At 43.5% G+C, this 288358-nt stretch overlaps 2 protein-coding genes and 1 long non-coding RNA gene across 5 annotated transcripts in view; 2 read left to right on the forward strand and 1 right to left on the reverse strand.

Moving 5' to 3' along the window:
• Positions 1-94718: 94718 nt before the first annotated feature.
• LOC129815482 (collagen alpha-1(VII) chain-like) lies at positions 94719-224855 on the forward strand. Its single transcript, XM_055869355.1, is given in 122 exon segments — positions 94719-94987; positions 128177-128249; positions 130562-130742; positions 130931-131087; positions 131177-131270; positions 132047-132205; positions 132360-132517; positions 133172-133301; positions 138527-138646; positions 142586-142741; positions 146639-146758; positions 147028-147177; positions 150417-150533; positions 155375-155521; positions 155649-155774; positions 155871-156017; positions 156416-156538; positions 156739-157017; positions 157206-157349; positions 157578-157709; positions 158459-158527; positions 158530-158592; positions 158893-159024; positions 159298-159444; positions 159632-159751; positions 159903-160052; positions 160209-160345; positions 160510-160636; positions 164572-164715; positions 164911-165086; positions 165245-165283; positions 165425-165451; positions 165559-165603; positions 165701-165814; positions 165896-165967; positions 170101-170136; positions 170247-170300; positions 170850-170924; positions 171079-171192; positions 173085-173111; positions 173247-173300; positions 177685-177756; positions 177833-177892; positions 177976-178011; positions 178117-178161; positions 178253-178288; positions 178566-178610; positions 178831-178866; positions 179020-179055; positions 179171-179203; positions 179324-179395; positions 179590-179649; positions 179857-179892; positions 180072-180152; positions 180841-180876; positions 181224-181268; positions 181588-181659; positions 181938-181982; positions 182073-182108; positions 182348-182389; positions 182491-182571; positions 182735-182770; positions 182865-182900; positions 183337-183417; positions 183525-183560; positions 185789-185860; positions 185984-186028; positions 186631-186666; positions 186790-186825; positions 187411-187515; positions 187623-187688; positions 187816-187851; positions 187973-188008; positions 188167-188214; positions 188481-188516; positions 188784-188909; positions 189206-189415; positions 189524-189559; positions 189643-189687; positions 189815-189931; positions 190053-190124; positions 190278-190322; positions 191095-191130; positions 194503-194538; positions 194622-194666; positions 195584-195616; positions 195787-195849; positions 196060-196095; positions 196242-196322; positions 196453-196521; positions 199445-199480; positions 199871-199930; positions 200082-200126; positions 200238-200273; positions 200367-200402; positions 200489-200548; positions 200928-201053; positions 201147-201218; positions 201976-202011; positions 202102-202161; positions 202272-202316; positions 203718-203753; positions 203895-203930; positions 204106-204162; positions 204332-204403; positions 204510-204581; positions 204861-204896; positions 205124-205204; positions 212551-212604; positions 212960-213013; positions 213155-213217; positions 213356-213418; positions 217933-218049; positions 218132-218209; positions 218598-218651; positions 218821-218869; positions 219123-219141; positions 219625-219692; positions 220128-220259; positions 220940-221002; positions 221499-221681; positions 223786-224855. Coding segments are annotated over 121 exon segments (9414 nt in total). The 5' UTR covers positions 94719-94987; positions 128177-128185; the 3' UTR covers positions 223815-224855.
• Positions 224856-258192: 33337 nt separating this feature from the next.
• LOC129815485 (uncharacterized) lies at positions 258193-264433 on the reverse strand. The gene is made up of 3 exons (XR_008753436.1): positions 264344-264433; positions 261621-261752; positions 258193-259258 (listed from the first exon to the last, which is right to left on the reverse strand). It is a non-coding gene; the product is annotated as an uncharacterized LOC129815485 (long non-coding RNA).
• Positions 264434-264441: 8 nt separating this feature from the next.
• Positions 264442-288358, forward strand: part of LOC129815483 (G-protein coupled receptor 22-like) — a 29411-nt gene continuing 5494 nt past the window's right edge. Inside the window, exons 1-2 of one of the 3 annotated variants that reach the window (XM_055869357.1) lie at positions 264460-264533; positions 286654-286747. The gene's annotated coding sequence lies outside the window, so the exon portion shown is untranslated. Of the gene's footprint in view, positions 264534-273577; positions 273792-286653; positions 286748-288358 lie in introns of those variants that run through there. The other 2 variants (XM_055869356.1, XM_055869358.1) reach the window with 2 other exon arrangements.

Below are 288358 nucleotides of genomic sequence, written 5' to 3' on the forward strand. Positions count from 1 at the left end.
GTGAGAAGGCATGGAGCTGAAGGAGAGTAGGTTGATATCAGTGAGAAGGCATGGGGCTGAGGGGAGTAGGTTGATATCAGTGAGAAGGTATGGGGCTGAGGAGAGTAGGTTTATATCAATGAGAAGGTATGGGGCTGAGGGGAGTAGGTTTATATCAGTGAGAAGGCATGGGGCTGAGGAGAGTAGGTTGATATCAGTGAGAAGGCATGGGGCTGAGGAGAGTAGGTTGATATCAGTGAGAAGGCATGGGGCTGAGGGGAGTAGGTTGATATCAGTGAGAAGGTATGGGGCTGAGGAGAGTAGGTTTATATCAATGAGAAGGCATGGGGCTGAGGAGAGTAGGTTGATATCAGTGAGAAGGCATGGGGCTGAGGAGAGTAGGTTGATATCAGTGAGAAGGTATGAGGCTGAGGAGAGTAGGTTTATATCAATGAGAAGGCAAGGGGCTGAGGATAGTAGGTTGATATCAGTGAGAAGGCATGGGGCTGAGGAGAGTAGGTTGATATCAGGGAGAAGGCATGGGGCTGAGGAGAGTAGGTTGATATCAGGGAGAAGGCATGGGGCTGAGGAGAGTAGGTTTATATCAATGAGAAGGCATGGGGCTGAGGAGAGTAGGTTTATATCAATGAGAAGGCATGGGGCTGAGGAGAGTAGGTTTATATCAATGAGAAGGCATGGGGCTGAGGAGAGTAGGTTGATATCAGTGAGAAGGCATGGGGCTGAGGAGAGTAGGTTTATATCAGTGAGAAGGCATGGGGCTGAAGGAGAGTAGGTTTATATCAGTGAGAAGGCATGGGGCTGAAGGAGAGTAGGTTGATATCAGTGAGAAGGTATGGGGCTGAGGAGAGTAGGTTTATATCAGTGAGAAGGTATGGGGCTGAGGAGAGTAGGTTTATATCAGTGAGAAGGCATGGGGCTGAGGAGAGTAGGTTGATATCAGTGAGAAGGCATGGGGCTGAGGAGAGTAGGTTGATATCAGTGAGAAGGTATGAGGCTGAGGAGAGTAGGTTTATATCAAAGAGAAGGCAAGGGGCTGAGGATAGTAGGTTGATATCAGTGAGAAGGCATGGGGCTGAGGAGAGTAGGTTGATATCAGGGAGAAGGCATGGGGCTGAGGAGAGTAGGTTTATATCAATGAGAAGGCATGGGGCTGAGGAGAGTAGGTTTATATCAATGAGAAGGCATGGGGCTGAGGAGAGTAGGTTTATATCAGTGAGAAGGCATGGGGCTGAGGAGAGTAGGTTGATATCAGTGAGAAGGCATGGGGCTGAGGAGAGTAGGTTTATATCAGTGAGAAGGCATGGGGCTGAGGAGAGTAGGTTGATATCAGGGAGAAGGCATGGGGCTGAGGAGAGTAGGTTTATATCAATGAGAAAGCATGGGGCTGAGGAGAGTAGGTTTATATCAATGAGAAGGCATGGGGCTGAGGAGAGTAGGTTTATATCAATGAGAAGGCATGGGGCTGAGGAGAGTAGGTTGATATCAGTGAGAAGGCATGGGGCTGAGGAGAGTAGGTTTATATCAGTGAGAAGGCATGGGGCTGAAGGAGAGTACGTTGATATCAGTGAGAAGGCATGGAGCTGAAGGATTGTAGGTTGATATCAGTGAGAAGGCATGGGGCTGAGGGGAGTAGGTTGATATCAGTGAGAAGGTATGGGGCTGAGGAGAGTAGGTTTATATCAATGAGAAGGTATGGGGCTGAGGAGAGTAGGTTTATATCAGTGAGAAGGCATGGGGCTGAGGAGAGTAGGTTAAAATCAGTGAGAAGGCATGGGGCTGAGGAGAGTAGGTTGATATCAGTGAGAAGGCATGGGGCTGAGGGGAGTAGGTTGATATCAGTGAGAAGGTATGGGGCTGAGGAGAGTAGGTTTATATCAATGAGAAGGCATGGGGCTGAGGAGAGTAGGTTGATATCAGTGAGAAGGCATGGGGCTGAGGAGAGTAGGTTGATATCAGTGAGAAGGTATGAGGCTGAGGAGAGTAGGTTTATATCAATGAGAAGGCAAGGGGCTGAGGATAGTAGGTTGATATCAGTGAGAAGGCATGGGGCTGAGGAGAGTAGGTTGATATCAGGGAGAAGGCATGGGGCTGAGGAGAGTAGGTTGATATCAGGGAGAAGGCATGGGGCTGAGGAGAGTAGGTTTATATCAATGAGAAGGCATGGGGCTGAGGAGAGTAGGTTTATATCAATGAGAAGGCATGGGGCTGAGGAGAGTAGGTTTATATCAATGAGAAGGCATGGGGCTGAGGAGAGTAGGTTGATATCAGTGAGAAGGCATGGGGCTGAGGAGAGTAGGTTTATATCAGTGAGAAGGCATGGGGCTGAAGGAGAGTAGGTTTATATCAGTGAGAAGGCATGGGGCTGAAGGAGAGTAGGTTGATATCAGTGAGAAGGTATGGGGCTGAGGAGAGTAGGTTTATATCAGTGAGAAGGTATGGGGCTGAGGAGAGTAGGTTTATATCAGTGAGAAGGCATGGGGCTGAGGAGAGTAGGTTGATATCAGTGAGAAGGCATGGGGCTGAGGAGAGTAGGTTGATATCAGTGAGAAGGTATGAGGCTGAGGAGAGTAGGTTTATATCAATGAGAAGGCAAGGGGCTGAGGATAGTAGGTTGATATCAGTGAGAAGGCATGGGGCTGAGGAGAGTAGGTTGATATCAGGGAGAAGGCATGGGGCTGAGGAGAGTAGGTTTATATCAATGAGAAGGCATGGGGCTGAGGAGAGTAGGTTTATATCAATGAGAAGGCATGGGGCTGAGGAGAGTAGGTTTATATCAGTGAGAAGGCATGGGGCTGAGGAGAGTAGGTTGATATCAGTGAGAAGGCATGGGGCTGAGGAGAGTAGGTTGATATCAGTGAGAAGGCATGGGGCTGAGGAGAGTAGGTTTATATCAGTGAGAAGGTATGGGGCTGAGGAGAGTAGGTTTTTATCAGTGAGAAGGCATGGGGCTGAGGAGAGTAGGTTGATATCAGTGAGAAGGCATGGGGCTGAGGAGAGTAGGTTGATATCAGTGAGAAGGTATGAGGCTGAGGAGAGTAGGTTTATATCAATGAGAAGGCAAGGGGCTGAGGATAGTAGTTTGATATCAGTGAGAAGGCATGGGGCTGAGGAGAGTAGGTTGATATCAGGGAGAAGGCATGGGGCTGAGGAGAGTAGGTTTATATCAATGAGAAGGCATGGGGCTGAGGAGAGTAGGTTTATATCAATGAGAAGGCATGGGGCTGAGGAGAGTAGGTTTATATCAATGAGAAGGCATGGCGCTGAGGAGAGTAGGTTGATATCAGTGAGAAGGCATGGGGCTGAGGAGAGTAGGTTTATATCAGTGAGAAGGCATGGGGCTGAAGGAGAGTAGGTTGATATCAGTGAGAAGGCATGGAGCTGAAGGAGAGTAGGTTGATATCAGTGAGAAGGCATGGGGCTGAGGGGAGTAGGTTGATATCAGTGAGAAGGTATGGGGCTGAGGAGAGTAGGTTTATATCAGTGAGAAGGTATGGGGCTGAGGAGAGTAGGTTTATATCAGTGAGAAGGCATGGGGCTGAGGAGAGTAGGTTGATATCAGTGAGAAGGCATGGGGCTGAGGAGAGTAGGTTGATATCAGTGAGAAGGTATGAGGCTGAGGAGAGTAGGTTTATATCAATGAGAAGGCAAGGGGCTGAGGATAGTAGGTTGATATCAGTGAGAAGGCATGGGGCTGAGGAGAGTAGGTTGATATCAGGGAGAAGGCATGGGGCTGAGGAGAGTAGGTTTATATCAATGAGAAGGCATGGGGCTGAGGAGAGTAGGTTTATATCAATGAGAAGGCATGGGGCTGAGGAGAGTAGGTTTATATCAGTGAGAAGGTATGGGGCTGAGGAGAGTAGGTTTATATCAGTGAGAAGGTATGGAGCTGAGGGGAGTAGGTTGATATCAGTGAGAAGGTATGGGGCTGAGGAGAGTAGGTCGATATCAATGAGAAATCATGGGGCTGAGGAGAGTAGGTTGATATCAGTGAGAAGGTATGGGGCTGAGGAGAGTAGGTTGATATCAGTGAGAAGGCATGGGGTTGAGGAGAGTAGGTTGATATCAGTGAGAAGGCATGGGGCTGAGGAGAGTAGGTTTATATCAGTGAGAAGGCATGGGGCTGAAGGAGAGTAGGTTGATATCAGTGAGAAGGCATGGGGCTGAGGAGAGTAGGTTGATATCAGTGAGAAGGTATGAGGCTGAGGAGAGTAGGTTTATATCAATGAGAAGGCAGGGGGCTGAGGATAGTAGGTTGATATCAGTGAGAAGGCATGGGGCTGAGGAGAGTAGGTTGATATCAGGGAGAAGGCATGGGGCTGAGGAGAGTAGGTTTATATCAATGAGAAGGCATGGGGCTGAGGAGAGTAGGTTTATATCAATGAGAAGGCATGGGGCTGAGGAGAGTAGGTTTATATCAATGAGAAGGCATGGGGCTGAGGAGAGTAGGTTGATATCAGTGAGAAGGCATGGGGCTGAGGAGAGTAGGTTTATATCAGTGAGAAGGCATGGGGCTGAAGGAGAGTAGGTTTATATCAGTGAGAAGGCATGGGGCTGAAGGAGAGTAGGTTGATATCAGTGAGAAGGTATGGGGCTGAGGAGAGTAGGTTTATATCAGTGAGAAGGTATGGGGCTGAGGAGAGTAGGTTTATATCAGTGAGAAGGCATGGGGCTGAGGAGAGTAGGTTGATATCAGTGAGAAGGCATGGGGCTGAGGAGAGTAGGTTGATATCAGTGAGAAGGTATGAGGCTGAGGAGAGTAGGTTTATATCAATGAGAAGGCAAGGGGCTGAGGATAGTAGGTTGATATCAGTGAGAAGGCATGGGATTGAGGAGAGTAGGTTGATATCAGGGAGAAGGCATGGGGCTGAGGAGAGTAGGTTTATATCAATGAGAAGGCATGGGGCTGAGGAGAGTAGGTTTATATCAGTGAGAAGGTATGGGGCTGAGGAGAGTAGGTTTATATAATTGAGAAGGCATGGGGCTGAGGAGAGTAGGTTGATATCAGTGAGAAGGCATGGGGCTGAGGAGAGTAGGTTGATATCAGTGAGAAGGTATGAGGCTGAGGAGAGTAGGTTTATATCAATGAGAAGGCAAGGGGCTGAGGATAGTAGGTTGATATCAGTGAGAAGGCATGGGGCTGAGGAGAGTAGGTTGATATCAGGGAGAAGGCATGGGGCTGAGGAGAGTAGGTTTATATCAATGAGAAGGCATGGTGCTGAGGAGAGTAGGTTTATATCAATGAGAAGGCAAGGGGCTGAGGATAGTAGGTTGATATCAGTGAGAAGGCATGGGATTGAGGAGAGTAGGTTGATATCAGGGAGAAGGCATGGGGCTGAGGAGAGTAGGTTTATATCAATGAGAAGGCATGGGGCTGAGGAGAGTAGGTTTATATCAATGAGAAGGCATGGGGCTGAGGAGAGTAGGTTTATATCAGTGAGAAGGCATGGGGCTGAGGAGAGTAGGTTGATATAAGTGAGAAGGCATGGGGCTGAGGAGAGTAGGTTTATATCAGTGAGAAGGTATGGGGCTGAGGAGAGTAGGTTTATATAATTGAGAAGGCATGGGGCTGAGGAGAGTAGGTTGATATCAGTGAGAAGGCATGGGGCTGAGGAGAGTAGGTTGATATCAGTGAGAAGGTATGAGGCTGAGGAGAGTAGGTTTATATCAATGAGAAGGCAAGGGGCTGAGGATAGTAGGTTGATATCAGTGAGAAGGCATGGGGCTGAGGAGAGTAGGTTGATATCAGGGAGAAGGCATGGGGCTGAGGAGAGTAGGTTTATATCAATGAGAAGGCATGGTGCTGAGGAGAGTAGGTTTATATCAATGAAAAGGCATGGGGCTGAGGAGAGTAGGTTGATATCAGTGAGAAGGCATGGGGCTGAGGAGAGTAGGTTGATATCAGTGAGAAGGCATGGGGCTGAAGGAGAGTAGGTTGATATCAGTGAGAAGGCATGGGGCTGAAGGAGAGTAGGTTGATATCAGTGAGAAGGCATGGGGCTGAGGGGAGTAGGTTGATATCAGTGAGAAGGTATGGGGCTGAGGAGAGTAGGTTTATATCAGTGAGAAGGTATGGGGCTGAGGAGAGTAGGTTGATATCAGCGAGAAGGCATGGGGCTGAGGAGAGTAGGTTGATATCAGTGAGAAGGCATGGGGCTGAGGAGAGTAGGTTGATATCAGTGAGAAGGTATGAGGCTGAGGAGAGTAGGTTTATATCAATGAGAAGGCAAGGGGCTGAGGATAGTAGGTTGATATCAGTGAGAAGGCATGGGGCTGAGGAGAGTAGGTTGATATCAGGGAGAAGGCATGGGGCTGAGGAGAGTAGGTTTATATCAATGAGAAGGCATGGGGCTGAGGAGAGTAGGTTTATATCAATGAGAAGGCATGGGGCTGAGGAGAGTAGGTTTATATCAATGAGAAGGCATGGGGCTGAGGAGAGTAGGTTGATATCAGTGAGAAGGCATGGGGCTGAGGAGAGTAGGTTTATATCAGTGAGAAGTTATGGGGCTGAGGAGAGTAGGTTTATATCAGTGAGAAGGTATGGAGCTGAGGAGAGTAGGTTGATATCAGTGAGAAGGTATGGGGCTGAGGAGAGTAGGTCGATATCAATGAGAAATCATGGGGCTGAGGAGAGTAGGTTGATATCAGTGAGAAGGTATGGGGCTGGGGAGAGTATGTTGATATCAGTGAGAAGGCATGGGGCTGAGGAGAGTAGGTTTATATCAGTGAGAAGGCATGGGGCTGAGGAGAGTAGGTTTATATCAGTGAGAAGGCATGGGGCTGAAGGAGAGTAGGTTTATATCAGTGAGAAGGCATGGGGCTGAAGGAGAGTAGGTTGATATCAGTGAGAAGGCATGGGGCTGAGGAGAGTAGGTTGATATCAGTGAGAAGGTATGAGGCTGAGGAGAGTAGGTTTATATCAATGAGAAGGCAAGGGGCTGAGGATAGTAGGTTGATATCAGTGAGAAGGCATGGGGCTGAGGAGAGTAGGTTGATATCAGGGAGAAGGCATGGGGCTGAGGAGAGTAGGTTTATATCAATGAGAAGGCATGGGGCTGAGGAGAGTAGGTTTATATCAATGAGAAGGCATGGGGCTGAGGAGAGTAGGTTTATATCAATGAGAAGGCATGGGGCTGAGGAGAGTAGGTTGATATCAGTGAGAAGGCATGGGGCTGAGGAGAGTAGGTTTATATCAGTGAGAAGGCATGGGGCTGAAGGAGAGTAGGTTTATATCAGTGAGAAGGCATGGGGCTGAAGGAGAGTAGGTTGATATCAGTGAGAAGGTATGGGGCTGAGGAGAGTAGGTTTATATCAGTGAGAAGGCATGGGGCTGAGGAGAGTAGGTTTATATCAGTGAGAAGGCATGGGGCTGAGGAGAGTAGGTTGATATCAGTGAGAAGGCATGGGGCTGAGGAGAGTAGGTTGATATCAGTGAGAAGGTATGAGGCTGAGGAGAGTAGGTTTATATCAATGAGAAGGCAAGGGGCTGAGGATAGTAGGTTGATATCAGTGAGAAGGCATGGGGCTGAGGAGAGTAGGTTGATATCAGGGAGAAGGCATGGGGCTGAGGAGAGTAGGTTTATATCAATGAGAAGGCATGGGGCTGAGGAGAGTAGGTTTATATCAATGAGAAGGCATGGGGCTGAGGAGAGTAGGTTTATATCAATGAGAAGGCATGGGGCTGAGGAGAGTAGGTTGATATCAGTGAGAAGGCATGGGGCTGAGGAGAGTAGGTTTATATCAGTGAGAAGGTATGGGGCTGAGGAGAGTAGGTTTATATCAGTGAGAAGGTATGGAGCTGAGGGGAGTAGGTTGATATCAGTGAGAAGGCATGGGGCTGAGGAGAGTAGGTTGATATCAGTGAGAAGGTATGAGGCTGAGGAGAGTAGGTTTATATCAATGAGAAGGCAAGGGGCTGAGGATAGTAGGTTGATATCAGTGAGAAGGCATGGGGCTGAGGAGAGTAGGTTGATATCAGGGAGAAGGCATGGGGCTGAGGAGAGTAGGTTTATATCAATGAGAAGGCATGGGGCTGAGGAGAGTAGGTTTATATCAATGAGAAGGCATGGGGCTGAGGAGAGTAGGTTTATATCAGTGAGAAGGCATGGGGCTGAGGAGAGTAGGTTTATATCAGTGAGAAGGCATGGGGCTGAGGAGAGTAGGTTTATATCAGTGAGAAGGTATGGGGCTGAGGAGAGTAGGTTTATATAATTGAGAAGGCATGGGGCTGAGGAGAGTAGGTTGATATCAGTGAGAAGGAATGGGGCTGAGGAGAGTAGGTTGATATCAGTGAGAAGGTATGAGGCTGAGGAGAGTAGGTTTATATCAATGAGAAGGCAAGGGGCTGAGGATAGTAGGTTGATATCAGTGAGAAGGCATGGGGCTGAGGAGAGTAGGTTGATATCAGGGAGAAGGCATGGGGCTGAGGAGAGTAGGTTTATATCAATGAGAAGGCATGGGGCTGAGGAGAGTAGGTTTATATCAATGAGAAGGCATGGGGCTGAGGAGAGTAGGTTTATATCAATGAGAAGGCATGGGGCTGAGGAGAGTAGGTTGATATCAGTGAGAAGGCATGGGGCTGAGGAGAGTAGGTTTATATCAGTGAGAAGGCATGGGGCTGAAGGAGAGTAGGTTGATATCAGTGAGAAGGCATGGGGCTGAAGGAGAGTAGGTTGATATCAGTGAGAAGGCATGGGGCTGAGGGGAGTAGGTTGATATCAGTGAGAAGGTATGGGGCTGAGGAGAGTAGGTTTATATCAGTGAGAAGGTATGGGGCTGAGGAGAGTAGGTTGATATCAGTGAGAAGGCATGGGGCTGAGGAGAGTAGGTTGATATCAGTGAGAAGGCATGGGGCTGAGGAGAGTAGGTTGATATCAGTGAGAAGGTATGAGGCTGAGGAGAGTAGGTTTATATCAATGAGAAGGCAAGGGGCTGAGGATAGTAGGTTGATATCAGTGAGAAGGCATGGGGCTGAGGAGAGTAGGTTGATATCAGGGAGAAGGCATGGGGCTGAGGAGAGTAGGTTTATATCAATGAGAAGGCATGGGGCTGAGGAGAGTAGGTTTATATCAATGAGAAGGCATGGGGCTGAGGAGAGTAGGTTTATATCAATGAGAAGGCATGGGGCTGAGGAGAGTAGGTTGATATCAGTGAGAAGGCATGGGGCTGAGGAGAGTAGGTTTATATCAGTGAGAAGTTATGGGGCTGAGGAGAGTAGGTTTATATCAGTGAGAAGGTATGGAGCTGAGGGGAGTAGGTTGATATCAGTGAGAAGGCATGGGGCTGAGGAGAGTAGGTTGATATCAGTGAGAAGGCATGGGGCTGAGGAGAGTAGGTTGATATCAGTGAGAAGGTATGAGGCTGAGGAGAGTAGGTTTATATCAATGAGAAGGCAAGGGGCTGAGGATAGTAGGTTGATATCAGTGAGAAGGCATGGGATTGAGGAGAGTAGGTTGATATCAGGGAGAAGGCATGGGGCTGAGGAGAGTAGGTTTATATCAATGAGAAGGCATGGGGCTGAGGAGAGTAGGTTTATATCAATGAGAAGGCATGGGGCTGAGGAGAGTAGGTTTATATCAGTGAGAAGGCATGGGGCTGAGGAGAGTAGGTTGATATAAGTGAGAAGGCATGGGGCTGAGGAGAGTAGGTTTATATCAGTGAGAAGGTATGGGGCTGAGGAGAGTAGGTTTATATAATTGAGAAGGCATGGGGCTGAGGAGAGTAGGTTGATATCAGTGAGAAGGTATGAGGCTGAGGAGAGTAGGTTGATATCAGGGAGAAGGCATGGGGCTGAGGAGAGTAGGTTTATATCAATGAGAAGGCATGGGGCTGAGGAGAGTAGGTTTATATCAATGAGAAGGCATGGTGCTGAGGAGAGTAGGTTTATATCAATGAAAAGGCATGGGGCTGAGGAGAGTAGGTTGATATCAGTGAGAAGGCATGGGGCTGAGGAGAGTAGGTTGATATCAGTGAGAAGGCATGGGGCTGAAGGAGAGTAGGTTGATATCAGTGAAAAGGCATGGAGCTGAAGGAGAGTAGGTTGATATCAGTGAGAAGGCATGGGGCTGAGGGGAGTAGGTTGATATCAGTGAGAAGGTATGGGGCTGAGGAGAGTAGGTTTATATCAGTGAGAAGGTATGGGGCTGAGGAGAGTAGGTTGATATCAGCGAGAAGGCATGGGGCTGAGGAGAGTAGGTTGATATCAGTGAGAAGGCATGGGGCTGAGGAGAGTAGGTTGATATCAGTGAGAAGGTATGAGGCTGAGGAGAGTAGGTTGATATCAGTGAGAAGGCATGGGGCTGAGGAGAGTAGGTTTATATCAGTGAGAAGTTATGGGGCTGAGGAGAGTAGGTTTATATCAGTGAGAAGGTATGGAGCTGAGGAGAGTAGGTTGATATCAGTGAGAAGGTATGGGGCTGAGGAGAGTAGGTCGATATCAATGAGAAATCATGGGGCTGAGGAGAGTAGGTTGATATCAGTGAGAAGGTATGGGGCTGGGGAGAGTATGTTGATATCAGTGAGAAGGCATGGGGCTGAGGAGAGTAGGTTTATATCAGTGAGAAGGCATGGGGCTGAGGAGAGTAGGTTTATATCAGTGAGAAGGCATGGGGCTGAAGGAGAGTAGGTTTATATCAGTGAGAAGGCATGGGGCTGAAGGAGAGTAGGTTGATATCAGTGAGAAGGCATGGGGCTGAGGAGAGTAGGTTGATATCAGTGAGAAGGTATGAGGCTGAGGAGAGTAGGTTTATATCAATGAGAAGGCAAGGGGCTGAGGATAGTAGGTTGATATCAGTGAGAAGGCATGGGGCTGAGGAGAGTAGGTTGATATCAGGGAGAAGGCATGGGGCTGAGGAGAGTAGGTTTATATCAATGAGAAGGCATGGGGCTGAGGAGAGTAGGTTTATATCAATGAGAAGGCATGGGGCTGAGGAGAGTAGGTTTATATCAATGAGAAGGCATGGGGCTGAGGAGAGTAGGTTGATATCAGTGAGAAGGCATGGGGCTGAGGAGAGTAGGTTTATATCAGTGAGAAGGCATGGGGCTGAAGGAGAGTAGGTTTATATCAGTGAGAAGGCATGGGGCTGAAGGAGAGTAGGTTGATATCAGTGAGAAGGTATGGGGCTGAGGAGAGTAGGTTTATATCAGTGAGAAGGCATGGGGCTGAGGAGAGTAGGTTTATATCAGTGAGAAGGCATGGGGCTGAGGAGAGTAGGTTGATATCAGTGAGAAGGCATGGGGCTGAGGAGAGTAGGTTGATATCAGTGAGAAGGTATGAGGCTGAGGAGAGTAGGTTTATATCAATGAGAAGGCAAGGGGCTGAGGATAGTAGGTTGATATCAGTGAGAAGGCATGGGGCTGAGGAGAGTAGGTTGATATCAGGGAGAAGGCATGGGGCTGAGGAGAGTAGGTTTATATCAATGAGAAGGCATGGGGCTGAGGAGAGTAGGTTTATATCAATGAGAAGGCATGGGGCTGAGGAGAGTAGGTTTATATCAATGAGAAGGCATGGGGCTGAGGAGAGTAGGTTGATATCAGTGAGAAGGCATGGGGCTGAGGAGAGTAGGTTTATATCAGTGAGAAGGCATGGGGCTGAGGAGAGTAGGTTTATATCAGTGAGAAGGTATGGAGCTGAGGGGAGTAGGTTAAATTCAGTGAGAAGGCATGGGGCTGAGGAGAGTAGGTTGATATCAGTGAGAAGGTATGAGGCTGAGGAGAGTAGGTTTATATCAATGAGAAGGCAAGGGGCTGAGGATAGTAGGTTGATATCAGTGAGAAGGCATGGGGCTGAGGAGAGTAGGTTGATATCAGGGAGAAGGCATGGGGCTGAGGAGAGTAGGTTTATATCAATGAGAAGGCATGGGGCTGAGGAGAGTAGGTTTATATCAATGAGAAGGCATGGGGCTGAGGAGAGTAGGTTTATATCAGTGAGAAGGCATGGGGCTGAGGAGAGTAGGTTGATATCAGTGAGAAGGCATGGGGCTGAGGAGAGTAGGTTTATATCAGTGAGAAGGTATGGGGCTGAGGAGAGTAGGTTTATATAATTGAGAAGGCATGGGGCTGAGGAGAGTAGGTTGATATCAGTGAGAAGGAATGGGGCTGAGGAGAGTAGGTTGATATCAGTGAGAAGGTATGAGGCTGAGGAGAGTAGGTTTATATCAATGAGAAGGCAAGGGGCTGAGGATAGTAGGTTGATATCAGTGAGAAGGCATGGGGCTGAGGAGAGTAGGTTGATATCAGGGAGAAGGCATGGGGCTGAGGAGAGTAGGTTTATATCAATGAGAAGGCATGGGGCTGAGGAGAGTAGGTTTATATCAATGAGAAGGCATGGGGCTGAGGAGAGTAGGTTTATATCAATGAGAAGGCATGGGGCTGAGGAGAGTAGGTTGATATCAGTGAGAAGGCATGGGGCTGAGGAGAGTAGGTTTATATCAGTGAGAAGGCATGGGGCTGAAGGAGAGTAGGTTGATATCAGTGAGAAGGCATTGGGCTGAAGGAGAGTAGGTTGATATCAGTGAGAAGGCATGGGGCTGAAGGAGAGTAGGTTGATATCAGTGAGAAGGCATGGGGCTGAAGGAGAGTAGGTTTATATCAGTGAGAAGGCATGGGGCTGAAGGAGAGTAGGTTGATATCAGTGAGAAGGCATGGGGCTGAAGGAGAGTAGGTTGATATCAGTGAGAAGGTATGGGGCTGAGGAGAGTAGGTTTATATCAGTGAGAAGGTATGGGGCTGAGGAGAGTAGGTTGATATCAGTGAGAAGGCATGGGGCTGAGGAGAGTAGGTTGATATCAGTGAGAAGGCATGGGGCTGAGGAGAGTAGGTTGATATCAGTGAGAAGGTATGAGGCTGAGGAGAGTAGGTTTATATCAATGAGAAGGCATGGGGCTGAGGAGAGTATGTTGATATCAGTGAGAAGGCATGGGGCTGAGGAGAGTAGGTTGATATCAGTGAGAAGGTATGAGGCTGAGGAGAGTAGGTTTATATCAATGAGAAGGCATGGGGCTGAGGATAGTAGGTTGATATCAGTGAGAAGGCATGGGGCTGAGGAGAGTAGGTTGATATCAGGGAGAAGGCATGGGGCTGAGGAGAGTAGGTTTATATCAATGAGAAGGCATGGGGCTGAGGAGAGTAGGTTTATATCAATGAGAAGGCATGGGGCTGAGGAGAGTAGGTTTATATCAATGAGAAGGCATGGGGCTGAGGAGAGTAGGTTGATATCAGTGAGAAGGCATGGGGCTGAGGAGAGGAGGTTTATATCAGTGAGAAGTTATGGGGCTGAGGAGAGTAGGTTTATATCAGTGAGAAGGTATGGAGCTGAGGGGAGTAGGTTGATATCAGTGAGAAGGTATGGGGCTGAGGAGAGTAGGTCGATATCAATGAGAAATCATGGGGCTGAGGAGAGTAGGTTGATATCAGTGAGAAGGTATGGGGCTGGGGAGAGTATGTTGATATCAGTGAGAAGGCATGGGGCTGAGGAGAGTAGGTTGATATCAGTGAGAAGGCATGGGGCTGAGGAGAGTAGGTTTATATCAGTGAGAAGGCATGGGGCTGAAGGAGAGTAGGTTTATATCAGTGAGAAGGCATGGGGCTGAAGGAGAGTAGGTTGATATCAGTGAGAAGGCATGGCGCTGAGGAGAGTAGGTTGATATCAGTGAGAAGGTATGAGGCTGAGGAGAGTAGGTTTATATCAATGAGAAGGCAAGGGGCTGAGGATAGTAGGTTGATATCAGTGAGAAGGCATGGGGCTGAGGAGAGTAGGTTGATATCAGGGAGAAGGCATGGGGCTGAGGAGAGTAGGTTTATATCAATGAGAAGGCATGGGGCTGAGGAGAGTAGGTTTATATCAATGAGAAGGCATGGGGCTGAGGAGAGTAGGTTTATATCAATGAGAAGGCATGGGGCTGAGGAGAGTAGGTTGATATCAGTGAGAAGGCATGGGGCTGAGGAGAGTAGGTTTATATCAGTGAGAAGGCATGGGGCTGAAGGAGAGTAGGTTTATATCAGTGAGAAGGCATGGGGCTGAGGAGAGTAGGTTGATATCAGTGAGAAGGCATGGGGCTGAGGAGAGTAGGTTGATATCAGTGAGAAGGTATGGGGCTGAAGGAGAGTAGGTTGATATCAGTGAGAAGGTATGGGGCTGAGGAGAGTAGGTTTATATCAGTGAGAAGGTATGGGGCTGAGGAGAGTAAGTTTATATCAGTGAGAAGGCATGGGGCTGAGGAGAGTAGGTTGATATCAGTGAGAAGGCATGGGGCTGAAGGAGAGTAGGTTGATATCAGTGAGAAGGCATGGGGCTGAAGGAGAGTAGGTTGATATCAGTGAGAAGGCATGGGGCTGAGGGGAGTAGGTTGATATCAGTGAGAAGGTATGGGGCTGAGGAGAGTAGGTTTATATCAGTGAGAAGGTATGGGGCTGAGGAGAGTAGGTTGATATCAGTGAGAAGGCATGGGGCTGAGGAGAGTAGGTTGATATCAGTGAGAAGGCATGGGGCTGAGGAGAGTAGGTTGATATCAGTGAGAAGGTATGAGGCTGAGGAGAGTAGGTTTATATCAATGAGAAGGCATGGGGCTGAGGAGAGTAGGTTTATATCAATGAGAAGGCATGGGGCTGAGGAGAGTAGGTTTATATCAATGAGAAGGCATGGGGCTGAGGAGAGTAGGTTTATATCAATGAGAAGGCATGGGGCTGAGGAGAGTAGGTTGATATCAGTGAGAAGGCATGGGGCTGAGGAGAGTAGGTTTATATCAGTGAGAAGTTATGGGGCTGAGGAGAGTAGGTTTATATCAGTGAGAAGGTATGGAGCTGAGGGGAGTAGGTTGATATCAGTGAGAAGGTATGGGGCTGAGGAGAGTAGGTCGATATCAATGAGAAATCATGGGGCTGAGGAGAGTAGGTTGATATCAGTGAGAAGGTATGGGGCTGGGGAGAGTATGTTGATATCAGTGAGAAGGCATGGGGCTGAGGAGAGTAGGTTGATATCAGTGAGAAGGCATGGGGCTGAGGAGAGTAGGTTTATATCAGTGAGAAGGCATGGGGCTGAAGGAGAGTAGGTTTATATCAGTGAGAAGGCATGGGGCTGAAGGAGAGTAGGTTGATATCAGTGAGAAGGCATGGCGCTGAGGAGAGTAGGTTGATATCAGTGAGAAGGTATGAGGCTGAGGAGAGTAGGTTTATATCAGTGAGAAGGCATGGGGCTGAAGGAGAGTAGGTTGATATCAGTGAGAAGGCATGGCGCTGAGGAGAGTAGGTTGATATCAGTGAGAAGGTATGAGGCTGAGGAGAGTAGGTTTATATCAATGAGAAGGCAAGGGGCTGAGGATAGTAGGTTGATATCAGTGAGAAGGCATGGGGCTGAGGAGAGTAGGTTGATATCAGGGAGAAGGCATGGGGCTGAGGAGAGTAGGTTTATATCAATGAGAAGGCATGGGGCTGAGGAGAGTAGGTTTATATCAATGAGAAGGCATGGGGCTGAGGAGAGTAGGTTTATATCAATGAGAAGGCATGGGGCTGAGGAGAGTAGGTTGATATCAGTGAGAAGGCATGGGGCTGAGGAGAGTAGGTTTATATCAGTGAGAAGGCATGGGGCTGAAGGAGAGTAGGTTTATATCAGTGAGAAGGCATGGGGCTGAAGGAGAGTAGGTTGATATCAGTGAGAAGGTATGGGGCTGAGGAGAGTAGGTTTATATCAGTGAGAAGGTATGGGGCTGAGGAGAGTAAGTTTATATCAGTGAGAAGGCATGGGGCTGAGGAGAGTAGGTTGATATCAGTGAGAAGGCATGGGGCTGAGGAGAGTAGGTTGATATCAGTGAGAAGGTATGAGGCTGAGGAGAGTAGGTTTATATCAATGAGAAGGCAAGGGGCTGAGGATAGTAGGTTGATATCAGTGAGAAGGCATGGGGCTGAGGAGAGTAGGTTGATATCAGGGAGAAGGCATGGGGCTGAGGAGAGTAGGTTGATATCAGTGAGAAGGCATGGGGCTTAGGAGAGTAGGTTGATATCAGTGAGAAGGTATGGGGCTGAGGAGAGTAGGTTTATATCAGTGAGAAGGTATGGGGCTGAGGAGAGTAGGTTTATATCAATGAGAAGTTATGGGGCTGAATGGGACAGTCTGAGGTTGAGGAGGATGTTTACTGCAGTCAGACAGATGCTCCAGGTCTATATAAGGATACGGCTCTTGTCTTGAGCAGCCTTAGTGTTGTGAGTGAATATAAACAAACTCAATTTACTACTAGTCCTCCCTAGAGATGGAGATGTTTACAGTGGCCTGTCCAAACAATAGCATGGGAGGTGGAAACGAAGAGGAAGCTACAGTATTTTCTATTTACATCAAATATCATGTTTGGTTACATATGCTGCTTCTTGTAACCACACCATACCATACATGTTATGACATGCATCTTAACCTGTTGGGGATGGGGGCGCTGTTTAGACTATTTATGCTAATGTGGCAAATTTTTTAAACGGCTTCCCACAAAATCCTTGATCGTACAATATGCATATTATTATTATTATTGGATAGAAAACAGTCTATAGTTTCTATAGGAGTTGAAATTTTGTCTCTAAGTGGAACAGAGCCCATTCTACAGCAATTTCCCTGACATGGAGTCAGATTTGAGAAATGTTGGCCACTCTTCTGAAGTCATTTAAAAGGGCACTGTCGTTGCTATGACTATACGGACACTTCTTACGTCTTCCCCTGGATGCCTTTACGTGATGACGATTCCAACGGGGTCGATTGCGCGTTCACAGGCCCTACAAATCAAAAAACCCTGAAGCTAGTCATTCTTTGGGAGCTGCGTCATGAGCCTAGAGGACCCCGGCGCGCACCTGTTCCAAGCGTTAGTTTAGCCTGTTATATTTCTCCGGTCATCTTTTCACTCGTTATAGGAGTTAAAAACATCATAAGGTAGTTAATTTAAAGCGTTTTATAGCAATTTATATCCGTTTAGTGCGATTTTGGGACATTTATTTTTGCAACGATGTGAAAAGTTGGGCACGCTTTTCAGTTCATCCCGAACGCAGTTGACATTTCCACATGGCAAGAGGACAGCTTTCCACCAAAAGACGATTTCTCCCAAGAAAGGATCCTTTGCCCAAGATACTGATGGAAGAACAGCTCAAGGTAGGACATTTTTATTATGATAAATCGTGTTTCTGTCGAAACATTTTAGTGGCTTAGGACGCCATGTTTTTTGACGTAGCTTCGCTTGGCGCAAACTGTATTGAAAAGTAAGGATAAATTAAAAAATGTAATAACGCAATTGTATTAAGAATTAAATTGTCTATCAATCCCTGTCCACCCTATATTTTTTAGTCACGTTTATGAGTATTTATGTATAAGAGTAGATCACTGTCTAAGTGGCGCAAGGACATTTTCTGACCAGCCTGTCTACATTTCACATTGTCTAACCATGATTTTGGTGGCTAAATATAAACATTTTCGATCAAACTGTATATGCATGTTGTAATGTGATGTTACAGGAGTGTCATCGGAAGAATTCTGAGAAGGTTAGTGAAAAAATTAATATCTTTTGGCGATGTTGACTTTTATCGCTCACTTTGGCTAGAATCAATGCTGGGCTGCTAATTGCTATGTGCTAAGCTAATATAACGATTTATTGTGTTTTCGCTGTAAGACACTTAGAAAATCTGAAATATTGTCTGTATTCACAGGATCTGTGTCTTTCGATTCGTGTATGCTGTGTATTTTTACGAAATGTTTGATGATTAGTAGTTAGGTAAACACGTTGCTCATTGTAATTATTCTAGTCCATTTGTGATGGTGGGTGCAATTGTAAACTATGCCATCTACCTGAAATATGCACTTTTTTCTAACAAAACCTATCCCATACCATAAATATGTTATCAGACTGTCATCTAATGAGTTTTTTTGTTGGTTAGGGGCTATAAATATCTTAGTTTAGCCGAATTGGTGATGGCTACTGGTGTTGGTGGACAAATAAAAGATGGTGGATTATGCTAATGTGTTTTTAGGTAATAGATGTACATCTTTACATATTGTGTCTTCCCTGTAAAACATTTTAAAAATCGGACATGTTGACTGGATTCACAAGATCTGTGTCTTTCATTAGCTGTATTGGACTTTAATGTGTGAAAGTTAAATATTTAAAAAAAATATTTTTTTTGAATTTCGCGGCACTGGTTTTTCAGTGGGGGGGGGGGGGGGGGGGTGCCGCTAGCGCCACGCTGATCCTAGACAGGTTAACATCAGTTAATAATGTGTGTAAAATATTGCCAAACTGGCAGCAAGTAGGCTAGCGGTTAGAGCGGCGAGCCAGAAACTGGAGGGTTGCCAGTTCGAATCCCGGGTCGGATGGGAGAAATCTGTCGAAGTGAGTTAGCAACTGGAGGGTTGTTGGTATAAAATCCTAGCTGCCATTGCCTGCCTCTGTGCCCTTGAGCAAGGTATTTAACCCCCCCACAACAACTGCCCAGCCCGCTGCTCCAACCTCTCTGTAACGGTCGTCCTCCTCCTCTTCAAATGAAGAGGAGGAGTAGGGATTGGACCAAAGCGCAGTGTGATATTTTGACATAAAAGTTTATTAAAGTAAGGACGAAAACCGAAAACACTTCAACAAACTACAAAATAACAAAACGACGTAGACAGACCTGAACATGGAACTTACATAAATACACAAAGAACTCACGAACAGGAACAGACTACATCAAACGAACGAACAAACCGAAACAGTCCCGTGTGGTGCAACATACACAGACACAGAAGACAACCACCCACAACAAACAATGTGAAACAACCTACCTATATATGGTTCTCAATCAGAGGAAAACGTAAACCACCTGCCTCTGATTGAGAGCCATACAAGGTCAATTAACACTGACACTTAACATAGATACACAAAACATAGAATGCCCACCTCAACTCACGTCCTGACCAACTAAACACATACAAAAATAACAGAAAACAGGTCAGGAACGTGACAGAACCCCCCCCCCCCCTCAAGGTGCGAACTCCGGACGCACCACCAAAAGTCTAGGGCAGGGCCTGGGTGGGCATCTGTCCACGGTGGCGGCTCAGGCTCTGGGCGTGGTCCCCATCCCACCATAATCACTCCCTGCTTCCGTATCCCCCTCTCAATGACCACCCTCCAAATAAACACACCTAAATTAAGGGGCATCACCGGGATAAGGAGCAGCACCGGGATAAGGGGCATCACCGGACTGAGGGACGGCAGCTCCGGACTGAGGGACGGCAGCTCCGGACTGAGGGACGGCAGCTCCGGACTGAGGGACGGCAGCTCCGGACTGAGGGACGGCAGCTCCGGACTGAGGGACGGCGGATCCTGGCTGGCTGGCTCTGGCGGATCCTGGCTGGCTGGCTCTGGCGGATCCTGGCTGGCTGGCTCTGGCGGATCCTGGCTGGCTGGCTCTGGCGGATCCTGGCTGGCTGGCTCTGGCGGATCCTGGCTGGATGACGGCTCTGGCGGATCCTGACTGGTGGTCATGGCTGGATGACGGCTCTGGCTGGTCATGGCTGGATGACAGCTCTGGCTGGTCATGGCTGGATGACGGCTCTGGCTGGTCATGGCTGGATGACGGCTGTGGCTGGTCATGGCTGGATGACGGCTCTGGCTGGTCATGGCTGGATGACGGCTCTGGCTGGTCATGGCTCGCGGAAGGCTCTGGCTGATCCTGTCTGGCGGAAGGCTCTGGCTGATCCTGTCTGGCGGAAGGCTCTGGCTGATCCTGTCTGGCGGAAGGCTCAAGCGGTTCCTGTCTGGCGGAAGGCTCTAGCGGCTCCTGTCTGGCGGATGGCTTTGCAGGCTCAGTACAGACGGGCGGCTTTGAAGGCTCAGTACAGACGGGCAGTTCATGCGGCGCTTGGCAGAAGGGCAGTTCAGACGGCGTTGGGCAGAGGGGCAGTTCAGGCGCCGTTGGGCAGACGGGCAGTTCAGGCGCCGCTGGGCAGACGGCAGATTCTGGCCGGCTGAGACGCACTGTAGGCCTGGTGCGTGGTACCGGAACTGGAGGTACCGGGCTAAAGACACGCACCTTCAGGCTAGTGCGGGGAGCAGCAACAGGGCACACTGGACTCTCAAGGCGTACTATAGGCCTGGTGCGTGGGACCGGCACTGGTGGTACCGGGCTGAGGGCACGCACATCAGGGCGAGTACGGGGAGAAGGAACCGTGCGTACAGGGCTCTGGAGACGCACAGGAGGCTTGATGCGTGGTGCCGGAACTGGAGGCACTGGGCTGGAGACACGCACCACAGGGAGAGTGCGTGGAGGAGGAACAGGGCTCTGGAGACGCACTGGAAGCCTGGTGCGTGGTGGAGGCACTGGTGGTACTGGGCTGGAGCGGGGAGGTGGCGCCGGAAATACCGGACCGTGCAGGCGTACTGGCTCCCTTGAGCACTGAGCCTGCCCAACCTTACCTGGTTGTATGCTCCCCGTCGCCCGACCAGTGCGGGGAGGTGGAATAACCCGCACCGGGCTATGTAGCGAACCGGGGACACCATGCGTAAGGCTGGTGCCATGTAATCCGGCCCGAGGAGACGTACTGGTGGCCAAATATGTAGGGCCGGCTTCATGACATCCGGCTCAATACTCAATCTAGCCCTGCCAGTGCGGGGAGGTGGAATAACCCGCACCGGGCTATGCACACGTACAGGAGACACCATGCGCTCTACTGCGTAACACGGTGTCTGCCCGTACTCTCGCTCTCCACGGTAAGTACAGGGAGTGGGCGCAGGTCTCCTACCTGACTTCGCCACTCTCCCTTTTAGCCCCCCCCCCCCCCCCCCCCCCAAGAAATTTTTGGGGTTTACTCACAGGCTTCCTACCGCGTCGTCGTGCTGCCTCCATTCGCCGGTATCCCTCCTCGCACTGCGCCAGAGAATCCCAGGCGGGCTCCGGCACTCGCCCTGGGTCGATCGCCCACCTGTTGATCTCCTCCCACGTAGTGTAGCCCAGATCCTTCTCCTGCTTCCGAGCTAGCTCCTCGAAACGCCGCCTCTCTGCTTTCGCTGCCTCCAGCTCAGCTTTGGGGCGGCGATATTCTCCTGGTTGAGCCCAGGGTCCCTTTCCGTCCAATATTTCCTCCCAAGTCCACGAGTCCTGGTTCTTTGGCCGCTGCTGCTGGTTCCTCTCACGCTGCTTGATCCATGGTTGGTGGGTGGTTCTGTAACGGTCGTCCTCCTCCTCTTCAGATGAAGAGGAGGAGTAGGGATTGGACCAAAGCGCAGTGTGATATTTTGACATAACGAAGTTTATTAAAGTAAGGACGAAAACCGAAAAAACTTCAACAAACTACAAAATAACAAAACGACGTAGACAGACCTGAACATGGAACTTACATAAATACACAAAGAACTCACGAACAGGAACAGACTACATCAAACGAACGAACAAACCGAAACAGTCCCGTGTGGTGCAACATACACAGACACAGAAGACAACCACCCACAACAAACAATGTGAAACAACCTACCTATATATGGTTCTCAATCAGAGGAAAACGTAAACCACCTGCCTCTGATTGAGAGCCATACAAGGTCAATTAACACTGACACTTAACATAGATACACAAAACATAGAATGCCCACCCCAACTCACATCCTGACCAACTAAACACATACAAAAATAACAGAAAACAGGTCAGGAACGTGACACTCTCCAACATGTATGTGTGTCTTTCGGAGGGGTTGGGATAAAGAGGAAGTCAGATTTCAGTTGGACCTTGTGTACAATTGACCAATAAAATGATCTTTATCTTAATGAATCTTAATCTAAACCAAACCAATACAAATATAGCTACAGCAATCAAAACATCTATAAAATGCAGTAAGAATCTATGGACTAACCTTCTGGAAGTGTTCCAAATATGCACTATTAAACAATGGTGAAATACTTCCTCATTAGAGACATAGCACTTGGCTATGGTGAAAATGGAATATTCTGGAAGCTATTCAAACTGTTTTCTAAGGACTTATTCCATTCAGTACCCGGTCTCTTCTTATGTTACACCACCGGACCTGCTGTTCTTTCCCCTCTCTTTCCCATCAATTCATGCACAATGAGCCTTTTGCCCTACAAAATTAGCTTTAAATTAAGGTTGTATTTTGAGTGGAACATCCCTTTAATTGTGTAGCCCAATTGATTTAACTGTGGTGAACACCGGAATCTTATTTGACCAAAGTGCCTGAGTGGAACACAGCTGGACCTCACCAAATGGCTCCAAATCCTCTTCCCCGAACTCCTACCCATCTCTCATTACCTTTGCTCCATGTGGCCCTCACACCTGATGGTGTATCTGCAGCATTAGGAGACAGCTAATCACATTCACACTGCAGGCTGTCTGTAGGCCAGCAGCCATCCAATCAGGATAATTGGCAACAGATTGCAAGCTAGCTAGAGGGGCAAGTCAGAGAACTGGTCTACCCCTCCTCACCTCTCTCACCTACCACTACTGCATGTCTCCTGAACAACACCCAGAGTGGACCTCCTGACATACACCTTGACATAACCCATTAGTAACACATACAGCAAGACATACAGCATTTATGTCTGTATTGAATAAATCAATAGAATGCTGTACATGCTGTCTCCACTGTCATGGAGATGGAGTGTCAATAAACACAAAGAGGCAAAAGCTGAAGACTGCCGTTGCTTTTCATCGAAGATAACCACACACATTGTGTGTTGTACAACAGTACTACAGCAGAGCAGCCGTATCAATCCAGTGTTAACTCTGACCCAACTTGTCTCTGTGTGTGAGCTCCACTATTATGTTTATGTTGGTGAGGGTCTGGAGCCTCCTGTAGCCCACTGTTGGCTACCTGCAGTGAGCAAATACCAGCGAGATGGGCTGAGGGGCTAATGGGGGGGGGGGATGGGGAGGGGAGGAGGTGGGATCAGTTGTTTGGGACATAAGGAGGGAGATGGCTGCCCTGTGATGCAAGCCAGGGGGTTGTGAGTACCCTCTGTCAACGCTAGGCTAGGAACAAACTGATACCCTACTGACTGTATGTAGAGAAAAAATACACACGCCTTAATGGGAATGTAGTCTTATAATCGCCACCCAGCACAGCCAGAACTGGCCACCCCTCAAAGTCTGGTTCCTCTCCAGGTGTCTTCCTACTGTAGGTTCCTGCCTTTACAGAGAGTTTTTATTTATTTATTTATTTATTTATTTATTATCCCATTTTCTCCCCAATTTTCGTGGTATCCAATCGCTAGTAATTACTACCTTGTCTCATTGCTACAACTCCCGTACGGGCTCGGGAGAGACGAAGGTCGAAAGCCATGCGTCCTCCGAAGCACAACCCAACCAGCCGTACTGCTTCTTAACACAGCGTGCCTCCAACCCGGAAGCCAGCCGCACCAATGTGTCGGAGGAAACACCGTGTACCTGGCCCCCTTGGCTGGCGCGCACTGCGCCCGGCCCGCCACAGGAGTCGCTGGAGCGCGATGAGACAAGGATATCCCTACCGGCCAAACCCTCCCTACCCCGGACGACGCTATGCCAATTGTGCGTCGCCCCACGGACCTCCCGGTCGCGGCCGGCTGCGACAGAGCCTGGGCACGAACCCAGAGACTCTGGTGTTACAGAGAGTTTTTACTAAGCACCATGCTTCTACATCTGCATTGCTTGCTGTTTGGAGTTTTAAGCTTTTTTTTTGTACAGCACTTTGTGACTTCTGCTGATGTAAAAAAGGCTTTATAATAAATGTGATTGATTGATTAACCCCTCTTTGAATGGAAGCCTCAAAATAGGCCCCAGAAAGTACAGCAAAAATAACAACAACATATAATTGAAATGCATGAATTGCATTAATGCTCTCTATGCATGTGGTCCAACGGGAATGTGATAATATTACTGTTATTACATATTTTGAAATATTAATATTATTATTATAATACACTACTAACCATTTTCAGCTGGCTGATTCAGTGTGTGTGTGTGTGTTAATACATCTACAGTTTGTTTCTGCTAGCGTAGCCGATGGGGATATGTGAAACTCATTTCTCAGCCTGCAGTGTCGCTTTTTGCATGGTTGAAGGAGGCCTTTTTCAATAGCGCAATAGGTTGGAACGCTTCATGAGGGAGGTCACGTTTGTGGAGAGGACTGGGGCTCACAGTTAACACACTCTCCCTGGCCCACCTAACCCCCTCTCCCTCTGTACACATTACTATAGATGGAAAATTAGAGAGATGGGAAAGAAAGAGAAATAAATACAGCTGGAAATATTGTGTGATTGAGTTTTATTCTGTCTTTCCATTCAGTTATATAACTTCATCATACTGTCTCAGGACAATAAGCAGTACCTCTGAAACAACCTAGGTAAGACATTCAAACTTAGTATTGTGGTTGTGTGGTGAGCAAGAGGATGTGAAGTGTGATTATTTTAATGCCCATAGAGTCAATACACATAGTTTCACACACTACGCCACCCTGCAACTGGAGAGCATACAAATTGATGACTGTTACAGTAAGTTGTTGCCATTGCAGTACTGTATTGTCATTACTTTCTTTCCAACTGTATAATGTAATATTCTATAATGTGCCTACTCATTTAGAGATTCACACATATCACACAAAATTTGTACAAAGCAAAACTTGCATTGAGAATTTCCACTCATAAATCTCAATGACTTGCTGTTCAGCTCTTAAATGTGACATTTGTCCCTTGTAGCATCAGATCAGTGATAAGTGCTCATGTCTCTAACTCACACACAGACCACAGCTCTTGGCAGCACTACCAGATGGAGGTCAGTTGAGACTGGGCTGTGGTGGTGAGAGGACTGAGATGTACAGTCCATATTCCCTCTCCAGTGCTTTATCACTGGGCCCAATTAATAACAGCCTCCTCTTTGAACTCTGAACAAAGCATCTGTTTTGCCTCAGTAGATGTCTTCAGGTTCAAATATAGGCAAGAGCTAGAGGGATAAAATGATACAGAGCACACATTCTTTCCCAGCAGCGAGCTGCAGCATACACCCTTGCAGCCCCAGCCAAATTGCAGTGTGTCATTCTGGCATGGCAGCAAACAACCCTGTGGAGAGAATATGATGGGAGGGTGAACCCTCTCCCGCTAACCCCAGTTTAGAGATCCCAGGATGCATGTTATTAAGAGGCCTGTGAACACCAATTCTATCTCTCACAGCCAGAGAGAAAGAGAGCTGGGAAAAGTCACCGCACCCTCCCTGAAGACATACTGTAGGTCTCTCCTGAGGTCCCTTATGTCCTAGAGATTGGAGACCACACACACAGGCACACGCGCACACACACACACGCCTGCACGCACGTGCACACACACACACTTGGAATAATAGAGGTGTACTGTACTGTAGCAATTGGAGGGTGGAGAGAATCATGGTGTAGTTGATCTATGATTACACTTATGTTAAGTTATGTGGTAATGAAAAACTAGGACTCAACTTGTGGGATGTTTTAAGAGAGTTAGTTTGCCCTACTGCAGCCTCTTGGTTTGAGACTGTGGATTATAATACACCCACATCTGCCTCTGTTTTCAAACACCCAGCTCACCTGCCTGGTTGCTAGGAGACCCATGGGTCATTAAGAAGACCTACCCAGGTAGGTTGAGGCCTGGGCCACCGGCAGACAGGACAAAGGCTTTGAAGAGGGACAAAGTAATGCACAGCGGTGCAGAAGAATCAACTCAAAGGAGAGAAAAGGTTATAAATGAGAGGAGGATTAGTCATGGAGAAATACAACACCTAGGGAAGGGGAAAATCATCCTGCATTAACCACACCACAAACCTAGATTAGCTGGGACAAGTTGCTCACACAGGCTGCCGACAAATAAGTATTATTTTTCAATGGAAAAATTTGGGTTATGGGTACTCCATGCTTCTCATACTAAAAGTAAACAAAACGTTGCACAATAGCACATAAATCAGAGGGTTGTGTTTATATTTATGAGCTCTCATGCTGGTGTGCTTTGCTCATGCTTTTTGGAGAATCTCAATGAGCTGCCAGCTGCTTAGCATGTATACATTGAGCACCCTCAATGAAAAAATCATCCTATTCAAGCAATAACTGTAAAACACAAAGGAGGTCTCAAGACATGAAATATGTATTTTAAATTGACCCCTGACTCTACAGTATATGTTTTGTGTCCACGTGCAATGTGTCCATGTGCTTTCCACCATGCATCAGAGTTGTGTGTGACTTGGAATTATTTGCTCCTCCCTTAGGATCAAGCAGATGCACTATGTTCTGTTTGCTTTGTTCATTTATTAGTGGAAGAATTGAGGTGAGGTAAACATATGAACAGTCTGGTCCTCTGGGAGCCTGTTCCTGCCTCAGTGTGAGGGGTCCTCCTCCTGACACACTTCCCTTGACCCTTAGGGTTATCACCATGGTAATCCTGACTATGGCCCCCGTAAGGAATGGCCCAGTGGCTACTGGGTAATATACCTGGCCTTGTCCTGTGTCTGGCTGAAATGACCCTTCTGCTGGGGTGTAGTTGGAAAATGAGCTGCCAGGCTGTGGTGTATTAATTAAAAAGTCTTTCAAATCAAATCAAATCAAAGTTGATTTGTCACATGCGCTGAACATAACACATTACAGTGAAATGCTTACTTACAGGATCTAACCAACAGTGCAATTTAAGTAAACAAATAGGTATTAGGTGAACAATAGATAAGTTAAGAAATTAAAAACAACTGTAAATAGACAGTGAAAAATAACAGTAGCGAGGCTATATACAGTAGCGAGGCTATAACAGTAGAAAGGCTATATACAGACACTGGTTAGTCGGGCTAATTGCGGTGGTATGTACATGTAGGTATGGTTAAAGTGACTACGCATATATGATGAACTGAGTAGCAGTAGCGTAAAAGAGGGGTTGGTGGGTGGTGGGTGGTGGGACACAATGCAGATAGTCCGGGTAGCCAATGTGCGGGGGCACCTGTTAGTCGGGCTAATTGAGGTAGTATGTACATGAATGTATAGTTAAAGTGACTACGCATATATGATAAACAGAGAGTAGCTTTGGTGTGGTAGCAGACACTGTGTGTTCTGTCTGTATGCCACACAATGGGATTAGATTAGTTCACCTCATCTGCTGTGCTAGCTAGTCAACGTTAGCATGCCCGATATAGCCCCCAGACCTTTAGCTGGTAATTGCTGGTGGTAACTGCCAGCCCTCATAAAGTCAATAATGATTCAATGAGATCTTAGTGTTCCTCATTTAATACCTGTGCTCAATAAAATACAGTTAAAATCCATGTGCCTCACACACAAACAATGTGACGTCAATAAAACAAAAACAAACATAGCAAAAGCAAAAACAAACAACGCAATAAAAAGGCCTTCCGTGTTGTGCTTTAAAATGGGTTACTTTTCTTCCAGAGGTAAATACAATTTGGAGGGAACACTTATACAACATTTCAGGGAAATACTGCACCCCTCTGACATGTGAGTGAGTGCTCCATTGACAATTCCTATGTAACTGGCCATTCCCTGTTCCCTATGTGATGCCCTATGCCTTATAAAATGATCCGTTCAGCATCCACCAGACACCCTAGCAGCAGCATGGTCCACCACATTCACTATTTATTAGACTGATCTGTCAGCACGTGTGGTGCAAGTCAGCCAGAGCTCTGTGAGTGTGCGTGTGGTGGGCACTGCAGGAAGGCTGTGTTTGGTTTGACACCAGGGTCAGTCAGGTTTCTCCTGACAGTTTAATATACCCAATAGATGAGTGGGTATTTGCACTCCAGAGCTCAGATATTAGCTCCCTCTGGCTGAAGGGGCTGAAGGTTTAAAAGTGCTTTGTGATGGTGTGTCATCTACACTATTTATGATGGGGCTGCGGCTGGTCCATCTGCACAGGGCTTTGCTTGGACCCCCGCCACACTGCTGAGGTTTGGGTGTCTCCTCCCTGGCTCTATCCACCCGTCCCTGCCCCTGCATGTTAACATTTGGAAACCCAACATGCGTTTACCAGTGAAACGTGATCAGAACACAGGGAAGCAATGGCTGTAGATCTGTGATGAGAGGGAGAGAGAAAAAACAGTCATAAATAAGTGAAATAATGAAGGAAAGTACACCCCCTTCCTCCCATCAGATGAGGCAGATGAGTTTCAAAGCAGGAGATGCTGAGAGTGGTTTCAGCTGAGCCTGGGATCACAGTCAACTGTCAGCGAAAAATCTGTTTCCAATAGGAGTTTTTCCTGTGAGGGCAGGAAATGTCCCTCCTTGCTGTGGGGAGTCAACAAAGCGGGCCTGTGAGGGGCGACCTTGGAGCTACTGCTCCCCTGTGCTCCCATCGGCCCCGGAGCCCGCCGCACCATGGGACATTCCACTAGGCCACAAAGGAGGGTTCAGATTCAGATAGGTTGGCCCTGGGAATGTTAGAGACTGCTGTGTGTGAGCAACCCCTCTGCATGTATGAACGCAGAAAACACTAGGGCCATCTAGGCCTAAAATAGATACAGTGAAACGTCTAAGCTACTACTACTATATCCATACTCACAAGTCTGCATTATTAATTGAGATATTTAGAGAATTACATTAGACCTATATTTGTACTGTGTAATATTGCCCCAAAGCACATCCACTTTGAGGAAGGAACAAAGGCATTGTATTTCTGTATTTGAGAACAAAAGAGGATTCAAATGTCATTTGAGGAAACGTCACCCCCAAGTCTACTCAAATCCCCCTCCTCTATCCATTCAGGCCCCTGCAGAAGAGCATCCAGAATCATATTCCTGATTTAAAAAACACTTGGGAAACACCCAATGGGATGTGTCCCTCTTACCCACCACATACCTAAACAGACTTCACGGCTCTGGGCTGAGGGTCCATGCTATCTAGATCCTTGAGACTTCCCTACCCCAATGGAGTTGACATTTAAAATTGTTAAGGTAAATATTAGGGTTCGGTAAGAGTTGTGGTTAAGGTTATGGTTATGGTTAAGGTTAAGGTTAAGGTTAGAGTAGGGGTTAAGGTTAGGGTTAGATTTTACGGTAGGGACATCCCAAGGACCCAGGATAGCACTGACCTTGGAGTGAGACGAGCTGAGAGGAGCCAATGTGACAGGAATCAAAGAGGATTGTTGTACAACTTAGATCACTCAGTTTTAATATACAGTGCATTTGGAAAGTATTCAGACCCCTATAAATCAAATCAAATCAAATGTATTTATATAGCCCTTCTTACATCAGCTGATATCTCAAAGTGCTGTACAGAAACCCAGCCTAAAACCCCAAACAGCAAGCAATGCAGGTGTAGAAGCACGGTGGCTAGGAAAAACTCCCTAGAAAGGCCAAAACCTAGGAAGAAACCTAGAGAGGAACCAGGCTATGAGGGGTGGCCAGTCCTCTTCTGGCTGTGCCAGGTGGAGATTATAACATTTACATTTACATTTACATTACATTTTAGTCATTTAGCAGACGCTCTTATCCAGAGCGACTTACAGTAGAGTGCATACATTTTATTACATTTTTTACATACTGAGACAAGGATATCCCTACCGGCCAATCCCTCCCTAACCACTAACCCGGACGACGCTATGCCAATTGTGCGTCGTCCCACGGACCTCCCGGTTGCGGCCGGCTGCGACAGAGCCTGGGTGTGAACCCAGAGACTCTGGTGGCGCAGCTAGCACTGCGATGCAGTGCCCTAGACCACTGCTCCACCCGGGAGACCGAACATGGCCAACAGAACATGGCCAAGATGTTCAAATGTTCATAAATGACCAGCATGGTCAAATAATAATAATCACAGTAGTTGTCGAGGGTGCAGCAAGTCAGCACCTCAGGAGTAAATGTCAGTTGGCTTTTCATAGCCGATCATTGAGAGTATCTCTACCGCTCCTGCTGTCTCTAGAGAATTGAAAACAGCAGGTCTGGGACAGGTAGCACGTCCGGTGAACTTTTTCAAAATGTTGTGACTTTACAGCCTTATTCTAAAATTGATTAAATTATATTTGTCCTCATCAATCTACACACAATACCCCATGATGACAAAGCAAAGACAGGTTTTTTGATTTTTTTTCAAATTTATAAAAAAATTAAAACAGAAATACCTTATCTACATAAGTATTCAGACCCTTTGCTATGAGATGTTTCTACAACTTGAATGTACAAGGTCCCACAGATGACAGTGCATGTCAAAGCAAAAACCAAGCCATGAGGTCGAAGGAATTGTCCGTAGAGCTCCGAGATAAGGATTGTGTTGAGACACAGATCTAGGGAAGGAAGGGTACCAAAACATGTCCGCGGCATTGAAGGTCCCCAAGAACACAGTGACCTCCATCATTCTTAAATGAAGAAGTTTGGAACCACCAAAACTCTCGAAGAGCTGGCCGAAAGGCCAATCTGAGCAATCGAGGGAGAAGGGCCTTGGTCAGGGAGGTGACCAAGAACCCAATGGTCACTCTGACAGAGCTCCAGAGTTCATCTCTGGAGATGGGAGAACCTTCCAGAAGGACAACCATCTCTGCAGCACTCCACCAATTAGGCCTTTATGGTAGAGTGGCCAGATGGAAGCCACTCCTCAGTAAAAGGCACATGACAGCCCGCTTGGAGTCTGCAAAAAGGCACCTAAAGGACTCTCAGACCATGAGAAACAAGACTCTCTGGTCTGATGAAACCAAGATTGAACTCTTTGGCCTGAATGCCTAGCGTCACATCTGGAGGAAACCTGTCACCATCCTTACGGTGAAGCATAGTGGTGGCAGCATCATGCTGTGGGGATGTTTTTCAGCGGCAGGGACTGGGAGACTAGACAGGATCAAGGGAAAGATGAACGGAGCAAAGTACAGAGAGATCCTTGATGAAAACCTGCTCCAGAAAGCTCAGGACCTCTGACTGTTGGTGAAGGTTCACCTTCCAACAGGACAACGACCCTAAGGACACAGCCAAGACAACACAGGAATGGCTTCGGGACAAATCTCTGAATGTCCTTGAGTGGCCCAGCCAGAGCCCGGACTTGAACCCGATCAAACATCTCTGGAGAGACCTGAAAATAGATGTGCAGTTACGCTCCCCATCCAATCTGACAGCTTGAGAGGATCTGCAGAGAAAAATGTGACAAACTCCCCAAAAACAGGTGTGCCAAGCTTGTAGCGCCATACCCAAGAAGACTCAAGGCTGTAATCGCTGCCAAAGGTGCTTCAACAAAGTACTGAGTAAAGGGTCTGAATACTTTCTATTTTTTATTGGCAAAAATTTAGAAAAAACTGTTTTTGTTTTGTCATTATGGGGTATTGTGTGTAGATTGATGAGGGGAAAAAACTATTTCATACATTTTAGAATAAGGCTGTAATGTAACAAAATGTGGAAAAAGTAAAGTGGTCTGAATACTTTCCAAATGCACTGTATGCTTACAATGAGTCATAGAGCACTAACTTATCTCCAGAGAGAAAAACAAAACAGGTCTATCAAACATGCTGTGTCAACCTGCATTTTAGCTTTAGAGATGAACACACAATAGTGACCTCAATGTTTTCACAGTTAGAGTGAATGACTTCATCATGCTGGCTGCAGAGTCAACATAGAAGCTATAGCTCGAGTCATGAATGAAGAAGAGCCCTATCATTGACAGTGGAGATGTTTTCAGTGGTATGCCACACGTCTGCACATACAGGCCACACAATAGCCATGCTCAACTAACTAATTATTTGTAAATGTGAAAACAATCAGAATGTTTTCTTAGAATAGGCTACTCCTGTAATGAATGATAGAATGCCACCAAAAACCACAATCAAAACAAATTGAATTAATGAATTAGGCTTGTAAAACCAATGTAAAGCCATTCAAAGGGAAACTCACCATGCCACACATAATGAGAGCACACCTGGACAGTGGACACACAGTGACACTGTGACCCAGAGCCCTATTATATGACAGCTGGCTGGCTGCAGCTCTATAGGGCCCATCCTGTTCATAACATAAGACAATGCAGTGGGGAAGGAAGGGCTATTCTCATTTACAGAGAGTGTGTTGGGTGACACACATCAACACAACGCCTGCTGTCCTTCATTACCAATAGCCCTGGTCCATTACTGATCCTTTTCTCTCACGTTTAACTTTATGACTTCTAGCACTCTCATGAGCGGTTGAACCTGGGGTCAAGCCCCCATGGGCTAACAAAGGCCTGGACCAGCACGACCACTCAAACACTTAGCGTCAATGTGCCGTGTCCACACTCTCCACGCAGACTGGCCGGTGGTTGTGTTTGTGTTGCTCACTCCTCTCAGGCATTGAGACAGTGTTAATGAACCTCTCAGAGTGATGGAGAAAAACACCACAGTATATATCCATCCATCTATCTATCTATCATCCATCCATCTATCACATTCCTGACAGCTCCTGACACAGCAGGAGATGTACTGTAGAAATCATGTGTTCAAATGTACTGTACATGCACATCTCACAGGGTACAAACTGGTTGAATCAACATTGTTTTAATGTAATTTGTCAACACATTGTGACATGGAATAAGCTACATTTGGTCTCTTATCCAGGGTTTAACCAAGCCCTGCTTTGCTTTGATATTTGTCACTGACTATTAACAATGTGCTATTGTGAGAGTCATTGTTGAGAGATCTATTTAAATAAATAGATTCACTGTTGCTATCGAAGTCTTTCCAAAGGGTAGGTTTAACAGTAAAATGTGACAATACTTTACTCATATATGATCTCTAACCAGGTTTCCATCCACAGTTTTTATCTGAGTAAAGTTATACCACATAAATACAAATCACAGAAACATGATGGAAACAAATAGTTTCGGTAATATTGTATAAATGTCGACAGATAATTTGTTCTTTGGACATGGTGGGATCTTTTTGTGTCAGTAAGATTAATTGTGCGAGGAATGATGATGGAAAGCCTTTATGCGCAAATATTGATATATTACTGAACAAATATACAAATGCAACATGTAAAGTGTTGGTCCCATGTTTCATGAGCTGAAAAAAAAACATCCCAGAAATGTTTCATATGCACAAAAAGCTCATTTCTAAAAAATTAGGTGGACACATTTGTTTTAGAAACACTTAAAATTAGGACTGTGTTTCGTGTAGGCATACCCCGGCGTGACGTTTTGATAACTGTGTAAATCTCTCTAGGACAAGGTGACTTTTATCAATATATTTGCCTGTTTTTACGCCCCCAAAAATGTAACGCTAATTAGCTGCTAATGTGGCAGGAGAACTACAAATGCCATGATGATCTAGACGAGGCTGCCGAATCGAAGCAAAGGTAAGAATCTCTCATTCATGCCTGCACGGCCAGGCACGACTCCAACACCATCATAAAGTTTGCTGATGACAACAGTGGTAGGCCTGATCACCGACAATGATGAGACAGTCTATAGGGAGGAGGTCAGAGACCTGACCGTGTGGTGCAAGGACAACAACCTCTCCCTCGACGTGATCAAGACAATGGAGATGATTGTGGACTAGAGGAAAAGGAGGACCGAGCATGCCTTGGCGTGCCAAGCACACCAAGACAATCGTGAAGAGGGAATTACAAATCTATTCCCTCTCAGGAGACTGAAAAGATTTTGCATGAGTCTTCAGATCCTCAAAAGGTTTTACAGCTGCACCGTCGATGCATCCTTGATTTGTAGTTTTGTGTGATGTCTACTTTGATGCTAATTAGCATTTTAGAATCTGAGAGAAAATAGAGCCAAATATATTCAGAAATATCACTTCGTCCAAGACAGATTTACATGATAATCAAAACGTCACACCAGGGTAAGCCTACACAAAACACAGCCCTTTTATTTTAAGTGTTTCTAAAAATCCTCCACGGGAAAAATGAATGGTGGAAAAACGATTGGAACCATTTCCCTGTTTGACAGCTATGTTTAATGGGTATTATGACACTTCCACTTTGGGGCTCTATAACCTGACAGGTGTGGCATATCAAGAAGCTAATTAAACAGCATGATCTTTCCACAGGTGCACCTTGTGCTGGGGACAATGAAAGGACACTAAAATGTGCAGTTTTTTCTGTCTGTAATAAAGCCCTAATTCCGATTGGCTGGGCCTGGCTCCCCAGTGGGTGGGCTTGGCTCTCAAGTGGATGGGCCTATTCCCTCCCAGGCCCACCCATGGCTGTGCCCCTGCCCAGTCATGTGAAATCAATAGATTAGGGCCTAATTTATTTATTGCAATTGACTGATTTCCTTCTATGAACTGTAACTCAGTAAAATCTTTGAAATTGTTGCATGTTGCATTTATATTTTTGTTCAGATATAATAACCATCGAAGACGTAAACTTGGAGTCATGCATGATATGTTGTGTGGTCCTCCCACTACAACTCGGGAAACCATGCCGTTTATTAGGCTACAAATTAAATAAATTATGATGAACTTCACAGGGTGGTGAAAGTGGAAGGTGATCTTGATGCTCCTTTCCAATAAATTATTCTGGTGACATGATGATCGATGCTGCACTGCCGTTTGACTGACTTAATCTGGCTTTAATTTACAGTTAGTCTAAAAAATGTATAATTGACATGTTTGATTCACGTCTCCATCTCAACCTAAAATCTAAGTTAAAGAATAGATGACTAAATCAAATCAAACTTTATTTAAAGTTTGATTAGAGACTATTCTTAAACTTAGATTTTGGTTGAGTTGGAGACGTGAATCCAATTTATCAATTATTAATTTGTGTTAAAACTTGAATTAAAGCCAGATTAAGTCAGTGGCACGGATGGAACTATGCAAGCAGAAGTTACAGCTCCTTCAAATGTTGATACTCGGTTGCGTTGACAACCAAAACACAATTCAATATCACTTTTGTACAGTTAAGGCCATCTTACAAACTAATGTAACATTCAACCTTAAAATGAGTAACATCCATTGCCACATTGAGGTTAATGTAACTATACATTTCCTCTTATGTAATCATATGAAGCGTTTATTTGTCAACCAAGAATATTTTGAATCCCGAAACCACAAACACAGGCAGAAGGCAGTCAGTCACTTTACAGTTCTTTAATATCTTTCTCTTTCAATTTATTTTTTACATTTATTTTTTACAATAATAAAATGATACAGAACAAAAACACAAGCACACACAGGCCCTGGCACACTCACACCACATATACGCTAGAGTCCAGTCGTTTCGGCATGGAGCGTTCGTCGCCTAGGAGTTGGCATCATGGTGTTCCTATGCGGTAGTTGTGGCATCTGCAGTCTTGTCATAGTAGGCCACGTCTGGAGATGGTGGAGAAAGCTTCACCAGTAACGTCATCACACTGGAAACTATTGTTCACAATCACGTCATCCGGCTCTTCTTCCTGAGCAGGCTCGTTCTGTTCGGGTGTTCCCGAGCAGGGTCACACTCATCTGGTTTACCTCTCCCAGACACAGCGGTAGTGGTAGTGGTGTGGCTGAGCACGGCCTATGGTACCTGTCCTCTCCCTTTTTATATATTTTTTATATTTTTTATTTCTCCTTTATTTAACCAGGTAGGCTAGTTGAGAACAGGTTCTCATTTACAAATGCGACCTGGCCAAGATAAAGCAAAGCAGTGCGACAAAAACAAGAACACAGAGTTACACATGGGATAAACAAACGTACAGTCAATAACACAATAGAAAAATCTATGTACAGTGTGTGCAAATGTAGTAAGATTAGGGAAGTAAGGCAATAAATATGGCGAAGGCAATAAGTAAGGCAATAGTGGCGAAATAATTACAATTTGGCATTAACACTGCAGTGATAGATGTGCAGATGATGGTGTGCAAGTAGATATACTGGGGTGCAAAAAAGCAACAAAATAAATAACAATATGGGGATGAGGTAGTTGGGTGTGCTATTTACAGATGGGCTGTGTACAGGTACAGTGATCGGTAAGCTGCTCTGACAGCTGATGCTTAAAGTTAGAGAGGGAGATATAAGTCTCCCGCTTCAGTGATTTTTGCAATTCGTTCCAGTCATTAGCAGCAGAGAACTGGAAGAAAAGGCAGCCAAAGGAGGTGTTGGCTTTGGGGATGATATATTTGCTGGAGCGCGTGCTACGGGTGGGTGTTGCTATGGTGACCAGTGAGCTGAGATAAGGCGGGGCTTTACCTAGCAAAGACTTATAGATGACCTGGAGCCAGTGGGTTGTTGGATGCCAACAGCATCTCATAGTGTCACGCCCTGACCTTAGTGAGCCTTTTTATGTCTCTATTTTGGTTTGGTCAGGGTGCGATTTGGGTGGGCATTCTATGTTCTTATTTCTATGTTTTACATTTCTTTGTTTCTGGCCAAGTGTGGTTCCCAATCAGAGGCAGCTGTCTATCGTTGTCTCTGATTGGGGATCATACTTAGGCAGCCCTTTTCCCTCCTTCTGTGTGGGAACTTGTTCTTTGTTTGTGTGCAGGTAGTTTGCACATCGAAGCTGTTCGGTCGTTGTATTCTTTCTTGTTTTGTCTTTTCTAAGTTTCACTTCGTTATTAAATTATGTGGAACTCAAAGAACGTTGCGCCTTGGTCTCTTCCGACGACGACACCCGTTACACATAGGCCTATACTTTCTCTCCCATACTCATGTATAGAACGCTTGGAGCGTAGAATATGATAACAGTCCATCTAGTATGCATAATAATATAGGCCACACTCAAAGGTGATTACTAGAATGTATTTCCTTTTGGAGTATAGTCTATAATTATATAACAAAGACATCTTAAATCCATGTTTTTTTCTGCCATGCGTAATATGCGGTAGGCTATGCATTGTAAACAGTACAATCATTTTAATTCTGTTTTTTTGGGGGGGCTTGGGCTCATACATAGGCCTATGACTATGCATAAGCTTTAATATGCATATGGATATTTTGAATGAATCCTCACCTTAGAAAGCTCTGTCCATTTTGTTGTGTTAGGCTTTAAAAACAACATCCAAAGACAAAGATTTTCACTCAATTTTAACCTGTTGTTGAACTTCTTTCTTCAAACTGATCATCACAGTGAGGTGAGTTTTAAAAGCAAGATACTGTTTTGATGGTAAGTGTTTGATGTGATTTTTAATTGCATTTGCATTGATGTCAGGGTGGTTAGAGGGAAACTAGAGCCCTGAGTAACAGGCCATTAGTGTCCTGATGGTCATTAGCAAGTTGGGTACTACCAACACATGTCCAGAGTGCATAAGAGGAGATTACCGTGACTCAATGGTGTGGCAGTAATACGGTCACTGCAACAGCCCTATACACTGCTAAGGTTATATCCATGGCAGGTCCTGCTCTCTGGGGAAAGATGAAGAGCACATCAGCTGACAATTACTTCCAGACTGTCTGCAGAGGAGAGAAGCTCCAAAGAACATCAACTGACCCATTCAGTTTGGGCACAGGAAACGACACGGACAAAGACACACACAAACACAATGATGACACGTGCACCGTGTGTATGTCTCATTGTATGGTCTAGCTTTAGATATGGACGATGAGTCAAGTTAGGTGACCCTTGCCCTCCTCCTCATGGAGTGTGCCCATAAACCCCCTTCCACTGCTTCTTGGGCCCTGGGGGAGACGGGTAGAGGAAGGTATGGTGTCATGGGCGGTATGTGACTAGGATGGGTGGAGTGCTATGGGAGACTAGAAGGCTGCCAGGGTAGGTCATGTATTCAGGATGTAAACTGAGAGCCCTATTAGTGTGTTATGGACCCTGGCACACTGCTTTTCTCTTGAGCTCATTAAGCCGACACTGTTACGCAAAGAGAACATTACATGTCTTTGGTCCCTCGAGAGAGAGAGAATTCACTGTGTGTTCAGTTCTTACATGTCAAATCAAAATAAAATAAAATTCTATTTGTCACATTTTGCCCCCCCAAAATAAAAAATAAAACAAGAGAAATAAAATACACAAGAATGGAGCTATATACAGGCAGTACCAGTTCCAGATCAATGTGCAGAGGTACGAGGTATTTGAGGTAGATAAATACATAAAGGCATGGTAAGGTGACTAGGCATCAGGATAGATAATAATAGTAAAATAAAGAACAAAGTAGCACCAGCATATAATGAGTGTGTGTATGTGTTGAATCAAATCAAATCAAAACTGAATACAACAGGTGTAGTAGACCTTACTGTGAAATGCTTATTTACAAGCCCTTAACCAACAATGCAGTTTTAAGAAAATAGAGTTAAGAAAATATTTACTAAATTAACTAAAGTAAAGAAATAAAAAAGTAACACAATAAAATAACAATAATGAGGCTACAGTGGGGCAAAAAAGTATTTAGTCAGCCACCAATTGTGCAAGTTCTCCCACTTAAAAAGATGAGAGATGCCTGTAATTTTCATCATAGGTACACTTCAACTAGGACAAAAAATCCAGAAAATCACATTGTAGGATTTTTAATGAATTTATTTGCAAATTATGGTGGAAAATAAGTATTTGGTCACCTACAAACAAGCAAGATTTCTGGCTCTCACAGAACTGTAACTTCTTCTTTAAGAGGCTCCTCTGTCCTCCACTCGTTACCTGTATTAATGGCACCTGTTTGAACTTGTTATCAGTATAAAAGACACCTGTCCACAACCTCAAACAGTCACACTCCAAACTCCACTATGGCCAAGACCAAAGAGCTGTCAAAGGACACCAGAAACAAAATTGTAGACCTGCACCAGGCTGGGAAGACTGAATCTGCAATAGGTAAGCAGCTTGGTTTGAAGAAATCAACTGTGGGAGCAATTATTAGGAAATGGAAGACATACAAGACCACGGATAATCTCCCTCGATCTGGGGCTCCACGCAAGATCTCCCCCCTGGGGTCAAAATGATCACAAGAACGGTGAGCAAAAATCCCAGAACCACACGGGGGGACCTAGTGAATGACCTGCAGAGAGCTGGGACCAAAGTAACAAAGCCTACCATCAGTAACACACTACGCCGCCAGGGACTCAAATCCTGCAGTGCCAGACGTGTCCCCTGCTTAAGCCAGTACATGTCCAGGCCCGTCTGAAGTTTGCTAGAGAGCATTTGGATGATCCAGAAGAAGACTGGGAGAATGTCATATGGTCAGATGAAACCAAAATATAACTTTTTGGTAAAAACTCAACTCGTCGTGTTTGGAGGACAAAGAATGCTGAGTTGCATCCAAAGAACACCATACCTACTGTGAAGCATGGGGGTAGAAACATCATGCTTTGGGGCTGTTTTTCTGCAAAGGGACCAGGACGACTGATCCGTGTAAAGGAAATAATGAATGGGGCCATGTATCGTGAGATTTTGAGTGAAAACCTCCTTCCATCAGCAAGGGCATTGAAGATGAAACGTGGCTGAGTCTTTCAGCATGACAATGATCCCAAACACACCGTCCGGGCAACGAAGGAGTGGCTTCGTAAGAAGCATTTCAAGGTCCTGGAGTGGCCTAGCCAGTCTCCAGATCTCAACCCCTAGGAAAATCTTTGGAGGAAGTTGAAAGTCCGTGTTGCCCAGCAACAGCCCCAAAACATCACTGCAACAGTGTGTGAAAACCAACAGTGCAACAGTGTGTGAAAACCTTGTGAAGACTTACCGAAAACATTTGACCTCTGTCATTGCCAACAAAGGGTATATAACCTGTCTAGGATGAGGGTGCCGCTAGCGGCACCCCCCCCCCACCCCCACTGAAAAACCAGTGCCGCGAAATTCAAAAAAAATATTTTTTTAAAATATTTAACTTTCACACATTAAAGTCCAATACAGCTAATGAAAGACACAGATCTTGTGAATCCAGCCAACATGTCCGATTTTTAAAATGTTTTACAGGGAAGACACAATATGTAAAGATGTACATCTATTACCTAAAAACACATTAGCATAATCCACCATCTTTTATTTGTCCACCAACACCAGTAGCTATCACCAATTCGGCTAAACTAAGATATTTATAGCCCCTAACCAAGAAAAAAACTCATCAGATGACAGTCTGATAACATATTTATGGTATGGGATAGGTTTTGTTAGAAAAATGTGCATATTTCAGGTAGATGGCATAGGTTACAATTGCACCCACCGTCACAAATGGACTAGAATAACTACATAGAGCAACGTGTTTACCTACTTACTAATCATCAAACATTTCGTAAAAATACACAGCATACACTAATCGAAAGACACAGATCCTGTGAATACAGACAATATTTCAGATTTTCTAAGTGTCTTACAGCGAAAACACAATAAATCGTTATATTAGCATAGCACATAGCACATAGCAGCCCAGCATTGATTCTAGCCAAAGTGAGCGATAACGTCAACATCGCCAAAATATATTAATTTTTTCACTAACCTTCTCAGAATTCTTCAGATGACACTCCTGTAACATCATATTACACAATCCATGTAGAGTTTGATCGAAAATGTTTATATTTAGCCACCAAAATCATGGTTAGACAATGTGAAATGTAGCCCAGCTGGTGAGAAAATGTCCGTGCGCCATATCAGACAGTGATCTACTCTTATACATAAATACTCATAAACGTGACTAAAAAATATAGGGTGGACAGGGATTGATAGACAATTTAATTCTTAATACAATCGCGGAATTACATTTTTTAAATTATCCTTACTTTTCAATACAGTTTGCGCCAAGCGAAGCTACGTCAAAAAAACATGGCGTCCTAAGCCACTAACATTTTTCGACAGAAACACGATTTATCATAATAAAAATGTCCTACTTTGAGCTGTTCTTCCATCAGTGTCTTGGGCAAAGGATCCTTTCTTGGGTCTAATCGTCTTTTGGTGGAAAGCTGTCCTCTTGCCATGTGGAAATGCCAACTGCGTTCGGGATGAACTGGAAGCGTGCCCAGCAATTCACAGCGTTTCAGAAATAAATGTCCCAAAATCGCACTAAACGGATATAAATTGCTATAAAACGCTTTAAATTAACTACCTTATGATGTTTTTAACTCCCATAACGAGTAGAAACATGACCAGAGTAATATTACTCCCTCCACTAATGCTTGGAACAAGTGCGGGTCGATGTCCTCCAGGCGCATTACGCAGCAAGAAAAGACTTGCTAGCTACAGGGTTTTTTAATTTATAGTGCCTGTGAACGCGCAATCGACCCCATTCAAATCGTCATCACGTAAAGGCATCCAGGGGAAGACGTAAGCAGTGTCCGTATACTCATAGCAATAACAGTGCCCTTTTAACTGACTCCAGATCAGGGGCCAACATTTCTGAAATCTGACTCCATGTCAGGGAAATTGCTGTAGAATGGGTTCTGTTCCACTTAGAGACAAAATTTCAACTCCTATAGAAACTATAGACTGTTTTCTATCCAATAATAATAATAATATGCATATTGTACGATCAAGAATTTTGTGGGAAGCCGTTTCAAAAATTACACGATTAGCATAAATAGTGACAACAGCGCCCCCATCCTCAACAGGATAACATAGTATTGAGATAAACTTTTGTTATTGACCAAATACTTATTTTCCACCATAATTTGCAAATAAATTCGTTAAAAATCCTACAATGTGATTTTCTGGATTTTTTTCTCTCATTTTGTCTGTCATAGTTGAAGTGTACCTGTGATGAAAATTACAGGCCTCTCTCATCTTTTTAAGTGGGAGAACTTGCACAATTGGTGGCTGACTAAATACTTTTTTGCCCCACTGTATATACAGGGGGTACCGGTACAGAGTCAATGTGCAGGGGTACAGGTTAGTTGAGCATGCATGTGTGTTATGTGTGTGTTTATGCCTATATAGTGTGTGTGTGTGTGTGTGTGTGTGTGTGTGTGTGTGTGTGTGTGTGTGTGTGTGTGTGTGTGTGTGTGTGTGTGTGTGTGTGTGTGTGTGTGTATAGTGTGTATATATGTTCTTGTGAGTGTACATAGAGTCAGTGCAAGATGGAAATAATGCAGATAGTGCAGGGTAACCATTTAATTAACTACACTGAACAAAAATATTACAAATGCGACCTGGCCAAGATAAAGAAAAGCAGTTTGACACGTACAACAACACAGAGTTACACATGGAGTAAAACAAACATACAGTCAATAATACAGTAGAAAAATAAGTCTATATACAATGTGAGCAAATGAGGTGAGATAAGGGAGGTAAAGGCAAAAAAAGGCCATGGTGGCGAAGTAAATACAATATAGCAAGTAAAACACTGGAATGGTAGATTTGCAGTGGAAGAATGTGCAAAGTAGAGATATAAATAATGGGGTGCGAAGGAGCAAAATAAATAAATAAATAAATACAGTAGGGGGAGAGGTAGTAGTTTGGGCTAAATTATAGATGGGCTATGTACAGGTGCAGTATTCTGTGAGCTGTTCTGACAGCTGGTGCTTAAAGCTAGTGAGGGAGATAGTGTTTCCAGTTTCAGAGATTTTTGTAGTTCATTCCAGTCATTGGCAGCAGAGAACTGGAAGGAGAGGAAAGGAAGAAAGGAGAGGAAGAATTGGTTTTGGGGGTGACCAGAGAGATATACCTGCTGGAGCGCGTGCTACAGGTGGGTGCTGCTATGGTGACCAGCGAGCTGAGATAAGGGGGAACTTTACCTAGCAGGGTCTTGTAGATGACCTGGAGCCAATGGGTTTGGCGACGAGTATGAAGCGAGGACCAGCTAACGAGAGCGTACAGGTCGCAGTGGTGGGTAGTATATGGGGCTTTGGTGACAAAACGGATGGCACTGTGATAGACTGCATTCAATTTATTGAGTAGGGTATTGGAGGCTATTTTGTAAATGACATCGCCGAAGTCGAGGTACTGGTCAGTTTTACAAGGGTATGTTTGGCAGCATGAGTGAAGGATGCTTTGTTGCGAAATAGGAAACCAATTCTAGAATTAACTTTGGATTGGAGATGTTTGATGTGAGTCTGGAAGGAGAGTTTACAGTCTAACCAGACACCTAGGTATTTGTAGTTGTCCACATATTCTAAGTCAGAACCGTCCAGAGTAGTGATGTTGGACGGGCGGGCAGGTGCAGGCAGCGATCGGTTGAAGAGCATGCATTTAGTTTTACTTGTATTTAACCTGTTTGGGCTGCAAGGGGCAGTATTGAGTAGCCAGATAAAATGTGCCCATTTCAAACGGCCTCGTACTCAATTCTTGCTTGTACAATATGCATATTATTATTACTATTGGATAGAAAACACTCTAGTTTCTAAAACCGTTTGAATTATTTCTCTGAGTGAAACAGAACTCATTCTGCAGCACATTACCTGACTCGGAAGTGGAAAGTCTGAAATCCATGCTCTGTTCTTCTTCCTGCCTATAAATGGGCACAAGACTTATTAGTATACATGCACGTCATACACCTTCCTCTGGGTGTCAAGAGGCTGTGAGGGAAGAAATGAGTTGATTATCTTGGTCTGAGATGGAACACATCATCTTGGAATGATGTGTCCACCATTTTCGGTACTCTGAAGAGCGCGAGCTGGACAGTCGGATTGCCTTTTGTTTAGCTGCCGTTATAGGCGACTACAATCTCCGGCTTTGATTTTATCTGATACATGTCACCATATCATCGTAAAGTATGTTTTTTCAATATGGTTTCATCAGATTATTGAAATTTTTTCGGGAGTTTTGCCGTGTTCCGTTCTCTTCCGTTTGTTGACATGGAGAGTTTTGTGCCACTAGGCTAGCACGCTTGCTAAATGAAGAGGGAAAGTTGCCGTTCTGAATCCAAACAACGACTGTTCTGGACAAAGGACACCTTGTCCAACATTCTGATGGAAGATCAGCAAAAGTAAGAAACATTTTATGATGTTATTTCATATATCTGTCGTAGTGTTTCTGGCTATTGTGCTAAGCTAATATAACGCTACATTTTTTTTCCGCTGTAAAACACTTAATAAATCGGAAATATTAGTTGGAATCACAAGATGCCTGTCTTTCAATTGCTGTACACTATGTATTTTTCAGAAATGTTTTATGATGAGTAATTAGGTATTTGACGTTGGTGTCTGTAAGTTTTATGGCTGCTTTCGGTGCAATTTCTGACTGTAGCTGCAATGTAAACTATGATTTATACCTGAAATATGCACATTTTTCTAACAAAACATATGCTATACAATAAATATGTTATCAGCCTGTCATCTGATGAAGTTGTTTCTTGGTTAGTGGCTATTTATATCTTTTTTTGGTCGAATTTGTGATAGCTACTGATGGAGTAAAAAACTGTTGGAGTAAAAAAAGTGGTGTCTTTTGCTAACGTGGTTAGCTAATAGATTTACATATTGTGTCTTCCCTGTAAAACATTTTAAAAATCGGACATGTTGGCTGGATTCACAAGATGTGTACCTTTCATATGCTGTATTGGACTTGTTAATGTGTGAAAGTTAAATATTTAAAAAAAATATATTTTTAATTTCGCGCCCTCCACTTGAGCTGGATGTTGTCATAAGTGTACCGGTGTCGGGCTGCCCCCGTAAAAGGTTAAACAATTTAAAGGCAATGCTACCAAATACTAATTGAGTGTATATACACTTCTGACCCACTGGGAATGATGAAAGAAATAAAAGCTGAAATAAATCATTCTCTCTACTATTCTTCTGACATTTCACATTCTTTAAATAAAGTGGTCATCCTAACTGACCTAAGACAGGGATTTTGTACTAGGATTAAATGTCAGAAATTGTGAAAAACTGAGTTTACATGTATTTGGCTAAGGTGTATGTGAACTTCCTGTATAGGGGAGGTAATCACACAGGTGATTGAGTCCATGTGAGTGCAATAATTGTTGATGTCGTGACGGGGGAAGGCAGGTGTGTGTAATGATGGTGGGAGGAGTGCGTAATGCTGGGGAGCCTGGCGCCCTTGAGCGCCAGGGAGGGGGAGCGGGAGCAGGCGTGACAATTCGCTTGACAATCGCCGGCTGAAGAAATTTCATGACTGCCACTGCCCTAATGCAGAGCATCCCAAACTTGCTCAATGGGTGACATGTCTGGAAGAACTGGCACATTTTCAGATTTCAGGAATTGTGTACAGATCCTTGCGATATGGGGTCATGCATTAACATGCTGAAACATGAGGTGATGGTGGATGAATGGCACAACAATGGGCCTCAGGATCTTGTGCAGTAAAATTGCCATCGATAAAATGCAATTGTGTTAGTTGTCCGTAGCTTATGCCTGCCCCTACCATAACCCCACCGCCACCATGGGGCACTCTGTTCAAAACATTGACATCAGCAAACCGCTCGCCCACACGACGCCATACACACTGTCTGCCATCTGCCTGGTACAGCTGAAACCGGGATTTATCCGTGAAAAATACACTTCTCCAGCGTGCCAGTGGCCATCGAAGGTGAGTATTTGCCCACTGAAGTTGAGGACGATGAGCACGCAAATGAGCTTTCATGAGATGGTTTCTGACAGTTTGTGCAGACATTCTTCGGTTGTGCAAACCCATAGTTTCATCAGCTGTCCGAGTGGCTCGTCTCAGACCATCTCGCTGGTGAAGAAGCTGGATGTAGAGATCCTGGGCTGGCGTGGTTTCCCGTGGTTTGTGTTTGAGGCCGATTGAACAAACTGCCAAATTCTCTAAAATTATGTTGGAGGCGGTAGAGAAATTAACATTCAATTCCCTAGCAAAAGCTCTGGTGGACATTCCTGCAGTCAGCATGCCAATTGCACACTCTCTTAATTAAGACTTGAGACATCTGTGGCATTGTGTTGTGTGACAAAACTGCACATTTTACAGAGGCCTTTTATTGTCCCCAGCACAAGGTGCACCTGTATAATGATCATGCTGTTTAATCAGCTTCTTGATATGCCACACCTGTCAGGTGGATAGATTATATTGGCAAAGGAGAAATGCTCACTAACAGGGATGTATACAAATTTGTGCACCCAATTTCAGAGATTGTGCTTATGGAACATTTATGGGATATTGTATTTCAGCTCACGAAACATGGGACCAACACTTTACATGCTGCAGTCTTATGGCTACTTTGGAATAACAACTCTGAGAGGACAAAATGTGCTCCTGTATCAGTCACCTGATATTCCTTATGACTTTACCTCACAGATGGTCTTCCGCAGTGCAGATGGACAGATCAACTACAGGAGTGCACAGTGTCTATGACTCAAGCATACATCAGAGTGTATACCCATACCCATTCACATTCATATGTCACCTCTCCATCTGGAGCCGACCCTCTGAGCACATGTTAGGTACACACAAAGAAAGCCAGGCTGAGTAACTGAATACAGGCCCAGATTGGACTAACCTGACATCTACCTGACTCACACCAGGTCAGAGTAATGGGAAACGACACACAGCCCATCTATATGCATGGCCTGGTCGCAGGGTAGAGGGCTCAAAGAGCTGAATGTTACATTCTGGCCTTAGATTGCTTATAGATAATTATGACAATGAAGAAGTCATCAAATGTACTTCTTTAAACCTCTGTGACACTTAGTACAAGTTAGCTACTGTTGACTAACTAACTAACAGCACACACAGTTAAAACCAACCCTTCCTTCCCTCTGTGTATAAATGAGCGTGGGAGCCTCTGACTCTGTCTGCTTTATGATTGATCTGTAATGAGAACCAGGTGAGTGTTAGCCAGGATCCCTAGCCCCCTAGTGCGGGGTCATGTCAGGGGTCACAGAGACGGGTCAGTCTCCCCCAGGGGGTTAATAGAGGCCAGAGTGGGGCTGAAACACTGGGGGTCACATTTCAATTGGATCACAGCTCTACGTGTCACAGAACACACTGACATGCCATGTGACCAGAAGTCCAATCAGTCTTTTAGTTTGGAGCTTTAAGGCATCAACGAGTCTCATATCTTTATCAGGCTCTGATATACCCGTAACCCTCTCTATCTCCCCTATCTATCACACTCTCTATCCCAGACACGTGTTCACTCTTTCTTTTTTCTTCCATCTTTTATCACAGCACTCAGTTTTTCACCAGTGATCAATGTGCACTCACGCCTTCTCTCATCTGGTTCATGAAAGCGCCATGGATCTTTCAGCTTTCATACTTGTCCCCTAAATCCCCACTCTCTTATCTCTCACATCCTCACTTCTCAAGACTTAAATAATAAACGATGTTAGTGATCTACTGATTCTACTAAACTGAGGCAAACCCCTCAATCTCTCTGCTGAGTGTACACCCGTGTGTGTGTGATGGTGCTGACTAGGAGCTGGAACCCAGAAGCCCTCTAGACTGATGGATGAGCCCTGGGCCAGGTAACATGTGGGAACCAGATGCTGCATGGGGGCATCTTTTCCCATGAAGAGGACGGAGATGATGATGACATAATGAATATGGTGCCAAAGTGTTCCCCTTCATCAAGATGCTGGTCATGGTGTCATCTAACTTCGGTCTGGCTTCATCCAGTCTTTCATTCCATTTCTCTGGCATGCACTCTCCGTCATCTTGGAATCCATGTGTGTAAATTTAGAATACGTCAGATGATTGTACTCGAATATCTAAAACACGGACACTAAACAGAGCTCTGTGTATTCTCACTGTCACAGTCCTTTACTGCTTCCTGTCCTGGCAAGTTTTTCATGGGAGTTTGAGCGCAATGCTATAATCAAGAAGAGGAAGCATTTAAGATAACAGTAGTTCAATCCTCACAGGTATGTATTCACTGGGCAATGCTCTTTGTAGGCCCAGAGTGCTACAGCACAATGATATGAACCCACTGTTAATAATTTAGTCAAAGTTCTCACAACATGGATTCTGTTTCATGGAGAGTGAATACATGGGACTAAAAAGGTCATTTTCAGCACAAGGGTAAAAGTGATATCCCCTAGTGTCAGAGTCAGCTAAAAACAGCACTGCTGCATAATGACAGTGATTAATCCAACAAACAGGCAAAGCCTTCATTATCTCGTCTCTGAGAGCTTAATCAGGGCTCTGGGATGAGCTGCATGAGCGAGAGAGAGCAAGAGAGAGAGAGGCTAATGGGTGGGCCTCATATTGTGTACATGTCTTAATGAGTGTGTACTATTGAGTGTGTACCATATTTTTATGTGGCACAGTTTTCTGTAACTAAAGTATGCATGGTGCAAGCATGGTTGGTGCTGTGGAGAGTTTCCTACTCAAGTCTGGGTATCTAAAGCAGGGATTCTCAATATTTTTTCCCAAGGACCCCCTTTTCACATTTGAAAAAAGTCCTTTTGTTTTGTTCGTTATATAGCCCCGGTGAGTTTGTCTCTTTTTACTCACCGGATTGCTATCCCGAAGGCCCACCGTATTTTGGCTAAACATTGTTGTTATGCTAGGTGAGGAACGTGAGCATTTTAGAGTGATAGCTGATAAACCCGAGCTGTTTATAAAGAACAAAATGATGTTCTTCCAACACAACATTGGTGACGAGGATGGCTGATCCTGCACCCGTCATCCCCACCATCTCTTTGCCTCCTCTGGACCCGTTTCAGCCTCACCCAGGCAATCCTGTCATTGCCTGGGAGCAATGGAAAGTATTATTATAAACGTACGTTTTAACTTTGAAAGTTTCTTCAAGTGCAGTCACAAAAACCATCAAGCGCTATGATGACACTGGCTGAATGAATGATGTGGCTTGCTATAGAGATCCGGCATTTACAAAATTACACTAATAGGCGCAATGGGGGAAAAAGTTCCCAATTTCCATACTTGAGTAAAAGTGAAAGTCACCCAGTAAAATATACTTTGAGTAAAACTCTAAAAGCATTTGGTTTCAAATATATTTAAGTATCAAATGTAAATGTAATTGCTAAAATATGCTTAAGTATCAAAAACTAAAAGAAAAAGTAAAATCATTTCAATTCCTTATATTAAACAAACCAGATGGTGTGATTGTATTTCTTATTATTATTTTTTTTACAGATAGCCAGGGGCACACTCCAACATTCAGACATAATTTGCAAACAAAGCATTTGTGTTTTGTCGAGTCCGCCAGATCAGAGGCAGTAAGGGTGACCAGGGATGTATTTGGTATTTTATTAGGATCCCCATTAGTTGTTGCGAAAGCCGCACTTACTCTTCCTGGGGTCCACACAGAACATGAAACATGAAATAATACAGGATAATAATAGACAAGAACAGAACTGCAGAAATTTCAAAACGGAACACATAACCTACGTACATATCAATACATACATACTAAATATCTAGGTCAAATAGGGGAGAGGTGTTGTACTGTGAGGCGTTGCTTTATCTGTTTTTTAAACCAGGTTTGCAGTTCATTTGAGCAACATGAGATGGGAGTTCCAAGCAATAATGGCTCTATAAAATACTGTATGCTTTCTTGAATTTGTTCTGGTTTTGGGGACTATAAAAAGGACCCCTGGTGGCATGTCTGGTGGGGTAAGTGTATCTGTCAGAGCTGTGCATAAGTTGACTATGCAAACAATCTCACATTTTCAACACATTGATTCTTATAAAAAGAAGAAGAGATGAAGTCAGTCTCTCCTCAACTCTTAGCCAAGAGAGACTGGCATGGTATTTACATCAGCCCTCTGAATACAATGAAGAGCAAGATGTGCTGCTTTGCTCTGCACCAGCTGCAGCTTAACAAGGTTTTTCTTAGCAGCACTTGACCACATGGCTGGACAATATTCAAGATAAGACAAAACTGGAGCCTGCAGGACTTGCTTTGTGGAGTTTGGTGTCAAAAAAGCAGAACATCTCTTCATTACAGACCTTTCCCCATCTTTACAACAATTTAATCTATGTTTTGACCATGACGGGTAACAATCTAAGGTAACACCAAGTCATTTAGTCTCCTCAACTTGTTCAACAGCCACAACATTCATTACAGGATTCATTTGAGGTCTAGAGCTTAGGGAATGATTTGTACCATATTCAATGCTCTTAGTTTTTTTAGATGTTCGGGACCAGTTTATTACTGGCCACCCATTCCAAAACTGACTGCAACTTGTTACGGGTTTCAGTGACTTCATTAGCTGTGGTTGCTGACATGTATATGGTTGAATCATCAGCACACATGGACACACAGGCTCTGTTTAATGCCAGTGGCATGTCATTGGTAAAAATATTTTTTTAAAGAGGGCATAGAGAACTGCCCTGCGGTACACCACACCCTATGTGTTTGACATTAGAGAAGCTTCCATTAAAGAAAACCATCAGTTCTATTAGATATATAGCTCTGAATCCACAATATGGCAGAGGTTGAAAAGCCATACAACATTAGTTCTCAACAACAGGTTATGGTCAATAATATCAAAGGCTGCACAGAAATCTAACAGCTCCCACAATCTTCTTATCAATTTCTTTCAACTAATCATCAGTCATTTGTGTCAGTGCAGTACATGTTGAGTGTCCTTCTCTATAAGCATGCTGAAAGTGGACAGAGAAATAGCATAGTATTATTTACAACAGTTTGCTAAGAGCAGGTAGCAAACTGTTTGGTCTGCTGTTAGAACCAGTAAAGGCTGCTTTACCGGTCTTGGGTTGAGGAATGACTTTGCCTTCTGTAACGGCAGTCTATCTCTTCCTCCTCATCGGACGAGGAGAGGCGAGAAGGATCGGAGGACCAATACGCAGAGTGGTAAGTTTCCATGATTTTATTATCCACGAAAACAAGACACAATACAAAATAACAAAATAACTAACCGTAACAGTCCCGTGTGGCACAAACAATGACACAGGAAACAACCACCCACAAACACCAACACAAAACAAGCCACCTATATATGATTCCCAATCAGAGACAACACAAAACATCTGCCTCTGATTGAGAACCATATTAGGCCAAACATAAAAACAGACAAACTAGACACACAACATAGAATGCCCACCCAGCTCACGTCCTGACCAACACTAAAACAAGCACAACACACAAGAACTATGGTCAGAACGTGACAACTTCCCTCTAGGCCTGAGCACAAACACCTTCCTCTAGACTTAGATTAAAGATATTACAGATAGAAGTGGCCATTGTCAGCTACCATCCTCAGTAGCCTTCCATCTAAATTGTCAATGGCAGGATAACAATCTTTTTTCCACCTGTCCATCACTAACTTTACAAAATTCAAACTTAATGCTTTTCTTTCATTATTTGTTTTATGCATGAATACGATGGCTCAGTGTTCGTTGTTGGCATTTCCTGCTTAAGTTTGCACACTTTGTCAATTAAGTAATCATTAAAATGATTGGCAACATCAAATGGTTTTGTGATTGTTTTCTACTTCCGGCGCCGACAGAGATGGCCGCCTCGCTTCGCGTTCCTAGGAAACTATGCAGTACTTTGTTTTTTTACATGTTATTTCTTACATTGGTACCCCAGGTAATCTTAGGTTTCATTACATACAGTCGGGAGGAATTACTGAATATAAGAGCAACATCAACTCACTATCATTACGACCAGGAATATGACTCTCCCGAAGCGGATCCTGTGTTTTGCCTTCCACCCAGTACAATGGATCTGATCCCAGCCGGCGACCCTAAACAACGACGCCGTAAAAGGGGCGGTCTTCTTCTGGTCAGGCTTCGGAGACGGGCACATCGTGCTCCACTCCCTAGCATACTACTCGCCAATGTCCAGTCTCTTGACAACAAGGTTGATGAAATCCGAGCAAGGGTAGCATTCCAGAGAGACATCAGAGACCAGTATAGAGACAAAGTAGAGTCGCAATTCAACAGCTCAGACACAAGAGGTATGTGGCAGGGTCTACAGTCAATCACAGATTACAAAATGAAAACCAGCCCCGTCGCGGACCAGGATGTCTTGCTCCCAGACAGACTGAATAACTTATCCCAGTCTGCTGTTCCCACATGCTTCAAGAGGGCCACCATTGTTCCTGTTCCCAAGAAAGCTAAGGTAACTGAGCTAAATGACTACCGCCCCGTAGCACTCACTTCCGTCATCATGAAGTGCTTTGAGAGACTAGTCAAGGACCATATCACCTCCACCCTACCTGACACCCTAGACCCACTCCAATTTGCTTACCGACCCAATAGGTCCACAGATGACGCAATCGCAACCACACTGCACACTGCCCTAACCCATCTGGACAAGAGGAATACTTATGTGAGAATGCTGTTCATCGACTACAGCTCAGCATTTAACACCATAGTACCCTCCAAACTCGTCATCAAGCTCGAGACCCTGGGTCTCGACCCCGCCCTGTGCAACTGGGTACTGGACTTCCTGACGGGCCGCACCCAGGTGGTGAGGGTAGGTAACAACATCTCCACCCTGCTGATCCTCAACACTGGGGCCCCACAAGGGTGCGTTCTGACCCCTCTCCTGTACTCCCTGTTCACCCACGACTGCGTGGCCATGCACGCCTCCAACTCAATCATCAAGTTTGCGGACGACACTACAGTGGTAGGCTTGATTACCAACAACGACGAGACGGCCTACAGGGAGATGAGAGCCCTCGGAGTGTGGTGTCAGGAAAATAACCTCACACTCAACGTCAACAAAACAAAGGAGATGATTGTGGACTTCAGGAAACAGCAGAGGGAGCACCCCCCTATCCACATCGACGGGACAGTAGTGGAGAGGGTAGTAAGTTTTAAGTTCCTCGGTGTACACATCACGGACAAACTGAATTGGTCCACCCACACAGACAGCGTTGTGAAGAAGGCGAAGCAGCGCCTCTTCAACCTCAGGAGGCTGAAGAAATTCACTCACAAACTTCTACAGATGCACAATCGAGAGCATCTTGTCGGGCTGTATCACTATCTGGTACAGCAACTGCTCCGCCCACAACCGTAAGGCTCTCCAGAGGATAGTGAGGTCTGCACAACGCATCACCGGGGACAAACTACCTGCCCTCCAGGACACCTACACCACCCGATGTCACAGGAAGGCCATAAAGATCCTCAAGGACAACAACCGCCAGAGCCACTGCCTGTTCACCCCGCTATCATCCAGAAGGCGAGGTCAGTACAGGTGCATCAAAGCAGGGACCGAGAGACTGAAAAACAGCTTCTATCTCAAGGCCATCAGACTGTTAAACAGCCACCACTAACATTTAGTGGCCGCTGCCAACATACTGACTCAACTCCAGCCACTTTAATAATGGGAATTGATGGAAATGTATGTAAAAATGTATCACTAGCCACTTTAAACAATGCCACTTAATATAATGTTTACATACCCTACATTACTCATCTCATATGTATATACTGTACTCTATATCATCTACTGCATCTTGCCATCTTTATGTAATACATGTATCACTAGCCACTTTAAACTATGCCACTTTATGTTTATATACCCTACATTACTCATCTCATATGTATATACTGTACTCTATACCATCTACTGCATCTTGCCTATGCCGTTCTGTACCATCACTCATTCATATATCTTTATGTACATATTCTTTATCCCTTTACACTTGTGTGTATAAGGTAGTAGTTGTGGAATTGTTAGGTTAGATTACTCATTGGTTATTACTGCATTGTCGGAACTAGAAGCACAAGCATTTCGCTACACTCGCATTAACATCTGCTAACCATGTGTATGTGACAAATTACATTTGATTTGATTTGATGAATAAGCCATCTGATTCGATGAAAGATAGACTAATTCAACTCTTTCTGTCCATAATTTCAATTAAAAGTACGGCAAAGTTTTTTCCATCATTGATCATTGATCTTGGCTTCATAATACAGTTTTGTCTTCTTTTTGTTAAGTTTAGTCACATCATTTCTCAATTTGCAATAAGTCAGCCAGTCAGATGTGCAGCCATACTTATTAGCCACTCCTTTTGCCCCATCTCTTTCAACCATACAGTTTTTCAATTCCTCATCAATCCATGGAGCTTTAACAGTTCTAAAAGTCAGTTTCTGTTCTCTTTATAAGTGCGTGAATTTGACAATTTTCCTGTCCTTCTAAGCATTCAAAATGTAAGGAGTACTTTTGGGTGTCAGGGAAAATGTATGGAGTAGTACTTAAAACCATGGAGTAGTACTTAAAAGTACTTTACACCACTGTTCGTAGGGGACGACATGTTTACTGTTGAAATGTAAAAAAAAAAATTGAGATAGCCTATATTAAATACACCACCAAAAGCTTGATTTTGTTTAATTTGAAGGACCTAGGACATTTCTGGGGTTTTGAAACTCATTTCCTGCTATTCAACATAGTTTGACAAGACTGATGACATATTTTAGGTAGGCTATCTAATAATAATAAATAAATAATAATGGATGAGGAAAATAAAGTCTAGACCCAATTTCCACAAATGTTATTCAGCTACCAAATATGGTTTATTATTATAATTTATATGAACCCTCAATTGAATAATACATATTCTCTTTTACAGAAAGTGAATAGAACAATTGATAGCGACAGAGTCACACATTGTATAAGATTACTTCCCAAGCAAAGCCATTTCTTTGGACTCCTCGACTTTAGAAGGTTGCAGCTTAGCTTCTGAATGTCACAGAGACAAACCAAAGATATCCCATGTGCATTGGCATTGCATCTTCCTTTGGGATTTTATCGATTGTTTTGTTTATTAATGTATTTTTTTACCAGAATAGTTTCTAGCCTAAAGCATTGCAGAGTTATGCATTGTTATAAATCAGTTCATACAATCTGCCACAGCCAGAGTTGGCTCCCAGCCTCCCGAGTGTCCGTGGGAGGATGGGTGGGATCTTGCCTGAGAGAGCGTGCGGCTCTGCAGAGAGGTTAGATGGGCTGTCAGCTGTGTCAGCTTGGCCCTGGCTGTCTGGAGGAGGAGAGGAGTGGAGGATGGGGGAGTGAGGCGAGCGGGCAGTCGGTTCAGCCTCAGTTTCCTATGTGTGTTTCCTGTGTGTTTTAATGTGCAGCTCATCTCTAGGGCCCAGGGCCTGTTTCCTGTGTGTGATGGCTGCCAGGCCCAGGGCTCAGACACACAGACAGCCCCCAGCACTGGGGCCCACCACCATACACACTGACTCAGCCTGCCCCAGCACACACACACACGCACACGCACACGCGCACACACACACACTTATCAGGTTTAAACGTTTACAGCACTGGAGAGCCGGGAGTGCAGAGTCAGGTAAGAGGGAAGTTGTGATATTTCTCTCTTGATTTCTCCCTCACTAGCACTCACTCCCCTGACCCCAATGCTAACACTGGGCAGAGATCCAAGACTTACACAACCTTCAAACATCTGGCTGCAGGGCTCACCATCAGGTGCTCAGCCAGACATTACATAAAGACACTGAACAAAATGCATATGCTGCTATTATACACTGAGTGTACAAAACATTAAGAACACCTTCCTAATATTAAGTTGCAACCCCCCTTTTTGACCTCAGAACAGCCTCAATTTGTTAGGGCATAGACTCCACAGGGATGCTGGCCCATGTTGACTCCAAAGCTTCCCACAGTTGTGTCAAGTTGGCTGGATGTCTTTTCGGAGGTGGACCATTCTTGATACACACGGGAAACTGTTAAGCATGAATAATCCAGCTGCGTTGCAGTTCTTGACACAAACCGGTGGGCCTGGCACCTACTACCATACCCCGTTCAAAGGCACTTAAATATTTTGTCTTGCCCATTCACCCTCCATACATACACAATCCATGTCTCAATTGTGTAAAGGCTTAAAAATCCTTATTTTACCTGTGTCCTCCCCTTCATCTACACTGATTAAAGTGAATTTAACAAGTGACATCCATAAGGGATCATAGCTTTCACCTGGATTCACCTGGTCAGTCTGTCATGGAAAAAGCAGGTGTCCTTAATGTTTTGTACATTCAGTGTACAAAATATTATTTTAGTGATGGGGCAATTTCTTTGCATCCAGATACAAATAATTTGTTTTGGTGGGATGTGAGGTGAAAAGATGAGCATTGCTTAAAACAGTGACTGGTTCAGTTATTCTAAGATTGTGTTTGAGACTCCTGTGCAGCCACTGCCAACATGCCGTCTGACAAACAATATGTTTGACTGTGATTTTTGGATGTGTGGGTGGGAGTGTTTGACTGTGTGTTTTGGGTGTGTGGGTGGGAGTGTTTGACTGTGTTTAGGGTTTGTGGGTGGGAGTGTTTGACTGTGTGTTTTGGGTGTGTGGGTGGGAGTGTTTGACTGTGTGTTTTGGGTGTGTGGGTGGGACTGTTTGACTGTGTGTTTGGGTGTGTGGGTGGGAGTGTTTGACTGTGTTTAGGGTTTGTGGGTGGGAGTGTTTCACTGTGTATATCAGGGTCAGGCCTGGGGTTCTGGTGAAAATACCTTACTCAAGCAAACAGAAGGAGTAGGACTCTCAGAAGAGAAATTAGGGGGAAAAAGTGGGTGGGAAGTGAGGCTATGCAGGTGACACACACATACACACTCACTTTCACACTCTTTCACACTCTTCACATACACTGCTGCTACTCTGTTGATTATATATCCTGATTGCCTAGTCACTTTTACCCCTACCTGCATGTACATATGATCTAATTACCTCAACTATCTCGTACCTTTGCACATTGACTCAGTACCAGTACTCCTTGTATATAGTCTCGTTATTGTTATTGTATTGTGTTACTATTTCCTTTTTATTTTTTGGGCTAATTTTCCCGCACAAATATATACAAATACTGTATTGTATTGCAAACACACACCAGAGGAGGGCAGCCAGAGATAAGAGCCAAGGATGTCAGTAAGTCAGACACAGACAGGCAGACAGACAAGGCAGACAGAGGAGGAGGAGAGAAGGGAGATTTCCACAGAGAGAGCACCAGTACCATGTCATCACCTGCCAGTGGATTAGTATGTGAATAAAACACACAGTGAGGTAGGATAAGCCTGTAAGATTTAGATGCACTATTGTAAAGTGGCTGTTCCACTGGATGTCATTAGGTGAATGCACCAATTTGTAAGTCGCTCTGGATAAGAGCGTCTGCTAAATGACTTAAATGTAAATGTAATACACTGGAAACCCAGAGGTGAGGGCTATGAAATTTGATCTCCTAGATGCCCTCCTTCCCAAATATATGTTGGATAGGACTCCACAGTCATATGGAAAGGTCTCCCAAAATGTTCAAATACTTTGAAGGATTTATACTCTAAGCAAAAGTAATGTATGACATTTGCAAAACTATGGACCATATTACATTCAGTGGGGTCGTGACAAACAGACTGATCTCTATTGTTGTTGTAAGGAGCTGGAAGTATGAGGTCACACTCCAGCCATGAGCAGTAACAAAGGACTGAAGCAGTAACAACTACTACCACACAACCAGAGAGTTGCTTCACTGTCCCTGGCACACAGGTAATACGACCCCTCTCCCTCTCTTCACATCCCAATCCATCAGTCAGATGCCTGAGCAGGTAAGCAGCAGTGGTGAAAAGTACATAAGTACAAATATTTTAAAGTACTACTTAAGTCATTTTTGGGGGTATCTGTACTTTACTTTACTATTTATATATTTGACAACTTTTACTTCACTACATTCCTAAAGAAAATAATGTACTTTTTACTCTATACATTTTCCCTGACAACCAAAATTACTCGTTACATTTGGAATGCTTAGCAGGACAGGAAAATGGTCCAATTCACGCACTTAGAGTATCAAGAGAACATCACTGGTCATCCCTACTGCCTGATCTGGCAGACTCACTAAACACAAATGTTTTGTTTGTAAATTATGTCTGCATGTTGTAGCGTGCCCCTGGTTATCTGTAAATAAATAAAAAACACAAAAATTGTGCAGTATGCTTTGCACAAGCAATTAGATGTTTTATTTATTTAACTAGGCTAGTCAGTTAAGAACAAATTCTTATTTACAATGACAGCCTACCCTGGCCAAACATGGACCACCCTATAGGACTCCCACTCACGGCCAGATGTGATGCAGCCTGGATTCAAACCAGGTACTGCAGTGACGCCTCTTGCACTAAGAAGCAGTGTCTCGGGAGCCCTGATTTAAACTTTTACTTTTGATACTTAAGTACATTTAAAACAAAATGCTTTTAGACTTTTACTCAAGCAGTATTTTACTGGGTGACTTTCATTTTCTAAGGTTTTCTAAGGTATCTTTACTTGGGTACTTTTTCCACCACTAGTGTGTGAGTGTGTGAACTGTCCACACGTCTTATTATGAAAACTGGACACATCTACCTGTGAGGGTAGTCTACATGGTATTTTCCACAGGAGCAAAAAAATATTCTGTGATTTAATTTGACTACAGGAAAAAGGGTACGTTTGTCTATACTATAATGCAGGTTTGATTGAATTGAGCACTGTGGTCATTTTGATAAGCCCAGGATCATCCTGGATGACAAACGAGGCCAAAGTCAAACAGGGCTGAGGTTAGACAATGAGAGAAAAACACATTGACCTTTCAGTAAGACAGATTAGAGGGGTTAGTAGGTAGGTAGAGGACTTTAGCCCGGCCAGAGCTGCGCTGGAGGACAAAAACTTCTTACCGTATGACTCAGTAAGTCATTTTAAGGACTTTACTGTGAACCTTTACAACACATCATAACCCCAACCCTCACAAGCAACAACTTTGACCTTTCAAACAACAGATAGACATTGAGTCTGCTCTGAACTGAGTATCAGTAAAATACTGTAATGTGAGGCTCACAGTTTTATAGACTCTTCTTGTTTACATTTTTTACATTTTTTTCCTCAGATTTATTAGGCATTTAGCCCAAAAATATTTATACAACCTGCTGAAAAAACTCCAAAACCAATCCCTGGTTAAAACTAAAGTTAGATACAAGATGTGGACAACTGACCACCTCCTTGCTACTGACCTCTCAGATAAGGTTTGACTAGAGGAGGAGAGATTTATATTTAAAAAAAAATCTACACTCTTTGCGGAGGGATAGGGTTCTACCAAGAACCATTTTGATCAGAAGAACTGTTTTTGGAAGAAAAGGGTTATTTGTAAGGCAAAGGGTTCTACCTAGAACCTTTAACATCCTAAGAACCATTTTTTTGAAGAAAGGGTTATTTGATGATTATTTGGTAGGCACGAAGGATTCTTTGGAAGGCAAGAAAGGTTCTATATAAAACTATTTATAATATTTCCCAGCATGCTCTATTGCAGGAAGATTTTCAGAATTGTTTGTTTTACTGTAATGTCTGTGTTTTTGCATGTACATTGATTGGTTGATTAATTTTATGCTACACAAAGATAAATAACATCTAAACTAATCCAATCTCTTAGTATTTGGATTTATTACACATGTTACTGAGATGGTTGTTCCAGTTTAGATGATTGAGGTAGTTTCAGTATTCAATCTTCCCTACCCTGCAGTCATTCTGAATGCAGGTTGCGGGTGATTAACAATTCTACTTGTTGGATATCCTAACTCTGGCTGGATTCCAATAGGAATTACACATCACTTTGCAAGCCAAGCACAATTTGCATGCCTGACTTGCATGCCTGATGTCTCCTGTAAACCAGGAGATTCCTAACACCAATGTGCTATGGTATAACTAGGCCCTCAGGGAAAGGCCTTATAATACATGCAATGTATTGTAAAAAATAATTACATTTTAAAGGCAAATAAGGCTGTTGGAACAGTTTATAGAGGAGAAGAACTCTCCAAAGATAAAAGGGTTCTGAGTAGAACCCTTCATAGACGGTTCTAGAAAGAACCTTTAGATTATAAAATGGTTCTTGGTCGAACCCTTCATAGAGGTTTCTAGGCAGAACCCTTAATAGAGGGTTCTAGGTAGGGGATTCAGTGAAGAACTCTACATAGTGGGTTCTATATAGAACCCTCTGCAAAGGCTGCTACCCAGCACCAAAATGGTTCCCCCTATGTGAACAAACCAAAGAACCCTGTAAGGTTCTACTTAGCACCTTTTTTTCCTAAGAGTGTACATCAAGGATGGGCAACTGGCAGCCCATGTCAGCTATTTTTTATTTATTGGTAAGTTAGTCTAGTGGCCAGCTTTCTAAACTTGTAGTAAGCATTGGTTGAATTACCGACCACGGTGGGACCCATTGATCATCAGTTATCATTTTAAAAGCTACAAACAATTACCTCCACCCTATGGCAAAATGTGTAGAATTGCAGAAAATGTACTTTAAAACTGTTCTTTATTTTTTTATTTTTTATATTTGCTGTCAAGCGGGGGGCTGCTAAAATGGTGGTGGGGGGATGTGGGTACGCACAAGCTACTGCAGCCCCTCATGATGAGTTACATTTTTTTGTGGCACCCACCCCCATCAAAGTTGCCCATCCCTGATCAACACCATCAGCTACACTTACATTGTACCACAATCTTTCTTTGCCACTGGTAAAGTTAGTATAGTTTTCAATTAAGAAATGTTTCTGTTATTTTATCTACACTTTCAGGATAGTATGGAAAGATGCTTGTCTGAAAGTGACAAAGTAAGTTTATACTGCCACCTGGAGGCTATACTGCATATTTCAGGCAGAATGTCACTTTATTAGGGCTCATTGATAAATAAAAAGACATTTTGTTGGAATAAAATCCCTACAATGGGTGGATATACAGTGCCTTCAGAAAGTATTCACACCCCTTGACTTTTTCCACATTTTGTTTTGTTATAGCCTGAATTTAATATGGATTAAATTGAGATTTTGTTTCACTGACCTACATACAATACTCCATAATGTCAAAGTGGAAGGATGTTTTTGAAATGTTTACAAATAATAAAAAATGAAAAGTTGACCCAAGGGGGGGGGGGCGCCAACCCAGACAGGAAGACCGCATCAGTGACTCAACCCACTCAAGTGACGCACCCCCGACCAAATCGGAAAGATAGGTAGGAGCAAGCCCATGTAATGCTTTGTAGGTTAGCAGTAAAACCTTGAAATCAGCACTTACCTTAACAGGAAGCCAGTGTAGGGAGGCTAGCACTGAAGTAATATGATCAAATGTTTTGGTTCTAGTCAGGATTCTAGCAGCCGTATTTAGCACTAAGTGAAATTTATTTAGTGCTTTATCCGGGTAGCTGGAAAGTAGAGCACTGCAGTAGTCTAACCTAGAAGTGACAAAAGCATGGATACATTTTTCTGCATTCATTTTCAAAAGAAGATCTCTTTGTTTCTTGGGACCTAGAACAAGCATCTCTGTTTTGTCCGAGTTTAAAAGTAGAACATTTGCAGCCATCCACTTCCTTATGTCTGAAACACAGGCTTCCAGCGAGGGCAATTTTGGGGCTTCACAATGTTTAATCGAAATGTACAGCTGTGTGTCATCCGCATAGCAGTGAAAGTTAACATTATGTTTTCGAATGACATCCCCAAGAGGTAAAATATATAGTGAAAACAATAGTGGTCCTAAAACGGAACCTTGAGGAACACAAAAATGTACAGTTGATTTGTCAGAGGACAAACTATCCACAGAGACAAACTGATATCTTTCCGACAGATAAGATCTAAACCAGGCCAGAACTTGTCCGTGTAGACCAATTTGGGTTTCCAATCTCTCCAAAAGAATGTGGTGATTGATGGTATCAAAAGCAGCACTAAGGTCTAGGAGCACGAGGACAGGTGCAGCGCCTCGGTCTGACGCCATTAAAAGGTAATTTACCACCTTCACAAGTGCAGTCTCAGTGCTATGATGGGGTCTAAAACCAGACTGAAGCATTTCGTATACATTGTTTGTCTTCAGGAAGGCAGTGAGTAGCTGCGCAACAGCTTTTTCTAAAATTTTTGAGAGGAATGGGAGATTCGATATAAGCCGATAGTTTTTTATATTTTCTGGGTCAAGGTTTGGCTTTTTCAAGAGAGACTTTATTACTGCCACTTTTAGTGAGTTTGGTACACATCCGGTGGATAGAGAGACGTTTATTATGTTCAACATAGGAGGGCCAAGCACAGGAAACAGCTCTTTCAGTAGTTTAGTTGTAATAGGGTCAAGTATGCAGCTTGACAGTTTAAAGGCCATGATTATTTTCATCATTGTGTCAAGAGATATAGTACTAAAACACTTAAGTGTCTCTCTTGATCCTAGGTTCTGGCAGAGTTGTGCAGACTCAGAACAACTAAGCTTTGGAGGAATACGCAGATTTAAAGAGGAGTCCGTAATTTGCTTTCTAATGATCATGATCTTTTCCTCAAAGAAGTTCATGAATTTATCACTGCTGAAGTGAAAGCCATCCTTTCTTGGGGAATTCTGCTTTTTAATTAGCTTTGCGACCGTATCAAAATAACACTTTTGGATTGTTCTTATTTTCATCAATTAAGTTGGAAAAATAGAATGATCGAGCAGCAGTGAGGGCTCTTCGAAACTGCATGGTACTGTCTTTCCAAGCTAGTCGAAAGACTTCCAGTTTGGTGTGGCGCCATTTCCGTTCCAATTTTCTGGAAGCTTGCTTCAGAGCTCGGGGATTTTCTGTATACCAGGGAGCTATTTTCTTATGACAAATGTTTTTAGTTTTTAGGGATGCAACTCTATCTAGGGTATTGCGCAAGGTTAAATTGAGTTCCTCAGTTAGGTGGTTAACTGATTTTTGTCCTCTGACGTCCTTGGGTAGGCAGAGGGAGTCTGGAAGGGCATCAAGGAATTTTGGGGTTGTCTGAGAATTTATAGCACGACTTTTGATGATCCTTGGTTGGGGTCTGAGCAGATTATTTGTTGCGATTGCAAAAGTAATAAAATGGTGGTCCGATAGTCCAGGATTATGAGGAAAAACATTAAGATCTACACCATTTATTCCATGGGACAATACTAGGTCCAGAGTATGACTGTGGCAGTGAGTAGGTCCAGAGACATGTTGGACAAAACCCACTGAGTTGATGATGGCTCCGAAAGCCTTTTGGAGTGGGTCTGTGGACTTTTCCATGTGAATATTAAAGTCACCAAAAATTTGAATATTATCTGCTATGACTACAAGGTCCGATAGGAATTCAGGGAACTCAGTGAGGAACGCTGTATATGGCTCAGGAGGCCTGTAAACAGTAGCTATAAAAAGTGATTGAGTAGGCTGCATAGATTTCATGACTAGAAGCTCAAAAGATGAAAAAGTCAGGGGTTTTTTTGTAAATTGAAATTTGCTATAGTAAATATTAGCAACACCTCCGCCTTTGCGGGATGCGCGGGGGATATGGTCACTAGTGTAAACAGGAGTTGAGGCCTCAATTAACACAGTAAATTCATCAGGCTTAAGACATGTTTCAGTCAGGCCAATTACATCAAGATTATGATCAGTGATTAGTAAATTGACTATAACTGCCTTGGAAGTGAGGGATCTAAAGTTAAGTAGCCCTATTTTGAGATGTGAGGTATCACAATCTCTTTCAATAATGGTGGGAATGGAGTAGGTCTTTATTCAAGTGAGATTGCTAAAGTGAACACCGCCATGTTTAGTTTTGCCCAACCTAGGTCGAGGCACAGGCACGGTCTCAATAGGGATAGCTGAGCTAACTACACTTACTGTGCTAGTGGCAGACTCCACTAAGCTGGCAGGCTGGCTAACAGCCTGCTGCCTGGCCTGCACCCTATTTCATTGTGGAGCTAGGGGAGTTAGAGCCCTGTCTACTGTCTATGCTCGTAGATAAGATGAGAGCACCACAGTCACTCCTCAACAGGCCAGGCTTGGTCCTGTTTGTGGGTGAGTCCCAGAAAGATGGCCAATTATCTACAGATTCTATCTTTTGGGAGGGGCAGAAAACAGTTTTCAACCAGCGATTGAGTTGTGAGACTACTGTAGAGCTCATCACTCCCCCTAACTGGGAGGGGGCCAGAGACAATTACTCGATGCCGTCACATCTTTCTAGCTGATTTACACGCTGAAGCTATGTTGCGCTTGGTGACCTCTGACTGTTTCATCCTAACATCGTTGGTGCCGACGTGGATAACAATATCCCTATACTCTCTACACTCGCCAGTTTTAGCTTTAGCCAGCACCATCTTCAGATTAGCCTTAACGTAGGTAGCCCTGCCCCCTGGTAAACAGTGTATGATCGCTGAATGAATCATTTTAAGTTTAATACTGCGGGTAATGGATTCGCCAATGACTAGGGTTTTCAATTTGTCAGAGCTAATGGTGGGAGGCTTCGGCGTCTCAGACCCCGTAACGGGAGGAGTAGAAACCAGAGAAGGCTCAGCCTCTGACTCCGACTCGCTGCTTAATGGGGAGAACCTGTTGAAAGTTTCTGTCGGCTGAATGAGCGACACAGGTTGAGCATTCCTACAGCATTTCCCTCCAGAAGCCATGAGAAAGTTGTCCGGCTGCGGGGACCGTGCGAGGGGATTTATATTACTATCTGTACTTACTGGTGGCACATACGCTGTTTCATCCTTTCCTACACTGAAATTACCCTTGCCTAACGATTGCGTCTGAAGCTGGGCTTGCAGTACAGCTATCCTCGCCGTAAGGCGATCGTTCTCCTGTATATTATGAGTACAGCGACTGCAATTAGAAGACATCATGTTAATGTTACTAAAGTGTACGGAGTGAAAAGGTTGAATGAAAAAAAAAGTTGAGTGAGGGAAAAACTAAAAAAATAAACGGTAATTAAAAAGTAAAAACCGTAAAGTTGTCAGGTAGCAAAGTAAGGTTAGCAAGAAAACGCATAGCAGCACGTAAACAAGTCTACAAGTTGTGATACACCCAGTCACTACAATGATACAGTTGCCAGAGAGGAAGGATGGTGATTTTAAAACAGTTACAGAGTAAAATGGCTGTGATAGGAGATAACTGAGAATGGATCAACAACATTGTAGTTACTACAAAATACTAACATAAATGACAGAGTAAAAAGAAGGAAGCCTGTACAGAACAAAACATTGCCAAAACATGCATCCTATTGACAATAAGGCACTAAATTAATACTGCAAAAAATGTGGTAAAGAAATACATTTTTTGCCCTGAAATCAAAATGTTATGTTGGGGGCAAATCCAACGCAACACATCACTGAGTACCATTCTTCATATACCATTCTTCATCGGCAAGGACTAGGACGTTTTTTTAGGATAAAATGAAACGGAATAGAGCTAAGCACAGGTTCAGTCTGCTTTCCAACAGACACTGGGAGGCAAATTCACCTTTCAGCAGGACAATTACCTAAAACACAAGGCCAAATATACACTGGAGTTGCTTACCAAGATGACATTGACTGAGTGGCCTAGTTACAGTTTTGACTTAAAAATTGGCTTGAAAATCTATGGCTGTCTAGCAATGATCAACAACCAACAAATGGGCGAATATTGTACAATCCACGTGTGCAAAGCTCTTAGAGAATTACCCAGAAAGACTCACAGCTGTAATCGTTGCCAAAGGTGATTCTAACATGTATTGAATACTTCTCTAATCAAGATACTGTATATTAATGTTTTATATTCCATACATCAAAAAAATAAAAAATATGTTTTCCACTTTGACATAATATTTTGTGTAGACCTTGGACAAACAATTACAAGTAAATCAATTTTAATCCCACTTTGTAACACAACAAAATGTGGAAAAGTCAAGGTGTGTGAATACTTTCTGAAGGCACTGTAGGGGAGCAGAACATTTGTAATTGATGGTATAGAGGGACATGGGTCCACTGGCTTCTTTAGTAATGGTCCAGTTGCATCATGGGTTTCCCTGCCCCTGTACTTGGAAATCTGCTGAGAGGACTCTGGGACTAGCGGAGGGAGGGGATGAGCCCTTGTTGTACTTTTACCCAATAGGATGGCGTGTCTGCATGTCAGAGGGCCAATAAAAACAATCAGGGGCCAAAGATCAAACCAGGGCCCCACATTTTAGAGAAAGATGGTGTCAGGGAATGTCTCTGAGAGGGCTGTAGGGTGAGAAGGAATACAGATGGAACACTATAATGATGATATGAGGTGTTTTAAGGCTGTAAGGGTCACATATATTGTTGTGATGTGGGGCCAAGTTTCTGTTGTTCCTATCTTGTTGTCTCTGTCCCTGATCAAATTCTGTATTTGTCCCTGCCCCGGCAAAATAGAGAAGAAAAACAAATATGAGATATAGGATCTCCCAACCTCTTGATGTTTTCTATCACACCCCAAGTGGCAGCTCAAATATGGTACACTAATCTGTGGCAGACACAGGTGAGGACAAGGTTGTAAAAAAATAGGGCACAAAGGAAGCTCATCCGCAATGAGGTTTTATTGTGCATACCTCCTTGATGAAGATGACTAGAAAAGGCTGAAGTGGAAGATTATGGGTTACAAAAAAGACCAGGGGATAGAATAATGGCCACATGCAGCCTGAACTCTAACAATTCTGTTAAGCCTTCTGAATGTATTAACCAAGGCTTCTATAGGAAATCTTAGAGATGCCTCAGCACCTCATCACAAACACATTTTCCTTTCAGTCTGTTTGTGATCCCGCATGTACAGTAGAGGGGCCTCACAGACCACTAAATGAGGCTTACCTGCTGTGTTCATAGCACAGCCTATAATGGACTTGACATCAGACAGAGAAACACAATGATAATCCCAACTAACCCTCTTAACTGTTTTATTTGGGGGAAAGGGGGGTAGATCAGCTTTAATATTGCAGACAGAGTGGGTTCTATCAATTTAATTGTCTGCATCATTTCCTTCTTTATTATTTTCCCCTAACTAACTCTACCACCCCTCCCCTACTTAGTAAACCAATGGACCACAATACTCAGTCTTCTACTTCCTGCTTATACAAACTATGTACATTTTACCAACACAGTATACTAGATAACATTTTTCTTTTTTTTCCCTTCTCGTTTTTAGTCCTACCCTTCTTCTACCCTAAATCCCTCCCATCCATCTCTGAAAACCATTCAGCTTTGATTTCTAATTGCCATATATTTTTCAACTGTGCTGTAATGCTTCACAAAAGTTATGAATCTTTCTATTCTAAGTTTCTACAGATTGTAAATTAAAGATGAAAATTTTTTCTAAGAGTATTATTATATTATTGATCGATAGACTATGGCTTTTCAAGTCACCCAGTAGTGCTATTAAGCTCCAAGAAAATGTTGCAATTTTTCAGCTAATCCTGAACCTGCGACCAAAAACAACCTACTTATGGGCAGTACCAAAACAAGTGATCTAATGATTCTGTCTCTTTGCAGCAAAATCTACAGAGCTGGGATGATTGTATTCCCCATATACATAACAGTCTACTGGTCGCAATAATTATTTTGAATAATTTAAAATTGAAAAGCTTTTTGAATCTGGTGATGTTTTGTGTATCACTTCATAAACCACATGCCATGGAATTGGCACATTGAAAATCTCTTCCCAACTATTTCGCAATCTGTAGGTGTCAATTTTTTGGTCCTTAAATTAAACCACATAATTCACCAGGAAATGTGGAGACAACTGCACATTGTAAGGATATTTTAGCAAAATGACAATGTTATATTGTTTGAATGTTCACATTGTTACATGTTTCAGGTCACAGTTGCCTTCAATCTTTGACTCAGTTGTCTCACTTCTGAGTTGATAGTCAATCAGTGATTGATTACAAGTAGTTGAACTATATACATACACCACTGCATTAGTGGTTGTTCTATTATACCTGATGATAGATATATACTTGTGTTTGTGAATATGTAAGTGACCCTTCTCTAAAATGTACTATGAGTTCAATGAAAGACAAAACACATAGAAATGCAATTACTCAAGGTTTACTTAAGATAAAATGAGTGGGGCCCGAGTGAGGGAAGGGATTTTTATCTGAAAGACTGGGGTATGTCCACAGGCCTCAGAGCATAAACTGCTCCAGAATCACCCAGTCATTGGTAATCTATTCTATGAGTGCGATTTTCTTTTAAACATGAGAGATTTTTTAAACCCACATTATGCACAATATTTACCACTTGCAAGTAACGATTATGTGCAACGTCAATAGATATAGGCTGTGTAAGCATCATCACACAATTGCCTCCTCAGTGTTACATAGGATGCGCACACACAGATTCTATGCTCTCTGCTGGCTCAAATCAGAACATTTAATTCTCAACACAACAATACCATATCAAGGGACAAGCTAATACTTTTAGAAGAATGGGAACATTGTCCAAATATTTTCTTCTATAGTCTCTGTTTTACATCATCAAAGCCAAGCATGTATTGACATGAGTTGGGGCGGCAGGTAGCCAAGTGGTTAGAGTGTTAAGAGAGTAACCGGAAGGTTGCAAAACTGAATCACCGAGCTGACAAGGTAAAAATCTGTTGTTCTGCCCCTGAACAAGGCAGTTCATCCACTGTTCCTAGGCTGTCATTGAAAATAAGAATTTGTTCTTAACTGACTTGCCTAGTTACATAAAGGGGGATTTTTCTTTTTTATTAGTTGAGAGTCCAGTCAAGTAGTATTGCCACCTCATAACCACAAGAGGGACTCAGAGTTATCTTCTTACAACCCCTTTAAGCAAGTGAGGTTGGCAAGACGAGCACTTTGTTTACTCCAGCAGCCAGGTAGTTTGAGTGGCCTGGCAAGATCGGGGTATTTCAGCAGAGATATCCAGTTGTGATCAAGCACCAATACTCCTCTCCCACAGAGAAGGACGTCACTGCCTGGGTGTTGCTGGGTCGTGGCTATGCTGGGTCACCATGGAAGCAGAAAGGGAGGAGATGAATGGCAGATGAAGAGCGTGCCAAGCTCCTCAATATGCTCCTAAAGTGATACTCATACATTACCAGAGAACAACCCTTACACGGACACATACATACTTTGCTCTTTCCTCCTGAAAAGTGAACATACAGTTGAAGTCGGAAGTTTACATACAGTTAGGTTGGAGCATTTAAAATTTAAAATTCTACCACTCCACAAATGTCTTGTTAACAAACTATAGTTTTGGCAAGTCGGTTAGGACATCTACTACTCTTTGCTTGACATCATGGGAAAATCAAAAGAAATCAGCCAAGACCTCAGAAAATAAATTGTAGACCTCCACACGTCTGGTTCATCCTTGGGAGCAATTTCTAAACGCCTGAAGGTACCACGTTCATCTGTACAAACAATAGTACGCAAGTATAAACACCATGGGACAACGCAGCCATCATTACCTCTCAGGAAGGAGACGCGTTCTGTCTCCTAGAGATGAACGTACTTTGGTGCGAAAAGTGCAAATCAATCCCAGAACAACAGCAAAGGACCTTGTGAAGATGCTGGTGGAAACAGGTGCAAAAGTATCTATATCCATAGTAAAACGAGTCCTAGCGACATAACCTGAAAGGCCACTGCTCCAAACCCGCCATAAAAAAGCCAGACTACGGTTTGCAACTACACATGGGGACAAAGATCGTACTTTTGGAGAAATGTCCTCTGGTCTGATGAAACAAAAATTGAACTGTTTGGCCATAATGACCACCGTTATGTTTGGAGGAAAAAGGGGGATGCTTGCAAGCCGAAGAACACCATCCCAACCATTTGGCACGGGGGTGGCATCATCATGCTGTGGGGGTGCTTTGCTGCAGGAGGGACTGGTGCACTTCACAAAATAGATGGCATCATGAGGTTGGAAAATTATGTGGATATATTGAAGCAACATCTCAAGATATCAGTCAGGAAGTTAAAGCTTGGTCACAAATGGGTCTTCCAAATGAACAATGACCCCAAGCATACTTCCAAAGTTGTTGCAAAATGGCTTAAGGACAAAAAAGTCAAGGTATTGGAGTGGCCATCACAAAGCCCTGACCTCAATCCTATTGAACATTTGTAGGCAGAACTGAAAAAGCGTGTGCGAGCAAGGAGGCCTACAAACCCGACTCAGTTACACCAGCTCTGTCAGGAGGAATGGGCCAAAATTCACCCAACTTATTGTGGGAAGTTAAACAATTTAAAGGCAATGCTACCAAATACTAATTGAGTGTATGTAAACTTCTGACCCACTGGGAATGTGATGAAAGAAATAAAGCTGAAATAAATCATTCTCTCTACTATTATTCTGACATTTCACATTCTTAAAATGAAGTGGCGATCCTAACTGGCCTAAGACAGGGAATTTTTACAAGGATTAAATGTCAGGAATTGTGAAAAAATTTAGTTTAAATGTATTTGGCTAAGGTGTATGTAAACTTCTGACTTCAACTGTATGTGCTGATCCTACCCTTAGATTTTCTCAATGTACCCTCAAAGACTGATTTCACACCCTATCAATGGCTTCTGATGTTTAGCTCAGTATACAAGCATGTCCACAGGAACAGCTGTACAGGAGCTCACCAAACATACTCACCCTTATTCAAAGTTGATGGACAGTTGAATTATATGTAAATAAACACAGTGTCTATGTCTAAGACTGATGAGTGTTGATCTGTCTGGGGTTTTTTGCCTCTGAGGAATTATATTCAGGTTAGTTCAAAGAGACATACAACTCTAATGCAAGGAGCCTATAGAAGGCTGTTTGGATTAAACATCTGCACACACACTTACACCTACATGCATTTACACTGAACAAAAATATAAATGCAACACACAACAATTTCAAAGATTATACTGAGTTACAGTTCATATAAAGGAAATCAGTCAATTGAAATAAAATCATTAGGCCCTAATCTATGGATTTCACATGACTGGGAATACAGATATGCATCTGTTGGGCACAGATACTATAAAAAAAAGGTAGGGGCTTGGATCAGAAAACCAGTCAGTATCTGGTGTGACCACCATTTGCCTCATGCAGCGCAACACATTTCCTTTGCATAGAGTTGATCAGGCTGTTTATTGTGGAATGTTTTCCCACTCCTCTTCAATGGCTGTGCAAAGTTGCTGGATATCAGTGGGAACTGGAACACGCTGAAACACGCTGTCGTACATGATGTACAATGTACATGCATTCACTGCATGCACATAAGGTACAGTACACAGAGGCTTTGTAGCGAAATGCTTGTGTTCCTAGCTCCAACAGTGCAGTAATATCTAACAATACACACAAATCTAAAAGTAAATGAATGGAATTAAGAAATAAAGAATGTATAAATAATTCTAATGCAAACAGATAGAGATGTGGCTACCCACTGATACATACCGAACATTACACACACACAGACGCACACACACACCAACAATAACCAACACTCATTTGGGATGTCGCCGTGCTTTGCCCAGGAGTTGGTGTATGTCTACAACCCCCTTTGCCGCCACCGTGTTCCCTAACTCAGCATATTGAGAGGGTCTACTGATTACTAGTGAAAGTTGATTGTCAGGTAGGTTAGCTCAGTGATCGATAGCTAGATCAGAACCGTTGTTTAGTGTTAAAAGCTACTCCCTACATGTCTATGTCTGTCTCTTTCTCCATGCTCCATTGTCGCATTTTAGGCATATAGACATCTTACAACGTATGATATCTGGATCACCAAATGCAACTATGCCTTGAACATGCATGTTTAAAAAATCAGAATGAACCTTTGTTTCTTGTTTAATCCGTTCTCCTTATCCAGTGCACGTCTGCCTGTCTAGTGGTTTAAACACTGTTATTATAGCTGGCATCATTCTCTCATCAGAACATTTAAAAGGGACTTTGAAACCCTTAAGTGGATCAAACACACACACACACACACACACACAATTTCCCCAAACATTTATGCAGATACTCATGTTAAATGTTAAATACTGGTACATGACATACTGTATGGTACAGTATATACTTTCAGGCATTATTTGTAAAGTACTTGAAGGTCAAGAATTTGAATGCTCTGTGCAATATAAATTCAACATCTCAATTTCAGTTAATGCCAGTTTGTTAGACTCACTCAACATGCCAAGATACTGTACAATTATAGGGACAACATTTATAAGACAGCAATGGTAACTGATCCATTTGGTTTGGACAAAGTTAAGTATCAGAGTCAATATGCAAATCAGGGGATATGCAACAAGGAAACTGACTGGATTGGAAAGACAGTGATACTTATCCACAGCAAGTATCAGTGTGTGTGTGTGTGCGCATGCGTGTGTGCGTGCTTTCCTGTTAGACATCTAAACACCTCAGATCTCAGTTGGATCTGGACAGGTCTATAATAGGGATTTTAATCTAAATGGGACCATATGTTTAAATAAAGGATAAATAAATAAATACATATTTGAGCTGAGATTGTGTAGTTAGGTGTGGGAGTTGGAAACAGCAGAGCATGAGTCGCTTTGAAGAAAGTTTAGCTGGGCCAAGAATCATGCTGTCCACCACAGCTACAATATTACTGGGAAAAGTAAAAGCATGAAAGTCAAGCTAAAGTCAAGCAAAAAATTGTACCCATTGTCTGGGTCAGTATCTGCAGACATATGACCAAATCCAACTAATTCAACATCAGCTGGTACTGGATACTTTGTTTCTAAATCAGTTGGTACCAGAATCAGATAGTCACTGTTTCCAGATCAGCTGGTAATGAATACTCACGGGGTGTTTCTCAATATGCATACTACCGTGCTCCACACTCTTATGCTCCAAGTGCATTCTCCGAGGATGCTATCTTGAGTACATCTTGTGAGGACAAGAGTGTGGAGAACGCATAAAACATTTCATTTGTATTACCTCACGCTACATCTCCCCATTTACTGAACCTTCTTCCAGCCAGGACAATGGAAACAATTGAGATGAAACAAGATATACACAAAGCAGAAATTTTACTTCATAACTATCAGCTAGCTAGCTATATTTGAATCGTAATAATGTAGTTAACCAGATAGTGTAACAGGCAAAAATTACCTAAAACTAATGTTATCCAAGGTAGATGTAAATTCTACGTGACCATCTGGCTAGCTAAGAGTAGAAGCTAGCCAGTTAGCTCTATTTACGTACTATGGGCTTACGACCTACAGTGGGTATTGAAGGCAGGTAACCCTGCCAAAATTAACACAGCATGTATTTATTAACGCATCAAGATAAAATATAGTACAGGCAACATATGAGATGTGAATAGGCAACATTTAAATCTGAAGTCAGTGTATTTTCTCTCGCTTCAGCTGAAATAATGGTTGATTTTAAGAAAATTTGCTGAATTTTTACAAGGTTGCATCATATTTCTTTGTATACTTTCCGTTGAAGCTTCCATCAATGCATGCTTCAAAATATGTACAGTGGCTTGCGAAAGTATTCACCCCCCCCCATTTTCCTATTTTGTTGCCTTACAACCTGTAAATAAATTACTTTTTTGGGAGGTTTGTATCATTTGATTTACACAACATGCCTTCTACTTTGAAGATGCAAAATATTATTTATTGTGAAACAAACAAGAAATAAGACAAAAATAAGAACTTGAGCGTGCATAACTATTCACCCCCCTAAGTCAATACTTTGCAGAGACACCTTTTGTAGAAATTACAGCTGCAAGTCTCTTGGGGTATATCTCTATAAGCTTGTCACATCTAGCCATGGGGATTTTTGCCCATTCTTCAAAGCAAAACTGCTCCAGCTCCTTCAAGTTGGATGGGTTCCGCTGGTGTACAGCAATCTTTAAGTCATACCACGGACTCTCAATTGGATTGAGGTCTGGGCTTTGACTAGGCCATTCCAAGACACTTAAATGTTTCCCCTTAAACCAGTATGCTTAGGGTCATTGTCCTGCTGGAAGGTGAACCTCCATCCCAGTCTCAAATCTCTGGAAGACAAACAGGTTTCCCTCAAGAATTTCCATGTATTTAGCACCCTCCATCATTCCTTCAATTCTGACCAGTTTCCCAGTCCCTGCCAATGAAAAACATCCTCACAGCATGATGCTGCCACCACCATGCGTCACTGTGGGGATGGTGTTCTCGGGGTGATAAGAGGTGTTGGGTTTGCGCCAGACATTGTGTTTTCCTTGATGGCCAAAAAGCAACATTTTAGTGTCATCTGACCAGAGTACCTTCTCCCATATGTTTGGGGAGTCTCCCACATAACTTTTGGCGAACACCAAATGTGTTTGCTTATTTGTTTCTTTAAGCAATGGCTTTTTTTCTGGCCACTCTTCCGTAAAGCCCAGCTCTGTGCAGTGTCTGGGTTAAAGTGGTCCTGTGGACAGATACTTCAATCTCCGCTGTGGAGCTTTGCAGCTCCTTCAGGATTATCTTTGGTCTCTTTGTTGCCTCTCTGATTAATTCCCTCTTTGCCTGGTCCGTGAGTTTTGGTGGGCGGCCCTCTCTTGGCAGGTTTGTTGTGGTGCCCTATTCTTTCCATTGTTTAATAATGGATTTAATGGTGCTCCATGGGATGTTTCAGATATTTTTTTATAGCCCAACACTGATCTGTACTTCTCCACAACTTTGTCCCTGACCTGTTTGGAGAGCTCCTTGGTCTTCATAGTGCCGCTTGCTTGGTGGTGCCCCTTGCTTAGTGGTGTTGCAGACTCTTTAGACTTTCAGAACAGGTGTATATATACTGAGATCATGTGACAGATCATGTGACACTTAGATTGCACACAGGTGGACTTTATTTAACTTATTATGTGACTTCTGAAGTTAATTGGTTGCACCAGATCTTATTTAGGGCCCTCATAGCAAAGGGGTGAATACATATGCATGCACCACTTTTCCGTTTTTATTTCTTTTCATTTCACTTCACCAATTTGGACTATTTTGTGTATGTCTATTACATGAAATCCACATAAAAATCAATTTAAATTACAGGTTGTTATGCAACACAATAGGAAAAACACCAAGGGGGATGAATAGTTTTGCAAGGCACTGTACAAATGGAGTACCCATTCAAAAAGTGCCCTCCATGCTCCGTTTCGCATACTTTGATTTGGACTCATACTCCGACCCTCCCGTGGTCCGAGCACGCAAATTGGAGCACGGGAGGGTCGGAGTATGAGTCCAAATCAAAGTATGTGTCACGTAAGTATGTGTCAGTATGTGTCAAAGTATGTGTCTGACCTTAGTTCCTTTTTTATGTCTTTATTTTAGTTTGGTCAAGGCGTGAGTTGGGGTGGGCATTCTATGTTGTTTTTCTATGTTTTGTTCTGTCGTTAGATTTCTATGTGTTGGGCCTAGTATGGTTCTCAATCAGAGGCAGGTGTCAGTCGTTGTCTCTGATTGGGAGCCATATTGAGGTAGCCTGTTTTTCATTGTGTGTTGTGGGTGATTGTTTCCTGTTGTAGTGTTTGTTTCACATTTCAGGACTGTTTCGGTTTTCGGTATTATTCACTCTGTTATTTTTAATTTTAATTTTAATTTTTAATAAATTAAAATGGACACTTACCACGCTGCGTATTGGTCCGATCCTTGCTACTCCTCAGAACAAGAGGACGAGAACCGTTACAGTATGCATAGTATGCATTTTGAGTTTTATGCATTTTGAGAAACACCCACTGTTTCCAGATCAGTTGGTGAATTGGATAGTCATGGATTCCAGATCAGCTGTTTGGAATGTGACTGGGCAGGACCAGAGCATCTGTTTAAAAGGGATCTTCAAGAAGGAAGGCTATCACTCCATTTTGCAATGCCATGCCATACCCTATGGACGGCGCTTAATTGGAGCCAATTTCCTGCTACAACAGGACAATGACCCAAAGCACAGCTCCAAACTATGCAAGAACTATTTAGGGAAGAAGCAGTCAGCTGGTATTCTGTCTATAATGGAGTGGCCAGCACAGTCACCGGATCTCAACCCTACTGAGCTGTTGTGGGAGCAGCTTGACCGTATGGTACGTAAGAAGTGCCTATCAAGCCAATCCAATTTGTGGGAGGTGCTTGGGCGAAAATCTCTTCAGATTACCTCAACAAATTGACAACTAGAATGGCAAAGGTCTGCAAGGCTGTAATTGGTGCAAATTGAGTTTATTTGACGAATGCAAATTTTGAAGGACACAATTATTATTTCAATTAAAAATCATTATTTATAACCTTGCCAATGTCTTGACTATATTTCCTATTAATTTTGAAACTAATTTCATGTATGTTTTCATGGAAAACAAGGACATTTCTAAGTGACCACAAACTTTTGAAAGTAGTATATACAGTTGAAGTCGGAAGTTTACATACACTTAGGTTGGAGTCAGTAAAACTCAGTTTTCAACCACTCCACAAATTTCTTGTTAACCAACTATAGTTTTGGCAAGTCGGTTAAGACATCTACTTTGTGCATGACACAAGTAATTTTTCCAACAATTGTTTACAGACAGATTATTTCACTTATAATTCACTGTATCACAATTCCAGTGGGTAAAAAGTTACCATACACTAAGTTGACTGTGCCTTTATACAGCTGGGAAAATTCCAGAAAATGATGTCATGGCTTGAGAAGCTTCGGATAGGCTAATTTGAGTCAATTGGAGGTGTACCTGTGCATGTATTTCATGGCCTACCTTCAAACTCAGTGCCCCTTTGCTTGACATCATGGGAAAATCAAAAGACATCAGCGTAGACCTCCACAAATCTGGTTCATACTTGGGAGCAATTTCTTCTTCTTTTTTTCTTCTTTTTTTTTATCCCATTTTCCCCCCAATTTTCGTGGTATCCAATCGCTAGTAATTACTACCTTGTCTCATCGCTACAACTCCCGTACGGGCTCGGGAGAGACGAAGGTCGAAAGCCATGCGTCCTCCGAAGCACAACCCAACCAGCCGTACTGCTTCTTTAACACAGCGCGCCTCCAACCCGGAAGCCAGCCGCACCAATGTGTCGGAGGAAACACCGTGTACCTGGCCCCCTTGGTTGGCGCGCACTGCGCCCGGCCCGCCACAGGAGTCGCTGGAGCGCGATGAGACAAGGATATCCCTACCGGCCAAACCCTCCCTACCCCGGACGACGCTATGCCAATTGTGCGTCGCCCCACGGACCTCCCGGTCGCGGCCGGCTGCGACAGAGCCTGGGCGCGAACCCAGAGACTCTGGTGGCGCAGTTAGCACTGCGATGCAGTGCCCTAGACCACTGCGCCACCCGGGAGGCCTTGTGAGCAATTTCTAAACGCCTGAAGGTACCACGTTCATCTGTACAAACAATAGTACGCAAGTATTAACACCATGGGACAACGCAGCCGTCATACCGCTCAGGAAGGAGACGCGTTCTGTCTCCTAGAGATGACTGTACTTTGGTGCGAAAAGTGCAAATCAATTCCAGAACATCAGCAAAGGACCTTGTGAAGATGCTGGAGGAAACAGGTACAAAAGTATCGATATCCACAGTAAAACGAGTCCTATATCGACATAACCTGATAGGCCGCTCATCAAGGAAGAGGCCACTGCTCCAAAACCGCCATAAAAAAGCCAGACTACGGTTTGCAACTGCACATGGGGACAAAGATCGTACTTTTTGGAGAAATGGTCTGATGAAACAAAAATAGAACTGTTTGGCCATAATGACCATCGATATGTTTGGAGGAAAAAGGGGGACGCTTGCAAGCCGAAGAACACCATCCCAACCGTTTGGCACGGGGGTGGCAGCATCATGCTGTGGGGGTGCTTTGCTGCAGGCGGAACTGGTGCACTTCACAAAATAGATGGCATCATGGGGAAAGAAAATTATGTGGATATATTGAAGCAACACCTCAAGACATCAGTCAGGAAGTTAAAGCTTGGTCGCAAATGGGTCTTCCAAATGGACAATGACTCTAAGCATACTTCCAAAGTTGTGGCAAAATGGCTTAATGACAACAAAGTCAAGGTATTGGAGTGGCCATCACTACTCACTGCTTTAGCACACTCCGTCAACCTTGATGTTCTTACTGTGTCTGAATCCTAGCTTAGGAAGGCCACCAAAAATTCTGAGATTTCCATCCCCAACTACAACATTTTCTGTCAAGATAGAACTGCCAAAGGGGGAGTAGTTGCAATCTACTGCAGAGATAGCCTGCAAAGTTCTGTCATACTTTACAGATCTATGCCCAAACAGTTCGAGCTTCTAATTTAAAAAATGAATCTCTCCAGAAATAAGTCTCTCACTGTTGCCGCCTGTTATAGACCCCCCTCAGCTCACAGCTGTGCCCTGGACACCATATGGGAATTGATTGCCCCCCATCTATCTTCAGAGTTTGTTCTGTTAGGTGACCTAAACTGGGATATGCTTAACACCCCGGCAGTCCTACAATCTAAGCTAGACGCCCTCAATCTCACACAAATTATCAAGGAACACACCAGGTACAACCCTAAATCCGTAAACATGGGCACCCTCATAGATATTATCCTGACCAACTTGCCCTCTAAATACACCTCTGCTGTCAGGATCTCAGCGATCACTGCCTCATTGCCTGCATCCACTATGGGTCCGCAGTCAAACGACCACCACTCATCACTGTCAAGCGCTCCCTAAAACACTTCTGCGAGCAGAAGTCAGTAAGTCAGGAAAGCAAAAGCTATCTTTTTCAAATAGAAATTTGCATCCTGTAGCTCTAACAAATGTTTTGGGACACTGTAAAGTCCATGGAGAATAAGAGCACCTCATCCCAGCTGCCCACTGCACTGATGCTTGGTAACACTGTCACCACCGATAAATCCACGATTATCGAGAATTTCAATAAGCATTTCTCTATGGCTGGCTACTCTATGGCTTTCCTCCTGGCTACCCCGGCCAACAGCTCCGCACCCCCGCAGCTACTTGCCCATGCGTCCCCCAGCTTCTCTTTCACCCAAATCCAGGGCTAGACAATGGACTAGACTGGGCTAGACAATCTGGACCCTCTCTTTCTAAAATTATCTGCCGCTATTGTTGCAACCCCTATTACTAGTCTGTTCAACTTCTCTTTCGTATCGTCCGAGATCCCTAAACATTGGAAAGCCGCCGCGGTCATCCCCCTCTTCAAAGGGGGTGACACTCTAGACCCAAACTGTTACAGAACTATATCCATCCTGCCCTGACTTTCTAAAGTATTCAAAAGCCAAGTTAATAAAAAGATCACTGACCATTTCGAATCCCACCGTATCTTCTCCGCTGTGTAATCCAGTTTCCGAGCTGGTCACAGGTGCACCTCAGCCACGCCCAAGGTACTAAACGATATCATAAATGCCATCGATAAAAGACAGTACTGTGCAGCAGTCTTAATCGACCTGGCCAAGGATTTCGACTCTGTCAATCATTGCATTCTTATCGGCAGACTCAACAGCCTTGGTTTCTCAAATGACTGCCTCGCCTGGTTCACCAACTACTTCTCAGATAGAGTTCAGTGTGTCAAATCGGAGGGCCTGTTGTCCGGACCTCTGGCAGTCTCTATGGGTGTACCACAGGGTTAAATTCTCGGGCCGACTCTTTTCTCTGTATATATCAACGACGTCGCTCTTGCTGCGGGTGATTCCCTGATCCACCTCTACGCAGACGACACCATTCTGTATACATCTGGCCCTTCTTTGGACACTGTGTTAACAAACCTCCAAACGAGCTTCAACGCCATACATCACTCCTTCCGTGGCCTCCAACTACTCTTAAACACTAGTAAAACTAAATGCATGCTTTTCAACCGATCGCTGCTCGCACCCGCCCGCCCGACTAGCATCACTACTCTGGACGGTTCTAACTTAGAATATGTGGACAACTACAAATACCTAGGTGTCTGGCTAGACTGTAAACTCTTCTTTTAGTCTCATATTAAACATCTCCAATCCAAAATTAAATCTAGAATCGGCTTCCTACTTCGCAACAAAGCCTCCTTCACGCACGCCGCCAAACATACCCTCGTAAAACTGACTATCCTACGGATCCTCGACTTCGGCGATGTCATTTACAAAATAGCCTTCAACACTCTACTCAGCAAACTGGACGCAGTCTATCACAGTGCCATCCGCTTTGTCACCAAAGCCCCATATACCACCCAACACTAAGACCTGTATGCTCTCGTTGGCTGGCCCTCGCTACATATTCGTCGCCAGACCCACTGGCTCCAGGTCATCTATAAGTCTTTGCTAGGTAAAGCTCCGTCTTATCTCAGCTCACTAGTCACGATAACAACACCGACCTGTAGCATGCGCTCCAGCAGGTATATCTCACTGGTCATCCCCCAAAGCCAACACCTCTTTGGCCGCCTTTCCTTCCAGTTCTCTGCTGCCATTGACTGGAACAAATTGCAAAAATCGCTGAAGTTGGAGACATATTTCCTTCACTAACTTTAAACATCAGCTATCTGAGCAGCTAACCGATCGCTGCAGCTGTACATAGCCCATCCAATCTACCTCCCTCATCCCCATATTGTTTTTTTTATATGTGCAAAAGAGCAGAAAAGTACACCAGTTTTTCTACTTGCACATCATCATCTGCACATCTATCACTCCAGTGTTAATTTGCAAAATTGTAATTACTTCGCTACTATGGCCTATTTATTGCCTTACCTCCTCACGCCATTTGCACACACTGTATATATACTTTTTTTCTATTGTGTTATTGACTGTATGCTTGTTTATTCCATGTGTAACTCTGTGAAGTTGTTTGTGTTGCACTGCTTTTCTTTATCTTGGCCAGGTCACATTTGTAAATGAGTACTTGTTCTCAACTGGCCTACCTGGTTAAATAAAGGCGAAATAAAAAAAAAATAAAAAAGCCTGACCTCAATCCTATTGAAAATGTGTGAGCAGAACTGAAAAAGCGTGTGCGAGCAAAGAGGCCTACAAACGTGACTCAGTTACACCAGCTCTGTCAGGAGGAATGTGCCAAAATTCATCCAACTTATTGTGGGAAGCTTGTGGAAGGCTACTCAAAACGTTTGACCCAAGTTAAACAATTTAAAGGCAATGCTACCAAATACTAACTGAGTATATGTAAACTTCTGACCCACTGGGAATGTGAGGAAAGAAATAAAAGCTGAAATAAATCATTCTCTCTACCATTATTCTGACATTTCTTATTCTTAAAATAAAGTGGTGATTCTAACTGACCTAAGACAGGGAATTTTTACAAGGATTAAATGTCAAGAATTGTTTTATTTATTTGGCTAAGGTGTATGTAAACTTGTGACTTCAACTGTATATATATATATATATATATATATATATATAAAGCCAGACTACGGTTTGCAAACCGTAGTCTGGCTTTTTTATGGCGGTTTTGGAGCAGTGGCTTCTTCCTTGATGAGCGGCCTTTCAGGTTTTGTCGATATAGGACTCGTTTTACTGTGAATATAGATACTTTTGTACCTGTTTCCTCCAGCATCTTCACAAGGTCCTTTGCTGTTGTTCTGGGATTGATTTGCACGTTTTGCACCAAAGACGGTCATCTCTAGGAGATAGAACGCGTCTCCTTCCTGAGCAGTATGACGGCTGCGTTGTCCCATGGTGTTTATACTTGCATACTTTTGTTTGTACAGATGAAAGTGGTACCTTCAGGCATTTGGAAATTGATCCCAATGATGAACCAGACCTGTGGAGGTCTACAATTTTTGTCTGAGGTCTTGGCTGATTTCTTTTGATTTTCCCATGATGTCAAGCAAAGGGGCACTGAGTTTGAAGGTAGGCCTTGAAATACATCCACAGGTACACCTCCAATTGACTCAAATCAATTAGCCTATCAGAAGCTTCTAAAGCCATGACATCGTTTTCTGGAATTTTCCAAGCTGTTTAATGCAACCGATGTGTCAGATTTCAAAAAAACTTTACGGAAAAAGCAAACCATGCAATAATCTGAGTACAGCTCTCAGAGACCCATTAAGTCAAAAAGATATCCGCCATGTTGGAGTCAACATAAGTCAGAAATAGCATTATAAATATTCACTTACCTTTGATGATCTTCGTCAGAATGCACTCCCAGGAATCCCAGTTCCACAATAAACTTTTGATTTGTTAAAGTTCATAATTTATGTCCAAATACCTCTTTTTGTTAGCGCGTTTACTAAACAAATCCAAACTCATGACGCGCGTGCAAGTCCAGCGGAAAGTACGGACGAAAAGTACAAAAAGTTATATTACAGGTCGTAGAAACATGTCAAACTACATATAGAATCAATCTTTAGGATGTTTTGAACATAAATCTTCAATAATGTTCCAACCGGAGAATTCCTTTATCTTCAGAAAATAAAATAGAACGGGAGCTACCTCTCATGTGAACGAGTGTGACCAGCTCATGGCTGCTGGCAGACCTCTGACTCATTCCCCTCTCATTCGGCCCCACTTCACAGTAGAAGCATCGGACAAGGTTCTAAAGACGGTTGACATCTAGTTGAAGCCTTAGGAAGTGCAACATGACCCATATCCCACTGTGTATTCGATAGGCGATGAGTTGAAAAACTACAAACCTCAGATTTCCCGCTTCCTGGTTGGATGTTTTCTCAGGTTTTTGCCTGCCATATGAGTTCTGTTATACTCACAGACATCATTCAAACAGTTTTAGAAACTTCAGAGTGTTTTCTATCCAAATATCCTAATAATATGCATATATTAGCAGCTGGGACTGAGTAGCAGGCCGTTTACTCTGGGCACACTTTTCATCCAAACGTGAAAATGCTGCCCCCGATCCATAAGAAGTTGTAAGGAGAAGTATATCTTTAAATCTGTGAATAACACTTGTATCTTTTATCAATGTTTATTTGGATTATTTCTGTGATTTGATGTGGCTCTGTGCAAATTCACGGGATGTTTTGGAGGCAAAGCCAAATGTAAACTGAGGTTTTTGGATATAAATATGAACTTGATCGAACAAAACATACATGTATTGTGTAACATGTTGTCCCGGGAGTGTCATCTGATGAAGAATATCAAAGGTTACTGATTCATTTTATCAATATTTCAGCTTTTTGTGACTCCTCTCGTTGGTTGGAAAATCGCTGTATGCTTTCTGTGACTAGTTGCTGACCTAACATAATGATATGTTCTGCTTTCGCCTCAAAGCTTTTTTGAAATCGGACACTGTGGTTGGGTTAACAAGAATCATATTGTTAAAATGGTGTCTAATACTTGTATGTTTGAGAAAATTTAATTATGAGATTTCTGTTGATTGAATTTGGCACCCTGCAATTTCATTGGCTGTTGGTGAGGGGTTCCGCTAGCGGTCCTAGACAGGTTAAAGGTACAGTCAACTTAGTGTATGTAAACTTCTGTCCCACTGGAATTGTGATACAGTGAATTATAAGTGAAATAATCTGTCTGTAAACAATTGTTGGAAAAATGACTTGTATCATGCACAAAGTAGATGTCCTAACCGATTTGCCAAAACTATAGTTTGTTAACAAGAAATTTGTGGAGTGGTTGAAAAACCTGTTTTAATGACTCCAACCTAAGTGTATGTAAACTTCCGACTTCAACTGTATATATTATTATTTTTAAATCAAAATTAGTGCACTAGGCCTTTATTAGCCCTGCAAGAGCAGATAAAAATACTTATCAGCAGAGCGCCATCGACAGCATCCCACCCCAAAACATCTTCCAGCGTCCATGCCCCATTGCTGGTGAGCTTGCGAAGTAAACAGTTAATAATCACCAACCAGCAGCATATTTATTTATTATGGCAATTATTTATCCTTACAATTTGATGTTTGCCCTGCCCACGATCCTATAGCTTTACAGAATATTAGCAATCTGTTCGCTAGCTCACCCGACCTCTGTTGATCGACAGTTTGCTGGTCCAATCAGAGGGCAGAGTGTGTGTATCAATAGCCAATCTGTTGCACGTTTTTTCTTTGCAAAGGCAATGTCTCTGTCTCTGTCTCTGTCTCTGGCTGTGTGGAGAGTAATCCACAGACTCTGTGCTACAAAATGAGAGACAAAATATGTCCAGTCTCAAGTCAAAGTCAAGTCCAGAGTCTTGAGGCTCCAAATCAACTCTTAACTTATTTTATAAGTCGAGTCTCCAGTCTTCAAATTCTGCCGTATGCAGTGCACACACTTCAATAAAGGTGCTAAACCATGCCTGAAGTTACACATCTAAATATTTCCCAATTAGCCTATCCTACCCTGGAGAATCAAACATGTTGGTATGAACCACAATATAGTTTAAACGTGGAGTCTCGAACTCACCTCTGTTTGCCTCTCACAATCTTTGACCAGGAAAAACGTCCAACCCGTCTGCAATTATGAAGACGAATAAAGTAAGTCTATGCATTTACATTTCTTTAGCTGAACTTTAGCGTTAGGCTAATTCTTAAACATGATCACTTTGTACTTTTATCAAACAAAAGCATGATTGAAACTGGAAGAGTAGTAACCCTAGTATAGAGCCGCAAACAGCATTTTGGCGCCACAAATGACTCTGCGTGTGCCATCCCAAACTGACTGTAAGTTTGGATAAAAGCGTCTGCTAAATGGCATATATTTTCACAGGTGATTAACAGTTACAATAATCACAATAATGCGGAGAACCAACATCGTTTCAATCCAGACTTTTAATCAGAGAATTGTTTTCCTTTGTTAGAATTATAAGGCATGATCAGCTCAATGACACATGTTGTTGTAGGCCTAGCATCTGTAAGCTTGTATCCTACTATATGCATCTCATATGTAGGCCTACAATATGTGAGGTAAAGAGTAGAGATCACAGGCAGAAAGATAAAAGCTTAGGTAATTGCTTCATTTATACAATCCATGCTAGCACCTGAACACCACATCAACACTTTCACCTTGTGCCCCTCCTTAAACAGAGCCTAGGCCGTATGCCCTGCCTACACTCTCATTGATGCAATGGGAAGGAGGAACACCGCAGAGAGAATAAAGTGCCTTAGAGAAACCTAAGAGCTAATACTGGTTTATACAGTACAGTAGGTTTTGTCAGTATGGTTTTCCACGTGTACTCTCCCATGTTGATACAGCTCTCTTCAGGAATTCCTATAAATTCTGCCTGTGATGTCCACTATGTCAGCAATGCTGTATGTAAAGAACATGGATCAAACCCACAGCTTTTCTCTTTTAAAACCAGCGAGACATCTGGGTGCAGGGATCCATTGCAACATGTGACTGTGCCCACGCATTCCCTTTCCTTCCCATCTTCTCTTTCCCCATCTCTCTCTCTATATCTCTCAAATTTAAATTACATTTATTGGCATGGGAAGTGTTAAACACAGGGGCAAGATCTCAATTCGCTTCCTCTCCTCTCCTGATCTCCTTCTCAAAACCCGTTGGATGAGAAATTCAGAGGTCCCTCTCCTGTGACCTTCTCCAATGGGTTTTGAGAAGAAGACGAGGAGACAGGACAGAGGACGCAAGGAGTATGCAATTGAGAGCTTCCCAATCCCATATATTGCCAAAGCAAACATATAGAAACACAAACAATGAATGATGACGCAGATAGTAATAAGAAAAACAATACTCAATGACTAATAACGATTGACAGGACAATACAGTAATAATGAATGAGGACAATAATAAAATAATGATAAAGAAAAGGTAGCAATGCTATTGCTCTGGTTAGTTGTTCTACTGGTTGTCCCTACGGGTGTGGCAGGAAGCTGCCAATAGGTTTCCATCCAATTGGCAACAGATTTTCATGCAAATATTCAATCCGCATAAAGAAAATACACACATTTCCCACCAATGGTGTGTTTCCACCAAACTGACTTGTTGTGGATAAAAATCTGTGCAAAAATATACTTTTTCAATCAATGTGTTTCCATCGCATGTTCAACTCTAACGATAGTTTTTTCACAAAAACTGTTGTGTTAAAGAGCAAATGTGCCTACTTTGGTCTTGGCAGATGCGTCCTAGCCAACAGCTCACAGATATAGTGGGGGTAGGCCAGGGCCGGCTCTAGCCTCTTGGGAACCCAAAGCCAATTTTGGTTGGGGGCCCGACCTCGCGGCAAAAACATTTAGTTGCCCCCCTCCTGACAGTGGAGAGTTCATTTCCTGCAAGTCTACATATTTTGCCATGGGGAATAGAGAACATTTTGCAGTTTTAATGGCCCAGTGCAGTCCAAAAACTTGATTCTCCTGTGTTTTATATATACACTGAGTATACCAAACATTAGGAACACCTTCCTAATATTGAGTTGCACCACCCGTTTGACAATATTTGTATTTGTCAATTGGCAGTCAAGCATAAATTATCATTTCACCAGAATAAGACTGTCGATATGTATTGGAAAGGAGCATCGAGCTCAACACAGCGCACTTTCCCCACCCTGTGAAGTTAATCAGAACGTATTTAAATCAGTAGCCTAATAAACTTCATGGTTTGCGAAGTCGTAGTGGGAGGACCACAGACCATATCATCGACTTCAATGATATGACTTCAAGTTTACTTCGATATGGTGGTTATTAAATCAATATGTCACGGCTGTTGAAAGGAGAGGATCAAGGTGCAGCTTGGTGAGCGTACATTTTCTTTATTTTTATCAAAATGACGCCGAACAAAACAATCAACACTACAAAAAACAAACCGTGAAGTTCAAAGGCTATGTGCCCTTAACAAAGTCAACTTCCCACAAAAACAGGTGGAAAAAGGGGTACCTAAGTATGGTTCTCAATCAGAGACAACGATAGACAGCTGCCTCTGATTGAGAACCACACCCGGTCAAAAACAAAGAAATACACAACATAGAACATAGAATACCCACCCCAACTCACGCCCTGACCAAACCCAAATAGAGACATAAAAAGGATCTCTAAGGTCAGGGTGTGACACAATAATTGCACATAAATACGTTCCCACCGCCATTTCTTGCTTTACTAATTTTACCAACACAAAAAGATCCCACCATGTCGAAAAAATAAAGATCTGTCTGCATTTATACAATTTTACCTATTCCATCACAGCTGTCATGATTTTTTTTTAATATGGCATGACTTTACTTTACTTTACTCGCATAAAAACTTGCATAAAAACTGTGGGTGGAAAGTTTTTTTTTCTACCAATGGATGGATCTCTCTCCCTCTCCCCCTCTACCTACTCCCCTATCAGGGTTTTTCTGGATCAAAAAAGGGTTTACGTGGTGGGTGTAGCAGGGGCATGGCAGGGGGCGTGGCAAGAGCAGCAGTCGGCACATCTGCACGGTTGGTTTTAAAGCACATTTCTACACATTTTGCAATGGAGCTGAGAGAAAATGTTGCAGTTTTAAAGCTAATTTCCTGCAATTCTATGCATTTTGCCATGGCTAATGCTGTGTTCCTTTGCTAAAACATAATAACAAAATCAATACAGCTAAATTCATTGTTTTTGGAATTTTCAATTCTACCGGGCAACCCTTAGATCCCCCATACATTGTGGGCTTAGAATGGATTTACCTTATGCAAGTGTGCAACAGGCTTTGCAAGCGTGGTTCCCTTGCTTGCGCTGAAAACACTCCTACTTGATGGCTAATAGATTTTCTCATGGAGTTTTCATTCAATAGGATTTGCAGTACAGTTATCTTAAGCGATCCCTTTAAATACAGTGTACCTTTCATTTGAATTTTGTCAACAGACTCACACGAATACATAGAGAGAATTAGTTCAGAATATTGGGATCAATGAAAGAAAGACATCTAAATATGTGACTCGTTTCAGGAAACTAGGCATAGGTCGCGCATCACTACTTCACAGGAGCGCCATTTCAACATAAACATTTTTTTTTACAAAATGCGTTTTTGGGGAGAAATGGCTTCTGGAACATGTGGACTTTCATGTGCCTTAATAACACATTTGTATGCCACCTGTAAATACAAATAAAATAGTTAAATTACGAGCCTAGTTGGTTTAGCCAAGGAAAAAGATGAGCAACCTTCCCGCTAGCAATGATACACAGCTGTACATTTCAATGAAACATGGTGAAGCCCCAAAATTGCCCTCGCTGGAAGCCTGTCTTTCAGACATAAGGAAGTGGATGGCTGCAAATGTTCTACTTTTAAACTCGGACAAAACAGAGATGCTTGTTCTAGGTCCCAAGAAACAAAGAGATATTCTGTTGAATCTGACAATTAATCTTGATGGTTGTACAGTCGTCTCAAATAAAACTGTGAAGGACCTCGGCCTTACTCTGGATCCTGATCTCTCTTTTGACGAACATATCAAGACTGTTTCAAGGACCGCTTTTTCCATCTACGTAACATTGCAAAAATCTGAAATTTTCTGTCCAAAAATTATGCAGAAAAATGTATCCATGCTTTTGTCACTTCTAGGTTAGACTACTGCAATGCTCTACTTTCCAGCTACCCGGATAAAGCACTAAATAAATTCAGTTAGTGCTAAACACGGCTGCTAGAATCTTGACTAGAACCAAAAAATGTGATCATACACCAGTGCTAGCCTCTCTACACTGGCTTCCTGTTAAGGCTAGGGCTGATTAAGGTTTTACTGCTAACCTACAAAGCATTACATGGACTTGCTCCTACCTATCTTTCCGATTTGGTCCTGCCGTACATACCTACACGTACGCTACGGTCACAAGACGCAGTCATCCTTATTGTCCCTAGAATTTCTAAGCAAACAGCTGGAAGCAGGGCTTTCTCCTATAGAGCTCCATTTTTATGGAATGGTCTCCCTACCCATGTGAGAGACGCAGACTCGGTCTCAACCTTTAAGTCTTTATTGAAGACTCATCTCTTCAGTAGGTCCTATGATTGAGTGTAGTCTGGCCCAGGAGAGTGAAGGTGAACGGAAAGGCACTGGAGCGACAAACCGCCCTTGCTGTCTCTGCCTGGCCGGCTCCCCTCTCTCCACTGGGATTCTCTGCCTCTAACCCTATGACAGGGGCTGAGTCACAGGCTTACTGGTGATCTTCCATGCCGTCCCTAGGAGGGGTGCATCACTTGAGTGGGTTGAGTCACTGACGTGGTCTTCCTGTCCGGGTTTTCACCCTCTCGGGTTCGTGCCGTTGGGTAGATCTTCGTGGGCTATACTCGGCCTTGTCTCAGGGTAGTAAGTTGGTGGTTGAAGATATCCCTCTAGTGGTGTTAGGGCTGTGCTTTGGCAAAGTGGGTGGGGTTATATCCTGCCTGGTTGGCCCTGTCCGAGGGTATCGTCAGACAGGGCCACAGTGTCTCCAGACCCTTCCTGTCTCAACCTCCAGTATTTATGCTGCAATAGTTTATGTGTCGGGGGTCTAGGATCAGTCTGTTATATCTGGAGTATTTCTCCTGTCTTATCCAGTGTCCTGAGAATTTAAGTATGCTCCCTCTAACTCTCTCTCTCTTTTCTGTCTTAGGACCTGAGCCCTAAGAGATAATATTATTAAGGTAATATTATTCATATCTCAATCTGGATTGCCAGAGAGCGTTGTCAGATTGTCCGCTAGTAAATTCAATCTGACAACGCTCTGGATTTACAAACGCCCAGAGTGCACTCTGGCAATCCAAATTGAATTTACGAACACACCCGAAATGTTTAAATGTCTAGCTGGTCATTTGTTATGCTAACAAGCTAGCAAGAGGTATATAGCTAGTACGCTCAACTGAAACGATACCGTTCGTTTACAGTATACTAAATTTAACTATGTAGTATATACTCATTAAGTATGTAGTATACAGTATGTTAGTATGGGTATTTGAACACAGCTTGTGTCAGTAGTATTTTCTCCCTGTCAACAGTATGCACTCTGACATGGTGACATTGACACACAACACACACACGATCGCGAACAGAGGAAAGTCAAAATGCTCTGTAATAAAGTTTTCAGAGGAAAAAGGTCTACCTGTTTTGTCAATCTTTCTTCACTCTCCCCCCATGCGTACATACACATTCTTACACCTAGTATCCACCTTAGGTGGGTATGTAGCATAACACATGTGTAACCCGTAAAAGAGAACGAGGGAGAAGAGAGGTTCTGACTAGAGGGAGTACAGCTACGATCGGAAGGGACTTTTTTGTAGCAGGTTAGGAGAATTTACACAGCAGGCTAGGATTATTAACGTGGCAGGTTAGGAGACTTAGGTTACGATTAGGAAAAGGGTTAAGGTTAGCTAGAATGCTCTCCTAACCCGCTACGAAAGCAACTTCCTTTCGTAGCTGTACTCACCACTGAGAAGAGAGACATCCATCAAGGAGGGAGGACAGGAAAGGTGAAAGTACAAAGACTGCACAAATTAAAGAGACATCATCTCTGCATTCCTCTCTCCATCTGGAGGAGCACAGAGGGATCATCCAGAATGTCATTGTTCTACTTGTTTGTGACATGGAGAGAGAGAAAAGTTGCTATTTTATTAAGCAGTAAAATGTAACAATATTACCTGTTTATGGTTTTTGTAGGTACCTGATTACAATGCTGCCTCTACAGTACAGAGAATGAAAATAATTCATTGCAGGTAGGCATGTAGACTATATGTGACAAAACGACTAGAATACTTTTCCTGGGAACATCAAACTCTTCTTCAAACTCCACATCACATCCTTTCTTCCTTTCTTAGGCCTTTGATCAAGGAGTAAAGGCCATTGACTGTTTCCCATTGTACTCTGTTCTGGGAAGTGCTTCAGATCCCTATTACCTGGGAGTCGGCATCCTCCTCTCTGTGATCCTTTTTTGAATGTTAATGCAAAAGGCAAATTTCCATTCTGGATGGACAATAAAGTTGTATTCTATATATTGTATTCTCTCTAAGCACCCTCTCCCAGCCCTGTCCTAATCACCCTCTCCCAGCCCTGCCCTACTCCCTCCCCAATGCCCTCCGGATGGGGAACAGGTATCAGGCCCTTAAACCTCCTGGATCCATAAGTAATAACAGAGGAGGATGACATCACGCCTCCAGATTATGGCTTTGGTGAAGGATGATTTACAGCATGACACACCTTGCTCAGAACATCTGCAATGCAACTGGGAGCACCACACGCCCGCTCTTCCCCCTATCCACCATGGAGTAAGGAGTTGGCCGCAGGTTGTAAAATGAATCAAAATGGCCACCTTAGTCAAACGTAACCAACCCTACTTTTCTGCCTGTCCCTGTTATTTGGTCAACAGCTCCAGTACCACACACACACACACACACACACACACACACACACACACACACACACACACACACACACACACACACACACACACACACACACACACACACACACACACACACAGACACACACACAGACACACACACAGACACACAGACACGGCAGAGATCCTGAGTTTGCATCAGGTATTGGCCAAATCGGGAGGAAGTGGTACTCGTTAAGCAAGCAGTGTGATGTCCTTTATACACACAGTTTCTGTATTCTGGTGCCTCTCTTTCATTCCTTCTAACGTTCTCTTTCTTGTCCACCCTAATCTGCCTGATCTATCCTCCTGTCTGCATACATCCTAGGTGAGAGGATGTTGGTAAAAAGATGAAAAACCCTGAAAAATATGTCCCCTTGCATTGCTCTATTCTTGTCTTAGTAGTACACAATGTACTGGCACATCAAGTTGACCATCGGATAAGAACATTTAATTGACTAAATATTCAGAAATGCTAAACCACTAAGCCAGGCAATGTATTATACACAGGTCTATGACACATTTTCCCCATCTTCCATAACATTTTCTTACACTCGGTTCTCTCTTCAATCCCCCTCAGTCTGGCCCTTTTCCTGTGGCATTTAAGAAGAAAGAGGAAGAGGAACACGCAGACAATAACAACAACAGTTATGCTAATCAGGCAGTGGGAGACAGCCTGGCTCTTGGGTAATTACTTAATAATTGTCTGGTCAAAGTAAAATAATAGAATGTTTATGTATCCCATCTTGTCCTGGTTGTGTAAATGCAGCATGGTTGAAATGGTTCCTCTTTGTTTATCACACTTGTAATATTAATACAGTGTAGTGTGTGTGTGTGTGTGTTGGTCATTCTTTGTAATCCTAGCTTTTTACTATGGATTCATCTCTTTTATTGATTGTAAGTCGCTGGAGGGAGTAACAATGCAATTAAAAGCCTGACTAGGGTCATGAGAAAGTGACTGTATAACTGGTATAGGGAGTAGTAGCGTTTAGGAAGGCAGAGGGGCAGGGGGGCAAAACAACCACAGCATACCCAGTCAGTCCCCTTGTTTCTGTCTCCTCCAACCAGACTAACTTCCAGCAATTTTACACATTTTGCCAAGGGGCAAAGAGAACACTGGAGGGAGTAACAAAGAGATGTGCAATTTTATCGATAATCTCATGCTATTCTACAAATTTTTCCATGAGGCTAAGAGAAAATGTTGCTGTTTTATAGCTAAATTCCTGCAATTCTACCAGTGGAGGCTCCTCAGAGGAGGAAGGGGAGGGCCATCCTCCTCAGCGAATTTCTTATAGATTTAAACAGTCAAACATTAAAAAAGACATGCTTGTTAGATAAAACTATACTAAATATATTCACGTCACCAAATTATTGATTAAAACACACTGTTTTGCAATGAAGATCTACAGTAGCCTCAGCAGCACTCTGTAGGGTAGCACAATGGTGTAGCTGGAGGACAGCTAGCATCTGTCCTCATCTGGGTAGATAGACTTCACCAGAAAACCTAGGAGGCTCATGGCTCCCACCCCCTTCCATAGACTTACACAGTAATTATGACAACTTTGGGAGGACGTCCTCCAACCTATCGGAGCTCTTGTGGCATGAATTGACATGTTGTCCACCCAATCAAAGGATCATAGAATGAATCTAGCACTGAAAGCATTTGCTACAGCTAGCACTGCAGTGCATAAAATGTGGTGAGTAGTTGACATAGAGAGAAAAACAATAGTTGAACCATTTTGGACAAATCAATTTAATCCAAAATGAAGGATAAGCAAGAGAGAGCGAGAGAGATTTGTTTACGTTCACTTAGGTAGCGAATGCAGTTAGTTAGTATAGCTTACACAAACACCCGGCTCAAACAGAGAGGGATGTTATGAGCCTACCGAGTGGCACAGCGGTCTAAGGCACTGCATCGTGCTAGCTGCGTCACTACAGATCCTGGTTCGATCCCAAGCTGTGTTGCAGCCGGCCTCGACCGGGAGACCAATGAGGCGACGCACAATTGGCCCAGGGTCGTCCGGGTTAGGGGATGGTTTGTCGGGCAAGGTTATCCTTGTCCCATAGCACTCTAGCAACTCCTGTGGCGGAGTTGAATGACAGTAATCCAATATGCTGTAATAGAAATAAGGCTCATAAAAAAAAAAAAAGCATCATCACTCATCTTAAATGGCACCGACCACCACTGTATTCTACACATTTTGCCATGGAGCAGAGAGGAACATGTGCAGTTTCATTGCTCATCTCATACTTTTTTACACATTTTGCAATGAGGCTAGGAGAAAAGTTAGCATTTTTAAAGCTAATTAAAGCTCAAATATACACTGAGTATACAAAACATTAAGAACACCTGCTTTGTCCATGACATTGAATCCAGGTGCATGCTATGATCCCTTATTGATGTCACTTGTTAAATCCACTTCAATCAGTGTAGAATAGATGAAGGGGAGGAGACAGGCTAAAGAAGGATTTTTAAGCCTTGAGACTATTGAGACATGGATTGTGTATGTGTGCCATTCAGAGGGTGCATAGGCAAGACAAAAGATTGAACCTATTAAGGATTTGCGGCATTTTTTCTAATTTTCAAGTAAAATGACATAACCAAATCTAGCTCAGGCACTGAAGCAAGGATATTCATGGTACCATTTGAAAGGAAACACTTTGCAGTTTGTGGAAATGTGGAAGGAATGTAGGAGAATATAAAAGATAATACAAAGAAAAATGCAACTCAATATTTGGAATGTGTTCCTAATGTTTGGTATACTCAGTGTATAAAGATTAGCTGGCTACTCACTAGCATGTAGGCTTGTGCTTGAGAGAGTGTTTATGAGACTTGTGTTCATTTTCTACAATGCCCACTACCAGACGTTGGTCATTATTAGTGGATGAGCATGGTTCTGATATTTTTTTTTTTTACAAAAAGGGAATTTCATAGACAGAATTGAAAGCCAGATCAATGATTATTGCAACAACAAAAAAACAGGTTAAACTATTTTGATAACATTTTATGGTTGTGGAAAGCTTATATTTTGCCAAGATATAATTTCACAAGCCCTGAATTAATTATATTTATTCCTGACTGTTTTAAATGCAGTTTATTGAACTTTAATTGTGCAACAAAGCTTATTTAGAGAAAACTTTGAAAAATATAGATATATATCATGAATTGGCCAAAAATTTCAAAAAAAAAATAGATATGATTTTTAGGACATATCGCCCAGCCCTAGTTGACTGTGATAAAGGCACTGGATTATGAGCTGTCTTGTGTGCTAAATGAACAAAGGACGTAGGCAGTGGCATAGTGCATATACCCATAGAAGCACAGTGACATATATCTCAATTCAGTCATATTCGTGGCTTAATGCAGGTGTGGCTTTCAGTTATTTTTGGCAACCCATCCCATGAGAGAAAATGTAATTCCAGTTAATCTGTTCTGTTATATTTAATCAAATCTGACTAACCCAGTGCACTGCTCGCTATGCATTCTATCTGATGGTGTTTGCATATTTATATAAAAATACAAATAATGTCTAGTTTGGAACACTGACAAGTAAAGAGCATTACAAATCTGATTGGTGGGCCTGGCTCCCCAATGGGTGCGGTGGGGCCACCCACCCGCACCACCCACCTGTGCCTATGCTCCTGCCTCCAACCACAACTTAAAGCAGCAGCCTTAGTAGAACATGCAGAGTCCAGTCCTGAACTGGAATGTGTTTTTATGACTGTGGTATGGTTGTGGTTTTAATTTGTTTGACTGCTTCAAGAAAGTCAGACATGTACATCTGCACAGCAGTTTCCCCCTTCTTGCTGGGACGCATGCACCCCCACACACACCCCTCCCCTGACTGATGTGCTTAAATATGCACATGTCTGTCAAGCATTACTGTGACCCATGTCAACCCATCTCAAACATACTTAGCACTTGTAAGAGTAGACCTTCCACATCCTTACTGCATGGTCATAAAAACAATCCAAATCAAAACAATTAGCTGTGTGTCTGACAGATAGACAGGGAGGCAGTGATCTCATGTTTTATCATCTTCTTCCTCCCATCCTCCAATCTATATTAACTTTTTTCTTCCCTTCCAAACAAGCTATGCTGGGCCATATCTCTTCTTTTCTGGTTTAAATGTATCTTCACTTCCTTCAGCATAGTGCCATCCCATATGCCTAGTGCACAACTCTGACTCTGAGACATAAACATGAATATGAAAACAATCTCTGAGTCTGGGTTAGCTTCGGGTTATACTTCGGGTTCTTACCTGATAAAGGTATAGCTGCAAATATTTCATGAACGCACGAGGTCTTCGCGCCATTGGCTGCTGCTGACATGGGCGGGTAGAGCTTGCAATCCCAGGTCGGGACTGGGAGGGAGAGAGAGAAAATTAGACTGAAAAAAATAAAAGGAAAACGAGGGAATTGTTTAGAACTCTCCTTCAGGCAACCGAACAAGTCTGGGCTTACAGTACTGCAGCTTCTGCCCAACCTGAGCCAACTAGTCTGCCTGTGTTACAGTTAAATTAAACACGACTTTGATTATCGCTTCGCGGGACCTGGGATGCGCCACGATACTCTTCATAAACGTTATGCAGCAGAGGCGGCTATCTGACAAGGGACTGGAGTGACAGAGTAAATATACAGTTTGCTTATTAATTGAATAACTCTGAGTAGTTTGGAGGCAGAACAGGGAGCCACGGGTGGATTATTAAGCTACAAGTGGAAATGTGAGTGAGGACTTGGAACGGTTGTCAGGTGAGGTCGTTGCCGTCCGTTGTGAGCTGGGATGCTCTACAGAGCGCAGGCCGGTAGGTCTACGCGTCCAGCTTCACGGGGGATTTGCTCCATGTCACTGATAAAGGAAACGATGATTTATTGGTCCAATTAAGGAGGAATTGCCGGAATGTTAGTGTAGTTGCCAAAAGGTGCCTCTCAGGCGCAAAGTTGTGGAAAGTCTTGACCATCCATTTTTGTTTTAAAAGTTGCTCAAATTGTTTGTATTAATCAATTTGATTATAAAGTGTGATTGCTGACGATTTAATTTAATCGTAACTGGGCTAAATGGGTTGTCAGTGTGGAGTCCAGACAGCTAGCGGCCTAGTAACGTTACCACATTAAAGCTGGTCACACATGACCATCAGCGCATCCTTAATAGCCACTAAAATGTTGTCGTCACTAGTTACCCATAGATATTAAAACTAGTAGATAGTGATAACATCCACACATTCCAACGGACAACTTCCAATCAATGTACAGTACAGTACAGTATGAAGATAGGCAGAAACGGATTATCCAATAGAAATCCCAGATCATGCTTGTAGGCGATGTTGGCTAACTAAAATCATGCGCAGAAACACCTCTAATAGTATTTTCGTACCGAACTGCGCATGTGTAGGCCGTCAAACCAAAGGCAAGCCTTCAATATAAAGTTGTTTTTGACTAAAATTATAACTTGTCAGTTTGTCACTTTCACAAGGTTGGAGTAATAACATGTTCAACTACTATCTAGGTTGTGCCTTTTTAGATTTTGAGAAAATTAACGACTAAGGAAGAATGTTTCACTTCTCTCGTTGACTTCTCTAACCCCAAACCCTGGCCAGGTCTGCTTGGTCTGTTTCTCAATCGGAACTCTGTGTCTCGATGGCGCATCAAGCGAGCCATATTGCCGAATCAAGAGGCCATGGTTCCGATCTAGAAGCACGGTTCTGACTGCTCCTACAGTTTTGTTTCGGTACTGCAGTTTAACTGATGCTCGGCCCAGAAAGATAATTTCCATAAATGGCCACATAGAGAAGTCAGATTTTAAAATGGCAAATAAGACACTTTAGTCATCATCTTTATGCACAAAACATCCATTAAATTGTTCAAATAATTGTCGCTGAGGCCGATTTTGTTTTCCAGCACTCACAACCGAAGATATTAACATTTTACATTCATCCAATGTCTGTCATGTTTTTGGATGACGTGCAGAGCGACGTCACTGCTCGCACTGCTCCCTGTGCGCACTGAGTGCTAGCCAAAATACTCAGAGGCTTTTCTAATTATTTCAGGGGATTTTAATGAAACACCTGATGCATCTGCTGATCGTTTTCCTCCTAGAACGAGTCAAAGCCCTCAAAATATAAATATTTTCACTACATTATGCAAGGATCGCTGTGTTGAGGATGCCTGGCGTTATTTCAATCCGGATGCAAAGGGTTATACCTGGACCAACAAAACTATGTCACGTAAATCTAGAATAGATTTATTCCTAATTTCCCTCTTTTTGTTACAATTTGTTAGAGATGTAAATCATTAGTTGGCTCCCTTTTCTGATCAACACTTGATTTCCCTGAATTTACAAGCTACTGAAAAATCAAAAGGTACTCAAGGATATTGGAAATAAAACAACACACTTCTTAAAGATACTACTCTCATTGAAAACATCACATCGTTAGCTAAATATATTTTTGCAAGAAAAGACTTGGGTCATGGAAGTAGATGGGAATTTTTCAAATATAAAGTCAGAGTGGTAGCCATTAAATGCTCCAAAGAGCTGATGCAATTAAAGAACCTTAGAGAAAAAGAGATGATGAGCAAACTTGACAGTTTTCTAAAGAAAGATAATCTGTTTGAAGAAGAGGAGTCTGTATTCAAGTCTTTACAACTAGAATTAGAACAGCTTTACACGGATCTGGCAAAGGGCACCTTTGTAAGGTCAAGAGCAAAATGGATTGAAGAGTTGGAAAGAAACACTAGTTACTTTTTTGCACTTGAAAAGAGATACTATAAAATAAATAATTGCACTCAAAATTAGCGATGTTTTATGCAAAGATCCCATTACAATGTCAATTCCTTTTATGAAAACCTTTACAGCTCTCAATTTCAGGAAGATGGTTGTGAAAGCTACATTTGCCACATTCAGAATTATGTCTCTGTAATTGAGGATGATTTCCACTCAGTTTGCGATTCACCTGTGTCAATTGAAGAAATTATAGAGGCTCTGAATTCAATGAAAAAAGAGAAATCTCCTGGCCCTAATGGCCTGTCAATTGAATTCTATAGACAGTTTTGGGAGTTACTAGAAGACCCAATTTTTATTATTATTTATTTTTTAATGTTTCAAGATTGCATTAAATGGCTGCAGCCCGACACCGGTACACTTATGACAACATCCAGCTCAAGTGCAGGGCGCGAAATTCAAAAGATATTTTTTTTAAATATTTAACTTTCACACATTAACAAGTGCAAGACACCAGATGAAAGGTGCACATCTTGTGAATCAAGCCAACATGTCCGATTTTTAAAATGTTTTACAGGGAAGACACAATATGTAAATCTATTAGCTAATCACGTTAGCAAAAGACACCAATATTCTTACTCCATCAGTTTATGACTCCATCAGTAGCTATCACAAATTCGGCCAAATAAAGATAAAAATAGCCACTAACCAAGAAACAACCTCATCAGATGACAGTCTGATAACATATTTATTGTATAGCATATGTTTTTTTTGAAAAATGTGCATATTTCAGGTATAATTCATAGTTTACATTTCAGCTACAATCAGAAATTGCACCGAAAGCAGCCATAATATTTACAGACACCAACGTCAAATACCTAATTACTCATCATAAAACATTTCTGAAAAATACATAGTGTACAGCAATTGAAAGACAGGCATCTTGTGATTCTAGACAATATTTCCGATTTAATAAATGTTTTACAGCGCAAACAAAATGTAGTGTGATATTAGCATAGCCACAATAGCCAGAAACACTTAGGGCCCACGACCAGTCAACATGCACGACAGATATTAGAAATAGCATCATAAAATGTTTCTTACTTTTGGTGGTCTTCCGTCAGAATGTTGGATAAGGTGTCCTTTGTCCAGAATAGTCGTTGTTTTGATCTGGAACGGAAAATATCCCTCTTCATTTAGCATGGGCACTTGCCAAGTGACACGGATTACTCCAACGTCAACAAAGTTAGAAAACGGAACACGGCAAAACTCCCGAAAAAGTTTCAATAATCTGATTAAACTATATTGAAAAAACATACGTTACGATGATATGGTGACATGTTTCAAATCAAATCTAAGACGGAGATGTTCGTCTTTCATAACGACAGCTAAACAGAAGCCATATCCGTGTCCTCTTTCGCGCGCTCCAGAAACAGGAAATGGACGGTCACGTCAAACAAAGACCTTTTATTTCACCTCTGACCAAGATAGACACAAAATTTCTTCTCTCACCGCATCTTGACAACCAGGGGAAGGCGTAGGAAGTGTTTGTAGACTCCTACGTAACACGCCCATGTATAGTCATGCAGTTGAACAGAGCATAGATTTCTGACATTTCACTTCCTGGTCAGGAAAAGTGCTGCAGAAGGATTTCTGTTTCACTCAGAGAAATAATTCAAACGTTTTTAGAAACTAGAGAGTGTTTTCTATCCAATTGTAATAATAATATGCATATTGTACGAGCAAGAATTGAGTACGACGCCATTTGAAATGGGCACATATTATCTGGCTACTCAATACGCCCCCTGCAGCCATAAGAAGTTAAAAGTGGGGAAATGGTCTCCACTATGAAACAGTGCCTTATTTAATTGATTCCGAAGCCTGATAAAGACCCTTCTGTCATTGACAATTGGAGACCAATTACTTTATTAAATATTGATTACAAATTGATTGCTCTGGTTTACGCCAAAAGATTTAAGAAAGGAATAGATACATTTATAAATGAGACTCAAACAGGATTTATGAAGGGCCGTCACATAAGCTCTAACATTCGTTTAGTCTTGGACCTTATAGATTATTCAGATGCAATTGACTCAGATGCGGTTGTCTTATTTTTGGACTTCTGTAAAGCTTTTGACACAATTGAACATGAATTTCTCTTTAGGTCTCTTTAAACTTTTTGGATTGTGTGAAAATTTTATCAAAGTAATTCTCATGTTTTACAAAGATATAAATACTTCTGTGTTACTAAACCTTAATACTTCCAAAAGATTCACTATGAACAGAAGTGTACGACAGGGATGCCCAATTTTGCCATTTTTATTAATTTTGGTTGTGGAACTTCTATCTCTAGATATTCTGAATAATGAAAATTTGTATGGCTTAACCATTTTTAACAAAGAAATCAAAATTTCCCAACTGGCTGATGATACTACTCTTTTCTTAAGAGACAAAGAACAGGTCGCCCATGCCCTTAATGCTATAACTGCATTTTCTATTGCATCAGGATTAAAACTGAATGTTTGTAATGTGAAATCTTATGTTTATTTGACTCTGATGATAAATAAATAGGAAATATTCCTGTAAAGGACTGTGTTAAATATTTAGGAATATATCAGTCAATAAACCACTTAGTCAGACAACATTTGAATTTCTCTCCTAAAATTAAGAAAACCAAAAATATATTCAATAATTGGCTACAAAGAGATCTTTCTATATCTTTCTATACTTGAGAGTACTTCTGTCCAAGGCAGAGGGACTGTCTCGTTTTGTGTACCCCTCATTATCGTTACGTGTAAATCCTGCTACTTGTAAAGAGATCAATAAGACCTTTCTTGACTTCATCTGGAAAATAAATCTCACAAACTAAAAAAATCTGTCCTTTCTAACAAAAGAAAGTGTTGGATTTTGTTGACATAAATTACACTTTCAAGATAAACTGGTTGAAAAGATGTTTGATCAATACTGAGTCAATATGGTATTTCATTCCAAATAATGTGTTTAATAAGTCGGGAGGTCTTCAATTTGTACTGAAATGTAATTATATTCCTGAAAGATGACCTGCTAAATTGGCTAGGTTTCACCAACAAGCTTTAATGGCCTGGAACATGTTTCCTGCACAGTTTTTCCCCACATAAAGCTGTTTTGTGGAATAATTAAGACCTTAACTGTAAGGAATAAGTCATTGTTCGACCCCAGCTGGCATGAGAGGAATATTGACTTTGTTCTTGATGTTTTCGACAACAAGGGTAATATTCTCACATATGAACAATTTATAACATTGAATGAGTTTCCAATACATTTCAGAGAGTTTATTTCGGTGATCAAAGCCATTCCCAGTGGTCTAACTACACTAATGAAAACTCATCTTAGCTTTTGTAATGATCAAAGTTTATCCAGAACTCAGATTGGAAGGCGTGGGCTTACTTGAGAAATCTTGTTGTAATACATATATAAGACAAATTCTTCATTCACAAAACCAACTTACACCGAGAGGAAAGTTTTTCTGGAACATGCTTATTCCTGACATTGTTTGGAAAAAGGCATGGTTAAGGCCTTACAAATATTGTATACCAAACAAAGTTAAGTATAAGATATAAGATATATCCATGTAATTCTATGATATCCAAATTTGTGGCTATTGATGATATCTGCGTTTTCTGTGAAAAAGAAGGTGAGAATCTGTCTCACTTGTTCTTTGAATGTAAATTTGTGTCAATTTTGTGAAAACCTTGTAAAATACTTATTTACCATTATGAACACTACCTATGTTTTTGACATGAAATATATAATATGTTACTATTGCAATGATAACAAGACCACTAAAATGTTGCCAAATACTTCATACACAAACAAAAATTCAATACCAAAATGACATATTTTTTGATTGAATTGATCTATTTTATTAAAACATTAACCCTAGTTAACAAGAATAACATTTTCCTAAATAATTACAATAAGATTTTTTCAGGGTGATTACAATTGCACTAGAATTGTTATAATAATATTTTTTGTTTGTTCCAGTATTTTCTCGTTAATACCTGTGTTCTGTTTTGTATGATGTAAGAATGTAAATTGTTGATCTGTATTTTGAATAATTAAAAAAATAATTTAAAAAGCACTGAGTGCTAGCGCGCATGTGATGTTGGTCCGTGTAAACTGGATGTAACCTTGATATAGACCGCCTATGAATCGGCGTATGTAAACGGGAGTAGATTACCTTGAAAACAACAGGCGGACCTCTTGGACGCAGTCTCCAGTTCTTATAATACCTCAGTGGGCTGAATGGCACAAAAAAAATCGACAAGGATCATGGTGAAAGTGACCGTAACTAGCCAAGGATCTTGGTCGATGTAGTCATTTTCATCCTGCCTGAGAGAGTCAATCGGGGTCTCCTCATAGCCTGCCGGCCCATGATTGGTCTGTGTCAGCATGTGGTCTTTAGTGATGACAAATGTAGTAGTCAGAATGGATCACTATTTAATTAAATATCTGGATTCGTAGTGAACTTTAAAATAATTCACCATGGGGATCATACTTGATCATAATGAACACATTTTATAGCGCAAAACGGCCATCCTCCCAAAAATGTTGGCTCTTCTGACGATCGTAATTTTCATAGGCTTTCAATTCAAATTATATTTGTCACATGTGCCGAATACAACAGGTGTAGACCTTACAGTGAAATGCTTACTTACAAGCAAGCAACCAACAATGCAGTTTTAAGAAAATACCTTAAAAAATAAAATAAAAAGAGATAAGAAAAACAAATAATTAAAGAGCAGCAGTAAATAACAATAGCAGGGCTATATACAGGGTGTACCAGTACAGAGTCAATGTGTCAATGTGTGGGGGCACTGGTGTCGAGGTGATTATGTACATGCAGGTAGGGTTATTAAAGTGGCTATGCATAGATTATAACAGAGAGTAGCAGCAGTGTGAGTGGGGGGGGGGGGGGGGGGGTACAAATAGTCTGGGTAGCCATTTGATTAGCTGTTCACAAGTCTTTTGGTTTGGGGGTAGAAGCTGTTTAGAAGCCTCTTAAACCTAAATTTGACGCTCCGGTACCGCTTGCCATGCGGTAACATAGAGAACAGTCTATGACTAGGGTTGCTGGAGTCTTTGACAATGTTTAGGGCCTATCTCTGACACCGCCTGGTATAGAGGTCCTGGATGGCAGAACTCCGGGGATGTACTGGGCCGTATGCACTTCCCTCTGTAGTGCCTTGCGGTCGGAGGCTGAGCAGTTGCCATACCAGGCAGTGATACAACCCGTCAGGATGCTCTCGATGGTGCAGCTGTAAAACCTGAGGGGGGATTTGTTTTGTCATATCTTGGTGTGCTTGGACCATGTTAGTTTGTTGGTGATGTGGACTAGAGGTCGACCTGCGTGGCAGGCTGACTACCTGTTACGTGAGAGCGGGCAAGAAGCCAAGGTAATTTGCTAACTAGCATTAAACTTATAAAAAACAATCAATATTCACATAATCACTAGTTAACTACACATGGTTGATGATATTACTAGTTTATCTAGCGTGTCCTGCGTTGCATATAATCGATGCGGTGCCTGTTAATTTCTCATTGAATCACAGCCTATTTCGCCAAACGGGTGATAATTTAACAAGCGCATTTGTAAAAAAAGCACTGTCGTTGCACCAATGTACCTAACCATAAACATCAATGCCTTTCTTTAAAATCAGTACACAAGTATATATAGGGAAATTTTCACTTCTCTTGCGTTCCATGCAAGCAGTCAGGGTATATGCAGCAGTTTGGGCCGCCAGGCTCATTGCGAACTGTGTGAAGTCCATTTATTCCTAATTAATTCCGGCCGTAATTAATTTGTCAGAATTTTACATAATTATGACATAACATTGAAGGTTGTACAATGTAACAGCAATATTTAGACTTAGGGATGCCATCCGTTAGATAATATACGGAACGGTTCCGTATGTCACGCTCGTCGTCCTCCTCATCTGAGGAGGAGAAGTTTGAAGGATCGGAGGACCAATATGCAGCGTGGTATGTGTTCATCATGAATTTAATAAACAGAGAACACTGAACAAACAATAAACGAACAACGAACGTGAAGCTATATAAGAAATGTGCTGACACAAGCAACTAACATAGACAATCACCCACAACCCACAATGACAAAACAGCCTACCTAAATATGGTTCCCAATCAGAGACAACGACTAACACCTGCCTCTGATTGAGAACCATATCAGGCCAAACACAGAAACAGACAAACTAGACATACAACATAGAATGCCCACTCAGATCTCACCCTGACCAAACTAAACATACAAAGCAAACTATGGTCAGGGCGTGACACCGTATTTCACTGAAAGAATAAACGTTTTGTTTTCGAAATGATAGTTTCCGGATTCTACCATTTTAATGACCAAAGGCTCGTATTTCTGTGTGTTATTATGTTATAATTAAGTCTATGATTTGATAGAGCAGTCTGACTGAACGATGGTAGGCACCAGCAGGCTCATTCAAACAGCACTTTTGTGCGTTTGCCAGCAGCTCTTCGCAATGCTTCTGAGACTTGGAGTAGTTCCCCTTGCTCTGCATTGGTAACGCTGCTTCGAGGGTGGCTGTTGTCGATGTGTTCCTGGTTCGAGCCCAGGTAGGAGCGAGGAGAGTGACGGAACTATACTGTTACACTGGCAATACTAAAGTGCCTATAAGAACATCCTATAATCAAAGGTATATGAAATACAAATCGTATAGAGAGAAATAGTCCTATAATTCCTATAATAACTACAACCTGAAACTTCTTACCTGGGAATATTGAAGACTCATGTTAAAAGGAACCACCAACTTTCATATGCTCTCATGTTCTGAGCAAGGAATTTAAACGTTAGCTTTCTTACATGGCACATATTGTACTTTTTCTTTCTTCTCCAACACTTTGTTTTTGCATTATTTAAACCAAATTGAACATGTTTCATTATTTATTTGAGGCTAAATTGATTTTATTGATGTATTATATTAAGTTAAAATAAGTGTTCATTCAGTATTTGTTACGGCAGATTTGTTACGGGATCGGACCAAGACGCAGAGTGGAAAGTGTCCATAATTTATTATAAAATTAACTGAACACTACAATGAAACAAATTAACAAATAGAATCCAACCGAAAACAGTCCCGTGTGGCACGAATACTGACATGAAAGACAATCACCCACAAAAACCCAACACCAAACAGGCTACCTTAATATGGTTCTCAATCAGGGACAACGATTGACAGCTGCTTCTGATTGAGAACCATATCAGGTCAAACACAGAAATAGACAAAACAGACACAAAACATAGAATGCCCACCCAACTCACGTCCTGACCGACTAAAACACAATAACTAGGGTCAGAACGTGACAGTATTGTTGTAATTGTCATTATTACAAATAAATAAATAAAAAAAGTGGCCGATTTAATCGGTATCGGGTTTTTTGGTCCTCCAATAATCGGTATCGGCGTTGAAAAATCATAATTGGTCGAACTCTTTTGTGGACGCCAAGGAACTTGAAGCTCTCAACCTGCTCTACTGTAGTCCACAATCACCTCCTTAGTCTTGATCACGTTGAGGGAAAGGTTGTTGTCCTTGCACCACACTGTCAGGTCACTGACCTCCTCCCTATAGGCTCATTGTTGCCGGTGATCAGGCCTACCACTGTACCACTGTACCACAAGCTTAATGATGGTGTTGGAGTTTTGCCTGGCCATGCAGTCATGAGTGAACAGGGAGTACAGGAGGGGACTGTGCACGCACCCCTGTGGGGCCCCCGTGTTGAGGATTAGCGTAGCGGATGTGTTTACCACCTGGGGGCGGCCCGTCAGGAAGTCTAGGATCCAGTTGCAGAGGGAGGTGTTAAGTCCCATGGTCCTTAGCTTAGTGATGAGCTTTGAAAGCACTATGGTGTTGAACGCTGAGCCTGTAGTCAATGAAGAGCATTCTCACATAGGTGTTTCTTTTGTCCAGGTGGGAAAGGGCAGTGTGGAGTGCAATAGAGATTGTGTCCTCTGTGGATCTGTTGGGGTGGTATGCAAATTGTAGTGGGTCTAGGGTTTCTGGGATAATGGTGTTGATGTGAGCCATGACCAGCCTTTTAAAGCACTTCATGGCTACAGACATGAGTGCTATGGGGCGATAGTCATTTAGGCAGGTTACCTTAGTGATCTTGAGCACAGGGTCTATGGTGGTCTGCTTGAAACATGTTGGTATTACAGACTCAGACAGGGAGAGGTTGAAAATGTCAGGTAAGACACTTGCCAACGCATGCTTGGTCAACGCATGCTCGGAGCACACGTCCTGGTAATCCGTCTGGCCCTGCGGCCTTGTGAATGTTGACCTGTTTAAAGGTCTTACTCACATCGGCTGCGGAGAGCGTGATCACACTGTCATCTGGAACAACTGATGCTCTCATGCATGTTTCAGTGTTACTTGCCTCAAAGCGAGCATAGAAGTTATTTCGCTCGTCTGGTAGGCTCGTGTTGCTGGGCAGCTCTCGACTGTGTTTCCCTTTGTAGTCTGCAATAGTTTGCAAGCCCTGCCATATATGACGAGTGTCGGAGCCAGTGTAGTACGATTCGATCTTAGTCCTGTTGTCACAATCGTCTTGCTGTGAGAGATTGGACCAAGGCGCAGCGTGTGCAAAATACATCTTCTTTTATTAAAGAAGAGAGAAAAAACAAACAAGAAACGAACAACTATACACGAACTAACAAAACTGACGACCGTGAAGCTATACAGACAGATAGTGCTGACACAAACACTACACATAGACAATTACCCACAAATGCATGATGCCCATGGCTGCCTTAAATATGGCTCCCAATCAGAGACAAATGAAAGACAGCTGTCTCTGATTGAGAACCACTCAGGCAACCATAGACATACCTAGACACATTCACTCAACCATAGACATACCTAGAAACATTCACTCAACACAAACTCATACACTACACCCAACACCCCCTTCACCATATAACCACCCAAAACGACAAAACACAAACATTCCCCATGTCACACCCTGACCTAACTAAAATAATAAAGAAAACAAAGAATACTAAGGCCAGGGCGTGACAGTACCCCCAAAAGTTGCGGACTCCGGCCGCAAAACCTTACACATAAAGGGAGGGTCCGGCGTGGGCCTTAATATGGCGGCGGCTCGGGTGCGGGACGTGAACCCCACTCCACCATTGTCAATATCCGCTTCGGTGTCTCTTGTAGATCCTGGCTGACTGGCGGCTCTGGAAGATCCTGGCTGACTGGCGGCTTCGGAAGATCATGGCTGGCTGGCGGCTTTGGAAGATCATGGCTGGCTGGCGGCTTCGGAAGATCATGGCTGGCTGGCGACTCTGGCTGCTCATGGCTGGCTGGCGACTCTGGCTGCTCATGGCTGGCTGGCGACTCTGGCTGCTCATGGCTCGCTGACGGCTCTGGCTGCTCATGGCTCGCTGACGGCTCTGGCTGCTCATGGCTCGCTGACGGCTCTGGCTGCTCATGGCTCGCTGACGGCTCTGGCAGATCCTGGCTGATTGGCAGCTCTGGCAGATCCTGTCTGACTGGCGGCTCTGGCAGATCCTGTCTGACTGGCGGCTCTGGCAGATCCTGTCTGACTGGCGGCTCTGGCAGATCCTGTCTGACTGGCGGCTCTGGCAGATCCTGTCTGACTGGCGGCTCTGGCAGATCCTTGTCTGGTTGGCGGCTCTGGCAGATCCTGTCTGGTTGGCGGCTCTGGCAGATCCTGTCTAGTTGGCGGATCTGGCAGATCCTGACTGACGAATGGCTCTAGCGGCTCCTGACTGACGAACGGCTCTGACGGCTCGGGACAGACGGGCGGCTCTAATGGCTCGGGGCAGACGGATGGCTCAGATGGCGCTGGGTAGACGGATGGCTCAGATGGCGCTGGGTAGACGGATGGCTCAGATGGCGCTGGGCAGACCGATGGCTCAGATGGCGCTGGGTAGACGGATGGCTCAGATGGCGCTGGGTAGACTGATGGCTCAGATGGCGCTTGGCAGACGGGTGGCTCAGATGGCGCTTGGCAGACGGGCAGTTCAGGCACCACTGTGCAGACGGCAGACTCTGGCCGGCTGAGGCGCACTGTAGGCCTGGTGCGTGGTGCCGGAACTGGTGTTACCGGGCTGGGGACACGCACCTTCAGGCTAGTGCGGGGAGAAGGAACAGGGCATACTGGACCCTGGAGACGCACATTAGGCCTAGTGCGTGGTGCCGGAACTGGTGGTACCGGGCTGGGGACACGCATCTCAGGGCTAGTGCGGGGAGCAGCAACAGGATGCACAGGACTCTGGAGACGCACAGGAGGCTTGGTGCGTGGTGCCGGAATTGGTGGTACCGGGCTGGAGACACGCACCATAGGGCGAGTGCGTGGAGGAGGAACAGGGCTCTGGAGACACGCTGGAAGCCTGGTGCGTGGTGTAGGCACTGGTGGAACTGGGCTGGGGCGGGGAGGTGGCGCCGGATATACCGGACCGTGCAGGCGTACTGGCTCCCTTGAGCACCGAGACTGCCCAACCTTACCTGGTTGAATGCTCCCCGTCGCCCGACCAGTGCGGGGAGGTGGAACAACCCGCACCGGGCTATGTAGGCGAACCGGGGACACCATGCGTAAGGCTGGTGCCATGTATGCCGGCCCGAGGAGACACACTGGAGACCAGACACGTTGAGCCGGCTTCATGGCACCTGGCTCAATGCCCAATCTAGCCCTACCAGTGCGGGGAGGTGGAATAACCCACACCGGGCTATGAACACGTACAGGAGACACCGTGCGCTCTACTGCGTAACACGGTGTTCGCCCGTACTCCCGCTCTCCACGGTTAGCCTGGGAAGTGGGCGCAGGTCTCCTACCTGCCCTCGGCCCACTACCTCTAAGCCCCCCCCCACCCCCAAGACATTTTTTGGGCTGACTCAAAGGCTTCCTACCGCGTCGTCGTGCTGCCTCCATTCGCCGGTATCCCTCCTCGCACTGCGCCAGAGAATCCCAGGCGGGCTCCGGCACTCGCCCTGGGTCGATCGCCCACCTGTCGATCTCCTCCCACGTAGTGTAGTCCAGATTACGCTCCCATTGCCATTCCTCCTTGCGCTGCTCCTGTTGCCGCTTATCACGCTGCTTGATCCCGTTAAGGTGGGTAATTCTGTCACGATCGTCAATGGGAGAGAGTGATAACCAAAATGCAGCGTGTGGAAAGTACATCTTCTTTATTTAAGAAAGAAGACGAAAACGAAACGAACACTATACAAACTAAACAAAACAACAAAACAGACGACCGTGAAGCTATTCAAACATGAGTGCTGACACTAAACACTTAGACATAGACAATTACCCACAAATGCATGATGCCCATGGCTGCCTTAAATATGGCTCCCAATCAGAGACAAATGAAAGACATCTGTCTCTGATTGAGAACCACTCATGCAACCATAGACATACCTAGACACATTCACTCAACCATAGACATACCTAGAAACATTCACTCAACACAAACTCATACACTACACCCAACACCCCCTTTACCATATAACCACCCAAAACGACAAAACACAAACATTCCCCATGTCACACCCTGACCTAACTAAAATAATAAAGAAAACAAAGAATACTAAGGCCAGGGCGTGACACCTGTATTGATGCTTTGCCTGTTTGATGGTTCGTCGGAGAGCGTAGCGGGATTTCTTATAAGCTTCCGTGTTAGAATCTCGCTCCTTGAAGGTGACAGCTCTACCCTTTAGCTCAGTGCGAATGCTGCCTGTAATCCATGGCTTCCTGTTTGTTATGTACGTTGTCGTGTCTTTACTGTCATTAAATTGAAGACTTATAGTTTTTATCAAAGATTCTCTGTAATTAGTTATTACGCGATCAACTAAATAATAACGTAACTAATTAACTAGGAAGTTGGGGCACCAGGGAAAGTATTAAGATTACAAAGTTATAATTTCCCAATACAACCTTTCAGATATTTTCATATCTGTTCGATAGTCTTCTGATTAATGATTTATTTATTTTTCCTCATCTTAGTCTCATTCCAAACGTCGTAAATTGTTGGTTATCTGCACTAAGCAGTCTTCACTATGAGTCATCCATACATCAATTGTCTTAAATCATTTATTTATTACTAACTAAGTAATTCACAGAAATGCATAAACAAACAAACAAACTTAAAATGGTTACATGAAATGATAGGAGAATATGCCCTAGTGGGCTGAACCGGCATGGGCTGAACCGGCTTGTTAGACAAAGGGAAAATTGGGGGTCGACTAAGAAGTCACTACAGAGTTCATAATTATAACAATTGACATGCTAATCCTTTACACATGACCTCTCACCCATTCGGGAACAATTGCAATCAATATATATATATATATTTACGCTCAGTGTGTCGTCTTGATCGCTGGTGAAAAGTTAGTTTCTGTTGGAGAGTTTCGTCCTCTCTCTCTCTCTCTCTGTCGTGGTTATAGTGGATAGTTCAGAGTGACATTCGTTATAGAATAGATGTTTCGGCGGTTGTCGTTCTTCACGTTCAATGATACCGAATTCCTAGCTGCAGACTAGTAGTCAAAATCAAAGACTTGTTCTTATTCTGTCAGTATAGTCTAAGAGTTTAACCACGTGGTATGGTTAAAAGATTTAGCAATGGTACACAACCTTCGTTCCCCTCCTAATGGAGAAAAACATGGTCTAGTGATAATTTCTCAAAGTTGAGTTTTTATTCGGAATTGCAGAAAGGGGCTGTCCCAGGATGTCTGGGACAGCCCCAATTATACAAACAGTATCATACTCACTCATTCATCTTATACAACAATTAGATGAAAACCTCATATCTGAGGCTATTATATAAACAGCGGTATGGTAATGTAGCCACACAGTCTCCCATGATTTTCCCAAGTTGTGACAAACGAACCAGTTAATAGCTGGAATCTTCACCGATCTTTTATACTTTTTCCGGAACATGAAATGTGTTCGTACCTCCAGTTCTGTGAGGTGGAAGGATTTCCTTTGTCCTGAAAGTTTACCCTCTCTCTAATACTGTGTGGCCATGAGGCAGGGTCTTCCTTAGAATTTACGACCTCTCTTTGAACACAGCAACCTGGTTGAAGAAGGAAAGGGGGAGGCAGGGAGTGGCAGGGAGAGGGGGATGGGGCTTGCTATACCCAAACAGGCAACGTACAGTCAGAGTGGGGACGACGTCCTCAATGCACCTACTGATAAAGCCAGTGACTGATGTGGTGTACTCGTCAATTCCATCGGACGAATCCCGGAACATATTCCAAGCTGTGCTAGCAAAACAGTCCTGTAGTTCAGCATCTGCTTCATCTGACCACTTTTTTTATAGACCGGTGCTTCCTGCTCTAATCTTTGCCTGCAAGCAGGAACCAGGAGGATAGAGTCATGGTCAGAAATGCCAATTGGGGGTGAGGGAGAGCTCTGTACGTGTTTCTGTGTGTGGAGCAAAGGTGGTCCAGAATTTCTTTCCCTTGGCCGCACATCTAACACACTGATAGAAATTCGGTAAAACTGATTTAAGTTTCCCTGCATTAAAGTCACCGGCTACTAGGAGCGCTGCCTCTGGATGAACGTTTTTGTGTTTGCTTATGGCAGAATACAGCTCATTTAGTGTGGTTTTAGGGCCAACCTCGCTCTGTGGTGGAATGTAGACAGTTACGAAAAATATAGATAAAACTCTCTAGGTAAATAGTGTGGTCTACAGCTTATCATGAGATACTCTACCTCAGGTGAGCAAAACCTTGAGACTTCATTAGATATCGTGCATTAGTTGTTTACATAAATGCATAGGCCCTCGCCCCGTGTCTTACCAAAGACTGCTGTTTTGTTTTGCCAATCAAGTGTATTACCCGCCAACTCTATGTTCTCAATGTCGTTGTTCAGCCACGACTCAGTGAAACATAAGATGTTAGTTTTTAATGTCCCGTTGGTTTGATATAGGTGCTTTCAGTTTGTCCCGTTTATTTTCCAGTGATTGAACTTTAGCTAGCAGAACGGAAGGCAAGTGCAGATTAGCCACTCGTTGCCTGATCCTTTCAAGGCACCCTGATCTTTTTCCACAAAATCTCAGTTTCCTTTTCCAGCAAATCACGGGGATCGGGTCCTGGTTGGGTGTATACAGTATATCCCTCGCATCTGACTCATTGAATTAGACCTCCTCATCCAATTTGAGGTGAATAATCCCAGTTCTGTTGTCCAGAAGCTCTTTTCGGTTATAATCATAAAAAATGGTAGCAGAAACATTATGTACAAAACAAGTTACGAACAACGCAACATTTTTTTTGCATGATTGGTTGAGAGCCGATAAGATGGCAGCCCTGCCCACTGTCGCCATCAACAATCATCGGTTGCTACTCAGTAACCGCCCAGCAGAGCATGTCTTCACGCTCCAGACCGGACACTGTAGACCGGACACTGTAGTGACCACAGCCACAACGTCATGAACCCTATTTAAAAAATGTCTCTTCATAAAATCTGATTTTAAACCTAACCTTAACCACACTGCTAATCCTATGCCTAACCCTAACCTTAAATTAAGACCAAAAAGCACATTTTTGCTTTCATACATTTTTACAATATAGACAATTTTTACTTTCTGGCTGTGGTAACTAGTGTAAACCCTGAAACAGTCATGGCAGGGGGGCATTAAGCATGTTTCTTAGGCTCAGGGGCGGACTGGGACCACACTGGCCCAATCGTTTTCCTCGAGGATCCCACACCGGACCATTTTTTCCTCATGGCCCCATTATTAGTCTTCCAAGTGGCACAGCAGTCTAAGGCGCTGCATTGCAATGCTAGAGGCATCACTACAGACCGGCAGTGATCGGGAGTCCAATAGGGCGGCGCAAAATTTTCCCAGCGTCGTCTGGGTTAGGGGAGGGTTTGGCTGACTTGCCTAGTTGTTTTTCTTCTTTTTTTACTGACTTGCCTAGTTAAATAAAATATTTATATTTATTTGCCAAATAATGATCATTTTGGCAAAAAAAAACAAGATAGACAGGCTACTCACTTAGTGAAAGTGCATGGTATCCTATCTACATCAATTGTCTTAAATCATTTATTTATTATACTATCTATTAGTATAATAAATTATACTATTATACTATCTACATCAATTGTCTTAAATCATTTATTTATGATTTTATATGGAGTATTGTCACGATCGTCTATGGGTGAGAGAGAGGACCAAGGCGCAGCGTGTGCAAAATACATTCTCTTTATTTCGAGAAGGGAAAAAAAACACGCAACGAACACTATAACAAAACGAAACAAAACAACAAACGTGAAGCTATAAACGTAAGTGCACACACAAGCTACAAACGTACAACATAGACAGTTACCCACAAACACCTAAAGCCTATGGCTGCCTTAAATATGGCTCCCAATCAGAGACAACAATAAACAGCTGTCTCTGATTGAGAACCAAATCAGGCAAACATAGACTTTCCTAAACACCTACACTGAACACTACCCCATACCTACTACAAAACCCCCTAAACAATACACACACCCTAAACTAGACTAAACCCACAAACATTCCCCATGTCACACCCTGACCTAACTAAAATAATAAAGAAAACAAAGAATACTAAGGCCAGGGCGTGACAAGTATGCTTTTTTGTTTTATTCATGTTTGCTCTAGCCTCTATAGTGGTGCTTAAACACAGAGAGCTATGTCTATCAATCAATCAAAAACAATTCTCCCTGAGACAAAGCACTTGAATGAGACCAGACCAGCATCTTACTTGTCAAATTATGCCATAATTGTTTTTAAATCAGGTTTTTGATATTGCGAACTAAGGTCCAAGGCCTGTTCTGATTCAGACTAGGCTACTTCTATAGACTTGCCTCAGTCTCAGACCAACTCAAATTGTAGCACATCTCATTACCTCAATATCCATCATCAGATGGCAGAATTCACCTAGTTCAGTAGACTTCATAATCCAAAGAAGTAATATGCAGGATGAAGTGTATCTTCTAAACAGGCATTCATGCCTGTTAACTTAAAAGAACAGGATGTCTGTAGTCAATTTTCAGCCTTTGTTCTCTCCACATTGGTATGGTATTCTGTGACAATTATTGTATAGTTGCAGTGTTTTGCAGTGTTTGACTCAGATGATTATGTAAGCAATGACCTTGTCTGCTTGGCGACATTACATATTTCACACTCTGTAAAAGTCTTAAAAATAAGAGATTTCACACTGATTGACGGCCTTCACGTGGGTACCCATGTTGGGAACTGGTGTCAATGGCCTTCACACTGGCCCAATCGTTTTATTTCAAGACGTTTATTTACAAAGGTAAATAAATTGTAGTCGATATATATCAGGCTGGGTGTAATGGAGCTAGGCAGCGGGCTCAATCCACCCTGTCTAAGTAATAGTAGGGGAAACTACAGCCAGGCCTAGGGCTATATGTAGGCAGAGTTTTGTTCTCAGGTGGGCCAGTGTGACTCAGCCCAGCCAGCTAGGCAGGTGTGGGATGGATGGGATGTGGTGGTTGAAGCTTCCTCTGACATAATAAAACTCCTGCTAAGGGCAGGGTGGTGCTTTCTGACTCATACCATTTATACCATGCTAGTCTCTTTGTTGTGCTGGACTATCACTTTCCAATTCCAGCACATCAAAGAGACTAGCACTACATCCTATAGTTATATGTCTGCCAGATCCAATGAGAACTTTAATTGGCAGTGCAAAGCCCTTCCTCTCCCTCTGTTTGTTCCCTCATCTCTCTATTTTTTCTCCCACTCTCTCTCTCCATCTCACTTTCTATATATTCCTCTCTCCCATGGGCTTTCTTTCTTTCTCTCGCTCTATTTCCCTCATTCCATCCCTCTCTGAGCTGTTGTGAATTTACTGTGGGTTTTGCTTTTTGCAGCTTTTTCTACCTCCCCCTTCGCCACAGGGATTGACACCCAGTTTTCCTCCTTCTCTGAAGTGTCTGGTTTTCCTCCTTACCTTCTCGCAATGGTCACTTTCCCCTCTCTCTCGTCCTCTCAGCCTTCACCTTCACCCCACTTTCCTCTATCCTTCTTTTTTGTTCTCCTCCTTATTCATGGTTTATTTGCTGCTTCTGGCATGCTGCTCTTCTGGGCTGCGTTGTGTTGAGATCTGGACTGTTACCAAGTGTGCCATCTGTGGAAGGGAAGGCTGCTGTTGGTTACTGTCTTTGATGTGTGAGTCCATCTTGGTTTTGTCAGGGAGCTGAATCTCTATTGTCTTCAGGGAGCTTCAGAAGAAAAATGAGGTAAAGCAGAGGTTATTAAAAGGTCTGTATGGAGGTTGGGGAGGTCTAGACAGTGGTATGGAACTGATGTGACTCATGTTTTTATGTGGGTTTAGTGTTTGATATCAAAAGGCTGGGTCTTAAGTGGTTGTTAATGTCTCATGGAATATGATCAAGACAAAGGCCATCATCTGGAGAGGAAAGAGTCTCTTTGTATGTTTGTCTTTGTCCTTTTTCTGTGTCTGTGTGGGGAAAGTGACTCATTAGAGCAGATGTTCTTGCAGTGAGACAGGTAAAGATGCACCACAGACAGGAAACTTAAGAGTTTAAAGAAATGCAGAAACTTAAACATTTCTTACAAGTACAAAAGTCTTCAAGCTTGAGGTTCATAAAGTCACTGACACTATTAATTTGCTACATCTTCCTCCCCAGGGGCATGTTGGGAGCTTGTGCTAGCAGGGTTATGAACTTCTCTAAGACAATTGATCAAAATGGAGTCTCTTTGCTTGGCTTGGCTAATAAGAGAGTGTGGACATGATCAAGTTTGAGGCTAGTGCCTTCCAGACCAAGGTGATAGGTGCAACACTTGCCCTGGGGGTTAGCGGTTAGAGATCATTGACTGGGTCGTCCTGTCAAGTTCTTGAACTCAGACAGATAGGCCGACAGTAGAGCTGCTCTTTATAACATTGCTCCCATCACAGATAGGGGCAAATGCTGTGTCACCCACTGTACAGAACCCTTAGGCCTACACAAACTCACCAGTGAGAGAAATAGTTGGATAATTGACTATGACACCCCCCCCCCCCTCCTCTCTGTCCTCCTCTGTCCCTGTGCTGATGTCACGCCAAGGGAACCTTGCAGTTACACAACAGTCCTCTCTGTCACTATGAGACGGCTTGCCGCCCCCCCAGGAGAATGGCATCTCTCACTGTCTGTACTACCTCCATGTCTCAGCTGCTCTCTTATGAGAAAGTACAGTGTGTGTTCACTGCCTCCTTACTTTGTCTCACTCTCTTCTTTTCTCCATTGTCTCTTTCCCTTTCTCGTTCATTTCTTTCCATCTTTTACTCAGACCCTCTCACTTTCTTCTAGGACCGGGACGATAACAGTATCACAATATTTTTTTCGATGGCATAAATACGAAAATACGAAACAGACCGAACTTTTTTCCTTTAAAAACCTGCTTTATGTAAAATATTGTGCGCTATAGCTTGGAAAATAAATACATGTGACTCTGGATCACAACATAATGATGTTTGTTTACAACATTAGGGCTGTGTTCCTAAGAAGTTAAATCTGCTTTGTGTTTTGTTTCCTTGCCACGCTACTAACGAGTATCGTGATATTGGTATAGTCCCAGCACTACTCTAATACCCCCCCTCGCCTCCGTCTCTCTCTGTCGCGTTCATTCTCACCCCCTGCCTCGGACTCTCTCACCCCCTGCCTCGGACTCTCTCACCCCCTGCCTCAGACTCTCACCCCTGCCTTGGCCTCTCTCATCTCCTGCCTCTCCAAGAAACACAGTTCAGTCAGTCAGTGGTCTATTAAGTCAGCCCAGAGCAGACTACAGTATGTGAGTGGAGCGAGCAGTCAGAAATCCTGCTCCATAAGCGGTGCTCCGAAGCTCCACATACTTTCCAACCGCTACGCTAAAAAACGCTCCTCCTCGCTCACAGGAATAAAACTTACTCTCCGAATTTGCTCCATTCATTAAAATCACAATTTAACCAACACTCATCTATTTTTGTGACTACCTGGACCTACCATTTTGTTTTGAAGTATAGAAACCAAACTATATGATTTAAATAAAAGTATTTTAATAAACATGAAGAGGTGAATTTAAGAACCGCTCATCATTTCAAATAGGCTACATTTCATATAAAATTTTATTGGTCACATACACATGGTTAGCAGATGTTAATGCGAGTGTAGCGAAATGCTTGTGCTTCTAGTTCCGACCGTGCAGTAATATCTAACAAGTAATCTAACAATTTCACAACAATTACAAGTGTGAAGGAATGAATAACAATATGTACATATTAATATATGGATGAGCGATGGCCATGCGGTATAGGCAAGATGCAGTAGATGGTATAGAGTACAGTATATACATATGAGATGAGTAATGTAGGGTATGTAAACATTATATAAAGTGGCATTGTTTAAAGTGACTAGTGATACATTTATTACATCCATTTGTTTATTATTAAAGTAGCTAGAGATTGAGTCAGTATGTTGGCAGCAGCCACTCAATGTTAGTGATTGCTGTTTAACAGTCTGATGGCCTTGAGATAGAAGCTGTTTTTCAGTCTCTCGATCCCAGCTTTGATGCACCTGTACTGACCTCGCCTTCTGGATGATAGCGGGGTGAACAGGCAGTGGCTCGGGGGGTTGTCCTTGATGATCTTTTGGCCCTTCCTGTGACATCGGGTGGTGTAGGTGTCCTGGAGGGCAGGTAGTTTGCCCCCGGTGATGCGTTGTGCAGACCTCACTACCCTCTGGAGAGCCTTACGGTTGTGGGTGGAGCAGTTGCCGTACCAGGCGGTGATACAGCCCGACAGGATGCACTCGATTGTGCATCTGTAAAAGTTTGAGTGTTTTCGGTGACAAGCCAAATTTCTTCAGCCCCCTGAGGTTAAAAGTTTCCACCTTCTCCACTACTGTCCCATCGATGTGGATAGGGGGGTGCTCCCTCTGCTGTTTCCTGAAGTACATGATCATCTCCTTTGTTTTGTTGACATTGAGTGTGAGGTTATTTTCCTGACACCACACTCCGAGGGCCCTCACCTCCTCCCTGTAGTCCTTCTCGTCGTTGTTGGTAATCAAGCCTACCACTGTAGTGTCGTCTGCAAACTTGATGATTGAGTTGGAGGCGTGCATGGCCACGCAGCCATGGGTGAACAGGGAGTACAGGAGAGGGCTGAGAACGCACCCTTGTGGGGCCCCTGTGTTGAGGATCAGCGGGGTGGAGATGTCGTTTCCTACCCTCACCACCTGGGGGTGGCCCGTCAGGAAGTCCAGGACCCAGTTGCACAGGGCGGGGTCGAAACCGAGGTTCTCAAGCTTAATGACGAGTTTAGAGTGTACTATGGTGTTAAATGCTGAGCTGTAATCAATGAACAGCTTTCTTACATAGGTATTCCTCTTGTCCTGATGGGTTAGGGCAGTGTGATTGCGATTGCATCGTCTGTGGACCTATTGGGGCGGTAAGCAAATTGGAGTGGGTCTTGGGTGTCAGGTAGGGTGGAGGTGATATGATCCTTGACTAGTCTCTCAAAGCACTTCATGATGACAGAAGTGAGTGCTACGGGGCGATAGTCGTTTAGCTCAGTTACCTTTGCTTTCTTAGGTACAGGAACAATGGTGGCCCTCTTGAAGCATGTGGGAACAGCAGACTGGGATGGGGATTGATTGAATATGTCCGTAAACACTCCAGACAACTGGTCTGCGCATGCTCTGAGGACACGTTTAGGGATGCCGTCTGGGTCGGCAGCCTTGCGAGGGTTAACACGTTTAAATGTTTTACTCACGTTGGCCGCGGTGAAGGTAGCGGGCCGTGTCAGTGGCACTGTATTTTCCTCAAAGCGAGCAAAGAAGTTGTTTAATTTGTCTAGAAGTTGTTTCATTTGTCTATTAGACAGCATACGGTGCAGTCTGAATATATTCGGGAAAATATTCTGACCCCTTGACTTTTTCCACATTTTGTTAAGTTACAGCCTTATTCTGAAATTGATTAAATAAATAAAAGATCCTCATCAATCTACACACAATATCCCATAATGACAAAGTGAAAACAGGTTTTTAGTCATTTTTGCAAATGTTTACATAAGTATCCAGACCCTTTGCTATGAGACTAGAAAAGACTAGAAAATTGAGCTCAGGTGCATCCTGTTTCCATTGATCAAACTTGAAATTCAATTGATTGGACATGATTTGGAATGGCACACACCTGTCTATATAAGATCCCACACTTGACAGTGCATGTCGGAGCAAAAACCAAGCCATGAGGTCGAAGGAATTGTTCTTAGAGCTCCGAGACAGGATTGTGTCGAGGCACAGATCTGGGGAAGAGTACCAAAAAATGTCTACAGCATTGAAAGTCCCCAAACCACAGTGGCCTCCATCATTCTTAACCTCTCTAGGGTACATGGGACGGTAGCGTCCCACCTCGTCAACAGCCAGTGAAACTGCAGGGCGCCAAATTCAAAACAACAGAAATCCCATAGTTACAATTCCTCAAACATACATGTATTTTACACCATTTTAAAGATACACTTGTTGTAAATCCAGCCACAGTGTCCGATTTCAAAAAGGCTTTACGACGAAAGCAAACCAAACGATTATGTTAGGTGAGTGCCTATTCACAGAATAACACAGCCATTTTTCCAGCCAAGGAGAGGATTCACAAAAAGCAGAAATATAGGGTAAAATGAATCACTAACCTTTGATGATGTTCATCAGATGACACTCATAGGACTTCATGTTACACAATACATGTGTGTTTTGTTCGGTAAAGTTCATATTTATATCCAAAAATCTGAGTTTACATTGGCGCGTTATGTTCAGTAGTTCCAAAACATCCAGTGATTTTGCAGAGAGCCACATCAATTTACAGAAATACTCATTATAAATGTTGATGAGAATACAAGTGCTATGCATGGAACTTTAGATGCACTTCTCCTTAATGCAACCGCTGTGTCAGATTTCAAAAAAGCTTTACGGAAAAAGCAAACCATGCAATAATCTGAGGTCGGCGCTCAGAGCCCAATCAAGACAAAAATAATCCGCCATATTGTGCAGTCAACAGAAGTCAGAAATAACATTATAAACATTCACTTACCTTTGATCTTCATCAGAATGCACTCCCAGGAATCCCAGTTCCACAATAAATGTTTGTTTTGTTCGATAATGTCCATCATTTTCCCCCCAAATTCCTCCTTGTTGTTCTAGTGTTCAGTACACTTTCCAAACTCACGACGCGCGTTCAAGTCCAGCGGAAAGTACGGACAAAAAGTTAACCTCTACTTCCTCACAAACCCGGATCCGGGAGCACACCCATCAGTAAAAAAGCTGACTAGCATAGCCTAGCATAGCGTCACAAGTAAATACTAGCATCTAAATATCATAAATCACAAGTCCAAGACACCAGATGAAAGATACACATCTTGTGAATCCAGCCATCATTTCTGATTTTTAAAATGTTTTACAGGGAAGACACAATATGTAAATCTATTAGCTAACCACGTTAGCAAAAGACACAACTTTATTTACTCTACCATTTTTTTCCTGCATAGGTAGCTATCATAAATTCGACCAAATAAAGATATAAATAGCCACTAACCAAGAAACAACTTCACCAGATGACAGTCTGATAACATATTTATTGTATAGCATATGTTTTGTTAGAAAAATTTGCATATTTCAGGTATAAATCATAGTTTACCATTGCAGCCACCATCACAACTCTCACCAAAGCGACTAGAATAACTACAGAGAGCAACATGAATTACCTAAATACTCATCATAAAACATTTCTGAAAAATACACAGCGTACAGCAAATGAAAGACAAAGATCTTGTGAATCCAGCCAATATTTCAGATTTTTTAAGTGTTTTACAGTGAAAACACAATATAGCATTATATTAGCTTACTACAATAGCCAACCAAACAACAGCATTGATTCAAGCCAAAAATAGCGATAACGTATAAACCAGCAAAAGATATACATTTTTTCACTAACCTTCTCAAACGTCTTCAGATGACAGTCCTATAACATCATATTACACAATACATATAGAGTTTGTTCGAAAATGTGCATATTTAGCGGCACAAATCGTGGTTATACAATATGAATAGTAGCCAAAATGCAAACAAAATGTCGGAAGAAATCTTGGGAGAGGCACTTATTCTAATCGATAACTAATCATAAACTTGACTAAAAAATACAGGTTGGACAGCAAATGAAAGATACATTAGTTCTTAATGCAATCGTTGTGTTAGATTTTTTAAATTAACGTTACTACAACATACAGCGTGCGTTAAAGCGAAACCGCACCTAGATTCATGGCAGAATAGTGGTTTCACATTTTTCAACAGAACAACGAATTAACATCATAAATACTTCTTACTCTTGATGAACTCCCATCAGAATCTTGGGCAAGGTGTCCTTTGTCCAAAAGAATCGTTGCTTGGTTGTAGATTGTCCTCTTCAACGTTCGAATTAGCAGTAAACATTAGCCATGTGGCAAAGACGTGTCCGACTCATTAAAACGCAGGATAAATAAATATCCGAAAATCGCAATATACCGATATAAACTGATATAACTCGGTTTAATATAACAACATTATGATGTCTTTAACACCTAAATCTAATAAATCTAAAATAACGGTAAAATAAATAAAATAAAATAAAAATAAAAACAGAGCCGGATATATCTAAGGCCTATAACCGGAGCGTTCTAGAGCCACAGCCAGAGGTCCTTCCTGCGTCAGAGCGAAGTGAACAAAGGCCGGACCCTACGTTCTCAGGCCATTTATAACCTCTCAGTTCTGCCTAGCAACTCCATTTCAATTCTCACTGTTCGCTGACACCCAGGGGAAGACGTATGCAGTGCATCTCAACCAATATAAGACAGGCAGATTTATAAACAGATCTCAGAACAGCAAGCAGATTTCAGCATTCTCACATCCTCATAGAAAAAGTCCAGTTCTGTTTTACTCACAGATATAATTCAAACGGTTTTAGAAACTAGAGTGTTTTCTATCCAATAGTGTTTTCTATCCAATAGTAATAATAATATGCATATTGTACGAGCAAGAATTGAGTACGAGGCAGTTTAATTTGGGAACGAAAGTATTACAAAGTGAAAACAGCACCCCCTATTGAGGAGAAGTTAAAGTTATATTACAGTCCGTAAAGACATGACAAACGAAGTATTGAATCAATATTTAGGATGTTTTTAACATAGTTCTTCAATAATGTTCCAACCAGAGAATTCCTTTGTTTTCAGAAGTGCGATGGAACAGAGCTCGCTCTCACATGAACGCGCATGGTCAGCACATGTTCAGCTCATGGTAGACCTTACTCATTCCCCTCTCATTCGGCCCCACTTCACAGTAGATGCATAAGACAAGGCTCTAAAGACTGTTGACATCTAGTGGAAGCCTTAGGAAGTGCAAAATGACCAATATCCCATTGTATTTCAATAGGGGCTGAGTTGAAAATCGACCAACCTCAGATTTCCCACTTCCTGGTTGGATTTTTTCTCAGGTTTTTGCCTGCCATATGAGTTCTCTCATACTCACAGACATCATTCAAACAGTTTTAGAAACTTCAGAGTGTTTTCTATCCAAATCTACTAATAATATGCATATTCTATCTTTTATGGCTGAGTAGCATGCCGTTTACTTTGGGCACGCTTTTCATCCGGATGTGATAAGAATGGAAAAAGTTTGGAACCACCAATACTCTTCCTAGAGCTGGCCGCCCTGCAAAACTGAGCAATCGGGGGAGAAGGGCCTTGGTCAAGGAGGTGATGAAGCACCCGATGGTCACTCTGACAGAGCTCCAGATTTAATCTTTGGCGATGGGAGAACCTTCCAGAAGGACAACCATCTCTGCACCACTCCACCAATCAGGCTTTTATGGTAGAGTGGCTAGACAGTAAAATGCACATGACAGCCTGCTTGGAGTTAGCCAAAAGGTGCATAAAGGACGCTCAGACCATGAGAAACAAGATTCTCTGGTCTGATGAAGCCAAGATTGAACTCTTTGGCCTGAATGCTAAGCGTCACGTCTGGACAAAAAAGTATGTTTTGTATACTTTTAGTTGAAACCTAGGTTGAATTAAACAATAGCTGTTGATGACTTCGCCAGTTATATAGGCTTGGCATTCAGGCCAAAGAGTTCAATCTTGGTTTAAACGACCAGAGTCCTTTAGGTGACTTTTGGCAAACTCCAAGCAGGCTGTCATGTGCCTTTTTTACTGAGGAGTGGCTTCTGTCTGACCACTCTACCATAAAGGCCTGATTGGTGGATTGCTGCAGAGATGGTTGTACTTCTGGAATGTTTTCCCTAACAGGAACTCTGGAGCTCCCTGACCAAGGCCCTTCTCCCCCCATTGCTCAGTTTGGCCAGGCGTTGCCTTCTGTGCCTCGACACAATCCTGTCTCTGAGCTCTATGGACAATTCCTTCGACCTCATGGCTTGGTTTTTGCTCTGTCATGCACTGTCAATTGTGGGACCTTATAGACAGGTGTGTGGCTTTCCAAATCATGTCTAATCAATTGAATTTACCACAGGTGGATTCCAATGATGTTTTAGAAGCATCTCAATGATGATCAATGGAAACAGGATGCACCTGAGCTCAATTTTGAGTCTCATAGCAAAGGGTCTGAGTGCTTATGTAAATAAGGTATTTCTGTTTTTTATTTTTAATACATTTGTAAAAACTTGTTTTTGCGTTTGTCAAAATGGGGTATTGTGTGTAGATTGATGATGAAAACGATTTAATTAGTACATTGTAGAATAAGGCCGTAATGTTACAAAATGTGGAAAAAGTCAAGGGGTCTGAATATTTTACTGAATGCGCTGTAATATCTTGTATGTTTTGAAATTTGTCCAGCTGTCGATTGTTGAGATACAAGAAGAGCAGCCCGAGTTCTTCAGTGTGTATACATACCAGAACAAACATTTACACTTTCAGAAACAGAGTGACTTTGTGTTAGATACTGAGAGATTCTGTCTCCTTTTTTCTAGTTTTCTATGTAGAAAACTGAACTTAATCTAAACTAATTCAAATATGTAAATTCCACCGTTGCCGGGGGCAGGTGTGCTTGTCTATTTTTAGTGAACGATAGGATGAGTAAGACATTGACTCATTCTTCCCAACCACAAGCCACAGGCTGTATATCTTGATACTCTGTGTGTGTGCACATGCATGTGTGTGCGTGCAGGGTTGGATAGGTTACTTTCTGTTGTAAATGTAATCCATTACAGTTACTAGTTACAGTACCTGTCCAACATTGTAATTAGTAACTTAACTTTTGCATTACCCATTATCAGTAACATAATCAGATTATTTTCTGTTACTTTTGGATTACTCTCCCCTTAAGGGTCATTAGAAGAAGACAAAAAGGATCCATCAAATGCATTTCGTGTGTCATCATAGTGGTCTCTGACTTGTGGTCAGACTCACTCAGGTAGAACAAATGTAAAGGTTTTGCCTTTTCAACGCTGAATTAAACCTCATTAACATGCTGACTAGACCGGGCATGCGTGTGCGCCATTGCACGCATGTTGATTCGTAAGAGGTATTCGGAGTGGACTTCTAGTCCAACTCAGGATGCGTGCACACCATCCTCTGCTTCCGAGTATAGTACTCGCTAATGTTCAGTCTCTGGACAACAAAGTAGATGAGCTCAGGGCAAGGATCTCCTTCCAGAGAGACATCAGGGACTGTAACATACAACTGTTTCATGCAATCAAGGCTCTCTCCGGATATACTGTCTCTGTCCATACAGCCAGCTAGGTTCTCAGTACATCGCGCAGACAGGAATAAAGAACTCTTCGGGAAGAAGGAAGGTGGTGGTGTATGTTTCATGATTAACATGGTGTGATTGTAATAACCTACAGAAACCCAAGTTTTGTTCACCTGACCTAGAATACCTCACAATCACATGCAGACTGTATTTCCAACCAAAATAATTATCTTTGGTTATAGACACAGCTGTGTATATTCCCCTTAAAGCCGATAACACAACGGCCCTCAAGGAACTAAACTGGACTTGGTGCAAGCTGGAAACCACATATCCCGAGGGCACATTTATTGTAGCTGGGGATTTTAACAAAGAAAATTTGAGGCAAACGCTACCATAGTTCTATCAACACATTGCCGCTACTACTCATGCTCTAAAAACGCTAAACCATTGTTACTCCCCCTTCCGGGATGGCTACAAGGCCCTCCCCCGCCCTCCCTTTGGCAAATCAGATCACGACTCCATTTGGCTTCTCCCTTCCTATAGGCATAAACTCAAACAGGAGTGCTAAGGTATTTTCAGCCCTGGTCTGACCAATCGGAATCAATGCTTCAAGATTGTTTTGATCATGCGGACTGGGATATGTTCCGGGTAGCCTCTGAGAATAACATTGACATATACACAGACATGGTGACTGAGTTCATCAGGAAGTGTATAGTGGATGTTTCCACTGTGACTATTAAAACCTACCCAAACCAAAAACCGTGGATAGATGGCAGCATTCACGCAAAACTGAAAGCGCAAATCACTGCATTTAACCATGGCAAGGTGACTGGGAATATGGTTTAATACAAGCAGTGTAGTTATTCAGAGTGGAGTCGCAATTCAACGGCTCAGAAACGAGACATATGCTGTAGGGCCTACAGACAATCATGGATTACAAAGGGAAAACCAGCCACGTCGTGGACACCGACGTCTTGCTCCCGGACAAGGTAAACACCTTCTTAGCCCGCTTTGAGGATAACACAGTGCCACCGACTTGCTGCCCGCTCCCAAGGACTGTGGGCTCTCGCTCTCCGTGGCCAATGTGAGTAAGACATTTAAGCGCGTAAACCCTCGTAAGGCTGCCGGCCCAAACTGCATTCCGCGTCCTCAGAGCATGCGCAGACCAGTTGGCTGGAGTGTTTATTGACATATTTAATCTCCCTCTATCACAGTCTGCTGTCCCCGCTTGCTTCAAGATGTCCACCATTGTTCCTGTACGCAGGAAAGCAAATGTAACTGAACTAAATTACTATCGCCCCGTAGCACTTACTTCTGCCATCATGAAGTGCTTTAAGAGGCTAGTTAAGGACCATAATCACCTCTACCTTACTTGACACCCTAGATCCACTTCAATTTGCATACCTTCCCAATAAATCTACAGACGAGGCAATCGCCATCGCACTGCACACTGCCCTATCCCAACTGGACGCATGTTGATTCGAATACCTATGCAAGAAGGCTGTTCATTGACTATAGCTCAGCATTCAACACCATAGTACACTCCAAGGTTCATCATTAAGCTCATGGCCCTGGGTCTGAACCCCGCCCTTTGCAACTGGGTCCTGGACTTCCTGACGGGCCGCTCTCAGGTGGTGAAGTAGGAAACAACACCTCCACTTCGCTGATCCTCAACACAGGGGCCCCACAAGGGTGCATGCTCAGCCCCCTCCTGTACTCCCTGTTCACCCGTGACTGGGTGGCCACGCATGCCTCTAACTCAATCATCAAGTTTGCAGACGACAGTAGTAGCCTGATTACCAACAATGACAAGACAGCCTACAGGGAGGAGGTGAGGGCCCTGGCGAAGTGGTGCCAGGTAAATAACCTCTCCCTCAACGTCAACAAAACGAAGAAGCTGGTCGTGGACTTCAGGAAACAGTAGAGGGAGTGCCCCCCTATCAACATTGACGGGACCACAGTGGAGAAGGTGAAAAGCTTCAAGTTGCACAGTACACATCACTGACAATCTGAAATGGTCCACCCACACAGACAGTGTGGTGAAGAAGGCTGAAGAAATTTGGCCTGGCCCCTACAACCCTCACAAACTTTTACAGATGCACAATAGTGAGCATCATGTCGGGCTGTATCACCGCCTTGTACGGCAACTGCACGGCCCACAACCGCAGGGCTCTCAAGGGGGTGGTGCGGTCTGCCCAACGCATCACCAGGGGCACACTGCCTGCCTTCCAGGACACCTACAGCACCCGATGTCACAGGAAGGCCAAAAAGACATCAATCCCCCGGGCCACGGCCTGTTAACCCCGCTATCATCCAGAAGTGGAGGTCAGTACAGGCCTCAAGGCCAGAAGACTGTTAAATAGCCATCACTAGCTGGCTTCCACCTGGTTACTCAATCCCGCATCTTAGAGGCTGCTGCCCTATGTACATAGACATGGAACACTAGTCACGTTTTAATAATGTTTACATACTGCTTTACTCATTTCATATGTACACTACCGTTCAAAAGTTTGGGGTCACTTAGAAATGTCCTTGTTTTTTAAAGAAAATATATTTTTTGTCCATTTTTAAAATAACATCATATTGATCAGAAATACAGTGTAGACATTGTTAAAGTTGTAAATGACTATTGTAGCTGTAAACGGCAGATACATTTTTTGTTGTTGTTGAATATCTACGTATGCGTGCAGAGGCCCATTATCAGCAACCATCACTCCTGTGTTCCAATGGAACGTTGTGTTAGCTAATTCAAGTTCATCATTTTAAAAGTCTTATTGATCATTAGAAAACCCTTTTGCAATTATGTTAGCACAGCTGAAAACTGTTGTGCTAATTAAAGAAGCAATAAAACTGGCCTTCTTTAGACTAGTTGAGTATCTGGAGAATCAGCATTTGTGGGTTCGATTACAGGCTCAAAATGGCCAGAAACAAAGACCTTTCTTCTGAAACTCGTCAGTCTATTCTTGTTCTGAGAAATGAAGGCTATTCCATGCGAGAAATTGCCAAGAAACTGAAGAACAGCGCAAACTGTCTCTAACCAGAATAGAAAGAGGAGTGGGAGGCCCCGGTGCACAACTGAGCAAGAGAACAAGTACATTCGTGTCTAGTTTGAGAAACAGACGCCTCACAAGTCCTCAACTGGCAGCTTCATTAAATAGTACACGCATAACACCAGTCTCAATGTCAGCAGTGAAGAGGCGACTCCGGGATGGTGTCCTTCTAGGCGTCCTTCAGTTCTTCTGTCCAGTGTCTGTGTTTTGCATTTTAAGTTAATTACATAAACATATTTATTTATGTTTACATTACTTATTTTATTGATTTCCCACCATTTTATAAGTCAGAAGACAGCCATCCATGTGACTGTGACTGATTACATGTCACCAGTTACTCCCAACCCTGTGTGTGTGTGTTTGTAAGGACTTAGTTATTTGTTATACTACACAAAGTAATTCAGTGTGAGCTTCAAGTGGTTTCCAGTCTAATGTATTTAGGAGTGTGTTAAGTGGGATTCCCATCATGACCTCTGATGTGGCAGGAAGAGCTTGAAGAGTTTGACGTTCAGTCTGCTCTATGGGTTGAGCTAGTTCAGTAGTGTGACACACTATGCTACTGTAAACGCCTACAGATGCTGGATGGTGATTCACTAAACAGACCAATACATATACTCTGCCCTCTCTTCTTCTGTTACTCTGTACTGCCTATATATAAATGTAAACACATGTAATTTAATGGTTTGGAATTTTGGTAGTCTACAGTAGTTATGAAAGAATGTCTATGTTTGTTATGGCATCAGAACATGGATTTTTCCACCCCTCAACCCAGAGCAGGTTTGAGTTGTTCCCTAGTGGTCAGCGTCTGTTAGGTTTTTCGAAGTAGCTCTTCTGTTGTGCAGCACCTTGCCTCTTTTTGAGCAACCTTGTGGTGGAAAGAAGCAGCCCCTGTATGAGATAGTCATGAAGGAGAGGAGAGAATGAAAGAAGGCCATAAAGAATATTGGGCCATCTTGCTTTAGAGCAATGATGTTAGGCCGTTTTCAACTACTCTTGCTTTCTTCACTGATCATGGTATTTAGTTAGCCCCATTGATCTGTGACATGATGAGGTCCTTGTAGTGAAGTGAGGGGTAACAAGGCATGCAGTAGACTGTGTCCCTCCACACTCTGTGACCCTCAGAGGCCTCACTGACTAAAGGACCTTTGTGTTTGGCTTACAGTAGTGAGGACACACTGTGGGTCAGCTCAGCGTCTGACCACACTCAGTGTGTGTATATGTGTGTATTTTGCAACTCAGTGTGTGTGTCTAGAGTGTACATTTGTATGTGGATATGTATATAGTGTAACAGTTGTGTGTGTCTGTGTGCAGGTTGTGAAGATGTGGAGCTGGGTTTTCCCTGTGGCTGTCCTGCTGTCCTCAGTGCACCAGGCTGGAGCTCAAGGTAAACAATTAACCCTCTGCCTACAGAAGAACAACTACAGCGCCTTCAGAAAGTATTCACACCCTTTGACTTTTTCCACATTTTGTTGTGTTACAGCCTGAATTTAAAATTGATTACATTTAGATTTTGTGTCACTGGCCTCTATACAATACCCCATAATGTCAAAGTGGAATTATATTTTTAGAAATTTTTGTAATTAATAAAAAAAGAAAGATACATTCAGGAGTAAAAATGTGCTTAACAAGTCACAAAATAAGTTGCATGGACTCACTCTGTGTGCAATAATAGTGTTTAGAATGATTTTTGAATGACTACCTAATTTCTGTACCCCACACATACAATTATCTGTAAGTTCCCTCAGTCGAGCAGTGAATTTTATACACAGATTCAACCACAAAGACCAGGGAGGTTTTCCAATGTCTCACAAAGAAGGGCACATATTGGTAGATGGGTTAAAATAAAAAGCAGACATTGAATAACCCTTTGAGCATGGTGAAGTTATTAATTATGCTTTGGATGGTGTCATTCCTAACTCAGTTGCCAAATAGAAGGAAGCCTGTACAGAATGCAAATATTCCAAAACATGCATCCTGTTTGCAATAAGGCACTAAAGTAAAACTGCAAAAAATGTTGCAAAGAAATTAAGTTTATGTCTTGATTACAAATCCAACACAACACATCACTGAGTACCACTCTTAATATTTTCAAGCATAGTGGTGGCTGCATCATGTTATGGGTATGTTTGTCATCGGCAAAGACTAGGGAATTTTTTAGGATAAAGATAAACGGAATAGAGTTAAGCACAGGCATAATCCTAGAGGAAAAGCTTGTTCAGTCTGCTTTCCAATAGACACTGGGAGACAAATTCACCTTTCAGCAGGACAATAACCTAAAACACAAGGCCAAATCTACACTGGAGTTACTTACCAAGACGACATTGAATGTTCCTGAGTGGCCTAGCTGCAGTTTTGATTTAAATCGGTGTGAAAATCTATGTCAAGACTTGAAAATGGCTGTCTAGCAATGATCACCAACTCATTTGACAGAGCTTGAAGAATGTTGAAAAGAATAATGTGCAAATGTTGCACAATCCAGGTGTGCAAAGCTCTTAGAGACTTACCCAGAAAGACTCACATCTGTAATTGCTGCCAAAGGTGATTCTAACATGTATTAACTCAGGGGTGTGAATACTTTTTTGAATGAGATGTCTCATTTAAATTTGCGAACATTTCTAACATATTTCACATTGTCGTTATGGAGTGTTGTGTGGTGTTTTTTTTTATTGATTTAATAAATTTTGAATTCAGGCTGTAACACAACAAAATGCAAATAAGTCAAGGGGTATTAATACTTTCTGAAGACACTTTCTATTCTAAGCCACACTACATTCAGTGGCCAGTTTATTAGGTACACCACCCCATTCACAAAAATTGTTCGCTCCTACAGACAGTGAGCCATGTGGCCGTGGCATTCAAGATACATCAGTGTTACTGATTTACTGTTCAATTTAACATTAGAATGGGCAAGACAAGTGAATTAAGCGACTTTGAGCCTGGTATGATCGTCGGTGCCAGGCGCACCGTTTACAGTATCATAGAAACGTCTGGCCTCTGGCTTTTCATGCACGACAGTGTTTAGAGTTCACCGAGAATGGTGTGACAAACAAAAAACATCCAGATAGTGGCAGTCTTTTGGGCGAAAACAGCTCATTGATGAGAGGTCGAAGGAGAATGTCAAGAATCGTGCAAGCTAACAGGCGGGCCACAAACGGGCAATTAACGGTACAGTACAACAGTGGTGTGCAGAACGACATCGCAGAACGCACAACTCGTTCGTCCTTATCACGGATGGGCTATTGCAGCAGACAACCACACCGGGTTCCACTTCTGTCAGCTAAAAACAAGAAGCGGCTCCAGTGGACACGTGCTCACCAAGACTGGACAATTGAGGAGTGGAAAAACATTGCCTTGTCTGATGAATCCCGGTTCCTGTTGCGCCATACTGATGGCAGTGTCAGGATTTGGTGTAAGCAGCATGAGTCCATTCCCTCATGTGAGGGTGTGGGGAATGTTTTCTGGCACAGGATAGGTCCCTTGGTACCAATTGAGCAATGTTTCTATGCCCTGAAGAATTCAGGCTGTTCTGAAGGCAAAGGGGGGTCTGACCCGGTACTAAATGGGTGTACCGAATAAATTGGCATGCATGTCTGCACTAACTCTACTTGCTTCATCATGGTAGACTGCCCTACTGTAGCCCACATTTTAAACTCTCAGAGCTAGGATACAGAGACTCACTAATGCACCTCTCTTTAGGCAGGTGTAATAATGTTGGCGCAGCAGACATAGTCTTCCTGATAGATGGCTCATCAAGTATCGGCAGGGCCAACTTCCTGCAGGTCAAGGGCTTCATGGCTGGCATCGTCAAGCCCTTTACCAGCTCTGTTGGCCAATCAGGGATCCGCTTCGGGGCCGTGCAGTACAGCGACACCTCTAGGTCAGACACTGAGAGTCTTGTCTAATGTTTGTTTCTGCTAAAAATAATCTGTTTGTACAATCCTTTCACGTTAACCCCTCACTCTTCTTTCTTGTCTGTTACCAATAGTTTTTTACCCCCTTAATAATGGTGAATGTTTTTCCCCAGGCGATGCAGTAGTTTATTGTTCTGTGTTTTGTCCCGTTCAGGGTGGAGTTCTCCTTCACAACCTACCTGAATGGCACTGAGCTGGTCAGCGCTGTGGAGAACCTCAACTACAAGGGTGGCAACACTCGCACAGGTGCCGGCCTCAAATTTGTCGCAGACAACTTTTTCAACCCCACCTCCATCCGGAACGTCTCAAAGGTCTGACAGAGGGATAGAATGGAGTGAAAGACTGACTATATTTTGTCCTGTGACAGACCATGACATATTCCTCTCTCTCTCTGATGTAGGTCTGTATACTGATCACAGATGGAAAGTCTCAAGACAATGTAAGGGACCCAGCTCAGAAGCTGCGGAGTCTGGGAGTGGAGATGTTTGCAGTGGGTAGGTTTGGGAGGACAAATCAAATGAAAGTAAAACATTTTTTTAACCTTTATTTAACTAGGCAAGTCAGTTAAGAACAAATTCTTATTTACAATGACGGCCTACCGGGGAACAGTGGGTTAACTGCATTGTTCAGGGGCAGAACAACATATTTTTTATCTTGTCAGCTCGGGGATTCAATCCAGCAACCTTTTGGTTACTGGCCCAATGCCCTAACCACTAGGCTACCTGCCGCCCCACACACACAGAATAAATGCTTACTTGCAAGCACTCCTCAACAGTGAGGTACAAATATCAATATCACAATAATCAAAGTCGAATATCAGTCAGATAACAAAATCGAAATATTAACATGTCACAAAGTTGTACAAAAATGAGATGTGCTATGTAAATTATGACAGTTATTTACAAGTAGTAAAGTGAATAGTGACTTGATTGAGCAGCTTAAATAAATAGTAACAGCAATGATGACCATAAGTGTGCATGTGTGTGTTTGTGTGAGTTTATGGGTTTGGTGTGTTGAGAGTCAGTGCAAGTAGTCTCGTAAGGTGCAGGTGAATAGCAAGCAGGTCTGTGCAGGTAGCCAGCTAGGGTTAGCTATTCAGCAGTTTTATGGCTTGGAGGTAGAAGCTGTCTCAGAACCTGTTGGTCGAGACCTGATGCTCCAATACCGTCTGACTTGCCACATTGACTCATTAATCCCGACCACAAGCCTCAGGCGGTATATCTTGATAGTGTGTGTACAGTATTTGACTGGTTGTTTATGTCTCTGTCAGGTATAAAGAGTGCAGACCAGACTGAGTTGGCTCTGATAGCCACTCCTCCTCAGAGGGACTACACATTCTTTGTGGGGGACTTTAAGCTGCTCAACACACTGCTGTCCCTGGTGGGCCCACGTGTGTGTTCCAGCTCAGGTGGAGTCTATGCTAGCGATGGTAAAGACACACTGCCATACATTACACTGGAACTTACTCAGCTCAGTACAATACATTACTGTCTATTACACAATAAAATCACCTCTCTATATTTATTTCCCTCATTGTCTTCACTCGCCTCCACTCTCCATCTCTTTCTCTCTTTTTCTGGCAGAGGCTTTCTCCGGTCCCTCTAACCTCCAGTTCTCAAGCCAGACCTCTGATTCGCTCAGGTTCCGGTGGACTCCCGCAGGGGGGCCTGTGAGTGGCTATGTGGTGCAGTACACGCCCCTTTCTGGCCTGGGCCAACCAATTACAGCAGAGCTGCGTCAGGTGGGCACTGCTGGTTGGGTGAGGGGGTGTGGTGCTCATTCCTGACTCAGGGGATGGGCAGCAGGCAGCAGCTCATACAATAAATGTGACCCAGATTCTAATAGCTCATTGTAGTTTTGGAAGCCTGCTACATGGCAGACAGAAAGAGAGGGATTAGGTTGAGTAGGAATATGTTTTAATGGGTGGATCTAGAGTTTGATTGAGTTTCTGTATCTGTGCAGATTAAACGTTGTCTGGAAAACAGTGAAATTCCCCTTCTGTGACTGTGTGTGTGTGCGCTTGTGTGTAATCATGATTCATGACCATAATAATGAATGGCATAGATTAGTCTGTGAACATTCACCTGAGTCAAAGGATTTGATAAAAAATGTTGCTATGTTATGACATTGAATACCTATTTACAGCAGGAGCTTTGAATGTTGGCTTACATTTGTCAGAGGTGCACAAGTGCAATACTTGAGTTCCACAATCATGCTGGTTTTTGTGTCTTTGTAAAAAGGTTTGTCTAGAGAGTGCAAACACACACCTAGTTTCTCAGATTTAAACCAGTATTTGGTCAAAAACCAGCTGGCACTGCAGCCTTCTTGTGAACCAGAACTATGCACCCCTGTCTCCTGTACTTACCCCTCTCTCCCACCCTGTCTACCCCTGCAGGAGACAGTGTCTGCAGGTCAGAGGAGCTTTGTGGCCAGAGAGCTGAAGTCAGGGACAGACTACCTGGTGACGATCATCGCCCAATACCCCAACAGTGTGGGAGAGCCTGTCTCTGCCAAGGCACGAACCAGTGAGTACACAGAGAGGGTGGGACAGAGGGAGAAGGGGACGGAGGGGTAGGAGAGATGAGATAATTAAAAAACAAAGCACGAATAAGTGAGTACACAGAGAGAGATGGAGGAAGAGGGGGGGATGAAAGTGGGGAGGAGAGAAGGAGAGTGACATTAGCTGTTGCAAAAGCAGCAGCTACTCTTCTTGGGGTCCACACAAAACATGAAATATGACATAATACAGAACATTAATAGACAAAAACAGCTCAAGGACAGAACTACATATGTTTTATTAAGTCACACGTAGTTTACATATCAATACATACACACAAACTATCTACAGTTGAAGTCGGAAGTTTACATACACTTAGGTTTGAGTCATTGAAACATGTTTCTTGTTAACAAACTATAGTTTTGACAAGTCGGTTAGGACATCTACTTTGTGCATGACACAAGTAATTTTTCAACAATTGTTTACAGACAGATTATTTCACTTATAATTCACTGTATCACAATTCCAGTGGGTCAGAAGTTTACATACACTAAGTTGACTGTGCCTTTAAACAGCTTGGAAAATACCAGAAAATGATGTCATGGCTTTAGAAGCTTCTGATTGACTCAAATGATGTCAATTAGCCTATTGGAGGTGTAAATGTGGATGTATTTAAAGGCCTACCTTCAAACTCAGTGCCTCTTTGCTTGACATCATGGGAAAATTAAAAGAAATCAGCCAAGACCTCAGAAAAAAAATTGTAGACCTCCACAAGTCTGGTTCATCCTTGAGGCAATTTCTAAATGCCTGAAGGTACCACGTTCATCTGTACAAACAATAGTACGCAAGTATAAAAACCATGGGACCACGCAGCCGTCATACCGCTCAGGAAGGAGACTCATTCTGTCTCCTAGAGATGAACGTACTTTGGTACGAAAGTGCAAATCAATCCCAGAACAACAGCAAAGGACCTTGTGAAGATGCTGGAGGAAATGGGTACAAAAGTATCTATATCCACAGTAAAACGAGTCCTATATCGACATAAACTGAAAGGCCGCTCAGCAAGGAAGAAGCCACTGCTCCAAAACCGCCATAAAAAAGCCAGACTACGGTTTGCAACTCATGGGAACAAAGATCGTACTTTTTGGAGAAATGTCCTCTGGTCTGATGAAACAAAAATAGAACTGTTTGGCCATAATGACTATCGTTATGTATGGAGGAAAAAGGGGGATGCTTGCAAGCCGAACAACACCATCTCAACCGTTTGGCATGGAGGTGGCAGCATCATGTTGTGGGGGGTGCTTTGCTGCAGGAGGGACTGGTGCACTTCACAAAATAGATGGCATCATGAGGAAGGGAAATTATGTGGATATATTGAAGTAACGTCTCAAGACGTCAGTCAGGAAGTTAAAACTTGGTCGCAAATGGGTCTTCCAAATGGACAATGACCCCAAGCATACTTCCAAAGAGGTGGCAAAATGGCTTAAGTACACCAAAGTCAAGGTATTGGAGTGGCCATCACAAAGCCCTGACCTCAATCCTATAGAAAATGTGTGGGCAGAACTGAAAAAGCTTGTGCGAGCAAGGAGGCCTACAAACCTGACTCAGTTACACAAGCTCTGTCAGGAGGAATGGGCCAAAATTCACCCAACTTATTGTGGGAAGCTTGTGGAAAACCACCTGAAACATTTGACCCAAGTTAAACAATTTAAAGGCAATGCTACCAAATACTAATTGAGTGTGTGTACACTTCTGACCCACTGGGAATGTGATGAAAGAAATAAAAGCTTAAGTAAAACATTCTCTCTACTATTATTCTGACATTTCACATTCTTAAAGTGGTGATCCTAACTGAACTAAGACATGGAATTTTTACTAGCATTAAATGTCAGGAATTGTGAAAAACTGAGCTTAAATGTATTTGGCCAAGGTGTATGTAAACTTCCGACTTCAACTGTAGGTCAAGTAGGGGAGAGGCATTGTGCTGTGAGGTGTTGCTTTATCTGTTTTTTGAAACCGGGTTTGCTGTTTATTTGAGCAATATGAGATGGAACGTAGTTCCATGCAATAACGGCTCTATATAATACTGTACGCTTTCTTGACTTTATTCTGGATTTGAGGACTGTGAAAAGACCCCTGATGGCATGTCTGGTGGGGTATGTGTGTGTGTGTGTCGACTATGCTGTGTGTAAGCTTTATGTAAGTTGACTATGCAAACAATTTGGGATTTTCGAACCCAACCCATTAATGTTTCTTATAAAAATAAGAAGTGATGCAGTCAGTCTCTCCTCAGCTGTTAGCCAAGAGAGACTGGCATGCATAGTATTTATATCAGCCCTCTGATTACAAAAACTAGAGCCTGCAGAACTTGCTTTTTGGAGTGTGGTGTCAAAAAAGCAGAACATCTATTATGAACAGACCTCTCCCCATCTGTTTAACCATTGAATCTATATGTTTTGACCATGACTGTTTACAATCTAAGGTAACGCCAAGTAATTTAGCCTCCTCGACTTGTTCAACAGCCACACAATTTATTACCAGATTTTTCTGAGGTCTAGAATTTAGGGAATGATTTGAACCAACTACAATGCTCTTAGTTTTAGAGATAATCAGGACCAGTTTATTACTGGCCACCTATTCCAAAACAGACTGCAACTCTTTTAAGGGTTTCAGTGACTTCATTAGCTGTGGTTGCTGATGCCTATATGGTTAAATCATCAGCATACATGGACACACATGCTTTGTTTAATTTTAGTGGCAGGTCATTGGTAAAAATAAAAAAGAGTATAGAGCCTAGAGAGCTGCCCTGTGGTACAACACACTTTACATGTTTGACATTAGAGAAGCTTCCATTAAAGAAAACCCTTTGAGTTCTATTAGATAGATAGCTCTTAATCTACGATATGGCAGAGGTTGAAAAGCCATAAAACATATGTTTTTTCAACAACAGGTTAAGGTCAATAATATCAAAGGCTGCACTGAAATCTAACAGTACAGCTCACACAATCTTCTTATTATCAATTTCTTTCAAACAATCATCAGTCATTTGTGTCAGTGCAGTACATGTTGAGTGCCCTTCTCAATAAGCATGCTGAAAGTTTGTTGTGCATTTGTTTACAGAGAAATAGCATTGTATTTGGTCAAACACCATTTTTTCCAACAGTCTGCTAAGAGCTGGCAGCAAGTTTATAGGTCTGCTGTTAGAACCAGTATAGGCCGCTTTACCACTCTTGGGTAGTGGAATTATTTGGCCTCCCTCCAGGCCGGAGGACAAAGACTTTCCTCTCTGCTCAGATTAAAGATATGACAGAAAGGAGTGGCTATAGAGTCAGCTACCATCTTCAGTAGCTTTTCATCTAAGGTGTCAATGCCAGGAGGTTTGTCATAATTGATCGATAACAATAATTTTTCCACATCTCCCAATGTCTTACAAAATTCAAACTTGCACTGCTTTTCTTTCATTATTCGTTTTTTTTATGCATGAATACGATGGTCCGTTTTACCTAATTTCTACCAGCATGTCACATGTGCAACCAGAGGGGAAAAAAACTATAGACCACCTTTACTCCACACATAGACACGTACTGTTAGGTTCTAATTCTCAGAGTAAATAACTCAACGGACACTATGAAAGCTTAACCAAGTTTAATTCTCCCCAGATGATCAATACAACTGCATGAGACAAAACATGTTTCCACCACCAAAAGTATATATACTCCAATTTAGGCACTCCTTCTCTCCAATCCTTACATCTATTATGGTTCGACAGGAAGACGAAGTAATAGGGTAATAAACCATAATTTCTCCCATAAGGGGATCTGACCTGACCTCAACCCCTCATTTGCCTAATCCACAGATGTCCATCCGTATCCCCTATAGCAATTCTGTGACTTCCTCCCGTCCACCCAGCACATTCCAAAGCTGGCTCCTACAGATAACCATTAACCTCTGATGTAAAAACCAGTCTCTAAGATCGCAATGTTCCAAGTTTAACCCAGAATCCAACAGTACAAAGCCCTCCCTCACCCTACATTTGGCAAATCGGACCGTAATGCTATCCTCCTGATTCCTGCTTACAAGCAAAAACTCAAGCAGGAAGTACCAGTGACTAGAGCTGTTGATATGCCCTCCGACGAACGATCAAACAGGCAAAGAGTCAATACAGGACTAAGATAAAATCCTACTATACCGGTTCTGACACTCGTCGGATGGGGCAAGGCTTCCAAACTATTACGGATTAAAAATGGAAACCCAGCCACGAGCTCCCTAGTGACGCGAGCCTACCAGACGAGCTAAATGCCTTCTATGCTCGCTTCGAGGCAAGCAACACTGAACCATGCATGAGAGCACCAACTGTTCCAGACGACGGTGTGATCACCCTCAACATTCACAACATTGTACCCCTGCACATTGACTTGGTACTGGTAACCCCTGTATATAGCCTCGTTATTTTATTGTAACTTATTTTCTTGCTTTAGTTTATTTAAAACATTTTTTTTAAATATTATATATATTTTTTAAATTCAGCTTTGTTGGTTAAGGGCTTGTAAGTAAGCATTTTACGGTAAGGTCTACACCTGTTGTATTTGATTTTAATATACACAATTTACAAAATACAATATAATACAAATATGCAAAATTACAAACAAACTCAAGAAAAACAATCACATTTCTCAGCAAAGAGGTCCTCAATCATCTGCCAATCAGCATGTTGAACTGCCTGAGAGGCACCAGTACATCCAGTTGTATGGAACTCTGTAGATTGTTCCATACATGGGGTGCAAAGAAACTAGAAGCAGATTTACCTAACTCTGAGGAGACCAAAGAGATTTCCAGAGTTAGCCAATCCTGAGGCCGGGTATTGTTAGTCATACATCAGAAGGTTGTTAATTATGTTAGGTATGGTGGGAGTTTTTGTAAGATAGCTTTATAGATAAAAGAGAGCAATGAATCGACCAACAAGACTTCAGAGGGCCAGCATACTTTCTGGTAAAGAATACAGTAATGTTTACTGAACCTTTCGCCTGTAATAAAACGAGGTGCGCTATGGTAAACTACATCTAGCGGATGAATCTAATGAAGTGAAGAACCATATCAACACAGTCTTTCTTTGCCATATCATCCTCTCTCTCCACATGTCTTTCCTAAGTCACTCACTTCAAATACTCCCCGTTTCTTCCCAATGTGTGATTCTCCCATGTGAAGCTATACCATCATCCTCATAGGATACGTTCTCCATCCCTTGTTTCTCAGGGTCTCTACCAGGGGTGTCTGGTCTTCGTCTAGTCCAGGCTGGTTTCTTCTCCCTCTCTCTGGGCTGGGATGCCCCCACATCACAGATCCAGGGCTATAGACTCACCTACGGACCCCGAGGTCAGACACACGCACGTACACAAACACATGCACACACACACACACACACACACACACACACACACACACACACACAAACTCATGAACATCCACAATATAACTACTGCTTACTCTGATCATACTCAAATTCTTTATGCATGAAGGACAAATACCACAACATTCTGTGGACCATGCCAAGCCATCTTGTTAACTGTCATTATAAAATACTTAACTCCTCACACATCTCTTTTTGGCTGATGAGAGTGTAATAGAGAGCGATAGGGAGAGGAGGGATAAGGATAATAGAGAACCTGCAGGTGGCAAATTGAGACAAGTAAATCTGTGTGAAGATTTATGGACATCAGGTTAGTATGCAGTACTATGGTAGAGATGAGATGTTGTCTCACATTATACCGCCCCCCCCCGGCTCTCCCTGTCTATCAGAATAGTTTTATTACCCAATCATTACCACAAATAAATACCACATACACTTTTACAGAAAGCTTTACAGACTTTAAAAACTGTGCAGTAGAGACTAAGGGAGACTTCAGGTGTGTGAATTAATGATTGAATGTAGAGGTTGAATCTGAAGAGGAGATAATGTGGCTGCAATTTGAGATACGTTAAGAAAGGAAAGGATGTGTTATGTTAAATAGTGTGAGGTGCGTGGCATGACATGTGAAAAAAAGCCCCCTACCCCCAAACACACACACACACACACACAGACACCATAACTAAGCGTGACAGCTCCATCCCTGAGTAAGGGCATGGCAGGAGTACCAGTCTCACATGGAGAACCTAAAGTATAGGAGGAGAGACTGGCACGCTTGTGTGTGTTAGTTTTAAATTAGGTCAGTGTGTATTCTGTAAGGAGATGTGGGATGTTTCTACCTGTCTCTGTATCCAACTGCAAGCAACTGCAAGCCCTAATTCATGCAACCAGTACACCCACACCCACACACCCTCTGTTTACCTTGTCTGTGGTAGGATGAAGATCTGTGCCTATGGCTCCAGGCAACACATTCCTCTAAGGCTGGCCCGTTGTCTTGGTGACAGCCTGACAGGCTGGGTGGGGCAAGTGTTGCTTCAGTCTGCAGGTCATGGTACTGACTAGGGCTGTTGCGGTGACCGTATTACCACCACACCAGCGGTGACAAGTCATGAAGGCAGTCAAATTCCACATGACCATTTAGTAACAGTAATTATCTTATCCAAGCTATGATGCTGCTTCTTATTGATAGCCTACCACACTTTCTAACTGCCTGGTACTCAGAACTGTATTGTCCCTCTAATCACTTTGACATCAATGCAAATGTTTTCGAAAATCTAATCAAACACTCAATGAGAGCCCATGAGCTCATGTTGCACAACATTTCTATAGGCTATGCCATTGCGGGAGAAAACAGAGTGATGGCCACTAATAAAAATAAGAGGTTCCCATCAGCTTTCTGTAGGCTAGGCCTGCTATATTTATTTCTCAACTTTCCTAATATTAAGCACATTGCTTCTCTTTACAACAGGAGTATAGCCTACCTGGCTGGCATGAAAATAAATCATGGTGAAAAGCGCCCTCCATTTGCTATTTAAGTGCATAGAATAGTCTGATGGGTGACAATATTAGCCTATCACTTATATTATCATATATTGTGAATGATGCCCAGCATAAGAAACAAAGCCTTTTTATTTTTTACTTTTTAGAATCATAGTTGCACACCTCATGTAGCCTAGCCCATAGGCCTATATATTTTGATAAGGTTTGTATCACAACCAAAGTGGCCAAATAACTTCTTAAAATTAAGCACATTAATCTGCTTTACAAGGGGTGTAGAGCCTAACTGGCATATATCTGCAGCATGTGAGTTTCAAGTTTGGAGAAGATAATTTTCACCATAAAAATGCACCTTTACAATAAAAGCATTACATGCATAATCACATTTGCGGTCACTTTTGATAGTGGTGCTTTCTGCTAATGAAACATACGTGCTTATAGCCTACTGCCATGTGCGCATTGCTGCACTTATAATGTGATGAAATAGCCTAGTAGTTTATCAACATTTTAAGCTAAACGTTCTGATCTGTTGTGTCAGCCACATTACATAAAACAGTTTTTTTTGATGCTAGTGGTTGTATTAATTTGGGGTCTATTGTATCCCACAACTGTCCCAGACTATGTTTGGAATATTTATTTCTCGTACAGACTAGAATAGGTTGACTTTTGTACTATGGGGGATAATAGATTGACATAAATACAATTAAATTAAATAAGTGCTTTTGCTGTTCGTTAGGCCTACTCATCTTGTTGGCTGACGAAAAGTAAATGTGGAAAGTACTTCCAATATCTTCAATATGCAAAAGACAAACCCTATCCCTCAGCCCTCAAATTAAGTGGACACTTCTGATGACGTTTCATGACGTCTGACGAGTATACACTTGCAGGAAATTCATCACTCGTTCATCCCGCGATAATTGTGTTGTCAGCCACTGGTAGCTGGTGTTCAGCCACTGGAGGGTGCTTTATATGCACTACAGTCAATTATGATTGCATGTGTACTAACATGAAATATATCATTATTAATATATCCCTGCTGTATGATAGCTAGCAAATTAATCAGCTAAATAACGTTAGCCTGCCTAGCTGGAACTTCTGAAGAAGGAAAATGTTTTATTTCTACAATTTCCAAAAGCTAACCAAACAAAAACATAATTACTTTTACGAGACGTGTTTGTTCCGTCACGTGCATTAGTAGCACAATTTCTAACTTATTCACATTCGTTTTTACTTGGGATTCCCCCAAGGGCATAAGGCGAGGGTAAGTGGACGAGGGTCTGTCTTTTATGAGTTTGAACCATAGCCTTTGTCTGTCTTCACTTGTATATAGCCTGTGAGAAAGACCCGATCAGATGGAGAGCCGAGTGAGTGAGAAACGTTTAAGATTGCGCAGCACTCCGGGCTGCAAAAGACATGGATTTTGTTAGGGTGCATAATGGCCACAAACGGGATACCGCAGTGAAATTCTAGGCATTATCAAGTGCCTGCCAAATTGTGAATGAGAGACTTTTGGAGTACAGCCTGCGTAAAAAACTAAGCAGAGCTCATGCCTTTTCAAGTGACATTTTTCAAATCATCATTAGTCTCATCATGCAGCCTTACAATGTATTAAAAATCTAAACATAGAGTCCAACGTTTGTAGAACAACCAAAGTTACATTAATAACTGAATTAATAAATTAAGCATAAAGGAGTACGTATTTCTTAGTTAACCGCTCAACACAGAATAGCCGCATGTGTGCGTGCACTCCCTGAAATCGTCTGTAGAAAATATCCTTTCTATCTTATTCAGCTTTGTTCAATTGTATTCTTCATACTATAATATAAAATAATGCCACGGAATTATAAGTAAATCTTCTCTGCTAAATGAACTAGTGTAGCCCACAGCCATTTGGCATAGCCACATCAGGACCTAACATAAGGACAACTCAAAGTATGCTATTCTTTTTTTTATTTTTAAATAGACTACATTTTCTTCATATCATGCTTCTTTAGACCTGTCTAAAATAAATAATGGATTTATTGTGAAGGTGTAGGCTATATTACATGGATTTATTAGACTTTTTAAAATTGGATTTATTAGACTTTTTAAAATGGCTTGTAGGCTATGTGTGGAAGCCAGGAGATGCTAAATGTGTTTATGTTAATTAACTATCAATTACCATGAGACCAACAGTTATTTGCTTGACAATCACCAGCTGATTAAATTTTGTGACCGCCACAGCCCTAGTTCTGACAGACAGACACACACATACACTCACACACAGACTGTTTTTGCTCTTTCTTATATCATACACATGTACTACAAGTATAAGCAAGTGCATTTAAAGATGTTAATAGTGAGCTGTCTATTTACTTGTCTGTTGCCTCCTCTAACCCTTGTGTGATTGGCTGGCTATGATTCATTGACAGGTCAGCCTGCAGCCCAGCTATTGGAGCAGTCTCTGGCTGCAGACTCCACCTCTGTCACCCTGGAGAGGCTACTGCCAGACACAGAGTACGTCCTCACCCTATACCCCCTGTTCCCCCGAAACTCTGTCTCCCCCGCCACCCTCACCTCACGCACATGTAAGTACACCTCACCCACTCTCTCCCATTACCCTCAGTCAGTACTGTATGATGCATCATTATATCATCTTCAGTTTTAAGTGCATAACATTATTGGTGTGAATCATTGCTTTTCAATGGAAAAGAAACACAGAGGTTCTACAGTTGGCATACAACAAAAGAGATGTGTGCTGCAAAGCTCCTGTGCTTGAACTTTCCATACTCCTGAGCCTGCCCTTACAGCAAGCACAGTGCCTTGTGACAGTAATGTGAAAGCTACATTAAAGTAACTATCTAGTGTTTCCAGATGTCTATGAAATATGAGCTATAATTAATTACAATAAAATGATGAGAGTTTTCATTCCAAAAAAAGTAGATTAAGTACCGTAAAACTTAAATAAAACGCAGTCTCGAATAGCCGCGCAACTGCACACATTTCAGCAAATAAAATTTCAAATTAACACTGGGTCTAAATTAATTGGTAATGAGGTTACCAGGAATTACCATTAATTGTTTACGAGGTTTAATGTTTGATATGTTAAACATTTTTACATTTACATTTTAGTAATTTAGCAGATTCTCTTATCCAAAACACCTTACAGTTGGTGCATTCATCTTAAGATAGCTAGGTGGGACAACCATATATCACAGTCATAGTAAGTACATTTTTCCTCAATAACGTAGCTATCAGTAGAGTCAGAGTCAAGTGCAAGTGGTGGTCATTTTTAGGATAGCTTCAGGGGAAGCTGGATCAACCATTGGGGTCCAGGACAGAGAAGAGCTTGACTAGGCTGAGCGGAAGCTGCCCTCGTGTAGGGGTGGGAGGGCCAAGAGACCTGAGTTGGCAGAACGGAGTGCTCGGGTTGGGGTGGAGGGTTTGAGCATAGCCTGAAGGTAGGGAGGGGTAGTTCTCTTGCTGTTCCGTAGGTAAGCACCATGGTCTTGTAGAGTTTCAACTGGAAACCAGTGGAGTGTGCGGACAAGGGGGGGTGACATGAGAGAACTTGAGAAGGTATGTTACATTAAATAATTCAGAAATGACTCAAAACTTTAAGAGGAAATCATGTGGAACTGTTTTTGTACAGATGAGGGAGATTTCATGCTGTGTGCTTAGGTTTGTTGTCCTGTTAGAAGGTGAACCTTCGCACCAGTCTGATGACCTGAGCGCTCTGGAGCAGGTTTTCATCTAGGATCTTTCTGTACTTTGCTCCATTCATCTTTCCCTCGATCCTGACTAGTCTCCCAGTCCCTGCCGCTGAAAAACATCCCCCCACAGCATGATGCTGCCACCACCATGCTTCATCGTAGGTATGGTGCCAGATTTCCTTCAGACGTGATGCTTGGCATTTTGGCCGAAGAGTTCAATCTTGGCTTCATCAGACCAGAGAATCTTGTTTCTCATTGTCTGAGAGTCATTAGGTGCCTTTTTGCAAACTCCAAGCGGGCTGTTATCTGCCTTTTACTGAGGAGTGGCTTCCGTCTGGCCACTCTACCATAAAGGCCTGATTGGTGGAGTGCTGCAGAGATGGTTGTCCTTCTGGAAGGTTCTCCCATCTCCACTGAAGAACTTTAGAGCTCTGTCAGTGACCTTCGGGTTCTTGGTCACCCCCCTGACCAAAGCCGTTTTCCTCTGATTACTCAGTTTGGTCGGGCGGCCAGTCTTGTAGGTTCCAAACTTCTTCCATTTAAAAATGATGGAGGCCACTGTGTTCTTGGGGACCTTCAATGCTGCAGAAATGTTTTGGTACCCCAGATATGTGCCTCGACACAATCCTGTCTCGAACCTCTACAGACAATTCCATCAATTCCTTCGATGGCTTAGTTTTTGCTTTGACATGCACTGTCAACTGTGGGACCTTATATAGATAGGTTTGTGCCTTTTCAAATTATGTCCAATCAATTGAATTTAGCACAGGTGGACTCCAATCAAGTTGTAGAAACATCTTAATGATGATCAATGGAAACAGGATGCACCTGAGCTCAATTTCGAGTCTCATAGCAAAGGGTCTGAATAATTATGTAAATAAGGCATTTCTGTTTTAAATATTTTATAAATCTGCTACAATTTCAAAAATCTGTTTTCGCTTTGTCTTTATGGGGTATTGTGTGTAGATTGCTGAGGATTCTTTTTTGTTATTGATCAATTGAACTTTTATTTAATTAGGCAAGTCAGTTCACTGAAAATATTCAACCCTAAACTATACAGATTGGCCTCATGCATTTGTGACTTTATGTGAACGATAGGTGGAAAGGTAACAGTAATCAGAAAGGTTTTCATCGCCAGATAGGGAGCTTCCCACTGGGCACAGATGTCAATTAAACATCTATTCCACGTTGGTTCCACACCATTTCAGACGTGGAACAACGCTGATTCGACAAGTGTGTGCCCAGTGGGTTTGCACGTTTATCTCAGACAACTTTTAAATGGTTAGAAGATCATACTGCCGCCTGGTGGTGACAGTTGCCTGCATTAATCATTAAAAGTATGAAGCTTTTCTCTGTTGTTCATATTTTCCCTATTTCAGGATGCATACTGTGTCTGTGTGTGTGTGTCCATGTTTCAAGTTTTTATTGTCACGTGCACAAGTACAGTGAAATGCCTTTCTTGCTTCCTCTTTCCCAACAATGCAGTATAATCAATATCAGTAGAATTAAACAATTATAATAGAGTCAAGTAGAACAAAAACGAGAGAAATAGAAATGAGAAGAACACGAGAAAGTAAGTAAGCTAGTATATACAGTTCCAGAGTCGGTGCCAATGCCATATTTACAATGTGCAGGGCTACTGGAGTGGTGGGGGTAGATACAGTATGTATAGTGGTAAGGTGACTAGGCATCAGGATATCTGATAAACAAAGTAGCAGCTCCATATATGATGATTGTATGTGAGTGTGTAGTCAGTATGAATGTGGGTGTGTAGAGTCAGTGCAAAAGTACAAATAAAAAGTGCATATGCAGATAGTCCCTGCGGCCATTTTGTTAGCTATTTAGATGTCTTATGGCTTGGGGATAGAAGCTGTTCAGGAGCCTGTTGGTGTTAGACTCCAGTACCGCTTGTTATGCGGAAGCAGAGAACAGTTTATGGCTTCGATGGCTGGAGCCTTTAACAATTTTACGGGCCATCCTTTCACACCGCCTGATATAGAGGTCCTGGATGGCAGGGAGCTCAACCCCAGTGATGTACTGGGCTGTCCGCACCACCCTCTGTAGCACCATGTGGCCGAGGGCGGTGCATAAACCATACCAAGCAGGGATGCAGCCAGTCAAAATGCTCACAATTGTACTGCTGTATAACTTTTTGAGGATTTGAGGGCCCATACCAAGTCTTTTCAAAGTCCTGAGGGGGAAGAAGCCCTGTCGCGCCTTCTTCACGTCTGTTTGCGTGTGTGGACCATTTTAAGTCCTTAGTGGTTTGGACAACGAGGAACTTGAAGCTCTCGATCCGCTCCCACTGTAGCCCTGACGATGTGGATGGGGGGCGTCCTCGCCCCCTCATTTCCTGTAGTCCACGATCAGCTCCTTGGTCTTACTGACATTGACGAAGAGGTTGTTGTCCTGGCAACACATTGCCAGGTCACTGACTTCCTCCCTGTAGGCTGTCTCATCGTCGCCGGTGATCAGGCCTACCACCGTTGTGTTGTCGGCAAACTTGATGATGGTGTTGGAGTCGTGCGTGGCCACTTAGTCATGGGTGAACAAGAAGTACAGGAGGGGACTAAGCACACAACACAAGGACAGTTGTTGTGCACACATTGTGTTACTGACTGCTCACTATATAAAGGTGTGTGTGTGTGTGTGTGTGTGTGTGTGTGTGTGTGTGTGTGTGTGTGTGTGTGTGTGTGTGTGTGTGTGTGTGTGTGTGTGTGTGTGTGTGTGTGTGTGTGTGTGTGTGTGTGTGTGTGTGTGTGTGTGTTGCAGTGCGTCTGGAGGTGGCCCAGCAGCTGTCAGTAGAGACCGTGTCAGAGCGTAGCGTCCGGGTGCTGTGGAGGGGAGTGGGTGGAGCCAGGGCCTACAGACTGGTCTGGGGACCATTCACAGGTAAGGAGCGGAGAGATGCACCAATCAGTATTGGTTTATGTATTTACACAAAAGGGTTGTTCTGCAGAATGGAATTCATGAGAGAATCAGCAAGGCTGTTAATACTTTATATAGTGAGCAGTCGGTGACACAATGTGTACACAACAACTGTTGTTGTCCATTTCACCCTTCCATTTTTCCTCTGTCTACTCTCTGCTCTCCTCTTTCCTGCCCCTCTCTTCTCTCCCTCACCCCTATCTCCTCGCCCCCTATACCTGTGTCTCTCCCAGGTCGTGATGTGAAGTCTGTCGAGGTGGCTGGCGACACTGAGACTCACACCCTGTTGAACCTGCAGCCAGACACCGAGTACATTGTCACTGTCATCGCCCTCTACGAAGCCAACACAGAGGGACCTGCTGCTACCGCCAGGTTCAAGATAGGTACAGAGCTACACACAAATGCATGTATGCACTGCAGACATACATTTCCCTCTCCTTCTGTCCCTCTGTCTATTTTCCTCTGTCTCTGTCCCAGTAACTTCTACTTGTGGTTAATTTTAGCCAGTGAAAGAATGCCTTTATAAAATACTTTCTGCTGCATTCAACAGACCTTAGTGTAAAGGACTATAGGGGGTGGAGAGGCAGAAAAATAAGGAGAAATAGAAGAATAGAGCCTTAGAGAGAGAGCCTTAGATATAGAACACTGTATATATGGTGTATGTCTATGGAGAGAACAACAACCGTTTAGTTTTATGAATTTCTTTATTCTTCGTATTATGGTTTTTCTATTATTTATATTTTTTCTCTCTGCATTGTTGGGAAGGGCCCTTAAGTAACCATTTCACTGTTAGTCTACACCTGTTGTTTACGAAGCATGTGACAAATAAAATGTGATTTGATTTGATTCCTATCTTCGTGGGGACCTAAAATGTATATCCATTCAAAATCCTATTTTCCCTAACTCTAAAACTAAACCTAATCCTTACCCTAACCTTAACCCTAACCTTCACCCCTAACCATAATCCTAAACCTTAACGCCTAACCTTAACCCCAAACCAAACCTCTAAACTTAAAATAGCCTTTGTCTTCATGGGGACGTGGGAAATGTCCCCACGAGGGGGAATTTTCCTTGTTGTACTATCCTTGTGGGGACATTTGGGGATTTCAGGTCCCCCTCGAGGATGGAAGAATACGCACGTGCGCACACACACACACACACACACACACACACACACAAATATAATCACCCCCTGTGAATGACTCGTTTTAGAGGGATGTCTTTACTTAAAGGTGCACTATGCAGAAATTGCTCTGCCATTTCCTGGTTGCTAAAATTCTAATAGTTAGCCTAACTTCATTTTATGTGACAAAACAAGCAAGTATAGTGTAGACACTCATTGTACATTCTTACATAATAAAAATATTGTATTTTCAGCTGTTTGAAGCTGGAGTGCAAACCGAAAGTAGAAGACTGTCACGCCCTGACCTTAGAGCCTTTTTATTTCTCTTTTTGGTTAGGTCGGTGTGATTTGGGTGGGCAATCTGTGTTCAATTTCTTTTAGGCCGGGTATGGTTCCCAATCAGAGGCAGCTGTCTATCGTTGTCTCTGATTGGGGATCATACTTAGGCAGCCTGTTTTCCACCTTAGTTTGTGGGATCTTGTTTTTGCAAAGTTGCTGTCTAGGCCTGCAGAACGTTAAGTTCGGTTTTGTATTTTGTTGTTTTGTCGGGGTTCAGTATTAAAAATCATGAACACTTTCCACGCTGCGCTTTGGTCTCATTCATCTAAAGACGGACGTAACAGAAGATCCCACCACTAAAGGACCAAGCAGCGTGGCCAGGAGGAGCAGGGATCCTGGGCCCGGGAGAAAAGGGAGTGGAGGACATCATGGACATGGGAGGAGATTATGGCAGGGGACAAGACCCTGCATGGAAGCAGGAGGCAGCGGAGGCAGCGAAGGAGGATCAACGACGACTCCAGGATTCGCAACCACGACGGAGGCCCGAGAGGCAGTCCCAACATTTTTTTTTGGGGGGGGCACACGGAGTGGTCGGCGGAGCCGAGGGATGAACCAGAACCAGTCAGGGAGTCGAGTGAGGTACTCGACGAAAGATTCCGGAGAGAGGTGTTGGCGTTGAGAGCGCTACAGAGCGGGCGTGCTGAGGAGTGTGACACCAGTCCGGTGTCATAAGCACCAGTTTCACGCAAACCATGTTTCCAGTGCACCTTCACAGCCCAGTGCGTCCTGTGCCAGCGCCCCGCACTTGCCGGACTGAAGTGAGCATCCAGCCAGGACGGGTTGTGCCAGCTCTACGCTCCAGACCTCCAGTGCGCCTCCACAGTCCAGTACGTCCTATGCCTCCTCCCTGCACTCGCCCTGAAGTGCGTTTCATCAGCCCGGTGTCACATGTACCGGTCCCACGCATCAGGCCTCCAGTGCGCCTTCACAGTCCAGAGCTTCCGGCGACAGTTCCCAGTCCAGAGCTTCCGGCGACAGTTCCCAGTACAGAGCTTCCGGCGACTGTTCCCAGGTCCGGAACCTCCTGAGACGGTCCGGAGCTTCCAGCGGCGACGTTCCGGAGCTTCCAGCGTCACGCGGACCGGAGCTTCCAGCGGCGACGGTCCGCGGTATGGAGCCTCCGGCAGCGATCCACGGTCCGGTTCCACGGAAGCGGAGGGATCAGCGAGCGGAGCGGGGTCTACGTCCCGAACCGGAGCCGCCACCGAGGCTAGATGCCCACCCGGACCCTCCCCCATGGAGTCAGGTTTTGCGGCCGGAGTCCGCACCTTTGGGGGGGGTGTACTGTCATGCCCTGACATTAGAGAGCCTTTTTATTTCTCTTTTTGGTTAGGTCGGGGTGTGATTTGGGTGGGCAATCTGTGTTCTATTTCTTTGTTGGCCTGGTATGGTTCCCAATCAGAGGCAGCAGTCTATCGTTGTCTTTGATTGGGGATCATACTTAGGCAGCCTGTTTTCCACCTTAGTTTGTGGGATCTTGTTTTTGCATAGTTGCTTCTAGCCCTGCAGAACGTTGCGTTCGGTTTTGTTTGTGTAGCTAGCTAGCTTGTTTGGTTGACCCAAGTGCTGAGTTGGATGCGTTGGGTCACTTAGTTGGGTTGTTTTCTTAAAAAAGAGCAATGTTTGGTTGTTGATGCTGGATTATTGGTGCTGGGTTATTGAGATGTGACGCAGCGGTCAGATCAGAAAACTGGAAGCGTAGTTTTAGTAGTGACGTGACACGCAGGAAATGTATTTTTAGCCACCTGTGAGACTAAATGTCATATTAAAAAAGACCCAGCTGTTGGGTCAATCCAGCATGAAAGTAAAAAATATCCAACTGATGATTAAATTAACCCATGTTTGGGTAATCCCAACAACCCACCCTGTTAGGGTATTCAAGCAACCCAACTGACTGGGTCAAAATAACCCAGCGTGTTTTCTGTGCAATATTTACCAAGCGCTGGGTTACCAAAGAACCCAAATTGGGTTGTTTTTAACCCAGCATTTTTTGAGAGTGTAAGATTTGATAAAAACAACTATACTGGCAGTCCAATGAAAATACATCATGAATTGAAATCCCCTAAAATAGCTGAATATCACCTGAAGGATTTTTAAGAGGTTCTGACATAGTATGATGTATCAGTGGTTGTGTTGTGTCTGTGGGTTCCCCCCATGCAGAGCGTCTGGAGCAGCAGGTGCTGAAGGCAGCCACCACCGGGCCCTCTTCCATCCGCCTCACCTGGAACCTAATCCAGTCTGCCAGGGGATACCGCCTGGAGTGGAGGCAGGGTGAAGGTCGGACACAAACACTCATCCTCACATACAGTACCAGTCAAAAGTTTGGACACACCTACTCGTTCCAGGGTTTTTCTTTATTTTTACTATTTTTCTACATTGTAGAATAATAGTGAAGACATCAAAACTATGAAATAACACATATTGAATCATGTGGGGGGAAAAAAGTGTTAAACAAATCAAAATATATTTGAAATTCTTATGGTAGCCACCCTTTGCATGATGACAGCTTTGCACATTCTTGGCATTCTCTCAACCAGCTTCATGAGGTAGTCATCTGGCATGCATTTCAAGTAACAGCTGTGCCTTGTTAAAAGTTAATTTGTAGAATTTCTTTCCTTCTTAATGAGTTTGAGCCAATCAGTTGTGTTGTGAACTATAAAAGTTTCTTTAAGTGCAGTCGCAAAAACCATCAAGCGCTATGATGAAACTGGCTCTCATGAGGACCGCCACAGGAAAGGAAGACCCAGAGTTACCTCTGCTGCAGAGGATAAGTTCATTAGAGCGAACTGCACCTCAGATTGCAGCCCAAATAAATTCTTCAGAGTTCAAGTAACAGACACATCTCAACATCAACTGTTCAGAGGAGACTACGTGAATCAGGCCTTCATGGTCGAATTGCTGCAAAGAAACCACGACCCAAGCAAGTCTGTTCTTTTTGGTGTGCTTTACCGGTGGAAATTTGTCCTTTGGTCTGATGAGTCCAAATGTGACATTTTTGGTTCCAAACGCTGTGTGTCACGTTCCTGACCTATTTATGTTAGTTTTTGTGTGTTAGTTGGTCAGGACGTGAGGTTGGGTGGGCATTCTATGTTATCTGTTTCTATGTTGGTTTTGGTTTGCCTGGTATGGCTCTTGATTAAAGGCAGGTGGTTTGCGTTTGCCTCTAATTAAGAGTCATATTTAGGTAGGGCATTCTCACTGTTTGTTTGTGGGTGATTGTCTTCCGTGTCAGTATGTTTGTTCGTACCACACTGGACTGTAGCGTTTGTTTGTTTCGTTTCGTTTCGATGTCGTCTGTTTCCTGTACGTGAGTTTATGTTTAGTTATGTAAGTTTATGTTCAGGTTTCGTTCGACGTCGTTTTCTTGTTTTGTTATTTCGTAAGTGTATTTGTTTTCGTGTTGCCATCATCGTTGTTAAATAAAAGATGGCTTATTTCCCTGAAGCTGCGTTTTGGTCTGAGGATCCTTCTCTCCTCACCTCTTCCGAGGATGAGGAGAGCACAAATCGTTACAGAATCACCCACCACGCTAAGACCAAGCGGCCAGGGAAAAATAAACGGAGTAAGGGACAGAAGAAGGAGCAATGGACATGGGAGGATTTATTGGATGGAAAAGGTGTCTACACATGGGAGGAGATCCTAGCTGGTAGAGATCGCCTCCCATGGGAACAGCTGGAGGCACTGAGGAGAGCGGAGGCTACCGGAGAGAGGAACCGGAGCTATCAGGGAACGCGTCTGGCACGGAAGCCAAAAAAGCCCGTAAGTAATTCCCCAAAATTTCTTGGGGGGGGGCTAGGAGGTAGTGGGCCAAGGGCAGGTAGGAGACCTGCGCCCACTTCCCAGGCTTACCGTGGAGAGCGGGAGTACGGGCAGGCGCCGTGTTACGCAGTAGAGCGCACGGTGTCTCCTGTACGAGTGCATAGCCCAGTGCGGGTTATTCCACCTCCCCGCACTGGTAGGGCTAGATTGGGTATTGAGCCAGGTGTCATGAGGCCGGCTCAACGCGTCTGGTCTCCAGTGCGTCTCCTCGGGCCGGCATACATGGCACCTGCCTTACGCATGGTTTCCCCGGTTCGCCTACATAGCCCGGTGCGGGTTATTCCACCTCCCTGCACTGGTCGGGCAACCGGGAGTATTCAACCAGGTAAGGTTGGGCAAGCTCAATGCTCAAGAGTGCCAGTACGCCTCCACGGTCCGGTATTTCCGGCACCACCTCCCCGCCCCAGCCTAGTACCTACAGTGTCTACACTATGCACTAGGCTACCAGTGCGTATCCTGAGCCCTGTTCCTCCTCCACGCACTCTCCCTGTAGTGCGTGTATCTAGCCCGGTGCCTCCAGTTCCGGCCCCACGCACTAAGCTACCAGTGCGTCTCCAGAGCCTTGAACACACTGTGTCTTCTCCCCCTACTAATCCTGATGTGCTTGTCCTCAGCCCGGCGTCACCAGTTCCGGTACCACGCATCAGGGATAGAGTAGGCTTTGAGAATACAGTGTGCCCTGTCCCTGCTCCCCGCACTAGTAGGAAGGTGCTTGTCATTAGCACGGTGCCTCCAGTTCCGGCACCACGCACCAGGTCTACAGTGTACCGTATCCGGCCAGAGCCATCCGTCTCCCCAGCGCCATCTGAGCCATCCGTCTCCCCAGCGCCATCTGAGCCATCCGTCTCCCCAGCGCCATCTGAGCCATCCGTCTCCCCAGCGCCATCTGAGCCATCCGTCTCCCCAGCGCCATCTGAGCCATCCGTCTGCCAGGAGCCTGCAAAGCCGCCCGTCTGCCATGAGCCTGCAAAGCCGCCCGTCTGCCATGAGCCTACAGAGCCGTCAGCCAGACAGGAGCCGCTAGAGCCGTCAGCCAGACAGGAGCCGCTAGAGCCGTCAGCCAGACAGGATCCGCCAGAGCCGCCAACCAGACAGGATCTGCCAGAGCCGCCAACCAGACAGGATCTGCCAGAGCCGCCAACCAGACAGGATCTGCCAGAGCCGCCAACCAGACAGGATCTGCCAGAGCCGCCAGCGAGCCAGGAGCAGCCAGAGCCGTCAGAGCGCCATGAGCAGCTAGAGCCGTCAGAGCGCCATGAGCAGCCAGAGCCGTCAGAGCGCCATGAGCAGCCAGAGCCGTCAGAGCGCCATGAGCAGCCAGAGCCGTCAGAGCGCCATGAGCAGCCAGAGCCGTCAGAGCGCCATGAGCGTCGAGAGCCGTCAGCCTGCCATGAGCGTCGAGAGCCGTCAGCCTGCCATGAGCGTCGAGAGCCGTCAGCCTGCCATGAGCGTCGAGAGCCGTCAGCCTGCCATGAGCGTCGAGAGCCGTCAGCCTGCCATGAGCGTCGAGAGTCGTCAGTCAGCCATGAGCTGCCCTTCAGCCTGAAAAGGCTAGATACCCAGAACTGCCCATCAGTCCAGAGCTGTCTCTCTGTCCGGAGCTGCCTTTCAGTCCGGAGTTGCCCCTCTATCCTGATCTCCCTCTCTATCTTTATCTACCTCTATATTCTTATCTATCCCTCTGTCTTGGTTTATCTCTCTGTCCCGGTGTTGTCATTATTAGATATGTTATTAAGAGGATTTTGTGGGGGAAGAAAGAGGGTGGACATTCTTGGAGGGAGGAGGCTAGGATGGATTATGGTGGGGTGGGAACCGCGCCCGGAGCCTGAGCCACCACCGTGGTTAGATGCCCACCCAGACCCTCCCCTAGACTTTGTGCTGGTGCGTCCGGAGTTCGCACCTTGTGGGGGGGGTACTGTCACGTTCCTGACCTATTTATGTTAGTTTTTGTGTGTTAGTTGGTCAGGACGTGAGGTTGGGTGGGCATTCTATGTTATCTGTTTCTATGTTGGTTTTGGTTTGCCTGGTATGGCTCTTGATTAGAGGCAGGTGGTTTGCGTTTGCCTCTAATTAAGAGTCATATTTAGGTAGGGCATTCTCACTGTTTGTTTGTGGGTGATTGTCTTCCGTGTCAGTATGTTTGTTCGTACCACACTGGACTGTAGCGTTTGTTTGTTTCGTTTCGTTTCGATGTCGTCTGTTTCCTGTACGTGAGTTTATGTTTAGTTATGTAAGTTTATGTTCAGGTTTCGTTCGACGTCGTTTTCTTGTTTTGTTATTTCGTAAGTGTATTTGTTTTCGTGTTGCCATCATCGTTGTTAAATAAAAGATGGCTTATTTCCCTGAAGCTGCGTTTTGGTCTGAGGATCCTTCTCTCCTCACCTCTTCCGAGGATGAGGAGAGCACAAATCGTTACACTGTGTCTTTGTGAGACGCAGAGTAGGTGAAAGGATGATCTCCGCATGTGTAGTTTCCACCGTGAATCATGGAGGAGGAGGTGTGATGGTGTGGGGGGGCTTTGCTGGTGACACTGTCAATGATTTATTTAGAATTCAAGGCACACTTAACCACCATGGCTACCACAGCATTCCGCAGTGAAACGCCATCCCATCTGGTTTGCATTTAGTGGGACTATCATTTGTTTTTCAACAGGACAATGACCCAACACACCTCCAGGCTGTGTGAGGGCTATTTGACCAAGAAGGAGAGTGATGGGGTTCTGCATCAGATGACCTGGCCTCCACAGTCAACCGACCTCAACCCAATTGAGATGGTTTGGGATGAGTTGGACCGCAGAGTGAAGGAAAAGCAGCCAACAAGTGTTCAGCATATGTAGGAACTCCCTCAAGACTGTTGGAAAAGCATTCCAGGTGAAGCTGGTTGAGAGAATGCCAAGAGTGTGCAAAGCTGTCATCAAGGCAAAGGGTGGCTACTTTGAAGAATCTCAAATATAAAATATATTTTGATTTGTTTACCACTTTTTTGGTTACTACATGATTCCCTATGTATTATTTAATAGTTTTGATGTCTTCACTATTATTCTACAATGAAATAGTAAAAAAAATAGAAAAACCCTTGAATGAGTTGGTGTCCAAACTTTTGACTGGTACTGTACATGCGTATGCACACACACACTTGTGCGCCACACAAGTGTGTGCACACACACACACATACAAAATATGAATGTACTTTCAAACCCCTCAGCATGAATTACCTACAGTACACTGATCCACTCACAAACATTGATGTACCCTCACTGACTGACTGTCAACAGCTAACTGACTTACTGTACTCCTCAGGTGGCAGAGTGCAAAGTCAGTCGTTATCCAGGAGCACCACTAGTTTTGATCTGACAGGGCTGCAGCCCAGCACTGAGTATGTCATCACCCTGTTCACCCTGTATGATGGACGAGAGGAGGCCACCCCCGTCTCCACCTCTCCAACAGGTCAGGGATAGTGGCAGGCGCACCCCTCCTTCCCAATAAATGATTTGTATATTTTACCAGTTTCACTACTATATTACTGACCCCCCCCCCCCTCCCACCCCCACCCTTGTCCCTCGTCCCTGTATAGTGGAACAGCAGGTGGGGAAGGTGTCCAACCTGCGAGTGGTAGAGTCCCTGGGCAGCACTGTGCGACTGGGATGGACAGGGGTTGCCGGGGCGACACAGTACCGTATCCTCATGGTCAATACTGAAGGTAAGGGCATGTCTCAAATGACACCCTATTCCCTCCTTATATTGTTTACTATTTTAGATCAGAGGCCACATAGGTGTTAACACTGTGTATTTATAGCGCAAACAGAGGAAACACGCAGTGTCCCTGGAAGCCAGACGACCCTTGACCTTAGGGATCTGACGGAGGGCGTGTCTTATGGGGTCAGCGTGACAGCTGTGGTGGGAGACAACGAGGGGGACCCGGTTACTGTTTACATCAAAGCAGGTGACACACACATTGTATGCTACTGCTTGCTCCAGCTTGTCTTGAGAGAGGATGTGAACAGATTGAATGGGTGCAGATCTTGGCTCAGGGCTGCAGTGTGTTTGCCAGTTTGGTAAACAATGGTCTGCTGTGTGATGAATGGCAGCCAGCTGAATATCCATGTCAATGGGTGGTGAATAGAGATACTGAGGAGAGGTGAGCTGAAGCAAGCCCAGGCAGAGATGACAGAAGGGGGCCTGTGGGCTAGTGTGGAGGTACAGGACAGGGTACCTGGGCTGTGTTTAGTTGGCATGAAACGGCAAAATGTTTTAAAACGGGAAATAAAAGTTTGATATTGAACATTGGAAATGTTTGGTTGTCCACTGAACTACAGTGTTCTTATTGATGTATGATTGCAGAACAAGCATTGGAGAAAGTGACCAACCTACGTGTGACAAACATCAATGGTCGGCGACTCCGAATCGCCTGGGCAGGTGTTTTGGGGGCGACAGGGTACAGGGTCACTTGGAGACAAGGAAACAGTAAGTGTCAGATAATTCTAATTGGAATGATTTTGTGCTAAACTATTCCTCCGAAATACAATTATTTTACATGTTATGATAAACATAATTAAAGCAGCAGTCCCTATTTATGGATGTATGTGTTACTGTCTTTCTCACCCTCTCTTTAGATGCTGAGCAGTCCCAGTGTTTGTGTCTATAACAGTGTGTTTCACTCCTAGATGCTGAGCAGTCCCGTGATCTGGGACCAGAGGCATCAACCTACACGTTGGAGGGGTTGCAGCCAGACGAGGCTGTGGTCCTGGGTGTGGCGGCTGTGATTGGTCAACGCATCGGGGAAGAGGTCACCCTCTCGGCCAGGACCAATGGGAACACCGGCTCAAGCTCAAGCACGGTTAGCGGCCTGCGAATCGTTGATGTCACCTCTCAGAGGATACGCATCACATGGTCACCTTTCTCCAGGGCAACTGGCTACAAGATTACCTGGCGCAGTGGAGATGGTAGGCATGGTTACAATAAATTATATGGATGTCATTTGATGTATAAATTACAATCTTATGGATCCTTACCTTAGGTCTCAAAGCACATTAAGGCTCAAATAATACATTTTATAGGGATTGTCTTGTGGTTTCTGTAGTAGCAATCCCCAGTAGTATTCTCCTCTCTGCCTGACCCTATCTCTCTACAGGAGTGGAGTCCACCCGCACAGTGGCCGCTGATGTCACTTCCTTCACCATTGACAGCCTTCAGGAAGATTCCTCCTACCGGGTGTCAGTCTCCTCACTGATTGGCTCTCGAGAAGGACGCCCCGCCTCCCTGAACACCAGAACAGGTACTCAATCGCTCAATTTCAAAATTGACCACTAACCTCTATCCATTCTCATCTTGATAGCCCCTAAAACATTTGAATGACTTGGTTAGCTGTCAACAATATGGTAACAGGTTTACCTTGCCCTCATTTAGTTCATTTAAGGATTGATTGAATTAAATGAGTGCCTCACTATCATATAAACAGTGCTTGTAAATTGGTGACTGAACTCTTCCACCTCTCTGTCCTCAGCATCAGACCAGGGTGTTGTGGGAACAGTGACCTCACTCCAAGTCCAGGAGTCCCGCGGTGAGGTCGTCAGGGTAACATGGGTGGGCGTGCAGGGAGCAACAGCCTATCGTGTGTCTTGGAAGCGAATTGATGGTGAGTGATTTGAGCAGTTTTTCTGCTTTGAAAAGTTTTGAAATCTGAATTATATTCCCTGATAGTTCATGATTCAGTAGCATAGTGTCCATAGCTTATTTTTAACATATGAACCTCTATTTACACCTTTCACACTGAAAGGTCCAATGCAGATGTTTTTATCTCAATATCAAATCATTTCTGGCTAACAATTAAGTACCCTATTGTAATTGTTTTCAATTAAAATTGTTAAAAAATTAACAAAAATAGCTTCTTAGCAATGGCCAAATTCTCAAGCAAGAATTTTGATAGGACTGCCAGGGGAGGGGAAGTCTGTGGGGGAGGGGAAGTCTCCCCAGGCAGTCCTGTGGGGAGGGGAAAACTGAAAATTTGCTGTTATTGGCAGAGAGGTTTGGAACTCTCTTTCTTATTGGTCAATTATAGGGATGGGCAACTTTGATCGGGATGGGGGCCATAGGCCTACGAAATTGGTCCACGGGCCTACAAAAGGGGGCCCGCCTGCGGCCCTCCAGTTGCCCATCTCTGGTCTATTTAAGCAATAAGGCACGAGAGGGTGTGGTATGGCCAATATACCACGGCTAAGGGCTGTTCTTATGCACGATGCAAAGCGGAGTTCCTGGATACAGCCCTTAGCCGTGGTATATTCGCAATATACCACAAACCCCCAAGGGCTTTAACATAATATTAATGAAACATGGCAGCCATGTTGTGCCAGACCACTCACCACTGCCCCTTCTGTCTTGGTGTAGGTGGGGAGGAGAGGAGCCAGCTGGTGGGTGGTGACCTGACAGCGGTGGATCTGGAGCAGCTGGACCCAGGGTGCAGGTCATGGCCCTGGTCCAGAACAGACAGGGAACCCCGGTCTCTGTCAGAGTCACAACACGTGAGTCACCACTACATCACAGCCTTAAAGAATAGAGACTGTGCGGTAACATGTTCCTCTGTTTGATTAGAATGGATATAAAAACATTGGAAGGTGTAACTTTCCTGTAGTACTATGTCAATTTGTCGAATTTGAATTTCAGTGTACTTTAAATGGATTTGAACCCAACCCTGCTATCTAGCATTATGTCCCATAGTACTGTAACTTTCCTGTAGTATTATACTGTATGTGGTGTTTTGATGGGTACTGCTTTGTACTCTATATCCTCTTCCAGTAGTCTCATTGTGTGTGTGTGTGTAGCAGGGGAACCTGCTGCTGTAGACCGGGTGGAAGGGGTCAGGGTGCTGGAGGCTACCCCAGGGGTGCTGCGTCTGGTCTGGAGAGGGATGGCCGGGGTTACAGGGTACCGCATCTACTGGAGATCAGCCCTGGGTAAACACACAGATAAACACACAGATACACACACAGATAACACACAGATAAACACAGATACACACAAAGAAACATACACAGATACACATACACAGATGCACACAAAGAAACATATACAGGTACACACAGATAAATACACAGATATGTACATAAACACACACAGATATATATGCATACATAAAATGCGCATCCAAATGTATTTTTGTGAATTTTTTGTTGTAGCATGTAATATTGTTTTACTGTTTCATTATATTCTCTATTGGTTCCACGTAGGTGAGGCTGAATCGAGCCGTCTGATAGGTAGAGATGCAACCTCGTTTGACTTGGATGGTCTGCGGACTGGGGTGAGCTACACTGTCAGGCTAGCTGCCGTCTTCAGGGACAGAGAGAGTCAACCTGTCTCTATCACTGCCTCCACAGGTACACTTCTCTGTCAACACCATCTCCTCTCCTTTCATTCACTATAGTTAGGGACAGGAGTTTCCTGACCATGTGACCTGACCAAGAAAAAGTTATGGCCACAGTAATAGGCTATAACTAGTCACTCACTGTAGTCACAGTATCTCCCTCCATTACTGATCCCTTGCTTCTCTCCTCCTCCCCTCAGCTCCCTTACAGCCTATAAGGGGTCTGCGTGCTATGGAGGTTACCCAGAATTCTGTGTTGTTGGACTGGGTTCCATTGACTGGTGCCACAGGATATGTCCTGCGCTGGAGAGAGGAGAGGGGTGAGACAGACTGGATAATGTGGTTCAATTTAGTATTTTATTGACTATGTTACACATTGAAAGGTTGATCTCTAATCTTTGTCTGTGTGTGTGCGTGCGGGTTTGTGTGTGTGTGCTTGCTTGCATCCGTGTGTGTGTGTTCTCTAAACAGACACTGGTCCGGGTCAGTCCATCCCTCTGCCTGGGACATCCAGCTCCTACAGGGTGACAGGGCTGCGTCTGGGCCTGAGGTACCGCTTCACCCTGCAGCCTAGCTTTCAGAGGGAGGTTGGCCCTGAGACCTCACTGGATGAACGTACTGGTAAGACTGACAATTCTCATACCGGCCCCTGAATCCCTGAAACTACTAGTTTCTAAAAATGTCTGCACTGTGACATTTCTTCCCCAAATGTTTCTTTGCCAGTCTAAGAGGAACCAGCCCAACTCAATATTCCTCTCTCTCTCTCTCTGTCCTCAGTGTGTGTAGGTGGTCGTCTGGACGTGGTGTTCCTGGTTCCAGCTTCCAGGGATCGGACCAGCATGGTTGAGCCCCTACTCTCTCTCTTGACCAGCGCTGCCGGCTCCCTCACCACCATCGGAGCCCGGGACTCACAGGTACTGGAGTGGTCTAGGATCAGTTTTGCCTTTTAGATCATAATGAATAAGACGGTTAAGGACCTGATCCTAGATGATCCTGAGACGCTTTGTATATTGGCTGCTGGTGTACTTTTGTGATTCTGTGGTATGGTGTTATATTCTGTGGTTCCTGCACCCTCCAGATGGGGATTGTAGTGTACAGCGCCCGGCCCAAGGTCTGGTTCCTGCTCAGTCGCCATAGCAACAGTGAGACGCTGCTTCAAGAGATCCTGTCCACGCCTTTTGAAGACGGCCCAGGAAATGCTATAGGTGTGTCTGTGTGTGTTTTTTATACGTACCTGTGTGTGTGTGTGTGTGTGTCAGTTACGCATTAGGAAAGATTTAAATTTATCGGACATTTGATACATTTACCGGTCACCATATGCATTGGGTGCATAACCCATTAGGCCGTCCACCCATATTGGCTAAATGAGCAACATTTATGTGTCCTTAAAAACAACCTATAGGCCTTCCTAATTACAAAACACTATTCCCTGTGTTCTAATGTGTAGCGTATACACAACTTTATATCCTATTGTTTTATAGTTTGTCTTTTCTAAAACAATAAATCAAATAAAATGTAATTGGTCGCACACACATATTTAGTGAAATGCTTGTAAAGAATAACTGTTCACCTCAAAGTTCAGCTGTCCCATATTTGAGCACTAAATGCAGCAGGGAATTCAATGCATAGGCCTAGGTATCCACTGCATTATACTAATATTAAAAATATATATATTGAGGAGAAGCCTAGGCAGAGCCCCACATATATGTCGGCGGCATGCGATACCGACATTAATTTCTTTATACTTGTCAGATAGCCTTCTGTACACCTACAGTATAGCCTAATTCGTTATTTTTCGATTAGAATATTGTTTTATAAAGATAAGAGTTATAGTAGTAACTCTGGTATGCTAAAATGTTCTTCTTAACTGTCGGAGTCAGTTGGAGCAGCAGTGCGCTTCATATCATAGACCTGCAGTATAATAGGCTAATAGCCACACCACAGCAAACCTTCACAAAAATGTATAAACTTTAAGGTAATATCAAAAGCCATAAGTCAAGCCATTGTTTATAGGGAAAATACGAGTAGGATATTATATTGCCGCAAACACAACATTACAGTTGCAACTTCATTCGGCAAAAGAAAATGGCTCAACAGAATCAAGCAAAACACTTGCAAACTGGTTTTAACATTCAAAAGTTTACAACAGGCTATATTGCAACAGTTACCCAACAAATGACCGCAATAGGCTGATGATATTTATTTTACAACAAGATTACTTACACTGCTCAAAAATAAAGGGAACACTTAAACAACAATGTAACTCCAAGTCAATCACACTTTTGTGAAATCAAACTGTCCACTTAGGAAGCAACACTGATTGACAATAAATTTCACATGCTGTTGTGCAAATGGAATAGACAAAAGGTGGAAATTATAGGCAATTAGCAAGACACCCCCAAAAAAGGAGTGATTCTGCAGGTGGTGACCACAGACCACTTCTCAGTTCCTATGCTTCCTGGCTGATGTTTTGGTCACTTTTGAATGCTGGCGGTGCGCTCACTCTAGTGGTAGCATGAGACGGAGTCTACAACCCACACAAGTGGCTCAGGTAGTGCAGTTCATCCAGGATGGCACATCAATGCGAGCTGTGGCAAAAAGGTTTGCTGTGTCTGTCAGCGTAGTGTCCAGAGCATGGAGGCACTACCAGGAGACAGGCCAGTACATCAGGAGACGTGGAGGAGGCCGTAGGAGGTCAACAACCCAGCAGCAGGACCGCTACCTCCGCCTTTGTGCAAGGAGGTGCACTGCCAGCGCCCTGCAAAATGACCTCCAGCAGGCCACAAATGTGCAAATGTGCTTTCTCAAACGAAAAGAATGTCTCAGGGTCCTTTTCATTAAACTGAGGCAATAACCGTAAGTTCCCAACAATATCAACTGTGTCCGGGGCACGACCAAAAGAGGAACGACCCCTAGGTAAATCTGGGTCACCTTCCCAGAACAAACTCTCCCCTGAAATCTTTCCTTCCCTAACCAACTCTATCCGTTCTTGTTGCAACTTGATTTTAGCATGCTCCATATCTAATTCCTTTTCATACTTTACACGATCATACTCTAGCTTCTCACGATCACGCTGCCGATCATACTCTAGCTTCTCACGAGCATGCTGCCGATCATACTCTAGCTTCTCACGAGCATGCTGCTGCTGTAACAGAAGCAGTTCTTTCTGCTGTTCAAAAAGAAGACTACTAGGACTAACCGATGAAATGGCCATTGTAACATTACGGGGAGATGACTCCTCAGCAGAGGCTGGCCCAGTAGTAACTTCAAGAATACCACTCCATCAGATTGGCCTTCAATATCAACCTAATAGAATTCTTTAGACGTTCATCACTAATTTCAACCTTGTAGTGTTCAGCGATTTTCAACAGCTGTTCTTTAGTGCTTAATTCTAACAATTCCTCTGATGGAAAGCGAATGAACTCATCTACATAAGCCGTCACAAAAAAACAAAACAAAATCTCACTCTTCCCCTCTGCTGAGCACACCAGACCACAACCCAAGAAATGACAATCACCCTGAGTACCACAGAAGAGAGATGAGATACGGAGCTTCCCCAACACCTACATTAACTCAACCCTAGTCTTCGTGCAGATTTGCGGTGGGTATTTACGCACTGTAGCCCGCTGGCAAGGAAATAAACCCCCCAGCACGCTGGCAGATTCCACCAAGCCACAGATGTGGCCCCGAGACAACTGCTCAGTCCAGACACCACACAAAAATTAACCATGCCCAACATATTCCAAAAAGGAAACACGTCGCTAAGCCTATCAGGGGTAAAAGGCTATAGCTCCAGGTAGCAAGTTCCACTACCCTACCCTCCCACTGAGGTACACAGCCGATTACTCACCTCAGACCGACGTCCCAACAGAAAGTAGAACAAGAGTTTCCAGGCTGGGCAGTGCCCTGGAAACTAACCAATGTACTCTCCAAAGCAGCACCCAAACAACAAAGGCAACCAATACTGGGCCTATCAAACTCAAACAAAATATGCAAACCAAACACGTACCTCCACATTCTCCAAAACCAATACGTTCAATTATCCCGGACGAGCCCCCACTTGTCACGAACCGGCTCAAAGCCCGTAACAAAAGGGAGACAACGTGGAGAAAAGGAGTAACAAAATATATATTTATTAACTAAAGTAACTAAGTATAATATACAATGGTGTGTGTAATCAGTAATCAGTAGTGTAAGTGAGTGTTTTGCATGCATGAATGTGATAATGCAAGGTGTTGAAAGATGCTCAACCAACCAACCAACCAACCAACCAACCAACCAAAAAACACAAAAAGTTGCAGTTGTAGCATACCGCTGAATGAGGCCTATGCACTAGCAATGGTCAATGTGCATGTCACGCTTTGTATCTCAAAGCCATATCAAATATCTTATTTGTAAAATAGTTGCTATATAGCTCAAAATGGGGGTTGAACAATAAAATGTATGCCACAGGAGGAACGTGGCACCTTAATTGGGGAGGACAGGCTCGTGGTAATGGCTGGATCGGAATCAGTGGAATGGTATCAAATACATGGTTTCCATGTGTTTGATGCCATTCCATTTATTCCGTTCCAGACATTATTATGAGTCGTCCTCCCCTCAGTAGCCTCCACTGAAGTATACCTACAGAAAGCTGAGAACATCCTCTCTCCGTCTGTGACAACAGGATAGCTGTGTTTTCCCAGCAATTGGATTTTAAAATGTTATGCAATCACAACACTTTTCGTTCTCCTGTAGCATTTTTTCCCCCGGGAAAGAAGAGAGAGTGGCTTGCTCGACACAACAGCAGGCCCCAAGGAAACGGGTACAGGGGCATGCAGGAGGTGAATGAATGTGCAGCCCGCACCGATACGGCCAATACGTTTTTTTACTCGTACGGCCAAATCAACGGGTCGCAAAATGCAACTAAATGGAGCACTGCCTTGTAGGCTTTTCACTATAGGCATACAGTCTAACTTCGTTCCATCTTCGCAATCAACAGTAGCCTTTGCCAAGGCTCCTCTGTCACTATAATTTTATTTATTGGCTTTTCATTTACTTTATCGTCCAAAATCTGCCAATTACCGGCTAATGGATAACCTGGTGTGCGTGTGTGCATGCGTGTGTGCAATAATATGTAACTGTGTGTCTTTCCCTGCAGGCCAGGCGGTGACGTTCACTAGACAGTTCCTTCTCAGCCCGACAGCTGGTCGTAGACCAAGAGTTCCTGGCGTATTGGTGATCATTGCAGACAAAAAATCATCCGACAACATCACTGTCCCAGCCAGTGCTGTCAAAGCCTCAGGTAGCCTCACACAGACTGTATAGAAAGCACTAACACACAAGCAGATATACAGCAGCTGCACATCTCTACTAATAGAATGTGCTACAATAATTGTTATCCCCACAGTCCCTTGTCACTGACTGTTTAAAAACAAAAATGTTGTACAGTAAATAAATACAATTCCAATATTTACATGACCGTGTGTGTGTCTATCAGGTGTCACAGTGCTGGCGGTGGGTATAGGTCGGGCGGACTCTGAAGAACTGCGCCAGGCGGTGACAGATGGCAGCACCCAGAACCTCCTATATGCTCGTGATGCCACCCAGCTTGGCACCCTGCACGCCGACCTGGCTGACCTGCTGTGTGGCGTCGCCAGGATACCAGAGGGAGGGGTGAGTTAAGAGGGGAAAAGGTGTTGGGGAGGTGAGAGAGAGATCCTGTAGATCCCATGATATTGCTGTCAATGTATGCTCTCCCAGTTAGTCAGTGAATCATTGCCAGGGACTCAGTGACAACAATATGGTGGAGTGCGTATGTTGTTTCCTATTAGGGCCCAGTGGCAGAGCCGTGTACCATACAGTGTCCTCGGGTGAGTTACTGTACTGTCCCTCATCCATCCACATACAGTAGCCATCATTACACTATCACCATACCTTTCAATTTGTGTGTGCTCTCTTTTTCATCCCTCTTTGCCCTGCTCTCGCTCTTATCTGTTCATTTTACTCTCTAGGGTGATCGAGGGGAGCGAGGAGAAAAGGTAACAATTGAATTGTTTTAATACCATGCTCTGTAATGTTGTCTTGGAAGCTCTATGGTCAGTAATTGTATCAGTTGTCCTGAAAAGTTACTGACCCTCTGTTACAGGGAGAGATAGGACGAGACGGTACTGACGGACGCAAAGGAGAGCCTGTGAGTCATTCACCACTGAATATTGATCTGTTGCTGGTAGCTCAAACATTAGCGTCTACTTATCATTCACTGAGATATTAAATTGTGTGTGTTCCAGGGTCGTGATGGTTTGCCTGGCAGGGACGGCCCCAGGGGCCCTGAGGGGCGACAGGGTCTGCCTGGCGGGAGTGAGGCCCCCTCAGTTGGTGTCAGAGGGGAGAAGGGGGAGAGGGTAAGTACATACACAAACACTTATACTCAACACTAGTACTGTTGTAGTGTTCTGCTGTATTTACTGTTGTTCCCTCTTCAGGGTTTTCCTGGTCTGGATGGGGGTCCAGGATTGCCAGGGCGACCAGGGACCCCGGGCCCTGGAGGAGTACCGGTGAGTAGTCAGGGACCGCAATCACAGTCAGGGCCAGTCCCAGTGTGTTAATCTAAAACCCAATAACACATGTTGTTATCCTGATGTTCTTATAAGTAGTAAATGGCCAACGGTTCATAGGAGCAGATCTCCTGTTTCTGTAGAGTGAGGCTGCTTGATGTACATCCCCTGGACAGGACACTAGTCTATCGCAGGGCCTAGGCCCCAATCCATCTCTTTAATGCTGAGCAGTGGCGATTCTAGCATGTAAATCTTGGTGGGGAAAACATTTTATAAAAGTGGGATGCATGCCAACAAAGCCACTACACAACACAACACTAAACAATACATGAATTGCACTATAACGGTGACAAACGGTGCCTATCACCTGTTAGGGCCTACATAAAGCTGTCCCAACAGCAGAGTCCCAACAGCATTCCCAACACCTTACCACTGCTACACCTGGCTATCAGCGGAGCCTATCTGGCAGTGAAACAGTTCATTCAGCCTCATTTACTGCCTTTTAAAAAAACATAGCTGATATGGCTGACTTGTTTAAACAAATGTGGTTTCTACTGACAATTGAGATGTACAAACTATGGCACAAGGGGACGACAAGCAGATAAGAGGCAATCCATAATTTTGATTAAGACATTAATGAGTGAGCTAGGACGGACGTAGTCAATATAACTATTCAAATCAAATTTAAATCAAATCAAACACATACACATGGTTAGCAGATGTTAATGCGAGTGTAGCAAAATGCTTGTGCTTCTTGTTCCAACAGTGCAGTAATATCTAACAAATAATCTAACAATTCCCCAACAATTACCTAATACACACAAATCTAAAGGGGTGAATGAGAATATGTACATATAAATATATGAATGAGCGATGGTCGAGCGGCATAAGCAAGGTGCAGTAGATGGTATAAAATACAGTATATGCATGTGATATGAGTAATGTAAGGTATGTAAACATTATTAAAATGGCATTATTTAAAGTGGCATTGTTTAAAGTGACGAGTGATCCATTTATTAAAGTGTCCAGTGATTGGGTCTCAATGTGGGCAGCAGCCTCTGAGTTAGTGATTGCTGTTTAGTAGTCTGATGGCCTTAGATAGATAGAAGCTGTTTTTCAGTCTCTCGGTACCAGCTTTGATGCACCTGTACTGACCATGCCTTCTGGATGATAGCGGTGTTAGGCAGTGGCTCGGTTGTTGTCCTTGATGATCTTTTTGGCCTTCCTGTGACATCGGGTGCTGTAGGTGTCATGGAGGGCAGGTAGTTTGTCCCCGGTGATGCGTTGTGCAGACCGCACCACCCTCTGGAGAGCCTTGCGGTTGAGGGCGGTGCAGTTGCCATACCAGGCTGTAATACACCCTGACAGGATGCTCTCGATTGTGCATCTGTAAAAGTTTATCAGGGTTTGTGTGACAAGCCAAATTTCTTCAGCCTCCTGAGGTTGAAGAGGCGCTGTTGCACCTTCTTCACCACACTGTCTGTGTGGGTGGACCATTTCACCACTGCTTCTCCACATTTGGAGACCTTCTCCACTGCTGACCTGTCGATGGGGGGGGTGCTCCCTCTGCTGTTTCCTGAAGTCCACAATCGTCTACTTTGTTTTGTTGCCGTGGAGTGAGAGGTTGTTTTCCGGACACCATACTCCGAGGGCCCTCACCTCCTCCCTGTAGGCTGTCTTGTCGTTGTTGGTGATCAAGCCCACTACTGTTGTGTTGTCTGCAAACTTGATGATTAAGTTGGAGGCGTACATGGCCATGCAGTCGTGGGTGAACAGGCAGTACAGGAGAGGACTGAGCACACACCCTGTGGGGCCCCAGTGTTGAGGGTCAGTGAGGTGGAGATGTTCTTTCCTACATTCACCACCTGGGGACGGCCCATCAGAAAGTCCAGGACCCAGTTGCACAGGGAGGGGTTGGTACCCAGGGCCTCCAGCTTGATGATGAGCTTGGAGGGTACTATGGTGTTGAATGCTGAGCTGTAGTCAATGAACAGCATTCTTACATAGGTATTATTTTTGTCCAGATGGGATAGGGCAGCACTTGTTCAGCACTTTTGAAATGTACTGCGACAGAATTCATAACATGGGCCGTTCTTGCAGTGTTTTCACTGTACCCCGAGTCAGAACCGTAGGATAAATAAAGGGTCATATAAGCAGACAATGAAAGCTCTTACAATATTCGATGATTACATTTCTCAAAAACAGGTTAAAGGCTACATGTGCACCACCAAGTCAGAACAGTAGGCAAAATTAACCTCTACGGTATCGGTGTCGCCCCCGCGGGACAGTTGAGCTAACATGCGCTAATGTGATTAGTGTTACGTTGTACGGAAGAAGAACATTTCCTAGGACATAGACATGGGCAGAAAGCTTACATTCTTGTTAATATAACTGTACTGTCCAATTTACAGTAGCTATTAAAGTGAAAAAATACCATGCTATTGTTTGAGGAGAGTGCACAACAAAACTTTTAGCACGGAAACTGGTTTGATACATTCACCTCTGAAGGTAAATAAGGTACTTTCAGTAATCTTGCTCTGATTTGTCATCCTAAGGGTCCCAGAGATAAAATGTAGCATCGTTTTGTTTGTTAAAATCCATTTTTATATTCAAAGGTAGGAACTGGGTTCTACAGTTTGAACCCCTGCTGTTCCACAAACCTCAAAGTTTTTCCTTTCAAATGGTATCAAGAATATGCATATCCTTGCTTCAGGTCCTGAGCTACAGGTAGATTTAGGCAAAAATGGAAAAAAATGACCAAATTGTTAGGGTGAGGCACATGGGTTACTAACAGCTTACTACTCAACATACACTTAGTATTACTTTGTTAGCTTCAGTATACATATCTCCCTGGCATATTACATAATTTATGAAGCAGCATACAAGACATTTTTGTACTCACCTTGTGCTGTGTCATCAAACGTTGTCATCAAAGTCTGGGGGGGGGGGGGGGGGTTGAATCATAATGACGTCAGTGATCTTCAGTTCGTAGCTCTAGAAAGAGGCCTGTGTTCCGAATGTACAATTCCGAGTTGGATGAAAGTTCAAAACATATTTTCTCAGTCATAGCTCGTTTTTCCAGAGTTCCCAGTTTTTTTGAACTCACTAAATTCAGATTTTGCAGTTCCGAGTTAACAGTTGTTTTGAGCGTGGCACAAGTCATGCTTCATTGACAGCATGGCCAATGTTGAATGTTTATAATTTTAAACTAGGTAAAGAGACCCTTAATCTTAGACCACACAGCCACTCCACTGAATAACAGGCTAATGATTGCTTTGCAATGCTTGCAGTTAGCCACTGATTCCTTCCAAACCACTCATTGTTGAATTAGCATTTTCCAACTTGTTGTGTAATGTTTATGGCCAACGAGCACCAATACGTTTTATCTATAATTTCTCTTCATTATATATCTTCATATGACAAGGATTTGCCAGTAGATTGTCGACTTGATTCATGATGACTGCTAGCTAAGATTTTGAAAGTATCAGTCCAGTCAAAGCTACTGTAGATATGTGATTTCAGATCATTTTATCTGTTGCCAATGACCTTGAGCCTTCTTGGGTGGGCACTTCTAATGTAACTCTATGGCAGCACCCAAGGGGCTTGAATGTTTTAGCTCTTCCCTTAGACTTAACTGTGACGTAGTGTCCCCATGAGTGACAGAACACTGAGCCAATCACCGCGCAACGCTCCGTATTTTCTGCTGGCTTGCCCCACCACCACAGAAAGCACTTAGCTAGGCTGAATCACCTGCATTTTGGAGCTGCCTTACTCAACAAAAAAGAGACCATGTTTGTATGCAGATTTATTATCTCAATGATATATATATTTTTTTACATTGTTTGAAAACTTATATTTGACACGTGTTAATGCCAAAATAACATGCAAAACAGGAAAGGCCAAATAATGTGGCGCTCAAAACAGGCTCTGCCCCACCTGCTCTGAATGATGGTTCACCACTGATGCTGAGTGCCAAGCAGAGAGAGCAGCTGGTTCCATTTTTTGGTATGACTCGACCAGGGATCAAACCCTCAACCTTTCAATCTCAGGGCGGACACTCTAACCACTGACGCTGAGTTGTTCCAACCTGCTTTAGACGTTGTTTAACTATTTTGCTATTTTGTCTTTTTCAGGGTTCACAGGGGCTACCAGGTATCAGAGGAGATCCTGTGAGTATCCCCCAGCAATACCTATGTGATCTGTTTATACTGTATCTAGCACTTATGTTTGTGTGTTGTTGTATTGTGAAGTCAGATTTTTGATGTTTTCTCTGTGGCAGGGTGATCCTGGGGTTAAAGGAACATCAGGGACAAAGGGTGACAGGGGCGACAGTGTGAGTACAGCACACCTCTTTTTCCTCAGAAAACTATATGTTGTAAATGATTGGAGACAGGTGCAGGAATTCATAATAGGGTGGATTTAATACTTCACCCAAAATATACAACATGCCATGAAAAGGCACGGGGACGAAGCCCAAAACAAACACGTATACAAAGACACAGGGATGTAACCCAAACAAAAGAGCAAGGTTAAACCTCTAATAAATACACAAGGCTAGACCTGCAATAACAAGTGCACAATACACGCAGCACGAAAGCCGAAATAAAAAAGAACAGGTACTCACAGACCAATGGACATGGGAACAATAACTGACAAGACAATGGTGAACAGAGGGCACATATATACAATTACTAATCAGGGGAATTGGAATCAGGTGTGCGTAATGAGACAGTTCAGTGACGCCTAGAGTCCGGTGACGTAGACCTCCAGAACTGGTGCACAGTATTAGCAGCAGGACTGGGGGAATCTGTGACAGTATGTCATCCCATCTGCTGTTTGTGTGTTCGATGTTCACTAAGCTGGTTCTCTACTGGTGTTTCAGGGTGAGCCAGGGTCGGCTGTTTCAGGAGGAGGTCTGCCTGGCAGGAAAGGAGAACCAGGGGTCCCAGGATTACCAGTGAGACCGACACACACACACACACACACACACACACACACACACACACACACACACACAGTCAGATACACACATGCACGTGTGATTGTAGGTCAAATTCTCTTCAGTTGAATGAAATCTTTGTGATGATGAATGATATTTCTCTGTTACCTAGGGTACCACAGGGCGTCCAGGAACTGACGGGGCCAAGGGCTTTGTGGGACCTGCAGGGATCCCAGGACAGGACGGTCGCCCCGGGATACCAGGTGCCCTTGGCCTCTCCATCAAGGTCAGTTACCCTGGTCTGGTCCTTGACACACTAACTAGTGAACAGACCACATGGGAAGAAAGACACTAATTCAAGTAGCATGTAACCTGTATGTATACTGTGAATATCACGAGTGGCCACACGGGGGAGAAAGACACTAATTCAAGTAGCCTGTAACCTGTAAGTGTAAGGACCGACGCCAGACAGGAGAAGCAGGTACAGGGAGTCAAACATTTAATAGGGAACGGACATTGAACACGACAGAAACGGCGTCAGCACACGGGTAAACAAGGACATATGACAAACATCAATCCCGAAGCAGGGAACAGAGCTAGGGGACAGACAGATATAGGGAAGGCAATAACACAAGTAATAGAATTTGGCTGAGTCCAATGAGCGCAGATGCGCGTGATGGGGAAAGGCAGGTGTGCGTATTGATGGTGGCTTGATTGCGTAATCCTGGGGAGTCTGGCGCTCGGAAGAGTGGGAACAGGCGTGACAATATGTCAAATCAAATGTATTTATATAGCCCTTCTTACATCAGCTGATATCTCCAAGTGCTGTACAGAAACCCAGCCTAAAACCCCAAACAGCAAGCAATGCAGGTGTAGAAGCACGGGGGCTAGAAAAAACTCCCTAGAAAGGCCAAAACCTAGAGAGGAACCAGGCTATGAGGGGTGGCCAGTCCTCTTCTGGCTGTGCCGGGTGGAGATTATAACAGAACATGGCCAAGATATTCAAATGTTCATAAATGACCAGCATGGTCAAATAATAATAATCACAGTAGTTATCGAGGGTGCAGCAAGTCAGCACCTCAGGAGTAAATGTCAGTTGGCTTTTCATAGCTGATCATTAAGAGTATCTCTACCGCTCCTGCGGTCTCTAGAGTTGAAAACAGCAGGTCTGGGACAGGTAGCACGTCCGGTGAACAGGTCAGGGTTCCATAGCCGCAGGCAGAACAGTTGAAACTGGAGCAGCAGCACGGCCAGGTGGACTGGGGACAGCAAGGAGTCATCATGCCAGGTAGTCCTGAGGCATGGTCCTAGGGTTCAGGTCCTCCGAGAGAGAAAGAGAGAATTAGAGAGAGCATACTTAAATTCACACAGGACACCGGATAAGACAGGTGAAGTACTCCAGATATAACAAACTGACCCGAGCCCCCCGACACAAACTACTGCAGCATAAATACTGGAGGCTGAGACAGTAGGGGTCAGGAGACTGTGGCCCCATCCGATGATACCCCCGGACAGGGCCAAACAGGAAGGATACTGTGTACTGTGAATGTATACTGTGAATGTCACGAGTGGACACACAGGGTTGGAAGAGAGTTGCTACTCATTTCGCAGGCACCTCATCAGTTCAGGTTCAATTGAAGTTACTCCCAAAAACATGCCCCTTTTCAAAAGTGCTTAGATGGTTCAAACTTCGGGTGATGGAAGTGCTGTGAGGGATGTTCATACATATTTTACTTCTTCATGTAAAATGTATCCTAACCTTGAGAATAACCCCCAACAGTCTGTCTGTGATATGATAACGTTGAAAACGAATACATGATTAGATTTCTAGGTTCTTTTCATGTGTCATTTAAAAATGATTGGTTCTGTTGAGATGTATAAGAGTGACCTTAGGAACCTTTCTCTCTCTTTTAATATCTCTGTCATCCTCCTCTGTATCTTGTAATTTTCCACCTGATCGTACCCTTCCATCGGTTTCCTTGACAACAAGATACTCTTCAGACTTAGAGGCCTTGATATTTCGTCATAGTGCAGTAGACGGGCAGTGTGATTGTGTGCATGTCTGGGAGTCTAATGTATTCCTATACTGGGATGTATGATATAGCGTCTGCGGAACAACAAAGCTCAATCACTAATCATTTCATTCTTTCTCTCTCCTCTCTCTTTCCACCCTTTTAGGGGGATAAGGGCAGCACAGGAGAGAGGGTGAGTCATCCAGTGCTGTTCCCAGCTTGTCTTGTAGATTCATTGCAGATATCTCTGTAGGAATGACAAGAGGATAATGATTGTCACATCTATTTTATTTCTGTCTGTCTGTGTGTTTGTCTGTCTTGCTTACAGGGACCTCCAGGAGTGGGCAGTGGCTCGGCTGTAAAGGGGGAGAAGGGATCACCGGTAAGATTCGTCAATCACTGGACATGTGTCATTTGTGTATCTTTGTGTATGTGTGTCTGCATTTGCATCGTGCTGATCTCTGGGGTGATAATTATACTGTCTAGGGCTGCTACGGTGACCGTATTACCGCAACACCGGCAGTCACGAGACATGATCGTAGTCAAATTCCATGTGACATGACAGTTGTCATAGTAACTAGGCTTCTCCAAAACTGTGCTCTGATGCCGCTGATGGTCGTTAGAAGCCTACCAAACTTGCTAACGGCCAGTTGCTAATGGCCTGGAACTCAGCGCTCTTTTGTCCCTCTAGTCTAACCACTCTGACATCAATGCAAATGCAATTGAAAAATCACATCGAACACTTCACCTGTTGCACAGCGAGAGCCAGCTCCTCATAGCTGGTTGATGCATGGAATTTAAATAATTGTTCCTAGAAGCCCATGTTGCGCAAAATTTCTATAGACAATGCAATTGCAAGAGAAAATTGTTTTTCTTTTAAAAAGGAGGATCTCATCAGCTTTCTATAGGCTAGGCCTACTATATTTATTCTTCAACTTTTCTAATATTAAGCACATTGCTTCCCTTTACAACCGTAGTAGCCTACCTGGCTGGCAGGAAAATGAACTGTGGGAAAAGCGTCCTCCATTTGCTGTGCATGATAATGGCCCACTCAAAGTTAAAACTAATTTCACACATACAGTACCAGTCAAAAGTTTGGACACACCTACTCATTCCAGGATTTTTCTTTATTTGTACTATTTTCTACATTGTAGAATAATAGTGAAGACATCAAATCTATGAAGTAACACATGGAATGTGTTAAACAAGTCAAAATATATTTTATATTTCAGATTCTTCAAAGTAGCCACCCTTTGCCTTGATGACAGCTTTTGCAAATTTGACCTGCAGGCTGCCAGTTGGGGAACCCTGCTATAGGCCTAGGACCCCTGGAACCAGGTTGGAGAGCCCATAGCCTACAGAGCCTAGTGAAACGTGTTCTTGTAAGCCCAGTCATCACGTGTGAAAACAGTTTTGACTGGCCACTATTTCAGAGGATCCCAGCTTTTTTGTGCTGCTATATTTATTGCTTAAATTTAAGCACATTAATCCACTTTACCATCGGTGTAGCCCACCTGGCATATTGAAATGTGCTGGCAGCACTTCCTCCATTCGCTATTCGAGTGCAGGCTACAGATGACATGTTTTATTTTGTTGGTGGGCTATTCTAAATAAAAAATAATTCCACACATACACTGAGTGTACCAAACATTAAGAACACCTGCTCTTTCCATGAGATAGACTGACCAGGTGAATCCAGGTGACGGCTATGATCCCTTATTGATGTCACCTGTTAAATCTACTTCAATCTGTGTAGATGAAGGGGTGGAGACCAGTTAAAGAAGGATTTTAAGCCTTGAGACAATTGAGACATGGATTGTGTATGTGTGCCATTTATAGGGTGAATGGGCAAGACAAAATATTTTGGTGCCTTTGAGCGGGGTATGGTAGTAGGTGCCAGGCACTCCGGTTTGTGTCAAGAACTGCAATGCAGCTGGGTTTTTCACATTCAACAGTTTCCTGTGTGTATCAAGAATGGTCCACCACCCAAACGACATCCAACCAACTTGACACAACTAAACATTGTTGTCAACATGGGCCAGCATCCCTGTGGAATGCTTTTGACACCTTGTACAGTCCATGCCCCGACAAATTGAGGCATTTCTATTTTCTTCAGCTATGTTCAATTGTCTTCCTCTTACTATAAAATAATATAAAATAATGCTACTGGACTTATAAGCAAATCATGTCCGGCTAAATTAACTAGTGTAGCTCACAGCCAAATGGCATAGCCAGATCAGGGCCTAACATAAGGACAACTCATACTAATCTGTTCTTCTGAAATAGGCTGCATGTTTCTTAAGACTTGCCTAAACTAAATAATCTATTATTGTGATGGTGTAGGCTATATTACATCGATGTATTAGACTTTTTTAAATTCCAAAGGTCCGCATCAGCAGCTTGTAGTCTATGCATGGAGGCCCGGAGATGCTAAACACGTTGATGTTAATTAACGGTCTATTACTGTGAGAACGGCAGTTATTTGCATTACCCGATGACATTTCATGACCGCCACAGCCCTATTCGTGTCTCAAATCAAATCAAATTTTATTTGTCACATACACATGATTAGCAGATGTTAATGCGAGTGTAGCGAAATGCTTGTGCTTCTAGTTCCGACAATGCAGTAATAACCAACGAGTAATCTAACCTAACAATTCCACAACTACTACCGTATACACACAAGTGTAAAGGGATAAAGAATATGTACATAAAGATATATGAATGAGTGATGGTACAGAACGGCATAGGCAAGATGCAGTAGATTGTATAGAGTACAGTATATACATATGAGATGAGTAATGTAGGGTATATAAACATTAAGTGGTATAGTTTAAAGTGGCTAGTGATACATGTATTACATAAAGATGGCAAGATGCAGTAGATGATATAGAGTACAGTATATACATATGAGATGAGTAATGTAGGGTATGTAAACATTATATTAAGTGGCATTGTTTAAAGTGGCTAGTGATACATTTTTACATACATTTCCATCAATTCCCATTATTAAAGTGGCTGGAGTTGAGTCAGTATGTTGGCAGCGGCCACTAAATGTTAGTGGTGGCTGTTTAATGGCCTTGAGATAGAAGCTGTTTTTCAGTCTCTCGGTCCCTGCTTTGATGCACCTGTACTGACCTCGCCTTCTGGATGATAGCGGGGTGAACAGGCAGTGGCTCGGGTGGTTGTTGTCCTTGATGATCTTTATGGCCTTCCTGTGACATCAGATGGTGTAGGTGTCCTGGAGGGCAGGTAGTTTGCCCCCAGTGATGCGTTGTGCAGACCTCACTACCCTCTGGAGAGCCTTACGGTTGTGGGCGGAGCAGTTGCCGTACCAGGCGGTGATACAGCCCGACAGGATGCTCTCGATTGTGCATCTGTAGAAGTTTGTGAGTGAATTTCTTCAGCCTCCTGAGGTTGAAGAGGCGCTGCTGCGCCTTCTTCACAACGCTGTCTGTGTGGGTGGACCAATTCAGTTTGTCCGTGATATGTACACCGAGGAACTTAAAACTTACTACCCTCTCCACTACTGTCCCGTCGATGTGGATAGGGGGGTGCTCCCTCTGCTGTTTCCTGAAGTCCACAATCATCTCCTTTGTTTTGTTGACGTTGAGTGTGATCGAAGCAGTCTTGAAGCGTGGAATCAGATTGGTCGGACCAGCGTTGAACAGACCTGAGCGCTGGAGCTTCTTGTTTTAGTTTCTGTTTGTAGGCTGGAAGCAACAAAATGGAGTCGTGGTCAGCTTTTCCGAAAGGAGGGCGGGGGAGGGCCTTATATGCGTCGCGGAAGTTAGAATAACAATGATCCAGGGTTTTACCAGCCCTGGTAGCATAATCGATATGCTGATAGAATTTAGGGAGTTTTGTTTTCAGATTAGCCTTGTTAAAATCCCCAGCTACGATGAATGCAGCCTCAGGGTGTGTGGTTTCCAGTTTACATAGAGTCAGATAAAGTTCGTTCAGGGCCATCGATGTGTCTGCTTGGGGGGGAATATATACGGCTGTGATTATAATCGAAGAGAATTCCCTTGGTAGATAATGTGGTCAACATTTGATTGTGAGGAATTCTAAGTCAGGTGAACAGAATGACTTGAGTTCCTGTATGTTGTTATGATCACACCACGTCTCATTAATCATAAGGCATACCCCCCCGCCCCTCTTCTTACCAGAAAGATGTTTGTTTCTGTCGGCTCGATGCGTGAAGAAACCAGCTGGCTGCACCGACTCCGTTAGCGTCTCTCGAGTGAGCCATGTTTCCGTGAAGCAAAGCACGTTACAGTCTCTGATGTCTCTCTGAAATGCTACCCTTGCTCGGATTTCATCAAACTTGTTGTCAAGAGACTGGACATTGGCGAGTAGTATGCTAGGGAGTGGAGCACGATGTGCCCGTCTCCGAAGCCTGACCAGAAGACTGCTTCGTTTGCCTCTTTTAAGGCGTCGTTGTTTATGGTCGCCGGCTGGGATCAGATCCATTGTACTGGGTGGAAGGCAAAACACAGGATCCGCTTCGGGAGAGTCATATTCCTGGTCGTAATGATAGTGAGTTGACGTTGCTCTTATATTCAGTAGTTCCTCCCGACTGTATGTAATGAAACCTAAGATTACCTGGGGTACCAATGTAAGAAATAACACGTAAAAAAACAAAATACTACATAGTTTCCTAGGAACGCGAAGCGAGGCGGTCATCTCTGTCGGCGCCGGAAGTAGCTGTGTCTATGGTTTGATGTGTGTGTGTTACCATCATTTATGTATTTTGTTGGTTTCAGGGTTCTGATGGAAACCCAGGAGCTCAAGGTCCCAGAGGACTTACAGGACAACAGGGAGCCAAAGGAGACAAGGTTGGTTGGTTGTGTTGTGTGGTCTGTGTGTGTGTGTGAAAGAGAAAGTGTGTACTGAGTGTTTTTGATGTTTCAGGGAGCGAGTGCAGAGGGGTTGCCAGGACCGTCTGGGAAGGCAGGAGAGCCTGGTGACCGGGTAAGACACACATTCACATGCATACATATCTGTTACATATCATGTGCAGTATATTCCAACAGTGTAGCATTTGTGTGATTTAGGGTCCCCGTGGTTCTGCTGGAGGCCTTGGAGTCAAGGTAAGACAATACAAAACATTAGATACAATCTCCATATTTGGGTCTAGAATTGATGAAACAATTGATATTTGGGTGGATGGATGACCCTGCTCTCTGTCTTCTCAGGGGGACCGTGGCCAGCCAGGTGAGCCTGGATCACAAGGTGACAGGGTGAGTAAGGATAGAGACCCTTTAACCCATTTTGACTCCTGCTGTTAAACTGGTGTGTCTGCTGTGGGTTGTAACTGACTTGTCTTTCCAGGGGGAGAGAGGACTTGCTGGCTTGCTAGGGGAGAGGGTGAGTACAGTACCATGCATTTGGTTATGCTTTTTTTCACTGTGACCTTGTTCATGACTATTAAGCTAGATATTGTACAGTTACATTGTAGGAATATCACACGTGTTTTACATGTTCATGTTTTCACTAGTATTCATCCTCACTCACTCACTTCTACTCCTACACTGAACCGAATCCATTAATATTAGCATGAAGGTCACAGGTATTCGAAAAGCCTGCTGAGAGCCGTGCCATGCAGTGTGTTGTCCTGACCACACTGTGGCGCTGTGTGTTTCAGGGGGAGAGTGGACAGCCAGGCTCTACAGGGGCTCCAGGCCTGAGGGTGAGTAACTATATCTTACTGTACCTCTATTGGTCTCTCTCTTCATGGGATATTTGGGTCATCTTCACACCATGACCCACCACTATTGATTACTGTCATTTAGTTATAGGATTTGATTATACAAGCTACAGCTTTAGAGAATTGTGATATTTTATCAGCATTTGTGAGTGTGTGAGTCATGTGTGTACGTGTGAGTTAGTCTGTGTTGATTTGCTTGCAGGGTTTGCCTGGCACCAGTGGACTACCAGGGGAGAAGGTGAGACTAACGCAGTCTGACTGACTCTTTGATCAATCGAAGTGAATCTCCACAAAATAAACATGACTGAACAATGTAATGTAATCACAACAACAACATCAACTAAACATAGATGAACATTAGATAAAAACATCCTAACTTCTCTGTCTCCAGGGCAGCGAGGGCGCTAAGGGAGAACCTGGCCGGAGTGTGAGTCACCTCATAGCTACATGATTTATTTTGATGCCTCATGGTTAGATAGACCGATATGATTAATATTACATGGATATGATATCTCATCCTCTGTATCATTCTACACATCAAGGGGCCAGGCTTAGGTGGGAAGAAAGGTGAACAGGCAAGTTGCCCACTTTGACTTCCTCATACTGCAATGGTTGATATGTTGATGTACTGTACACAGTAACAATGCTTTCTCCATAGACTCATTCTCTCGTCCCCCTCTCCTCTCCTCCCTCAGGGTGAGCCGGGTCTGCCAGGTCTGGAGGGGCCCAGGGGCCAGAAAGGCGAGCCAGCCCAGAAAGGTGAAAAAGTGAGTTGGTACCCACAGGGTGCATGATAGCGCGCTGCATGAAACTGGCACTGCTTGCCCTTGGGTGGTGTGTGTACAGGTGATTTAACGATGCTCTCTATGCAAGTGGGTATAAATGTTTCCTGCTGTTCATCTCTCTTTATGCTCCTCACTGTTTCTCAGCTCTAATTTCTCTCTCTCTTGCATTCTTCCAGGGTCCCCCAGGTGCTGGCACTCCTGGCCAGGCTGGACCTAAAGGAGAGCAGGGGGATCGGGTGAGTTCAGATGAAGCTGTGATCATGTATCAATCTTTATCTAAGCTACAAACCAAATCGCTTTGATAGATGTGCAGAAAGCCTCAGAGGTACAGTATATATTGTAAAGTATATATGTTTTATTCAATGAGCTTCTCTGTGTAGCTGATTACAGATGCTCAGCATGTAGGCCATGTCCTACACACTGACATGTCCTTTTCCCTCTAGGGAGTCCCTGGCTTAGCTGGAAGACTGGGGACCAAGGTGAGACACGTGCCTTGATTGGCTTTTGCCCTTTTATTTTAACTTCTATTTAGTGTTTATGTTGCAACAGTGTTGTTGTTTCATGATGTATCTTGTAAGTAATTATTGTCTTTCTAACAGTAAAACTATTGTGTCATGTGAGTCCAGCTGATCTCAATGTGTTCCTCTTGGTGTTGTAGGGAGACCCAGGTGACCCAGGAGAGAGAGGGGAGACAGGACGAGCTGGACCCGCAGGAAAGAATGGCCTCCCAGGGAAAGAGGTCTGAGACACTACCCCTCTGACCCTTGAGCTTTTCACCTCTGCCAAACCCCTGCATGTTATACAATCACTCACCCACTGCAATAACCGCTGTGACCTGTTTCAATACTGGTCACTCACTGCGCTAACGTCCTGTTATCACTCTATTACTGCTTCTCTGTTATAACTCTGCAACTATTGTCTTACTGCAACTATTGTCTTGGATTTTCTCTTCACTACTGGGCCATTACCGTGTTATTTCTACAGTTCAGTCAACCTTCAGTATGTTATACAATACTGTACCACTGAAGGGAATGAATGTACTATTGCCATTCCAGTGCAACTAATTACTGTACTAATACAGTTTGTCTATTCTGACCTCTTTGTTGTGTAAGTGTTGTTATGATGTTATGATGACCTAACCAGTCCTTTCTATCTCTCACCCCTGCCCCTCATACCCTGATGCCACTAGAGGTACATCACTAATGACTTACTGCAACTACTTTTTGCACTAATACTAAAACAATACTACTACTACTACCAACTAAGTCTACTTCAAGTCTGGATATATAGCACTACTTTTACCATTGCCCTATGTGATGTTGTGGGGTTCTTGTTTAAAAGTTTATGTGTTTTGACTGTGTCACTGTGGTCAGCGGGGTCTTCTTCCCATGTCATGGGCCTGAATTATGGATGACTGTCTTTTACAGGGAGCCAAAGGAGACAAGGGCGACGAAGGCACTCCCGTAAGTCACAATCTCTCCATCCATCTCTCTCTCACACACTCTTATCTAGTTCCATCTGTTCCATTCAAAGTTTTTCATGTTTGAATGCCACTTCTCCCTCTCTGGCTCCCATTCTCTGTATTAGATAAAGCATGCATTAACTGAATTGGTGAATGAGAGATGTGTATCGTCATATGATTTAGTCACGCCTCAGACCCTCCTTTCATCTGACAAGGGATTGATGGAGACTAGAGACAAGAGCAGATGCATCGCATTTGTCTGTTTCTATGTCTTCCTCTCCTCCTTCTCCCTCTTCCTCTCCCCAATTGGTCTCTCTCATCTTCTCTGTTCTTCTCTCCTTCCACCAGGGGGAGTCTGGTCTACCAGGGAAGGCAGGGGAGAGAGGAGTACGGGTGAGTAGTCACGAATGTGTCACAACTATGAAATGTAAAAATATTCCCTTTTATGCCCTATTTTCAGAATGGTCTCGCTGTACTGTATATGGTGATTGGTCACTAATGTAGGTCATGATGAACCACAGGAAACCTTTCTTACGTGATCTAATGTTTTGAGGACAGATGAAACCCTGATGAAGACAGCTTAGCTGTCAAAACTTTGGTTGAACCCATTTTTGCATGGGTGTGCAGCTTTTATTTTTATTTTCTAAGATGTTTTCAGGACTGCCATGGTAACCAAGCACATAATCTGTGTGGTTTTGTCCCCGGTCCTTAGGGTCTGGCGGGTCAGCCTGGGCGAGCAGGGGAGAAGGGAGACCTGGGAGACTCTGGAGCGCACGGACGCAACGTGAGACACATGTTTATGTGACAACATGACACCCCTCTGACAGTTTGATCTGATATACTGTCTGTGTCTCCTGTGTAATAGTTATCGAGAGAGACGATGACATGTGGGATGCATGTTTGTGACACCTGTCTGTCATTCACATGACACTCTTCTGCCAGATTGATCTGATACTGTCTGTGTCAGTATTTGTGCTGGTTTCTGTGTGTAATACAGTAGCAGTGAGTCAGTTGGTGTCTGTCTGTAGTGACGTGTGTGTGTGTGGTGTGTGTCTTCCACAGGGCAGCCCAGGACCTATTGGACCAAGAGGAGAGAAAGGAGCTGAGGTCAGAGATTAATCTGTTTGTTGTCTTATCTCATCTGACATAATAGTTCCAATCTACACCGATTAACAACACTGTTTGTTGACACAATAGGGAGCTCAAGGCCTCCCAGGACCTCCAGGGAACATGGTGAGTCCTGATAAGATTCTAACTCTTTTTTTAAATAATAATATGGTAATTTATCAGAGGCTAAATGCAACACTCAGTCAACACATATAGCCTCTGTGGGAATCATACCAAACAAATGAAGTTACGAGCACCATACTCCAACTGAATAAGCCATCAGAACCACATACCGTAGCTAGTTGGTTATCTAACACCCACTCTACCCATATACCTCTCTGTTTGTCTATCTCTAACTTCTACAGCGTGATATAGAGCAAAAGCTTAAAGGAGAAAGAGGAGAAAAGGTATGTAACACTGTAAAAACACATTTTTGTATGTATACAGCACAGCTCTTTCTCCCAGTCCACCTAACCCCCCAGTGTCTGATGTCACTTCCTGTGTCTAGGGGGATGCTGGCGATCCGGGAGAGCACGGGGGCAAAGGTCAGAAGGGCGAGACAGGGCCCTCAGGGGCCACTGGGCTGCGTGTGAGTAAGACCATCCTTCCAAATCTAGTATCGTTGAGAAGTTTGAGCTTCCTGGCTAATATACTGACCCGTGATGTCTGTCTGTCTGTTTGTGTGCTGTGGTTTGTGTAATTCTTACCCTGTGTCTTCTCTCTGTCTCACCTGATCTGTTGTTGGTGTGTAGGGTCTTGAGGGACAACGTGGACCTTCAGGGGCAAGAGTAAGTCACAGTCTGTCTGTTTCTGTCTAATCACTCTTTCCCTCTCTCTCCCTCCCTCTATCTCACTCATTGCACTTTTTTTCTATTTCTCCAGGGTGACACAGGAGAGAGAGGAGGCCCAGGAGAGAAGGTTTGAACAACACACTACAGTGACTTCTCACACAGGCTGATTTTCAATTGGACCAATTGGACTCCAAACTGGCTGGTGATTGGCAGGTTACACTGTCCTTCATTCCACCGGATCCTGTTTCCCAGTCTGCAGATTCCCAGTGGGATGAAGCGCAGTGGGGCCAGCTCACAGCATCATCACAGCCTACAGAAGCACTGAATGAAATACACAACATACTGCTGTATACACACATACTGTACATTCCAAAAAATACCTTACCATCATAATTTCCAAACAATGAACTAACTCTGAGTAATGATGCTGGAGCACTGAAAGTCTGACACAGTAGAGTAGAGTAGAGAAGTATGCTTTGTAAATTGTATTCAGGTCCAATTCAAACACAGTGCTGCTCTTATTCTGATCATACTGTATGCATCATGCGTGTTCCTCTCTGTAGGGTGAGAGAGGTGCTTCTGGACTGGATGGACGCAACGGTTTGGATGGCAAACCAGGGGCACCAGGACCGGCCGGCCTGAGGGTCAGTACCTCTGTCTCTGTCATTACTTCAGCTGTAAAATACTCTGAGCATTACATAAGCATTACTGTGTCTAGATGTCTCTCAATAATTTCCCTTTGATGTTACAGGGAGACGCAGGGAAACTAGGCGATCCAGGAAGAGATGTGAGTACCATTCATCCCTCGGGGTGCACAACCCCAGTCCCAGAGGACTGCACTCTTGATGGTTTGTGTGTTTCTCTGGCACTTTCATTAGTCTGTTAAAGTCAATGAGTGGAGCAAGTTGAGAATGTTACCATTTGCCGAATCTGATCCTTGGAGAGGTTCCATTAAGAAGTGAGAAAGGACTTCAGGCTAGTGGAGGATTCTCTATCTGTCTGGAGAATGGCGCTTGAATGTATAGCGGCTGTTTTACGGGCTCCTGACCAAGTCTGCTATTTTTGCCCTGATCTTAACTTTTTTTGTAGATAATGTTTCCACCATCATTTCCTATGACCGAAAATAGCTTCTGGACATCAGAACAGCGATCACTAACCTCGATTTGGATGAAGATTTCTACTTCAACGAGTCGGTGACACATGACATACTGCTCACCCCGGGCCAGGCCCTAATCCCCGACACTCAGAAGATAAAGAGACGGCGATATAGAGGCCAACGTGCAGGCATCCTGATGAAACTACGGCGGCAAATTAATAAACCGCCTCTGTCCTCCCTCTGTTCTATTGGCGAATGTACAATCACTAGAGAACAAACTGGACGGGCTCGGTTTGAGACTATCCTATCAACAGGACCTGAAGAACTGTAGTATTCTATGTTTCTCACAAACTTGACTGAACAAGGACAAGGCAACACTGAACCATGCGTGAGAGCACCAGCTGTTCCGGATGACTGTGTGATCACACTTTCCGTAGTCGATGTGAGTAAGACCTTTTAAACAGGTTAATATTCACCAGGCCACAGGGCCAGACAGATTAATTACCAGGATGCATACTCAGAGCATGCACTGACCAGCTGGACAGTGTCTTCACTGGCATTTTCAACCTCTCCCTGATCCAGTCTGTAATACCTACATGTTTCAAGCAGACCACCATAGTCCCTGTGCACAAGAACGCCAAGGTAACCTGTCTAAATGCCTATCGCCCTGTAGCACTCACATCTGTAGCCATGAAATGCTTTGAAAGGCTTGTCTTGGCTCACATCAGCACCATCATCCCAGACACCCTGGACCCACAGCCCCAACAGATCCACAGATGACACAATCTCTATTGCTCTCCACACTGCCATTTCCCACTTGGACAAAAGGAACCCCTACATGAGAATGCTGTTCATTGACTACAGCTCAGTGTTCAACACCATAGTGCCCTCCAAGCTCATCAATAAGCTAAGGACCCTGGGACTGAACACCTCCCTCTGCAACTGGATCCTAGACATCCTGACTAGACATCCCCAAGTGGTGAGGGTAGGCAACAACATCCACCACGCTGACCCCCAACACAGGGCCCCTCATAGGTGCATGCTTAGTCCCCTCCTGTACTCGCTGTTCACCCATGACTGCGTGGCCTCGCAAGACTCCAACACCATCATTAAGTTTGCAAACAACACAACAGTGGTAGGCCTGATCACCGACAACGATGAGGCAGCCTATAAGGAGGAGGTCAGAGACCTGACAGTGTGGTGCCAGGACATCAACCTCTCCTTTAACGTCAGCAAGACAAAGGAGCTGATTGTGGACTACAGGAAAAAGAGGGTCAAACATGCTCACATTCACATGCTTTAGTGGAGCGGGTTGATAGCTTCAAGTTCCTCGGTGTCCACATCACTTAGGATCTATCATAGTCCAAACATACCAACACAGTCATGAAGAGGGCACGACAATGCCCCTTCCCCCTTAGGAGGCTGAAAAGATTTGGCATGGGCCCTCAGATCCTCAGTTCTACAGCTGCGCCCTTGAGAGCATCTTGACTGGCTGCATCACCGTTTGGTATGGCAACTGCTTGGCATCCGACCGCAAGGCGCTACAGAGGGTAGTGTGGACAGCCCAGTACATCACTGGAGCCTCAATTACCTTGTCCCCTACACATCGACTCGGTACTGGTACCCCTTGTATATAGCCAAGTTATTGTTACTCATTCTGTATCTATTATTACTTTTATTATTATGGGTTTTCTATTATTTATGTTATTTTCTTTCTCTCTGCATTGTTGGGAAGGGCCGTAAGTAGGCATTCCACTGTTAGTCTACACCTGTTGTTTACTAAGCATGTGACAAATAACATTTGATTTGCTATGATTTAGATTTGATATCTCTATCTCTGTGCACTTAGTGTGTTTGAACACTAGAGGATGCTGTGTGGTTTCAGCCCTCACCCCTCCACTCTGTCTGTCTGTCACCAGGGGCTGCCAGGACTGAGAGGTGCACAGGGCCTCCCAGGCCCTATTGGGCCTGCAGGAAATCCAGGCACACCTGTGAGTTTGCAAACACTCTCAACCACACACACACACACACACACACACACACACACACACACACACACACACACACACAAACAGCTAAGCACTTGTCTCATCACCCTAATTGGTGTGTTTTAGGGCAAAGCAGGAGAAGATGGAAAACCAGGGGCTGCTGGGAAAATGGTAAGGGATCAGTCAGACCTCCAACATAGCAGGGCATTTTTATACTACACACACACTACAGGCAATCATACCTCTGTTTGTTTAATTACAAACTGAATTGGATGCTATTCAGTGCTATTCATTATGCCCCTTATCACCAGTGAGTCCTATGTGTCTCTGTCTATCTGTGTGTAATTACCATTAGACGTGTTTATCACATCCTCTGGTGAAAGTGCACTGATCAGATGGAAATGTGAGGCTTTTATTCCACCTGAGTGGCTGTGCTGCATAATGATTATGTGTGTCCCAAATGGCACCATATTCCCTATATAGTGCACTACTTTTTTAGTATTGCCCATAGGGCTCTGGTCAAAAGTAGTGCACTATGTAGGGAATAGGGAGCCATTTGGGATGTAGAGAATAGGGAGCCATTTGGGATGTAACCTGTCTGTTTTATAGTGTTAAGCAAAGAGGTAATGGGATGACCAGACAAAGCACCGGCAATACATTATCTATCTGACTGAGAGGCTCTGCTTGATACAACAGCATGCTGAGCTTTGATAAATGCTCATTTCAGCGTTGTTAGTATGGTAAATTTGTTATTGTGTTGTTGTGTTTTGCAGGGCGAGGATGGTGAACCGGGGGAAGATGGCAGGAAGGTCAGTGTTGGTCACGGCACTCAGGACTATTCTGTAAACGCCCATTGCTGTGCCGATATTGCTGTTAATGTTCATTTGTAGTTAATGTGAGTGTGATATTAATGATGTTTCTCTACCTTACAGGGTGACAAAGGAGAGGCTGGGGCTGCTGGAAGAGACGTTAGTAACTTGTTACCTTGTATCTTAATCTCTCCACTCTCGTTCTCTCGCTCTCTCTGTCTGAAAAATGTCCTTAATTTCCTCCCTGCTGTCTCTCTCTTCCTCTCTCTCCTTATTTCCCTCCGTCTTCATCAATCCTGCTCTCCTCGGCTCCTTAGTGTCTCTCATTATCCCTCTTCTATTATTTTCTTGCCTTCAATTCGAGTCAGAGTTTGTGTCTATTTAGCGTACCTTACTCTGACATTGATATTACCATCACAACCTGCCTTCTCGGTGGAATCAATAGCACTCTAAGCGTCAGCCTTATAAATGCAACATTGTCTAATGATCAAGCCCTGCCTTTGAGCACCAGCCACTTCTGAGAGGGGATCCACAGGGGCACCGAATGCCAAGGCTGTAGTTTCATGCGCAAATTGATATTAATCATTTCTAGGAAATCAGAGAAGATGATGAGGTTGATAGGGGGATAGGGCTCACCTGCTTTGATTTCCTGCTTTCTAGTTCATGCCCCTTAGGAATGGAGTACTGTCCGTGCTGGTCTGAAGTTGGTATGTGTGCATTTGTGTGCTTGTGCATTTGTTCCAGGGCCGTGACGGGCTGAAGGGAGACCGGGGCCTTGCAGGGCCTACAGGGCAAACTGGTCTATCTGGACCCCCAGGGGTCCCTGGCACCATCGGACCTCCAGGACAGGTACAGTACAGCCATATGGTTCTGCTTCTTCAAATATGTGTGTTTGTCACTTGTCTATGGTGCTCTGGTTATACAGTAATCTCTCTCCCCTCTCTTCTCCCTCTCAGGTGGTCTATGCGAAGGGAGCTCCAGCACCATCTATCCCTGGCCCTCAGGGACCTACAGGAACCCCAGTGAGTTACTATGTTGAAAATGAGCTGTGCATCATAGCATAGCCCGGTGTAGCAGTACTTGTCTCTAGTATGTTACTCTTGCACCCTGAATCACTGATAGTGATTCCCATATCTCTGTGTCTCTCAGGGTGTGCCTGGAATCCCAGGGGCTGTAGGAGCCAGAGTAAGTTTGTGTCATCGTCTAAATCTTTATTCATATACATGGTCCAGGTCTCGCCATCCATCCATCTGTCCTTTAGTCTGATCTCTGACCTCACACTGACCCTCTCACTCTTGTATTTCAGGGGGAGAAAGGAGCAGTGGGTGGTAAAGGTGAAAGTGTAAGTTTTTGTGTGTGCTTGCGTGTGTATGATTACATCTTGCATATGAATGAGCATACATGCTCTTTTCTGATTATCTATCTGTGTGTATGGGTTTGTGAATCTTCGATAAAGGTTTGGGTGGGATGTGGACGATAATACTGAGATGATATTGACAGGGTGACCCCGGAGAGGACGGGAAACCGGGCAGGCCTGGAACAGCAGTGGTAAGACAACCTGACCTGCACAACCCAGAGGCCTGTCTGACTGACATACTGTACAAGAAGAGCCACAGACACACCACGTGTGCTTCGGAGCTTTTACATTATGCTAAGGATGCTACGATTTACAGCTGTTTTGGCATGCAGATTAGCTTCTGTTACACAAGTGTTAGCCAAATCATGTTCAGTAATAGATAGTAATAAGCCCAACAAGTATGACTGTGTGCTATAGTCTCTTTTCCTTGACACTGTTTGTGCTTCTCTCCTATCAGGATGTGCAGAAGGCCCTCTCTAACCTTGGGATTGAGGTAAGTGAATACTAAATCTTTGTAATGTGATGTGACATTAAGTCATATCTGTGTTGTGTAGATGAGCTCCCCTCATCTTGACCAGGCCTGGGTCGTATTTATTAGCCGTAGCAAAGTGTTTTAAAAATGGTTACAACTGGAAACGAAAACAAGCAGTTCTCATTGGACAAGTCCAGGTAGGCCCCCTCTGTTTCAATCCGTTTTCTTCAGTTTGATGCCTGTTGAATAAAACCTTGACATCTCTGTCCCTGTACTGCCTGTCTGTAGGTGCAGGACTTGAAGTTGGTTGTGGAGAGGAGGAATGTGCTGGTCAAGCCTGTGGTGGCGCAAGCTGAGAAGGGCCAGAGAGGAGACAAGGGAGAGGCCGGACAGAGAGGACCAGCAGGGATAGACGTGAGTGGGCGGGGGCTATTTGGGGCCGTTGTGTTGAATATAGCTTATATCAAGACACCCACACAAATGGTGTAGTAGGGTGAACTCAGACATTCTGTTAGTGTGCTTAGTTTTTTATATATATTTTTTATTTCACCTTTATTTAACCAGGTAGGCAAGTTGAGAACAAGTTCTGTAATGTATATCTCTCTGTTTACTCTAAAATTGATTCTCTGTATGATTGCATAGATTTTTAATACAATTATCATTTCTAGGAGAGTATGTGTAATTAATGGCTTTACTCATTTGCATCTCAGGGTGCTCGCGGGCTGGCTGGGGAGAGAGGTGTGAAGGGAGAGCAGGGGGAACAGGGGCCTGTAGGGGCCACAGGACCCATAGGGAGGGCCATCGGAGAGAGGGGCCCAGTGGGGCCCCCGGGACAGGCTGGAGAGCCAGGAAAACCTGGAATACCTGGAGTACCAGGGAGAGCCGGAGAACTGGGAGAGGCTGGACGACCTGGAGATAAGGTGAGGAAGGAGGGGTTCAAGGAGAGGGAGAAGAGAGGAGGAATATGGAAAAAAAGAGGAAGAGCATGTGAATGAGAGATGCTTCATGTGATTCCACTTTGAATTCAGGGGGAGAGAGGAGAGAAAGGTGACAAAGGAGAGGATGTGAGTATATTCGTCACCACGATAATCATCGTTCAATGTACTGTATATATGGATGTTGACATACGCTTGACTGTTCTCATCAGGGGAAAAATGGGCTAGCTGGATTAGTGGGCCCACCTGGACCAAAGGTATGTCCCTGACCTGAACACACTACTACTTTCTAATGAGTCGTCATTACAGTAAACATATCATTGTTTATCCATAGGCTACTGTTTGGAGTGTGTTTAGTGGGGGGTGTGCTTGTGTGTGTTATAGGGTGCTTCTGCAGAAGCGGGTCTGGCTGGACTCCCCGGAGCAAGGGGGCCCCCTGGGGTCACAGGACCGAAAGGAGAGCCTGGTGCTTCAGGACCACAGGGATCCAAAGGAGACGGGGTGAGAACACCTAACTCAATATATTACAGTACTTCATCAAGCAGGCGTCATAGTGTTGCTGTGTTTAACCTGCTGTGTTTAACCTGCTGTGTCTGTGGGTGTGTGTGTGTGTATGTAACAGGGTATTGCAGGTCCCCGTGGAGATAAAGGCGACCGAGGTCCATCTGGAGAGCAGGGACGCAATGGCTTTCAGGTGAGTGTGTGCTGCCCTGACCAAAGTTTTGGCACTCCCTGATGCCAGGTTGTATTACCCCTCTTCATTGTGTGATTATGGTTCTGCAGAGGTTGTCAAGACATTGTTGTAGTGGTAGCTAGTAGTAACCAGGTTGTTTTCTGGTCATTTCAGGGGACAGCAGGAGAACCTGGAAAACCGGGACAGGATGGGAAGCCGGTGAGAGGGGGGGGGGGGGGGGGGGGGGGGGTTGCATACTGTAGACTCATCTGTTTTTTAAGAGACAGCTTCCAGGAGACAGATCCCAGACATCAAAAGAAAATACAGTTTTTAGTTCTTCAATAGCTTGGTTGTACTTTAGTTAAGCCCATAATGTTGTGTGTTCTGACACATTGATCATAAAATGTCCAACCATACAGTAGGTGAGTATGACAATCAATGATGATGTGTAATCAGCCATGACTAACTAGGGCCCAGAGTGTCCCTGGTCTGGAAGAACTCAGGGCCCTAGTAGTCATAACATGTGCAGGAAGAGGAGAAAGATGGGTAGAAGGAGAAAGAGAACTGAAGGTGTGGAGGGGGAGAGAGAAGAGAACTCACGCTTCTTATTTCATCCCACAATGTTTCGGAGCAGGGTCCACAAGGGCCAGCTGGTCCTCAAGGCCGCTCAGTGAGTAACAATAACCCAGCCAGGCAGCCTTCTTTTGGGCTGGTCCTGCATATGAACGGCTGTGAGTGCTAGGCTGCTGATGGAACTACTGTATCTGTTTTCTTTGGGCTGAGGCTACATATAACCTTTAGACAGTAACCTTTTGCAGCTCTGCTTCTAACTACCCCTTCCTCTTTCTTTTTACCTCCCCCTTTCAATATGTCTCCTTTTGATCTATGTTACTCCCTTTCTGTTCCTCCCTCTCTTTTCAACACTTTAAACTAACCTACTCTTTCCCTTCCTCTCCCCATCCTTCTTCTTCTCCTCCCTCTCTGACTCTAGGGCCTACCTGGGTTCCCTGGAGTTCTGGGCAGACCGGTAGGTTTTTTCTGTGCTGCTGGCTGGCATGCTTGTGACCTGTAGGAGGGAGGGGCTGGGGGTGGGGTACATGTTTCGGGAAGGAAGTGTACAGGGACAACGCACTGAAGCAGATGCGTTTGGAGGTGGGGGGTAGCCCTGGAAAATGGCATTGCAACATCATGTCAAGGGTTGCTAGAATCAACAGAATCACCATCAACATGCACACACGGTCACACAGTCCTCCAACTCACCATCATCTGCATTCATTTCTCCTCTTTAATTCTCATTCATTGGTATTAGGGCCCATCTTCCAGGGGACTGAAACTAGAGTTGGGCCTTGATAGGAGATTTGTGACATATTAATCTGGACCACTTGTTCCCAGAGCACCCCTGTCATATCCAAGATGTCTGGAATGTTTTATGTACAGTGGCGATTTTAGCATGTAAATCTTTGTGGGGCAAAAAATAAACATTTGGGGGATGCATGCCAGCAAAGCGATGACACAACACAACACTAAACAATACATTAATTGCACTATAACGGTGACAATTGAGATGTACAAACTATGGCATAAGGGGACGACAAGCAGATAAGAGGCAATCCATAATTTTGATTAACATTAATGAGAGAGCTAGGACGGACGTAGTCAATATAACTATTTGTTCAGCACTTTTGAAATGTACAGCGACAGAATTCAGAACATGGTCTGTTCTTACATTGTTCTCCTTGTACACCAAGTCAGAACCGTAGGACACATAAAGGGGGCAAAAAAGCAGACAATGAAAGCTCTTAGAATATTTAATGATTACATTTCTCTAAAACAGGTTATAGGCTACATGTGCACCACCAAGTCAGAACAGTAGGCAAAATTAAGAGGGGAATATAGACCAAATTATTTAGGTGAAGCACATGGGCTACTAACAGCTTACGACACAACATATACTTAGTATTACTTTCTTAGCTACGGTATACATATCTCCCTGTCATATTACATCATTTATGCTGTAGCATACAATACATTTTTGGACTCACCTTGTTGTGCTGTGCTCACTTGAACAGGAAGGTGGTACGGCGGCCCTTAATGGTCAAATTTTGTCATCAAAGTCTGGCATTCTCTGGATTTATGGTGCTCCCAGACAACTGGGAACGTGGGAAAAAAACTAAGTCGAATCATGATGACGTCAATGATCTTCAGGTCGTAGCTCTACAAAGAGGCCCGAGTTCCCGACTTACAATTCCGAGTTGGATGACCGTTCAAAACGTATTTTCCCAGTCGGAGCTAGTTTTTTCCCGAGTTCCCAGTTGTCTTGAACTCACTAAAGTCAGATATTCCAGTTCTGAGTTAACAGATGTTTTGAGCGCGGCAGAAATCATACTGGATTGACATCATGGCCAATGTTGAATGTTTATCATTTTAAGCTTGGAAAAGAGACCCGTACACCTAGAACTGGGACCACAAACCCACTCCACTGAATAGCAAGCTAGTGATTGCTTTGCAATGCTTGCAGTTAGCCACGGATTGCTTCCAAACCACTCATTGTTGAATTTGCGATTTCCAACTTGTTTATGGCCAATGAGCACCAATATTTTTTTATCTATAATTTCGCTTCATTATTTATCTTCATATGACAAGGATTAAAAAGGATTATTCCAGTAGATTGTCGACTTGATTCATGATGATGACTGCTAGCTAAGATTTTGAAAGTATGATGTTGACATGATCAATTCTAATCAAAGCAACTGTAGATATAAAGTCATTTCACGTCATTTTATCTGTGGCCAATGACCTTGAGCCTTATTGGATGGGCACTTTTATCTCTATGGCAGCACTCAAGGGCCTGAATTTTCGAGCTCTACCCTTAGATTTGGCAGTGACGGAGTGTCCCCATGAGTGACAGAACACTGAGCCAATAACAGCGCAACTAGAGAACATTACCAACCACTACACTCTCTATTTTCCACCACACTGTATCACGACTCAGGATATGACCCCCATGCAGACACAGGAGGCGGATAGTACAGCTCTCAGATTATTTATTGTAAACATGGGGCAGCCAAAGGGCAGGTCGAGGACAGGCGGGAGTTCGTGATCAGGTCAGTCAGGCAGGTACAGGATGGCAGGCAGGCTCGGGGTCAGGGCATGCAGAATAGTCCGAACCGGGAAAACTAGGAAACAGAACTTGAGAAACAGGAATACTGGAATGCACTCTGGTAAGACCTGACGAACTGGCAACAGACAAACACATGTATAAATGCACTGGGGATAATAGGGAAGATTGGTGACACCTGGAGGGTGGTGGAGACAAGCACAAAGACAGGTGAAACAGATCAGGGTGTGACACACTGAGCTATGCTGAAACACCTGCATTTTGGAGCTGCCTTACACAAGAAGGGAAAAAAGAGACCATGTTTGTATGGAGGCTTTATTAACTCAATGATTTTTTATATATTTTTTACATTGTTTGCAAACTGATATCACCCTGAAGAAGGCACAGTGATGCCAAAAGGTTGGTAAATACCCAATACATTTCTGGGAGTTTATGTAGGGAGTGTGCAACTTTATTTTGATAGTTAATAGTTTATCTGCCGTTAGTCAGCGCCAGCTCATATTTTTTATTCTGCAAACTGATATGTGACACGTATTAATGATGAATAGAAATGACAATTTAAACCCCCCTTTCTTCAAAAGTAAGAAAGAAGAAAACATTTACAGTTATGTAATTCTTTGTTATGAAACTAGTATAATTTATTCAAGTGTATTAGAAATAATATAATTCTTTGTTGAAAACAGGCAAACCCCCTTTTTTTTAACCAAAAATGTGTGGCTCAAAACAGGTGGGGCTCTGCGGGTCGCCACTGTTTATGTATTAAACACCACACATCTTTTCTCGATAAGAAAATAGATGGCATACCATAGCAAAGATCAAATGGACATAATAGGGTATATAGTGAATACTGAAAAAGAATACATGCTCATCAGATATTTAACAGATGTATTTTGCATTTGAGAGGCTTAAGTCTGCTGGCTTTTTGTGCATGTGGCTTCACCTGCTCTGTCTGCTTCTCAGCCCTCCCAAAGCACTGTTTGCACATTGTATAACATGTGTGTTTCTTTATATTGTGCGTGTATGCAGTTGTGTATTGTGTCGATGCAGTTTGTAGTTGTGTCTATGCAGTTGTGTGTATGGAGTTGTGTATTTGTTTGTGTGTGTAAACATTTTTTGGGGGGGATGTTCATGTATGTACTGTGTGTATGCACTTGTTTATGTGTGTATGTGTCTTTGTCTCTGTACATGTTCAATTTGCTGTGTGTTGTAACTTGTGTCATTCTGTGTGTGTGCTATGTCTTGGTCATGTGAATCCAGCATGCTCTTGTCTCTTGTTTGCAGGGGAACCCTGGAGAACCTGGAATTATAGGATCAACTGTAAGTATGATACTCTCCTCTCTGACTCACACACACACACACAGTGCTGTAATTATACTGATACTATCGTTTTGTAATTGTAGGGTCCGATCGGTACCAACGGGCCTCCAGGTCCACCAGGGGTCAAGGTGAGATCATCTTCAATGTCATTTCCATGTAAATGGACAATAAAGTATATTGTATCCTGTCTTCCATAATGAATACCTCCCTATTTATTCTCTGTGCCAGCTCTGATGCATTGATTAGTGTAGATATGGCTTACACGGAACCCAAACCGACTGCGCGCGTGCGCTATCGTGCATACATTTATTTTGTCCCCCTACACCAAACGCGATCGCGACATGCAGGTTAAAATATCAAAACAAACTCTGAACCAATGTCATTAATTTGGGAACAAGTCGAAAAGCATTAAACATGTATGGCAATTTAGCTAGTTAGCTTGCACTTGCTAGCTAATTTGTCCTATTTAGCTAGCTTGCTGTTGCTAGCTAATTTGTCCTGGGATATAAACAATGATTTGTTATTTTACCTGATATGCACAAGGTCCTCTACTCCGACAATTAATCCACACATAAAACTGCCAACGGAATTGTTTCTAGTCATCTCTCCTCCTTCCAGGCTTTTTCATCTTTGAACTTATGGTGATTGGCATCTACACTTTTACCACGACAACCGGCAAAACATTTAGTCTTTCAATCACCCACGTGGGTATAACCAATGAGGAGATGGCACGTGGGTACCTGCTTCTATAAACCAATGAGGAGATGGGAGAGGCAGGACTTTCAGCGCGATCTGCGTCAGAAATAGAAAGGAGTTCTATTTTAGACCTTGGCAACGCAGACGCTCGTTGGCGTGCGCGAGTAGTGTGGTTGCAATAATTGAATAACATGGATTTCTAAATTTATTTTGCGATTCTCGCGCACGCGACGTGTCCGGTCTGGTTAGCATGTTAGGCTTTAGTAGGCTTTAGTATTACGCCACTGGAATGATATGATAATTTTAAGTGTATACCTTTTTATTCTGAGTGTGTTTTTATCTCTGACAGGGTAATCAAGGAGTGCCTGGGGTTGGCGTTCAGGTGACACTTGTTTTATGTGTTATATTATATATTTTGTCTTCTACTACGTTTTATGAGTTCTATATATTCCTGTTGTTTATTGCCTGTGTTTAGGCCACTACTCACCCATTCACAGTCAAAGACACAGAGCTTTATAATAATCTATTTGAATTGAATCTGCTGTTCCACAGGGACTGTCTGGTCCCCAAGGCAGCATGGGACTGCCGGGACCTGCAGGGCCTCCCGGAGCTGTGGTACGTCAAAACATCAGTCATCTATAAACCAACTCTCATACTGGAGATTTTTGCAGACTAAACTGCTACTCTAGTATATTCCCATTGGACTGGGGATTCCTTGTATGCTCACACTTTCCATTTAGGCCTACTGTAATTCAACAGGCCATTGACAAAGTAATGTTTGTTTAATATTATATGATGTATTGTAATGATACTCTTTCTTCCCAGGGTCCGTCAGGACCTCCAGGTCTGCCAGGGCAGACGGTGAGTACAGCAGCTTTATGGGACTCACAGCTCACATACTGTAGAGCCAACACACACACACCTCCATCACCACCATAGTTAACACACACCAAGCAATTCACGCACATCAGTTCTGGTGGTGACATGTAGTGTGTCTCTCTCCATAGGGCGAGGGGGGCAAGCCAGGGGTCCCAGGAAGAGACGGAATACCTGGAAAAGAGGGAACACCAGGGTTGCCAGGCAAACAGGTATGACTCTCTTCATGTTTGTTGAATGTCTTATGAGGCATCAGCTTCAGTGTGGATTTGTCTTTGATAATGATTTTCAGGCTGCTGCTGTTGTTCTTTATCAAACATCCTCCCCTCTTCCCTCCTTCAGGGTATCGCTGGACCAATGGGCTCCACAGGGTTGAAAGGGGAGCAGGGGGACAGTGGCCCCCCAGGAAAGGTGAGTGAGAGGATCGGGTAGGTGATGTGAGTTTAGATTGAGTTCTCCTTCAGGTTAATTCAGAGTCCACAGCCGCAGAGCCGCAATAGTCCATTGTGAGACCACCGTCCACGGGGACGCACAGCCCGACCACACACCTCCCCAAAATTCCCAACCAACGCAGCTCCAACAAATTCTTATTTACAATGACGGCCTACCCCGACGCTGGGCCAATTGTGCGCCACCCTATGGGACTCCCAATCACTGCCGGTTGTGATACAGCCTGGAATCGAACCAGGGTCTCTAGCACTAGCACTGAGATGCAGTGCCTTAGACTAGAGATCGACCTATTATGATTTTTCAACGCCGATACGGATTATTGGAGGACCAAAAAAAGCAAATAGCAATTAATCGGCCAATTTTTATATATATATTTGAAATAATGAAAATTACAACAATACTGAATGAATAATGAAAATGTTTATTTGAACTTAATATAATAAATAAATAACATCTATTTAGTCTCAAATAAATAATGAAACATGTTCAATTTGGTTTAAATAATCCTAAAACACAGTGTTGGAGAAGAAAGTAAAAGTGCAGTATGTGCCATGTAAAAAAGCTAACGTTCAAGTTCCTTGCTCAGAACATGAAAGCTGGTGGTTCAATATTCCCAGTTAAGAAGTTTTAGGTTGTAGTTATTAAAGGAATTATGACGCTTCAACTATTTCTTTCTATAGCATATACCTTTGACTATTGGATGTTCTTATAGGCACTTTAGTATTGCCAGCCTAATCTCGGGAGTTGATAGGCTTGAAGTCATAAACAGCGCTGTGCTTGAAGCATTGCGAAGAGCTGCTGGCAAACGCAGTAAAGTGCTGTTTGATTGAATGCTTACGAGCCTGCTGCTGCCTACCACCGCTCAGTCAGACTGCTCTATCAAATATCAAATCATAGACTTAATTATCATGTAATAAACACAGAAATACGAGCCTTTGGTCATTAATATGAAAACAAAACGTTTATTCTTTCAGTGAAATACAGAACCGTTCCGTATTTTATGGAATGGGAGGCAACCCTAAGTCTAAATATTGCTGTTACATTGCACAGCCTTCAATGTTATGTCATAATTATGTAACATTCTGGCAAATTAATTATGGTCACACAGTTCGTAATGAGCCAGGCGGCCCAAATTGTTACATATACCCTGACTCTGCTTGCACGGAACGCAAGAGAAGTGACCCAATTTCCCTAGTTAATATTGCCTGCTAACATTCATTTCTTTTAACTAAATATGCAGGTAAAAAAATATATACTTCTGTGTATTGATTTTAAGAAAGGCATTGATGTTTATGGTTAGGTACATTTGTGCAGCGACTGCGCTTTTGTTAAATCATCACCCGTTTGGCGAAGTTGAACTAGGCTGTGAGTTGATGATAAATTAACAGGCACTGCATTGATTATATGCAACGCAGGACAAGCTAATTAACCTAGTAATATCATCAACCATGTGTAGTTAACTAGTGATTCTGTGAAGATTGATTGTTAAGATAAGTTTAATGCCAGCTAGCAACTTACCTTGGCTCCTTTTGACACTGCATTCGCGTAACAGGTGGTCAGCCTCCCATGCAGTTTCCTTGTGGATTGCAATGTAATCGGCCATAATCGGCATCCAAAAAGGCCGATTTACCGATTGATATGAAAACTTAAAATCGGCCCTAATTAATCAGCCATGGCGATTAATCGGTCGACCTCTACCTTAGACCGCTGTGCCACTGGGGAGCCCTATTCATTTGAATGTGGTGATGGTTGGAGAAATTGCTTGAGCTGTGCTGAGAAATCTAAAAGTATGAAAGCCAATGGTCCAATATTCTACAACACTGCTGTGTGGACTGTACATATTTTGGACTCTGATAAGTGCTTCATTCAGAAGCTCCAGCTGCACATTTATCCCTCTTTTCTTTACTGTAAATGGCCATGACTCATATCCTCTTTATACAACGTCTCTCCTTATACAACGTCTCTCCAAATCAAAGAAGAGGTAATCACTGGCATGAATAGGAGGGCGGAGACACATGTAAACATACGCATACAATGACACATACAATGACACACCAATGCTCAAGCATACTGTATGTGCACTTGTAAAGGATGTCATGCTGCTCTTACCAAGGCTCAAATCCAGGACCTCTACCTTGCTAGCACAAGTGACATCCCCCCCCTCAAGTGTCTAATCAGTCAGTGCCATGCAAAAGCTAGCAATTCTGCGGCGCAAGTGGCGACATTTCAGGCTACGGGAGTAAGTTTCACACATCCCCATGGGCTACGCATGCATGCATGCATGCATGCACGCACACACACACACAGCATATGTTTAGTATCCTTGTTGAGACCTAACATTTATTTCCATTCAAAATCATGTTTACCTAATCCTAACCCTAAATCTAACCCCAACTCCTAAACCTGACCCATAAACCCAATTGTAACCCTAATCGTAACCCAAACATAACCCCTAAGCCTAAAATAGCCTTTATCCTTATGGGGACCTGGGAAATGTCCTCACTAGGGGAATTTTCTTTGTTTTAGAATCCTTGCAGGGACTTTTGAGGGTTTCCGTTACCCATGAGGATAGAAATACAAGCCCACACACACGCATTCACATCGTTCACCGGAAGCATTAGCAGGATGTAATACGGTTCAGGAGAAATATGAGCTTTTGAAAGGACGAGATGTACTGTACTAACCAAATGACACTCCCGTTCATAGTCTAATGCTCTAATAAAGGCCAAAACAGTAGCATAATAAAAAAAAATATTTTGAGAACATAGTGGGTGGGAGTTCTCAATTTTTTCTATTGCTGTCCATCTTCAGTGAATTTGCGAACAACCTAATACAGATGTTTGAATTTCACGTCAACTTCTCCCTCCATCCATCCCCTTTACAGGCTGTAGCAGGACCCCCTGGTGTGAAAGGAGCACAGGTGAGTGGTTGTCATGGTTACTCTTCCGGTTGTGGTAACATCTGGTTAGTGTTGACTACAACCTCGCCCTGTTGAACCAGTGTATGAAGGCACAATAGATACAACTCAGAACCAGTGACTCACCATACTGAATCATACTGAATCATACACCAATGAACAGATGTATTGTAGACAGCTTTGACTAGAGCTTAATTGTATGGGGTGGTCTAGCGGTTAGGGCCGCTGAGCACAATCACATATGCCATGTTGGCATGGGTTCAAATCCGGCCCACTGTCTCATCTTTGCTGTCTCCCTCTAAGTAGGCTATGATTCGTGAGGAACTAGGTGCAATGGAATAGGATGGAACAGAGTTTAATGTAATGGGAGTGTGGTGGTTGTGATTGGTTCAGGGACCTCCTGGTGTGACCTTACCTGGGACAATGGGAGAGAGTGGGCTGCCAGGGCTACGGGTGAGTCTGCTTGGTTGAACCAATTATTTACATCAGCTATTATTCAGGCATTTACTATACAGATGACCAAACATGAACAAGAATGTTTAGGGATTTCTGGGTTACCACGTGTTTCTAAAGTTGCATTTTTCTAAAATGTTTGTTCCTTTAGGGTGAGAGAGGGGACAAGGGTCCTGCAGGCATCAAAGGGGACAGGGTGAGTAATGTCACTTAATACAACATTAATCGACATTCACAGACAATACATTATGACAGTGATAAGGGAAATTATTGTGTGTGTGTCTGTTTCTGTGTCTTGTTAAAATAGGGCCCTGCTGGTGAAAATGGCGAACCTGGAGAAGATGTGAGTCACCTTTTGACATTTTGTAATATCAAATATTTAATGTCTAACAGATGTCAGTCTTACTTACTTCTCCATCCACTCTGTCTCTTTTAGGGGGGCAGAGGACCTGCAGGGCCTAAAGGAGACAAGGTAATGCACATCACCAGTTGATTCCTCGTGTCTGTGTTTCCCTGGCTGCTAACCATGTGACAGTACTAACAGGATTTGTGTTGCAGGGAGAGAGAGGCATCGGACTGGCAGGGCCTCCTGGTCAGCTGGGACCTCAAGGGTTAAAGGTTACTATCATGGTCTTGACAATACTTCTGTATGTTCTCATAAACACAAATCACATATGTAGCTATATTCATATTAACATCAAATCAAATGTTATTTATCACATCAGCCGAATACAACAGGTGTAGACCTTATAGTGAAATGCTTACTTACAAGCCCTTTACCAACAATGCAATTTTAAGAGAAAAAAGTGTTAAGTAAAAAAATAAAAGTAACAAATAATTGAAGAGCAGCAGTAAAATAACAGTAGTGAGGCTATATACAGGGGGGTACCGGTACAGAGTCAATGTGCAGGGGCACCGGTTAGTCGAGGACATATGCAAACTTAGCAGTTTCTGCTCTTCCACAGTGAATGTGAACCCCTGTGTGTTTGTGTTTTAGGGGGACACAGGACTCCCGGGCCCAGCAGGTCCTCCAGGAGCCCGTGGCATAGCAGGGACCCCTGGTCTGGCCGGCCTGAGAGGAGAGAACGGAACCCCAGGACCTCCAGGACCTCTAGGACCCAGGGTGAGAGGGCCTATATCGCCACGGTAGTTGGAGGACTGGTGTGGTCTTGTTAGCCCTGCTCTGTGTTGTATGATTATGTTGTCTCATCTCCAGGGTCTCCAAGGCTTTCTTGGTCAGGCAGGGACCCCTGGAGGTCCTGGGCCCCCCGGACCCACCGGCCTAGTTGTAAGTAGCCTTTACATTGTATCATGATGACTTAATTGATTGTGTGTGAGCGAGAGAGACAAATAAATATTTAGTATAATATATTTAAGCAATAAGGCCCGATGGGGTGTGGTATGTGGCCAATATATCATGGCTTAGGGCTGTTCTTAAGCATGACGCAACGCGGAGTTCCTGGATACAGCCCTTAGCCGTGGTATATTGGCCATATACCACAAACCCCTGAGGTTCCTTATTGCTATTATAAACAGGTTACCAATGTAATTAGAGCAGTGGAAATGAATGTTTTGTCATACCCGTGGTATACGGTCTGATAATTTCTTATAGGTAGCCTAGCGGTTAGAGCATTGGGCCAGTAATCGCAAGGTTGCTAGTTTGAATCTCTGAGCCGGCTAGGTGAAATCTGCCCCTGAGTAAGGTACTTAACCCTAATTGCTCCAGGGTCAAAAACACATTTCCTTTTCACACCAGTACAGGTTACACACTTGTACAGTACATGTTTGAAACAGGACAAATGTAAGCCCCCCATGTTTGACATTTGATTTAGCAGATGCTGTTATCCAAATGACTTACTCATGCATGCATACACACACTTTTTATGTATAGGTAGCCCAGGGAATCGAACCCACTATCCTGGTGTTGCAAGAGCCATGCTCTTCCAACTGAGCTACAGAGGACCAAGGAGAGAGCGAGACTTTGTGTGTTTGCTTTGTGTTATCTGTTAGTGTTCATGATCATTATACCTGTTTTTCCTTGCCAGGGTACACCGGGAACTGCTGGAGGCAAAGGGGACAAGGTGAGTTAACAAAGAGATAAACACATGTCTTCCATACTGTATAATATCTTATCAAATAGGATGAGATTGCTCATTAATCTTCCTCTTTAGGGAGCGATTGGAGCAGGAGTACCTGGATTGAGAGGCGAGAGAGGAGACCCAGGACCCAGAGTAAAACCACATCACCATTTGAGTTTGAATTGTATCTATATTTGACAGTGTTGTATTGTAGAGTTGTGTGTGTTGGGGGATTTACAGATTTGTGTGTCTGATGTTTGCAGGGGGAGGAGGGTCGAGCTGGTTTGGACGGGGAGAGAGGACTAGTGGTATGTCTGTCTTTTTCTCTTCTCTTTCATCACTTATTCATCACAGTCTGTCTCTCATGTATCTCTACCACAGGAGCTTAGTGGCACCTTAATTGGGGAGAACGGCTCGTGGTAATGGCTGGAGCAGAATTGCTGGACTGGTTTCAAATACATCAAACGCATGGTTTTCATGTATTTGATGCCATTCCATTAACTCCGTTCCATACATTATTATGAGCCGTCCTCCCCTCAGCAGCCTCCTGTGATCTCTACGCCTGTTCATCGTATCTACTGTCAACATCACTATCTTTGTACTGCTTCTGTCACAGTGTACAATTTATCATTAGCAATTTTGACTCTACCGCCTCTGTCTTGTGCTTGATAATTGCCTCACAGAGTTCTATGGTGTTTGTTTCTGTCTGTTTATTACAAGATGTTATTGATTGGCCCAACCCTCAATATTGATGAAACTTAAGAGTGAGAGAGAAAATGACAGAAGGGGGAAGGGAAGGCTGAAGTGAACATAGATAGATAGAGCTCAAAATAACTAAAAGCTCATCAAACAAATGTTTGTGTGGCTTGAGCAGTGTACTTCAGTAAATAGAAAGGGCTCAAACGAAAGGCACAGTTCTGAACGCAAAAGACTTAATCTGCATGATGCGTAAACCTTTAAATCGTTTCCATCCCGACTATACCTTTATCCATTATTGTCAAGCTCATTATCACACCATACATAGACTATACATATCCTGTTTCTCTGAGCACAGTAGTGCAGTAGATTGCCCCCTATAGTGTGTTCTACCCTCCACTTTGATCTAATGATAGGCCTCTGTACTAGCATAGCTCCTTTAAAAGCTACCAGCCAGCCCCTGGTCCTCTTTCGCTACCTGTGCATTAGTGCTACTGAGAGTAGGGCTGTTCTCCAAGGCAAGGGCCACTAAACCTGCTCACCTTAGCTCTCATCAAGACCATACTGACCGTCTCACATTAGTTGCCTGGTAACTTCCAGAAGGGGGCCTAGTACTGTAGAGTGCCCATGGCATTCCACTTTAAACTCAGGTGAGACATACACACAGACAGGAACTCACCTATTACAGTACACTCATTTCTTATACAAGAGGAGAGTGCTAGTTGTGGTGGGTATAGAGAGCTATCGGTTGTAGTTTTGGATGATTTACACCATAATGTTGACGATTGCTGATTAGGATGTGCATGTGGGAGTATAATTGTTTTTCTTCCTTTGTGTGTTCTGTTTGATTAAATGTGTGTGTGTGTGTGTGTGTGTGTGTGTGTGTGTGTGTGTGTGTGTGTGTGTGTGTGTGTGTGTGTGTGTGTGTGTGTGTGTGTGTGTGTGTGTGTGTGTGTGTGTGTGTGTGTGTGTGTGTGTGTGTGTGTGTGTGTGTGTGTGTGTGTGTTCACCAGGGCTCCCCAGGTGGCAAAGGAGGCAGTGGAGAGAAGGTGAATATTGTGACTATTATTCCCCACAGCTGTATTTTCCAACATTCTCTCTCTCTCTGTACCCCGAGCATTCTGCTCATGTAAAATAGTCAATCAAATTAACATGCCTACCTAGTGAGTCCTACTCTCAATATATTTCAGGGTGAATTGGGGCCGCAAGGTGACAAAGGAGAAAAGGTATGAATTGTAATGAATGAGTAGTAATATTGTGTGTGTACATGGTATAATAATACAGAGAAGGGCAGAAAAAGAGCAAAAGGGGAGACAATGAAAATACAAATTTGAAAATATAAAAGTTCTAAAAATATTTTTTTAAACCTAGTTATCTGACAATTATGTTGTTCCCTTGCAGGGCGATACTCTCCTGGTGGGAGGACCTACGGGAGAGAAGGGCAACAAAGGAGAGACGGTGTGTGACCCTCTCAACCCTCAACCTCACAGCACCGATTTTATTGATCTAATAAAACAATTGATGACAAAAATACTTCAGAGCACCAAGTATTGACTATGACACTGCTAATCTGTGTGCGTGTGTGTGGGTAGTGGTCATTTACAACTGTTGTTCTCTTCTTTATCAGGGTGACCGAGGGCCAAAAGGGGGGCAGGGGGAGAAAGGCTTGAAAGGCAGTGACGGCCCAGCTGGGGAGCAGGTGAGGTTGGGCTTGACAATGACAACAATTAATGGAGTTGGCAAAAACAAACAGCTCTAGGAGCAGGCTATTAATAACAAGAGTATAACTGTGTGTGTCTCCACAGGGTCTGAGAGGTGAGCCAGGAGACAGGGGCTCTACAGGGTTCCAGGGGGCCAGAGGTCCAGGAGGACAGAAGGTGATGACATCACCTGACCTTTATCAATGCTTTCATCATCACTGTGTCATATATGTCAGAACCAATATCATCGATAGTCAATCAATATCAGAATCACTATCAGAATGTCCTCGTGTGTATAATGGTTGCATTGCACAATTTTCCCACCCGTCATGTGAGAATGGATCATCACCCAACAATATGTCCTGTGAAAAGGAACACTGCCTTGCTCAGACTGGATGCTGTAGGGGATTGTTGTACAGATGCAGTGTTCTAATGGGTTTGTCTTTGTGTCTGTAGGGAGAGGCGGGCCTGCCTGGTGTACCTGGAGAATCTGTGAGTCTCCCATTTCACCCTCGGTTATGAAAACAATATATACTTTTTTTTGACCACATGAACTGACATGTGAAAAACTCTGGGCCCTAATTATAGCCTATCACTAGGATCTAAAGTTCTTCCTGATCAGGTCACATGGTCAGGAAAAACTCCAGGCCCTGTGACTAACTCCCCATTCACTCTCCTATTGATCGATAAAAGACTGGTTGATTGTGTTTTTCTCCCAGGGTACACCAGGAAAAGATGGAATGCCAGGCTTTAGAGGAGAGAAGGGAGACATGGGAATAACTGGAATGCGTGGAATTAAGGTTTGTACGTCTGTGTGTGTGTGCAGCGTGATGCGTCTGTTTGTGTATGTGTCTGTCATTGTATTTGAACAGTCTTTGAGTTCATCCCCACTTGAAGAAGTTTGGTGCCAAACTTGATACGTCCTCTAAGATCCAGTGCCAGCCTCCCAGATCATGCCGCCAGCCATAACTCTTCAATGGCTCCAAATTGACATCACGTAATGGAGGATTAGTATAAATTCAGCTGGATATAGCCCAGGATAGAGTGCTTTCATTCTCATATGGTCTATTAATACATTTTAATGATGGTTAAAAGTATAATTTGTGTGTTTATATGGCATTCTGCCAGAATAATAGGCTATCAGAACCCCCTAACCTTCCTACTGTATACTGTGTGAATCGCTGTCCTCTTCTAAAGTAAAGACAAAGTGTGTCTGAGGGACACTGAGATGTGTTCAGTGTTTTCTCCACATGACCTTGCCACTCTAACGGCAGTACAATCACAGCATGATAATCTGGGTTTAGAAATGACTAATCCAGACGGCACAATATCAGCCAGCTCATTCAGTCTCACAATGCTATCAGAACCCCTTCAACTTCCCCTTATCTGTCACTAGCAATTATGCTCAACAAATCACCCAGTTACTCATCCTTAACAGTGCATTCGTGGAAGTATTCTGACCCCTTGACTTTTTCCACATTTTGTTATGTTAGCCTTATTCTAAAATGTTTTTTTGTTTTTTTATCCCCTCATAAATCTACACACAATACCTCATGACAAAGCAAAAAATGTTTGGGGGAAATTTTGCACATTTTTTATTTTTTTTTAAATACTGAAATATCCCATTTACATAAGTATTCAGACCCTTTACTCAGTACTTTTGGCAGTGATTACAGCCTCGAGTCTTCTTGGGTATGACGCTACAAGCTTGGCACACCTGTATTTGGGGAGTTTCTCCCATTCTTCTCTGCAGATCCTCTCAAGCTATGTCAGGTTGGTTTTTAATTATTTTTTTAACCTTTATTTAACTAGGCAAGTCAGTTAAGAACAAATTCTTATTTACAATGACGGCCTACCCCGGCCAAACTCGGATGACGCTGAGCCAATTGTGCGGTGCCCTATCGGACGCCCAATCACGGCCGGATGTTGCTGCACAGCTATTTTCAGGTCTCTCCAGAGATTTTCGATCAAGTTCAAGTCCGGTCTCTGACTGGGCCAATCAAGGAGAGTCAGAGACTTGTCCCAAAGCCACTCCTGCATTGTATTGGCTGTGTGCTTAGAGTCGTTGTCCTGTTGGAAGGTGAACCTTCGCCCCCAGTCTGAGGTCCTGCGCACTCTGGAGCAGGTTTTCATCAAGGAGGATGCTCTGTACTTTGCTCTGTTCATCTTTCCCTTGATTCTTACTAGTCTCCCATTCCCTGCCGCTGAAAAACATCCCCACAGCATGATGCTGCCACCACAATGCTTCACCGTAAAGATGGAGCCAGGTTTCCTCCAGACGTGGGGCTTGACATTCAGACCAAAGAGTTCAGTCTTGGTTTCATCAGACCAGAGAATCTTGTTTCTCACAGCCTGAGTGTCCTTTTGGAGTGCTGCAGAGAGGATTGTCCTTCTGGAAGGTTCCTCCATCTTCACAGAGGAACTCTAGAGCTCTATCAGAACGACCATTGGGTTCTTGGTCACCTCCCTGACCAAGGCCTTTCTCTCCCGATTGCTCAGTTTTGCTGGGCGGCCAGCTCTAGGAAGAGTCTTGGTGGTTACAAACTTCCTACATTTAAGAATGATGAAGGCCACTGTGTTCTTGGGGACCTTCAATGTTGCATACATTTTTTGGTACTCTTCCCCAGATCTGTGCCTCAACACAATCCTGTCTCTGAGCTCTATGGACAATTCCTCCATGGCTTGGTTTTTGCTTTGACATGCACTGTCAACTGTGGGACCTTATATAGACAGGTATGTGACGTTCCAAATCATGTCCAATCAATTGAATTTACCACAGGTGGACTCCAATCAAGTTGTAGAAAAATCTCAAGGATGATCAATGGAAACAGGATGCACCTGAGCTCAATTTCGATTCTCATAGCAAAGAGTTTGAATACTTACGTAAATAAGGTTTTTCTGTTTTTATTTTTCATAAATTTGCAGACATTCTAAACACCTGTTTTTGCTTTTTTGTTATGGGGTATTGTGTATATTGATGAGGATAAACATGTATTTAATCCATTTTAGAATAAGACTGTAACGTAACAAAATTTGGAAAAAGTCAAGGAGTCTGAATACATTCCGAATGCACTGTAAGTCTAAGACCGGAACCATGGTCTGTTCATGGTTCAAATCAGTTCTGCTGGTCACTGTGACTGTAGGAGTCATTTTTTGTTCAAGCCCATGCTGACCTTGTCTGTCAGCCATGCATTAAATACCAATATTGTTTTTAAGAAAATTGTGATAAATATATACCAGTTTAATTTAAGGACCAAAAAGTTGTGCCATATAGATTGCAAAATAGTTGGATAGAGATTTTCGATGTATCGATTCCATGGCACATGGTTTATGAATTGACACGCAAAACGACGCTGGATTCAAAACGTATAATTTTTCAATTTAAATTATTATACAAAATTGCAACAAATATAATGTTTTATATATGGGGGATACAACCTTCCCAGCTCTGCAGATTTTGCTGTGAAGAGGCAGAATCATTAAATCCTTTATTTTGCTACTGTCCATATGTAGCTCATTTTTGGTCACAGGTCCAGGAGTGGCTGAAGAATTGCAACATTTACCTGGAGCTAAATGCTGCAGATGGCACTACTGGGTGATTTGAAAGTCATAGTCAACCGATCAATAATATAATAATACTTTTAGGGGAAAAAATTATCTTTAATTTACAATCTGTGGAAACTATGAGAATAGAAAGTTTCATAACTTTTGAAACGGCACAGTTGTAAAATATATGTAAAAATTGAAAGATAGATGGCAGGGGTTGAATGGAGCTGAAGGGTGGGACTAATAAAAACAAGATAACAAATGTAAAATATAGTGTGTCTGTAAAATATATATAGGTTCAGAAATTTTGTGAAATAGCACAGTTAAAAATGTATGGCGAATAGAAATCAAACTGGATGGACATCAGAAATAGATGGGAGAGGTGGAGGTTATAGGAAGGCCAGGACTAAAAACAAACCAAATATAACTATTGTAAAATTGATTGTGTCCGTAAAATGTATATAGTATGTAGAAGCCTAAGTGTTGTTTATTCGTTTACTGCAATTAGGGGAGGGGTGGTAGGGTTTGTGGGAAATAATAAAGGAACAAATATTTTTTAAAGTAAGTATGATGTGTGTATTTGTATATGTATGTACAGTACCAGTCAAAAGTTTGGACACACCTACTCATTCAAGGGTTTTTCTTTATTTTTTACTAGTTTCTACATTGTAGAATAATAGTGAATACATCAAAGATATGAAATAAAACACATGGAATCATGTCGTAACCAAAAAAGTGTTAAACAAATCAAAGTATATTTTATATTTGAGATTCTTCAAAGTAGCCACCCTTTGCCTTGATGTTAGCTTTTCACACTCTTGGCATTATCTCAACCAGCTTCCTGATGTAGTCAACGGTAATGCATTTCAAGTAACAGGTGTGCATTGTTATTTGTGGAATTAATTTGTGGAATTTATTTCCTTCTTAATAAATTTGAGCCAATCAGTTGTGTTGTGGCAAGGTAGGGAAGGTATACAGAAGATAGGCCTATTTGGTAAAAGACCAAGTCCATATTATGGCAAGAACAGCTCAAATAAACAAAGAGAAATGACAGTCCATCATTACTTTAAAACATGAAGGTCAGTTAATCCGGAACATTTGAAAGTTTCTTCTCGCAAAAACCATCAAGCACTATGATGAAACAGGCTCTCATGAGGACCGCCACAGGAAAGGAAGACCCATAGTTACTTCTGCTGCAGAGGATAAGTTCATTAGAGTTACCAGCCTCAGAAATTGCAGCCCAAATAAATGCTTCACAGAGTTCAAGTAACAGACACATCTCAACATCAACTGTTCAGAGGAGACTGCGTGAATCATGCCTTCATGGTCGAATTGCTGCAAAGAAACCACTACTAAAGGACACCAATAAGAAGAAGAGACTTGCTTGGGCCAAGAAACACCAGCAATGGACATTAGACCGGTGGAAATCTGTCCATTGGTCTGATTAGTTCAAATTTGAGATTTTTGGTTCCAACCGCCGTGTCTTTGTGAGACACAGAGTAGGTGAATGGATGACCTCCGCATGTGTGGTTCCCACCGTGAAGCATGGAGGAGGTGTGAGGTTGTCGGGGTGCTTTGCTGGTGACACTGTCAGTGATTTATTTAGAATTCAAGGCACACTTAACCAGCATTGCTACCACAGCATTCTGCAGCGTATCACAATCTCATCTGGTTTGCACTTAGTGGGACTATCATTTTTTTTCAACAGGACAATGACCCACACACCTCTAGGCTGTGTAAGGGCTATTTGACCAGGAATGAGAGTGATGGAGTGCTGCATCAGATGACCTGGCCTCCACAATCACCCGAATTCAACCCATTTGAGATAGTTTGGGATGAGTTGGACCGCAGAGTGAAGGAAAAGCAGCCAACAAGTGTTCAGCATATGTAGGAACTCCTTCAATAGTGTAGGAAAAGCATTCCAGCTGAAGCTGGTTGAGAGAATGCCAAGAGTGTGCAAAGCTGTCATCAAGGGAAATGGTGTCTACTTTGAAAAAAAAAAAAAAAAAAAAAATTGATTTGTTTAACACTTTCTTGTTTTTCACATGATTCCATATGTGTTATTTCAGTTTTGATGTGTTGACTATTATTCTACAATGTAGAAAATATTAAAAATGAAGAAAAACCATTGTATGAGTTGGTGTGTCCAAACCTTTGACATGTACTGTATATATATAAACTCAGGACGTTGTCTTTCAAAGATGATTTGTAAAAATCCAAATAACTTCACAGATCTTCATTGTAAAGACTTTATTCACTGTTTCCCATGCTATTTCAATGAACCATAAACAATTAATGAACACGCAACTGTGGAACGGTTGTTAAGACACTAACAGCTTACAGACGGTAGGTCACAGTTATGAAAACCTATGACACTAAAGAGGCCTTTCTACTGACTCTGAAAAACACCAAAAGAAAGATGCCCAGGGTCCCTGCTCATCTGCGCGAACGTGCCTTAGGCATGCTGCAAGGAGGCGTGAGGACTGCACATGTGGCCAGGGCAATAAATTGCAATGTCCGTACTGTGAGATGCCTAAGACAGCGCTACAGGGAGACAAGACGGACAGCTGATCGTCCTCGCAGTGGCAGACCACTTGTAACAACACCTGCACAGGATCGGTACAGCCGAACATCACACCTGCGGGACAGGTACAGGATGGCAACAACAACTGTCCGAGTTACACCAGGAACGCACCAATCCCTCCATCAGTGCTCAGACTGTCCGCAATAGGCTGAGAGAGGCTGGACTGAGGGCTTGTAGGCCTGTTGTAAGGCAGGTCCTCACCAGACATCACCGGCAACAACGTTGGCTATGGGCACAAACCCACTGTCGCTGGACCAGACAGGACAGGAAAAAAGTGCTCTTCACTGACGAGTCGCGGTTTAGTCTCACCAGGGGTGATGGTCGGATTCGAGTTTATCGCCAAAGGAAGGAGCATCACACCGAGGCCTGTACTCTGAGACGGGATCGATTTGGAGGCGGAGGGTCCGTCATGGTCTGGGGCGGTGTGTCACAGCATCATCGGACTGAGCTTGTTGTCATTGCAGGCAATCTCAACGCTGTGCATTACAGGGAAGACATCCTCCTCCCGCGTGGTACCCTCCCTGCAGGCTCATCCTGACATGACCCTCCAGCATGACAATGCCACCAGACATACTGCTCGTTCTGTGCGTGTTCTGCCATGGCCAGCGAAGAGTCCGGATCTCAATACCATTGAGCACATCTGGGACCTGTTGGGTCAGAGGGTAAGGGCTAGGGCCATTCCCCCCAGAAATGTCTGGGAACTTGCAGGTGCCTTGGTGGAAGAGTGGTAACAGCTCTAACCAGAATAGAAAGAGGAGTGGGAGGCCCCACTTGGAGAAACAGCTCGTTCTGTGTGTGATTTTTTTGCTTTCTTTGTGCTTTTCTTTCAAAAACAAGTAAATTTCTAAGTGACACCAAGAGGCGACTCTAGGATGCTGGCCTTCTAGGCCTCCCACTTCTCTTTCTATTCTGGTTAGGGCCAGTTTGCGCTGCTCTGGGAAGGGAGTAGTACACCGCGTTGTACGAGATCTTCAGTTTCTTGGCAATTTCTCGCATGGAATAGCCTTCATTTCTCAGAACAAGAATAGATTGACGAGTTTCAGAAGAAAGTTCTTTGTTTCTGGCCATTTTGAGCCTATAATCGAACCCACAAATGCTGATGCTCCAGATGCTCAACTAGTCTAAAGAAAGACAGTTTTATTGCTTTTTTAATCAGAATAACAGTTTTCAGCTGTGCTAATATAATTGCAAAAGGGTTTTCTAATGATCAATTAGCCTTTTAAAATGATCAACTTGGATTAGCTAGCATGAGACGGAGTCTACAACCCACAAAAGTGGCTCAGGTAGTGCAGTTCATCCAGGATGGCACATCAATGCTACCACTAGAGTGAAAGCACCGCCAGCATTCAAAAGTGACCAAAACATCAGCCAGGAAGCATAGGAACTGAGAAGTGGTCTGTGGTCACCACCTGCAGAACCATTCCTTTTTTGGGGGTGTCTTACTAATTGCCTATAATTTCCACCTTTTGTCTATTCCATTTGCACAACAGCATGTGAAATTTATTGTCAATCAGTGTTGCTTCCTAAGTGGACAGTTTGATTTCACAGAAGTGTGATTGACTTGGAGTTACATTGTGTTGTTTAAGTGTTCCCTTTATTTTTTTGAGCAGTGTATATATATATATATATCAACAATAAAAAAATGTACCCCAAAAATATCTGGGGGATTGGAAATTATGCAGACAATTACCTTGATGGAAGCTACAATCTATCTGCAATATTAAAGCTGATCTACCCCCTAAAAAAGAAAATGCTGACCTTCACACAACACAGACCGGTTTTGACTAGCTGGTTGGTATTGGCAACCGTTGAAGTAAGTGACAGTTGTTGATGAGTCACCTTTTAAATGAGGGGTTGTTTTCGTTAGGTTTGGTTTGTCTGGCAGCTGAAAGGACTGTCAGTGTATGTACAGTATAAGCTCTCTGTCTGAATTGGCAGTTTGGAGTAGTTTGTCCCACTGTGACTGACAGGGCCCCTCATCTGCCTCTAACTGACTAACTAACTTATCATTTCCAGGGCGACCGAGGATCAAAGGGGGCGTGTGGATCGGACGGACCAAAAGGAGAAAAGGTACAATGGGAGGGAGAGAGAAAGAAAGAGGGATGAGGGGAGAAAGGGGAAGAAATGTGTGACAGGAAGTTCAATTTAATTAACTTTATTTATCCCTGAGGGGCCTTTATCGGAGTTGCATGGTGAGTTTTGTGATGAAAGTGTTTCATATCCACTGTAACTATGACCTCTTTCCCTTTACGTGTTAATAAGGAAATTGTATAAGATTAACAGTAGGGGGGAAATAGTGTGGATGCACCATGGTGTGTCTTTCTAATGACCTGGCTATAGTGGACGTGGGCTACATACAGAACAGAATACTATTGGACTTTTTGATGGTGTTGAATGTTTTTACCCTGTCTCTTTCTGTAATCAGGGAGATTCAGGGATCCATGGGCGGTCAGGGTTGCCTGGAAGGAAAGGTGAGCAGGTAAGAATCATCCCATGAAGTACACGTTTAGAGGGCTCTGAACAGTGCACCATTGAGGCTAATATCTGGAATTTAGTATTAAAACTGTATTATCAGCCAAGTGTGGATATGTTACCAGGTGTTGTTGTATCTGTGTTTCAGGGAGAATTGGGTTCTCCAGGGGCCATTGGAACCGCAGGCAAGGAGGGACTGATCGGACCCAAGGTATTAGTCTATGTATGGTTTGTTTGTGTGTGTGTGCGTGTGCGCACTTCATTATGTGTGATATATATATATATATCTTTCAAAATGTATCAAGAGTACTGTGTGACGGTGTGTAACTACATGCCTGTGTGTTTGTAGGGTGACCGAGGCTTGGATGGAGTCTTGGGGCCCAAAGGAACTCAGGGAGAGAAGGGCGAAAGGGTGAGTCTTTAACCACAACTGAATCTACTCATAAAGTGCACCACTAATACTATGAATGTGACCACAGCAAAACCGCAAGCTGACCACTGACGTTAGCTGTACTGTATATAAGGTCTGATGAAAACAACTGATTTTGTTTTATTTAACCTTCATTTTGACAGGGAGTCATGCTGAGTCACAGGAGGTTGGTGGCACCTTAATTTGGGAGGACAGGCTCGTGGTAATGGCTGGAGTGGAATCAGTGGAAGGGTATCAAATACATCAAACGCATGGGTTCCATGTGTTTGATGCCATTCCATTAGCTCCTTTTCAGCCATTATGAGCTGTCCTCCCCTTAGCAGCCTCCACTGTGCTCAGATGAGCCCTGTATACACATCACAATACTCATCAATATACACATCAATATTCACATACATTTACCAAAAGTACCCACTGATGTTACACCCATCGCTGTTGATCCACCCGCTGATGTTACACTCATCACTGTTGATTCACTAACTTATTTTGCAATGCCCATTTTCAGACACATTCCAAGTATGCAGTTACCCATAGTTGGAGCCTCCCATTGGAGCCTCCCATTGAGAAACCAAATTTAATCTCTATCAGGATACAGTGCTTTCTAAAAGTATTCAAAACTATTTTCTAAAATGGTTTAAATTGTTTTGAATACTTTCCGAATGCACTGTATCTGTTTGAGCGCCTTGTTAGACAGATTCAATTTGGTTGTAATGTAATAAAATGTGGAAACAGTCAAGGGGTCTGAATACTTTCCAAGTGCATTGTACATAAGCACTTTGCCTCTCCCAGGACCGTACAATTACCCAATTGGCTATTACAGGTATTCCCAAACTGGGGTATGGCAATGCCGTCGGGGGTACACCAAATAAAAATGTGATTCACATTTTCAAAAAGTACATTTATATTTTCCAACGGGGCTATACATTTGGGTGAGTTTTTTTCTCTCGCCTGAGTAGCCTCGTTTCACTGCCAAAAATCTAATTAAACCATCTAGTGTTCAGCGAAATAATAACACAATGTCAAATACAGGTAGCCTAGTCAAATAATTAACATCTAATCACATTAACCTTCACTCTTGCGCAGACATTTAGAAACGAAACATGACAATTTGAAAAATAAGCCATGGGAGTTCTTTGAGTGAGAATAAAGATGACTTTCGAGTAGTAAGACATGTATAAAAGCAACCTTAATAAGAAGGGGCTAGAAGCATCTTATATGGTGAGCTACCGAGTGGCTAGGACAGGCAAGCCCAATACTATTGTGGAGGACTTAATTCTTCCTGCTGCCGCTTATATGGCAGGGACAATGCTGAGGGAAAAGGCCAAAACAACTATACAGACAATGCCTTAATCAAACAATACTGTTGCACTACGCATCATTGACATGGCAGGAGACTGAAACAATTACTGCTTCGCATACAAGACAGTGAATTATATGTGTTACAGCTGGATGAGTCAACAGACATGGCGGGCCTGGCACAGCTCCTGGTATATGTCCGTTATGTTTATGGGTGGTCAATTAAGGAAGACTTCCTCGTCTGCAAACCACTGGAAACCTGGACAATATGAGAGGATATTTTTTAAGTACTGGACAGCTTTGTCACATCAAATGGACTTTGGTGGTCAAGATATGTTGGTATCTGTACTGATGGCGCAAAAGCCATGACAGGGAGACATAGTGGAGTGGTAACGCACGTGCAAGCAGTTGCTCCCAACACCAATTGGGTACACTGCAGCATCCACCGAGAGGCTCTTGCTGCCAAGGGAATGCCTGACAGCTTGAAAGCCGTTTTGGACACTGCAGTGAAAATTGTTAACTTTGTTAAAGCAAGGCCCCGGAACATGTATTTTCTGCATCATGCAATGATATGGGCATGTAATGCTTTTACAACATACAGAAGTGCGCTAGTTATCAAGGGGCAAAGTATTGACACATTTTTTAAAATTGAGACGAGCTTAAAGTTTTCTTTACTGACCGTAATATTCACTTGTCTGATTCTTGTCTGACCGCTTGCATGATGACGAGTTTCTCACACGACTGGTTTATCTGGGTGATTTTTTTTCTCACCTGAATGATCTGAATCTAGGATTACAGGGACTCTCCGCAACTATATTCAATGAGTGGTACAAAATTGAGGCTTAGATTAAGAAGTTGGAGCTCTTTTCTGTCTGCATTAACAAGGACCACACACAGGTCTTTCCATCATTGTATGATTTCTTTGAGTGCAAATGAACTCAAGCTTATGGACAATGCCAAATGTGATATAACGAAGCACCTGAATGAGTTGGGTGTCCAATTACGCAGGTACTTTACCAAATTGGACGACACAAACAACTGGATTCGTTATCCCTTTCATGCCCTGCCTCCAGTCCACTTACCAATATCTGAACAAGAGAGCCTCATTGAAATTGCAACAAGCGGTTCTGTGATAGACCTAACCAAAATAAAAAGAAAACAGATATCTCAGGTCAGGGCGTGACATGTATCGTATAGTGTGTGTGTGTGGCAGGCTTACAATGATGGGAGAGAAAAAAACATTTGAGAGTGCACTGACCCTGGTGCTAGAGGGGGTACGCAGCAGGAGGTTGAATGTTTGAAGGAGTACGAGACTAAAAAGTTTGGGAACCACTGGGCAATTACAACCAATAAACTGGTTCTACAATGTAAAATACAATTTCTCATTTCGCTCCTATTACACGTACCAGAATGACAGAGACATAGGACACAGACACACGGAACTAGGACATATCCCGGGAAATATGAACAAAGGAAACCGTACATTGAATTAAATAAACATAACTTCTGACATGAGTCTTGCGAACCTTCATGTGCACATGCTCACTCAGAGGGTAAGAAATTGTCAATTGAAATTTATCGTATCAGTCATGAAACAGAAATATCTAAGTGTTTCAATAAACGGTACGGAGATGGAATGATGAAACGCTAGCAATTATTGTAGGATTAGCTGTAATAAAGATTTACCACACACAGTATTTTATTTTCTATCAAGTCGAGTCTCAAGTCATGTGACTCAAGTCCACAACTCGGGGCAATAGTACACACAACAGTGTCATCTGCATACAGGTGTTCATTACAATTTTTTGCAGATCAACATTATTTATATAGACAGTAAAAAGTACAGGACCTAAAACCGATCCCTATGGGACACCTTTTGTAATATCAAGGAAACCTGACTTAACACCATCAGAATAAAACACATTGTGTGTCACGTTCCTGACCTGTTTTCTGTTATTTTTGTATGTGTTTAGTTGGTCGGGACGTGAGTTGGGGTGGGCATTCTATGTTATGTGTTTCTATGATTAGGTCGTTTGTAATTAGCCTTATATGGTTCTCAATCAGGGACAGGTGTTTGACGTTTTCCTCTGATTGAGAACCATATAAAGGTAGGCTGTTCACACTGTTTGTTTGTGGGTGGTTGTCTTCTGTGTCTGTGTATGTTGCACCACACGGGACTGTTTCGGTTTGTTCGTTCGTTTGATGTAGTATGTTCCTGTTCGTGAGTTCTTCGTGTATTTATGTAAGTTCCATTTTCAGGTTTCGTCTACGTCGTTTTGTTATTTTGTAGTTTGTTGAAGAGTTTTCGTGTTTCGTCTTTTCTTTAATAAACGTTATTATGTCAAACTATCACGCTGGGCTTTGGTCCAATCCCTACTCCTCCTCTTCGTCTGAAGAGGAGGAGCCGTTACATTGTGTCCTGAACCAATTACATGACTCCTGATCCATATCGATTTCAGACAATCTTTGAATCAATAAAGAGTGGTCCACACTATCGAAAGCTTTCAATAAAGAGAGCAGCACAGTGCTTCCTCCGATCCATACCCTTTACCACATAATTTAACACCAAGGTTGCAGCAGAGATGGTGCTATAACCCGGCCTGAAACCAGACCAGTGAACACTTGTAGCTAGTAAGGATCTAAGCTGACTGTTTATTATTGGTTCTTTTATTTTTTATCTAGGCAAGATCATTTCGAGATTGCGATAATTATTAGGTTGGAGGGGTCACCACCTTTGTGGAGAGGGAGCACATAGGCCACCTTCCAAACCCTGGGGATAGCACCCAAGATAATCGTCTAATAGAAAATCATGGGAGCAGAAAGCTGCAGCAAGAAAGGATCATATAAATCAGCCCCAGTGGATTTTTACATTCATCTTAATCAAGGTGTCTAGCACATCACAAGTAGAAAGTTGTTGAAATGAAAAAAAGATTCACTAGAAGTCGACTGATCTTCCATCGAGCCAACTGGAGGCTGGGCGAGGGAAGAGCAGTCGAATGACTGACCAGGATCAATTCATCTACCATTTATTTTAAATAAAAAGCCTGCTGAGATAAGTGATGATTTTGATCAGCATTTTATACATTTTTTCTCAATAATGATGCCAGTGCCTGACACAAATTTCGTAGGCTGGGAAGAAGAGGAAGGAGTTTTTTGTAAATGGTATCTGTCTGTGGCGCTCTCCCTCTTACTATCTACAGGGGCCCTCAGGTATCCCCGGCCCCCCAGGCCCCAGAGGAGTAGACGGGGCCTCTGGACTGACAGGGTCTCAGGGACCAGCTGGAGCTAAGGGCCCCGAAGGCCTCCAAGGACAGAAGGTATTCACTTGCTTTGGTTGTTTATGCCATCTAGTTGTGAGGTAAATTAAACATGGTTCAACATGGTTGTTGTCATTGTCAGGGGGAGCGGGGGCCTCTTGGTCCTGCCATGATAGGTCCACGCGGTATCCCAGGTAAACCAGGAGACGGTGGCAAGCAGGTGAGTGTCTCCTCTCTACTGTGCAGTATGTCTGCTCATAAAGTATCTAACTGCAACTGTCCCCCAATAACTCCCTCAAACTGGCCACAGCACAGACACAGCAGTGAAACTGGGGATCTTTTTCTAAACAGTATGCACTGCATGGAAAGTTTGGAGACTCAAACAGAAAATGTAGAAAAGGGTCAAATAAAAGGTTTTGAACAGACATAATACATGTAATCCCTGAAAACACAGGTGTTGTTCCTTTCCAGTTTATATTTCTGATTCTTCGTGGTGGATATGTACTTATTACATCTGACCTTGGGATCATAGAGCTATTAATTTGTTCAACTACTCTGAGAACAGTTTATTTGTCAGCTGTGTGTTCTAATACCTGTCTCTTTTGTAGGGGGAGTTGGGTCCAGATGGAGCCAAGGGAGACAGAGGAGAGCCAGGCTTGACGGTCAGTGCTTCACCTGGGCCTCAGGGCCCAAATCTGCTGACTCTACCACCACCCTGCCTACACATATACACACACATGCAACCACACACACACAAACACATTATAATGCTGTCACATCTCTCTGCCTGTCTCTTACATTCCTCCTCTTCCCCTCTGGCTCTCTGTGCAGGAGGATGAGATTCGGACATACGTCCGCACAGAAATGAGCCAACACTGTGGTAAGTCTTAGTCACCTGCCAAAACCCCAATGTCCCAATCCAACATGCTGGTGTCCTCAGTTAAACGTCAGTTCCTCATCATCAAGTGAAACAAGTAATGGTGCTAACACATCTGTATTGAACGTAATGCTCCACAGAGTGTGATTCAGACCCTCTGTCCATGTAGAACTTCTCACTGCTATTGACTTTCCCTGTAATGAAAGAGAAAGTAACATTCTATTTTCCTCTCCTCCCTTTTCTCTTTGTCTTTCAGCTTGTGGAGGTGAGTGGGTATCAGTCTGACACGTGGACCAGATGGGATAAGGGCAGTAGCTATCTTTGGCATTAACTTTTTAGCTTTATTATTAGTTTATGTAGTCACTGTGTTTTTGGTTCTGACATGTGTCTGTACTATGTAGTTTTGGTTCTGTTATGTGGTGTGGTCCATGTAGGTGGTTATCTGTTCTACTCAGTGCTTGAAGTGGGCCAGTGCTGACCTGCTTAGAATATTGGCTCTAAAATATGATGAGTACTGGCAACTAAATATAAATACTACCGGCACCCAAAATGAGTACTGGTATCTATTTCAGTCCACTTCAACCACTGGTTCTACTGTATGTTCTCATGGGTGTATATGTTGGGTTTCGGTGGTGTCTGGTGGCTATGTCTATGTGTGTTACTGACCAGCGTGGATGTCCTGTTGTTTTTATGTTCCTGGCCCCTCTTCCTCCCCCCCCTGTCCCCCATCCCGGCCGGCTCTCAGGTGTTGTTGTGACAGAAACCCTGTCCCGCCCCAGGGCGCGTCCTGTTCCAGAGCAACAGCTGGCCCGGCAGGGCAAGGAGGGCAAGGATGGTGAGTGTGTCTGTCCAACTGTCCTTCATCACTACCTGTCTGTCTGTCTGTCCTGTCTGTCTGTCCATCAGTATGTCTTAACAAACAGCCCAGAGTGATGCTGTGTCTGGTTCTAAACAATGGGCCCTGTTTTCTTATCAGTATTCTCTGAACATTATAAAGGATATCTCTGTGTGTCTGTTCATCACAGTTTTACTCACTCTCTAACTCTCTGTTTTGTCTGCTTTTTAAAGTTAGGGTGTTTGTAAGTGGGTTATTCCAGCTGAATAAAGGCCCATTCACGGGTGGACTGAGCCCTTGGTGAAAGTCCAGTGTTGTGCTGTAGGAGTTGGGGGGTGTCTTCCCTCTGGCCGTGGGGTGGGCAGTGAGTGGTCGGGGTTAGGAATGTGACCGCTGTGGCGCCCCCTGCCCTGTGCTGTGTTGCAGGGCGTGAGCTGCGTGTGGTGGTGAACACCAATGACCCTGACTACGAAGATATCTACTCTATAGAGAGTTACGATGATTCCATGGCTATGGAGCAGAGCATCCACCTAACCCCCGCTGCGAATCATAACGACGGTACGTCTCACACACAAACACACACCCTTAAAGGGATAGCAATAAACTTCCCCAGAGTCAGATAAACTAGTGGATAACATTTTTATGTCTCTGTATCCGGTATGTAGGAAGTTAGAGGTAGTTTTGCGAGCCAACGCAAATTAGCATTAGCGCAATGAATGGAAGTCTACAGGAACGGCTCCCATAGACTTCCAGTCATTGTGCTTACGCTAGTTAGCAATTGCGCTAACGCTAGTTAGAAACTTAAAAATGGCATCCACGAGTTCATCTGACTCTGAGGAAGTAGATAAAGGGTTTCATTGCCAAAATCCCAAACTATCCATTTAACCCTTAATCCATCCTCACACACTGAGCCCAGTCTAACACACAAACCAACCCTGGATCCCCTTCACACACTGCCATCAACATGCAGCTTCCTGTGTGTCTTTGTTGTGTTGATAGTGTTTTTGTATGTGTTATGTACAGTGGTCTGTTCTTAACTTAAGATATATGGGTATATATAGCAGTCTTGCAAATCTCTAATTTCCAACAATATGGGATTTACGTGAAACGTTAAATTATGTTTAGGACTGTATTTGTGCGTTTTATTGTGTTGTCGATTCAGTGTGTCTGTTTTGTGTTGTTAGTTTGCTTATTACAGGGTGTCTGTTGATGTTTGTTGAATGATTGCATGTCGACAGGTGAGACAGTCACTGTTGACCCTCTGAAAGCAAAAAGGTCCAGGAGAGAGGTCAAAGGGGAAGGTAAACCCCGCCCACTTCCTCCTCCATTGCTGGGGTATTTTATGGGTTAACTCAGCCTCCATCTCTGCATGCCTCTGGCCTCTAGCATGATGGTTTTATTTTCTTTGATTACTGTTGATAACTAATCAAAACACCCAAGCATATCTGAATTTGGGCACTGAATTGTTTTTGTTTGGCACATTTCCAAAAGTTACTATAGATAATATACGAAGAATTATACTGATTTTTTTTTATTTTTATAAAACCTGAATGGATTTGATCTTACAAGCCATCTTCAGCTTTTATCCCAGACATATAATTTAGATTTTCTAACTCTTAAAGACTGTGTTAATTGTATGGTCACTTATTTAATGTTCATCACAGAATTTTAAGTTACTGTTCATTAACATTAATACTAACATCACATTCACCTAGCTTACTGTTGGAGCGCTCTCTCTGTCTCTTTGTCTCTCTCACTGTGATTTTCCTCATTGTGTTTATGTGTGATGTATTCCAGCTCCAGTGGACATTTGCGTGTTGCCCCTGGAGGAGGGCAGCTGTGGGAGGTTTACTCTGCGCTGGTACTTTAACAGCCAGGTGCAGGCCTGTAGACCCTTCATCTACAGCGGCTGTGAGGGCAACGCCAACCGCTTCCTCCATCAGGAGACCTGTGAGGAGCGCTGCCTCCCGGAGGACACAGGTACCCACACACACAAGCAAACACACATAGTAGCTTACTGTGCACACATACATATCAATCAATCAAATGTATTTATAAAACCCAGCCTAAAACCCCAAAGAGCAAGCAATGCAGATGTAGAAGCATGGTGGCTAGGAAAAGAAAGGCAGGAACCAATGAATAAACTTAGAGGAGGTGTGTGGGTGTTGGCTGAGATCCACAATACGAGGCTTAAAACTTGGACATAAACTATCGTTCAAAGGTTTGGGGTCACTTAGAAATGTCCTTGTTTTTGAAAGAAAAGCATATTTTTTGTCCAGTAAAATATCATCAAATTGGTCAGAATTACGGTGTAGACATTGTTAATGTTGGAAATTACTATTGTAGCTGGAAACAGCAGATGTTTTATGGAATATCTACATAGGCGTACAGAGGCCCATTATCAGCAACCATCTGGACAACTTTTAGTTTTAAATCTTTTAAATACATTTTTATACATTTTTATCTTCATAACACTTTGTTCTAGCTAGCTATTTGTGTAGGTAGCTATCAAGTAAACACAATGATATAGTAACTTTTTGACTTAACTCTAGAATGCCTACTTCAAGTGTTTTAGTACTAGTCTGTAAGCTCAGGACTTAAACCATGTCTATACAAGCCTTTTTTTTCTGTGTTTCAATGGCACGTTGTGTTAGCTAATCCAAATTACCATTTTAAAAGGCTAATTGATCATTAGAAAACCCTTTTGGAATTGTTAGCACAGCTGAAAACTGTTGTTCTGAATAAAGAAGCAATAAAAAAAACTGGCCTTCTTTAGACTAGTTGAGTATCTGTAGCATCAGCATTTGTAGATTCGAGTTCAGGCTCAAAATGGCCAAAAACTAAGACCTTCTGAAACTCGACAGTCTATTCTTGTTCTGAGAAATGAAGGCTATTCCATGCGAGAAATTGCCAAGAAACTGAAGATCTCGTACAATGCTGTCTACTACTCCCTTCACAGAACAGCGCAATCTGGCAGTGGGAGGCCCCGGTGCACAACTGAGCAAGAGGACAAGTACATTAGTGTCTAGTTTGAGAAACAAACAGACCACAAGTCCTCAACTGGCAGTTTCATTAGATTGTACCCACAAAACACCAGTCTCAACGTCAACAGTGAAGAGGCGACTCCAGGATGCTGAGTTGCAAAGTAAAAGCCATATTTCAGACTGGCCAATAAAAAGAAAAGATTAAGATGGGCAAAAGAACACACACTGGACAGAGGAACTCTAACTAGAAGGTCAGCATCCCGGAGTCGCCTCTTCACTGTTGATGTTGAGACTGGTGTTTGCGGGTACAATTTAATGAAGCTGCCAGTTGAGGACTTGTGAGACGTCTGTTTCTCAAACTAGACAGTCTAATGTACTTGTCTTCTTGCTCAGTTGTGCACCGGGGCCTCCCACTCTTCTTTCTATTCTGGTTAGGGCCAGATTGCGCTGTTCTGTGAAGGGAGTAGTAGACAGCGTTGTACGAGATCTTCAGTTTCTTGGCAATTTCTCGCATGGAATAGCCTTCATTTCTCAGAACAAGAATAGACTGACGAGTTTCAGAAGAAAGTTCTTTGTTTCTGGCCATTTTGAGCCTGTAATCGAACCCACAAATGCTGATGCTCCAGATACTCAACCAGTCTAAAGATGGTCAGTTTTATTGCTTCTTTAATCAGAACAACAGTTTTCAGCTGTGCTAACATCATTGCAAAAGGGTTTTCTAATGATCAATTAGCCTTTTAAAATGCTAAATTTGGATTAGCTAACACAACGTGCCATTGGAACACAGGAGTGATAGTTGCTGATAATGGGCCTTTGTATACCTATGTAGATATTACCATTAAAAATTTGCCATTTCCAGCTACAATAGTAATTTACAACATTAACAATGTCTACACTGTATTTCTGATCAATTTTATGTTATTTTAATGGACAAAAAATGTGCTTTTCTTTAAAAAATAAGGACGTTTCTAAGTGACCCCAAACTTTGGAACGGTAGTGTAAATGATGCTGAATACACACACATTCATGCTGCACATACACACACACATGTACACACAAGAAAATGTATCCCCAAAACGGATTATTGTGTTTTGTTGCAGATGCTGTTCCTTTGAAAAAGGTGCGATGATGAAGGGCATGTCATGACTACCTCCTCTCCACCCTAAAGAATGGCAACAAATGGTTGTTTAATATTTAAAGCTATAAACATTGGCAAGGTTTTGAATATACAGTATATACACCATTGATGGATCTTTTCTCATGGTTGATGATTTTATTATTTATTTCAAGTACATTTATATTACGTTAACTCTGCAGCCAAACTTTTAAATCCCACTCAGAATTATGTCTAGCGAGTACAGCAGCACCGTATTACAGGAAGACAATGTTGTCCAAACATTGATGCAACCATACCACAGAATCTGTCTTTGGTGGATGTACAGGTAATGAGTTCCAAATCTGTCCACTAAATAGCTGTTCTGTATGTATAAAGAGGCACTCACAATACATGTTATCATATTTTGCCAATGTAATGTACATATAAATGTATATTTGTATTGCCTGGGAAATAGTGTTTTGTGTGTCCTAATGATTCATGTTAAACTCTGCATGTTTTAACCTGACAGAGGAAAGGTGCTATTTTAAAATATATTTGTATATTGCACATTTCATTTGTTGTTGTCAAAGAAAAATAAAAGTTTGTATTTTCGCCAAGTTTGATGTTGAAATTGCAAAAAGCACACTGTCACACCCTGACCGTAGAGATCCTTCTTTTTTGTCTCTATTTTGGTTGGTCAGGGCGTGAGTTTGGGTGGGCATTCTGTCTGGTGTTTTATGTTGTCCTTGTTTTGTATTTCTGTGTGTTTGGCCGGGTGTGGTTCCCAATCAGAGGCAGCTGTCTATCGTTGTCTCTTATTGAGAACCATACTTAGGTAGCCTGTTCCCACCTGTGTTTGTGGGTGGTTGTTTTCTGTTTCGTTCTCTCTCTTTGTTGTATTTTGTCCATTCAGTGTTCAGTTTATTTAATAACATTAAAATGAACACTTACCACGCTGCACCTTGGTCTTCTCCTTCTCCCGACGACGTTCGTAACACACACTCATTCATGATGGCTCGGAAACATTACTCATTGTTTTATGAAATATGTGAATAAACCAGAGAATTAAAAATAGTATTTCTACAATGTTTTTTTCTATATAAAATAATTTTAGAGGTGTACACAGTGCCTTGCAAAAGTATTCAACTTCCTTGGCGTTTTTACTATTTTGTTGCATTAAAACCTGTAATTTAAATGAATTTTTATTTGGATTTCATGTAATGGACATACCCAAAATTGCTGAAGTGAAATGAAAAAAATAACTTGTTTAAAAAAAAAAAAAAAATGTTTTTAATTAATCGGAAAAGTGGTGCATGCATATGAATTCACCCCCTTTGTTATGAAGCCCAGAAATAAGATCTGGTGCAACCAATTACCTTCAGAAGTCACATAATTAGATTGCACACAGGTGGACTTTATTTAACTAAGTGTCACATGATCTCAGTATATATACACCTGTTCTGCAAGGCCAGAGTCTGCAACACCACTAAGCAAGCAGCACTATGAAGACCAAGGAGCTCTCCAAACAGGTCAGGGAAAAAGTTGTGGAGAAGTACAGATCAGGGTTGGGCTAAAAAAAAATATCGGAAACTTTGAACATCCATTATAAAAAAAAAAATGGACAGAATATGGCACCACAACAAACCTGCCAAGAGAGGGCCACCCACCAAAATTCAGGCAAGGAGGGCATTAAACAGAGAGGCAACAAAGAGACCAAAGATAACCCTGAAGGAGCTGTAAAGTTCCGCAGCGGAGATTGGAGTATCTGTCCATAGGACCACTTTAAGCCGTACACTCCACAGAGCTGGGCTTTACAGAAGAGTGTCCAGAAAAAAATAAGCAAACATGTTTGGTGTTCCCCAAAAGACATGTGGGAGACTCCCCAAATATATGCAAGAAGGTACTCTGGTCAGATGAGATTGAAATGTTTGGTCATCAAGGAAAATGCTATGTCTGGTGCAAACACAACACCTCATCACCCTGAGAACACCATCCAACTTGAAGGAGCTGGAGCAGTTTTTCCTTGAAGAATGAAATAGTTATGCATGCTCAAGTTGCTTTTTTGTCTTATTTCTTGTTTGTTTCACAATAAAATATTTTGCAACTTCAAAGTGGTAGGCATGTTGTGAAAATCAAATGATACAACCCCCCAAAAAATCTATTTTGATTCCAGGTTGTAAGGCAACAAAATAGGAAAAATGCCAAGGGTGTGAATACTTTCACAAGCCACTGTAGTAGGGTCATGGGTGTTTACTGGTCAAGTCACATGGTTGAGGGTGATACTTTGATCTGTTTACACTCCCTTGCTTCACACGACTCGTGCGTATGTGTGTGTGTTCATATTGGTGAATGTTCTAATTCAGCTGTACAATGTTTTATTAATGAGAGGATGCTCTGACTGTTGGGTATGACTCGCCCCCCCCACCTCCCACTTTCATATATTTATATATATATATATATATATATACTGAACAAAAATATAAATGCAACATGTTAACTGCTGGTCCCATGTTTCATGAGCTGAAATAAATTATCCCAGAAATGCTCTATAGGCACAAAAAAAGCTTATTTCGCTAAAATTTTGCGAACAAATTTGTTAACATCCCTGTTAGTGAGCATTTCTCCATTGTCAAGATAATCCATCCACCTGACAGGTGTGGCATATTAAGAAGCTTATTAAACAGCATGATCATTACAAAGGTGCACCTTGTGCTGGAGACAAAAGGCCACTCTAAAATGTGCAGTTTTGTCACCCAACACAATGCCACAGATGTCTCAAGTTTTGAGGGAGCGTGCAACTGACATGCTGACTACAGGGAATGTCCACCAGAGCTGTTGCCAGATTATTTCATTTTAATTTCTCTACCATAAGCCGCCTCCAACATCGTTTTTGACAATTTAGCAGTACGTCCAACCAGCCTCACAACTGCAGACCACGTGTATTGCATTGTGTGGGAGAGCGGTTTGCTGATGTCAACGTTGTGAACAGAGTGCCCCATGGTGGCGGTGGGGTTATGGTGTATGGGCAGGGATGAGTTACAGACAACGAACACAATTGCATTTTATTGATGGCAATATGAATGCACAGAGATACCATGACAAGATCCTGTGGCCAATTGTCGTGCCATTCATCCGCCGCCATCACCTCATGTTTCAGCATGTTAATGCACGGCAACATGTCACAAGTATCTGTACAAATTCCTGGAAACTGAAAATGTCACAGTTCTTCCATGGCCTGCATACTCACCAGACACGTCACCAATTGAGCATGTTTGAGAAGCTCTGGATCGACATGTACGACAGCGTGTTTCAGTTCCCGTTCATATCCAGCAACTTCACACAGCTATTGAATAGGAGTGGGACAACATTCCACAGGCCACTATTAACAGCCTGATCAACTCTATGCGAAGGAGATGTGTCATAGCAGCATGAGGCAAATGGTGGTCACATCAGACACTGACTGGTTTTCTGACCCACATCCCTACTTTGTGAAATTCATAGATTCGGGCCTAATTAATTTCTTTAAATTTATTGATTTCCTTTTATGAACTGTATCTCAGTAAAATCTTTGAAATTGTTGCGTTTAATATTTTGGTTCAGTATGTATGTGTCACGACTCCTACCGAAGGTGGCTCCTCTTCCTGTTCGGGTGGCGCTCGGCGCTCGTCGTCACCGGCCTACTAGCTGCCACGATCCCTTTTCTGTTGTTTTTGTCTGATTAGTAACACCTGTTTCTTGTTTGGGTTTTAGTTGGGCTATTTAAGCCAGTAGGCCCGCCTGCTCTTTGTGCGGACTTATTGATTTTCCACTGTGTTATTGTGTGGTAGTGCGTGTTGATTTTGGGTTTTCCCTCCGGACTGGTTAGGTCCTGGTTTTGGGCATTTGTGTATGTGCGCCCAGTATCTTGGTGAGTACTATTTTTTCTGTGCATAATAAAGCGCTATTTCTGTCCCTCCTGCCTCCTGCGCCTGACTCCGCACCCACTACGCCCAGTGCGTTACAGTATGTATGTATGTGTATATATATACTGTAGTACCAGTCAAATGTTTGGACACACCTACTCATTTCAGGGTTTTTCTTTATTTTTACTATTTTCAACATTGTAGAATAATAGTGAAGACATCAAAACTATGAAATAACACATGGAATTATGTAGTAACCAAAAAAGTGTTAAACAAATAAAAATATATGTTATATTTGAGATTCTTCAAAGTAGCCACCCTTTGCCTTGATGACAACTTTGCACACTCTTGGCATTCTCTCAACCAGCTTCATGAGGTAGTCACCTGGAATGCTTTTCAATTAACGGGTGTGCCTTGTTAAAAGTTAATTTGTGGAATTTCTTTCCTTCTTAATGCGTTTGAGACAATCAAGTGTGTTTTGACAAGTTATGGGTGGTATACAGAAGATAGCCCTATTTTGTAAAAGACCAAGTCAATATTATGGCAAGAATAGGTCAAATAAGCAAAGAGAAATGACAGTCCATCATTACGTTAAAACATGAGGGTCAGTCAATCTGGAAAATTGCCACAAAGTGTAGTCGCAAAAACCATCCAGCTCTATGATGAAACTGGCTCTCATGAGGACCGCCTCAGGAAAGGAAGACCCAGAGTTACCTCTGCTGCAGAGGATAAGTTCATTAGAGTTACCAGCCTCAGAAGTTTCAGCCCAAATAAATGCTTCACAGAGTTCAAGTAACAGACGTGAATTCAGAGAAGACTGTGTGAACCAGGCCTTCATGGTCGAATTGCTGCAAAGAACCCACTACTAAAGGACACCAATAAGAAGAGACTTGCTTTGGCCAAGAAACACAAGCAATGGACATTAGACCGGTGGAAATCTGTCCTTTGTAATGATGAGTCCAAATTTGAGATTTTTGGTTCCAACCACTGTGTGTTTGTGAGATGCGGAGTAGGTGAATGGATGATCTCTGCGTGTGTGGTTCCCACCGTGAAGCAAGGAGGAGGTGGTGTGATGTTGTTGGGGTGCTTTGCTGGTGACACTGTCTGTGATTTATTTAGAATTCAAGGCACACTTAACCAGCATGGCTACCACAGCATTCTGCAGCGATACACCATCCCATCTGGTTTGCGCTTAGTCCCACTATCATTTGTTTTTCAACAGGAAAATGACCCAACACACCTCCAGGCTGTGTCAGGGCTATTCGACCAAGAAGGAGAGTGATGGAGTGCTGCATCAGATGACCTGGCCTCCACAATCACCCAACCTCAACCCGATTTGAGATGGTGATGAAGCCAACAAGTGCTCAGCATATGGGAACTCCTTCAAGAGTGTAGGAAAAGCATTCCAGGTGAAGCTGGTTGAGAGAATGCCAAGAGTGTGCAAAGCTGTCATCAAGGCAAAGGGTGGCTACTTTGAAGAATCTAAAATATATTTCGATTTGTTTAACACTTTTTTGGTTACTACGTGATTCCATGTGTGTCATTTCATAGTGTTGATGTCTTCACTATTATTCTACAATGTAGAAAATAGTAAAAATAAAGAAATACCCTTGAATGAGTGTGTCCAAACATTTGACATGTACTGTATATATATATATGTAGGTATGTGTATGTATGTGTATATATATATATATATATATCTTCCCTGGGCATACACACCTTGGGCATACACACCATTACATGGTTATTACAGGTGTGATCATGTTTATGAAAGTTGTGTTTGTATGGGTGAGGGGGGGTTGGTTGAGCCCCAGAATAGGAGGCTTAAGACCTGGATGTGTTTTAGCATTTGTCACACTTCTCTGCACCCAGCCTGGCTCTCAATCTACTCAGTCCCTCTGTCTATTACTGTCAGTCAGGATCTGTGTGTGTGTGTATGTATGTGTGTTTGGTAGAGTAATATATTTTCCCCTCATATCTGATCAAGACCATCTGTCATTGAGTCATACAGCTTTTACCAATCAGTGGTACATAAAGCAACATGTCACCGTGCATGATCAAAACCGTAACTCTAGAGAGGGATACGAGAGGAGGGGGAGTTATCCTTCCCATGAGCCTCTTCCTGGGAGACTTCTTTCCTGCTTTCCTCTTTGGTACTGTACCTACTGACAGAGGAGTGGGGGGCTGGGTGGCTGTGGTACCTCCGAGAGAGGAGAGGGCTGCTGTGGTACCTCCGCGAGAGGAGAGGGCTGCTGTGGTACCTCTGAGAGAGGGGGGCTGTGGGCTGTGATACCTCAGAGAGGAGAGGGGGGCTGTAGTACGTCAGAGAGGAGAGGGGGGCTGTCGTACATCTGAGAGCGGGGGGCTGTGGTACCTCTGAGATTGGGGGGCTGTGGTACCTCTGAGAGGGGGGGCTGTGGTACCTCTGAGAGAGGGGTGCTGGGGGTTGTGGTACCTCTGAGAAGGGGACTGGGGTACTTCTGAGTGAGGAGAGGGGGGCTGTGATACCTCAGAGGGGGGCTGGTGGCTGTGGGACCTCTGAGACGGGAGAAAGGGGCTGTGGTACCTCTGAGAGAGGAGATGTGCTACGTATGAGAGAGGAGAGAGGGGGGCTGTGATACCTCAGAGGGGGGCTGGGGGCTGGGGGACCTCTGAGAGGGGAGAGGGGAGATGTGGTACATCTGAGTTTGATCACATTTCTGATTTAATCCCCTGTAACTTAATTGAGATTCAGACACCCCAGGTGGTTCATGCCAGACCCCTGTGTGTGTGTGTGTGTGTGTGTGTGTGTGTGTGTGTGTGTGTGTGTGTGTGTGTGTGTGTGTGTGTGTGTGTGTGTGTGTGTGTGTGTGTGTGTGTGTGTGTGTGTGTGTGTGTGTGTGTGTGTGTGTGTGTGTGTGTGTGTGTGTGTGTGTGTGTGTGCGTGCATGCATGCATGCGTTTGTGTTGGAGCACATTTGTACTCTGTGTTTTTCCCATTTTCCATTATTTTTAGTAATTATGTTGCATGTGCTTTGCCCTTCATGGGCCAAGGATTGTTTGTGCACATGTACAATGTTAGCATAGTAATTACATTATTTAAATTGAGTTCCACTCTAACCTGCTTACCACTCTGACCTGCTGATCCTTGTTTATGGCATACACATATAAGATGATATACCTAAAGCTTTTCATGGGTGATTGTGGTGAGTGATCCCTTCAAGGTCACTTCAATACCACAGTGAATCTTGAATCACAGTCCTGTGTATCAGTGCAGAGGGGGCTCCGTCTGTCTCTGTGTGAGTACTGCACCCTAACTTTTTTGATTTGACATTTTTCGTCATTTAGCAGACGTTCTTATCCAGAGCGCCCCCCCCTTGGTTTGGACTGTGGTGGAGATCTTTGTTGGCTATACTCGGCCTTGTCTCAGGATTATAAGTTTGTGGTTGAAGATATCCCTCCAGTGGTGCGGGGGCTGTGCTTTGGCAAAGTGGGTGGGGTTATATCCTTCCTATTTGGCCCTGTCCGGGGGTATCTTCGGATGGGGCCACAGTGTCTCCTGACCGCTCCTGTCTCAGCCTTCAGTATTTATGCTGCAGTAGTTTGTGTCGGGGGGCTAGGGTCAGTTGGTTATACCTGGAGTACTTCTCCTGTCTTATCCAGTGTCCTGTGTGAATTTAAGTATGCTTTCTCTAATTCTCTCGTTCTCTCTTTCTTTCTCTCTCTCTGAGAACCTGAGCCCTAGGATCATACGTCAGGACTACCGGGCATGACAACTCCCTGCTGTCCCCAGTCCACCTGGCCTTGCTGCTATTCCAGTTTCAACTGTTCTGCCTGCGGTTACGGAACCCCTACCTGTCCCAGACCTGCTGTTTTCAACTGTTAATGATCGGCTATGAAAAGCCAACAGATTTATTCCTGATTATTATTTGACCATGCTTGTCATTTATGAACATTTTGAAAATCCTGGCTCTCTCTAATTTTCTCCTTCTCTCTTTCTTTCTCTCGGAGGACCTGAGCCCTGGGACCATACGTCGGGACTGCCGGGCGTGGTGGCTCCTTGCTGTCCCCAGTCCGCCTGGCCTTGCTGCTGTTCCGGTTTCAGCTGTTCTGCCTGCGGTTATGGAACTGCCACCTGTCCCAGACCTGTTGTTTTTCAACTCTTAATGATCGGCTATGAAAAGCCAACTGAAAATTATCCATGATTATTATTTGACCATGCTTGTCACTTATGAACATTTTTGAACATCTTGGCATAGTTCTGTTATAATCTCCACCCGGCACAGCCAGAAGAGGACTGGCCACCCCTCATAGCCTGGTTCCTCTCTAGGTTTCTTCCTAGGTTTTGGCCTTTCTAGGGAGTTTTTCCTAGCCACCGTGCTTCTTCACCTGCATTCTAGCTGTTTGGGGTTTTAGGCTGGGTCTCTGTACAGCACTTCGAGATATTAGCTGATGTAAGAAGGGCTATATAAAATAAACTTGATTGATTGATTGACTCACAGTTTGTGCATTCATCTTAAGATATCCAAGGTGAGAAAAAAAACATCACAGTCATAGCAAGGACATTTTTCCTCAATAAAGTAGTTATCATCCATCTAACACCTTTCAGTTAGCAGGATGCAGAGGCACGTTCTGAAGTCCTCGAGTGACCTTGTCTGCAGGGTCTGTGGTTGGCAGTGCTAGAGTAGTAGGAATAAGCTAAGAGGATGGACGGTGCATGCCAAGAAGTCACTATTTCTCCCTCTCTCATTCTCTCCTCCCCTCACTCCCTCCTCTCTTTCCCTATCACACTGTCTCCTGCTATATTCCCTATCCAAGTACTCCGAGGGCTGTGGTCATGGAAATAAAAATGTACTGCCATGTATGTTTTGCTTCCATTGCCGTTTACCTTCCTCAGTCCAATGATATATATAACTTTGACACTATTGTGCAATCCTCAGGTAACAATAGTATATCTTATCTTAAGCACATACAATACATCTATGTGGTGATGACCAACCATGCACTGTGTGTGTGTGTTTGCGTCTGTGTCTGTGTCCCCTTCTCTGTGTCCAATTTTACCCATCAGCTTCATTCAGGCTTTGACCTCAGGTCTTATCTATCATCCATGGAGCGTGTTAGTGAGGGCATTCAAAGTTCCCTGTTCTGTAAGACTTTAAATCAGAGTAGTGCCACTGTAAGCATTTATTTGGCCTATTGATCCAAACCTTGGTTGCGCCCTGCAGGACTTTTGGCTGCTCTCTCTTTTGCCAGTAAGCAGTTTTACTGGAAACTAATTAGAATTACAAATTGATATTATACATATTATCTGGCTCTTTATACATTCCCTATCTACCTCTCTCAATAACTATTAGCGGAAGGGCTATAATGCATGGCGGACATAATGCAAGTTTGGACACATACTCATTCCAGGATTTTTCTTTCTTTTTACAATTTTCTACGTTGTAGAATAATAGTGAAGACATCAAAACTATGAAATAACACATGGAATCATGTAGTAACCAGAAAAAGTGTTAAACAAATCAAAATATATTTGACATTCTTCAAAGTAGCCACCCTTTGCCTTGATGACAGCTTTGCACACTCTTAGCATTCTCTCAACCAGCTTCATGAGGTAGTCACCTGGAATGTATTTCAATAAACAGGTCTGCATTAAAGTTAATTTGTGGAATTTCTTTCCTTCTTAATTTGTTTGAGACAATCAGTTGTGTTGTGACAAGGTAGGGGTGGTATATAGAAGATAGGCCATATTTGGTAAAAGACCAAGTCCATATTATGGCAAGAAGAGCTCAAATAGGCAAAGAGAAATGACACTCGATCATTACTTTAAAACATGAAGGTCAGTAAATCTGGAACATTTCAAGTACTTTAAAAGTTTCAAGTGCAGTCGCAAAAACCATCCAGCGCTATGATGAAGCTGGCTCTTATGAGGACCGTTACAGGAAAGGAAGACCCAGAGTTACCTCTGCTGCAGAGGATAAGTTCATTAGAGTTACCAGCCTCAGAAATCGCAGCCCAAATAAATGCTTCACAGAGTTCAAGTAATAGACACATCTCAACATCAGCTGTTCAGAGGAGACTGCGTGAATCAGACCTTCATTGTCGAATATCTGCAAAGAAACCACTACTAAAGGACACCAATAAGAAGAAGAGACTTGCTTTGGCCAAGAAACACGAGCAATGGACATTAGACCGGTGGAAATCTGTCCTTCGGTCTGATGAGTCCAAATTTGACATTTTTGGTTCCAACCGACGTGTCTTTATGAGACGCAGATTTGGTGAATGAATGGATGATCTCCGCATGTGTGGTTCCCACCGTGAAGCAAGGAGGAGGAGGTTCTTTGCTGCTGATCCTGTCTGTGTTTTATATAGAATTCAAGGCACATTTAACCAGAAAGGCTACCAAAGCATTCTGCAGTGAAACGCCATCCCATCTGGTTTGCGCTTAGTGGGACTATCATCTGTTTTTCAACAGGACAATGACCCAAAACACACCTCCAGGCTGTGTAAGGGCCATTTGGCCTAGGAGAGTGATGGAGTGCTGCATCAGATGACCTGGCCTCCACAATCACCCAACCTCAACCAAATTGAGATGGTTTGGGATGAGTTGGACCGCAGAGTGAAGGAAAAGCAGCCAACAAGTGCTCAGCATATGTGAGAACTCCAACAAGACTGTTGGAAAAGCATTCCTCGTGAAGCTGGTTGAGAGATTGTGCAAAGCTGTCATCAAGGCAAAGGGTGGCTACTTTGAAGAATCTAAAATATAACATTTGTTTTGGTTACTACATGATTCCATATGTTATTTCATAGTTTTGATGTCTAAACTATTATTCTACAATGTAGAAACTAGTAAAAAAAAAATAAAGAAAAACTCTTGAACGAGTAGGTGTGTCAAAACTGACTGGTACTGTATATTCAGGGATATGATTAAATGCTTATGAAGGTATTTAAGAAGCGCAAATTGAAGCGAATGGTGCAAAATTGAGAACATCATACTAGCAATATTCATGACATAGTTGAGAAGTTCTGGAGTGACAAAGTGTGTGCAGAGTCACAGTATGAAAAGCAATAACCTTTCTCCTTTTCTATCCCCCCTTTCTCACTCTCTCTCTCACACACATGAACATGCACAAACAGTTTGTTTTGTTTGATGGTGTTTTAACAATAGCATATTCTCTTCATTATGACAGTGCAGATTATGGGCCACCTGAATGGCTGTGCCAGAGTAGCTGAGTGTTATTAAAAGTCTCTCTGGGTCTGTCTCAGGCTCATAAACCCACATTAACATGCGCCATTCCTCATTCCCGCCAGCTGTCATTCACTATTTCATTCCCCATTCCAATTTATGCTAAAACTATTGATGCCCCCAGTTTTTATTAGGTTGTTTTTGTTGCATTGCTCTCCCCCACACCTCACACACACGTGTGCACATACAACAATGCACACACACTCTCTCTACGTCTGGCTCCCTCTCAACTCTATCAGGACACAGAACTGCCATTGACTTTGAGAGGTGGCTCAACTTACCTTCTCCCCTGCTCAGTGCAGTGCTGGGCTGTTCTCAAGTATTCTTTGGCTTTACCAACATGAGAGGATCTGTAAGAGCATCTCTTCCTCCTCCCTCTCTCCCCTCCTATATTTATCGCTCGGCTGAAATTAGGATAATTGTGCAGCTGAGCAGGAAGTGGAGGAAATGAGCCGTCATTGAGAGAGAGCAAGAGAGAGCCAGCGAGCCAGCCCTGGGACAATGTCACCCTGTCTTTTCTATTAAGTTAACCTCTCTTGGGTAGGGGGCAGTATTTTCACGTCTGGATGAAAAGTGTGCCCAAAGTAAACTGCCTGTTACTCAGGCCCAGAGGCTAGGATATGTATATAATTGGTAGATTTGGATAGAAAACACTCTAACGTTTCTGAAACTGTTAAAATTATGTCTATGAGTATAACGAAACTGATGTGGCAGGTGAAACCCCAAGGACAAATATCCCAAAAAAAGGAAGTTTTTATTATAAGGCGAAATCCTCCCAGATTGCAGTTCCCAGGGCTTCCACTAGATGTCAACAGTCTTTAGAAAGAGTTTCATGCTGGTTTTTGGAAAAATTAGCCAGAAATTGTAGTTTTTCTAGGTGGCTCCCATTTTGTCTGTAGTGTTTCCAAGCGAGTGGAAGAGAGCACGTTCTTTGGTATTTATCCCCGGTAAAGACATTAACAATTCTTACATTTTATAATTTATTTACGTATTAGGGTACCTAATGTTTGATTATAAACATTGTTTGACTTGTTTGGAAAAGTTTATTGGTAACGTTTGGGATGCATTTTGATGGAGGGAAAGTGGGTGGATTATTGACTGAAGAGCGCCAGCTAAATTTAGTTTTTATGAATATAAAGAAGGACATTATCGAATAAAATGACCATTTGTGATGTATCTGGGACCTTTTGGAGTGCCAACAGAAGAAGATCATCAAAGGTAAGGAATTTATTATATCGCTATTTCTGACATTTGTGGTGCACCTGCCTGGTTGAAATATGTTTTTCATGCTTTTGTATGCGGGGCGCTGTCCTCAGATAATTGCATGGTGTGCTTTCGCCGTAAAGCCTATTTGAAATCTCACACAGCGGCTGGATTAACAAGAAGTTAGGTTTTATTTTGATGTATTACACTTGTGATTTTATGAAAGTAAAATATTTATAATTCTGTAGTTCGAATTTCGCGCTCCCGTCCCACCTGCCCATAAGAAGTTAATTGACCCTCTTGATCTTTTGGGGATTTAATCCAGGGGGGGTTCTATTCCAGTCCTGGGGCCTCCTCAGCTGACACATTTGTTTTTTCTTCCAAACCAACACTAACACACTTGATTCATCAAGCCCTTGAGTAGTTGAATCAGGTGATGCTCATTTTAAACACCTTAACCAGTGGTGTCAAACTCATTCCATGGATGGCCTAGTGTCTAATGGTTTTAGTTTTTTCCTTTCAAGTAAGACCTAGACAACCAGGTGAGGGTTGTGAGGGTGGGAGGGGTTGACAGAAGGTGGTGAGGGTGTGAGCTGACAGATAGGCACATGGGTCACTGGCATCCTGGGAGAACAGACTGGAGAGAGTGGAGGTGGAGGAAAAGGGGGACGAGGAGAAGGGGTGGTAGGGGTTGCAGTGACAGGTCAACGCGCTTCTCATCCTCCTTACTAATCAGTTACCTTAATTAATCAATCAAGTACAAGGGAGGCGCTAAAAACCCGCAAACACTCGGCCCTCCGTGGAATGAGTTTGACCAATGATTATGGGTATACTGACACGATACATGTCTCTCTCCGCACTAACAATGGGAGTCGTTGTCCACAAAGCGGCACAGCGGGTTGTCTACCTGCAGACTATCCTTTCTTTGGATTGGTGGATACATCTCATTATTCTAATCCTTTTTTGAGTATTCAATGAGGGTTGTTGATGTCAACCTCCTGTATTTAATGGAGAGGGATGCTATGCTACTAGCCTCATACCATGAATATATACAGCCATCTCGAGATAACTCCGATTTAAAGTGTTTTTTCTCAAAGTTGCCGGGATGTCACATGTCCTACTTATATCAGTACACTTCTAACAACTTAAGCATTACAAAACTTTTATTAGATCAATAAATCTCACGTAGCAAATAAGCCATAAAAAATGTTTTTACATAATTCGACACTCTCATTGACCTCCATACAAAAAATCCTTGCTTGGTAGGGAAACAACAAAAAACACCACCTGCTGGATGGAGACAGATTTTTAGCTGAGTTGGACCTATCTCTTCCATTTCCTCTCTAGTTTGAAAATGTGGCCTAAATGATTCTTAATTTCACAGTGATAACTGATAGTCTAGCTAGAGTTAGAGTTTTTTGGCTCGAAATGGCCAGCTTGGACCACCCAGTTGCACTAGTCAACCAACAGTCAATTCCACAATGATCTCCATGAACCACTGTCTAGACTCCAGAACCATGGGATCGTTACTGGAATTAGCTCCACTGTTTTCCTGTGCAATTGCTGACTACATCTGGGCCAGTCAAATGACTCCTTTAGGTAATTAATTATTGATTCAGTGCGTTCAAAGTTTTCTTTTGAAAACACTTAACAAGGTTTACCTTGAGTACACACAGCTGTCAGCTCTCCAGAGGAAGAGAGGGATATATTAGCAGGTTAGGTATTAGATCTGCCATTGTCTGGGGCCATTCAATGCAGACAGATTTGTGTGTATTGTTATTGGCGTTTTGCATCACGAGTGGAGCTGCACTCTATAATGATGTGTCATCTTAGATTACTGGACTCCAGATTTGCTTCTCTTTCATTGGACGCAGCTCTCCTCTGCTCTTGTCTCAGGCAGCTTTAGCTGGGGACCGAATTGGAGCCAGTCTTCACTGGTCATTTTGTGAAGGTGAAGGATGCTCTCTAGAGTGGAGGCTTATGCCATTGTGAACCGTTGTGACGCCATCAGCCATACAGGTGGAATATGGTGAAGATGTATTAAAGATGGGATGCGGAGGTTAGCGAGAGAACAGATGGCAGGGAATGAGGGAGAGGGTGGGAGGGGTTGACAGAAGGTGGTGAGGGGGTGAGCTGACGGATAGGCACATGGGTCACTGGCATCCTGGGAGAACAGACTGGAGAGAGTGGAGGTGGAGGAAAAGGGGGACGAGGAGAAGGGGTGGTAGGGGTTGCAGTGACAGGTCAATGCGCTTCTCATCCTCTATCTGTCACTGGATGCTGTGGATTGAAAGATTTCTAGACTGGACAGGAAGCCTCCCTTATACACACACACACAGGCACGTACACACACACAGGCCCATGTACACAATGTGTACATTTAGGCACCATTGTATAGACGCTTATATACACTGGCACACACACATTTGAACTGATTCTGTAGTTAGGCCAATAATAATGGGATGGATTATCGTACCTCTGTGAAATGGTTTGGCCAGTGGTTATATCTTTCAGTTGATGCGTCTATCATATGGTCTGACATGATGCCCCTCCTAAATGTCATCTTGAGGGCTGCCTTAGACCCAGAGTTGGTTTCAAAGCATCACTGTCTTCACAGAAGAGACTAATTTCACAGCCCATTAGAAATGTGAAAATGTAACGCTATGCCTATTAACTACTGTTCCCTGAAGGAGGGATACAAGATACAAGGTACTTTGGGGAGTTGCACTCTCGCAACTTTGGCTGAAGGATCTACAATCAAATGAATACCGCTCTTCACCCAGCCCAGTAACAGGTTGTACCTCATTACATTTACATTTTAGTCATTTAGCAGACGCTCTTATCCAGAGCGACTTACAAATTGGTGCATTCACCTTATGACCTCATGTTTTACCTCTTTTCCCTCCTTCAGGGAATATTTGTTATAGTCATAACGTTACGTTACATTTCAGTCAGTCAACTTTGGTACAACATAATACGGGGAAATATAATCACGCCCCAAGCCGACTCCAACGCTCCAAGCAGACCCCAACGGATACTAAATGGAAATTGCCCATGGCAAACCACCCAGACCTGACCCTGCCAGATGTGTCAGTCTAGGTATTGCGCACATGGCGTGCTGCCTAGTGATTTTCCCCTGTCCCAGCCATAAGCACCCTGTGGGCTACACTGGGAGCAGTGACATCCAAGTGATAAAACCTTACAAAAGTGTGTGGTGATGGCCAAAACGCTGCAACACATATCTCCTACAGTCAACAGTTTAAACAACGCCTAAAATGCTGCCAGACCCCTGATGGAGCGGGCGTGTACACCGCTAGGTAACCCTTACCCCTTTGCTGCTTTATGCCCACATTCCAGTGGGAGAGAAGCTGCTTAGGTAGCGCTCTGCCGAGAGCTGGATTAGCAAACAGACCAAAAACTAATCACACAACCGGATATCCTGGGTCCATTCAATGTACATGCGTAAAGCTTGCACTGGACACAGAGCAAGTAACCTCTGTTGCTCTTCAGAAGCAACAGGAGGCGAAAAGGGAAATGGCTCAAAAGCTAAGGACCTGTAGGATATCGCCTACAAAAGTCCTGGCTAAGACCACATTTGGATGCAATTTCCCTTTAGAGTCGCCCGGGACGAACTGAGTACCAGATAACGCGTGGAGGTCCCCAACATGTTTAGTCGAGGCCAAAGCCATGAGCACAGAAGTTATGTAGGAGAGGATCTTCAGATCCACCGACTCCAGAGGCTCAAAGGGGGCCGCACACAGTGCCTCCAAAACCAGCGCCAAGTCCCATGGAGGCGCAATAGGTTTAGAGACCGGTCTGAGACAACATACAGCTTTCAGGAACCGCACAATCGGGGTGGACCTAGTGAGGCTCTGTTGATTACCACACTCAAACACTTGCCATTTATACGCATCCAGCCCTCTCTTGGAGTGCGCCCTCACAGACGAAATGGTAGCAATAACATTCGGAGGTAAACCTCTAGTCATCAGATTGGCCCTCTCAGGGGCCAGGCCCATAGGAACCAAATCTCAGGCCTCGCTTGCAAAACCTGCCTGTGCACCTTGGACAACAGGTCCCTGCACAACGGGAGTTGCCACGGGTCCCCGCCTAAAAGGCGAATGATCTCCACAAACCAAGGCTGCCTGGGCCAACGGAAAGCCACAAGAATCAATGATAAGCCCTAATGGCGCGCACTCTCCAATGTGGCTGAATCAGAACCACACGCGGAAAGGACGGTTCGAGGACACTGGATCGCCGGCGCGTTCTCTTGCAATCCGTTAAGATTTACATAGGCCCTGACGAAAATGTCCCATTCCTGGGAGACCACCCAGAGGAGTAGACTCGACTTCTGTGCACACTGCTCCCCAGCAGTAGGGACCGAGCCAAGGTTAGGAGGGAGAGAGACAGAGTCTCTTCCCATCTGTTGATGCATGCCACCACTGACATATTGTCGTTTCTGACCAGCACAAGCCAGCCCAACAAAAGCAGGGGGAAGCGCCTGAGCGCCAGATACACCATTAGGAGCTCCGGGTAATTGATATGCACTCCGCACCAGTGTCCATACCCGATGAATTGAGTTGCCTTCGTACAGCGCGCCCCACCCTCGGGGGGATGGATCTGTTATGATCACCTTGTGGGATACAACAGCCCATTGGAATATAGCAGAGGGTCCCACGGCGACACCCGAAGCAACCAGCTTAGGCTGCGAGATACTTCCAGGTGAGTGGCTAGCATTCAGCGCTGGAAGGGCCACATCAACAATAGCCCCACGTTAACGACTTCCATCACAGAAGCCATCATCCCCAGAAGGCATAGGCACTGGCAAAAACGCTCTGTGTGACCCAGCTGAAATTCTACTAAGTAGGGCCGGAACTAGGACACCCTCTGTGGGGATAGAAAATCGGGATACACAAGTGAGTCTAGCTCAAACCTCAGAAACGGAATTTGCTGAGATAGAAAGACAGTTCTTTTTCTGGTTTCTTTTGAAGCCTAGAGGCTGAATACGGGACAGTAACATGGATGTGTGTAACACTGTTTGCCCCCTCAACTCTGCCGTCAGCAGCCAATCGTCTGTAATAGCCGGCGGCTCATGACCATTCTGAGTTTGTAGGTGCTTTTGAGGTGCTAGCTGAGGGCACGTAGATATAGAATGGGACGCAAAGTCCCGTCCTTCGGAACCATGAAATACCGGCTGTACCAGCTGTCCTGGATCTTTGACATAGGAACCATTCAGATTGCCTGCTTCTGGAGACGGGAGGATATTTCTTCCCTCAAAACGGGCACAGAGGCCTCTGGAACAGTCAATGTGGTGACGCTGCATATGCTTGGGGGGACACATAACAAATTGTAGCCTGTACCCTGATATTACTGTTTGCATGATCCAAGGCGACACTGCGCAGTGGTGTAAAGTACTTAAGTAAAAATACTTTAATGTACTACTCAAGTAGTTTTTTGGGGTATCTGTACTTTAGTTTACTATTTATATTTTTGACTACTTTTACTTCACTACCTTAATAAAATATTGTACTTTTTACTCCATACATTTTCCTTAACACCCAAAAGTACTCATTACATTGTGAGTGCTTAGCAGCACAGGAAAATGATCCAATACTGCCTCTGATATGGTGGACTCACTAAACACGCATGTTTCATTTGTAAATTATGTCTGAATATTGGAGTGTGCCCCTGGCTATCCGTAAATTTTAAAAACAAGAAAATTGATCCTTAAGTATATTTTAGCAATTACATTTACTTTTTATACCTAATTCTATTTTTATTTGAGTCATTTTCTATTAAGGTATCTTTATTTTTACTCAAGAATGACAATTGGGTCCTTTTTCTACCACTGGAGAAGGGATGCTTTTCATCTAACTAACATGCGTGAGACAACACTTTTGGCACCTGTGAACACGGTGACATTTGAGGCTGAAAAAAAGATGTTTATGTCACAGGTTTTGCATAAAGGTCTCCTGCGATCAGTGACGTAACACGATTGGCAGTGCCATCTGGCGACAGGTGTCCTTGAACAAGGCCCTTAACCCTAATTTGCTCCAAGGGCACCGTACTGCCATGGCTGACCCTGTAAAACAACACATTTTACTGCACCAATCTGGTGTATGTGACAATAAAACATATCTGCACCGCACACATAAAAACACTTTATCATGGAGGCTATAATTACTGGCGACAAAGCGCCTTGTAACGCAGCGGGGACAGACGGCTCTGAAAAACTGACGCCTTCTGTGGTAACAGACAGGGGCGATTGGTAATCAAATCTAATTCCCAGGAATGAAAAGTGCTGAGCTGGAGTAAGACAGTTCATTTCGGCGTACATATGAACCACAGAGACTGTGTGTGGGATAATAGCATGGTCGTGTCCAACCTTGCTTGTTCCCTCGACTCCGCTACCAACCACCAATCACCTACAGGGCCCATAACCTGTATCACTTGACACCTCATAGGGACTAGTGAGCTACAGGCAGAAATCCCCCTTGTGGACAGAGAGTGAATCACCCAACGTATTACTCCCCGCCCTGGGGAGATTAATATACACCTTTAACCCTGTGAACACCATGTAACGCAGGGTACCAGAGGGGATTAAACTTGGACAAGCTTTCAACACACATTGTGCTTCCGTGAGGTTGTATAGCCTGCATAAAACCCGGCCCTCTTATGTTCACAGAGGGCTCCAGCAATGGCTGACGTAGGTCCCCGTTTGCCGTAACAAAATGTAGGAGCACTGGAATCACAGCAATGTTTTTGCGGAGTGGCGCAGCTGCTCAGGACTACTTCCTCATCGGAGGAGAGTGCAAGCCCCACTCTCCTTACGCTGTCCAATTTCCAGGAATTTAAAATAGGAATGGGGTTGCCATAGTGACGGGGGAATGCTAGTAAGCTTCATTCACCGGAAGATATGCATGCTAGCCGACCTTAGCCAGGAGGCTCTTTAGCCTAAACTATGCTAGCTAGCCTCTGACCGCATGCGGCACGGTAAGACATGTTCTCGTGTTCCAATTATTTGTTTTAGAAGTATGAATCGTTCCTGTTCACACCAAGTTGAAGAGCAGAATAATTGAAGGAATGAATTCGAGCCTCACACTTACCACCTGTGGAAGTTGGGCTTCCAGTGAGGCGAGGATTTAATTTGCCTTGTCAGGCTTGATTGTAGACCCTTCAACCGAAGTCGTGAGAGTGTGACTCCCCATCAGTGGTGTAAAGTACTAAAGTAAAAATACTTCAAAGTACTACTTAAGTAGTTTTTTTAGGGTATCTGTACTTTACTATTTATTTTTGGCAACTTTTACATTTACTTAACTACATTCTTTAATAAAATGATGTACTTTTTACTGCATACATTTTCCCAGACACCCAAAAGTACTCGTTACATTTTAAATGCTTAACAGGACAGAAATGGTCCAATTCGCACACTTATCAAGGAAACATCCCTGGTCATCCCTACTGCCTCTGATCTGGCAGACTCACTGAAGACAAACGCTTTGTTTTTCAATTATATCTGAGTGCTGGAGTGTGACCATGACTATCCGTAAATAAAAATATTAATAAAATTGTGCCATCTTGTTTGCTTAATATAAGGAATTGTAAATGATTCTTACTTTTGATACTTAAGTATATTTTAGCAGCTAACTTTTTTTGATACTTAAGTATATTTAAAACCAAATACTTTTAGACTTTTACTCAAGTAGTATTTTACTGGATGACTTTCACTTTTACTTATTTTTACGTCATTTTCTATTAAGGTATCTTTACTTTTACTCAAGTATGATATTTAGTACTTTTTCCACCTTTGCTCCCCATAATATGTTGTACCGAAGTTGACTGACTGAAAGGGAACAACAATGGTATGTAAACAAACACAAAGAGACATAATAGCTGCCTGGTGCATGATAACCAACACACACTATAAACCCATATGCTCAAACATTGTTAAAAGGATGTATAGGTCAAAAGCTCTATTTGGTCAGAATTTACTACACAGTAGCCCCTTTTCTTATAGTGAAATAAAAGTATAGAATGTTTTTTAGGTCTACTAAAAACCTATTACCAAATAGACTTCCTGCACAGGTGCCTGTAGATGCGTCCAGTTTGGGCATTAGTAAGGGCTCAAACAAAGACACTGTGTAAACATGCTATAGCATGTTTGATTAAATTCCATCCTAAATCTTCATGTATTACTGGTGTACAGTACAGTGCCCAGCTAACACATACCGTTCTGACAACCTTATGTTTCTAAGAGTATGGTTGTCCTTTGGTTATGTTGCATACAACCTTCTCTCAGCATTCTGGGAATGGTGCAGGATAGTTGCTTGGCTTTGGAACTGTAATGAGTGCGCTGAGTCAGGAAGCAAGTTCAGGGAGTGAGTGTTTTAATAAATAAAATAAACTATGACCACGAAACACAAACAACGCACCGACAGGAAAACAGAGTCAATAACACCTGAGGAAAGAAGTGACAGATATAAGGGAAGATAATCAAGGAGGTGATGGAGTCAAGGTGAGTGTCATGAGGCACAGGTGTGCGAGATGGTGACAGGTGTGGGGGATAATCAGCAGCCTGATGACCTAGAGGCTGGAGAGGGAGTATAAGTGACAGGAACATTGCTCAACACATTTAAGGAACTTGACAAAAATATGTTATTTTCTTGGTATTTCATTACTTTAGCATAAAGTTTCCTAAAAGTTCAAAACATAGGTACATTTTGTTACATGTTTGGTAGTTTTCTAGGAACGTTTTTTAACATTGGGAATGTTCTCAATAGTTCTGAGAACATTAAGAAACAACGTTCTTCTGTCAGAAATGCAGTACTTCATCAAAACGTTTCCTACAGGTTTCCCCATTGTCACGGCTGTCTTCCTCTGAAGAGGTGTAACAAGGATCGGACCAATACGCAGCGTGGTAGGTATCCATGTTTTAATATAGAAAACTGAACTATGAACACCAATACAAAACAATAAACGTGAACAAACCGTAACAGTCCCGTGTGGCACAAACACTGACACAGGAAACAATCACCCACAAAATACCCAAAGAACATGGCTGCCTAAATATGGTTCCCAATCAGAGACAACGATAAACACATGCCTCTAATTGAGAACCAATCTAGGCAACCATAGACTTACATAAACACCTATAATGAACACAACCCCATAACTCTACAAAAAAAACCTAGACAGTACAAACACCCTAGACGAGACAAAAACACACAAACCACCCTCGTCACACCCTGACCTAACCAAAATAATAAAGAAATCAAAGATAACTAAGGCCAGGGCGTGACACCCATGGTTCTATTTAAATTCATGTTCTCAAATTGTTCAGTGTGCAGAGCTGTCGTCAAGGCAAAGGGTGGCTACTTTGAAGAATCTCAAATGTCAAATATATTTAGATTTGTTTTACATTTTTCGGTTACTACATGATTCCATGTGTGTTATTTCATAGCTTTGATGTCTTCACTATTTTTCTACAATATATAAAAAATTAAGAAAAACTAATGAATGAGTAGGTGTGTTCAAACTTTTGACTGATACTGTATAATGAACAAAAATATAAGCGCAACATGCAACAATTTAAAAGATTTTACTGAGTTCATATAAGGAAATACATTGATTAGGCCCTAATCTATGGATTTCACACGACTAGGAATACAGATATGCATCTGTTGGTCACAGATACCTTAAAAAAAAGTAGGGGTGTGGATCAGAAAACCAGTCCGTATCTGGTGTGACCACCATTTGCCTCATGAAGCGCGATACATCTCATTCGCATAGACTTGATCAGGCTATTGATTGTAACATGTGGAATGTTGTCCCACTCCTCTTCCTGTCACACCCTGATCTGTTTCACCTGTCTGGTGCTTGTCTCCACCCCCCAACGGTGGTAGATAGGTTTTCCAAAGCCACCCAGAGGAAGAGGAAGAAGTCAGCATACCCTCTGCCCAGATGTTCGTCCGCCGCTGTTGTCGTGACTGAAAGAGAGCCCGGTCCTCTCTTCTCAAGACCACCTCCAGATATCAGCAACAGGTGAACCGCCACCGGACCCCTGCTCCCCGCTACATCTTGGGCAGAGAGTATGGCTTTCCACTCGGGATCTGCCCCTCTGGGTGGAGTGCCATAAACTTTCCCCCGATTTTATCGGCCCTTTCCCCATCTCTAAAATCCTTAGCCCCTCTGCTGTTCGTATGCATCCCACTTTTCATGTGTCTAGGATTAAACCTCTGTCTCATAGCCCTTTGTCTTCTGTTTCAAGGTCCACTCCTCTCTCCCATCTTATCGACGGCCATCTGGCGTACATGGTGAGACGCCTCCTGAATCCTGAATGTTCAACCTCAGGGCAGGGGATTCTATTACCTGGTTGACTGGGAGGGTTATGTCCCGGCGGAGAGGTGCTGGGTCCCTACTAGAAACATCCTGGACCCAGCCCTCATCGCTAAGTTCTGCCGCCGGGTATGTGCCATGTAGGACGCCAGGTGGTGCCCCTAGAGGGGGGGGGGGGGTGTACTGTCACACCCTGATCTGATTCATCTGTCTTGTGCTTGTCTCCATCCCCCACCAGGTGTCTCCCATTTGTCACCATTATCTCCTCTATATTTATACCTGCGTTTTCTGTTTGTCTGTGCCAGTTCGGCTTGTCTTGCCAGCGTGTTTCCTGTTTTTCCTGTTTCTCAAGTTTTGTTTTCTAGTCTTCCCGGATCTGACCATTCTGCCTGCCCTGACTCTGCCTGCCGTTCGGTCCCTAATTGACTCTGCCTTGGATTACTGGCCTCTGCCTGCGATTCGAGATTCGAACTGTCCTCCTCCTGTGTCTGCATCTGGGTCTTATCCTGAGCCGTGATACTTCCAGGAATTGTGTACAGATCCTTCCAACATGGGTTTGTGCATTATCATGCTGAAACATGAGGTGATAGCAGCGGATGAATGGCACGACAATGGGCCTCGGGATCTCGTCACGGTATCTTTATGCATTCAAATTGCTATCGATAAAATGCAATTGTATTCGTTGTCCATAGCTTATGCCTGCCCATACCATAACCCCACCGCCACCATGGGACACTGTTCACAACGTTGACATCAGCAAACTGCTTGCCCTCATGACGCCATACGGTTGTGAGAATGGTTGGAACTACAAAAAAAATTCTCTAAAACGACACGGTAGAGAAATGAACATTAAATTATCTGGCAACAGCTCTGGTGGACATTCCTGCAGTCAGCATGCCAATTGCACACTCCCTCAAAACTTGAGACATCTGTGGCATTGTGTTGTGTGACAAAACTGTACATTTAAGAGTGGCCTTTCATTTTCCCCAGCACAAAGTGCACCTGTGTAATGGCCATGCTTTTTAACCAGCTTCTTGATATGCCACCCATGTCAGATGGATAGATTATCTTGGCAAAGGAGAAATTCTCACTAACAAAGATGTAAACAAATTGGTACACAATAATTTAGAGAATTAAGCTTTTTGTGTGTATGGAACATTTCTGGAATCTTTTATTTCAGCTCATAAAACATGGGACCAACACATTCTGTTCTCAACTAAACTCTCTCTATCCTCTACCTGTTCATGTGTGTTGGTCGTGCTTGCTCATTGGTCACACCTCATCTTAATGAATGCTTGTTTCCTTTGAAATTAGGTCTGTTTCAATAAACTAAAATGAACAGCTTTGTATGCGTAAAAAACATGGCATTCTACAAAAAACATAGCATTCTACCTCAGTCATGGTGGCACAGTGGACTAATTCCATGGATAGAGAACACAAGATAATAGGTTTGAATTGCACTGATGCCGTGTCACAAGAAAAATGACATGAGTATGCATGATTAATGCCTAAGGAAATGAATTGTCATTTGTCCTATCTGTGCTTGGAGTAAAAACATTTTTTTCCCAAAATAAGCTAGCAGTCTTATTAAAGGTCTTATTGAAACATTCAGTGAAAGTTTTAAGGAAGTTATTTAAAAAAAACTCTAAATAACCTAGAATTTACGTCCTCCGAGTGTTAATAAAACCTACCAGGAAATGTTTAAAGGAACCAGAGTAAAATGTTCTCAGAACCTCCCTGCAACCTAAAATTCCCAGAACAGGTGAAATTTGCATTTCTGTTTTATTGGTCAGGAAACTTAGGAAGCTTCATTCATTCCCACAACCAGTGTGAAACCAAAATCATTAGTTCCCACAACTTTTAAGGAACCAAATGTACTAGCTGGGTTTGTTAATAAGATGATGAAACAGTCTGTTATAAACACACTTCAGGGGTGGCATTTAAAGAGCTTCCTCTCTATCCCTAATTTTCTATCCTTTTAATGTTTGTAAGGTAAATGTAGGTCTCATCAATGATTCAATGTCCTAATTGGCTCTAGCTCTGATCAAACAGCTGCTTTACTTCTTCCCTTCCATCACACATCCCTCTCTTGCTCTCTAACTCTTCCTCTCTTTTATTGTCCGTCTTATCCACTCCACCAATCTACTTGTTGCATAATCCTTGCTGTCTGTCGTGGTCCTTTTGTTGACTAATCCCAGATAGTAACTCAACGTCAGAGCCACAATGGCTCAAAGGTTCATCGGCTCAATGACACACGTTTCATTCACCTCTTCTGTTCACTCAAATGTCTCTCTCTTTTATCTTACTCTCTCTCTCTTCAGGGTCACAAATGGAGCGATTCCTGTGTTTTTTCACTCATGTTCTTTTTTAACTGGGCCAATTGGGTGCCGCCCTATAGGACTCCCAATCCCAGCCGGATGTGATGCAGCCTGGATTCAAACCAGGGACTGCAGTGACGTCTCTTGCACTGAGATGCATTGCCTTAGACCGCTGCGCCACTTGGGAGCCTTAATACAGCATTGTAATATTATTGATGCCTTTCTCTCTCCTTGCAGGTGTCACCAGATGCCCAAGCCTCAAAACCAGAAACATGTGGAGACATCAACAGTTGTCATTTTGAATAAATGTTAACATTTATTGATTTTCTTGGATCTGTGCATGGGTCCTTAAAACACAGTCCATCGTACAAAAAAAGTCACTCCGAAGTGAGGCACATCAAGGAGATTAACCTCCAACATTCATAAGCTTGTTCAGTACATGAGGGCAAATTTAGTCATGACAGCCATAGTTTTTTTTATAGACCTGTTTTAAGGTTTTTGTTCCAGCCATTCACTAATACCTCATTCAACGAATTGTGGTCTACATTGAAGACTTGCACACAGTACAATCCCCTGGTACAGAAATCACATCTCTATTTTAGAATGAGCTAGCTACCTTTATTAATGTGCAATCATTTTGTTAACTGTTTAGCATATTTTTTGTATTGGTCGAGTTGTTTACAGTACGAGTAGAATCATTTTGCCACTAATTTTAACTAGTAACACCAAATGCAATGGTGAAACACAATAGGGGAAGGGAGAGTGACAAGAGAAAATTACAGTATTCACACCCCTTGACTTGTTCCATGTTTTGTTGTGTTACAGCCTGATTTTAAAATGGATTAAACTTAGATGTTTTGTCACTGGCTTTCACACAATACCCCATAATGTCAAATGTAATTATGATTTTCGAAATTGCTTACAAATTAATACAACATTAAAGTTGAAATGTCTTGAGTCAATATGTATTCAACCCCTTTACTATTGCAAGCCTAAATAAGTTCAGGAGTAAAAATGTGCTTAACAAGTCACATAATAAGTTGCATGAATTCACTCTGTGTGCAATAATAGTGTTTAACATGATTTTTGAATGACTACCTCATCGCTGTACCCTACACATACAGTTATCTGTAAGATCCCTCAGTTGAGCAGTGCATTTTAATGGCTGTGATAGGAGAAAACTGAGGATGGATCAACAACATTGTAGTTCCTCCAAAATACTAACTTAATTGACAGAGTGAAAAGAAGGAAGCCTGTACAGAATACATTTATTCCAAAACATGCATCCTGTTTGCAACAAGGCACTAAAATAATACTGCAATTAAATGTGGCAAGCAATTCACTTTTTTCCCTGAATAAAAACTTATGTTTTGGGAATATCCAATACAACACATTACTGAGTACCACTTTTTATGTTTTCAAGCATAGTGGTTATGCTTGTAATCGTTAGGGACTGGAGAGTTTTTCAGGATAAAAAAAAACTTTAGCAACATGTAGTAGCCTAAACCTATCGCTGTTACATTGTACTGGGTTAATGGAATATGAATGAGAGTCATCCAATATGCTGTAATAGAAATAAGGCCATGCTCATAAAAAATGAATACATTTAAACGCCACTGACCACCACTGAAGCTATCGTACAATTCGATCCAGAGCATCCCATACATGCTCAATGGGTGACATGTCTGCTGAGTATTCAGGCCATGGAAGAACTTGGACATTTTCAGCTTCCAGGAATTGTGTACAGATCCTTGCGACATGGGGCTGTGAATTATCATGCTGAAACATGAGGTGATAGCGGCGGATGAATGGCACGACAATGTGCCTCAGGATCTCGTCACGGTATGTCTGTGCATTCAAATTGCCATCGATAAAATGCAATTGTGTTCGATGTCTGTAGCTTATGCCTTCCCATACCATAACCCAACGCCACCATGGGGCACTCTGTTCACAACGTTGACATCAGCAAGCCACTCGCCATACACGCTCATGAAATATGGGACCAACACTTTACATTTATATTTTTGATCAGTATATATAAAACAGCGGTTGTTGATGTGTATGTGTCACGTTCCTGACCTATTTCTGTTAGTTTGTTATATGTGTTAGTTGGTCAGGACGTGAGTTTGGGTGGGCATTCTATGTTTTCTGTTTCTATGTTGGTTTTTGGGTTGCCTGGTATGGCTCTTAATTAGAGGCAGGTGTTTGGCGTTCCTCTAATTAAGAGTCATATTTAGGTAGGCGTTGTCACAGTGTTCGTTGTGGGTGATTGTCTTCTGTGTCTGTACACCACACGGGACTGTTTTCGATTTGTTTGTTCCTCGTTCATTTTGTGTAGCCTATGTTTCCTATTCGTGCGTTCTTCTTGTTTTATGTAAGTTCGTCGTCTAGGTCTGTCTACACCGTTTGTTGTTTTTGTTAGTTGAGTCAAGTTCGTGTTTTCTTTAATAAATTATGTGTTCAAACTCCGCTGCGCCTTGGTTCCCTCAATACTCCTCCTTTTCGGTCGAAGAGGAGGAGGACCGCCGTTACAGAATCACCCACCAAATCTCCAGAACCAAGCAGCGGAGTAAATGGAGTAAGGGACAGGAAAAGGAGGAGGAATGGACTTGGGACGATATATTGGACGGGAAAGGTTGCTACACATGGGAGGAGATCCTGGCTGGTAGGGATCGCCTCCCATGGGAACAGCTGGAGGCACTGAGGAGAGCAGAGGCTACCGGAGAGAGGAACCGGAGTTATGAGGGAACGCGTCTGGCACGGAAGCCCAAAAAGCCCGTGAGTAACACCCAAAAATTTCTTGGGGGGGGGGGCTAAGAGGTAGTGGGCCAAGGGCAGGTAGGAGCCCTGCGCCCACTTCCCAGGCTTACCGTGGAGAGCGGGAGTACGGGCAGGCGCCGTGTTACGCAGTAGAGCGCACGGTGTCTCCTGTACGAGTGCATAGCCCAGTGCGGGTTATTCCACCTCCCCGCACTGGTAGGGCTAGATTGGGTATTGAGCCAGGTGTCATGAGGCCGGCTCAACGCGTCTGGTCTCCAGTGCGTCTCCTCGGGCCGGCATACATGGCACCTGCCTTACGCATGGTTTCCCCGGTTCGCCTACATAGGCCGGTGCGGGTTATTCCACCTCCCCGCACTGGTCGGGCGACTGGGAGTATTCAACCAGGTAAGGTTGGGCAGGCTCAATGCTCAAGAGTGCCAGTACGCCTCCACGGTCCGTATTTCCGGCCTCCCCGCCCCAGCCTAGTACCTACAGTGCCTACATTACGCACTAGGCTACCAGTGCGTCTCCTGAGCCCTGTTCCTCCTCCACGCACTCTCCCTGTAGTGCGTGTATCCAGTTCGGTGCCTCCAGTTCCGGCACCACGCACTAAGCCTCCTGTGCGTCTCCAGAGCCCTGTACACACTGTTTCTTCTCCCCCTACTAATCCTGATGTGCTTGTCCTCAGCCCGGTGTCACCAGTGCCGGTACCACGCACCAGGTATAGAGTGGGCTTTGAGAGTACAGTGTGCCCTGTCCCTGCTCCCCGCACTAGTATGAAGGTGCGTGTCCTTAGCCCGGTGCCTCCAGTTCCGGCACCACGCACCAGGTCTACAGTGTGCCTTATCCGGCCAGAGCCATCCGTCTCCCCAGCGCCATCTGAGCCATCCGTCTCCCCAGCGCCATCTGAGCCATCCGTCTCCCCAGCGCCATCTGAGCCATCCGTCCCCCCAGCGCCATCTGAGCCATCCGTCTGCAATGAGCCTGCAAAGCCGCCCGTCTGCCATGAGCCTTCAAAGCCGCCCGTCTGCCATGAGCCTACAGAGCCGTCCGTCAGACTGGAGCCGCTAGAGCCGCCCGCCAGACAGGAGCCGCTAGAGCCGTCCGTCAGACAGGATCTGCCAGAGCCGCCAACCAGACAGGATCTGCCAGAGCCGCTAACCAGACAGGATCTGCCAGAGCCGCCAACCAGACAGGATCTGCCAGAGCCGCCAACCAGACAGGATCTGCCAGAGCCGCCAACCAGACAGGATCTGCCAGAGCCGCCAGCTAGACAGGATCTGCCAGAGCCGCCAGCGAGCCATGAGCAGCCAGAGCCGCCAGCGAGCCATGAGCAGCCAGAGCCGTCAGCCTGCCATGAGCGTCGAGAGCCGTCAGCCTGCCATGAGCGTCGAGAGCCGTCAGTGAGCCATGAGCGTCCAGAGCCTTCAGCCAGCCATGAGCGTCGAGAGCCGTCAGCCAGCCATGAGCGTCGAGAGCCGTCAGCCAGCCATGAGCGTCGAGAGCCGTCAGCCTGCCATGAGCGTCCAGATTCGTCAGTCAGCCATGAGCTGTCCTTCAGCCAGAAACGGCTATATACCCAGAACTGCCCCTCAGTCCAGAGCTGTCTCTCTGTCCGGAGCTGCCTTTCAGTCCGGAGTTGCCCCTCTATCCTGATCTCCCTCTCTATCCTGATCTACCTCTATATTCTGATCTATCCCTCTGTCTTGTGCTATCCCACTGTCTTGATCTATCTCTCTGTCCCGGTGTTGTCCCTGTCAGTGATGTTACCAAGAGGATTTTGTGGGGGTAGAATGAGGGTGGACATTTTTAGGGGGAGATGGAGGCTAGGATTGATTATGGTGGGGTGGGGACCTCGCCCGGAGCCTGAGCCACCACCGTGGTCAGATGCCCACCCAGACCCTCCCCTAGACTTTGTGCTGGTGCGCCCGGAGTTCGCACCTTATGGGGGGGGTTATGTCACGTTCCTGACCTATTTCTGTTAGTTTGTTATATGTGTTAGTTGGTCAGGACGTGAGTTTGGGTGGGCATTCTATGTTTTCTGTTTCTATGTTGGTTTTTGGGTTGCCTGGTATGGCTCTTAATTAGAGGCAGGTGTTTGGCGTTCCTCTAATTAAGAGTCATATTTAGGTAGGCGTTGTCACAGTGTTCGTTGTGGGTGATTGTCTTCCGTGTCTGTGTCTGTTCACCACGCGGGACTGTTTTCGGTTTGTTTGTTCCTCGTTCATTTTGTGTAGCCTATGTTTCCTATTCGTGCGTTCTTCTTGTTTTATGTAAGTTCGTCGTCTAGGTCTGTCTACACCGTTTGTTGTTTTTGTTAGTTGAGTCAAGTTCGTGTTTTCTTTAATAAATTATGTGTTCAAACTCCGCTGCGCCTTGGTTCCCTCAATACTCCTCCTTTTCGGTCGAAGAGGAGGAGGACCGCCGTTACAGTATGACTGCATTTCAGATACATTTTTCTACATTTGAATGTTGCAGTAATAGGACCACGGCCCAGCGTTTGAGCGAGCGAGAGAGAATATTATTTTGATAGCAGGCCTGATATCAATGACTCGACTGCACTCGCAAGGAGAGAAAGAGAACTGCTCATTTTCTAAGAATCTCAAGGCTCATTTCAGTTTTCTAATGCAGCAGGAAAATTCTTTGTGACAAAATAATGATCAAGTTAAGATCTGACACCTGTAGCAGCATTGTGACATTTTAAACTGCACAGTCTCAGTTTCGTTATTCACTCCAACTGGTCTTCACTCTGCGGCTCTAATAAGGTCAGCCGTGAGGTTCCTGTCACTGCGTCTCGGCCTTCAAAGGCTATGCAAGCTGTGTCTGAATGTAAATCAGCTTAAAGCACATCCTAATTTAATTCTCAATTCCGTTATTGACTAGGTGCCTGGGATTCATCTTTAAGTTCTTTGTGAAAAAGTCAATAAAGTAAAGAAAGATCAGTTATCTTCAAAAACACTACTACTCCTCCTGAATGTAATTTATTTGAGTAGATTGTTTTAAAAGTATCATGACAATAATGATTTGCTATTGGCTTTGTGGGATAACTCATTTAGCTCCTTGTATTTGTCAAGTCATGTGTGCGTGCATTCTAGCACGTCCCTAACAGATGCTCAGAGGTCTTTGGTCACAGCTGTTTCAAAGATCAAGAGCCTGTCTAGAACGTGCATGGGGGGGTTACACAAGTGTGTGCGTGTTTGTGTGTGTGTTTGTGCATGCATGCGTATGTTTGTGTGTTTGAGTAAGTGTTTGCGTGGATATGTACATGCTTGTCTGTACATCCATGTTTATACAGGCCTATATGTGTGTGTGTGTGTGTGTGTGTATGTGTGTGTGCGCGCCCACTAGTGTGGCTGTGGTGCTGGCTAAGCTTGTCCTCTTGACTGAGGTGTTGCCAGAGCTTGAGCCATGTGAGGGTTCCTGTGTTGATACTGTGCCAGGGTCACAGGTGGGGGTGCTGGGGCTCTTTGATGCTTCGCTGCTTGGGCAGGTGGAGGCCCACATCTCCTGAAGCCTTTTGCATGCTTCCCAGTTGAAAAGGTTGCCACACATATTATGACATTTGTTTACGCTTTCGTTCGTCTTGGTGTTCGGCAGGTTTTTTTCTGGCTGTTCGTGCATACAAGTCGAAGTTCGGTAGCCAAAGTCTACGCCCCTTCATCTGTGATTGGTCAACAGTACTACTCCTAGTAGAACTGGGAACTATGGACGGGATTCTTCAATGAAGTGTTTGTTGTCATTCAATTAGAGAACCTCACTACTATATATTGGCTGTCTTTTTACTGTTGTTTTATTTCTTTACCTACCTATTGTTCACCTAATACCTTTTTTTGCACTATTGGTTAGAGCCTGTAAGTAAGCATTTCACTGTAAAGTCTACACCTGTTGTATTCAGCGCACGTGACAAATAAACTTTGATTTGAGAAGGTTGTGTTCCAAAATGCACACTTGCGTTCTCCCGTTCTTTCAAGGGTGATATTCCAAGAACTCCTGAGAAAGCATACCGTCTAGTATGGGAGAACACAGAGCACCTAAATACTTTGACATGACCTCTAACATAAACAGGAAACTGCATCATCACGTAGCCAGCATCAAAAAAGCTATGTGCTTCAGCACTCGGCAGTCCCATTCTGTGAGCTTGTGTGAGCTCTTCAGTGGAAATTGCTGTGTGCTCGATTTTACACACCAGTCAGCAACGGGTGTGGCTGAAATAGCCGAATCCACTAATTTGAAGGGGTGTCCACATACTTTTGTATATATAGTATATAACACCCATGCATATTATTAAATGGCACTGATGTTCAAGATAGTTTGGTTTTATATTCATGTTATGCATTGATAACTAATTGATAGGTGATATGATGCAATACAATTAGATTAGAAGGCCTAGACTACTTCATCCTAACATAAGCTAAATGCACTGGATACAAAACAAACTCTGGCATATTATAGGAGAACATGGAGGAGAACATGTCCAATTTAATGATATGCATGCATTTCAAACAGGAATATATATTACATTAAATGAATACACCATTGTAATATTATGAATGCCTTTCTCTCCTTACAGGGGATTAGACAGATGAACTGCAGCCCCCAGATGCCCAAGCCTCAAAACCAGAACCGTGCCGATACATCAACACTTGTCATTTTTTATAAATATTGAGCTTCATATGTTACAATGAGCTGACAATTCTGCATGAGAGAGAATAATGTGTGGATCTACTTCTAACATAGTGATGTTTATATGTTTTCTTTATATGTAATGGTTAAACACGAGGGGAGGGGAAGTGACAAGAAAATAATTAGCTAACATTAGGTAAATAGACAATGCATGCATTTATTGACTGATCATGTAAGAATACACAAGTAACTTGGCTTGCTAGCACACCTAGATTAAACAGAACACAGCTAGCTGCCTTTTCTAACATTTTTATCAGATGTTGTTCAAATGTCTTACCTCCAAACCAGTCAGGAACGACTATTTTGTCCTGCCAAGCCAATGCCATGGAGTGAAATGAAGGCATCAGTTGCCATCTGTCCCTGAAAACAAATAGAAAAAAAATATTTGCTACATTTATCATTAGCTGGTCTCTGTGTCGCAATTTGTAATGGGATAGCCTCCCCGGTGAAGAGAATGAAAAAGTATGCTCCCATGCGTGCTTTGTTTTCCAGACCTCCCAAGTATGCTTATAGAACTTCTGGTACATACTCATTATAATATGCTCTAGATAGAACACAAGTAAGCATTTAGGAACATTACCTAGTTTTCATGCAAATTTTTGTTAGATGTCAAATATTTGCAAACATCTAAGTTAGATTTTTGCAACTTTTGCAACTAAGACCTCATCTGCAAAAACGTCAAAATGCATTACAGATATCTTGATTTATCTTCAATTAATTGCAACTATTTTGAGGAAGTGTATATCATGTCTATGTTGTTGCTATGGTGTCTCAAGAGGGACAAACAGTAATATTGACGCTTTTTTCTCATTTTTCAACTAAATATATTTTAAGGGAGTATGCAAGGCACAGATGTCTGCTTCGCTTAGCCGAGTTCTGCTACAAGCAAACTGAACCTAGTATATGGGCGCAGTCAGGCCTGCTGTCAGACAGGACACTAGTAGGACTTAATGATGTGACACTATATAGAGGAGCAAGAGTTTTCCTGACAGTGTAATCTGACCAGGAAAAACTATGTGCTCTAAAAGATGCCCCTAGCCCAGAGCAAGTGTTCAGAGTTTTACCTGGTCAGGTACGTGGTTGATAGAATTATACAAGTGTGTGTGTGTGTGTGTGTGTGTGTGTGTGTGTGTGTGTGTGTGTGTGTGTGTGTGTGTGTGTGTGTGTGTGTGTGTGTGTGTGTGTGTGTGTGTGTGTGTGTGTGTGTGTGTGCACCTGTGTGTATATGCATGTATACATGTGTGTCTTTGTACCCTGGCTCAAGGACACAAGTGTAGCGTCTGGTATATGGGCGTTTGGCTGGCCCTCATGATCGCTGGCTCATTTTGCATTTTAATACAACCGAGTTCATCAGCAATACTGATGGGTAACAAGGCCAGATTGTAGGTTTTAGAGAGAGGCAGAAAGAGACAGAGATAAAGAGAGAGATGTCAGTCAAATCACTGTGTTCTAATCTAACATGAGTCTCCGAACTCACTCCATAATTTTCCCCAGCAGCACCCTCCGGCCTCTGTTTATCTGCCCTCATTTTCCTTGGTCTGTATTTCCCGCTGTTCCCTGAATACACTGCTGTGTTTTCCCTTGCTGTGTGAAGTTTAGTGCACGTTTGGCGATGGTGAGGGTTTGATCGTCAGACAGGTAGAGAACGTCTTTGAATACTAAAATGTAAACACGTGTGTGCGTGTGCGTGCGGGTGTGTGTATGTGCATGAGAGAGAGAGAGAGAGAGAGAGAGAGAGAGAGAGAGAGAGAGAGAGAGAGAGAGAGAGAGAGAGAGAGAGAGAGAGAGAGAGAGAGAGAGAGAGAGAGAGAGAGAGAGAGAGAGAGAGAGGAGAGAGAGAGAGAGAGAGAGAGAGAGAGAGAGAGAGAGAGAGAGAGAGAGAGAGAGAGAGAGAGAGAGAGAGAGAGAGAGAGAGAGAGAGAGAGAGAGAGAGAGAGTGAAAGTACACCATAGGACACACTACTGACTCTGGTAGACATGGCCCCCTATCCTCATAGATATTTAATTTCTCGCGGTGATATTATCAGTTTTAGCATTTAAATCTTGGTGGGGCAAAAAATCTAAATGTGGGATGCATGCCAGCAAAGACACTACACAACACAACACTAAACAATACATTATTTGCACTATACTACAAATGCCTTGTCTGGCAGCGAAACAGATAATTCAGCCTCATTAACTGCCTTTTAAAAAACATAGCTGATATGGCTGACTTGCTTAAACAAATGTGATTTCTACTGACAACTGAGATGTACAAACTATGGCATAAGGGGTCGACAAGCAGATAAGAGGCAATCCGTAATTTCGATTAAGACATTAATGAGCGAGCTAGGACAGACGTAATCAAAATAACTATTTGATCAGTTCTTTTGAAATGTACAGCAACAGAATTCAGAACATGGGCCATTTTTACAGTGTTCTCCCTGTACACCAAGTCAGAACCGTAGGATAAATAAAAGGGGAATTTTGTGAGGATTGACGCTGGAGATGAGAAGCAAGTGAAAACATGAAACGGAACAGGAACAGCATCTGGACAGAGGAAAAATAACAACATCAATGCTGACACAGGGAACAAACTGAGGAGCAGACAGGTATAGAGGGGGTAATCAACAAATTAATGGAGTCCAGGTAAATCCAATATTGCGCAGCTGCACGTAATGATGGTGACAGGTGTCCGTAATGAAGGGCAGCCTGGCACCTTCGAGTGCCAGAGAGGGGGAGCGGGACTGTCGAGGCATGGGCACTGGACAAGCTGGCTGAGGCGTAGAAGCCTGACGAGCCGGCTGAGGCGTGGGAGCCTGACGATCCAGCTGAGGCGTGAGAGCCAGACGATCCCGCTGAGGCGTGGGAGCCTGACGGGGGTGGGCGCCTGCCGAGCCAACCGAGGAAAGAAGACCTCTTGAGCCAGCTACGGCGTGGAAGCCCGATAAGCTAGCTGAGGCACCCCCGGTTCCATCGGTGACGGCACCCGGACCCAACGTCACCAACCAAAATAAAAAACAAAAACTCTCTGATGCTTCCTTTCATGGTGTCAGCATTCTGTGAGGATCGACGCTGGAGACGAGAAGCAAGTACAGGGAGTGAACATTTAATAAACAACGGACATGAAATAGAACAGGAACAGCGTCGGGACAGGGGAAAAATAACGACATCATTGCTGACACAGGGAACAAACTGAGGAGCAGACAGATATAGAGAGGTAATCAACAAAAACAATGGAGTACAGGTGAGTCCAATATTGCGCAGCTGCGCGTAATGATGGTGACAGGTGTGCGTAATGATGGGCAGCCTGGCGCCCGAGAGAGACAGCAGGAGGAGACATGACACATTTAATAACTTCTTGTGAATAGGAGGCGCTGTTTTCACTTTGGGAAAAAATTGGCCCAATTTAAATGGCCTCGTACTCTATTCTAGATCGTACAATATGCATATTATTATTACTATTGGATAGAAAACACTCTCAAGTTTCTAAAACTGTTTGAATTATATCTGTGAGTAAAACAGAACTCATTTGGCAGCAAACTTCCAGACAGGAAGTGAAAAATCTGAAAACGATGCTCTGTTCCAGGACCTGCCTATTCAATTGCCTAATATTTATGGATTTGCATGCACTGCATACGCCTTCCACTAGATGTCAACAGGCAGTGGAAGGTGGAATGGGGTGTCTAGCTTGATCTGAGGTCGAACAAGAGCTCTTGGAATGACGTGACCAGAATTTCCTTTCTCTACCTAGGCGCGGGAAGGACATCAACATTGGCTTCTGATAAGCGTTCGGTATACACGGTGGATATCTCCGGCTCTGATTTTATTTGATAGATGTGATAAAAACATCATAAAGTAGTTTTTTTCAACCGAGTTGTATCAGTTTATTCAACGTTTATTGCAACTTTTGGAATTTTGCTTTCTTTGCGTCAGGAGAAGATGGGCATGTTCGCGCCACATGGCTAGCTAAGGTTGCTAATTCGACAGGAGAAAAGGACATTCTAAAACCAAACAACGATTTATTCTGGACCTAGGACTCCTTGTACAAGATTCTGATGGAAGCTCAGTAAAAGTAAGAACAATTTATGATGTTAATTCGTATTTCTGTGGAAAATGTTGAGTCCTAATTTCTGCCCTTTTTGCGGGCGCTGTCTCGCTATAACGTAAGCTGTTTGTTATGGTAAAGTTATTTTTTTAAATCTAACACGGCGGTTGCATTAAGAACTAGTGTATCTTTCATTTGCTGTCCAACATGTATTTTTTAGTAAAGTTTATGATGAGTTCTTTGGTCAGATTAGGTGAGTGTCCAAACTAGCTCCGGACAATTCGGTGCTACATATTCACAATGTATAACCACGGTTGGCAGCTCAAAATATGCACATTTTCGAACAAAACATAAGTGTATTGTATAACCTGATGTTATAAGACTGTCATCTGATGAAGTTGGTCAAGGTTAGTGATTAATTTTATATCTTTTGCTGGTTTTTGCAATCGCTACCTTTTGCTGCTGATAAATGCATTTGTGTGTTTGGCTATTGTGGTAAGCTAATATAATGCTATATTGTGTTTTCGCTGTAAAACACTTAAAAAATCTGAAATATTGTCTGGATTCACAAGATGTTTATCTTTCATTTGCTGTACACCCTGTATTTTTCATAAATGTTTTATGATGAGTATTTAGGTATTTCACGTTGCTCTCTGTAATTATTCTGGCTGCTTTGGTGATATTTTTGATGGTAGCTGCAATGTAAAACTATGATTTATACCTCAAATATGCATATTTTCGAACAAAACATAAATTTATTGTATAACATGTTATAAGACTGTCATCTGATGAAGTTGTTTCTTGGTTAGTGACTAATTATATCTCTATTTGGTCGGTTTTGTGATAGGTACCTATGCGGTAGAAAAATGGTGAAAATATGCGGTTGAGTCTTTTGCTATTGTGGTTAGCTAATAGAAATACATATTGTGTTTTCGCTGTAAAACATTTTAAGAATCGGAAATGATGGCTGGATTCACAAGATGTTTATCTTTCATTTGCTGTATTGGACTTGTGATTTCATGAAAATTATATTATATGATATCCCTGTCGCGTTAGGCTAGGCTATGCTAGTCAGCTTTTTTGATGAGGAGGATCCCGGATCCGGGAGAGAGAAGCGGTAGAGGTTTAAGCAGACAATGATATCTCTTACAATATTAAATGATTACATTTCTCTAAAACAGGTTATAGGCTACATGTGCACCACCAAGTCAGAACAGTAGGCAAAATTAAGAGGTGAAAATAGACCAAATTATTAGAGTGAGGCACATGGGCTACTAACAGCTTACTTCACAACATACACTTACTATTACTTTCTTAACTACAGTATACATATCTCCCTGGCATATTACATAATTTATGCAGCAGCATACAATACATTTTTAGTCTCACCTTGTTGTGCTGTGCTGACTTGAACAGGATGGTGGCGCGGAGGTCCTTTCATGGGGAAATTTTGTCATCAGACTTTGTCATCAAAGTCTGGCATTCTCTGGATTTTTGGTGCTTTCAAGACAACTGGGAACTCTGGGAAAAAAAGGGTTGAATCATGATAACGTCAGTGATCTTCAGGTCGTAGCTCTAGAAAGAGGCCTGAGTTCCCGATTTACAATTACGAGTTGGATGAAAGTTTAAAACGTATTTCCTCAGTCGTAGCTCGTTTTTCCCAAGTTCCCAGTTGTCTTGAACTCACTAAAGTCAGATTTTGCAGTTCCGAATTAACAGTTGTTTTGAGCGCGGCACAAATCATGCTTCATTGACAACATGGACAATGTTGAATGTTTATAATTTTAAACTAGGAAAAGAGACCCTTAATCTTAGACTTGGGACCACACAGCCACTCCACTGAATAGCAGGCTAATGATTGCTTTGCAATGTTTGCAGTTAGCCACTGATTCCTTCCAAACCACTTATTGTTGAATTTGCGATTTCCAACTTGCTGTGTATTGTTTATGTCCAATGGCCGATGAGCACCGATACGTTTTATCTCTAATTTCTCTTCATTATTTCTCTTCATATGACAAGAATTAAAAAGGATTTGCCAGTAGATTGTCGACTTGATTCATGATGATGACTGCTAGCTAAGAAAGTATGAAAGTATGATGTTGACAAGTCCAATCAAAGCTACTGTAGATATAACGTGATTTGACGTTTTATCTGTGGACCTTGAGCCTTCTTGGATGGGCACTACTAATGTAAATCTGTGGCAGCACACAAGGGGCAGGAATTTTAGAGCTCTATCCTTAGACTTGGTGGTGAAGTAGTGTCCCCATGAATGACAGAACACCGCTCAATGCTCCGTATTTTCTACTGGCTTGCCCCACCACCACAGAAAGCACTGAGCTTGGCTGAAACACCTGCATTTTGGAGCTGCCTTACTCAAGACAACAAAAACGAGACCATGTTTGTATGCAACTTTTTTTGTTTTTTGTGTTTTTTTTTAAATGTATCCCCTTTTTCTCCCCAATTTTCGTGGTATCCAATCGCTAGTAATTACTATCTTGTCTCATCGCTACAACTCCCGTACGGGCTCGGGAGAGACGAAGGTCGAAAGCCATGCGTCCTCCGAGGCACAACCCAACCAAGCCGCACTGCTTCTTTAACACAGCGCGCCTCCAACCCGGAAGCCGGCCGCACCAATGTGTCGGAGGAAACACCGTGCACCTGGCCCCCTTGGTTAGCGCGCACTGCGCCCAGCCCGCCACAGGAGTCGCTGGAGCGCGATGAGACAAGGAAATCCCTACCGGCCAAACCCTCCCTAACCCGGACGACGCTAGCCCAATTGTGCGTCGCCCCACGGACCTCCCGGTCGCGGCCGGCTGCGACAGAGCCTGGGGGCGAACCCAGAGACTCTGGTGGCGCAGTTAGCACTGCGAAGCAGTGCCCTAGACCACTGCGCCACCCGGGAGGCCCTGTATGCAACTTTTTTAACTCAATGATATATCTATATTTTTTACATTGTTTGCTAAACTGATATGTGACACGTATTAATGCCAAAATAACATGCAAAACAGGCAAGCCCCCCCCAAAAAAATCAAAAAATGTGGGCTCTGCCCCATCTGCCCTGAATGACGGGTCGCCACTGGATATTATCCACTAAATACTACCTTGTTTAACAGGGAGGAAGTGCTTGAATTATAAACATTGAGCTTCACTCATATGGCATCTCATCATGGAGTCAGTGTGACAATTTACTGGACATAAATTTATATTTTTGACAGGTTCACATAAAAACCTAACCCCCAGCTTTCTCCCTTTTATATGCCACCTATTTTATTCTTCATCCTATTCATCCCTCTGACATGTTGACAGAGTCATTTTATCATTTATTTGGTTTAACTTCTCACCCTCTCACAGATTGAGATTGAAACGTCTGATATGGATGGACAATGACGGACATTTTTGTGCCAGGGTCTGACATCAGACAATGTGTAAAGTAATTCAGTGTTGCACTCGTCACTGACACCCGTTCATATTCAAGGCAGTGTGATTGCTTGTGGGGAGCTCTCACCTCTAGAAAATACAGGGGGAAATAGAGGAAAATAACCAAATGAAACGGAACATTGTCTGAATACAATATCTGTTGAATAGAGAGGAAAACAGTGGCCATTTTTTCTCAAGCGGACCTGCCATTCTTTCATCTTGTCCTCACATACCCACCCTGAGAGAGATAGAGAAGGCGGAGGTGGTGTAATATAGTGTTGTACTGTGTGTGAGAGGGAGCAGAAATGTTTCAGGAATCACTATTAGGGAGCATTCACCCTTGAGGAATCTCAGGTCGTCCTTGTAACAATACTCATCACACCCCCTCCCTCATATTCCATTCCCTCTCCAACTACAGCGCTCAATCCCCCCCTCTCCACCCGCCTCCCCTTCCTACATCCCTTCCCTTATGCCTGCAGATAGTGACCATATTGGAGAAGGGTTGGATTGGCTGTGCTCCTATGAGCGGCTACCAGCTGCAGTGCATGTGTAATCTATGCGTTGCGTTTTGATTGATCCATGTGTGGGATGCTTCACTCTGTATAGAGACATTGAGCTGACTTCGTGCAGAGAGGGAAAACGCTAAAAGGTTGAGGAATTAATTGATTTATGAACAGAAAAGGGTCCGTACTAACCTCTCTTTCTTGTCCCGTGGAGGATTTCGTACCAATCCCGCGCTAAAAGCGCGAAATTATTCCGGTCACGTCGCGCGCTGAAAGCCGGCTGTCCTGGAGCTTTGGTGCTCTGTGCACGCGAGATAGCGCAGCGCGCGGACACCTGCAGTAGAATGTAGCGGGAATTCCCCTCCTAAACCCGCGCAAGGAGGTAAGTAAAAAAAGAGATAAACCATTTACATTATGTTTATGATTCTATATAGGTTATAGGCTGCCGTTAGCCTTCTGCCATGTCAACCTCGACACATATATATATATTGCATCTTGAGAGTTAATTTATCTATTGAAGGATCATTTGTTTGTTTTAGACATTGATATAAGAGAAGTTGGAAGAAATTGTTGAATTGAAAAAGGTTGAATTATGCAACATTAACACACATGTTGCAGTTGCGGCCACATGGCAAGGATGCAGAGTCGGTAGAAGTGTGGGATCAGCCCAGAGGGTCGTGAAGAGACGTCCATAGAGCGTCAATACCAGCTCAGTAACCTAACGTAGCCATGGCAGTAATGGGATGCTTACCAAAGCCTGTCCTGCCGAGGAGTGTCTCTGTCGAATGGTTGTTTTTAAGGATGCTTTGGAATGACAAATAAACATAAGTCAGCCATGTGCATAGTTGTTACTGTGTATGCTGTAATAGTACATGGTCTAGTTTTTTTTGTATGCTTCATTGTGACAAGTAGGCTAAATGATAGACTACTATAGAGGCATATTGTCATTGCAAACACCACTGACTGTCACATAGCAGGGGTATTTAAAAACAAATCGTAATTTATTCCATGAATGCATTTTGTTTAAGTTTGTCCCAGATAGGCAAAATTAAGGAAGATGAGAGAAGAGCCATGTTACAGCATAGACAAGATGGACTAGTAGCGGGCAGTTCTTTAGGTAGTCAGTTGCACTACTGTAGTAAAACAGCTTTGTTTTCATGCAGTCGACATCCATTTATGACCTAAATGTATAGAGTACTATCAGACAATCACACTTCCATATTATATCCCTTCCCTATAGGCTGCCTGCTATACAGCCCTAGTCAAAAGTTTAGACACACCTACTCATTCAATTCTTTTAGGGGGGGTTCTTTATTTTTCCTTTTTTTCTACATTCTTGAATAATAGTGAATACATAACACATAACACATGGAATCATGTGGAAAACAAAAAGTGTTAAACAAATTAAAATATATTTTATATTTGAAATTCTTCAAAGTAGCAACCCTTTGCATGATGACAGCTTTGCACACTCTTGGCATTCTCTCAACCAGCTTCATGAGGTGCATTTCAATTCATGCATTTGAATTAACAGGTGTGCCTTGTTCAAAGTTAATTTGTGGAATTTCTTTCCTTAATGCGTTTGAGCCAATCAGTTGTGTTGTGACAAGTTAAGGGTGTTATACAGAAGATAGCCCTATTTGGTAAAAGACAAAGTTCATATTATGGCAAGAACAGCTCAAATAAGCAAAGAGAAATGACAGTCCATCATTACTTTAACCTCTCTAGGGTACGTGAGACGGTAGCGTCCCACCTCTTCAACAGCCAGTGAAACTGCAGGGCGCCAAATTCAAAACAACAGAAATCCCATAATTAAAACTCCTCAAACATACATGTATTTTACACCATTTTAAAGATACACTTGTTGTAAATCCAGCCACAGTGTCCGATTTCAAACAGGCTTTACGACGAAAGCAAACCAAACGATTATGTTAGGTGAGTGCCTATTCACAGAATAACACAGCCATTTTTCCAGCCTAAGAGAGCAATCACAAAAAGCAGAAATAGAGAGAAAATTAATCACTAACCTTTGATGATCTTCATCAGATGACACTCATAGGACTTCATGTTACACAATACATGTATGTTTTGTTCGGTAAAGTTCATATTTATATCCAAAAATCTGAGTTTACATTGGCGTGTTACGTTCAGAAGTTTCAAAACATCCTTTGATTTTGCAGAGCCACACCAATTTACAGGAATACTCATAATAAACATAGCTAAAAGATACAACTGTTATGCATGGAATTTTAGATGCACTTCTCCTTAATGCAACCGCTGTGTCAGATTTCAAAAAAGCTTTATGGAAAAAGCAAACCATGCAATAATCTGAGTCAGCGCTCAGAGCCCAATCAAGACACAAATATATCCGCCATAATGTGCAGTCAACATGTCAGAAATAACATAAACATTCATTTACCTTTGATGATCTTCATCAGAATGCACTCCCAGGAATCCCAGTTCAACAATAAATGTTTGTTTTGTTTGATCATGTCCAAATTCCTACTTGTTGTTCTAGCGTTCAGTACACTTTCCAAACTCACGACGTGCAGGCAAGTCCAGAGGAAAGTACGGACGAAAAGTTTAAAAAGTTATATTACAGTCCGTAAAAACATGACAAACTAAGTATTGAATCAATCTTTAGGATGTTTTAACATAATTCTTCAATAATGTTCCAACCGGAGAATTCCTTTGTCTTCAGAAAAGCAAATGGAACAGGAGCGAACTCTCATGCGAACGCGCATGGTCAGCTCGTGGCTGCTGGCAGACCTCTGACTCATTCCCCTCTCATTCGCCCCCACTTCACAGTAGAAGCATCAGACAAGGTTCTAAAGACTGTTGACATCTAGTGGAAGCCTTAGGAAGTCTTAGGAAGCATTAGGAACATTACCAATATCCCACTGTATCTTCAATAGGAGCTGAGTTGAAAGTCGACCAACCTCAGATTTCCCACTTCCTGGTTGGATTCTTTCTCAGGTTTTTGCCTGCCATATGATTTCTGTTATACTCACAGACATCATTCAAACAGTTTTAGAAACTTCAGAGTGTTTTCTATCCAAATCTACTAATAATATGCATATTCTAGATTTTATGGCTTTGTAGCAGGCTGTTTACTCTGGGCCTGCTTTTCATCCGGACGTGAAAATACAGCCCCCTACCCCAATTAAGACATGAAGGTCAGTCAATCCGGAAAATGTCAAGAACTTTGAAAGTTTCTTCAAGTGCAGTCGCAAAAACCATCAAGTGCTACGATGAAACTGGCTCTCATGAGGACCTCCACAGGAAAGGAAGACCCAGAGTTACCTCTGCTGCAGAGGATAAGTTCATTCACTGCACCTCAGATTGCAGCCCAAATAAATGCTTCACAGAGTTCAAGTAACAGACATATCTCAACATCAACTGTTCAGAGGGGACTGCGTGAATCATGCCTTCATGGTCGAATTGCTGCAAAGAAACCGCTATTAAATACACCAATAAGAAGAAGAGACTTGCTTCGGCCAAGAAACACGAGCAATGGACTGGACCGTGGAAATATGTACTTTGATCTGGTCCAAATACGAGATTTTTGGTTCCAACTGCCATGTCTTTGTGAGACGCAGAGTAGGTGAACAGATGATCTCAGTATGTGTGGTTCCCACTGTGAAGCATGGAGGAGGAGGAGGTGTGATGGTGTGGGGGTGCTTTGCTGGTGACACTGTCTGTGATTTATTTATAATTCAAGGCACACTTAACCAGCATGGCTACCACAGCATTTTGCAACGATATGCCATCCCATCTGGTTTGCGCTTAGTGGGACTGTCATCTGTTTTTCAACAGAAAAATGACCTAACAAACATCCAGGCTGTGTAAGGGCTATTTTACCAAGGAGGGTGATGGAGTGCTGCATCAGATGACCGGGCTTCCACAATCACCCGACCTCAACCCAATTGAGATGGTTTGGGATAAGTTGGGCCGCAGAGTGAAGGAAAAGCAGCCAACAAGTGCTCAGCATATGTGGGAATTATTTCAAGACTGTTGGAAAAGCATTCCAGGTGAAGCTGGTTGAGAGACTGCTGGGAGTGTGCAAAGCTGTCCTCAAGGCAAAGGGTGCGTACTTTTAAAATCTAAAATATATTTTGATTTGTTTAATACTTTTTTGGTTACTACATGATTCCATATGTGTATTTCATAGTTTTGATGTCTTCACTATTAAGCTGCAATGTAGAAAATAGTCAAAATAAAGAAAAATTCTTGAAGGAGTAGGCGCGCCCAAACTTTGGACTTGCACTGTATGTATGTGTTTATATAGGCCTAAGCTACTATATAAACTTCTATAGCATCTGAGTGTTTTGTTTCAGAACTAGCCTATGGATCACTAGATTAAAGTATCCGTTAAGCCTACTATAACCGTTAAGCCTACTGTTATCAAAGAGGCTGTGTAGAGTCACACAGTATTTTACATTGCCTGTGTATTTGTATGCAATCAGTTGTGTGTTGTAGGAGCTGCTTTCCCCCTCATTCATATTGCTGCTTGGGGAGTCCCTGTTGTGAAACCCAAAGGGATTGTCTCAAAAAAACAATTCCCATTCCACTCACATTTCCCCCCCCCCCCCCCCCCCCTCTTGATGGCAGAGAGAAAACGTGAGTTTTAATGTTAATTTTCTGCAATTCTACACATTTAGCCATGGGGCAGGCATAGAGAATATGTTGCAGGTTTTATGCAGTTCTACACATTTTCCCATAGGGCAGAGATAATGTTTTGCAGTTTTAAAGGTAATTTCCTGCTGTTCTACACATTTTGCCATGACTTATGTCATGGAATGATATCTGAGTGGGAGTGACTAGCAAAATCAATGGGGGCCCCCTGGAGGTCAAGGCCCCTGGGCATGTGCCCTGTATGTCCGGTTGTTATTCAGCCATGATTACTAAAAGTTTAGATAACTAGCTAGACTAACTTACCAATGTAAAAATTGTTAGCTGACATGGCTAATTGAGTGACTGTCAGTTACTGACAAAACAAGAGAACTACTGATGCACAACCACATTTCGAACTTGCACCTTGTGTCTTCTACTATTCTAACTCTCAAAATTAAGTTGAGACCCCCGCTGACTTTCTAAAAGTACATTTTAAAAACGCTTATGACGCTTATGCCTGGAGCCGGCCCTGTGTGTGTGCGTGTGAGAGAGAGTGCGAGCGAGAGAGAGAACGTGTGTGTGCATACAATTTACAATTTTGCACACTAGAGTGTTTGTTTGGTGTTTATCTTTCTGTGCATGATGTGGTGCACGTGTGTGTATTTATGGAGGATTTGATGGTGGATGTGGTGGGGGAATATGTTTCTACAAATGTGTCACTCTACAGCTAGCTGCTGCAGTAATTGAGCGAAGCTGTCATATTTGATTTCTGTACAATGAGTGAAATATTTGCTCCCTCCTACAGTTGTTCTGTAATGCACTGAATGTTCTGATGTAGAGGCTAATACACTCACTATCCTAAGATTTCACAACATCATGAGAGTCACAATTTGCTTGGAAGTCTAGGGACATCAGAAATAAGAAAGGCTAAGAAAGGTTGTTGTTTAAGGCAGTTGTCTACGGTTAAGTCATTTGTGGTTTTGAATGTGTTCATACAGTATGTTTTTATCTGTGTTGGTATATCTGATGGGCTTTTGTGTTGGGAATCTGAGGGCCTACAGTACACAGACTCACTGGTTCCAGCTATTCCTTATTTCCTAAGAATGCTGGAGACAATTATTCTTAACAGAGTGGTTGCAGATCCCAACTTTTCCTGGACCTTTCTTCCTGCCAAATAAAGGTCCGAGAGGTCTCTATAGTACGTAGATTATTTTTTTTGCATAGCTGCATAGCTCACTCTGCTGCCGCTTCAATGATCGGATGTCTTTTCCTGTTGTAGTCTACAAACTTCGACATGTTGCACATGATCGATATGTTGTTTAACAAACGTATTTGTCTGTTGGAACAGTAGGCTAGGCTATTGCAAACATAAGCACGACACAAACAGGCAGTCTAATTAGCAATTTTAGGTTATTTTTTCAGAAGGGAGTACATGCAGCTATTTAGGCAGCATATCAAACACAAGCAAGACACAGACACGCAGTCTAAATAATGATTTAATGACATTTTTTCATCGTCATTGAAACATTGGCATGGTAGGGAGCAGAAAAGCAGTCAAAGTATTAGTGTTCTTTTTCAGGATACAATATGGCAGCATAACTATAAAGATTACATCATCGCAAATGTATGTGTGTGGTTAAAAAGCAGATTGTTTTTCCCCAATGCAATGTGTAGACTGCGCCCTGCTTGTGCTGCTGCAGTATCCTTAGTTACAACAGACGGAGAAGGTTGCAGCCTATGTCCTAAATTACCCTTATTAATATAAGGCAGAGACATAGGCTACATCATCATGTTGATCAAATTGGTTGAGGGTTCAGAAGAAGGTGAATAAAGAGAGAAAAGTGAAGGGTAAGTTGAGCAGCAGATACGTAAAAACAAAATAGTGTGTAAAATAACACATGCGCAGAACTTAAATCGGACCTTCAGCTCTAGGGAAAAAAGATCCAGGGGGGTAGGGCGGTTACGTACGGATCCGCAGCCTCGGCTTATTCTTAATGGTCGGATATTTAAAGTCATCCTCGAACCACAGGGCTCCATGAACCTCCAAAACCATCTCTAATCTTTTCTCTCTCTGAATGTTTGAACAGGGTTGGATGAATACAAATTAGTATGAAGAGGGTTCAGTTTTACACAGTTCTACGGTGCAGACTTTTCCCATGAGTAAAGCAGTGAGGTGGCTATGTGAAATTAGAAGCACATTGCAATTAATTCACTGATCCAAGATAATGAGTGACGAGAAGAGATTTCTCCACCGCACAAGAAATACATTGAGAAAGTGAGAGAGATGTGTGTGATCCAAAGCTAGATAGGATAAAAGTAATGAGAGGGGGTGGGATGGAGGGACACATGAAAAGCAGACAAAATGGATAGATGGAAAGATAAATCGCCAGTGAGGTGGAGGGAGACACTAAGGAGAGATACCCCATCAAGGAGGGGGAGATCGCTGTGAAAGTGGGGAGATAAAACACAAATGTGTGTGCTTTTTTATCCGTTCATGTGTCTGTGTGAGTGCATACGTGTGTGAGTGTGTGTGTGTGCTTGCTGTGTGTGTTAACGTATGTGTGTGAACGTGTGCACGTGGGTGTGTGTCTGTGCTATGTTTGCCCGTGTGCATCCGTTCATGGGTGTGAGAGTGTGTGTGTGCCAGGAATGCTTGTGTACATGTGTAGTATGGCAAGGTCACGTGCAGGACAGTATGGTGCTGGTTTCCCTCTCCTTCCATTGTTGAGGTCTGTCACTGCAGTGTGATAGCCTAGTGGAGGGAGTGAGGGACATGACAGTAGTGGCCCTCCCTGCCTGCCCAAATGATGCCCTGTCTGCAGGAGATAGATGGGATTCATTGAGCTCTAATTGCCTTCTGGAGAGATTTAACTTCATCACTTTAACCCTACTTAGGCCTCTCATATCTATAATCTCTCATCTGTCTGTCTGTCTGTCTGTCTGTCTGTCTGTCTGTCTGTCTGTCTGTCTGTCTGTCTCTCTCTCTGTCTCTCTCTCTGTCTCTCTCTCTGTCTCTCTCTCTGTCTCTCTCTCTGTCTCTCTCTCTGTCTCTCTCTGTCTCTCTCCTTTCTGCTATTGTTTATCCTCTGTTATTTTCTCTTTCTCTCCCTTTGCTCTAAAAATGTAACCTCTCTTGATCTACCCATATTTATGTTCCTGTTTTTCTCCCCCTCTCCCCCTCTCTCCCTCTCTCCCTCTCCCTTGGCTTGTTCAGGCAGATGTTGAACTGTAATGTTACAATGGGACTCTGGCGTATGGTGAAATTGATCCATGGCATGCCCTGACACAAACACAGGCTTGATTGGATTACAGTTAACTAGGGGGGAGCACTGAACAGGGGAGAAGACAAAATAGATAATGCAGAGCTGGAGGGGAGAGAAACAAAAACAAAACTACACCTCCGTCCCAACACCAGCAACCTGCTTATCTGGGACAAATTCATACATAAACACTTCCTAAAAGTGGCAAACTGTCTGCTAAAACTTTAGTTTTCATGTGGGGGGGGGGGACATGGAATGACAAAGGGGAAAATACCACACCTGGGTTTCAAATACTTGTGAATTTGATTCAAATACTTGTTTGAGCTTGTCTGGTTTAATAAACCAACAGAAAAGTAGCCTACTAAAATTGCAAACCCGCCCATCTGGCACGCCAGGTAGACTCAAGCAAAGCTCAAAGTATTTGAATACATTTTTTAAGTATTTGAAACCCAGGCCAGGTCAGAAAAATACACAGGATTTGAATGCTTTTCTTGGAAAACAGTGCAATTTCTGTGAAGCTGGTTCTCACAATTTATGAGATTGTCATGTTTTTTCACCTAAAATGGCCATTTGTGCCCCAGACTGAACATTCACGTCTCATGACAGAAAGGCCGTCACAAACTGACGCCACCGTTGCTTAGCACCGCTTAGCACTTAAAACCCCTCAAGTAATGTGGGAGTAATTATGGGAAAAAAATGTATCCTAATGAATGTAATTATAATCCACTAAATTATTGTTCAACAGCACTACATATCACATTGTGCTAGAATACACAACCTACCAGCATCATAATTTCTCTCCATGCAGCCTGCTATGCTTAAACCCTCTCCGTCATAGCTTGATTATACAGTGACTCAGTGGCGCCTGATTTGGATTCATTCTCTTTTTTAAAGAGGCTTGATTGCATTGCGGTCTTGATTGGCCTTATTGATGGGCTGGTACTTGTAATGGCTAAATGACAGACTTGGTCTCTCGGGCTGGGGATAGTTATGTAATGTGAGAAGGTTTTATAACGGATGCTAAAGCAACTTCCATTGACAACAATCTGATAAGCCGACACATGATAATGATGACACTGCCCCAGGACCCAAGGGTTACCTGGAGATCAAGGTCCTCTTCATCTATAGCTATCCTTAGGGGTTCCTTACTGTACCAGGGCCATTTTGGACAGGATTTGGGTTCACCTCAGGCATGTGGATGTGTTACTGGGTGGGTGAGTTGTGGGCTGTTTTGTGAAGGTGTTAGGCCAACTGTGTCCGTTTGTGTGAGTAAGACAGAGAGAGAGAGTGGGAACCAAAGGCTCGTTTAAAGAGCAAATATTGGTATTTATAAGGAAATACAACATGTTGGTGATAGAAATGAGTAGAGTTGTAATTACAGAGATTTCCATTGGAAATCTGTTTTTAATTGGTATTATAGCTGATACAGAAAGAGCTTTAAAGGTCTCAACATTTACATTATGAGGAGATCCTGAAAATATGGAGAGAGAAAACGAGCAAGAGAAGTTAGAGGCATGTTGGATGGAAAAGAGGAGAGAAGAGGAGGAGGGTTTGGGAGTGGTCAAATCAGAGCTGGATAGAGGGAGTGAATAGGGCTCAAACATTCCCCTCAAGCGATTACACGACTCAACATCCATCTGCACCTCTATACCTCCATCCCATTCATTACTCCTTCCCTACATCCCCCTCTCTTTTTATCTCTTTCTGTCTCACTCTCACTTTCAAACAGGTGGATGGGATCCAGCAGTCTTTTAAACACACAAGATGTAAGTTACCACAGATGCTTACCAATCTTCAAATGGGAGTGGGTTTGTGTGGTTTGGTGGTGGTGATGTGAGATAGAGGATACGTTCCTGTGTGAGGGTTTGAAGCAGTGGATGGTGGGATAGGCTATGTGTATTGGTGGCACAATATGGCGTGTGTGTGTGCGTGTGCACTCGTGTGTGTGTGTGTGCTCGTGTGTGACATAGCCATCCCTGAGGTGGGACGCAGTAGGCAGTGTGTGTACATATGAGTGTGTATATCAGTGTATGGTAGGGTGGTGGGGGTGTGCATTAAGCGAACTGAGCAGAAGTGAAAATGACAGGTGGAGCGTATTCTATTATTTTACTGTCAGATTTTTAAATAGCATATCCCAGTAGCGCTAAACAAAATAGCCGTAGTAAGAATATTTCTATTTACTATTGATGACTGTCCAGAGAAAATAGAGTGAACCGGGCAGCTACATTTCTTTTCTCATTTGGCTTCTTTGCATTGAGCTGGCAGTAGCATGCTCTGTGTTGGGCTTGGACAGGCTGCTTTTTCTGCTAGGTGTTGGTTGGCTGCCAGGGAGGCTGCTGGCCCAGCTGGTGGCTGCTAGCGGTTAGCACTGTGGGATGAATTGAGTGGGAAAATTAAGCCTTTGATCGATTGTCTCACTGCGGACATTAGAAACACCTAAGACAGCCATGAGTCAGCAGTCTCTTCACTCTTTTCCCATCTCTCTTTCTCTAGCCCTCTTATTCTCTTTCTCTCTCGCGATCACTCTCTCTCTTCCTCCAACCCCCCCCCCCCCTCTCTTTCCCTGTCCCTCCCCCTTACTCCCTCTCTCTGTCAGTACCCATCTATCAATACACTTTATCACTATATTTTCACTCTCGATTTAGTGGTGGTCTCTGTCCTTTTGCAGATGTCACACCATTTTGTCTCCCAAGGCCATTGCTGTGTGTGTGTGTGTGTCTTAATGAGAACCTGTCACATTGACAGCCGGATCTGTTTATAGATTTGCCTCCTGTGACAGTGGAACTATAGGAGCTTGACTAGCTGTCAGTCAACTCTCACCTATGCCATAGCAACATAGCCCCATAACTGTAGTAGATGAGGCAGAGTTCTCACTCTGGTTAGAGTGGCACACCTCTATTTAGGACCAATAAATACTGTTTTTTGTGTTTATTTGTTAAATCTGTCAACAAGACAGTGTGCACTTAATTCTATTATAAGTTCTAAAACAATGATTCTATCTGCTGGTTGAGTCTAGTAGTTCGATCAAATTGAACGTCATGAGCTCGATAGCCATAAGCAAGGTCTATTGGTTGCCTGCTAGGTGAGATGGTAGAACTTGCTATCTTTCTGAGAACAATGATGTGTGACTGGTACAAAGTTTGTACATCGATCTGAACAGAGTCAAACTAATGAAGAGGGCACAGAGGAACACACAAGGCTCTGATGTCACCCCCTGAGTCCAAATTAAGCTTTTGAATGGGTAATGAGGGGCCTCTTGTAGGCAACCGGGATCTTATTGGTTCCTTTGACTTTGGCCAAATCAGTTGATTGATTGCTTGTTTTTTTGTTAGGAGTTTATGCTCCTGGTTGGGGAGATGTGCTGGATCTGCCATCAAACTTTAATGACCTCAGGGACTGGCATTTTCCCCTCGTTTCTCCTCTATTTGGGTTGTTGTTAAATAGAACATGAGGCTGGTTGTCTTCATCTCTTCCCCTATCCCCTCCATCTCTGTCTGGCCTGTCAATCACATGCCTGCTGGGCCTTGTGTCTGTTGTGTGTCACCTTGCTTCCAGCTATATTGTTCACTGTTACTGCATACTTGGCTGGCCAAATAACACACACAGGCGAGTGCATTAGTATTTTATTGTATAGTCCAAATGATCACTTTTTATAACGGCACAGGGCGAGACCCAGATGCAGACACAGGAGGCAGATGGTTCGAGTCTCTGTAATGTATTAAACAACAAGGGGCAGGCAAGAGGCAGGTCGAGGACAGGCAAAAGTTCATTAACCAGGTCAGAGTCCAAATGGTACAGGGAGGCAGGCAGGCTCAAGGTCAGGGCAGGCTGAGTGGTCAGGCAGGCGGACTTAGTGTCAGGGCAGGCAAGAGGTCAGAACCGGGAGGACTAGAAAAACTGAGACTGGGAAAAACCAGGAGCTCGGAAAAACACGCTGGTACGCTTGACAAGACAAGATGAACTGGCAACAGACAAACAGAGATCACAGGAATAAATACACTGGGGATAATGGGGAAGATGGGTGACACCTGGAGGGGGGTGGAGACAATCACAAAGACATGTGAAACAGATCAGGGTGTGACACTTTTAGCACTCGGTGGTCTATAGCAACTTCCTATGAGAATAGGCTTTAGGTAAGGCAGATGAACCTGTAGCTATATTACTTCCACATCATCTGACATGAGATCGTCTCAGTCTAACAGGAATATTACTCTGGACATATATAGCATATACACCTCCTCCATTTGCATTGCTATCTTTTCTGTATATGCTATAACCATGTATAGCTACTACTGCATCATCAAAGGAATTATTTATGTGTGTTTCAGAGATGGTCAGAATATGAATGTTTTCTGATGTTAGTAAGTTGTCAATTTCATCAACCTTGTTTCTCAGGCTACATACACTCAAAAGTTTGGGGTCACTTAGAAATGTCCTTGTTTTTGAAAGAAAAGCACATTTTTTTGTTCATTAAAATAACATCAAATTGATCAGAAATACAGTGTAGATGTTGTTAATGTTGTAAATTACAATTGTAGCTGGAAACAGCTGATTTTAATGGAATTTAATGGCTAATTGATCATTGGAAAACCCTGTTGCAATTTTGTTAGCACAGCTGAAAACTGTTGTTCTGATTAAAGAGGTAATAAAACTGGCCTTCATTAGACTAGTTGAGTATCTGGAGCATCAACATTTGTGGATTCGATTACAGGCTCAAAATGGCCAGAAACAAAGACCTTTCTTCTGAAACTCGTCAGTCTATTCTTGTTCTGAGAAATTAAGGCTATTCCATGCGAGAAATTGCCAAGAAACTGAAAATCTCGTACAATGCTGTGTACTACTCCCTTCACAGAACAGCGCAAACTGGCTCTAACCAGAATAGAAAGAGGAGTGGGAGGCCCCGGTGCGCAACTGAGCAAGAGGGCAAGTGCATGAAGAGTGTCTAGTTTGAGAAACAGACGCTTCATTAGTCCTCAACTGGCAGCTTCATTAAATAGTACACACAAAACACCAGTCTCAACGTTAACAGTGAAGAGGCGACTCCGGGATGCTGGCCTTCTAGGCAGAGTTCTTCTGTCCAGTGTCTGTGTTCTTTTGCCCATCTTAATCTTTTCTTTTTATTGGCCAGTCTGAGATAGGGCTTTTTCTTTGCAACTAGTGAAAAGGATAATCCAGTCTTCTCTAATAAAAAAATTGATCTAATTTCTGAATCACGCTTGTAACGTCAGTAGGCTACAGTAGACTTGCTTCAGAGGGGGAGGGGCAGGTAGCCTACACACACACACACACACTGGCAAAGATTTTCAGCTGGCAGGCAGACACTGATTGAGGGCTTTGCATAGGCGCTTTTTGCGTTTTTTGTGGGACTGAAAAAATGCCTGTTAAGTAAATTAACATTATTAACCGCTTCCCATGCTTTTAAAATAACGGTTCTGTTCTGGAATAGTATAGCTTATTTTCATTCCCGGTTCTGATTCTGATTCTGTTCCATTAAAAAAATTATTTTGCAGTTTTCTGTTCTGTTCCCTGACCCGGTTTCAATCCCTGTTTAGAACAGGTGGACAGAGACAGATAGGCATTGTCTCACTTCAGTGTTTCTTCTGAGGCAACTTGTTTCCCTGTCTGGAAAAAAGGTCTCTGGCCCCTGGTCGGCTGGAGAGTTGATGTTTCACCTCAAATGTGCTAGATCGGCATGGTAACTACAAATAGTACTACTGGAAGTAGCAAACACAAGTTGTTGATCACAGCAGCAGTTATCTGAAGATGAACAGATTGGCACTGCAGTTACAGGTTTTTCCTCTTGGTTACTGATCGCATGTAGAGACCTTACTATTTTCTCTTATCATTCTGTCTACCTCGTTTACGTCCATTTTCTCCCTGCCATTTCTCAACACCATCTAGCTCTCTCTCTCTCTCTCTCTGGATCTGCCTCTTGGTACTCTCTTCATCCTCTCGCCTCTTGTCAAAAGGAATAACTTGAGTTTACCTCTCCTTACATTTTTACATTATTACATTTTTGTCATTTAGCAGACACTCTTACAGTTAGTGCAATAGTCTTAAAATAGCTAGGTGGGACAACCACATATCACAGTCATAGTAAGTACATTTTTCCTCAATAAAGTAGCTATCAGCGAAGTCAGAGCTAGAAAGCGGGAAAAGAGTCAAGTACGAGTGTTCGATTACGAAAGCGTTTTTTTGGAGGGGAGGGAGTGCTTTGAGTGCTCGGTTGGGGTGCAGGGTTTGAACATAGATAGGGAGGGGCAGTTCCTCTTGCTGCTCCGTAGGCAAGTACCATGGTCTTATAGTGGATGCGAGCTTCAACAGGAAGCCAGTGGAGTGCGCGTATGAGTGGGGGGGCTTGGGAGAACTTGGGAAGGTTGAACACCAGGTGAGCTGCAGAATTCTGGATAATTTGCCGGGATTTGATGGCACAAGCCAACAGAGAGTTGCAGTAGTCCAGATAAGAGATGACGAGTGCCTGGATTAAGACCTGCGACGCTTCTTTTGTGAGGTAGGGTCTTACTCTACGGATGTTGTAGAGCATGAATCTGCAGGAGCGAGTCACTGCTTTGATGTCCATCATGTTGTCCATATCAATATAGGGTCACATAGGAACAACACCAATCTATCATTCTTGTTGTGTTCACAGACTGGAACATATTCAAGAACAACAACGCTCTGCCATTTCCTGTTGCTAAAATGCTAATAGTTCGCCCAACTTCAGTTTATCTAAATCGCTGTGAAATAGATTTTCAATAACCAAAAATATTGTATTTTCAGCTGTTTGAAGCTGGTGTACAAAACCAACTTTAAAAGAAATTACTTTTTTTAACTAGGCAAGTTCGTTAAGAACAAATTCTTTTTTACAATGACGGCCTACACCGGCCAAACCCGGACGACGCTGGGCCAATTGTGCGCTGCCCTATGGGACTCCCAATCACAGCCTGTAATCAAACCACGGTGTCTGTAGTGACGCCTCAAGCACTGAGAAGCAGTGCTTTAGACCGCTGCGCCACTCAGCAGCCCAATTACAAAACTTAAGAACAGCAGGCATAGAAATAGCTCACATAGAACAGATCTTCCACTTCTTAGACGTGCTTTCAATGAAGATTGACAGATCTATAACTCATATTTCTATGTGAATTTGGTCAGGTTGCCCAAAAAGTTACATATTGCAGCTTTAAGCACTACGCTGACCAGCTGTCCCCTGTTTTCAATTATATATTCAACCAATCACTAGAGCAATGCACTGTTCCTGCCTGTTTCAAATCCTATATCGTTGTTCCAGTCCCCAAAAAATGAAGTGTCCTGTCTGAACGACTACAGACCTGTAGTGCTCACCTCAGTCAGTCATCATGAAAACCTTTGCGTGCCTGGTACTGTCCAATCTCAAAACCATCACTGACGCCTCCCTCGACCCACTGCAGTTTGCCTACAGAGCTAACAGTTCTGTGGACGACGCTGTCAACATGGGCCTACAAGACATCCTCAAACACCTCGATAACCCAAAGACATATGCAAAGATAATGTTTGTGGACTTTAGCTCTGCATTCAATACCATCAGCCCAGAATTGCTAAAAGACAAACTCTCTCAGCTGAACGTGTCCAGCTCCACCTGTCAGTGGATCACTGACTTCCTGACCAACAGGACGCAACACCTGAAGCTGGGAAATCACCTTTCGAACTCTTTATCCCTCAGCACAGAGCGCCGCAAGGATGCTTGCTCTCACCTCTACTCTACTCAGACTACACTAATGACTGCACCTCCAACAATGCATCAGTCAAACTACCCAAGTTTACAGATTGTTATGCTGATGAAGGAGGACCCAAAAGCGACGTAATAGAAACAGAGTCTTTATTCCAGTCTAAAACAAACAATGATGTTCCTGGATATTATCCAAAGGTAATCCAAAACAGGAAACTGAAAACCTCTTGTCAGTAGAGAGGAACAACTGGAGACGCGACCACCGACTGCAGGTCGCTTCTGGAAGGCACAGACCGTAGCTGACATAGACACCTGCTCACACGCAACATCTGACAAATGCAAAAACACAACAGGGCGGAACAAGGACACAGAGCAGCTAACCTCAAACAAGAATCCGACAAAGACAGAAGCAGAAAACAGAGGGAGAAATAGGGACTCAAATCAGAGGGCAAAATAGGGGACAGGTGTGAAAGAGTAAATAAGGTCGTTAGGAGAATGAGAACCAGCTGGGAGCAAGAACGGAACGATAGAGAGAGAGAGCGGGAGAGGGAAAAAGGGAGGAGGAGAGAGAGGAATAGAAAGAGGGAAAGAACCTAATAAGACCAGCAGAGGGAAGCACAGGGACAAGACATGAAGATCAAAGACAAAACATGACACAGATGACACCACCAGAGGTGGGACCAAATAACACTTTTTTCGAGTCTCAAGTCACACGGTCCAAGTCTCAAGTCACAAGGTCCAAGTCTCAAGTCGAGTCACAAGCAGGACAGGTCGAGTCTCCAGTCAAGTCCAAGTGATGCATTCTAAGAACAAGTCAAGTCAAGTTTTTGTCAAGTCAAGTAAAAAATACATATATATACAGTTGAAGTCAGAAGTTTACATACACTTAGGTTGGAGTCATTAAAACTCGTTTTTCAACCACTCCACAAATTCCTTGTTAACAATCTATAGTTTTGGCAAGTTGGTTAGGACATCTACTTTGTGCATGACACAAGTCATTTTTCCAACAATTGTTTACAGAAAGATTATTTCACTTATAATTCACTTTATCACAATTCCACTGGGTCAGAAGTTTACATACACTAAGTTGACTGTGCCTTTAAACAGCTTGGAAAATTCCAGAAAATTATGTCATGGCTTTAGAAGCTTCTGATAGGCTAATTTACATAATTTGAGTCAATTGACAATGCGTATTGCCTGTGTATATTTGGTAAATGTACTTGTGTATTATGTAATATATGGTGCATTCAAAATTGGATCACCAAGACCTGTAAATAAATGAGCACTTCAACCTGCCTCGCCTTCTGCTGATTTCATGCGCTTATGACTGCTATAAAGTCTATATTTTACAAATACATAATCATAATGTATTAGCCAAAATAAAAGTACTTGGCCCCTCCCAGGACCATTCAATTACCCAATTGGCAATTAAACAATAAACTGGTTCTACAATGTAAAAGGCAATTTTCACAACCATTGTTACATTGGTATATACGTCTTAATCAGACTTAATAATATTTAGGCAATACATTTCTCTTATTCAACGTACTGACTCCAAAGTATGGCGCGCAGGCTACGTAGCTTATTTCTATGAGCACTGGGGTGTGCCCTCCTATTACATACAGTGACTTTCAAAAGTATTCACCCCCCTTGGCGTTTTTCCTATTTTGTTGCATTACAATCTGTAATTTAAATAGATTTTTATTTGGATTTCATGTGATGGACATACACAAAACAGTCCAAATTGGTGAAGTGAAAAAAATAATAATACTTGTTTCAAAAAATTCAAAAAACAATACGTGTGGAAAAGTGGTGCGTGCATATGTATCCACCTCCTTTGCTATGAAGCTCCTAAATAAGATCTGGTGCAACCAATTATCTTCATAGGTCACATAATTAGTTGAGTAAAGTCCACCTGTGTGCAATCTAAGTGTCACATGATCTCAGTATATATACACCTGTTCTGAAGGTCCCAGAGTCTGCAACACCACTAAGCAAGGGGCACCACCAAGCAAGTGGCACCATGAAGACCAAGGAGGTCTCCAAACAGGTCAGGGACAAATTTGTGGAGAAATACAGATCAGGGTTGGTTTATATAAAACTATCTGAAACTTTGAACATCCCACTTGAGTAGCATTATATCCATTATTAAAAAATGGAAAGAATATGGCACAAGAACAAACCTGCCAAGAGAGGGCTGCCCACCAATACTCATGGACCAGGCAAGGAGGGCATTAATCAGAGAGGCATCATGAGACCAAAGATAACCCTGAAGGAGCTGCAAAGCTCCACAGCGGAGATTGGAGTATCTGTCCACAGGACCACTTTAACCCAGACACTCCACAGAGCTGGGCTTTACGGGAGAGTGGCCAGAAAAAAAGCCATTGCTTTTAAGCAAACACATTTGGTGTTCGCCAAAGGCATGTGGGAGACTCCCCAAACATATTGAAGAAGGTACTCTGGTCAGATGAGACTAAAATGTCATTTTTTGGCCATCAAGGAAAACGCTATGTGTGGCACAAACCCAACACCTCTCGTCACCCCGAGAACACCATCTCCACAGTGAAGCATGGTGGTGGCAGCATCATGCTGTGGGGATGTTTTTCATTGGCAGGGACTGGGAAACTGGTCAGAATTTAAGCAATGATGGATGCCGCTAAATAGAGGGAAATTCTTGAGGGAAGCCTGTTTCAGTCTTCCAGAGAATGGAGACAAGGATGGAGGTTCACCTTCCAGCAGGACAATGACCCTACGCATACTGCTAAAGCAACACTCGAGTGGTTGAAGGGGAAACATTTTAATGTCTTGGAATGGCCTAGTCAAAGCCCAGACCTCAATCCAATTGAGAATCTGTGGTATGACTTAAGGATTGCTGTACACCATCGGAACCCATCCAACTTGAAGGAGCTGGAGCCGTTTTGCCTTGAAGAATGGCTAAAAATCCTAGTGGCTAGATGTGCCAAGCTCATAGAGACATAGCCCAAGAGTCGTGCAAAAGGTGGCTCTACAAAGTATTGACTTTGGGGAGTGAATAGTTATGCATGCTCAAGTTTTCTGCTTTTTTGTGTTATTTCTTGTTTGTTTCACAATAAAAAATATTTTGTATCTTCAAAGTATTAGGCATGTTGTGTAAATCAAATGATACAACCCCCCCAAAAATCTATTTTAATTCCAGGTTGTAAGGCAACAAAATAGGAAAAATGCCAAGGGGGTGAATACTTTCACAAGCCACTGTACAACCAGAATGACTGAGACATAGGACACAAACACACAGAACTCTAACATAGCCCTGAAAATATGAACAAAGGAAACCATACATACAATTTAATAAACAGAACTTCTACCTCATGAGTCTTGCAAATATCGAAGTGCACATTAAACATTGCGCCCACTCAGAGGGTAAGAAATAGTAGGCTAAATTAAAATGTATCTTATCAAACATTAAACAAGTGTTGCAATAAACAGTACTGGGATGGAATGATGAAATGCTAGTAGGTCTATGCTAGCAATTGTTGATTGATGCCCAATTGCTCGTAAGCTTGCAAAGTAAACACTTAATATTCTTGATCGCCAAACAATTTTTGGAGCTGCATATTTATTTATTATGGCAATTCTGGCTCACAATTCTGGCTCACAATTCTGGCTCACAATTCTGGCTCACAATTCTGTCTCCCACAATTTGACGTTTGCGCTGCACCTGATCCTATAACTGTACAGTAAATCAGCAAACTGCTGACCAGTGTTGATTGACAGTTTGCTGATCCAATTAAAGGGTTGAGTGTGCGTTTCACTAGCCAATCTGTTGCAGTTTTTGTTGTTGTTGCAAGGTCGATGCTGCGGCTACTGACTGCGTGGAGAGTAATCCATGGAGACTGTCTCAAAATGAGCGACAACACATTACAAATCCTGGCCAGATAATTTCAGGTCATCAGTCTCAAGTCAAAGTTGAGTCCCGAGTCTTGAGGGTCCAAGTCAAGTCTCAAGTTATTTTATTATCTTTCAAATCAAGTCTCAAGTCATCAAATTTGTGATGACTGGGTGGTCTCATCATCGACGGCAAGTCCATGTACCATGGAGAGGTCGACCGGCAGGTGGCCTGGTGCAGTCACAATATACCTGGAATTCAACACAGAAAAATACAAGGAGATGTTGGTTGACTTCAGAAAACGCCCCTTCAAGATTGAAGACTCAGCTGTTAGCAAGGCTGAATCTTTCAAATTCTTTGGGACCATCATCGCCCACAACCTCAAGTGGGAGGACAACATCACAGCGGTCACCAAGAAGGTACACCAGTGTATGTACTACTTCCGGCAGCTGAAAAAACTCAAATCTCCCAGTCAAACCTAATTCGGTTTTATGCATCAATCGTTGAGTCCATCCTCACCTCCTCCATCACCACCTGGTTTGGGTCTGCGCCTGCAGGAAAAGTCATCGTCGACCCCTCCCACCCCGGTCACCACCTCCTCCAAAATTCCCTTCTGCCAGGCAGTTCAGGTCACTTATAACCAAAACCTCCCGCCACCTGAAAAGTTTCTTCCCCCGGGCTGTGGCCCTCATCAACCAGCCATCTGGCCCATAGAGACTAAAGTATTATGCACTCTATGCTGCATACCGTATCATGCCATCTCTGAACTGCACACAAAATAACTGCACTATACAGCATTAACACTCTGTTTGTCTCTCTGCATTTAGATATATTCATACTGATACTGGAAATTTGTACATCCACTGTATATAAACCGTATACCCACTGTATATTTGTATATCTGCTCATTCCCTTATAGCTTTATGCTAACTCTACCTAGTTGTATGTAAACTTTGTTTAAACTTCGTTGTCTGTATTCTGTCTCTAAATGTTGTCTGTCACAAGCAGCACCATATCACCAAGTAAAATTCTGAGTATGCGTAAATGTACTTGGTGAATAAAGGTGATTCTGATCAACAATCATTGGCTCATCAATTTGTCTAAACATTAGCCTGTTGATGCAATCAATTGTTTCAATTAGAATGTTTGACCTTGCTGTCAGTTCAATCATGTATGCTCCCCTCAGGCTATTAGCTTTGTTGTAGTGCAGTAACTGCAGTTAATACATTGTAGCATGACACACTCATTCTATTCCTAATCATTCAGTGTCTTTCTACCTTTATTGTTTACATTAAATAGTCAAAAACAGCATTGTTCATTCCTGGTCCTGGGGACCTTTTGTTCTAGCCCAGTATTACTACTCCTCCTAACACATGATTCAACTCATTTACTAATCATCAAGCCCTTGAATAGTTGAATCAGGTGTGTTTGTACTTGGCTGGAACAAAAGCCTGCATACACTGTGGTTCCCAAGGACCAGGTTTGAAGAACATTGGGAAAAACTCTAATACTTAATGTGTCTCTCACTACAGAGCTTTCGCAAGAAGCCTGTTCAATAAATGGCATAGTAAAAAGTATGCTTCTTGTATGTGTAATCCATTTCTGTGTGATCAATCTTTAAATTATTGATCAACATGCATATGTCCATCCCCAGCCTAATTTAACATGATTTGTTGATTGCCTTCAATGCATCTATATCTTATCTTAGTTTCCAATGGAGGCCATTTCATATATCTACAACCTTTGTGACATTTCACACATGACCCTTGACCCCTTATACCTCCCCTTGGATCATGGAACATTCCATTCTTAACCTTTTATCCGTAACGTTATGCGTCACACAGATTTGTGTATTGATTTGCTTAATGTGGGATAAGCATTAAAATATATTTTAGGCTATTTCTTTATCACAACTGACATCTATTTTTGTCATTGGATTTTGTTTGTCAACAAAATGTATTTTTACATATCACCTTAACTATCTCTGAAGAAAAGGGGTTTCTGAGATAATTGGTCAATGTAGTTTTCTGTTATTCTTCGAGGTGAGACAGAGTATTGATATTGAAGTTTGAAGGACTTCATGGAAAAGGTGGTTGTGTTTAACCACCATTGAGATATCTTTGTCTCTGTGATAGGGTGTGAAAACAATTGTTCTTGTCATGTTTTTATTGTCCCTCTGTGACCAAATCAATATCTCATCCGCTCACATAGTGGTGTAACCCAGTGTTTCCCAACTCTAGTCCTCGAGTGCCCCAACAAGCACACCTGATTCAACTTGTCAACTAATCATCAAGCCCTCAATGAGTTGAATCAGGTGAGTTTGTCAGGGCTCCAACACAAATGTGTGCTGTTGGGGATAATCAAGAACTGGAGTTGGGAAACACTGGTCAAGACAGGCAAGGCCATGCATTCAGCACTATACTATAGGCCAACCTTTAAAAACGTTACAGCAATATGTGTCATCATCGTTAGCATACTATACTGTTACAGCCTCTGTGTGTGTCCCAAATGGCACCTTATTACCTACATACACTCTTAGCAAACGAATGTCTATCTAGAACCCTTTGAAAAATATTTTTGGGTTCCAGTTAGATGGAACCCAAAAGGGTTCTACCTGAAACCAAAAAGAGTTCTACTTGGAACCAAAAAGGGAACAAAAGAAGAACCCTTTTGGAACCCTTTTTTCTAAGAGTGTAGTGCACTACTTTTGACCAGAGCACATATTGGGAATTGGGTGCCATTTAGGACTCAGAATATACAGTATGTGTCTATTATGAATGTCAAAGTCATTTTCAAACATCATACATTTTCATCATCTTACCATCCATACAAAACTTATCTTCTTTTTCATTATATCTCCCTTCCCTTGTTCCATGGTCACAACCTTTCAAAGAGAATGTGTCTACATAAATACTAAGCCCAAGTTGCAGGCAACTTTTAAAGGTTGCAACAAATCACCTCCCAGAGAGCTTACACAGTGACAGGATGTATCACAACAGAGCGACTTCATTCCAGGTGTTCTGGGGAGTGAGTGCGTGTGTGTTCTCTCTTGTCTCAGGCCCGTTAAAATGGCAGATCGATGATGCCTTACATTGATGTTCCAGCCACACCTCAAACACCACGGATCCCATTACTGGATTACGAGGAACAAGGTTCAACATAATGACTTTTTTTACTTTGTCTGACTGCGGCTTTAAACTGGAGACATGATGGGAGAAGAGAGCAGAGGAGAGGCAAGTAGAGGATAGCAGAGCAAAGCAGAGGAGAGCAGAGGAGAGCAGAGGAGAGCAGAGGAGAGCAGAGGAGAGCAGAGGAGAGGAGAGAAGAGGAGAGGAGAGGAGAGCAGAGGAGAGGAGAGGAGATGACAGGAGAGGAGAGGAGATGACATGAGAGGAGATGACAGGAGAGGAGAGCAGAGCAGAGCAGAGCAGAGGAGAGTAATGCAGATTACTTCACAGCTGGTAAATTCCCACCTCCAATTTGGTTACGAATGCAGCACTAGTCCGTTATAGCCTAGTTTGTTAAATAGCCTACAGAAACAAAATAACAAATTGTAGATAGACCCATCCCATATTTGCTAAATATGTTAAACATGTTTGCAGTCCACATTGTTCTAAGTACACTAAACAAAAATGTAAACGCAACATGTAAAGTGTTGGTCCCATGTTTCATGAGCTGAAATAAAAGATCCCAGAAATGTTCCATACTGTACACACAAAAAAACATATTTCTCTCAAATGTTTTTAATAAATTTGTTTACATCCCTGTTAGTGAGCATTTCCCCTTTGCCAAGATAATCCATCAATCTAACTGGTGTGGCATATCAAGAAGCTGATTAAACAGCATTATCATTACACAGGTGCACCTTGGACCTCCACATCTGGTTCTTCACCTTCGGGATCGTCTGAGACCAGCCATCCGGACAGCTGATTGAAATTGGCATATGGGTGCATGTTTTTAAGGACACACCTCAAATACACTACATGACCAAAAGTATGTGGACACCTGTTTGTCGAACGTCTCATTCCAAAATCATGGACATTAATATAGAGTTGGTCCCCCCTTTGCTGCTATAACAGCCTCCACTCTTCTGGGAACATTGCTGCGGGGACTTGCTTCCATTTATCCACAAGACCATTAGAGAGGTCAGGCGCTGATGTTGGGCGATTAGGCCTGGCTTGCATTCGCCGTTCCAATTCATCCCAAAGCTGTTCGATGGGGTTGAGGTCAGCGCACTGTGCAGGCCAGTCAAGTTCTTCCACACCAATCTCGACAAACTATTTCTGTATTGACCTCGCTTCGTGCATGGGGACATTGTCAGGCTGAAACAGAAAAAGGCCTTCCCCAAACTGTTGCCACAATGTTGGAAACACAGAATCGTCTAAAATGTCATTGTACGCTGTAGCATTAAGATTTCCCTTCATTGGAAATGATGCAAACAATTATATTGATGGAAGCAACAATCTATCCGCAATATTAAAGCTGATCCACCCCCTAAGTAGATTTCCCTTCACTGGAACTAAGGGGCCTAGCCCGAACCATGAAAGACATTATTCCTCCTCCACCAAACTTTACAATTGGCACTGGGGCAGGTAGCGTTCTAATGGCATCCGCCAAACCCAGATTCATCAGCTGGTGAAGCGTGATTCATCACTCCAGAGAACGCGTTTCCAATGGCGGTGAGCATTACACCATTCCAGCTAACACTTGGCATTGAGCATGGTGATCTTAGGCTAGTTTATTTAGTTTAAATTTGACGAACT

The sequence above is a fragment of the Salvelinus fontinalis genome, chromosome 18, assembly GCF_029448725.1.
Source record: "Salvelinus fontinalis isolate EN_2023a chromosome 18, ASM2944872v1, whole genome shotgun sequence".
NCBI classification, from domain to species: Eukaryota; Metazoa; Chordata; class Actinopteri; order Salmoniformes; family Salmonidae; genus Salvelinus; species Salvelinus fontinalis.